Source organism: Erythrolamprus reginae, chromosome 2 (genome assembly GCF_031021105.1).
Source record: "Erythrolamprus reginae isolate rEryReg1 chromosome 2, rEryReg1.hap1, whole genome shotgun sequence".
Taxonomy (NCBI): domain Eukaryota; kingdom Metazoa; phylum Chordata; class Lepidosauria; order Squamata; family Dipsadidae; genus Erythrolamprus; species Erythrolamprus reginae.
Window position 1 is genome coordinate 316,726,108 of NC_091951.1, and position 288,358 is coordinate 317,014,465.

The following is a 288,358-nucleotide window of genomic DNA, read 5'->3' on the forward strand; positions in this document are numbered from 1 at the left end:
AATAATAAAAGTGACCTATTAATACCCAGTTCTTTTGTCCGTGTGGTTCTTTCCGTGTCCAAAGCAAATAAAAGTGACCTAAAAGTGCAGCTGCGAGAGCAATCATGGGCTTCCCCAGGCATGCCCATGTTACACCAACACTCCGCAGTCTGCATTGGTTGCCGATCAGTTTCCGGTCACAATTCAAAGTGTTGGTTATGACCTATAAAGCCCTTCATGGCACCGGACCAGAATATCTCCGGGACCGCCTTCTGCCGCACGAATCCCAGCGACCGGTTAGGTCCCACAGAGTTGGCCTTCTCCGGGTCCCGTCGACTAAACAATGTCATTTGGCGGAACCCAGGGGAAGAGCCTTCTCTGTGGCAGCCCCGACCCTCTGGAACCAGCTTCCCCCAGATATCAGAGTTGCCCCCACCCTCCTTGCCTTTCGCAAGCTCCTTAAAACCCACCTCTGTCGTCAGGCATGGGGGAATTGAATTTTTTTTTCTCCTTTCCCCCTAGGCTTATAGAATTTATACATGGTATGTTTGTTGGTATGATTGGTCTCTTAAATTGGGTTTTTTAGATTATTTTTTAATATTAGATTTGTTACATTGTTTTTTATTGTTGTTAGTCGCCCCGAGTCTTCGGAGACGGGCGGCATACAAATCTAAATAAACTAAACTAAACTAAACTAAACTAAACAAATGCCAAGACAGTGCAATAATCTGCTTCTTCACTTTTTCTTCTCAATTTCTCCCCCACTGCTTCAGGCAAACACTGAAATCCAGAATCTGATTTCAAATGTGAAAGAATTTCGAAGCCCCTTCCGTCCCACCACCACCCATGACTCAGAGCTTTCTAAATGAAATAATGTTTCCCAGCTGCTGCCCCCAAAATTTGGAAGGACAGCCTCTCTTTACCCTCTGCTCTGAGCAAAAACTAATTTCCAAATTACAGACTTACGATTTCAGCAGAACCTTGAGGCTGATCAAATGTGAAATTAAAATTGCCCAGATTCGTTGAGTAAGAAATAAATCCGAATGTCTGAAATTGAAATTGTCATGGTACAATAAAATTATCCCAGAGTTCTTTACCTGTATCCCTGAGTCTGTGGAATGGCTGCTGTATCATTATGCAAGACCACATACACCTCATGTACACAAATGGAGCATGGCAAACCACTTTTCAACTCCACTGCATGACATAATAATGTTTGCTGTGCAAATTCCTACAGCCAAGGCCCCCAAGCACCTTGTGCAGATGGATCACAGCGTGGGTCGTCTTCTGGATAGAACACAGGGACCGAGTTCTTATAGTAGTGCCGGAGTCGCAACAGCATTTTTTTCACAATGTCAGGATATTGTTCCGACAAATCATTTCTTTCTTCAGCATCATGAATAACATCAAACAGCCAAAGCTTCTTCGTGGATGGATCTGATGACGAAGTGTTTGACTCGTTGAATAAAGACGGTGGTGGAAACCAATGGCTGCAGCCTATAAAGAGAAGATCAAAAATTAGCTGAGAAAATATTTGCCTAATAATTGGAATCCAACGTGTTTGCAGATCTAGGTTCTTCAATTACATTGACATGGAATTGAATTTGCCACCGAGATATGATTCTGTTGCGGTGGTAATGGGTCAGTTCAGATCTGTTAAATGAACAACGGGATATCTAATACAGTGATACCTCGTCTTACAAACTCCTCATCATACAAACTTTTTGAGATACAAATCCGGGGTTTAAGATTTTTTTGCCTATTCTTCCAAACTATTTTCACCTTACAAACCCAAGCTGCCGCCACTGGGATGCCCCGCCTCTGGACTTCTGTTGCCAGCAAAGCGCCCGTTTTTGCGCTGCTGGGATTTCCCTGAGGCTCCCCTCCATGGGAAACACCACCTCCAGACTTCCATATTTTTGCGATGCTGCAGGGGAATCCCAGCAGTGCAAAAATGGGCGCTTCGCTGGCAACGGAAGTCCGGAGGTGGGGTTTCCCAGCGAGAGGAACCTCACTGAAATCGCAGCATCACAAAAACACGGAAGTCCGGAGGTGGGGTTTCGAGGACATCCATGTTTTTGCGATGCTGCAATTTCCCTGAGGCTCCCCTCACTGGAAACCCCATCTCCGGACTTCTGTTGCCAGCGACGCACCCGTTTTTGTGCTACTGGGATTCCCCTGCTGGGATTCCCCTGCTGGGATTCCCCTGCAGCATCACAAAAACACGGAAGTCTGGAGGTGGAGTTTCCCATGGAGGGGAGCCTCATGGGAAACCCAGCAGCGCAAAACAGGCACTTTGGCTGGCAAAAGGGGTGAGTTTTGGGCTTGCACGCATTAATCGCTTTTGTTTCGTCTTACAAGCTTTTCACCTTACAAACCTCGTCCCAGAACCAATTAAATTCGTAAGACGAGGTATCACTGTACTGTGAAGAGAAATTAAGTATTAATGAAGATTAGGATTCCTGATATAACAGTAAGAAAATGTGCATATGACAAAGCCACTTGGCTGCAGTTCATTACTTTTTGGCTTGTTTTGATACTTTCCTTTATATTTCACTATACTGCATTCATTCTCTCTCTGTGTGTACACAGGAAAAAACAAGTCAGAAGACAGATATAAGCAATGTTTTCAAGGTACAAAAAAAAGAGGAACTTAAGTGCCATCAAGTGCATACTCTCTCCATTAAGCTGCATACTAGCTTAACTTTCCTCTTTTCAGAGTGCTACGAGCATCAATATTCAAAAGCGATATGTTTTCCATTAATGTTGTTCTACATTATTTTCGTCTTCTCCATTTGAGATTCTTTCTTCAAATCTTGAGCTTTTTAGACAAAATCAGTTTTTTTAAAAGATTTGATGGAAACAAGAAGGTACATTTATAGATTGGAGCTTTTTATTTGGATTAGTTTTGAAATCCTGGCAAATTTTGAATTGAGATCAACTTTTTAATCATATAGTTGTACTTTACAGTGAATCTTCATTTAATATATTATAGTGAAGAATAATATATTAATGTTTTATGTCAATATTTCTCAACTTTGGTAGCTTTAAGATATGTGGATTTTTGAAGTCCCTATTCTACTTAATCAAGCTGCTAAGATTGGAAAACACTGTTTTTAGTAAAGTAGGTCCAATCCTGCATCAGTATAGTGAAATATAAAGGAACTCATTACCGGACTCAATAGTGTCAACCCCTAACCCCCAACATTTCTCCCTTAGACTATCCACGATTGACCTCTCCAGGTTCCTAAGAGGTCAGTAAGGGGCGTACATAAGTGCCCTAGTGTGCCTTCCATCCCCTGTCCAATTGTCTTTCCTTTATCTCATATATCATATATCTTTTCTTCCTTTCATATATCTTCTCCTCTATTTTTACATATTATCTTTATATACATTACTTCATGTCTATTCTCTTCCATATGTATTGTGTATTGGACAAATGAATAAATAAAATAAGTCTTAGGCCTTCCAGGTTTTTTCCATTCTATGCATCTGCACAAGAATTGGTTAGGAAAGAAAAGGCTAACCTAACTTTTTTTTTTTTTGCTAAACGTGCGTCCTTCAATTTTGTTTTTGGTTTTGTTTTGTTTTTAAAAAAGGTACCCATGCAAACATTCATATTAGCTTTTATTCCTCCTGTATTTTTATTTAATAATTATGACCTCACCAAGCATAGCTGCTTCATAATCTTTGAAAATACAGACTGAAGGTGAGTTTTGCACTAATACAACTATGCATGCAAGCTGCTGGGGTTATTTTGTTGGTTGTGATTTCTGAGTTTAAAAAAGCATGAAAGATGAATTAAAAGAAAACAAAGTATTTCAAAACAATGTTTTGGTAATTCCAGTCCAAGCTTGGTGCTTGAAATAGAAAGAAGTGGTAGCTACCACTGAGCAAACATGCTTACAATCATAATCTCCTGCGGTTTTAATGGATAGACGGAAGTTATATCCATTGGCAAAAGAATAAAATGTTCCATCTAGCTTTTTCTTGTTGTCAAGTCAAATCATCACACCTTCTGAAAGAATGGTTGGATACAATAATGGTTGTGGCCTAGGCAGGATATACTGTAGATGCATTTTTATAAAGACCTTGATAAGGGCTGGTACTTTGTTTTATCAACTTTCCCTCTAAATTTGTTAAGTAAAATAATATTTTTTTAACGAATCAGCTCAGGAAAGGCAGAGAATCCAGCAGGAGTAAAACAGGATTTCAAAGGATCTCCACATTGCAAGTGCTACTCTGTAGCATCAATTGCTTTCAAAATTGTCAAGTACTCACTGCTCAACAAACATTTTCCAAATACCCTCAGGAATTTACCAGGATTGCCTGTGAGTAGTTTCCATTTTCCATGTCGAATTGCAGCATGTATGGAGGTATTGAAAATGTAATCTTCCCATGAAAAATAATTATTCTGTGATGAAATCTTGTGGCTGTTGACAGCACCTAAAAGAGAAAGCAATGCTAGATAAAGATGATTCTGCAAACATTATGTGGATTCGGGCAAAAATTAGGTGACAATCAGTATTGAGTACTTCAATCTTAATCTGTATTTTGAAGTGTTCTGTGAACTTCAAAGTGTCCATAGATACATTTTTGCCTAAAGATAGAGGAAACATTTGTATAATGTTCAAAGCAAGCATTCCCTACCTTGGCAACTTTCAAGGGATTAAAAATATCAGATTTCCCAACCAGTCATTCTGATGATGGTTAACTGTATTATTAAAGTTTAATCAACTAGCTTCATATTGAAGCCTAAATAAATTTGCTCATATGTACAAATGTATATGCAAATATGAGATGCGGTGCCATATTAAAAATCATTGAATACTGCACACTTTGGACAATCTAATTTAAAAGATTTATAGGGAAAATATGTCCAGCCATGTTAAAGGTTTGAGAATATTTTTCAGCTTTTAATTTGGCTCTGGCAATAATGTAAATATTATAATGAACATCTGTTCCAATGTCAAGCCTTTAGAGACCAAGGAGATGGATGCAACCTGAGTTCATTGCAATCCAATAATACTAGAAAAAAAAATGTACAGTAATAATTTAAACAATTCTCAATAACCCTATTTTTCCCAGGTTTCCAACAAGCTGCTCCAACTCCAAATAGCTTTAAACTTACAATTATTCTGTCTAAACCTCTAAATTCTAAAAATGAATCTCAAAATCCAACTAATGAAAAAGCAGAGAACGAAATCTTACAAAGGTAGAGTGAATATTAATCTTAGTGAATACTAAGATTATCACTTTACACTGCACGTAAAATCCTTGTCCTTGTCTTACAACCATTTTTTTCAACAATCATTTGAACTTATGATGGCAATGAAGGGATTTATGAAATTATGGCTATTGCTGTGCCTCTGCAATGTGATCAACATTCATGCGCTTCCCACTTATAACTGCAGAGGTATCTCACTTCCCTCACCCATCTCCTCAATCTGGGACCTTTTGCTCCCCACGCCCCACCACCTTGCATTGCCTCAGATGACTTTCACCTTATTATTAATAATAATAATAATAATAATAATAATAATAATAATAATAATTTATGCATTAGCTGACTATGTGAAGGAGAGCAAAGAGTCAGCGTTGATGGAGGTCAACAATAGGAAGCTTCTCAAGGTGAAGCAAACTAAGGACCAGTACAGAAAAACTGTAACTCAATGTCGTATGGACAGTTGGCGGAACAAAGCATTGCATGGCCAGTTCTTAGAGAAGATTGAAGGCAAAGTGGATAAAGAAAAGACCTGGTCATGGCTTACAAGTGGAACACTCAAAAAGGAGACAGACGGTCTAATACTGGTGGCACAAGAACAGGCCATTAGGACAAATGCTGTCAAAGCCAGAATTGAAAAATCAACAGACGATCCAAAATGCAGACTCTATAAAGAAACAGATGAAACAATCGATCGCATACTCAGCTGCTGCAAAAAGATCGCACAGACTGACTACAAGCATAGACATGATGCTGTGGCACAGATGATACACTGGAACTTGTGCCGGAACTACCATTTACTAGTGGCAAAGAACTGGTGGGATCATAAGCCCGAAAAAGTGGTCAAAAATGAGCAAGCAAAACTACTGTGGGACTTCTGACTTCAGACTGACCGAATTCTGAAGCATAACACACCAGACATCCTGATTGTGGAGAAAAAGAAAGTATGGATCATTGACATCGCAATCCCAGGGGACAGCAGAATTGAGGAGAAGCAGCTAGAGAAATTAGTGAAATACGAAGATCTAAAAATCGAGCTGCAACGACTCTGGCATAAGCCCGTGAAAGGGGTCCCAGTGGTACTTGGCACGCTGAGCGCAGTGCCAAAGGATCTCAGCGGACTTTTGAAAACCATTGGAATTGACAAAATCTCCATCTGTCAATTGCAAAAGGCCGCTTTACTGGGATCGGCAAACATAATTCGCCGCTACATCACGCAGTCCTAGGTGCTTGGGAAGCGCCCAACTGGTGATGAAATACGAAATCCAGCATAGTGATCTCGTTTGCTGTGTTGTACTGACATAATAATTTATTAGATTTGTATGCCGCCCCTCTCCGAAGACTCGGATAACTTGAGAACGGCCTGTATAACTTTCCCCAAGTTGCTGGACCTTCCAATATGTATTATTCTACAATGACAACAATTCACAGCCAACAATGACAACTGTGCTTGCTGGGAATCAGGCTGGTTAGTAGTCCAAAATATGTGGGCGGCCATCATAGCAACACTGGAGAATTGAACTGGAGAGGTGACTTGTCCCAGGCTAGTTTAGGAGATGGTTGGATTTTCTGCAGTCTGACTGAAAGCAATCTATCTCTGTCTTTATGTACAGTTCCATTAGATGGTGTGTGAAATCTTAGGGGGGAGTGAAAGTTCCTTTTCTGAAGAATACTAGCAAATAAACAATTCCATGAGATTTGATACGTTCTTCTAGAACAGGCACTTTCCCACACAGTTTTTAAACATAAAATAAAGCTCATCCTAAAGTTTCAAGCCAAATTATGTTGGTTTCTGCTTTTTCCTTGATCTCTGCAAATTTCATTATGCTTTTAACAGGTTTTTTTGTTCTTCTTTTAACGCAGAACAGGAAAGAAGGGGAAATAGTGCCAGACTTAGAAAAAAAAATCAGCAACAGTAAAACAACACATGGTATTTATTAACAAACGCCAGAAAAGTCAGTTCTTCCATCGTTTTGCATACATTCCATATGACTTGTTGCAAAGTGATTGAAAACTTTCTCATTTGCAGTGTAGAAAATTAAACATCATATAGACCATTGTTTCTCAGCCTTAGCAACTTTAAGAGGTCTTGACTTCCAACTCCCAGAATTTCCCAGCTACTCAAGACTTACTCAGAATAATTTTTAGATGCTATTCTTCTTTAATCTAGTACCCTCTAAACTACAATGCTATTGTCTAGGACAGTGATGGCGAACCTTTTTTTCCTTGGGTGCTAAAAAAGCATGGGCATGCGCTATTGTGCATGTGCGAGTGCTCACACCCATAATTCAATGCCTTGGGAGGACAAAAACAGCTTCCCCTGACCCCTGGAGGCCCTCTAGAGGACTGTTTCCCAACTTCTGGTGGGCTCAGTAGGCTTGTGTTTTGCCCTCCCCAGACTCCAAAATCTTCCCTGGAGTTGGGAGAGGGGAAATCTCCCTCCCCTATCACCCTGGAGGCCCCCTGGAAGCCAAAAACACGCTCCTGGAGAATCAGTGTGAGCCAAAAAGCAGCGGACCAGCACACATATGCATGTTGGAGCTAATCTAGGGCAACAGCTTGGGTGCCAGCAGATATGGCTTCGTGTGCCACCTGTGCCACCTGTGCCACCCGTGCCATAGGTTTGCCATCACTGGTCTAGGAATTGTCAACACTTCCTATTTACTTGTTGGTTGGTTTGTTTATAGGTATGTATCTCACCTTTATTATTTTTACAAATAATTCAAGGCAGCAAACATCCAACGCACACACACAAAAATGCCCTCCTATTTTCCCCACAACAACAATCCTGCGAGGTGAGAGGAGTGTGACTGGCCAAAAGTCACTCAGCTGGCATTCGTGGCTAAGGTGGGACTTGAATTCACAGATTCCTGGTTTGCAGCCATAACCTCAACAGAGGAGATAGAATAAAACAGTGATGGTGCCAAAAAGGTGTGCAGGATAAGCATGTGCACATGCCCATAACCATAATGCAATGCCCTCCTCCCATGCATACACACAACTTCCACACTGCTCCCCATGCATTCTCACTGAAGCTTCTAGTACCGGACCAGATTATTTCAGGGACCGCCTTCTGCTGCACGAATCCCAGTTAGGTCCCACAGAGTTGGCCTTCTCCGGGTCCTGTCAACTAAACAATGCCGCTTGGCGGGACCCAGGGGAAGAGCCTTCTCTGTGGCAGCCCCGGCCCTCTGGAACCAACTCCCCCCAGAGATTAGAATTGCCCCCACCCTCCTTGCCTTTCGTAAGCTACTTAAAACCCACCTCTGTCATCAGGCATGGGGGAACTGAGATACTCTTTCCCCCTAGGCCGTTACAATTTTATGCATGGTATGTCTGTATCTATGTCCTGGTTTTTATATAATGGGTTTTTAATCGTTTTTATTATTGGATTATTATTGTACGCTGTCTTATTATTGCTGTTAGCCGCCCCGAGTCTCCGGAGAGGGGCGGCATAAAAAATCCAATAAATAAGTAAGTAGGTAGGTAGGTAGGTAGGTAGGTAGGTAGGTAGATAGATAGATAGTAGGCCCGCTAGGCCGTTTTTTGCCATCCCCAGGCAAGTTCCGAATTTCCAGTTGGCCCATTGACCTGTTTTTTCACCATCCCCTAGACTTCAGGAGGCTTTCCTGAAGCCTGGGCAGAGTGAAAATAGTCAAAAAGAAGGCTGGAATTCAACTGGCCAGTGCGTGCATATGCGCTAGAGCTCACATAGGACCACGCCTCGCAGGCCCTCAGATAATGGCTGCACGTACCACAGGTTTTCCATCATTGGAATAAAACTTTGGGGTCTTTTAAAACCTTTATAAGGAACCCAAAGTTAACTCAAATAAATAAGTTAAGCAAGTAAGAATATGATGTGCCTATTTTCTTTAGACTCGCCAGGCAAACATTTTTTGCCTAGATGTTTGCATTTGCTGCTGACTGTTAGATATACAGGGTGCGTTCCAAAAGCAATGCAATTTTAAAAAAAAGTAATTTATGGAACAGATTTGCACAAACACTTAAAACTCCTCAAAGTACAGTGATACCTCGTCTTACAAACGCCTCGTCATACAAACTTTTCGAGATACAAACCTGGGGTTTAAGATTTTTTTGCCTCTTCTTACAAACTATTTTCACCTTACAAACCCACCGCCGCCGCTGGGATGCACCACCTCCGGACTTCCGTTGCCAGCAAAGCACCCATTTTTGTGCTGCTGGAATTCCCCTGAGGCTCCCCTCCATGGGAAACCCCACCTCTGGACCTCCGTTGCCAGTGAAGCGCTCATTTTTGCGATGCTGGAATTCCCCTGCTGGGATTCCCCTGAAGCATCGCAAAAACACAGAAGTCCAGAGGTGGGGTTTCCCATGGAGGGGAGACTCAGGGGAATCCCAGCAGCGCAAAAATGGGCACTTCGGCTGGCAAAAGGGGTGAATTTTGGCCTTGCATGCATTAATCGCTTTTCCATTGATTCCTATGGGAAACACTGTTTCGTCTTACAAACTTTTCACCTTAAGAACCTCATCCCGGAACCAATTAAGTTTGTAAGACAAGGTATCACTGTACTGTCCTTGGGCCTCTACACATTTTTTCCAGTGACTCTGCCATGACTGGTACGCACCCTGGAAGGCGTCTTCGGGGACCTCTCGCAAGGTCTTCGTCACGGCTGATTGGATCTCTTCTATGGATGAAAAACGGGTTTCTTTCAGGGCTGGGAACAAAAAGAAGTCTGCTGGGGCAACGTCAGGACTATGGGGAGATGGGGCAGCATTGGTGCCTGGTGTTCGGCCAGGAACTCGCGGACTCGTAGCGCGTTGTGGCAAGGTGCGTTTTTCATCCGTAAAAGACTACTTTGTGTTAACTGGTTGACTTTAAGTATTCTCCTTTAATTATAATCTTTAGTTTCTTTTAGTTCCCTCTGCAACCCAACTTTCAAAGTCCCATCCCATCATATTTTTTCCTAAGGAATCCAAAAACCCAGCAATTTCCCACAGGAAAGGATTCTTATATTTAATTTCAAAGTCTTATTTCAAATTCATCTGGACTCCTAGTCAGTTTTTAACTTTCCAAAATCAACACTCTAAATATCTTTCCTTTTTATTCCAAAAATTATTTTCTTCTAATCCCCTATTTATAATTAAATCTTCTTTTGTAAGGAGGAGACTCCCATGTTGAATATGATAAAATGTTACCATTCAGAACGTACTTAATATTAGAAAAGTAAATTCTAAAGTGATTAAGTGATTGTTATACCTCTAGCTATGCAGCCAAGCATCCTACTGCATAGCTAGAGGTATAACAAGCAGGAAGAGGGAGAGTATGATCCCGCTATATAGAATGCTGGTGAGACCACATTTGGAATACTGTGTTCATTTCTGGAGACCTCACCTACAAAGAGATATTGACAAAATTGAACGGGTTCAAAGACGGGCTACAAGAATGGTGGAAGGTCTTAAGCATAAAACGTATCAGGAAAGACTTAATGAACTCAATCTGTATAGTCTGGAGGACAGAAGGAAAAGGGGGGACATGATCGAAACATTTAAATATATTAAAGGGTTAAATAAGGTCCAGGAGGGAAGTGTTTTTAATAGGAAAGTGAACACAAGAACAAGGGGACACAATCTGAAGTTAGTTGGGGGAAAGATCAAAAGCAACATGAGAAAATATTATTTTACTGAAAGAGTAGTAGATCCTTGGAACAAACTTCCAGCAGACGTGGTAGATAAATCCACAGTAACTGAATTTAAACATGCCTGGGATAAACATATATCCATCCTAAGATAAAATACAGAAAATAGTATAAGGGCAGACTAGATGGACCAGGAGGTCTTTTTCTGCCGTCAGACTTCTATGTTTCTATGTTTCTAAAAAATGAGGCTCATTTGAGCTTTGTGCCCATAAGAGCTACCTTACAATTATGAGTTTTGATGATTGCTTACGAGTCAAGCAATTCTCAGTGCTTAACTCACAAGCTGATTCATGGGAAGAAGCTGTTTGGAGAAGACATATGAAATTGCATGATCTCATCTTTCTCTAGATAGACTTTGCTGGCCATAGTATAGCAGCTGGCCGCCAATACCTCATACACTGTCCCCAATCTTGCATTCTCCAAGTTTTCTTGGACTACAGCTTCAAGACCAAGAGCCCTTGCCCTGCTATCTAGCAATTCTAGGAGTTGAAAATTGCAGGAATGCCAGCTTAGCAAACACCAAGTTACAATTTAACAATTGCAGTATTAACCTCAAAGGCTTATTTATTTTACTCACGTTCATTTACTCAAAACTCCAACCAAATTCTTGGTACAGCTAATAAAAGAGATGAGATATAAATACTCAGTACGTAAGAAAAGAAAAAGAAGAATGGAAGATAACCAAATATACATGCTTTAGTCTGTGATTAAACTGATGAGAAATGACTAGGCGGAGAAGGATTTCTTTCCTCCTCCTATGTGGCAAGTGATCAAAGGGCACATGATTTTGGTGTAATTTAGTAAAAACTCAACCACAAAAGTTAAGGCATTTTGTATTGCAGGAGATTTGTGTTCTCTTCTTCCAATGAGTGGACAGTTCTTTTTTGGGTCGAAGAAAAAACTAGGAAAACTACATAAATGCAATACTTTGGAGGCAGAGATATGCTAAATCATCTTTGCACAATGCATTTCATATGAATAGAGTTCCCATATTTTTTTTCTCTTTAGACTTGCTTGCTGATTACCTCCCACTTCATGGAAATGGTGGTAAGAAAAAAGTTTGTTATTAGTATAAATTATTACATGATTGCAACTGCAAAAATAGTATAAACAACCAAAAGCGGACATTGATCTACAAAATCTAAATAGCTCAATGTCAATGTTCCAATAAACAGCCCCAGTAAAACAAGATTCCGAGGACAGAAGTTTCTCAAAGTTCCAATTTATTAGAGATGCCAACATCTGTGAAAACCCGAATCTGAAAGCTTCCAGGTTTTCTCCACCAAAATGAAAGTCCAAGTTCCTGCCCAGCACCTACATCACACAACCCAATCAGGCACCATCCAAACAGAAGATGCCTCCCCATCACTTCCTTGCAGCTGCCAGGCACAATGGCCTTGATTTTCTGGAAATATTATTATTATTATTATTATTATTATTATTATTATTATTATTATTAATATTTTATTAGATTTATATGCCGTCCCTCTCCAAAGACTCGGGGCGGCTCACAACAACGATAAAAACAATATTATATTGGCACAAATCTAATATTAAAAAAACTAAAAACCCTATCATAATTAAAAACCAAACAGCACATACATACCAAACATAAATTATAATAAGCCTGGGGGAAAGGTGTCTCAAATCCCCCATGCCTGGCGGTATAGGTGGGTCTTAAGTAGTTTACGGAAGACAAGGAGGGTGGGAGCAGTTCTAATCTCCAGGGGGAGTTGATTCCAGAGGGCCGGGGCCACCACAGAGAAGGCTCTTCCCCTGGGGCCTGCCAGACGACATTGTTTAGTCGACGGGACCCGGAGAAGGCCAACTCTGTGGGACCTTATCGGCCGCTGGGATTCGTGCGGTAGCAGGCGGTTCCGGAGGTACTCTGGTCCAATGCCATGTAGGGCTTTAAAGGTCATGACCATGTTATTTAGACTACTGCATATCACCTATTCCATATAATTCCCTCTCTCTCATTTTCTGACAGTCTAAAATGTGGCAGGCCTGAATACAAAAAGGTAAAAGGTGGCTTCCAGGCCTGACATTCAGTTTATTTTGCAGTCTTTCAAATAGTATTGGTCCAATCATGTCATAATAGTTTACAATATTTACAGGATTGCTTTCGGTGGAGAATGTTTGTGTGTCAATGGTCAGGGTTATAAGGGAACAATTTTGAAGTTTCTGAGCATGTCTTTATGTGAGAAAAAGATGAGCTATCACATGCTAGCAGAGATTTTAAGGAATTCTGTAAAAATGTATTGATGCAGTTTACATGCAAATCATCTCTAATATTTGCTCACCAATGATTCCATCCAAAAATTGTAGATGGCTTATCTAAGTAATTATCCAATTAACTAAGGGATTTATGGAAGGGTTTATACAATGAAAAATTCCTCACTTTCAAAGCATTGCATTTATTTTTGTCACCATTTCCCTGCCCCAAATAGATTGTGGTATATATTCATATTGGGGTTTCCACAGCAATCTTGCTATTCCTTGTTTGACAAAAAGAAATTCTATCCCATCTTCTTTTCTGATTATTATTATTATTATTATTTTATTATTTATTAGATTTGTATGCCGCCCCTCTCCGAAGACTCGGGGCAGCTCACAGCATGATAATAATACAATGCATTACAAATCCAATAATAAAAATTAAAACCAATATAAAACATTTATAGCATAGCCAATATTATAATAAAATCCCCAACTACACAATCATACACATTCAACCCAATCTATCATACAGTAGAGGTCGAAAACCTAATAGGGTGTGTGTGATTATCCCCACACCTGGTGACAGAGGTGAGTCTTCAGCATTTTAGGAAGGCGAGGAGGGTGGGGGCTATTCAAATCTCTGGAGGGAGTTGATTCCAGAGGGCTGGGGCTGCCACAGAGAAGACTCTTCCCTGGGCCCCGCCAACCAATATTGTTTAGTCAACGGGACCCGGAGAAGGCCAACTCGGTGGGACCTAATCAGCCGCTGGGATTCGTGCGGCAGAAGGCGGTCCTGGATTATATTAGAAAGTGTGTTACAGACTGGTATATTAAGCATCCTTCTTTTGTGTAATATAGCTCCTAGTAAAATATTATGCTACTTTAAACTTTGCTATTAGTTTCACCCTTTTGTCTCTGTACTAATGTGCTGGGGATTATAATTCCACATTTATCAATAATATGCAGATCAGATAATGCAAGTGTTAAAAAGGATGGAGAGTAGCAGCAAGCAACATATTAAATATGCAAGAGTCATTTGATGCAAACATCAATTATCCGAACAAAAAATACCAACTAACACTTATCAGTTCAATTTTTAATAAAGGAAAGCCATTCTTAAAATATCTTCTTTCTTCCACAATATCTAATCATATGTATAATCTAAGTCATTTATTCCATACTTTCTAAATCAATTCTCTAGCTTACATCACTTAATGTTTTAGTTTAGTTTATCATTCAAAAGCTATTATTAGTTTCTAATTCAGCTTTATAGGAATCGATATACTAAAAAGATTCCAAAGACTTTAATGGGAACTTGTGGTCAACAACATTGAATGTATATATTCTCTATGTATATGTGGAGTCCTTGGTACTTTCTGGGGTTGGTTGCTTGCTTGCAGGCTTTTTGTTAACCAGAATGTATAATATCTTTGGTACCAGATGGGAGTGCAATTTGATTGGTTTATATTTAATAGCTTGTCCTGTCACTGTTGATGGGAATGTTTTTTTTCCACCTTGATAGTTCCTTATGCTGTTGTTAATTGATTAATCTTTAATTGTCTGTCTGGTTTAAATCCCGCTCTTAATCCCTGTTTATCTGGTGTTGATTGTTAGAGTGGAGGTGTTTTGATCTTTTTGTTACATTTTAAACTTGTTTATTGTCTATGAATAGTGTATAAAAGTTGTTTAGCTCCATGTGCCCATTGATAGTTGATTTGTCCGAGTGACAGGCTTCCACAAATTCTCCAACATTTTTTGGATTTAGCTTGCTTTAGGATTGTCACAGTTTCTCAATTGAAACTATGGTTAAATCTATCCATATGCTATGAAATTAAAGACTTTTCGTCGTATCTGAACTGACTGGTAGTTGATCTTCATGGATGAGCTTTGCTAGTCTTGTGTTTGCCTTAAATAGTATCTCATCTTTACAAAGATGGCAAATTTATGTTATTTTGAGTGGTGCTTATCAAAGTATGCATCTTTAACACTCTTGCACATGGCCTTGATGTTAGGAGACTTTTTTTTCCAGAGGGACTCTTTCTCTTTAAAACAAACCTTCAAGAGTTCATGAAGTTCCTTTTTTATAAGAATGTAAATGGGAGCAGGAGGTACGAATGGGTTAAAACAATTAAATACATTCTTTCACTGACTAATCAAAAACATTCAAATATATTACTTATTTAAGCTAAAGATAATATAAACAAAAAGCCATATGTATGTAGAAAAGCTAGAGTAGTGGGAGAATAAGTACACGTTACTTAACTGTAGCAATAGTAATAGCACCTTAGACTTATATACTGTTCCATAGTGCTTTACAAATGTCAGCATATTGACCCCAACAATCTGCATCCTCATTTTATTGACCTCGGAAGGAAGGATGAATGATTTGACCTTGAGCCAGTTAAGAGTTCTGGCGGTGGGCAGCTTTAACCTGCATTACTGCATTCTATAATCCCTGTGCAACTACTCGGGTTATTTGATCAACTGATTTAATTCTTATATGTCTATGGCAATCATTAAGTGTTGTATCTCATGATTATTGACAAATTTATCTTTTCTTTTATGTACACTGAGAGCATATGCACCAGAGACAAATTCCTTGCGTGTCCAATCACACTTGACCAATAAAGAATTCTATTCTATTCTATTCTATTCCTTACTAAGATCGTCAAATGATATCTTACTGTGTGGGCCGAGGTTGGCAGACAAATACCTTATGCCCATGATGGTGAACCTGTGGTACATGGAGCATAGTTCCCTCTAAGCTGAGCAGTGAGCAATCGCTCACTTAAAAACCATCATCAACTCAGAGTTTTCCAAACCTGCCCAGAAGCCGAGAGGGAAAGAGTGAGAGGGAAAGAGAGAGAGAGGAAGAGAGGAAGAGAGAGAGAAACAGATAGAAAAAAGAGAGGAAGAAAAAGAGAAAGAAAAAGAATGGGAGTAAGGAAGAGAGAAAGAAAATCAAAATCTAGTTTGAAACTAGCTCAACTATTTAAGTGGCATTTTGATATAGATAGAGTTGCCCTATTATGAGCTCATTGTTATAGACACACAGTACAGTATTTTATTTTGAAATTCTCTGAGGCAAAACAGGGTGGGTTTTTTATTTATTTGTTTGTTTATTTGTTTGTTTGTTTATTTATTTATTATTTCTGTGCCGCCCAGTCCCGAAGGGACTGCCGCTCAGACACTATACTTTTCCGCCCACCCCCCCAAAAAATTAGAGGGAACACTGACATGGAACCATATCTGAGGGCTATATGAGGTGTTGCCCTATGTCAGCTCCAGCACACGTGTGCGCTGGCCAGCTAATTTTCAGCCTTCCAGAGGGTGGGGGAGGCCATTTTTACCCTCCCCAGCCCTAAGGAAAGCCTCCTGAAGCCTGGGGAAGGCAGAAAATGGCTCAACAGGCCTATCAAAAATTTAGAAAGGAATTTCCAGTAAGCCTGTTGGGTCCATTTTTGCCATCAACAGGCTCTGTCTGGAGTCTTCAGTGAGGTCTATGTGTATGTGCGGGGGGACTGCAGGGGGATTGTTCACGCATGTGGGGGGGGAGGGCATTGGATTATGGGTCTGGGCATGCGCATGCACACTATCGCAGGCATTCGCACCCTTTTGGCACCCGAACAAAAAAAGGTCGCTATCCATGTCTTACGCTATTCAGTCTCTAACTCTATCTCGCTCCTGTGATGCCCTCCATCCTGAAATTCATAAGGAATTATATTTTATAGATACAGTAGTTTTGTATATTATAGGTCAGTGATGGCGAACCTTTTTTTCCTTGGGTGCCGAAAAATAATAATAAGAATTAATAATAATAATTTATTAGATTTGTATGCCGCCCCTCTCCGAAGATTCGGAGCGGTTCACAGCAATAATAAACAATATACAGTAAACAAATCTAATATTTAAAAAGAGATATCTAAAAACCCATTATATAAAACCATACAACACAAGCGTAAAAGCGAAAAAGCGTGTGCATGCATGCGCGAGTGCCCACACCCATAATTCAATGCCTGGGAAGAGCGAAAACAGCTTCCCCCACCCCCGGAGGCCCTCTGGAGGCCAGCAATGGCCAGTTTCCCAACTTCTGGTGGGCTCAAGAGGCTCGTGTTTCGCCCTCCCCAGGCTCCAAAGGCTTGTCTAGAGCCAGGGTAGGGTAAATGCCCTCCTCCATCCTCCTGGAGACTCTCTGGAAGCCAAAAACGTCCTCCCAGAGCCTCTGTGCAAGCCAAAAGTAAGCTGGCCTGCACACATATGTACATTGGAGCTGAGCTAGGGCAACTGAGATATTCTTTTCTCCTAGGCCTTTACAATTTATGCATGCTATGTTTGTTTGTAGGGATGTTTGGTTTTACAATAAGGGTTTTTTAGTTGTTTTAGTATTGGATTTATATGATGTTTTTTATTACTGTTGTTAACTGCCCCGAGTCTACGGAGAGGGGTGGCATACAAATCCAATGAATAAAATAAATAAATAATAAATAAATAAACGTCTCGCGTGCCAGCAGTTATGGCTCCACGTGCCACCTGTGGCACCCGTGCCATAGGTTCGCCATCACTATTATAGGTGACTTTCACCGAGATATTTTTGTAAACCTATTGAATGCAATGTTTTCTTTCTTATTGGCATTTCTTAAGTCTGGGATGTTATGTAGCAGGTGCTCATCTGTTTGAATGCTAAAGTCGCAAAGCACTTCAGCTTCTTTAATTTCTATGTCTGCTTTGTAGTCCCACCAGTTCTTGCTTGCAATCAAATGATAATTCTTGCAGATATTCCAGTGCACCACTGTGTTACTTCAGCATGCCAGTGTTTGTAGTCAGTCTGTGTGATCTTCTTGCAGCCGCTAACTAGGTGGTCTACCGCTTCCTCAGTTCCTTTGCAGACACATCATTTGCTGTCAGTTGCTCTCTTCTCAATTCTGACCTTATATGCATTTGTTCTGAAGCCTTGATATTGTGCAGCCAGAACCAGCCCTTATGTCTCTTTCTTCAACTTCCCTGTTCTTAGCCACTGCCAGGTCTTGTTGTTATCTGCTTTGTCTGCTATTTTGCTTTAATTTTATGGTCATATGATACTTTGCCTTGCCATGTCTCCTTTCTGTTTCGCATTTGGTATTCATGGTATACTAACTTCAGGGCCTCCTTCTCCTGCTCCTCCACCTCTATATAACAGTATATAAAGTAGTGGGCTGGTAGCCAGTATGTCTAATTGGATTCGTCTCCACAGCTCTGGAGGTATCATACGTTCAAGTGGAATTATGCTTCTGCGCCCATGCAGGTAGCGCATGCAACTGGAACACAGGCCCCCCTGCGTCTCCATGCATGAGTTTGCTACCTGTGCGGGCGCAGAAGCATAATTCCGCTTGAACTCCTGAGCCGCGGAGACAATCCCAATTAGGCGTACCAGCTAGCAGCCCACCACTGTGTATATAGATAATATAACCGTATCCTTGTGCTAAAATTACACAGTGATCTAGCAGTTAAATTAAGATTACCCTTACAATAGTTTTTCACTCCTCCACTCGAAACAGAATACCCTACGAAAGCAGACTATCAATCCTAGGTCCAGAAAGCTTAGAACTACGTCGCCTAAAACACGATCCAAGTATTGCCCACAAGATCATATGCTGCAACATTCTACCTGTCAATGACTACTTCCGCTTCAATCGCAACAACACAAGAGCACACAAGATTAATATTAAGATTCAAACTTAATATTAACCGCTCCAAACTTGACTGTAAAAAATATGATTTCAGCAACCGAGTTGTCGAAGCGTGGAACTCATTACCTGACTCAGTACAGTGGTACCTCGAGATACGAGTTTAATTCGTTCCGGACCTGGGCTCTTAAGTCGAGCAGCTCTTATCTCGAACGACTTTTCCCCATAGGAATTAATGTAAATAATTTTAATTGGTTCCAGCCCTCAAAAAACTCACAAAGTTAGTCTAAATTATGCAGAAAGACATGTTTTTAATGAAGAAATGTACATGTACATATAAATGAATAATGAAGTTTCTTTCACTTAACTTGTAAACTTTCTTAAACTTTTAAATTTACATATGTTCAACTTCTCTGCCACCCAATCCTGTAGGACAGAGGTCCCCAACCCTTTTTGCACCAGGGACCGGCTTTAAGCGATCAAGAGAGGAATGGGTGAATGAATGGACGGAAGGTGGGAAGGAAGGAAGGAAAGAGGGAAGGGACAGGAACAGAGGAAGGAAGCAAGGAAACTTATGAAAGGGGAGAGTAAGAGAGGAATGAGTGAAGGGAGGGAGGGAAGAAGGTGGGAAGGAGAAAGAAAAGAAGAAATAGAGGAAGGGAAGGTAAAAGAGAGAAAGAAAAAGAGCAAGAAAGAAAGCAAGAAAGAAAGAAAGAAAGAAAGAAAGGGGGAAGGGACAGGAACAGAGGAAGGAAGCAAGGAAACTTATGAAAGGGGAGAGTAAGAGAGGAATGAGTGAAGGGAGGGAGGGAGGGAAGAAGGTGGGAAGGAGAAAGAAAAGAAGAAATAGAGGAAGGGAAGGTAAAAGAGAGAAAGAAAAAGAACAAGAAAGAAAGAAAGAAAGAAAGAAAGGGGGAAGGGACAGGAACAGAGGAAGGAAGCAAGGAAACTTATGAAAGGGGAGAGTAAGAGAGGAATGAGTGAAGGGAGGGAGGGAGGGAAGAAGGTGGGAAGGAGAAAGAAAAGAAGAAATAGAGGAATGGAAGGTAAAAGAGAGAAAGAAAGAAAGCAAGAAAGAAAGAAAGAAAGGGGGAAGGGACAGGAACAGAGGAAGGAAGCAAGGAAACTTATGAAAGGGGAGAGTATGAGAGGAATGAGTGAAGGGAGGGAGGGAAGAAGGTGGGAAGGAGAAAGAAAAGAAGAAATAGAGGAAGGGAAGGTAAAAGAGAGAAAGAAAAAGAGCAAGAAAGAAAGCAAGAAAGAAAGAAAGAAAGAAAGAAAGGGGGAAGGGACAGGAACAGAGGAAGGAAGCAAGGAAAGGGCAGACTAGATGGACCATGGGGTCTTTTTCTGCCGTCAGTCTTCTGTTTCTATGTTTCTATGTAACTTATGAAAGGGGAGAGTAAGAGAGGAATGAGTGAAGGGAGGGAGGGAGGGAAGAAGGTGGGAAGGAGAAAGAAAAGAAGAAATAGAAGGGAAGGTAAAAGAGAGAAAGAAAAAGAGCAAGAAAGAAAGCTGCAAGCACCCCCCCGAGCCCCCCAGGCCGGCTGCAACCTTTTAAAACACGCGCGCCGCTTCGCAGCTGTCTCCTGAAGCCGAACGCGGAAGTTAGCGTTTGGCTTCAGGAGACAGCTCCTTGGCGCTTGTATCTCGAATTTGGGCTTGTAAGTAGAACAAAAATATCTCTCCCCTCCCAGCTCTTATCTCGAGTTGCTCTTAAGTAGAGCAGCTCTTATGTCGGGGTTCCACTGTAGTGTCAACCCCTAACCCCAAACATTTTTCCTTTAGACTATCCACGATTGACCTCTCCAGGTTCCTTAGAGGTCAGTAAGGGGCGTGCATAAGTGCACCAGTGTGCCTTCTGTCCCCTGTCCAATTGTCTCTCCTTATCTCATTTATCTTTTCTTCCTTTCAAATATGTTCACCTATACTTTTATATCTTTTCTTCTATTCTTTTCTTTATTTATATTATTACATATCTATTATCTTCAATGTGTATTATGTATTGGACAAAATAAACAAACAAACAAATAAATAAATAAATAAATGTTTTTGACTTCAATTCTTGCATCAGGGAAGGTTTCATTGCATTACATTGTTGCTGTTTCAGCTTAATGGATCTCAAATGATATACCCATGATGGCAAACCCGTGCCAGGCGTACCAGAGGTGGCATGCAGAGCTCTCTCTGTGGGCACATGCATTGGCCAGCTGCTCTCTTCTGGGTTCTGGTGTGTGCATGTGTGCTGGCCAGCTGGTCTTGTGTCGGGCACACATGTGCGTGCTGAACCTGGAAGAGAGCAGCTGGCTGGTGCGCATGCCCATAGAGAGGGCTCTGCATGTCCCCTCTGGCATGCGTGTCATAGGTTCATCATCACAGCCCTATGTCATTTCAGACAAGTGCCACGCACTCCAGTTTCAGCACTCAGTGCCAAAAAGGTTAGCCATCACTGTGATATACAATTCAGAATTGCAAGCATTGGTGTATTTCAATGTTGGCTTCACATCAGATATGCATAACATAAAGCACATCAAGTTAAAAAATGGGAGGGGAAGAGAAGGAATTGCATGTAATCAGACAAGTACTGCAGTTCAGACAGATATTAAAAATAAAAGTTTTAATGAAATGCTGATGGATTGCCATATTCTGTTGGCGGATTGATTTTTCCTAGATGATTTGGATAGAATTAACTACTTGCCAATTTGGATTTCTTATTTTTCCAGCTTTAAGCATAGTTTATTCTATTTCCCATCGGAGATTTAAAGCAAAAATTATATTTGTGCATATTTTTAGATGCAATTCCCCCCAACATAAGCAATTTTGTATATTATTCAAGTACAGTGGTACCTCTACCTAAGAACGCCTCTACTTAAGAACTTTTCTAGATAAGACCCGGGTGTTCAAGATTTTTTTGCCTCTTCTTAAGAGCCATTTTCTACTTAATAACCCGAGCCCAGAAAAATTTCCCAGGAAATTTGAGAGCGGCATGAAGGCCTGGCCAGTTTCCTGCCATTTCTCTCTCTGGCGCAGTGTATGGGAGGCAGCCTCACGCTGAGTATATGGGAGGCGCGTGCCTCAGAGTCCCTCTTTATTTTTTTAAGCCTTAAAGTTTTGGATTTTTTTATTCTCCTCACCTCACCTTCTTCCTTTGGCAGTGACTATCCTCCTTCTCCTCCTCCTCCTCTTCTTCCTCCTCCTCCCACCCAAATTCTGAGCTTTTATTTCTTTCCTAATGGGTTTACACACATTATTTGCTTTTACATTGATTCCTATGGGAAAAATTGCTTTTACTTACAAACTTTTCTACTTGAGAACCTGGTCACGAAACAAATTAAGTTCTTAAGTAGAGGTACCAGTGTATAAGAATCATTTCAAGGGCTGACAATGCTTTTCTCTGCAGCATTGGTCAAAAGAGTTGAACCAAATCAGAAAAAGTGAATGTAAGGCACATTTGAAGAGAGTCATACAAATGTACAAACATACAGACAGATAACTAAAATGATACCATTTCCCAGCTTATAATTTATACACCAAAACAGAGGTTGGGATTGGGGCAAAACCAGGAAAACAATGCTTCCTCCGCAAACTACTGTATTTTCTCTAGGGATAAGTGTCCTAACGTGTTTTTATCAACAGTTTTTATGTATTCAAAGTAGTAACCTCTACAAACAATTAAAACACACATAAATCAATTTCAGAAACTTCATAGCCCAACCCTTTCTATTGTATTGTAAACGCTCCCCAAATATTGGTGATCTAAAAAAAATGCTTAATACTCATGATCCATGACCATCTGAGTTCTAAGAAATATTGGTGCCTCAGATATTCTCAACAGACATTTAGAAGTAAGAGGAAAGTTTTTAAAAAATAGCAGAAAAGCTTTGTAAAATAATTGCTTCCAGAATGTTTCCACTCATTAGTTCAAGATTTCAGCTGTGCTCTGCCAACAACAGTTTTCCTGTTCCAGTTGCAGTTGTATAAAAGGATAAAATATTCATCCTTTATTCACCCTTTTTATACATCTAATAAACTCTTGAAAAATAAACTAGAGAAAACCAAGATCATAGTATAACGTGAAATACAAGTAGTCCTCGATGTACGACCACAATTGTGTCCAAAATTTTTGTTCCTAAGCAAGACATCCTTTAAATGAGTTTTGCCCCATTGTACTTCCTATTTTTGTCACAGTTCTTAGTTGTTAGCTGAATCCCTGCAGTTGTTAAGTTAGTAATACAGTTGTTGTGAACCTGTCTTCCCCCATTGACTTTGCTTATCAGAAGATCACAAATGGTGATCTTAACAAGCAGGAAGAGGGAGATTGTGAGCCCGCTATATAGAGCGCTGGTGAGACCACATTTGGAATAGTGTGTTCAGTTCTGGAGACCTCACCTACAAAAAGATATTGACAAAATTGAAGGGGTCCAAAGACGGGCTACAAGAATGGTGGAAGGTCTTAAGCATAAAACGTATCAGGAAAGACTTAATGAACTCAATCTGTATAGTCTGGGGGACAGAAGGAAAAGGGGGGACATGATCGAAACATTTAAATATATTAAAGGGTTAAATAAGGTCCAGGAGGGAAGTGTTTTTAATAGGAAAGTGAACACAAGAACAAGGGGACACAATCTGAAGTTAGTTGGTTGAAAGATCAGAAGCAACATGAGAAAATATTATTTTACTGAAAGAGTAGTAGATCATTGGAACAAACTTCCAGCAGACGTGGTTGGTAAATCCACAGTAACTGAATGTAAACATGCCTGGGATAAACATAGATCCATCCTAAGATAAAATACAGAAAACAGTATAAGGGCAGACTAGATGGACCATGAGGTCTTTTTCTGCCGTCAGACTTCTATGTTTCTATGTGATCACATGACCCTGAGACATTGCAATCGTCATAAATATGAATCAGTTACCAAGCATCTGAAGTTTGATCACATAACCATGGGGATGCTGCAAAAGTGGTAAGTGTGAAAAATAGTCATAAGTCAATTTTTTTCAGTGCCACTTTATAATTTGAATGGCCACTAAATGAACTGTTGTAAACGAAGGACTATCCTCCACTCCATGACTTCAAATATCAGATGATAAAGTAATATAGTTTTCACAGGTCAGCCAATCAAAGAGTTGTTTGTTTAAAAGAAGAATCAAGCCAAAATTATTAGAACAAGAAGCCAAAATTCTGTCTCAATTTTGTAAGTCAAAAAAGTGACGCTTCATACCTTAATTTATTTCATTTAATTTATTAAATTTATAAGCTGCCCAACTCCTTCCAGACTCTGGGTGGCATACAACAAGTAAAAACAATATAAAAACAATTTGAAACCCTGAAGATAAAAACATTCATTATTTCTAGGCCAAGAGTTAAATGGTATTGCTCAACAGCCCCAGGCCTGCCGGCAGAATCAGGTTTTCTGGAAGACCAGAAGGGTGGGGGCGGTACAGATCTCTGGGGTTGTTGGTTCCAGAGAGCTGGCGCTACCACAGAGAAGGCCCTTCCACTCAGTCCCACCAGTCGGCATTGTTTGGCCGATAGGACCCAGAGAAGGCCAACCCTGTGGGCCCTAATTGGTTGCTGGGAAGTGTTAGGCAGAAGATGGTCCCATAAATCCCATAAAGCATCTTTGGGATCATACGATCAGAATTTGGGCACTTGGCAACCAGCATATATTTATGATGGCTGAAGCATCCCAAGGTCACGAGATTTCCATTTGCAACCTTTCCAGATGACATTTGACAAACAAGGACAATGGGGAGAGCTAGATGACTATGTATGTTTTTATATATTGGGGTTTCTTGTTTTTCAGATTTTTAAAATGTATTATTGTTATTTTAGATTCTAACTATTCGATTTGTTATTACAGTGATCCCTCGAGTATCGCGAGGGTTACGTTCCAAGACCCCTCGCGATACTCGATTTTTCGCAATGTAGTGGTGCAGAAGTAAAAACACCATCTGCGCATGCGCGCCCCTTTTTCCATGGCCGCGCATGCACAGATGGTGTTTTTACTTCCGCACCTGGGAAGACCCGCCGCTTTTCCGCCCGCTGCTTGTCCGCCGCTTTTCCGCCCGCCGCTTTTCCGCCCGCCGCTTTTCCGCCCGCCGCTTTTCCGCCCGCCGCTTTTCCGCCCGCCGCTTTTCCGCCCGCCGCTTTTCCGCCCGCCGCTTTTCCGCCGCTTGTCCGGCCGCCGCTTGTCCGCCGCTCGGTGCACGATCGGGGTTTCCCCTTTGCGTGGGCGGCGGGGAATTCTGGGAGTTGAAGACCCAGGGAAGGTTCCTTCGGCCGCCCAGCAGCTGATCTGCTCGACAGCGCAGTAGCAGCAAGGAGCCGAAGATGGGGTTTCCCCGTTGCCCACGCAAAGGGGAAACCCCATCTTCGGCTCCTCGCTGCTACTGCGCTGCCGAGCAGATCAGCTGCTGGGCGGCCGAAGGAACCTTCCCTGGGTGCCGCCCGCCGCTCGAGAGCAAGAGGGGGAGAGATAGAGAAAGAGAGAGAAGGAAAGAAAGAGATGAGAGAGGGAGGAAGAGAGTGTGAGAGAGGAAGAAGCAAGATAGAGAAAGAGAGAGAGAAAGAAAGATGAGAAAGGAAGGGAGTGACGTCATCGGGTGGAAAAATCGCGATATAGCGTTTCGCAAAGATCGAGATCGCGAAACTCGAGGGATCACTGTATATATTGTTTTTATCATTGCTGTAAGCTGCCCTGAGTCTGTGGAGAGGGGCGGCATACAAATCTAATAAATAATAAGAATAAGAATAAGAATAATAAGAATAAGAATAATAGATTTTGTTAATGATTGCATGATTCACCATAGCAATATTCTTAGCAATTGCAGGAAAAATCGCAGCTCACTTTCCAAAATATTTCCATAAAGCTATGAAAATCTGATTATATTCTGGCAATTTTCTTCATAACGAAAAAATCTGCTATTTTTAAAGTTTATAATAATAAGACAAATAAGAGAAATGGAAAACACGACCTAGAATTATTAACAATATATTATTCATTGGTAATTGATTATTTGAAGAACATGTATTCATACAAGAGGCTCATAGGGATGATGACTCATTCGGAATCAGTAAGCTTATAAATTTAGATTTTATTGATTCATTTATGGTCCAAGTCACAGAAATTAAAAATAAAGCACATTATTAACACACATATAAACAACATATGTAAGTAATAGCACATACATATGTAAAAGGAAGAAACCCTATAAAGTTAACATTTTATTGAAAAGACCAAATTGTTCCTATAAGCTAGTGGTTCTTAGTCTTTTTTCTTCTCGATGGTGTTGTGGTAAGCTCTGGCCCACCTCCTGCCCCAAGGACTGTGGATGTGGGGGAGACATCCACATGCTGCAGGCCTGTTTTGCTCCCAGTGGAATCTGCTGATGAAGGCTCCTCTGACCAAGAAGACATGAGTGACAGGGAGGAGGAGAGTGTGGCAGACAGCTCAGAAGGAGATCAATTATCTAGCTCCTCCTTGGATTCAGAACAAGAGTTAATGATACAGCCACGCATGCGGAGAGCGATGCATAGGCAGCAACAACTGAGAGATTATTATCAAAGGAAATGAGGCCACCTGTGGTTGGGTGGGGCTGTGGTCATTAGTGAGGCTGCTATAAAGAGCAGCCTGTGGGTTTGGCCATTGCGGAGGATTATCTGATCATTGTGTTTTGTGACTGCTTTACTGACTTCGACCTTTGTGTGCTGATTTTTCCCTGCTTTCAAACTAAACCAGAGTAAAGTGTGTTTCACTTTGTGAAAGAAGAAAGACTGTGAATTGCCTCACAGCTGCAAGCTAAGTATCTCAGAACTGATAAGGGACTTGTACAAATTACCAGTTTGTTTGGAGACGAGTGCTCTTTGCTATACAAAAAGAGGGCTTAGTTTATTTGCATTTTCGGTATAAAGAACATTGTTTTGAATTTTCAAACGTGTGTGTCTGAAATTGTATCTGTGCATTTTCGGGAGGATTCTACCAGAGAGCTCGACAGAACAGAGGCCCTCCCCACTTTCAAAAATTATGGGAAATCCATTAAAAGCTTTTCTTTTACTGGTTATATTTACTGATATAGCTTCAGCTATTCCCTCAGGAAAGAATGACTCTTGAAACTATAAGTTATCAAAAGGAACTTTTACTGAATGAACATGATTGCAGATAAGTCCGACAGAATGTGAAAAGTTCCTGGGCAAAGTGTTAGCAGTTCTCAACCTGTGGGTCTTGCCCCCTTTGGGGATCAAATGACCCTTTCACAGGGGTCGCCTAAGACCATCACAAAACACATATTTCCGATGGTCTTAGGAACTGAGACACTGCTCCTCTATCCGTCTCCAGGCAGGTCCACCCACATGCAAAGAGACTACTGCAAACAAATAATAAACATGATTTAAAATAATAAACATGATTTAAGTATTGCCCACAAGATCATATGCAGCAACGCCCTATCTGTTAGCGACTACTTCAGCTTCAACCACAACAACACAAGAGCACACAACAGATTCAAACTTAATATTAACCGCTCCAAACTTGACTGTAAAAAATACGACTTTAGCAATCGAGTTGTCGAAGCGTGGAACACATTACCTGACTCTGTAGTGTCAACCCCTAACCCCCAACATTTTACCCTTAGACTATCCACGATTGACCTCTCCAGGTACCTAAGAGGCCAGTAAGGGGGGTGCATAAGCGCACTAGTGTGCCTCCCGTCCCCTGTCCAATTGTTTCTCCTTATCTCATTTATCTTTTCTTCCATTCCTATATCTTTCCCACTATTCCTCACTAACTTATTTTATTTTATTCTTATATCTTTTCCTCTATTCTTTTTTTGATATATTTTACTACATGTATATTCTCTATAACCTACAATGTGTATTGGACCAAATAAATGAATAAATGAATAAATGAATAAATGAATAAATGAATAAATGAATAAATGAATAAATGAATAAATGAATAAATGAATAAATGAATAAATGAATAAATGATAAACAAACAAACAAACAAACAAATAAATGAAATATATCTATACCAGTGACGGGTGCCACAGGTGGCATGTGGAGCCATATCTGCTGGCAAACAAACTGTTGCCCTAGCTCTGTGTGTGCTGGCCAGCTGATTTTTGGCTTACACAGATGCTCTGGGAGGGTGGTTTTTGCTTCCAGAGAGCCTCCAGGGGGATGGGGAAGGTGTTTTTACCCTTTCCCGGCTCCAGGGAAGCCTTTGGAGCCTGGGGAGGGAGAAACACAAGCCTACTGGGCCCACCCAGAAATTGGGAAACAGGCCATTTTGGGCCTCCAGAGGGCAGGCAAAGCTGTTTTCATCCTCCCCAGGCATTGAATTATGGGTATGGACACTCGTGTGTGCATGATAGGGTGTGAGGACACTGTTTCGGCACCTGAGGAAAAAAAAGGTTCGCCATCAGTGATCTATAACAGTGTTTCCCAACCTTGGCAACTTGAAGATATCTGGACTTCAACTACCAGAATTTCCCAGCCAGCATTCACTGGCTGGGGAATTCTGGGAGTTGAAGTCCAAATATCTTCAAGTTGCCAAGGTTGGGAAACACTGATCTATACCATTGGAAATTCTGGGCATGCTCAGAAGCCAAATTTCTGGCACTGCGCATGGGTTGCCATCTTGTTTTTGGCTCTTTATTTTTGCCATTTTTTTTGGCATTGTACTTGCATGCACGCGCAAAGTGCATATGCATCCACAAGGCCATACAGAACCAGCAGTGAGGTACGTTAGAACCCAGCCCTGAGTTTCCTAATAATTTTATTATTTTATGCTTGGGGTCACCACAACACGAGGAACTGTATTGAGGGGTTGCGGCATTAGGAAGATTGAGAATCACTGCAAGCTATTCTTCCCAATTTAAACCCCACTCCCCTTCACTAGTTCACCATTAGCCAATACAGTGCCACATAGGTTACAGTTCATCCCAAGGACGCAGTATCCTTGGTGTCGGCTAGAACTGGCTGGGAGGAAGCCCATCTGTCTTCAAGACAGCCCTCCCTTCCTTAATCCCATGTAGTTACAGCAAAAGAGGAGGCAACCCCAATATCTTCCCCTCTCCATCAACATGTCAGCATTTCAGCAGGGCACATGATAGATATTATTCATATTAAAATTAATATAGTCATTGCTGCTACTTCATCTCACAATTGTTTTAGATTTTAAAACTGTCCTTTTTTTCCAAATAATTTTGATTTTGGTTACCCCTGAGTCAGTCTTGGGTCATCCCCATGGGTCCTACGCAAACCCTTTAAGAAACACTGATATAAGCAAAGAGTATAATTTTTTTTAAATGCTATTGATTTGGAACATCTGTGTATTGGTCATTTAGTAAGAACGAATTGGCATATTGGATTTTAATGTCTTCATAATGATAAAAAATAAGATTTATTTATTGGAAACATTTATGTAGCCAGCCATCTTATACAAATTTCTGGGCGGCTTCCAATCATGCTATCAATAGCTTTATGCTCTTAGATAAAATACAGGAAGCTACTAAATCCATTAAATCAATACTGCCTGGAAATTATACTCCAGGTTGTCAAACACATCTTACAACACATTCTATCTGAAAAAGGAAGATATCATAATTGAACTTGGAATTCTACATGCAATGCACGTGTTCTGTAGTTCTCAAAAATTTACCCAAGTATTAATTTGAAAGCAATATTGAGCAAGCCTGGAGTACCTATTGTTCCACAGACATTTCTGCTGCTTCTACAATTGAAAACCATGCTGTTGAAATAGTGGCAATGTTTGAAGATACAGTGTTTTATTTTCTCTCTCTTTTCCTCCTCAACTACATCCTAACTTTGATAAGTCAAATCTGATACAATTTTTTTAATCAATGTCCTACAATACAGTACAATAGGGGCATGATGGCTTAGTGGTTAAAGCTGGATAACTAATAATCCATGTTTGATACTTGAGTTCCACGCAACTGGGGGAGCTCCTGCTACTCCTGCTACGATGTAATAGAGCACTGCACACCAAGACAACTAGACACAACAACAGTTTTTTCCTGAATGCCATCACTCTGCTAAACAAATAATTCCCTCACCACCGTCAAACTATTCATTAAGGCTGCACTACTATTACTATTAGTCTCCTCATCATTCCTATCACCCATCTCCTCCCACCTATGACTGTATGATTGTAACTTGCTGCTTGTATCCTTACAATTTATATTACTATTAATTGTTTCCTGATTGCTTCTTTGTATCCTATGACAATCATTAAGTGTTGAACCTCATGATGCTTGACGAACTTATCTTTTCTTTTACATACACTGAGACGTATGCACCAATGACAAATTCCTTGTGTGTCCAATCACACTTGGCCAATAAAGAATTCTATTCTATTCTATTCCATTCTATTCCATTCCATTCTTTTCTATTTCTAATTCTATTTTTAATTCTATTCTACTTGTTCCAGTTCCTCTCCCTCTAGCAGTTCAAAAGCATGCATATGCAAGTAGATTAATATGTACTACTTGGGTGGGAAAGTTAACAGTGTTTCATGCGCCTTTGGCATATAGCAATGCCTACCACATGATAATAGAAATTTGTTTTATGGACAATGCTGGCTCCCTCGATCCAGAAATGGAGATGATTACTATGCCCTAGAGCAGTGTTTCCCAACCTTGGCAACTGGAAGATATCTGGACTTCAACTCCCAGAATTCCCCAGCCAGCAAACGCTGGCTGGGGACTTCTGGGAGTTGAAGGCCAGATATTTTCAAGTTGCCAAGGTTGGGAAACACTGCCTAGAGCAGTGATGGCGAACCTATGGCACAGATGCCACAGGTGGCATGCCGAACCATATCCGCTGGCACACGAGCCGTTGTCCTACCTCAGCTCCAACAGGCATGTGTGTGCCAGCCAGCTGATTTTTGGCTCACAGAGGCTCTGGGAGGGTGTTTTTAGCTTCCAGAGAGCCTCTGGGAGGGTGGGGGAGGGTGTTTTGACTCTCCCCTGGCTCCAGGGAAGCCTTTGGAGCCTGGGGAGGGTGAAACAAGAGTCTACTGGGCCCAACAGAAGTTGGGAAACAGGCCATTTCCAGCCTGCGGGAGTGGGGAGCTGTTTCCGCCCTCCCCAGGGATTGAATTATGGGTGCAAGCACTTGCGCATGCGTGATAGCACACACACATGCTTTTTTGGCACACGAGGAAAAAGAGGTTTGCCATCACTGCTCTGGAGTCAGCCACAACTGATAGGGAAACCTTTACCTTTTACCTACAATATAGTCCCACTCTCTTCAGATACATTACCACCACATTCCTTGAAACTATTGATGACCTAAATAATAAAATACAGTGGCGCCTCTACTTAAGAACGCCTCTACTTAAGAACTTTTCTAGATAAGAACCAGGTGATCAAGACTTTTTTCCTCTTCTTAAGAACCATTTTATACTTAAGAGCACGAGCCAGGAAATTTGAGAGCGGCATGAAGGCCCGTCCAGTTTCCTGCCATTTCCCTTGGGTTTCTCTCTCTGGCGCAGTGTATGGGAGGCTGCCTTGCGCCGTCTATGGGAGATGCATGCTCCTCCTCGCCGCCTCAGAGTCCCTCTTTTTTTTTTTTAAGCCTTAAAGTTTTGGATTTTTTTTATTCCTTTCACCTCACCTTCTTCCTTCGGCAGTGACTGTCCTCATCTTCTTCCTCCTCCACCCAAATTCAAAGCTTTTATTTCTTTCCTAATGAGTTTGCACACATTATTTGCTTTTACATTGATTCCTATGGGAAAAATAGCTTCTACTTACAAACGTTACTACTTAAGAACCTGGTCCTGGAACAAATTAAGTTTTTAAGTAGAAGTACCACTGTATAAGAAAAAATATTGTGAGTGACTAGAGAAAATTCCCCATTTCGACCCAGTCCACTTGAAGCCCTTGGTTGTCCTATATTGGAAACAAAATGATGGCATAACTATCTGGTATCTACGAGACCGCCTTCTGCCGTACGAATCCCAGCGACCGGTTAGGTCCCACAGAATGGGCCTCCTCCGGGTCCTGTCAACAAAACAATATCGTTTGGCGGGGCCCAGGGGAAAAGCCTTCTCTGTGGCGGCCCCGGCCCTCTGGAACCAACTCCCCCCGGAGATTAGAATTGCTCCCACCCTCCTTGCCTTTCGTAAGCTCCTTAAAACCCACCCCTGCCGTCAGGCATGGTGGAACTGAGATATTCTTTCCCCCTAGGCCTTTACAATTCATGTATGGTATGTTTGCATGTATGGATGTTTGGTTTTACAATAAGGGTTTTTTAGTTGTTTTAGTATTGGATTTACATGCTGTTTTTTTGTTATTGTTGTTAGCCGCCCCGCGTCTACGGAGAGGGGCGGCATACAAATCCAATAAATTAATAAAATGAATAAATAAACAATAATTCTAATCTAGAAAGGAAAATATTACAGTATTTGAATCCAGAAAGTTATTCCAAGGGTCCTGCATATTGTGTATGTATTGGGAGAGATGTCATAGATCCAACTACCAATTTGGCACAAAGAGATGCAAAAGGCATCTATGACAGCAGGCAGGTAAGGAACTGAAGAACAAAAGGTAATACGGATGATCCTTAGACCAGAAAGGTTTGTGTTTGTTTTTCACTAATTTTGTGTCATTTTCTAAATCATGATTTATGAAAACAATTATCTCCCCTGAAGGAGGAAGATGCTGAAATGTCAAAAGCTCCTTTTGGCTCTACTGTGATAATAAAGTATTGGAGAAATAAAAAAAAAATTTCTCTCCTTTAGTGAAGTAAAACATTTTGTGACCTTTTGCAGCTTTATGGGGATAATGAATTTTCTGCAGGACTCAGACAATTTCAGTTACTCTATTAAAATAAGAATACTTGAGGAATAGCTGTGACCTTGACCTTTGAAAAAATTAGTGGAAAACTGATTTTGAAGGAACTGATTAAAAAAAATCTATTTATTATCTAGATTGTGATTCATTACTGTTATGGCAATAATGAGCATATAATGTCTGATAAATATTTTTTGCAAAAACCAAACAATGTTATTCAACCTTCTTCACTCCTGAGTTGAACTACTGTATTAACATCTGATATTTAGATATAAATTCTCTACTGATTTTTTTTTCATGGTAACAGTATAGGTTTTATAAAAGAATGTTTTTGTTCAAGTGGAAAGGTTTTGCAAGTCAGAAAAGTAACAATAACAACCTGAACAAGATTAGTTTCAGGTGTTATCCTTTAATTTTAGTGAACTATAAAATAACCAGGATTTGTCCTTAGCAAAACCTTATCTCGTTCAAATTTCCAATTAGTCCAACATGGTTTAGGACCAGATTATGTATGGGACCGCACTCTGCTACATACCTCCCAGCGACCCATAGAGTTGGTCTCCTTAAGGTGCCTCCAGACAATGTTGGCTGGCAGGACCGTGTGGGAGGGCCTTCTCTGTGGTGGCTCCGGCTCTATGGAATCAACTCACCCCTGAGATCTGCATGATCCCCACTCTCCTGGCCTTCCGAAAGGCTGTGAAAACATGGCTTTGCCAGTAGGCCTGAAGCCGGTGAATTATTCCATCTTGTTCCGGCTGAATGGATATGAATGTTTTAATTTTTAATTGTTTTAATTTTAATTGTGGGGGCAATATGCTGGCTCTGTTCAAAAGTGCTATTGCTAACATGTTGTAAGTCTCCCTGAGTCTAAGGAAAAGGGCGGCATAAAAATCGAATAAATAATTAAATAAATAAATATTAAAGTTTTTAGAATTGTTTTTATCTAGTTTTATATTGTTGTTTGCTGCCCAGAGACCATTAGACCTATAAATATCAATAATAAATAATAATAACAAAATTTTGTGTAGGATGTTAGTCCATTCTCTGGCAATCTTATTTCTTTTTATGTATGTTTATTTTTAAGGGTTGCTTTAGACTTGTTTTTAACAGTTTATTGCATGCTGCTTAGAGTTAAATTTGTGAGACAGATGGCAGGCAGGCAGATAATCTTTGTCTAAATAGCTAGGCCTCTCTAATTCGTGAGAAGAAACTTCTTGGAACAATATTTAAATGTATTTTTTTTATTTAATGTGTCTAGTCAAATCTGCACAAGTGGAGAAAAATCTTAGTACATATACCAAGTGATAACTTCTGCTCTGGCAATCTCACGCTACTCACCAGAGCCTACAAAACTTTTGCCAGACCCATCCTTGAATACAGTTCATCTGTCTGGAACCCATACCACATCTCGGACATCAACACCCTTGAAAATGTCCAAAGATACTTCACCAGAAGAGCCCTTCACTCCTCCACTCGAAACAAAATACCCTACAAAAGCAGATTATCAATCCTAGGTCTAGAAAGCTTAGAACTACGTCACCTAAAACACGATCTAAGTATTGCCCACAAGATCATATGCTGCAACGTTCTACCTGTCAATGACTACTTCAGCTTCAATCGCAACAACACAAGAGCACGCAACAGATTCAAACTTAATATTAACCGCTCCAAACTTGACTGTAAAAAATATGACTTCAGCAACTGAGTTGTCGAAGCGTGGAACTCATTACCTGACTCAGTAGTGTCAACCCCTAACCCCAAACATTTTTCCCTTAGACTATCCACGATTGACGTCTCCAGGTTCCTTAGAGGTCAGTAAGGGGCGTGCATAAGTGCACCAGTGTGCCTTCTGTCCCCTGTCCAATTGTCTCTCCTTATCTCATTTATCTTTTCTTCCTTTCAAATATGTTCACCTATACTTTTATATCTTTTCTTCTATTATTTTCTTTACTTATATTATTACATATCTTTCTCTTCAATGTGTATTATGTATTGGACAAAATAAATAAATAAATAAAATAAAATAAATAAATACTGCTAATCTACCAGTGTGATCCCACAACAAAATAAGGGTTTTAGAATTTTGTGCTTGTATACTAGAATTTACTGCTGCCGTATAAGAATATTATAAACTATTTCTTCGTTTCCCACACACAACTTGGTAAAGTTGTGGTTGTAGTTTATTGAACTGTTTTTCAGTAGCACATCATGATCAAGAGTAAAGATAAACAATTTTCTTATGGAAGGTTTGGATTAGACAACCTATGTACACTTGACAAGTTTAAATGCACTAAGTTAATAGTAGGAGATCACTTATGGGACTTAAGAGTTTTATTAACTTTTTCCCATCAAACAATGTTAACTTTACCCCCTCAAATAATGTTATCTGCCTGAGTATAAAGAAAAATATTTGCTTCCTTTTAAGAGGCTATAAAAGTGCACTCAACCCAAAAGCAGTTCATTCCATTTCCTTACACTGCATGTTTGTTCTCCTTATATCAATTTTATATTCTTCTAATATTGAAAAAGAACTATGAATGGCACAAATCAACCTAGCTGTACAATAACTCATGGAATCATTTCTAGCTCTTGTGCATTGGATGAAAGATGGAACCCAAAGGAGCTAAGTGTCCAATAATCAAGACAAATTTTTCTGGTATTCTTGCAGATGCAATATATAATGTCACTGGAATTCAAAGGTGATTTATTATAAACTAAATACAGTACTCACATATTATAAAATATTACTTCAAAAGGTAATGGGCAATTCCATAGAAAAGGAAAAGTACTGATTCAGCAGAATATAGATATGCATAAATACCATACCACAGAAACTATATTAAGATATTATTAAACACGTTTATCCCAAAAATGAATATAATTGTTAAATTATTCATTTTGGTAACTCCAGAGATTTTGGATTTAATTGCTGTTGTATCTTCAGAGGAGGATTTGTCTATTTCTCTCTTTCTTTCTGATAATTAATACTGTCTCTGAATGTCAATTAGCGGTTGTCACCAACATCTGATAATAAGTTGTGGGTGCTAAAATCTTAAAGAAATGAATTAAACCAGAAGCAAATAACTGAAACTAAAATTGTAGCCAATGCAGTCTGCATTTTGCCAATATAAATGATTGTGTAGATTGTGTATTATTATTATTACTATTATTATTACTATTACAAGCGGTGTGCCACAAGGGTCTGTTCTGGGTCCTATTCTTTTTAATATGTTTGTGAGTGACATAGGGGAAGGTTTGGTAGGGAAGGTTTGCCTATTTGCCGATGACTCTAAAGTGTGCAATAGGGTTGATATTCCTGGAGGGGTCTGTAATATGGTAAATGATTTAGCGTTACTAGATAAATGGTCAAAGCAATGGAAATTGCAGTTTAATGTTTCCAAATGTAAAATAATGCACTTGGGGAAAAGGAATCCTCAATCTGAGTATTGTATTGGCAGTTCTGTGTTAGCAAAAACTCCAGAAGATAAGGATTTAGGAGTAGTGATTTCTGACAGTCTCAAAATGGGTGAGCAGTGTGGTCGGGCGGTAGGAAAAGCAAGTAGGATACTTGGCTGCATAGCTAAAGGTATAATAAGCAGGAAGAGGGAGATTGTGATCCGCTATATAGAGCGCTGGTGAGACCACATTTGGAATACTGTGTTCAGTTCTGGAGACCTCACTTACAAAAAGATATTGACAAAATTGAACGGGTCCAAAGACGGGCTACAAGAATGGTGGAAGGTCTTAAGCATAAAACGTATCAGTAAAGACTTAATGAACTCAATCTGTATAGTCTGGAGGACAGAAGGAAAGGGGAGGGGGGGACATGATCGAAACATTTAAATATGTCAAAGGGTTAAATAAGGTTTAGGAGGGAAGTGTTTTTAATAGGAAAGAGAACATAAGAACAAGGGGACACAATCTGAAGTTAGTTGGGGGAAAGATCAAAAGCAACATGAGAAAATATTATTTTACTGAAAGAATAGTAGATCCTTGGAACAAACTTCCAGTAGATGTGGTTGGTAAATCCACAGTAACTGAATTTAAACATGCCTGGGATAAACATATATCCATCCTAAGATAAAATACAGGAAATAATATAAGGGCAGACTAGATGGACCATGAGGTCTTTTTCTGCCGTCAGTCTTCTGCGTATTATTAGTAATAGTAGTATAAAATTTAGAATGGATAATATTTCTTCCTGAAAAATATGCAAATAGCACGTCTATTCTGAGTTTAGTACTCAACATTAGATATATTTGATAAAAATCCTACTTAAAATTTTCTTAATTTTTAAATAGCTATTATTAATAAGCTAAAATGATAATTATATAGACAAGTTCTGATTAACTACTATCAGTGCCAAGGATTCAATTATTTTTATCATCATTCAATTCAGATTATGAAAAAATAAAATTGGATACGATAGAACACAAAGTTTGAGGGTTTGTGTGTGACACGCCATAGAGCAAAGTCTGTGTGGTTAGGAATATGTTTGGTTTAGCAGTCAAGGGAATTTTGATCCAAAGCCAACTGGTTTTTAATTCAGCTGAATCACTGAAACTTGATGAAATGCCATAAGACAATCTAAAAGAAAGCATATCCTTCACAATGGAAGAGCTGATGTCACCCTCAAAGCTGCCAAGCCATCAATAACTTGCAGAGCTTTTTTTCAAAAGGAAAGATGCAAAGTTGTACCAAATGTGTATATTACATTTCGAAATATAAGTCATTTGATTTGAAACATACATTTTGTGAGTTCTTAGTATGGTTAATTTAGTGTATTCATCAGGGAACAGTTTGTCTTTAATTTGATGTTTGGTTTGAAATTCTGACTAAACAGAAGATCAAGAAAGCCTGAAAATATATAGATTATTCATCAAGAAAAAAGGATTTAAGTAACAATTCTGAGTAGATAACAACTTTCATAAGCTTGATTGCTTCCAGACATTTTAGACTTCAATTATAATGCTGACAGGTAAATTTTATTGCAAATAAATGAAATTCGGTCTTTAATTTTAATTTGTGGATTTGTGAATTGTTTCTGACAAGTCCATATTAAAATTTGGATGTATTCTGTATATTTTTCAAACATATTTACTCACAAGTTTTTATTTATTTATTTATTTATTTACTTACTTACTTACTTACTTACTTATATTATGATGCATATTAGATTGTGCCAAAGATGTGCTATGTGCAGAAACTGAGTTATTTTCAACTTTTGATACTCGTGGCATTATCATATCTCTAAAATGTCCTATTCCAGCTCTTTTATCTTTGATATTTTCCTGCTGCTTTATTAATTAATAATATACTGTGTCACATTTATTGGTTTTATTGCTGTAAGTTACTGTGGATGCCACTGCTGGAAAACCAAGTCTTTACTTCTAAGTTGCAATCTTATGTATGTCATCTGGATGAGAAACGTTTCCACTGAGTTCCAAGTAACTTAATTCTGAACAGATGTACACAACATTAATGTGTAGGTGTGTAAAATTCTTAAATGTGTTTTATAAGTAATATAAATATGCAAATGGTCAGTGTTCCAATGTTTTCCCCTGCATTTTGCTAGCCTATTATAATTTTGAGAAAATACAATCCAAGTACAGTGGTACCTTTACCTAAGAACGCCTCTACTTAAGAACTTTTATAGATAAGAACCGGGTATTCAAGATTTTTTTGCCTCTTCTTAAGAACCATTTTCTACTTAAGAATCGGAGCCTGGAAAAATTTCCTAGGAAATTTGAGAGTGGCATGAAGGCCCAGCCAGTTTCCTGCCATTCTCCCTGGGTTCCTCTCTCTGGTGCAGTGTATGGGAGACAGCCTCACTCTGGGTGTATGGGAGGCGCATGTTCCTCCTTGCCACTTCAGAGTCACTCTTTTTTTTTTTCACCTTAAAGTTTTGAATTTTTTTGATTCCCCTCACCTCACCTTCTTCCTTTGGCAGCAACTGTCCTCCTACTCTTCTTCTTCCTCTTCCTCCCACCCAAATTCCGAGCTTTTATTTCTTTCCTAATGGATTTGCACGCATTATTTGCTTTTACATTGATTCCTATGGGAAAAATTGCTTCTACTTACAAACTTTTCTATTTAAGAACATGGTCACGGAACGAATTAAGTTCTTAAGTAGAAGTGCCACTGTACAGCAGTTAATCTGCTAAAATCAAGATAGCTGCTCTCTTTGCTGTTCATTTAATGTTTGATGTGGCAAGGAGGCAGCTCTGATTCATCAATTAAATATGTGAAACCCTCCACTTCCAACTTGACTTAAAATCGAGTTCGGTTGCATATTGTAGAACATATCAGGATGATTTCCTTCCACAGTTTTGGACGCTCTATGCTGGAGATTTTCAAGAAAAGATTGAATATTCATTTGTTCAGGATGATATAAGGATTCCTGCCTTGATTGGAAGACCTCCAAGGTTCCTTCCAGCTCCATAATTCTATGATTCTCCCACTAAGGAAGGAGCCAGGTATCTGTGATATTGTCATTATTTATTAAACATACAAAGAGGAAAACTATCCAAGTTTAAATAATGAGCCAAAGGTGTCTAAAGGAAAATATGTTCATGATGTTGCTGAATGTTACAAATGGACCACTTCAGATAGTATTATATTACTATTATTATTACTATTACTATTACTATCATTATTATTATCATTATCATTATCATTATCATCATCATCATCATCATCATTATTATTATTATTATTATTATTTAGATTTGTATGCCGCCCCTCTTCGCAGACTCGAGGCGGCTCACAACAGTGATAAAAACAGTATACAATGACAAATCTAATATTAAAAGTCTATAATAATAAATCTAATATTAAAAGTCTAAAAACCCCATTGTTTAAAAATCATACATACAACATACCATACATAAAACTGCATAGGCAAGGGGAGATATCTCAGTTCCCCCATGCCTGACAGCAGAGGTGGGTTTTAAGGAGTTTACAAAAGGCAAGGAGGGTGGGGGCAATCCTAATCTCTGGGGGAGCTGGTTCCAGAGGGTTGGGGCCGCCACAGAGAAGGCTCTTCCCCTGGGTCACATATGGATGTGTTCTTCAGTGTCTTTGTTAGCTACAAATCACCATAGTTAGCATAAGAGCCCCATTCACTCTTTGTACGCCATAAACTTTTGTTTGTAAATCACAGTTGGGTTCATGAAACACAATATGGTTCATTTGATATTAATGTGTTTCATGAAGACAACTGTGGTTTACAAATAAAAGTTTATGGCATACAAAGAATGAGCAGGCCATTATGTGATCCATAAACCTTACTGGTTTTTTAAATACTTAAAACAATATTATAATAAATTGGAACTGAGTAATAATAGAATACTTTTTACAGTGGATAGATGTGTTACACTTTTGCAGTGAAAACAGCAAAGGATATTGTGGCAACTAAGATTAGATATACAAACAATTATCTAAAAATAAATGTGTTAGCCTTGAAGATAACACAAAACTGTTATTTTTACTAGGAAAAATAAACTATGAGGAAATACTATTTACTGGGCAAGCACAACAGAAAATGACCCTGTGGTATAAAAATGGTACAATTTTTTAAACTGTGATTGCTGAAACATGTTATGTAGGATGCTATATTTTTCCATCCATACTTTATGACATTATAAGCATTTTCTTTGCTGATTGTCAAACTATTTAACACCACAGACAATGCTACTACCCTTCAAAAAGACCTTGATTATATATCAGAATGGTCAAACAAGTGACAACTTCATATCTCAACCAGCAAATGCTCTGTCTTACACATTGGCAAAAAGAATCAGAACACAAAATAGAAGACACAACCTTGTAGACAACCCTCATTTTGTCAAGGATCTTGGAGTACTCATATCTAATGATATTAATGCCAAAGCCCATTATAACAACATTGTCCAAAAAAGGCACTAAGAGTAGTCAAACTAATTTTGCATATCTTCTTCTCTCAATATTACACCACTAACTAGCGCATTCAAAACATTTGCTAGACCAATTCTCGAATACAACTCATCTGTCTGGAACCTGCACTGCATATCGGACATTAGTACAATCGAGAGAGTCCAAAAATATTTCACGAATCCTCCACTCTTCCGTTTGCAACAGAATACCTTATTCCAGCAGACTTGAAATCTTGAGCTTAGACAACTTAGAACTACGTCGCCTTTGAACTGATCTAAATGTAGTTCATAAAATTATCTGCCACCAGGCCCTATCTGTTAATAACTACTTTATCTTCAACCATCCTACACAGCTTCTGCTCAGGCAATCTCACTCTACTCACAAGAACCTACAAAACTTTTGTCAGACCCATCTTAGACTACTGCTCATCTGTCTGGAACCCATACCACATCTCAGACATCAACACCCTTGAAAATGTCCAAAGATACTTCACCAGAAGAGCCCTTCACTCCTCCACTCGAAACAGAATATCCTACGAAAATAGACTAACAATCCTGGGCCTAGAAAGCCTAGAACTACGGCGCCTAAAACACGATTTGAGTATTGCCCACAAGATCATATGCTGCAATGTCCTACCAGTCAATGACTACTTCAGCTTCAACCGCAACAACACAAGAGCACGCAACAAATTCAAACTTAATACGAACCGCGCCAAACTTGACTGTAAAAAATATGATTTCAACAATCGAGTTATCGAAGTGTGGAACTCATTACCGGACTCAATTGTGTCAACCCCTAACCCCCAACATTTCTCCCTTAGACTCTCCACGATTGACCTCTCCAGGTTCCTAAGAGGCCAATAAGGGGCATACATAAGTGCACTGGTGTGCCTTTCGTCCCCTGTCCAATTGTCTTTCCTTTCTTTCACCTATCTTATATATTCTCTTCCTTTCATATATCCCCTCCTCAAAGCCCACTTTCACCCTCTTTTATATTATCACATGTCTATTTTTCTTCCTATGTATTTGTGTATTGGACAAATGAATGAATAAATAAATAAAACAATACACAAGCATACAATAGATACAAATTGAATGTAAACCACTCCAAACTCAACGGCAATGATCGATGTCTGGAATGCACTACTTGACTCTGTGGTTTCTTCCCCAAACCCCAAAAACTTGAACCTTGGACTGTCTATTGTCGACTTCACCCCATTCCTAAGAGATCTTTAAGGGGTGTGCTAAGTGCAACCAGTGTGCCTACCGTCCCTGTCCTACTGTATTTACTGTATTTATCTGTATTTACTTTGCTTATTTTTATTTATGTGTTTATATGTATTTATGTGTATTTACTTTGTTAATACCCATACTTGCTATCTTTTATATGTTTGACAAACAAATTTTTAAAAAAGAAATAAATGTGTTTGTAATTCCTCAAGTACCAATGTTCTTTTCAAGAGAAATTATACTGATTGAAACTCCAGCGGTGGATCCTCTAATCTAAACATGTGTTTTGGAAATAATAATTATTCCAGCCATGTTTAAACCTCAATATTTGGAAGAGATTTAACCTTTCAGACAAACAATTCCAATTCTCAGCACTCAAACAAAGATAATCAACACATCTGCATATAAAACAGGGTGAAAGGGAATAGTACTTCCAGACAAATGTTTTTGCATCATTTCAGAATTGGCTCGAGTCCTAATTGTTCAAATGACGTTATCTGTTTTGAAGGCTCAGTTGATTTACTCCTGACTCTTCACTGGATTATTGGAAATTACAGCAACAATCACTTTTGAATTCATTTTGGAAAACTTGTCCTACAATTCTGCAGAACACATGGGTGGTCTATTTTCCACTGCAGGAAATTCTCACCTCCTCCTGCTTTGGGGGCTCAAATCAGCCAATGCACGTCCATTCCCTTCCACAGAGCTTCAATATCTTGTTCCTGAAGTCTGTTTCTATAAGCATAGTTTAGATTTCATCTTCTTTCACCCCACTCCCCTAATTCCGTCAACACGATAACATCCAATCATGATAATACCTTAACAAAAAAATTGTCCTGTTGCAAAATTACAACTATCATATCACTTTCACAAATTTCAGAGGATTTTAAAACAGAAATCAGCTAGAACCAGACAAACAAGAACATTTTAGTACCAACTTTCAGTAAATGTATTGTTTTAATACATTTAAAAGTCTGCCTTTAATAGTCTACCTTTTCCTGCATAGGCTCTCTTTGCTGAAACCTCTCAAATGCTTTTGCAAAATACAAACAAATCTAGGAAACTAAGGCAAAAAAGCTAAGTTTGACTCCTGGCAGCATCATGGACACACATTGCTTTCTCAAAGCAACACAAAAGGAAGTGGCACTGCCTTCTTCCAAGATGTTTTATTAATTTTCCAAGATTGTCTACTACTCTGGTATTTCCTGGTGGTCTCCCACACAAATATTATCCAGTGCGATTTCTCTTAGCTTTCTTTTAATACAGATTTTTTTAAAAATATTGGGTGGCGCTGATAGCAATTTATTTTATTTACTTTTACTATTTTTTACTCAAAGATTTTATTTTATTTTATTTATTTTTATTTATTTATTTATTTTGTCCAATACACAATGAGGGTTTTAGTAGGTATATATCTATATACACATAGTAAAATACATGATAAAGGTTATAGAGGAGATACTCATAGTAAAATATATCTAAGAAATAATAGAAAAGAATATCAATGAAAGAATAGAAGAAGAGATATAGGAATAGAAGAAAGGTATAGGAGATCTAGACCATACTAGAGGGGCTAGAAGTGGAAGGGCACCATCTTACGGTGGTTCTCCTACCTTTGTTTGGTCGCAGTCAGTGTTAGTGGGAGGACAGTGGTTGACTCTTAGACCGCTCCTTTGTGGGGTCCTGCAGGGGTCAGGCCTCGCTCCTCTCCTATTTAATATCTACATGAAACCACTGGGTGAGATCATCCGTTGGCATGATACAGGTAGTCCTTGACTTATATTTGCTTAGTGAGCCTTCAAAGTACAACGGCATTGAAAAAAAGTGACTTATGACTGCTTTTCACACTTACTACTGCTATAGTGTCCCTTAGATCATGTGATCAAAAATTGAACAATTAGTAACTGGTTCATATTTATGATAGTTGCAGTGTCCTAGGATCATGTGATCACCTTTTGCAACCTTCTGACAAGCAAAGCCAATGGAGAAGCCAAATTCACTTTACAACCACTAACTTAAAAACTTAACTAGCTAACAACTTAACTTAACTAACTTAACAAGTCTCCATAGGGACGGCATACAAATCTAATAAAGTATTATTATTATTATAACTGTGATTCACTTAACAACTAGGGAAAGAATGGATAAAATGGAGCTAAACTCACTTAGCAAAAGAAATTTTAGACTTAATTGTGGTTGGTAAGTTGAGTACTACCTGTAAAGATAATCCTATTCAGCAAATGTGTCAAAAAATATTACACTTGTTCATTTATTGATTGAGGAAAATAGTCCTGGAGCAAGGTAAATAATGAAATCCTTCCATAACAATGAGGTAGACTTTGTTTTCAAGTGACTGTATGTCTTGGAAGATATGGATATATTATTTCTGCAGAAATGTTACAATGACTTAAAATATATTCTATTGATTAAAATTAAATACAGGGAGCAATTTTTCCAGTTATATCTAGCCAGAAATGTTTAATAGAAATATCTTATGGTATATGTAATGAAAAAAGCGTCACCAGTTTGAGTGCAGCTGAATAAATAGTAAGAGCAAATATTCACACACCTGAGCTTCATATCCAAAGCTCTTTGTCTTCCATAACAGAGTACTGTACATATTTAAGTTGCTCCTTCATTGAGAAGCAGCCATTCTGTGCCAATAAGGCTTTGTTTTTGTTTCAATTGTGGTAAACATCTAAAAGAGAGCCAGTTTGTTATAGTGGTTAAGACACCAGGATTGTTATGAGGTCTAGTCCTGCTGCCTTGGACACAAACTCTCTGACTCCTAGCAAGAAGGCAATGGCAAACCCCTTCCAAAGATGCCAAGATGCTGTGATTAGTCCATTGACAAGGGTCAAGAATGACTAAAAATCACACACACAAAATCTAAACAACTAGCAGTCATAGTGAGAAGATGGCTTCAGAAAATTTGATTCAAATCCTTATTCAAATATGAAAAGTCACAAAAAACCAGCCACATTTTCTCAGCCTTCATTCATAGAATCATTGATGAAATACATGTGGTAGATGGTAGATGCCGAAGATCATAGAATCCTAGGGCTGGAAGGGACCGTGGAGGTCTTCTAGTCCAAGGGTCATATCATAGAAGATCATAGAATCCTAGGGCTGGAAGGGACCGTGGAGGTTTTCTGGCCCAGGGGTGGGCCTCGTTGGCTCTTCTGTGACTTGTGGACTTCAACTCCCAGAATCCCTGAGCCAGTCATGCCAGCTCGGGAATTCTGGGAGTTGAAGTCCACGTGCCTACCCCTGGCCTAGTCCAACCGCACTCCATCCCAAGGCAGGAGACCTTTATTCCTTCGTAAATGCCCATCCAGTCTTTCCTTGGGGACCTCCAGCCTCATGAGGGTGCCAATTCCTCTGGTGTTTTATTATTATTATTATTTTATATTTTTCTTTATATATATTACCTCATGTCTATTCTCTTTTATGTATTGTGTATTGGACAAAATAAATAAATAAAAATAAATAAAAATGGGTAAGAGAACCACATACACTTCACTGAGTATCTAGAGCAGTGATGGTGAACCTTTTTTCCTTTGGGTGCCGAAAGAGCTTGAGCGAGTGCCCACACCCATAATTCAATGCCTGGGGAGGGCGAAAACAGCTTCCCCCACCCCCTGGAGGCCCCTTGGAAGCTGGAAACGACCCATTTCCCAACTTCTGGTGGGACCAGTAGCCTTGTGTTTCACCCTCCCCAGGCTCCAAAGGATTCCCTAGAGCTGGGAAAGGGTAAAAACGTCCTCCCCCAGACCCCCAGAGGCTCTCTGGAAGCCAAAAGCGCCCTCCCAGAGCCTCTGTGCAAGCCAAAAATCAGCTGGCCAGCACACAAATGAACGTTGGAGCTGAGCTAAGGTAATGGCTCGCGTGCCAGCAGATATGGCTCCGTGTGCCACCTGTGGCACCCATGCCATATGTTCACCATCACTGATCCAGAGAAAAGCTGAAATAAATGCAATTCCTAAGAACCAAATCACACCTTCTCGTTTAGGGACATCTTAATCCTAGAGGCATGTGTTTGTTGTAGAAACAGATGTAGATAAAATGTGTTTTATATACTTAGAGCTAAGTAGCCATAGCACTAAAAAGTGCTATGATAACCAAGACTTTATCAAATGTGGCTCATATTAAGCACAGCATAAAGAATCTCAAATATCTCCCACACTGACTTCCAACTTATTAATCAGCTACAAAGGAGGTCCTTTATCTAAATTAACTATTCTCTGCAGAGTAGCTAAATTCAAATAAGTAATATACAAAATGAGCAGAAAAACTCCCATCCACATGAGCACATATTGAAAGCTGTTTCATTGTCAACATGGATTAGTATGCTTTATTACAATACATTTAAGATAGTTCAGGACTGGGTGGTCCACTGTACTTTATGTAGTTATATACCAACCCACCATTAAAATAACAAATTAAAAATTGTTCATCCATGCTCACTAAATCTTGGGCTTTAGTCTCTCTTTCTATCTAAAGTCTCATAATACTGAGACTTTAGTATTGACTCAATAATATTGAGATTGCCCAAATCTGATAAATCTGCAAAATTTACTGAGAACATCAAAATCTTGGGATCTTATGTAAGAAAATCAGTGAGATCAAAAAAATCTCAGAATATTAAATACTAGATGAGTGCATGTGGTTTACAGGCTGAAACTGCAATTAAGACCAATCTGGTCAGGGTTTAAATGGGCAAATCCTATACATGTTTTATACAGCACATGACACCCTGGGAATATACAGTACATTAAGTAGCTGACCTAACTTAATGTACTGTATATTAGAGAAACATCTTTCAGCTGTGGCGAGGGGGACGTTTGCCCAGGTTCGCGTGGTGCACCAGTTGCGGCCCTATTTGGACCAGGAGTCACTGCTCACAGTCATTCATGCCTTCATCACCTCGAGGCTCGACTACTGTAACGCTCTCTACATGGGGCTACCTTTGAAGAGTGTACAGAAACTTCAGATCGTGCAGAATGCAGCTGCGAGAGCAATCATGGGCTTCCCTAGGTATGCCCATGTCACACCAACACTCCACAGTCTGCATTGGTTACCGATCAGTTTCCAGTCACAATTCAAAGTGTTGGTTATGACCTATAAAGCCCTTCATGGCATCAGATCAGAATATCTACGGGACTGCTTTCTGCTGCACAAATCCCAGTGACCAGTTAGGTCCCACAGAGTTGGCCTTCTCCGGGTCACATCGACTAAACAATGTCATTTGGCGGGACCCAGGGGAAGAGCCTTCTCTGTGGCGGCCCCGACCCTCTGGAATTAGCTCCCCCCAGAGATCAGAATTGCCCCCACCCTCCTTGCCTTTCGTAAGCTCCTCAAAACCCACCTCTGTCGTCAGGCATGGGGGAATTGAGATATTCATTGCCCCCAGGCTTATACAATTTATGCATGATATATTTGTGTGTATGTTTGGTTTTTAATAAGGGATTTTAGTTATTTTAAATATTAGATTTGTTATATGTTGTTTTATTACTGTTGTTAGCCGCCCTGAGTCTATGGAGAGGGGCAGCATACAAATCAAAGAGATAAATATATATATAAATAGATAGATAGATAGATAGATAGATAGATAGATAGATAGATAGATAGATAGATAGATAGATAGATAGGCAGGCAGGCAGGCAGGCAGGCAGGCAGGCAGGCAGGCAGGCAGGCAGGCAGGCAGGCAGGCAGGCAGGCAGGCAGGCAGGCAGGCAGGCAGGCAGGCAGGCAGGCAGGCAGTACCTCATAAAACTTTTTTAGACTTCCAGAAAGCCCAAAATATATGCCTGGAATGCTTACTATGACCTTGATTATGATGTACTTCTTGTTTTTCCAGTCCTTTCTCTGCTTTCTCTCTCTCGTGCCTACACAATTATTTATCTTCTATCCAAGGGTGACATTGATATTTCCCCCCTACCGGTTCTCTGGGCATGGCTTGGTGGGTGTGACCATGCCACGCCCACAGAACTGACAGAAAAGTTTGTCTAAATCGTCTAGCATTCAACCTGGTTGCTTCTCGCTTCCTTCTCATGTTTATGTGTATGAGCCCGAGGAGGAGGAGAGAAGGAGCGAGTGGGAGGGGAGGGGCCAATTAGTGGTGCGATTTACCCATTCTACAAACTGTGCATAATCACCGCCACCAGTTCAATAGAACCTGTCCGAACCTGCAGAATTTCACCCCTGCTTCTATCCATCTTGAACAGTTACGTACTTTGGGAAGAAGCGGGGGGGGGGGGGGCAGCAGAGGTTCTCCTGATTCTGCCTCCCAAACTTTCTTTCTTGCACTTACTATCAAGAGTGTCATTGACTGCACTTTTGTGCATTACATGGTAGCTGTGGCTTCCCAGTATTTCATTCTCCTTTTCTCCACACGGGGGGGGGAGCAATTTAATTTTTAATGGGGGCAAATGGAACCTTGTTTAAACCGAATTAATAGCCTTTTAGGCTTCCTCCATGTGAATACAGTAGTCCCTTGCTATATCGCGCTTCACCTACTGCGGCTTCACTTCATCGCGGGTTTCTGAGGAAGCCGATTGGCAGATTTAAACAGCCCGCCGAACTCGATCGGCAGGTTTTTTTAAAAAAATATATCTAAAATTGTAAATACTGTATTTAAATACTGTATCTAAAATAAATACTGTGTGGGAAGGGTTTATAAACATTTAAAACAATGAAAGCTTACCAAACAATTACAATATGAATACTTAAATAAGTACTATCAGTCGATAAATTCCACATCGCGGATTTCACCTATCGCGGCCAGGTCTGGAACATAACACCAGCGATAGGTGAGGGACTACTGTAGTTCACGTTTTGAATAGTAAGAACTATATGTCACGGCGGTAGGGGGGCATCCGGATTTGAGAGATGCTTAGGTGGGGCACGGCCAAAAAAAGGAAGTGAGGACAAATAAATGGAAATATTTCTTCACCCAGCTGTCAGCCTTGATAGCTTCAAGGCAGGATTAGACAGATTCATGGATGCCAATTGTATCGGTGGTTATTGAAATGGATGTCCATGTGCCACCTCGGTTGAGGAGGCAGGATTCCCTTGAGTACCATTTGGCCTGATTCAGCATGGCTCTTCTTATGTTCCTATGTAAAAGGTTGGGAACCACTGTTCCGTAGCGTATGTGCACAAAGTAGCAACTGGGATGAGCTGCTTCCTCTATGATTGCAGTACAGTACTATCTTTTGGCACCCTCCATGTCACGGGTCCTTTGTGGAATGCACAACTTGCACACCTGCTTGTGGTGGCTCTGCTTTCAATTTTGTAGAAATGAGATGATTTTAAAAAGGAGCATAAACCCCCAGCCCTGCAGGGAGGGAGGCATCCTCTGTAGTTTTGGATACTGTTTTCGTATTACATGGTAATTTCATTAAGAAGCCTAAAGAGAAGGCAAAAGTGACATGTTCCAATGAAAATTTTCTCAAAATCATTCCCATATTGAAAAGCTTAGTGTTTGGCAGAGAAAAAAAAACCTGGAGAGAGTTTTGGAATAGACAATGTTTAGTGGAAAAAAGATGGGGTGGAATCTCCAAATCATACTGTTACGATGCAAAAGCAACCAGAGTACTTGTAACTTCAGTGCCAGAAATGGACTAAGGCTGCCCCCAGTCCCCTCCCTTTCCTAAGAGGTCGACAAAGAAACTTGATTGCATATGAAAGAGCCCATGTATCTATCAGATAAAACAACAATCAGAATAAAACTGACATTTCATTTCATTTCTGGGCATTACAGGGCATCCCAATCTGTTGCAACTCTAGCATATAGAAGGGCAGTGTATAGAATACAAATTAAAGACAAAAGCTTTAAAAAAAGAATTTACATCACTAAAATGAGAAAGTCCATAAAAAGATTCCTACCATTCATAGTAGGACACCCTACCATCCTACCATTCATAGTTCAAGTCAAGACACACATACAAACTGGGATGAACCGCACTTAGTAGTAGTGACTGTGAAAGAGATCTCAGAGTCTTGGTGGATAACCAACTAAATATAAGCCAGCAATGTGTAGTGGTGGCTAAAAAAGCCAACACAATCTTAAGCTGCATCAACAGAGGAATACACTCAAAGACTGGGGAAGTACTAATACCACTACATAATGCCCTAGTCCATACCTGGAGAACTGCATTCAATTCTTGTCACCTCACTACAAAAGGGACCTAGAAACTTTGGAAAAGGTATAGAAGAGAGCAACCAAAATGATAAAGGGACTAGAAACCAAGACATACGAAGAAAGGTTAATGGAACTGGGCATGGATAGTCTAGCGAAAAGTAGGGCCAGGGGGGACATGATAGCAGTTTACAGATATTTGAGGGGTTGCCAAAGAGAGGGGGTCACACTATTCTCCAGGGCACCAGAGGGCCAGACAAGGAGCAACGGATGGAAACTGACCAAGGAGAGATTCAACCTGGAAATAAGGAAGAACTTTCTGATGGTGAGGGTGATCAACCAATGGAACGGCCTGCCAGCGGAGGTTGTGAGTGTCCCAGCACTCGACATATTCGCTCACTCTGACAACAGAGCCAGATTTTAAGGGATAGTTTAAATAGCGTTGGAAGAGTTGGTTATACCTTTGGCCTGAACTACATACCAGTACTCCTTGACTTTCAACCATAATTGAGCCCCAAATTTTTGATGTTAAGGGAGATTTTTTTGAAATGAATTTTGTCCCATTTTACAACCTTTCTTACTTCAGTTGTTAAGTGAATCACTGCACTTGATAAGTTAGTTACCCAGTTGTTAAGTGAATCTGGCTTCCCCATTGATTTGGCTTGTCAGGAGGTCACAAAAGGTGATCACGTGATCTTGGGACATTGTAGTTGTCATAAATATGATTCAGTTGCCAAGAGTCTAAATTTTGATCACTTGACCAAAGGGTTGTTGGAATGGTCCTAGCCAGTTATGGGTTGCTACCAGTACGGTAGGCCACCAGTAGTGGCCGCCAGATCGTGCAATTTGCGTGTGACCGCTCCGATGCCAGACTTATGTGCGCCGCCATATTTTTTTGTCAATTTTTCATAATTTTTGCAAAATACAAAAGAAGCAAAATCTCACGAGGGGACATGCCCGCATTTGCCAAAATCTCTCTCAGGTGCATCCCCTCACCAGATTTCGGCATGTTTTTGCTTCCTGCGCATGCACAGAAGCAAAAACACGCTAGAGGGCACACGCACGCAAGACAACCAAAGCTGCATGTCCAGCACACCGGTAGTGCCCAGTAATAACAATCCACCCCTGGTCCTAACTGTGAAAAATGGTCATAAGTCACTTTTTTCAGTGCCATTGTAACTCTGGATGATCATTAAATGAACTATTGCAAGTCGAGGATTACCTGCATCTGGGACGTATAGCTGTTTATCAATAACGGTTCTACACTGTGAATTATATTTACTTTTTGTTCTATCGGGCTCTCCGGTAGAATCCTCCCAAACATTCACAGGTACAAATTGCAGACACACACACATTTGAAAATTCAAAACAATGTTCTTTATAATGAAAATTCCCTTAACCTAAGCCCTCTTTTTGTATAGCAAAGAGCACTGGTCTCCAAACAAACTGGTAATTTGTTCAAGTCCCTTATCAGTTCTGTGATACTTAGCTTGCAGCTGTGAGGCAATTCACAGTCCTTCTTCTTTCACAAAGTGAAACACACTTTGCCCTGGTTTAATTTCAAAGCGGGGAAAAATCAGCACACAAAAGGTCGAAGTCAGTAAAGCAGTCAGGAAACACAACAGTGGCCAAACCAACACGCTGCTCTTTATAGCAGCCTCACTAATTACCGCAGCCCCACGCAACCACAGGTGACCTCATTTTCTTTGATAATAATCTCTCAGTTGTTGTTGCCTATGCATCGCTCTCCGCATGCGTGGCTGTATCATTAACTCTTGTTCTGAATCCAAGGAGGAGCTAGATAATTGATCTCCTTCTGAGCTGTCTGCCCCAGTCTCCTCCTCCCTGTCACTCATGTCTTCTTGGTCAGAGGAGCCTTCATCAGCAGATTCCACCGGGGGCAAAACAGGCCTGCAGCATGTGGATGTCTCCCCCACATCCACAGTCCTTGGGGCAGGAGCTGGGCCAGAGCTAACCACAACACTTTTGAGTAACCTGAGTGCACTAGTGTAGGACCCCAATTCTGGGTTTAGAGTTTAGAAAGGTTAACTATGTATGCTACGTGGATGCAATCACTGTGATCGTTTTGTGACAAAGAGATAGAATAGTTTGTACCCAGCCTTAAAGGTCCTTCCCAGTGGATGGCAGGAACAGAATAACAGAGTTGGAAGGCACCCTGGAAGTTTTCTAGTCAAACCCCTGCTCAAGCAGGAGACCCAGTGATGGGCTCCTACGGGTACGGTCAGGTACGCAGTACCGGTATCAAAATTTGGAGCTCCACCCAAGAGCACCCAATTTGCACTGAAAGATGTTGAAACAAAATGCATAAGCCACGCCCACAGTGTGATAGTAAACATTTTGGTAGTCCATCACTGAAGAGACCCTATACCACTCCATACAAATGGCTGACCAACCTCTTCTTAAAAACCTCCAATGATTGAAAACATATAATTTCTGAAGGCAAGCCATTCCCTTGATTAATTTTTCTCACTGTCAGAGGAAATCCTCACTTGGACTTCAGGAGGATTCAAATAACCCTCATAGTTGGGAACATGTCCCACTAAACTCAGCAGGACTCGTTTTAGTACATCTGCACAGATTTGTAAAAAGATCCAGCAATTAATGTCAGACTTACATGGAGATGGATCCACGAAAATTGGATCTATGTTATGAAGTAGCTCCTTCCTGGGTGATGGTTTTCCTTCGCTGAAAATAAACAAAATTTATTATAAAAGGATTCAGTCTCCTTCCATAGTTCAACAGAATCCCATTCCTGCCACTTTTGAAGAAATAAAGCAATTCTTGTTAAACAATCACATTTCCAAAGTTTTTCCAAAATAAATTTAAAATAAGGGATCCCCCATTCATTGCACTGGGAAAAACTTTACCCAGTTTATTTCTTTGTGTTAGGTAGTATGCCTGGTTTTCCTTATATGAAATGAAAATCAAAGGGATTTGCATCAATCTCTTGTAATACAGTAAGCCAATTCATTAAATTTCATTAAAAAACCCAGTTCTGATTCATATCTCACACTAAGTCATAGTGCGAGATTTAAACATAGTTTGTTCAATAACCTAACATAACCAAACCACTGCACCACCAGAGCCATGGTGACACAATGTTTACAAGGCAGTATTGCATGCTAATTCTGCTGACTGCCAGCAGTTCGATCCTGAACGGCTGAAGGTTGACTCATCCTTCCATCCTTCCAGGTCGATACCGAGGCCCCAGATTGTTGGGGGCAATATGCTGATTCTGTAAACTGCTTAGAGAGGGCTGTAAAACACTAGGAGCAGTATATAAGTCTAAGTGCTATTGCTGTCTAGCAATAAGAAAAGTCATAGGAACCTGATTGTTTGTTTGATTAATTGATAACTAGACTTTCTCCAAGGAGTTCAAGGTGGCGTTCATTGCATTCTCTCCTTTTATTATTTGTCAGAACAATCCTGTGAAATAACATAGGCTGACATAAAGTGATTTGTTGAAAGTATATATTTTAGCTCTCTTCAATCCTAATCCCACAGATGAACCACTATGGCCAGAGGTGGACTCCTACAGGTACGGTCAGGTACGGAGTACCGGCAGCAAAATTTTGGTCAGGTACACAGTACTGGTAGCAAAGTTTTGATTCCCCCCCCCCCCCCTTCTGGGCTCTGGGTATGGTTTTTCCTATCGCAGAAAATGAGATTGAATGTGCATAATGTTAGAAGAGCTGTGCATACATGTGTGTACATACACTTTATAATAGATAATCAGTGGTGGGCTACTGCCCAGACAGGGGGGAACGCAGTGGGGTACCGAAAATGGAGCTCTACCCTAGAACACCCAATTTGCACTGAAAAATGTTGAAACAAAATTTATTTATTTATTTTTATTTTTATTTTATTTTATTTTATTTTTTATTTATTAGATTTGTATGCCGCCCCTCTCCGTAGACGCGGGCATAAGCCACACCCACAGTGTGATAGTAAAAGTTTTGGTAGCCCATCACTGACTATGGCCAACTAGCCAAACCCACTGTTTCCTCTCATTGCACTTCCAGCTGCAATATTGCCCTTCAACAATCCAGGTGCCTTTCTAAGAACATCATTGGTGAGTTGGGCCTGTGGTTCAGACTCTAGGCGAGGTGATATGGCAGATGGGCAACAAGTATTCATTAAAACAGAACAGAAGTGGCCCTAATACAGCTCTTTTTTCTTTCTTTCTTTCTTTCTTTCTTTCTTTCTTTCTTTCTTTCTTTATTATTTTATTTCTTTATTTCTTTATTTCTTTATTTATTCATTCATTCATTCATTCATTCATTCATTCATTTATTTATTTATTAGATATGTATGCCGCCCCTCTCCGAAGACTATGTCCCTAGAAGAGACATGGAGTGGGATATAAGGGGCGTGCATAAGTACAAGGGGCGTGCATAAGTGCACCAGTGTGCCTTCCGTTCCCTATCCAATTGTCTCTCCTTATCTCATTTATCTTTTCTTCCTTTCAAATATGTTCACCTACACTTTTATATCTTTTCTTCTATTCTTTTCTTTATTTATATTATTACACATCTATTCTCTTCAATGTGTATTATGTATTGGACAAAATAAATAAATAAATAATAAATAAATAAATAAGTCTGCATGTTATTGCTATTACTGTATTAGCATTTTGTGTTAAACCCTATTCATGATTTATAAACAACAATGCGTAGCTTCCTACAGCGTGACAATCTAAAATTGGAAGCTATTAATGCAATGCATCGTTAATAATTGCATCAATAATGCAATGCTATAGGAAGAAATTAAAAACACACCATAAAACAAACCAAGACCTGGCTTCATATTTAAAAGCTGTTTTCTAAATTATTCAAGGGGGAATCTTAGAAGACCTTTTCTGGGAAAAAGTTCCAAACTTCCTGAGCCACTTGCTGAAAAAAATGCCTTATCTATGTTTTGCCTGACTAGCCTTCTCTTTCTGAATCCCAATCCTCAATCCAAGGGCTAATCATACAAAAGATGTTCCAGAAGATACTTAATGTATTCTTCTTCCCTCTCCCGCTCCCCAACACTGCTGAAAACAGTGCGTCACAAGACTATGGCTCAGCATATGTGAGATTTAGTTTTACAGTACTCAGTTTATACAACATTGGTTGCTATGGTGTAATTTTATTTAGACAGCCTTGTCAGATCAGAATCTTCGTTGGTCCACTGCACTTAGAAAAGTTCAGGGACACCAGATGGCAGAGACTGCCCAGTCATTCATAAAATATCATTCTTGTTTCGGATACAGAGTACGTAAAACCTCCCCAGAGATGGTTGTCTGACCAAAGAGAATAACAAAAAACTTTACCCTGGGGCAAGCAAAATAGTTTAAATAGCTCTAATAGAAAGCTGTTGTAAGTAACTGATGCATGACAGAATCAAGCAGGAAGTACTGTGGTCAATTTCATGTACTTGGCCTTAATGCAAAATTGTAAGAGCAACAGATTTCTTTTCCCATGGAGGGGTGTCTCCCAGTAATACCATATCCAAAGTACATCTATGATATGTTTAAAAACTACCTATTAAACTCAGTTTAAAAACTCAGCCATTATATTTCAACACGTTTTTGTTGAAACAATGTTAGGCCTGCAAATCATTTTATGCTGCTGATAGCTTATTAAGCAATGATCATGTCTCTACATTCACAATTCTGAAAACCAGTTGCTTTTCTACTATGACAGAATTAATCAGGTTATATTTTAAAAGCTAAGTCAGCGGAAATCTGTTTGTCCTGTAAAGTGTTCTAAAGAGAAAATGATCATCATCATCATCATTGTCATCATCATGCCATTTTCAAGACACGAGCGTCGCCCAGAAAGTAATGCACCACGTTTTTTTTAATCAGCCTACAGTAATGGTACGAATTCAAAACTTTAGATATACAGTGATACCTCGTCTTACAAACGCCTCATCATACAAACTTTTCAAGATACAAACCCGGGGTTTAAGATTTTTTTGCCTCTTCTTACAAACTGTTTTCACCTTACAAACCCACCTCCACCGCTCGGATGCTTCGCCTCCAGACTTCCATTGCCAGTGAAGCACCCATTTTTGCGCTGCTGGGATTCCCCTGAGGCTCCCCTCCATGAGAAACCCCACCTCTGGACTTCCATGTTTTTGTGATGCTGCAGGAGAATCCCAGCAGCGCAAAAATGGGCGCTTCACTGGCAACGGAAGTCCAGAGGTGGGGTTTCCCAGCGAGGGGAGCCTCAGTAAAATCGCAGCATCGCAAAAACACAGAAGTCCAGAGGTGGGGTTTCCCATGGAGGGGTGCCTCAGGGGAATTCCAAGCAGCGCAAAAACGGGTGCTTCGGCTGGCAAAAGGGGTGAATTTTGGGCTTGCACACATTAATCGCTTCTCCATTGATTCCTATGGGAAACATTGTTTCGTCTTACAAACTTTTCACCTTAAGAACCTTGTCCCGGAACCAATTAAGTTTGTAAGACAAGGTATCACTGTACATTATTTGAATTGTCAGGAGTGCATGTGTAGATAGATAGACAGATAGCGTAGCTGCAGCAGTGTTTCAAAATGGCATCTGTAAGTGATGTACGTTATAAGCTGTGTGTCGCCGTTGAATTTCTCACTGCGGAGAAAGAAACTGTTGGGAACATTCACAAATGTTTGTGTATAGTTTATGGAGAATCTGCAGTCGACAGAAGTACGGTTAGTCGCTGGGCACAGAGGGTGAGGCCATTAGAAGACGGTTTGGCAGAGTTCCAAGGCTTCCTGACCAGAACAAGGAGTGATACCGACAGGGCATACATGCCCTTGTGTCTTGCTGGAGGAATGCCATAGAACGGGACAGAGATTATGTGTATAGAAGAATGTGTATAGAATAGGGAGTATAGAAGAAACATCATTCTTTCTTGTGTGTAGGTTTCATTGTGTCCAATAAATAATTGTTGAAGAAAAAAAATGTGGTGCATTACTTTCTGGGCAACCCTTGTACAGTACTTTGTTTTCTAACATTTGCTATTTAAAAGTCTTCGGAGAGAGGCGGCATACAAATCTAATAAATTATCTATCTAATTATTTAAAAGTCCTGGTGAACAGATTTCCTTCATGCCCCATCCAATTTTGTTCAATATCTCTTTTTTGCTTTAACAACATACAGTATTAACATTTTATGAATAGACTTTTAAACAAATTTGCTTTAAAAAACCTCATATTATAGCAACATATATTTTAGAAGCATACTTTGCTTCTTGGGATTAATCAAATTCTATTACCTGAGTGTTTTCCAGACATCAAAGCCATCTAAAGGCTTTGTGCCATTGGTATGTCCTCCAGCAAGCTTCACCAAAGTTGGCAGCCAATCAGAAATGTGGATCAGGTCATGGCTTTCGATTCCTTTCCGTTTCAATGAAGGACTGGCAACGAATCCAACTCCTCTCACTCCTCCTTCCCATAATGTCCACTTTCTTCCTCTTAAGGGCCAGTTGTTTCCTCCTCCCAGAGTTTGGCCTCCATTATCTGAAATAATTTAACAACATATGTGACTGAGCCTGAAAGTATTTTCTCATATACTGTACGTTTATGTAATATTTTGTGTGTGAAGCATAAGGTTGGACTTGATAGCCAACTTACTCATTCTATGATTCAGTGTAAATGTTATTACTATATTAGACTGACATTTTCAATAGGAAAATAGAAATCTGTATTTTAATAGGGAGGGCCTAGAGTTCAACACATTGGGTCACATATTGGTCTATTGTAAATGGGTATTACTTTTGGTTTTGTTTGATAGTCTGAGGCTATGGTTTGTACATCAGTTTATAGTTTAATTTTATAATAACAACCCATTGCTATGTAATCAACAAACCATAGTTACAGTAGTTAAATAATGATTTATACAATATGAATCAAACAGACAACATGGAATAGTAAAGAAAGTATCAGTCCTCATAATTTCCAATGAAAGCAAAAATTCCTGCCTTCAATTTCATAAACAGTTATCATCCCAATAAACAGTTGTAACTCCAAATAATAGAATAACGGAATATCTCTTGGGATTATAAGGAAGGGAGCACGACTAAAACCTTGGATAGGTGCTCTGGATCTGTATAAACAATATAATATAAAGAATAGAATAGAATAGAATTTTTATTGGCCAAGTGTGATTGGACACACAAGGAATTTGTCTTGGTGCATATGCTCTCAACGTACATAAAATAAAATATACATTTGTCAAGAATCATGTGGTACAACACTTAATGATTGTCATAGGGGTCAAATAAGCAATGAAGAAGCAATATTAATAAAAATCTTAGGATATACGCAACAAGTTACAGTCATACAGTCAACATAGGAGGAAATGGGTGAAAGGAATGATGAGAAAAACTAGTAGAATAGAAGTGCAGATTTAGTAGAAAGTCTGACAGTTTTGAGGGAATTATTTGTTTAGTAGAGTGATGGTGAAATTAATCAAGGACTGTGTCCCTTGTGTAGCAACTACGAGTACCAATGCATTGATGGACGCCCCTCTACCATGCCCATTATCTTTTGTGTTTTACTTCTATGACACGTTTTACATTCTTTAAATTTAAAACAAAATTAAACACAAAATTATATTACAGTATACAATTAGTTGTTCTGTTCTGGAAGTTATATTGGCCCCATTCCTTTCAGCCTTTTATAAGGCCTTACAGATGTAGTTGTTTCATCATGCCTATAGAACTGGATATTTATTTATTATTTATTTATTTATTGGATTTGTATGCCGCCCCTTTCCAGAGACTATGTGGCAGTATTTGCTGATCTATTAGTTGTTCTTAAAACTTTGCTGCTGGTTATGTGCTTAATGTTTTATTCCTACATTTTTAATGATTTTTTTTAGTTGTTAGCTACCAAGAGCCATGAAATTGAAATATATGGAAATATAGATTAAAATAATAAATTCATAATATTCAGCCCACATATCCAAGCCAGCTCCATTAAGATTTATATTGTTCCCTTTTCCCTTAGCTTTAGAAATACACAATGCATTCATTGTTTCCTTTGTTTCCATACATTAAGTAATGCTTTTACCATTTATTCCTCTTATTTTCCAAGTCACAATACTCTCCATATGTTGTGGTTGCCAACAGATGAGCCTGCAAAGCTTTGGTCAATTGAGGCTTGCAAAAAATGATTTTTAGTATATTGAACGGGAGAAGAGTCCAAGATATTAGCTTTAGTAGTACTCATGTCATATGTCCATTATCTGCTGATGCTAGGCATCATTTTACTTTTGTCATTTTATCAGACATTCAAACATTTACACAAATATTTGTGTAAACTACTGTCAAAATCTAAGGCCAATCTCTTATTGTTCTGATCTAATCAACTGGAGATTCATGCAGAAATCAAATGCAGTGATACCTCATCTTACGAACCCCTCGTCATACGAACTTTTCGAGATACAAACCCAGGGTTTAAGATTTTTTTGCCTCTTCTTCCGAACTATTTTCACCTTACGAACTGAAGACACCGCTGCCGCCGGGATGCCCCACCTCCGGACTTCCATTGCCAGCCGAAGACTCCCCTCACTGGGAAACCTGACCTCCGGACTTCTGTGTTTTTGCGATGCTGCAGGGGAATCCCAGCAGCACAAAAATGGGTGCTTCGCTGGCAACAGAATTCCAGAGATGGGGTTTCCCAGTGAGGGGAGACTCAGCGAAATCGCAACATCGCAAAAACATGGAAGTCCTTGAAACCCCGCCTCCGGACTTCCAAGTTTTTGCTACAATTTCACTGAGGCTCCCCTCGCTGGGAAACCCCACCTCCGGACTTCCATTGCCAGCAAAGCGCCTGTTTTTGTGCTTCTGGGATTCCCCTGCAGCATCACAAAAACACAGAGGTCTGGAGGTGGAGATTCCCATGGAGGGGAGCCTCAGGAGAATCCCAGCAGCGCAAAAATGGGCACTTCAGCTGGCAAAAGGGATGAGTTTTAGGCTTGCACGCATTAATCGCTTTTCCATTGATTCCTATGGGAAACACTGTTTCGTCTTACAAACCTTTCGTCTTACAAACCTCATCATTAAGTTCGTAAGACAAGGTATCCCTGTATTGTATTTACCTATAAATAAATACAACTATTATGATAAAAGAAAAATATCTCATAATTTAGTCCAAATCAGTCACTTTGAAAACTGTAATTCAGGCATTTCATCTGACCAACTGGACATCACCACCATTTGCTTGAGTTTGTATATATAACTAAGCCATCATTTGCTTAATTTGGTGAATAAACTACATTAGATACATTAAGCAACCCCTCTGGTCTGCAAGCCATTATGGTGGGATTTTCAAATCATACTATAAACCAAAGTGTGAACCAGTTCAAAGTAAAAGCAATTCAAACCTATAGGTATGCATTTGTTCAGCTTTCCCCCAGGGCTTACTCTTTTTACATTGCCATGTTGATAGTTATTGTGTGATAGTGTGATAGTTACTGTGATATTTATTTATTTATTTATTTATTTATTTTTATTTTGTCCTGTATAAATGATAAATAAATTATTTATTTATTTATTTTAGTTACTGTACTGTGATGTGAAGATACCCACAGATTTTGGCTCCAGGTGGCAATTTCAGAGTTTCTGTTTCAATACAGAACCAAGTAGCCTTTTATTTTAATATGCAGTAACAGAAGTAATGGAAATCATTCTTTCTTTGGCTATGGCAGGAATAAGAATTGCTGATGCATTAGCTCTGTCAGCTGAATATAATTCAGTACAAACTATGCGCACACAATGTACTGAGGAACACTGGATGAATAATAATCACACTGACTTGGAGAGCCAACTTTCACAGTTAGGACGAATGCTATTGCAAGTTTACTGTAGTTGATGAAATTATTGAGAAACGACTTATAAATCTAAAATATTCCTAAGTATTATCCTATGATGGAAAGGCAGAGGCTTAACATGAGAAAAAATTGTAGCCATGTCTTAATCTTAAATGCATTAGCGGGTACAAATATCTACCAATGACGTGTGAAAAAACTAGCAACTTTCAGATTCACTGTATGTGATTATTTATTTATTTATTTATTATTATTATTATTTATTTATTAATCAGATTTGTATGCCGCCCCTCTCCGTAGACTCGGGGCGGCTAACAACAATAATAATACAATGTAAACAAATCTAATAATTAAGTTAATTTTTAAAACCCCAATTTAAGAAAACCACTCATACATACTGACATACCATGTATAAATTTTATAAGCCTAGGGGGAAGGGAAAGTCTCAATTCCCCCATGCCTGACGACAGAGGTGGGTTTTAAGGAGCTTACCAAAGGCAAGGAGGGTGGGGGCAACTCTGATATCTGGGGGGAGTTGGTTCCAAAGTGTCGGGGCCGCCACAGAGAAGGCTCCTCCCCTGGGCCCCGCCAAATGACATTGTTTAGTTGACGGGACCCGGAAGAGGCCAACTCTGTGAGACCTAACTGGTCGCTGGGATTCGTGCGGCAGAAGGCGGTCCCGGAGATATTCTGGTCCGGTGCCATGAAGGGCTTTATAGGTCATAACCAACATTAGTTTTGTGTGAAAGGGGGAAAAAAGCTGCTGTGGGCAACATGATTTTCTACATTCTTCTCCACGGTGAATGAATGAAGCAAATTTATTTATTTTATTAATTTATATAACTGCTCTACATATATAGCTCTTTTTTGAGCATAGTAGTACATGTCAAGCAAATTTTTGGAAGGAAAGTCCACTGATTTCAATGGAATTTACTATCACATTTATTTAGGAACGGAGCCCAAGTCTTGTATTTGTTGCCAAAACCTTGTATTTACTGAATGAATACTCAAATGCTGCAAAATTTTGTCTGGTGCATGTGTATATGTGTATAGACACTGAAGGAAATTTATCTTGAATACACTGTTTGGGCATTCCCCAAAGCCTTTGGAAACATTGTGTTCCTTTAGAACAGGATTTACTCATCTGATTTTTTTTTTTAAACTTAAGGATCTAATTGAGATGTATATTTATAACAACTTCAAAAGGGCCAAGGAGGAAATGAGGCTACTCTTATATACTTTTGCAGATGTTAGGTAGGAACTTCAAACAAACAAAGAAACCTCACTATATTACACTCATAGCAACCTGAGGGGGGGGGGGAAACTAGTCACAATTAAAAAGTCAGCTGGACAATTTTTGTCAAGGCTGAGGAAAATACAGAACCTCTTTTGCTGTAAATAGTTCTGATAACTCCACCTTTCCTGTTTGTGGATCAATGTCAGTGTTGCTTCTTTCATTTTACACATGAGAAAGCCGGGTATAAGTGGACTAAAAAGTCAAATTGGTGCTCACTTTGAAGCACCATTTTATGTACATTATACGCATAACACAGATTACGGAAAGGGGCGGCATACAAATCTAATAAATAAATAAATAATTTTAAAAAAAAAAGTCCAGCCATAATCACCAGATTGATTGTTAGTTTTCCCCACTGGTCTTATAACCAGTGTTAGAATCCTAAACTTAAAACGAAGTACAGTAGTACCTCGTGATACGAACCCCTAGTGATACGAACCTGGGGTTCGGAAATTTTTTGCCTCTTCTTACGAACTTTTTTCAGCTTATGAACCCACCGCAGATCGCAAAATGGCGCTCCGCAGGGCGATGGCGCCCGGCTGTAACTTTTAAAACATCCGGGGGGCTTCTTGGCGTTCTCCTGAACCCGAACCCGAACTTCTGTCGGACGTCTTCGTGACGTCAAAGCTCTGCCCAGGGAATTCCCTATTGGGATTCCCCACCTCCTTTCCAGCCTCCAGATCGGCCGAAAACGCCACCACCAATCACAAAAACGGTGCTCCATCGAGAGGCGCCGCCCGGCTGTAACCTTCTGAAACAGCCGGGCGCTTCTCGGCGGCCTCCAGAACCCGAACCCAAACCCGAACCCAAACCCAAACTTCCGGTCAGACGTCTTCGTGACGTCAAAGCTCCGCCCAGGGAATTCCCTATTGGGATTCCCCACCTCTTTTCCAGCCTCCAGATTGTCTGAAAACGATGACGCCGATCACAAAAATGGCGCTCCGCCGAGAGGCGCCGCCCAGCTGTAACCTTCTAAAACAGCCGGGCGCTTCTCGGGGGCCTCTGGAACCCAAACCCAAACTTCTGGGTTCAGCGTTCAGGAGAACGCCGAGAAGCCTCCCGGCTGTTTCAGAAGGTGACAGCCAGGCGGCGGCGCTTCTCGGCGGCCTCCCGAACCCGAACCTGAAAAGTTTGGGTTCGGGAGAACGCCGAGAAGCCCCCCGGCTGTTTTAAAAGGTGACAGCCAGGCGGCGGTGCCCAGTGGAGCGCCATTTTGTGATTTTTTTTCTTTTTGCACACATTAATTGCTTTTACATTGTTTCCTATGGGAAACAATGTTTCGTCTTACGAACTTTTTGCCTTACGAACCTACTTCCGGAACCAATTAAGTTCGTAAAATGAGGTATTACTGTATATGTGGCAGTGGTGGTTGTTCGGGCAATAACCCAGACTATTATAAGTACAGTATAAATATTGTTTACAATGTATACAATAAAGTAATAAGTAAACAGTCACCTACATACATATCCGAGTCAAGCACTTATATACAAACCAGATATCAGAATATACAGTTCTATACATACAGCAGCTAACCAATAATATTCTCCTTCAGAACACACAGTTCTATATACATATATAATTCTACAATATTCCTCTCCTGCAGAACACACAGTTCTATATAATACCATAAGTATTATATACATAATACTGTACATAGACCAATATTTAGCACACAGCAAGTCTATAGTATAGTCACACAGACAAAACTAGCAGAGAGTGAGATCGGGGAATTAGTTTTAGCAAGAGCAATAGGGCAATAGCAAGCAGTATTTATTAATTAGACTTTTATGATGCCTCTCTCCGAAGAGTCGGGGTGGTTTACAACATTTATAGGAACAATCTAACATCCTAAATCCAATTAATATAAATTACTAACCTAAAAAAACCCAAAACACTGATTTCCATTCAAACAACTAACTTATAACACATTCATCGGCCAGGGGCTAGAATCTAGTGGCCCCAAGCCTGGCAGCATAGATGAGTCTTGAGACTCTTGTGGATGGAAACGAGGGTGGGGGCACTGCAAATCTCTGGGAGGAGCTGATTCCAGAGGGCCAGGGCACGCACAGAGAAGGCTTTTCCCCTAGGCCCTGACTAGCGACATTGTCTAGTTGACGGGACCTGGAGAAGGCCAACTCTGTGGGACCTGACCGGTCACTGGAACTCACACAGCAGAAGGCGATCCTGCAAGTAACCTGGCCTGATGCTATGTAGGGCATTAAAGGTCATTACCAACACTGAACTGTGTCCAGAAACTGTGTCGAAGTTTCATGAGAGAGATCGTCGGACTCTAAAGCGAATTGTTAGAGCGGATCGCAAGACCACAGCTCCTAAAATCACTGCAGAGCTCAATACACACGTACAGAACCCAGTTTCCACAAAAACTGTTCTAAGGGAGCATCACAAATCTTGATTCCAAATCTGGATTGTCAAGGTGTTTCCATTTCTTTGTCTACCCCCTGTACATTGCTGGTTAGTTCATATACTCAGAAACCCAACCGGTGAAGTACCTAGTACTGACAGATTTCCTCGGAGAAGACCTACGATTTAGCATTAAGATGTGCAAAGAAGGCTCACTTCCAATCGCGGCCAAACAAGCCTGATTCCTAGCAAAGCAGCACTGCAGGACAACACTTCCTTTAAAATAAATAGACAAATATAAGATGAACCCCATTCTCTATCCCTTCCATCGAAATATACTTTGGTCTGCTAAGGTTTGGCGAGTTGGGGTGAGGGAGAGGAGAAGAGAGATGGAGAAAGGACCATCTCTAAGGTTCTACTTAGGGCTTGGGAATGGCTACCACCCCCTCTCCCCAATTTACTTGAAGTGGCAGGCTGAGGCTGCACATTGTCGCCTATCTGACACAAAATAAACAAAGCAATCTGGAGCTCATTCGAGCAGGATCAGGATATGGCTGGAAAGGCTTTACGGGGAGGGGGGGGGAGAATGGGGAGTGGAAGGGGGAGGAGGCACAGGGGGCAAACAATGGCTCTGTGAAGCCAAACAGCAGCTTGGACAGGAAGGCTCTGCAGACAGGCTGGCAGACAGCTGTCAGCCATTCCAACAACATTTCCTGCAGCCAATGAAAACTGGCCAGGATCTAACCTCCTGAGCCAGCTCAGGAACACCAACAAAGGATTAAACGTTTCAGCATTAGCGGCCTGAGTGTCATGGACATAATTCAGTGTCAGGGATATTCCGACTGCACGTGGCTTCTTTTTCCCCTTCCTCTCCTCGCCCTCCCCCATTCACAAATAAAGAGCAGCTGCAATTAAAGTACCGTATCTGCCAAACACAGGCCCAAAGCCAACACACTGGCTTTATTTGCTCTGAATTGCAACTGAGTTCAGGCAGTCAGACGTACAGTATCTACATCTGTTTTGCAAATCAGTGCTCTCCCCAGAGTGACATGCTTTTTTAACCATTAGGGAAGCAATGACGGACACCAGAGCAAAAACAAAATTACAACTTTTGCATCTAAATGTTTTAAAATAGACCTTAGAATTATTTAAAAGAAATAAACCGCTCCTAAATATTGAGAATACTGTACAGTACTTATAATATGTATGACTTCAAATAATATCTAATGCACTTTGGATTTTTAAATATTAAAAAAAATGACATCTCAATCAAATAGTAATCTGTCCACCTATTTTTTCCTTGTTAAAGCTAAATGAAGAGCCAGTTTGGTATAGTGGTTAAGGCTGCAGACTAGACAACTCAAGTGGGTGACTTTGGGCCAGTTACTTTCTCCTAGTCCAAAGAAAGTGGAATGACAAACCACTTTAAAAAATAAAACTTTTCTAAGAAAATTGCAGGGACTTGTCCAGACAGGCTCCAAGAATTGGACACGAGTGAGCAGAAGGAAAACAAAAAGAACTAAATTTGTCATATTGGTTTCTGTCTTTTAAAAACTAGCCTACAGTAAGCATATCTTTTCCATGCATATCTGTAATACTTTTTAAAAAACAGATAGTTATTTCCATATATTCAGAAAGAAAGTAAAAGCAAATTCTACAGATATATAATAGAATGATATAAAGTATAGATTCAGTGGCAAACTATGTTATCACATTTCTGATTTCATAAAGAACGAAATTCCAAAACAAATTAATATTTTAGGACTGGTTCCAAAGAATTGATATGTATTTACCTTGAAATAAGGACAAACGTAATCAAAATTTCTATAGTTTGGCTTAGCTGAAGGTCAGATATACAGTAACCTTAATCACCTCTAATACAAATTCTACATAATATTCACAAGTGATCAGAAACAGATTTATCAGAACAGTGTTTTCACTGACTCTTTAGTTTTTGAACACCAATCTTTCAATATTCCCACATATTTATTTTCATCTGGGCTAAGAATAGAATGGAATAGAATGGAATGGAACGGAATAGATTCTTTATTGGCCAAGTGTGATTAGATGCACAAGGAATTTATCTTGGTGCACATGCTCTCACTGTATATAAAAAGAAAAGATAACTTCATCAAGAGTCATAAGGTACAACACTTAATGATAGTCATAGGGTACAATCAAATCACATTAGGAACTAGTCAATATGTATGCCGCCCCGAGTCTACAGAGAGGAGCGGCATACAAATCTTATTAATAATAATAATAATAATAATAATAATAATAATAATAATAATAATAATAAAATCAAAAGGCACCAAAGTTACAGTCACACAATCATTTCTGGAAGTAGATGGGTGATGGGAACAATGAGAAGATTAATAGTAGTGCAGATTTTGTAAATAGTTTGACAGTATTGAAGGAATTATTTGTTTAGCAGAATGATGGTGTTCGGGGAAAAATGTTCTTGTGTTTAGTTGTTCTGGTGTGCAGTACTTCATAGCGTCTCTAAGGTCTTACATGCCTATTTTTTTCCTAGCAGTTATTACAGAATATAGCACAAAGGCAGTAGGGACAATACTAGGAGGACTTTCAGAGTAAATTACATCATACAAAAATGTATTAGTAGAATAGAATAGAATAGAATTTTATTGAGCAAGTGTGATTGGACACACAAGGAATTTGTCTTGGTGCATATGCTCTAAGTGTACATAAAAGAAAAGATATGTTTGTTAAGAATCATAAGGTATCCACGGAAATAACATCCTCTTCATAATGTAAATATTTGTAAGTACCCTCTTAAGTAGATTTTCATCCGACTCTTTCCTGACTTAGAAACCAAGAGCCATACAAGAACTTTCCGCAATCAGATGGTCCCCAGATGTACTGTGCATACATCATACAGAATTCCCAGGCAATATAGCCAAAACTGTGTCTTCTGATGCATTTAAACCTGGAAATGACTGCTAATAATGAAGCTAGTTCCATCCTAGTGAGTTCGGACATCTGTTTCCCACATTATTATTATTATTAAAGTCCCAGACATAATATAGAAAGGAAAATAATGCAAAAGGAGATAAAAGAAGGTTTAAGACAAAGAGGTTATGAAAAATAAAGCAACAGCATAATGGGAAGGAATTGGTTCAGACATAATAGGATTAGGACACATACCTGAGTAGGAAACCTATGAGATTCACTAAAACTATTTTTAAATTTAGAATGAATAAATTAAAAACCCTTTGTCAATGTTCTAAATGCACATTAGACAGTTTCATAGCCATTTTTTATGGGGACCCAATCTGTTGTGGTTAGCTCTGGCCCAGCTCCTGCCCCAAGGACTGTGGATGTGGGGGAGACATCCACATGCTGCAGGCCTGTTTTGCCCCCGGTGGAATCTGCTGATGAAGGCTTCTCTGACCAAGAAGACATGAGTGACAGGGAGGAGGAGATTGGGGCAGACAGCTCAGAAGGAGATCAATTATCTAGCTCCTCCTTGGATTCAGAACAAGAGTTAATGATACAGCCACGCATGCGGAGAGCGATGCATAGGCAACAACAACTGAGAGATTATTATCAAAGAAAATGAGGCCACCTGTGGTTGGGTGGGGCTGTGGTAATTAGTGAGGCTGCTATAAAGAGCAGCCTGTGGGTTCGGCCATTGTGGAGGATTATCTGATCGTTGTGTTTCGTGACTGCTTTACTGACTTTGACCTTTTGTGTGCTGATTTTTCCCCGCTTTGAAACTAAATCAGGGCAAAGTGTGTTTCATTTTGTGAAAGAAGAAGGACTGTGAATTGCCTCACAGCTGCAAGCTAAGTATCACAGAACTGATAAGGGACTTGTACAAACTACCAGTTTGTTTGGAGACGAGTGCTCTTTGTTATTCCAAAAGACGGCTTGGTTTAAGTGAATTTTCATTATAAAGAACATTGTTTTGAATTTTCAAACGTGTCTGTGTCTGAAATTTGTACCTGTGAATTTTTGGGAGGATTCTACCAGAGAGCCTGACAGAACACAATCCATGCAAACTATTTGTTGAAATGATCAGATGGACCACTGTTGTTCACTCATGACAGAAAAATAATTGCAATGGTATACCAATGTCTATACAATTAGTCCTTGACTTAAGACTACAATGGAGCCAAAAATTTCTGTTGCTAAGCAAGACACTTGTTAAATGAGTTGTGCCCCATGTTATGACTTTTGCCATTGTTGTTAAGCAAATCACTGCAGTTGTTATGTCAATCATGTGATTGTTAAGTGAATCTGTCTTCCCGCATTGATTTTGCTTGTCAGAAACCAACTGGGAAGGTTACAAATGGTGGTCACATGACCCTGGGACATGACAGTTGTCAAGCGCTAAAAGTTTGATCATGTGACTATGGGTTTGCTGCAATGGTCATGTGTCCTAAACGGTTATACAGTATGTCACTTTTTTCAGTACTGCTGTAACTTCGAATGGTCACTAACCGAATGGCTATAAGTTAACGAATGGCTGTATTTTGCATTTCCCTTAATTTTCTGAGCTATAGGACCAGTTGGACAATAATAAAGAGACAGAAATAATTCAACCATTAAAAGATAAAATTAAGGAAGAAAGCAAACTAATTAAAACACAGAATTAACTTATTAACACAAGAGGAATTGGCACAAAAATTTAAAAGATCTAAACAGAACTATTTTGAACATGCAAACAAACTGGGCAGGTGGTTGGCGTATAAGCTAAGAAAAGAAAAAGAAGAAAAATGTATACATCAATTAGAAGATGAGGAGGGTAAAAGCAACAATAGAAGAAAAAAATAGAAGTCATAATACTTTGATATTTTAGTGAACTATACAAAAAAGAGGATATAAGCCAAGAGGATATCAAAATGTTTTTGCAATAAACAAATATCCTACAGATTACAGACTTAGATAGAAACATATTAAATGAAAAAATAACAATTCCAGAATTAGAAAAAGCAATACAAAAACAAAAGAACAAAATTCCAGGGCCAGATGGTATTACAGTGGAATGTTATAAGGAACTACTGAACCCATTAAAAAAATTATTATTGGTAACATTTAACGAGGTTTTAAACAAGGGAGAAATACCTAGTACTTGAGCAGAGTCAATGATAACATTAATCCCCAAAGATAAAACAGAAAAACAAAAGATACAAAATTATAGGCCAATCTCGCTGTTGAACGTTGAGTACAATATCTTTGCTACAATAACGGCTGAGAGATTTAAAAATATAATCAATAAACTTATTCATTCTGACCAAAATGGTTTCCTTCCAAATAGACACATCAAAAACAATATGAGAATGATTTTGGACACACTAGAATACCATGAAACAAATCCAGGAAAACTTGTAGCTCTCATGTTCCTCAACGCTGAAAAGGCTTTTGACAACTTAAATTGGGATTTTCTAATAAACAAATTAGAAATGATGAATTTTGGCAAGAAATATATTAGAATGATGGAAACATTATATTTGAAACAAATGGCCAGAATAATTATAGACAACGATTTAACACAAATTCAATATCCAAAAACGAGTCCAACAGAGATGTCCATTGTCCCCCTTGTTATTTATATTTATTTATTTATTTATTTATTGGATTTGTATTTACCGTAGAAACACTTTTACATCAAATTAGGCAAAATCCAAATATTGAAGAATTGAAAGTCAAAAAACAAGAATATAAACTTCAGGTTTTTGCGGATGACTTGGTCTTTATTATAGAAAACCCACTAGAAATAGGATTAAAATTATTAGAAGAAATAAATAAATTTGGAAAAGTAAAGGATTTAAAAATTAACAAAAAAAGAACTGAAATAATGACCAAAAATATAACATATAAACAAGTTCAAGAATTAGCAAGGAAATTGGAAATGCAAGTTGTCAAAAAAATTAAATATTTAGGAATAATTATTGATATATAACAATTAAAAAGGATAATTATATAGAACTAAATAAACAAATAGAAAAAGATTTGGAAAAATGGAACAAATTACCTATTTCATTAGGGAGAATTGCTACCATTAAGAATGTCTATATTACCCAAATTAATATACCTGTTCCAAGCCATATCAATTAAATTAGAAAAAAAATACTTTGTTTAAATAGAATGATATTGAAGTTTATTTGGGCAGGGAAAAAATCAAGAAGTAAATTAAAATATCTGTAAGACAAAAGAAAACAAGGGGGCTTTGGACTCCCTGACCTGGAATTGTATTATCAAGCAGCAGCTCTTCAATGGATTACAGACTGGATACAACTTAGTAATACAAGAATATTAACACTTAAGGGACATTGTATTTTTAACATCTTTTTTAATGTTTATATTCAATAAAACTATTTTTAAAAAAATCATGCCTCAAGCACTTTAATGTTACAATTAAGTACAAGAAAGAAAATACAAATATTTTTTTCTAAAGTCACACAAATCTGAAAGTTAGCCATAATATTTTCTTGCTATTTATTCAACATCTTAAGCAAAACAGCAGTACCCAGACCAACAAAAATGACTAGAATATTCTGGGAGAAAAAGGACATTTCTAGTGCTCTCTAAAACCTTCTGTTTACATTTTATCATCTTATTCAAGTACCCCTAGATTTTCTCCTTATTTATCCAAACATTTTATCTGAAACTGACTCATTGTGACAGTACATAAAGATAAGATGATTCTGGTTGAAATGTTATTGCTAAATGTCGAAATTACTAGAATATGCGAGGCCTCAGAGCTTCAGTAATCACTTAAATCAGAGGTCCCCAACCGCCGGTCCGCGGACCGGGACCGGGCCGCTGGGGTTTTTCAGCCGGTCCGCGGCGCCGCTGACAGCTAGCTTTGGCTGCCGGGGGGGCGGGGAGGATTAAATCCTCCCCCCCTCCAGGAGCAGCAAAAGCCTAAGCGGCGGGGTGCATTTCGGCAATGCTTTCCCTCCGCGGTGGGGGGTGCAGGGCAGGCGCAGGCAGCCCCAGGAGACGCCGCCGCTATCGGGGCGCGGCGAAAGCGAGTCGGTCGAAAGGCTGCCCGGGTCGCGCCTGCGGTCGTCCTCGCGCTCCCATCGCGCAACAAGTGCGGGCTTGTTGTGGCTGCCGCGCGCCGCTTTGCCTCCCTCTGCTGCGAGCCTTCGGGGCTCCGGGGCGGCGCGGCTGGCGGGAGGGCAGCTTCCAGCGGGACGTTGATGGGTCTTGGAAAGCTTTCTCGTGGCGGTGGCTCTGGCGCGGCTGCAGAGCGTTGGTGGGAGCGGGAACTCCGTCGGATCGCCCGAACTCCAAAGCCTCAGCGAGGTTTGGCTGCCGGGGGGGCGGGGAGGATTAAATCCTCCCCCCCTCCAGGAGCAGCAAAAGCCTAAGCGGCGGGGTGCGCCCTTTGCATTTCGGCATTGGCGCTCTCTCCTCCAGGAGCAGCAAAAGCCTCAGCGACTGATCGCGTCGTTTGCCTTTCTTCTCCATCGCTGAGGCTTTTGCTGCTCGTGGAGGGGAGAGCGCCAATGCCGAAATGCAAAGGGCGCACCCCGCCGCTTAGGCTTTTGCTGCTCGTGGAGGGGGGGTTGGCGGTGCCGATACCAAATGCTTTCCCTCCGCGGTGGGGGGTGCAGGGCAGGCGCAGGCAGCCCCAGGGGACAAAGAGTGAATGAGAGAAAGGAAAGAGAGAGAAAGGGAGGGAGAGAAAGGAGTGAGAGATAGAAAGGATAGAGAGTAAGAGGGAATGAGAGAAAGGAAAGAGAGAGAAAGGGAGAGAGAGAAGGAAAGAGTGAGAGATAGAAAGGATAGAAAGAGGGAATGAGAGAAAGGAAAGAGAGAGAAAGGGAGGGAGAGAAGGAAAGAGTGAGAGATAGAAAGGATAGAAAGAGGGAATGAGAGAAAGGAAAGAGAGAAAGGGAGGGAGAGAAGGAAAGAGTGAGAGATAGAAAGGATAGAAAGAGGGAATGAGAGAAAGGAAAGAGAGAGAAAGGGAGAGAGAGAAGGAAAGAGTGAGAGATAGAAAGGATAGAAAGAGGGAATGAGAGAAAGGAAAGAGAGAGAAAGGGAGGGAGAGAAGGAAAGAGTGAGAGATAGAAAGGATAGAAAGAGGGAATGAGAGAAAGGAAAGAGAGAAAGGGAGGGAGAGAAGGAAAGAGTGAGAGATAGAAAGGATAGAAAGAGGGAATGAGAGAAAGGAAAGAGAGAGAAAGGGAGAGAGAGAAGGAAAGAGTGAGAGATAGAAAGGATAGAAAGAGGGAATGAGAGAAAGGAAAGAGAGAGAAAGGGAGGGAGAGAAGGAAAGAGTGAGAGATAGAAAGGATAGAAAGAGGGAATGAGAGAAAGGAAAGAGAGAGAAAGGGAGGGAGAGAAGGAAAGAGTGAGAGATAGAAAGGATAGAAAGAGGGAATGAGAGAAAGAGGAAATGAACCCCACCCCCATATGACCAAAGCGCCCCCCCCCCCCACCGGGCCATGGAAAACTGGTCTAGCTTAATGCCGGTCCCTGGTGCAAAAAAGGTTGGGGACCTCTGACTTAAATAATCATTTGCAAACCATGAGTTACAGTGTATTTTTTCCTGCCTGACATTCAGATTTTATACTCAAAATTATACAGGGATGAGCCCAGTAATGGGCAGCCAAAATTTTTACTGCCACACAGTGGGTGTGGCTTATTTTGTGGGTGTGGCTTAATGGTCATGTGACTGGGTAAGAGTGGCTTGCCGACCATGTGATCAAGTGGGAGTGATTTGAACGATCATCATCATTCAAATGAACTGTTAAGTCCTTGACTTACAACCTATCAGCTGGAGCTGCGCACACATCTTCATTTCCGCCGGTCGAACTGCATTCATAGAAACATAGAAGTCTGACGGCAGAAAAAGACCTCATGGTCCATCTAGTCTGCCCCTATACTATTTTCTGTATTTTATCTTAGGATGGATATATGTTTATCCCAGGCATGTTTAAATTCAGTTACTGTGGATTTATCTACCACGTCTGCTGGAAGTTTGTTCCAAGGATCTACTGCTCTTTCAGTAAAATAACATTTTCTCATGTTGCTTTTGATCTTTCCCCCAACTAACTTCAGATTGTGTCCCCTTGTTCTTGTGTTCACTTTCCTATTAAAAACACTTCCCTCCTGGACCTTATTTAACCCTTTGACATATTTAAATGTTTCAATCATGTCCCCCCTTTTCCTTCTGTCCTCCAGACTATACAGATTGAGTTCATTAAGTCTTTCCTGATACGTTTTATGCTTAAGACCTTCCACCATTCTTGTAGCCCGTCTTTGGACCCGTTCAATTTTGTCAATATCTTTTTGTAGGTGAGGTCTCCAGAACTGAACACAGTACTGTACTCCAAATGTGGTCTCACCAGCACTCTATATAGCGGGATCATAATCTCCCTCTTCCTGCTTGTTATACCTCTAGCTATGCAGCCAAGCATTCCACCCCGTCCTGCCTGCTGCCCACCCTTGGATGAGCCATTAGCTAGTAATGTAAATTTTAAAAAATACTGTATAACTTTCCAGCAGGCATAGCTATTGCTAAGAACTGTAGGAAATTCACATACCTGAAAAGCATCTGGAGAAATGAACATTCTAGTCGTAATGAAACATTTTGTTTCAATTGGGTTTCCACGAAGAGAAATTTCTACTAACATAAACCTTCATCTTAAACAATTGGGATCTAGCTGGGGAATGGCAGGAGGTGGAAGTCCACACATCTTAAAGTTGTCAAAATTGAAAAAATACTGTCCCGGAGTGAGCTATCACATTAATAAGGGAAATGTTTTGAAAGATTAAGAGACCAAACTTTTTTGGTTGAGGCCAAATGCTACGCGGTATCTCATTTCTTCCAGAATTCTCTCCACAAACTATCTAAACATTATACAAAGCTGAATGTGCTTTTTGCATCTTAGATGGTAAGTCACTGTAAGATACCAATGTTGTGATAGGAAAGTGATGTATTAATGCAGTCAATAATGAAGAAAACATGCTTATGTTTATGCATTCGTTTCTAAAGCAAATACAGATTCTGCAACCTGATCTGCCGGTATTTGTAACAGCATACCACAATATGTAGGTACACAGGCAGACAGGTAGATAAACATCTCCACTGTCTGGCCCACCATGGAAAAATAAATACCGGGTTGTTTATATTTAAATTGTTTTGAAGATCATTCTCCAACTTTATCCAACTCTTTCAGAATATATTAACTGTTGTAAGCTATTTTAGGGCTTTGTGAGGATAATATATGCACAGCTCAGGAATATGCATAAACATAGAAACATAGAAACATAGAAGACTGACTGCAGACAAAGACCTCATGGTCCATCTAGTCTGCCCTTATACTATTTCCTGTATTTTATCTTACAATGGATATATGTTTATCCCAGGCATGTTTAAATTCAGTTACTGTGGATTTACCAACCACGTCTGCTGGAAGTTTGTTCCAAGGATCTACTACTCTTTCAGTAAAATAATATTTTCTCATGTTGCTTTTGATCTTTCCCCCAACTAACTTCAGATTGTGTCCCCTTGTTCTTGTGTTCACTTTCCTATTAAAAACACTTCGCTCCTGAAGCTTATTTAACCCTTTAACTTATTTAAATGTTTTGATCATGTCCCCCCTTTTCCTTCTGTCCTGCAGACTATACAGATTGAGTTCATTAAGTCTTTCCTGATACGTTTTATGCTTAAGACCTTCCACCATTCTTGTAGACCGTCTTTGGACCCGTTCAATTTTGTCAATATCTTTTTGTAGGTGAGCTCTCCAGAACTGAACACAGTATTCCAAATGTGGTCTCACCAGCGCTCTATATAGCGGGATCACAATCTCCCTCTTCCTGCTTGTTATACCTCTAGCTATGCAGCCAAGCATCCTACTTGCTTTTCCTACTAAACTAAACTAAAGGAAATTATCTTTCTGAATTTAAAATCAAAGTTAGATTGGATTTAATGTTGTACATTTCTTAAATGAATTAGTAAAGTACTATGAAAGAGCTTGGAAATAATCTTTCTAGCTTTTCAAATCTTCTAAAAGTCTACAGAGCTGAGCGGGATAAGTGAATAAGAACAAAACGGAGCAAAGCCTATCTTTATATTTTCTCAGGTATTGTTAATGTTGTTCTACTACACATTTGGAATAAATGTCTGAAGAAGAGCTTAAGCCACATGGATTCAAATAATTGCCGGGTATTTTATACTTCTTTGTAAATTTGAGATAATAATTATAGTCTAGCAATTATCATCTCAAATATGTGGCCTATTCGAAGCATATTTCTAATGTGGTTTTGATAGTGGTAAAGCTCCACAATAATTTACTCTTCAGACAAATTGGTATAATACTAATGTTAGGTTATCTTTTCTGGTCACTGATGTTTGGGGTTCTTAAAAAATATAAATAACTTTATCTTACCCTTTGGGGTGGGTATGTTATGGTGCCTCCCCCTACCATAGCAATAGCATTTAGACTTATATACCACTTCACAGTGCTTTTACACCCTCTCTAAGTGGTTTACAGAGTCAGCATCTTGTCCCAACAATCTGGGTCCTCGTTTTACCCACCTTGGAAGGATGGAAGGCTGAGTCAACCTTGAGCCTGGTGAGATTTGAATTGCCAAACTGTAGGCAGCTGTCAGTCAGCAGAAGTAGCCCGCAGTACTTCACTCTAATTACTGCACCAGCATCACCATTAAAAGCAGTAAAGCACACATTGAGTAAATCTGACATAACTCTGAGGCCTGATCAATCAAATAGTGACACAATCAAAGTCTGAGCGGTAATGACAGGGTATTTTTATATGTCAAGAAAAAGACACGGTCATAATTAAATAAAAAATCATTTGCAAGTTGAATACCTTTGCAAGTTTGTAGCAAGCCTGAACGTTTCGCTGTCTTCTTCTACACTATTTACAATATCTAAAAAATTGTGACCTGTGAAATTGTTTATTTTATGGGGAAAACAAAACAATTTTTGAAGAATTAAAATTTCCCCCAAAATGAACACTGTAAATAAGCTATTCCTGCAGGGTATGCCATGTGATTGTGAGAGAAATTAAATAATGGAACGGATTGCCTTCTAGAGCTGGGGATGTTTTGCCACTGGAGATTTGAAGAAAAGATTAGACATTAATTTATCCAGGATAGTATAAATGTCTATACTATCATGGGGGCTGGACTAGAAGATCTCCAAGGTCCCTTCTAGCTCATTCTATTTTATTCTAAAATACTTGGGCAAGGGTTGGGCTAGAAGATTTCCAAGGTCCCTTCCAGCCCTACGATTCTATGATTTAATATTTTTAATAACTGCCTTGTAGGGCATTCAGAACTATCTATCTATCTATCTATCTATCTATCTATCTATCTATCTATCTATCTATCTATTTATTGGATTTGTATGCCTCTCCTCTCCACAGACTCGGGGCGGCTAACAACAGTGGCAAAAACAGCATGTAACAATCCAATACTAAACAACTAAAAAAACCCTTATTATAAAACCAAACATACAGTGATAACTTGTCTTACAAACTTAATTGGTTCCGGGACGAGGTTCTTAAGGTGAAAAGTTTGTAAGACGAAACAATGTTTCCCATAGGAATCAATGGAAAAGCGATTAATGTGTGCAAGCCCAAAATTCACCCCTTTTGCCAGCCGAAGCGCCTGTTTTTGCGCTGCTGGGATTCCCCTGAGGCTCCCCTCCATGGGAAACCCCACCTCCGGACTTCTGTTGCCAGCGAAGCACCCGTTTTTTGCGCTGCAGGGATTCCCCTGCAGCATCACAAAAACACGGAAGTCCGGAGGTGGGGTTTTCCATGGAGGGGAGTCTCAGGGGAATCCCAGCAGCGCAAAAATGGGTGCTTTGCTGGCAACGGAAGTCCGGAGGCGGGGCATCCCAGCGGTGGCGGTGGGTTTGTAAGGTGAAAATAGTTTGCAAGAAGAGGCAAAAAAATCTTACACCTCGGGTTTGTATCTCGAAAAGTTTGTATGACGAGGCATTTGTAAGATGAGGTATCACTGTACATACAAACATACCTTGCGTAAATTGTAAGGCCTAGGCCCTAGGGGGAAAGAATATCTCAGTTCCCCCATGCCTGATAGCAGAGGTGGGTTTTAGGAAGCTTACAAAAGGCAAGAAGTGTGGGGGAAATTCTAATCTCTGGGGGGAGTTGGTTCCAAAGGGCCAGGGCCACCACAGAGAAGGCTCTTCCCCTAGGTCCCGCCAAATGACATTGTTTAGTTGACGGGACCCGGAGAAGGCCCACTCTGTGGGACCTAACTGGTCGCTGGGATTCGTGCAGCAGAAGGCGGTCCCTGAGGTTATCATAGTATTCCTCCTCCTCCTTATTATTTTTTATTTCCTCTGATAAAATTTACATTTAAACTCTATATTAGTGAGCATATTTGTCTATGTATTGGCAAGGAATTTACCCTTTGCTCTTGAGATAAGTAATTTTCCCATTTTTTAGAAATATGATGTATGCACTTTCTTTTTTCAGATCATTTTTCTGAACTAAAAAAAAGGGAGTCTTAGAAAAATATCTCTCCTCACACTTACTTTTGAACTTTATTAGGCATTCAGGGGAGAAGATCAAAATTCTTTCTAAAAGTGCACTTTTCAATGTGCACTTGCTAATTTGCACTGCTGTTGTTTTGCTGAAAGGGGGAAATACAGTGGTGCCTCTACTTACAAACTTAATTCGTTCCATGACCAGGTTCTTAAATAGAAAAGTTTGTAAGTAGAAGCAATTTTTCCCATAGGAATCAATGTAAAAGCAAATAATGCATGCAAACCCATTAGTAAAGAAATAAAAGCTCGGAATTTGGGTGGGAGGAGGAGGAGGAAGAAGAAGAGGAGGTGGAAGAAGAGGAGAGGGACAGTCGCTGCCGAAGGAAGAAGGTGTGGTGAGGGTAATCAACAAAATTCAAAACTTTAAGGCTTAAAAAAAAAAGAGGGACTCTAAGGCCGTGAGGAGGAACAGGCACCTCCCATACGCGAGGCTGCCTTCCATACACTGCGCCAGAGAGAGAAACCCAGGCAGGCGAGAGGGGAAGTGCCACCGAAAGGCTCCTCTGGCAGCCCAGAAAAGCTCGAGCTGGCCGGGATTAAAGAAGGAATGGTAGGAAAGTGGCCAGGACTTCACGCCGCTCTCAAATTTCTTGGGAAATTTTTCCAGTCTTGGATTCTTAAGTAGAAAATGGTTCTAAAGAAGAGGCAAAAAAATCTTGAACACCCGGTTCTTATCTAGAAAAGTTCTTAAGTAGAGGGGTTCTTAAGTAGAGGTACCACTGTAAATTGTAAGGAAAAAATCCAAGTGATGGTGACTGACAGAAGATGGTTACTAAGTTCCCTATCACTTTGGAATAAATTTTATCCAGCCTCCCAACCTTTTTTAGGTTTATGTACGGTGAAGTCCACCAACTTTTGAGATGGTTTCTCCAAACTCAAGATCTCCATAAATAAATCATAAGTTAAATTGAATTCCATTTCAGTTAGCCTACATCTACTGCTATATTCAGGGGATCTGAAATAGAAAATCCTGTTCCCAAACCCCAGAGTGCCTCTTCCAATGAGTATTTTGCCATTTATATCCTGTGTCTCATTGCCAAGACATTTCCATGCATGTTGATGAAAGAATCTCAAATGCCATCTGCTTATGCAAAATAATTCCTTCTGATGTTGAATTCTTGGTGCTTAGCTGTTTAATGCAACCCACAATCTTTGGCGTCTTATAAAAAATGTTATGCTAAGTACATTTGCATACTGTGTTCAGCCATGCTTTGCTTTATTAATTTGCTAAATAAATCACAATCAACACAGCACACTATCCCACAATCTATAGTTTATATAAGGAAATAGTTTGATTGACATAAAATACCGTCTATTAAGCCAAAATCAAAAGAAAACAATTATTGGTTAGTGTAAACCTATGTACACATCTTCCTTAATCTGTTTCCTCTTTGAATTCCAGGTATTCTCTTGGATAAGAATGGATGAAATCTGTTCCAAAATCAATAAAAGAAAATATCCACATGGATAAACAAGTATTCTCATAATTTGAGATCCAACTATGTTTTTATACATCTTTCAGAGTTTCCTACAACTGGCTAGTTTGAAAGCAATTGGAGCTTAAGTTTGGAAGGCATTCAGATGCCTCTCCTTGGATCCAAGGTAAGGGGGAAATGTTGGGGAATTGACAGTACTATACTGTCATTATATCAAATCAGAAAGGTCGGCAGTTTGGCGGTTCAAAACCCTAGTATAGGTCTCCTCGATAAGAGGGGGTTGAACTAGATGACCTCCAAGGTTCCTTCCAACTCCGTTACTAGTGATGGGTGAACCGAACTTGCACAATTCGGGTCCGTACCGAATTTTGCAGTGTTCAATATGCTGAACCCGAACCCGAAATTTTTTGAAACTTCGGGCAAAGTTCGGGGTCGTGTTTGGCGTTTGGAGCTTTGACGTCACTGGCAGGTTGCTAAGGACGCCAAGGTGATCACTTCCTGGATTCCATGAAATCTAGGAAGTGATCACCTTGGCGTCCTTAGCAACCTGCCGGTGACATCAAAGCTCCACCCCCGGAATCTCTTCGTGGGAGGGATTCCCCGTTCGGGTTTGAGTTCGGTTCAGGTTTGGCCGAATTTTGCGTAAAGTTCATCCGAACTTGCCAAACCCGAACACCGTTGGGTTCGCCCATCACTATCCGTTACTGTTAAAGTGTTAAACTGCACTGCTTTCAGTGAAGAATCAATTATCTATTTTTAAAGCAATTTCATATTAGCATAAAGATAGTTCCTTAATAAGAGATAAATAAGTTAAGAAATCAATAGCAAGAAGCACAATATAACTATGAAAAAGGAATTGAGACCATCTGTTGAGTCTGGCTATTTATAAATATATCTTTGAAGCAATAAAGAGACACTAATATGTCAAGGGTGGTACCAATATGAAATGTCTGAAACATATGCTTATTTAAAAGGCATGATGCTGTGGAATGAGTTTAAGCAAGGGGCAAACCTGCCACCAATTCAAGTTGTTCTTCTTGTTCGCATCAGCTTGGAGTATTTAGAATTGACTGCCAAAAACAGCAATGGGAGTCTCTGATTTCAATTTCATTATAAATTTTTAAACTGTGGGAGTGAATCCTTCCAAAACTTATAAAAGGGAAGGATTAGTAGTGTGCCCTATTTTTATTAGTTGTGCAGCTTCTATGAAAGCTTTAATTCAGAGCTTGACTGAGCCACTTAATTTCTAACCTCAGGCATTCCCACTGACCTGGATCCTTGAACTTCAAGGATTAAGCAGCTCCCTCCTCTCTCCCTTTTGGTCTTTGTGCATTGTTGTGCTTCAATGACGTCCACAATGAATAATTTCTGATAAATATATTCTTCTCCGAGCAAGATTAGTTTCTTCCCACTCATCCCACAAACCTTTTTAAAATGCACCCATTTTTAAACCCATACAAACAACTTCTATATTTTGAAGAATTCTGCTCCCAGCCTGAACTCCAAAATCACCCATACATTTTGTATTTGAAAACTTTCATTTTATAGCCTACTTGCAATATACAGTGGTACTTCTACTTAAGAACGCCTCTACTTACGAACTTTTCTAGATAAGAACTGTGTGTTCAAGATTTTTTTGCCTCTTCTCAAGAAACATTTTCTACTTACAAACACGAGCGTCCAAAACTGTAACCAGAAAAGGCAGGGAGAAGCCTCTGTGGTGCCTCTGTAGGAATCTCCTGGGAGGGAACAGGGCCGGAAAAGGTGCGGAGAAGCCTCTGTGGGGCCTTTCTAGGAATCTCCTGGGAGGGAAAAGGGCCGGAAAAGGCGGAGAGAAGCCTCTATGGGGCCTCTCTAGGAATCTCCTGGGAGGAAACAGGGCCTCCACCCTCCCTGTGGTTTCTCCAATCGCATGCATTATTTGCTTTTACATTGATTCCTATGGGAAAAATTGCTTCTTCTTACAAACTTTTCCAATTAAAAACCTGGTCACGGAACGAATTAAGTTCATAAGTAGAGGTACCACTGTATCTGTAAAGTATATACAGCAGTTTTCTGAAAAATCTTAATGCATGCTTCAATGATTGCACATATCAGTATCTGAAGCATTTAAATTCTATCGTTATCCAGTCCTTACATGGACACATACCAAAAGACACACATAACAAAAGACACATTATTGAAAAATTAATCTACATTGAAATTCCTCAATCTTTATTTTATTTATTTGCTAAATTTATTTGCTGCCTATCTTGCCTACTCTACCAGCGTACAATAAAAAGGAACAAATAAAATGACTAAACAAAGATAAACAAAAATAAAATGGAACAATAGAATAAACAATGAAAAGGAAACCAATGAGAATACATCAATATGAGAACAGAAAGATGGATGAATGGAGAGCAGAGAGCAAGAAAGGGAGGTGCCAATTCAGCCCCCGCCTCCAGCATGGAAGTTTCGCACTTCATCCCAAGGCCAACCAACAGACCCAGTGTCATCGAACCAAATAGCATTTGAGAAATAAATCACATTCCACTCCTGTGCTCTCACACAAGGTATGATTTATTAACATGGCCATTTTGAATTCGTAGCACATCATTTCAACACTGAATTTCTCTTCACCTGAATGGGTGTCAACAAGCTCAAACTCAACCCAGACAAGACGGAGTGGCTGTGGGTTTTGCCTCCCAAGGACAATTCCATCTGTCCGTCCATTACCCTGGGGGGGGGGAAACTATTGACCCCTCAGAGAGGGTTCGCAACTTGGGCGTCCTCCTCGATCCATTGGAACATCATCTTTCGGCTGTGGCGAGGAGGGCATTTGCCAGGTTCGCCTGGTGCACCAGTTGTGGCCCTATTTGGACAGGGAGTCATTGCTCACAGTCACTCATGCCCTCATCACCTCGAGGTTCGATTACAGCAATGGTCTCTACATGGGGCTACCTTTGAAAAGTGTTCGGAAACTTCAGATCGTGCAGAACGCGGCCGCGAGAGCCATTGTGGGGCTTCCCAGATTCACCCACGTTTCTACAACACTCCATGGCCTGCATTGGCTGCCGATCAGTTTCCGGTCACAATTCAAAGTGTTGGTTATGACCTTTAAAGCCCTACATGGCATTGGACCAGAGTACCTCCGAGACTGCCTGCTACCGCACGATTCCCAGTGACCGATAAGGTCCCACAGAGTTGGCCTTCTCTGGGTCTTGTCAACTAAACAATGTCGTTTGGCAGGCCCCATGGGAAGAGCCTTCTCTGTGGCAGCCCCGGCCCTCTGGAATCAACTCCCCCCGGAGAATAGAACTGCCCCCACCCTCCTTGTCTTTCGCAAACTACTCAAGACCCACCTTTATTGCCAGGCATGGGGGAGTTGAGACACCTTCCCCCAGGCATTTATATGTTATGTTTGGTATGTATGTGTTGTTTGGTTTTTAAATATGATAGGGTTTTATATGCTTTCTTTTTTAATATTAGATTTGTTTCACTATAACATTGTTTTTATTATTGCTGTGAGCCGCCCTGAGTCTTCGGAGAGGGGCAGCATACAAATCTAATAAATTATTATTATTATTATTATTATTATTATTATTATTATTATTATTATTATTATCCAGTTTAAGGTTCGTTTCACAAGTGCAATCATGTGGACCAATCTGGAGAAACTGATGGCACGATGGAATAAGGAGAAAAATTATATCTTAAGTAGAATTTATGACGACAATGTGAAAAATAAATTTCAATCACTTTTTGTATGTAAAGAAATGTAAACCAGAGCTAAGGAAGAAATTGAAACTTATTGCAAATAATTTAACCCCCTAAATGGTGGTGGGGTTTTATTGGTGTTGGGCACGTTTTCTTTTAAGTATTTTTTTTTTGTTGTAATAAAATTTAATTTAAAAAAATATTATAAGAAGAATCTGGTGCAGGGATTCACTGGCTTCTTCATTAGTTCAGCTGACCTTGGACTCTGCGTAAAGGAATGTGTGCTGGTATCAATCTCTCTCTCTCTCTCTCTCTCTCTCTCTCACACACACACACCCCTCCCGTTTCCCTATTGCTGCTAACTGTGTCAGGCCAAAACCTCTAACTTCACATAACGACTTGGGCTTGACAGCCAGGGCTTTAGACTCTTATTGAAAGACACGAGGGAGCAGATCTTACCCTAGTGCAGTGATGGCAAACTTTTTTTGATTTGTATGCCAAAAAGGTCTGTGCGGTGTGCTATGAAAAGCCAGACCACAGACTAATCAAAGTGGGACGCCAGCAGAACAATGGAATTGAAAGAGACCTTGAAGGTCTTCAAACTTGTAAGCATCACTCCACTTTCTTACATTGACTTGCCAGAGGTGATTATGGAAATTATGTGATAGCATATCTTATATCTGTATGTATTATGTATTATACACTGCTCAAAAAAATAAAGGGAACACTTAAACAACACAATATAACTCTGTTCTGTCGGGCTCTCTGGTAGACTCCTCCCGAAAATTCACAGGTACAAATTTCAGACACACACACACACACACACGTTTGAAAATTCAAAACAATGTTCTTTATAATGAAAATTCACTTAACCTAAGCCCTCTTTTTGTATAACAAAGAGCACTTGTCTCCAAACAAAATGGTAATTGGTACAAGTCCCTTATCAGTTCTGTGATACTTAGCTTGCAGCTGTGAGGCAATTCACAGTCCTTCTTTCACAAAGTGAAACACACTTTGCTCTGGTTTAGTTTCAAAGCGGGGGAAAATCAGCACACAAAAGGTCAAACGCAGCAAAGCAGGCACGAAACACAACGATCAGATAATCCTCCTCAATGGCCAAGCCCACAATATAAATAGCAGCCTCACTAATTACCACAGCCCCACCCAACCACAGGTGGCCTCATTTTCTTTGATAATAATCTCTCCGTTGTTGTTGCCTATGCATCGCTCTCCGCATGTTTAAGATGTGTGGCTGTATCATTAACTCTTGTTCTGAATCCAAGGAGGAGCTAGATAATTGATCTCCTTCTGAGCTGTCTGCCACACTCTCCTCCTCCATGTCACTCATGTCTTCTTGGTCAGAGGAGCCTTCATCAGCAGATTCCACCGGGGGCAAAAAAGGCCTGCAGCATGTGGATGTCTCCCCCACATCCACAGTCCTTGGGGCAGGAGCTGGGCCAGAGCTAACCATAACAAACTCCAAGTAAATCAAACTTCTGTGAAATCAAACTGTCCACTTAGGAAGCAACACTGATTGACAATCAATTTCACATGCTGTTGTGCACATTCAACTTTGTACAGAACAAAGTATTCAATGAAAATATTTCATTCATTCAGACCTAGGATGTGTTCTTTGAGTGTTCCCTTTATTTTTTGAGCAGTATATTTCAAGCATCCGAAGAAAAAGTCACATAAGGCAAAGAGCAAAAGAAAAAAGTAATTCTGAATATGGACCCACTTCAAGAAGCTCCACAAATGGGATTCATTCTTTTGTTGTTTTAATCTCATAATAGCACTGCAAGGTAGATAAATATGAGAGCTTTACCATGACGTTCTGAGTCCTAGGTCTTTAAATCCTAATTTTAGACATCCAGTAACCATACACCTGGATTCATGATTTCAACTAGACTACCGGCTTTCTGGTATTATCTACTAAAATAAGGATGAAGAACTTACATCCCTCCAGACATTGTATTACAACTCCCAATTCCATCTAATATGGCTATGGTGAGGGATATCTGAATACAGTGATCCCTCGATTAGCACGGTCTCGATTAGCGCGAAACGCTGCAACGCGGTTTTTCAAAAAATATTAATTTAAAAAATAAAATATTAAAAAATAAAAAATAAGTCCACGCTAGTTCTCTCTCTCTCTTTCTCTCCCTGTTGCCGGCGTGGTATATGAGAGAGAAAGAGAGAGGCAGAGGTCGGGCGCATTACCGGGAGGTGGAGGCGGTGTGGGGACGCTGGGTGCCGGGGACACCGAGGAGGGGGTGGACGTGGCCTCTCAGCTGCAGAGCCGAACAAGGGCGGAGGCAACGGCGGAGTCCGGCGCTGGGGCCATGCGGGGCCGCTCATCCAGGGGGGCGTGGACTGGCAAGTCGCCCTCCTTTCTCTTTCTTTCTCCAAGCTGCAATACGGCAAGCGGCAAGTGATCTTGGGGTTTCCCCTTTGCCTGGGTGGCGGGAAGACCAAGGGAAGGTTCCTTCAGCCGCCCAACACCTGATCCGCTCCGCAGCGCGGCAACGGGGAAACCCCATCTTCGGCTCCTCGCTGCTTCCGCGCTGCGGAGCAGATCAGCTGTTGGGCGGCTGAAGGAACCTTCCCTTGGTCTTCCCCGCCGCCCACACGCAAACTCCACCATCTGCGCATGTGCGGCCATGAAAAAAATGGCGCACATGCGCAGATGGTGTTTTTACTTCCGCATCCAGTATAACGCGGAAATCGGTTAGCGCGGGAGGTCTTGGAACGTAACCCCCGCGCTAACCGAGGGATCACTGTAGCTACATCTGGACCGCAATACATTTTTCATAGTTGCACTAGAAAGTCAACCCAGATTACAAACAGCATACCAAATAAGATCAGGATGTTTATTAAATTGTACTAGCTGTTGATGGAAGAGAATGTACTTAGATTTATTTTAGCTCATTGTTTTGCTACAAGAAGTATCATAACAATAGGAAAGTAATATGGAAAAGGTTACACTTCAAAACAAAGAACGATATAGGCGAAACTAATTTCTGACCATGATAATAAGTAAATTTCGTATCTTGTAGCACCCTCTTCTGGAAATTACCAGATATACAGTAAGAAGTACAGTTCTCCATAGTTTTATGTTCATACTTGGAGCACAGAATGTGCTGAAATCCCATATTTCATAAGTTGCTAAAGATAGCCACCTTATTTATGGGTTTCCATTATTTTGATTAAAATGAGAAGTAAAACAAAAAATGTGGAAAATCCATTTTCTGTAAGTTAAAAGTCCTAGGTTAAATCAGTTGAATACAGTCTCTCCTATTTGGAACTCAAAACTGCTGCTGAATAGACAATATTAAGATAAATTACCTGACTCAGCATAAGGCAGCTTCCAATGAAAAAAGTACAAATCTATGCAAAGAGTTTTAAAATTATCTTGCGTTTGGACTGTGAAAATTGTCCTGTTATTACAGTGATCCCCCGATCATTGCGAGGGTTCCGTTGCAGGACACCCCGCAACGAGCGGGTTTTCGCGAAGTAGCGTGCAGAAGTAAAAACACCATCTGCGCATGTGCAGATGGTGTTTTTACTTCCGCAGCGCTAGCGAGGAGCCGAAGATTGGGGGCGGCGCGGCTGTTTTAAAACGTCGCCGCTGACATGGGGGGCTCTCTAGCACCCCCCTAACCCGGGTTGGGGGTTCGGGGGGGTGCTAGCGAGCCCCCCATGTCGGCGGCGACGTTTTAAAACACCCGCGCGGCTTTCCAATGAGTCCCGAAGACAAACGTCAAACTTCCGCGTTTGTCTTCGGGACTCATTGGAAAGCCGCGCGGGTGTTTTAAAACATCGCCGCCGACATGGGGGGCTCGCTAGCACCCCCCCGAACCCCCAACCCGGGTTTGGGGGGTGCTAGCGAGCCCCCCATGTCGGCGGCGACATGGGGGGCTCGCTAGCACCCCCCCGAACCCCCCCATGTCGGCGGCGACGTTTTAAAACACCCGCGCGCCTTACCAACTGAGCCCTCAAGCCAAGCGCCAAAGGCGAACTTCTGTGCTTGGCTTGAGGGCTCAGTTGGGAAGGCGCGCGGGTGTTTTAAAACGTCGCCGCCGACATGGGGGGCTCACTAGCACCCCCCCGAACCCCCAACCCGGGTTTGGGGGGGTGCTAGCAAGCCCCCCATGTCGGTGGCGACGTTTTAAAACACCCGCATGCCTTACCAACTGAGCCCTCTAGCCAAACGAACCCGCGTGGCCGGGCGAGCAGCGAGCGAACGGCGGGTGGCCGGGCGAAGGGCGGGGCGAGCGGCGAACGGCGGGCGAGCGGGTGCTGGGGAGGGCTTCTCGCTCTCCCGCCAGCAAGAGGGGGAGCGAACGGCGTGGGCAGGCTGCGGACAAGCCGTTCGCTCGAGCGAACGGCGTGGGCGGGAGAAGGGCGCGCGAGCCACGGGCGCGCGGGCAGGCAGGCTGCGGACAAGCCGTTCGCTCGGGCCGCTTCCCAGCTGAGTACTCAGCTGGGAAGCGGCCCGAGCGAAGCAGCAGCAGCGAGGAGTTTGCGTGGGCGGTGGGGAAACTCCTCGCTGATGCCCGCCAAGAGGGGGAAGACCTAGGGAAATCGCCCAGCAGCTGATCTGCCCGGCGCCATCTACGCATGCGTGCCCATAGAAAAAAAAGGGCACGCATGCGCAGATGGTGTTCTGACTTCCGGGTTCAAAAATCGCAAATTAGCCTGTTCGCAATGGTCGGGGACGCAATAACCGGGGGATCACTGTATTAAGGGTACTCTATGACAGTTAGTACAATGCTAGATTTAAAATTATATTTCCTTAAAAGGGGCGTTGGTGCTTACCTGATACGCCTCTTCTTGTAGGCCGGTGGAGTTATCATCCAAGATGAGTGTGCCATCAGCTGTTCGATGTTAAAGGATGACTTATCGTTGAAAGGAAACTCACAATTGAAGAAATAGAGCTGGGAGTGAAATCCAGGATGAGATGAAGCCACATCTGTCCTCTCTGAGGACTGAGTCATAACTGGGGATTCCAGGCAAGGCGGAGCGCCTGAATTCAAATTAATAGGCTCAGCCCTCAGATGATTGGACAAGGTCAACCCATCCTGGATGATGACTCCGTCCACTAAGGAAAATGAGGAATTCTTAAAAACACCAGTACTACTTCAAAAAAAAAAAAAATTATATGAAAATATAAATAAATATACAGGTAATCCTTGACTTATGACCACAATCAAGTCCACATTTTCTGTTGTTAAATATTTGTTAAGTGAGTTTCCCCCCATTTTTCCACCTACCTTATCAACCTTGATAAGGCGGAGTGGCTGTGGGTCTTGCCTCCCAAGGGCAATTCCATCTGCCCGTCCATTACCCTGGGGAGGGGGAAATATTGACCCCCTCAGAGAGGGTTCACAACTTTGGTGTCCTAGAGAACCATCTTTCAGCTGTGGCGAGGAGGAGGGGGGCGTTTGCCCAGGTTCGCCTGGTGCACCAGTTACGGCCCTAACTGGACCGGGAGTCAGTGCTCACAGTAACTCACGCCCTCATCACCTCGAGGTTCGACTACGGTAATGCTCTCTACATAGGGCTACCTTTGAAGAGTGTTCGGAAACTTCAGATCGTGCAGAATGCAGCTGCGAGAGCAATCATGGGCTTCCCCAGGTATGCCCATGTTACACCAACACTCCGCAGTCTGCATTGGTTGCCGATCAGTTTCCGGTCACAACTCAAAGTGTTGGTTATGACCTATAAAGTCCTTCATGCCATCGGACCAGAATATCTTTGGGACCGCCTTCTGCCGCACAAATCCCAGCGACCGGTTAGGTCCCACAGAATTGGCCTTCTCCGGGTCCCATCGATGAAACAATGTCATCTGGCGGGACACAGGGGAAGAGCCTTCTCTGTGGTGGCCCCGACCCTCTGGAATCAACTCCCCCTCAGAGATTAGGATTGCCCCCACCCTCCTTGCCTTTTGTAAACTCCTTAAAACCCACCTCTGTCGTCAGGCATGGGGAAATTGATTCCCCTGGGCCGTTTCCATTTTATGTATGGTTTGTATGAGATGTATGATTGTTTTTTATATTAAGGGTTTTAAACTGTTTTAATTATTGGATTTGTACTGTTTCTGTTGTTGTAAGCCGGTGGCATACAAATTTAATAAATAAATAAATAAATAAATAAATAAATAAATAAATAAATAAATAAATAGAAAAGTAAATAAATAAATAGAAAAGTAAATAAATAAATAGAAAAGTAAATAAATAGAAAAGTAAATAAATAAATAAATAAATAAATAAATATAATAATAATAATACCTTGTCACAGTTAAGTGAATCACTGTATGTGTTAAATTAGTAACACAGTTGTTAAGTGAATCTAGCTTCTGACTTTGCTTATCAGAAGGTTTCAAAGAGTGATCACATGATCCAGGACATTGCAACCATCATAAATATGAGTCAGTTGCCAAAGGTCTGCATTTTGATCATGTAACCATGGGGATGCTACAATGGTCGTAAGTGTGGGAAATGGTCATTTTCGGTGCCGTTGTAACTTTAAACGATCGCTATGTTGTAAGTCGAGAACTACCTGTATAAGTAGAAGTCTGGCAGATTAACTTAATATTTTACCTGAAAATGCTGTTAAGGTATTTTAAAGCATAACTGGATTCATTTTGCCTTTTTTACAAGTACTTTTAGACAATAGTCAAATCATGAATTGAAATGTTCTTAATATATTTAGGCTAAACATTTCCTTCTTCTTTGCTATTTTCTCTGCTTAACAGGTGGGGTATTTGTGTCTTAGAAGCCGATTCAATTTTATTGAGCTTACAGCAAGGTAAGGGCTTTTTTGTAAGTCTCATTCTGTTGCAAGAGAATTTGCTTTTGGAACTTCTAAGAAAAATGAGAGAATTCTGATGAAATTCTCAGGGATGATGTTCTAGCACAGTGATGACGAACCTATGGCACGGGTGCCATAGGTGGCACGCAGAGCCATATCTGCTGGCACGTGAGCCGTTGCCCTAGCTCAGCTCCAACATGCATGTGTGTGCCAGCCAAGATGATTTTTGGCTCACACAGAGGCGTTTTTGGGAGGGCGTTTTTGGCTTCCAGGGAGCCTCTGGCGGGACGGGGGAGATGTTTTTACCCTCCCCTGGCTCCAGGGAAACCTTTGGAGCTTGGGGAGCGCAAAACACGAGGCTACTGGGCCCACCAGAAGTTGGGGAACAGGCCGTTTCCAGCCTCCAAAGGGCCTCCAGGGGGTGGAAAAATCTGTTTTCACCCTCCCCAGGCATTGAATTATAGGTGTGGGCACTCATGCATGCGCGATAGCACATGCACATGCTCTTTCGGCACCCAAGGAAAAAAAGTTTCGGCATCACTGTTCTAGCATGTCTTAGAGGCTCAGCCTGAGGACCTGTATATTTTTGTTTTGTATAATCATCTCTCCAGGATCATAATGTGTAGGTATCTTGATTTCTCCTGTTTCAATAACGTACAACAGAAAACTACAACCCAGAACTAAAGAGGCTTCCTGGATGAGAAGCGAAATGTCTTCAAGAAAAAACAAAGCCAGTTTGCCTTTTGAAAAAGCATATTTGGGACAACCATGACTTGAATGACTGAGAATCTGTATGTATATGCAACTCAGCAGTATCACACTTCATTATTTCATAATAAAGTAACCTAAAATTGCTATGAGAACTTGAAAACAATTTTAATTATGATTAATTATGCGAGAAAAACAGGAGCCCATTTTATAGAGGAAGACATTTTTTGAGAAACTGCAGGGCAACTGGAGAAAGCATCGCATAAAATTGTCATAGTAATAAAATCTGGATAGCATTATCATTCTATATTAAAAAAAACAGTTTGTAAAGAACATGCCAAGCTTTCCATATATACTTTTATAGCACCTGTGTACAGCGAAATTGGGAAAAGCTAATGCACACTCCATAAGCAATATTTAGTCAACCTCATTTTAATTTACTGTTAAGTACACACACTAATAGGTTTGTTGGAGAACAAATTCTCAATACACCCATATACAATAAGCAAACGTGTTGGAAATTGCATGTTGTGCAATTGCATTAACTGTTTGCCTGTATTACATCATTTCCATGTGTCTGGGGAAAGGATTTCCTAAGATTTACTAAAAAAATTGGAACGAAAGGTACCCCAGAAAATTGCCAAATTTTGAAAAAAATCAGCTACAAGTAGGATTAATGACAATCATCTTTATCCATGTAAGTACAGTACATTAAATGTTGCAGACTGCAGCAAAGCAAGGCAAAGAAGAATTGGTTCAGAATTCTGGCATTGATATCAAACTCCATCATCTCCTTATAGTGCCTCATTTTGTATAGATTTAATTATTTATTTGGATTATTTCTGTATGACCTGATCATGTCAATGTCAGATGATGTACAGAAAAAACCGTCAATAACATACATCTAAAAGTACCAATATATTATAGTTCTCCCCCATAAATAATATTTTTTTAAATCACTAGATGTTTCTTGATAGAAGCTGAGAACCTATTAGATTTTTAAAAAGTAGCTTTAATGCTTTCTGAAACCCTGGAAGTAAAGCGGCCAAAGGTATCTGGGGAGACCAACATGCTCCACAATGGGGGAACTAATACCCAGACCTCCTTCCTTGTGGATTACACATCTTTTATCTCATTTGAGCTTCAGACCTTTACCAGGTTTTCTCTGGCCATTTAGATAAGACAGAATCATAATGATGTAATTCAGGGGCATATCATATAGGACTTTATAGGGAATGACAGTATTCTGAATTGGGTCTGAAATTCAGCAGGTTCTGACAGATTCTGGAGAAACAGTAGTGGAAATTTTGAATAGTCCGGAGAACTGGCAAATACCACCTCTGGCTGACTCCAGATTGAGAGGGGAATGGAGATTTTGAGTATTCTCCCCTTGCCACGCTAACCAAGCCACGCCCACCAAGCCATACCCACAGAACCAGTAGAGAAAATTTTTGAATTTCACTCTTGCCACTGAGGACCAGTGCAATTGTTATTCTGCAGCAGCCATATTTACAGCAATCTGCCCTCTACTTTTTCTGTCAAGAAGATATATCACTGCCTACTTATATATTTAATTATTCATTCTTACCAGTAGAAAAGATGAGAATGGTATTATTCCAAAGGCCATATGTCTTCAAGGCTGAAGTGACATTTCCTACAGCTTCATCCATTATGGAAACCATTCCAGCATATTTGCGTCTCTTTTCATCTTTGATAAAAGAATATGGTTCTATATATTTTTCAGGCACTTGAAGGGGTTCGTGGACAGATTGCAGGGCAAAGTAAAGAAATAATGGCTATAACACAAATGTACACAGGACCAAAAAGAAAAAGAGAAGATACCATAGCATTAAACCTAGAAGAACAAATCAGAAGAACAAATTATAATATTTCAGCTATGCATACTTCCTTCCTTATATTTTCACTAGGCCAGGATAAAAATCACTTAAGAAAAGAACTTCACTTTCCATATCTGTGAAGCTCTGATAATGAGTTAATGTCTGAACACAATTTTTGTTTAGTTTTAAAAAAAACTTTTAAAACATTTACAATATAGAGAATATGGCAGTTGAGTTAAAGTTCTGTTTGCTGTAGCAACATGTTAAGGAGCTAAAGGCACTGAAAAAACATTTATGATAAGATGTGACTAGCTGAAAAAAAATTGGTAACTGAATTTAAACATGCCTGGGATAAATATATATCCATCCTAAGATAAAATACAAGAAATAGTATAAAGGCAGACTAGATGGAACATGAGGTCTTTTTCTGCCGTCAATCTTCTATATTTAATAATAATAATAATAATAATAATAATAATAATAATAATAATTTATTGGATTTGTATGCCGCCCCTCTCCATAGACTCGGGGTGGCTAACAACAATAATAAACACAACATGTACAATCCAATAATAAAAACAACTACAAACCCCTATTATAAAACCAAACATACACACAAACAAACATACCATGCATAACTTGTAATGGCCTAGGGGGAAGAGCTATCTCAACTCCCCCATGCCTGGCAATATAAATGAGTCTTGAGTAGTTTACGAAAGACAGGGAGGATGGGGGCAATTCTAATCTCCGGGGGGAGTTGGTTCCAGAGGGCCGGGGCCGCCACAGAGAAGACTCTTCCCCTGGGGCCCGCCAAATGACATTGTTTAGTCGACGGGACTCAGAGAAGGCCAACTCTGTGGGACCCTATCAGTCGCTGGGATTCGTGTGGTAGCAGGCGGTTCCGGAGGTAATCTGGTCCATTGCCATGTAGGGCTTTAAAGGTCATAACCAACACTTTGAATTGTGACCGGAAACTGATTGGCAGCCAATGCAAGCCACGGAGTGTTGAAGAAACGTGGGCGAATCTTGGAAGCCCCACGATGGCTCTCGCGGCTGCGTTCTGCACGATCTGAAGTTTCCGAACACTTTTCAGAGGTAGCCCCATGTAGAGAGCGTTGCATTTCTATGTTTCTATAGACCATGGTTCCATAATTTCCAACATGACTTCTGCCCTTCATTTTAGTTTTTGCAAAGGAAACTTCATGAAGTTTCCACCCACAACCAGATTCCCCAGGATTCAAAATGATATAAAACCCTGTTGTGTAAGATATGACAAAGGTGAGGATGACAGGAGAGAAACAGAAGCTCATGGATATGTAACTAAACAAGTGACCCCATTGTGCCTTTCACCATGATTAGTATAGGTGAACCTAGTTAATGTGGCTCAGCTAGGAAACATAATTAAATAAATCATGCTTTGACTTAGGAACCAGAAATGTAGAATCGACAGATGCTATGTCAACTGCATACCCCCAGATAGCATTCAGAAGCCTTAAATAATAAAAATCATATTTATTGTTAAATTATTCACAATCATGCACAATTGCCTCAAATCTCATGAGATATTAATGTTCCCATCTAAAGTCTTACAGATTTGGGGAATGAATCCCCCAAATACTTAACATTTATGCCATTTTGATTTATTTATTTACTGGCATGTACATTATCATATAAAACTGTAATTTCTTAGTAATTAATGCTTGAAACAACTGATGATACCTCAGTTAGGGAAATGGAAGAACCCAGACTATTATTTTTCTTGCAAATAATTCACATTTAAATAAGGAACCATATCCGTATAGATAGTCCCTCTGCTTTTGCTTAAAACAACTTGTTCAGGGACTTTCAAATGTTTAGTTGTGTTGAAAAATGGATGTATGATCAAAAAATACAATTATACCTTCTCAGTCTGATGACTTGCTATAAGATCAACAACTCTTTTTGTAAATACGTTAGTAGAATACATGGTTTTAAATCCCTCTGCAATTTTTTCTCCATCTCGAAAATCAAGGGCACATCTGGTCACATTTTTAGACACAATAGGAACGCAGCGCTCATGAGTATAATAATCTTCACTTCCAAGAAGGTAGCCTAAAACAAGGAATGAATAATGGTATAATTTCAGAAGAAAAACTGCCTTAAACCTGAAAAAAAGATTTTTTAAAGTAAATAAACTCTTATCACTTATTTGGCAACATATCCCATCCTCTATTTAAAGAAGTATAAATAGATACATTATATAAAATTATTAAAAGCAACGCAGTAATATATTAAGTGGTTTATATATCAGGAACATGGATATTGAAATTATAGAATATTGTAGGCAAGAACAGCTGTTTTTGTTTCAAAATTTGCAGACAAAACTGAATCAGGCTTGGAACAACAGCTGCTCATAAAACTTTGGTGCTACTTATGTTCACATTCTCCAGGCAAGTGTAAAAAAAGTCTGATCTACTACTGACACCAACTGGTGACTTAGAGACTCACCAGACTCAGGAATTACCATTATCAAGTAAGGAAGAATTCTTTTTCTCTTACTACTGCTGGAATACTATGAATCCTTGAAATTAATAAATGCATCAATAATTAGCAATTTCTGCATAGAATGATTTGGAAGCAGTCACCCCGCTTCTGAGAAAAAGAGGAGGGAGCGAAGCCCCGGATGTCACCTGGGAGGAGACCGCGGAGGGACATGTCACACGCTCCTGTCACCCTCACCTCTGTTACTTTTGCTCTTCGTTTCTCAGTGCAGTGTCTGCCTCTCTTCACACATCCCATTGCCTTGTAAGACATCGCCTTGCAAGACAATGGGATGTGCATGCACAAAGAACATGACAGCGACAAACATGGCAGGCAGGGTGAACAAGCGGTGACGGGGAGACCAGTTCGGGGGCATAGCCAGCTGGCCATTGCTACCAGTTAGGTGACCTTGGCCAAATTTCCACCAATGGTACATATGAACCAATGCAACTGGCTGAATACCATCTTTGACCTTATAGTTTTCACTTCCAGTTCTTCTCTGAACCTGCCATCAATGGCAGGGAATTAAGGGAAATATTTCTTCACCTAGAGGGTTGTTGGTTTATGGAATTCACTTCCAGAAGAGGTTGTGACAACTGTCAGCCTTGATAGCTTCAAGGCAGGATTAGGCAGATTCATGGATGCCAAGTGTGAAACGGATGTCCACGTGCTGCCTCTATTTTGGTTGAGGCAGGCAGGATTCCCTTGACTACCATTTGTTGGGGGTCAAGGGAAAGGGAGGGTTTTGCCTTCTCTTTCTGCTCAAGATCCCCATGTACAATTGGTGGCCACTGTGCGACACAGAATTCTGGACTCGATGGGCTTTGGCCTGATTCAGCTTGGCTCTTCTTATGTTCCAATGAAGCTAAAGATCATTGAGCAGTAAACTTACATTGTACTAGAAACTTCAACCTCTACGGGAATAAGTATTGCAGTACAGTATTACCTAGTTTTCCCAACTTACTGTGCTTCAAATGTTTCGAAATTGCCACTCCCACAAGAGCAAAGTATTTGGAGAGTTTAAAGGCTGGAGCACACTGATGGAGCTCTTCATAAACCTACACAAGTGTTCAGCATCCCCATCGTATCAGTTACGATATGTTTACTTTATGAATTCAGTTCATTTATGCTTACCGACAACCAGGAAATAGTATGTTTGAATAGCAGGCAAAAAGAAATCCATTTTATAATTATACATAGTGTATGTTTGTTTCACTTTTGTGCACTCAATTACTTGTTTATAATTTGAAGGGCTTCATCCTTTGTGTCTTGATTACCTAGATCAATAGAATCTTCTACCTGATGTTCACTCATCACTAAGTTTCCATTTCGTTTGTGTGGTTTTGCCTTGATGCCTTCAGGACTTCAGAGTTTGCAACCTGTGAAGTTTGCCTTAGCCTATAATTTATCTCAGACAATTACAATTTGGTCATTAAAAAAGGAAATCCTCACTGGGCTTGCCAGTCCAGGCTGCTGGAAATAATAGAACATTCTTAGCATTCAGCATAAAGAAAGGATCAAAATAAATCTGCTTACCAAAATAAGTATCAAATCCTCTATGGGTAGGAAGACATTCTTTTCTGTACATTCCTAGATGCCATTTCCCCACCATGTGAGTAGCATAGCCTGCTTCTTTAAGCAACTGAGGCAAGAGTTTTTCATCCAGTGGGACACAGCTTGGCTGACAAGGCCAAATTATTTGATGCTGCAAACCTGTATGGATCTAATAAAAACAGTATTAATTCAGTATTAATTCCCAAATAATATTAGGAAGCTTAACCAATATTTTGCTGGCTCGGAAATTCTGGGAGTTGTAGTTCAAGTTGTCAAAGTTGAGAAATACAGGTGTAGCTCTCAACCTACAACTACAGCTGACCCCAAAATTTAGGTTGCTAAGACATTTGTTAAGTGACTTTTGCCCCATTTTATGATATTCCTTGCCATAGTTATTACCATATTTTTCAGAATATAAGACACACCATTTTCCTCCCTAAAAGAGGCTGAAAATTCAGGTGTATCTTATACTCTGAATGTAGCTTTTTTTCCTAAGCTTTTTCCCCCCAGTCCTAACTAGGTGCTAACGATCTTCCCAGCCCTTATCTTGCAGGTTCTTTCATTGTTACTCTCTCAAAGAATGTTTTCCAAGCCCTAAGTCTTTGCAGGGTTTTTCCATTGCTCTAACTTGCTCCAAATAAGTTTCTTTGCAGCCCTAACCAGATGTTAACTATGTTCCCAGCTCTTACTCCCTTGCAAGCTCTTTCATTGTTACTTTCTATGAAGAAGGTTTTCCAAGCCCTAAGTCTTTGCAGGTTTTTTTGATTGCTCTACTTGCTCCAAATGTTTCTTTCTACCCCAACCAGGTGCTAATGATTTTTCCAGCTCTTACTGGCTTGCAAGCTCTTTCATTGTTTCTCTCTCTGAATAAGGTTTTTTTTAAAGCCCTAACCAGGGGATAAAATAATGTGCTGGAGCTGACCGGACTAAGGACACTAGCCAGATGAATATCTGGTAAACAGATTCTTTTCCCTATTTTCCTCCCAAAAAACTAAGGTGTCTTATATTCCGGTGCGTCTTATACTCCGAAAAATACAGTAAGTGGATCACTGTAATTGTTAAATTAGTAACAGGCTGTTAAGTGAATCTGGCTTCCACATTGATCTGCTGCCAGAAAATCACATGACCCTGGGATGCTTCAACCATCATAAACATAAATCATTTGACAAATGTCCAGATCATGTAGGGATGCCATAATGGTTGTTAAGTATGAAAAATGTTCATAAGTCATTTTTTTCAAGTACCATTGCAACTTTGAGTGAACTGTTATAAATCAAGTTCTACCAGTATTGGTCTAGAGCAGGCTGCCCACACCCATGTCTGGTTTAGCGAAGGGGAGAAAAAGTTGTGATATATCACGTGACAATGACGTGATGACGTGAGTTTGATAACCGTGGTCAAGATTGACATATTTTTGTCAGAAGACAAATCTGAATATTGGAAGAATCAATTGTGACCATTTTTACGTATAATCAATTAAAGAAATATATGAAGATAAAGAATATTTTGCATGATATATCTATAAGAAAACACTTAAACATAGTTAACTTGCATTTATGGGACAAATACAGTGGTATCTCTTCTTAAGACCTTAATTCGTTCCGTGACCAGGTTCTTAAATAGAAAAGTTTGTAAGTAGAAACAATTTTTCCCATAGGAATCAATGTAAAAGCAAAATGCGTACATTATTAGGAAAGAAATAAAAGCTTGGAATTTGGGTGGGAGGAGGAAGAGGAAGAAGATGAGGACAATAGCTACCTAGAGCAAAGAGAGTGTTTCTTTTCTGTGGGAGCTGGCAGAGGTTTATTCTCTCTCCAAGTACCCAGAGAAAGGAAAATGCGTTGTTCGCTCTGGACTGCCAAAGCCTCCTTAAGCGCCACCGAAAGGCTCCTCTGGCAGCCCAGGAAAGCCCAAGATGGCTGGGATTAAAGGGGGAATGGCAGGAAACTGGCCAGGCCTTTGTGCCACTCTCAAATTTCCTGGAAAATTTTTCCGGGCTCTGGTTCTTAAGTAGAAAATGGTTCTTAAGAAGATGCAAAAAAATCTTGAACACCCGGTTCTTATCTAGAAAAGTTCTTAAGTAGAGGCGTTCTTAAGTAGAGGTACCACTATATAAGGAAGCCAGGCCCAGAGCTGCTGCTTCCTTATTTCAGATGAAGTATGGTTATTTTATTACAGAAAATGTTTGAAATTGACTCATCAACTCTGTTCTCATCTTCTTTTTAATAACTTCCTAAATTTCCTTCTTTATCTTAGATCTGGGTAGGAGAGAGGCAGAAAGGAAGTATAAGGGAAACTCAGCTAGAGAATCTTACATTTTATCCTACCACTACAGATATAACAACAGAACTTTGCTGGGAAGAAGAAACATCCTATCTTAATTATTCAAATCTTGAGAAATCCCAAGGTTTACTTGATGAATGCTGAAGCTTTGTGAGATCTTATGAGAGAATACAAGTACACCTTGTCTTAGGATCATTCATTTAATGACCAAAGCTGTAACAAAACATATGAAGAACGGTTGCAGGAACCGCGTATATGTTCAAAGATCTGATAAATAAAGAGGATACACAATATTAATTCCGGTGTTACAACTCTATTTTGCTTAAAACATCTTTGGGGCAAATCCAGCTCTCTGCATGGTGAATCCTAATTGGCTTGTGTTGATTTGTACTAGGAAGCCAAAGCTCTTCACACACACTTTTCCATACAGAAAACGTGAATGGTATCCAGACTAAGCATTGTGCCCAGTTGCTGGGAAAACCCTCCATCTCAATTTTGGCAATGGGGAAGGCAACAGGTACAAATTCTGATTTTTGAAGCAAGACTTTTGAAGAAACTTGCATTTTATCTATGCATACATTTTCCCCTGCAAAAAATGTTCTCAAAGAGAACTTAAACACCGCAGTCTCCTATAGAAACCAATCATGGTGGTGCAATTTGGGATGTTGTAAGAAACAGAAGGTTCTTACAAGTTTCTTCAGAATTGCCAAAATTATTTTGCTTCTCCTTAGTCTATTTCCAAATGGATAATGTCACACTTCCTAGATGTAATACATTCGCTCTTAAAAAAAAAAAAGGAAGGAAGGAGAATCAACTCAAAATTTTGAGTAACAAGAAACACTTATTATAAACACAAAGTTATTTAAGTCATAGGTGCTAATTGAAAAAAAAAATTAAATGCTACTTGGAAAAAAAATACTCTAATTAGTTTTTCTTAGTTGATTTCTTCCCACAGTTCTATTATTAACAAAATTTGGGTGTAATACTGACAGAAAAGTAGAAAAGGCTTTGTGGTTTTCTACTCCCACATTTCCTATTCTGCAAAAGGAACTTATCACTAAACATGTTGCTAATATGGAAAAAATATTGGTGCTTCCATTTATAAGTTATTTTCCATAACAGAATAGAGAAGTTTAAGAATGCACAATGCCCTCATTTGTAAAATAATAAAAATTAATTGTGGTTTTTTTATCCAAAGCATCTTTTTATTTTGTTGCAGGAATTTAACATATAAATGTGTCCTAGGTGAAATGGACTTTCATTTGACCTGAAACCGCCATAATTGAATAATTCTTTATTGGCCAAGTGTGATTGGCCACACAAGGAATTAGTCTTTGGTGCATGTGCTCTCAGTGTACATAAAAGAAAATATACAAGAATCATGAGGAACAACACTTACTGATTGTCTTAGGGGTCAAATAAGCAATGAGGAAACAATATTAATAAAAAATTTAAGGATACAAGGAACAAGTTACAGTCATACAGTCCTAAGTGGGAGTGATAAGGAATGATAAGAAAAAACTAGTAGTAGCAGTAGCGCAGACCTAGTAAATAGTTCGACAATGTTGAGGGGATAATTTGTTTTGGCGCCTACCTGGTACCTGCCGGTCAGCAGCTGACTGCGAGAGGGAGTACACAGGGGCTGCGTGTAGTAGCGCTCCAGCCGCACTCCGCCGGCACCCAGCGCGTCCAAGTTCGGGGTGCGGATCTGAGAGCCGTGCCAGCCCACGTCGTTCCAGCCGAGATCGTCGGCCAGGATGAAGACCAGATGCGGCGACAGGCTTGGAGACCCCGCATCCAGACCACCCAGGTGCAGTAAGACCTGCAGGAACAGAAGCCACCGAACCATCCTTCCTCGCCTGACCGAGCAGGAACTGGGTCCTATAAGGAAGAACTATGAGCGAGAGGCGGGACCACCGTCAAAGTCAGCGCAGTCGGCCAATCCGGACGAAGCAGCTTCGTCCAGGCGGCCACAGGGCAATGAAAGGAGGCGGGACTAGAAGCCCGCCGGTTCGTTTTGAAGCGCTTTTCTGGGCGAACTCCACTGAGGCGATTTCGCTAGTAGTCACCATGGCGTGATGAAATTAATATCGGGTGCAGAATACAACCTCGAGAACAGGCCGGCCTGTTTTGTGCTCCTTAAGCTGGGCCTGTTTCCCCATTTAGAGAGTTCTCCATTCAGAGAGCAGGTTTGCATCAATGCAAGACAACTTCTAGTATCCCTCATCCTACTAGGTCGCCTTAAACACGGCTTAAGCATAGCCCATAAAATATTCCTGTCAACGACTATTTCAGCTTCAACCACAACAATATACCAGCACACAACAGATAAAAACTCAAAGTAAACCGCTCCAAATTCGACTGTAGGAAATAGGACTTTAGCAACCAATGAATACACACTCTAGTCTGGGGAATCTAAATGGTCACTTCCGAACAAAGAGAGTCAAATTTCACAGACCACCAAAAATACAAAAATTGATCCAACTAAAAGATAGGGGAGAGGAAAGAAAGGAAAGAAAGAAAGAAAGCCACAGAATTGGCATCCAACCCCACTTGTACCAACCCTCCTACCACACCCATATATTTCATTATCGCACACAGAAAGACTGCAAAAATAAATGAAACTCACTATCTGAATGTAGTATCATCATCTAACCCCTAAAATTTTACCCTTGGACTATCTACTAATATAGTCTAAATTGATAGATTATACCTATCTAGTATAGATACTAGATTCCTAAGAGATCAATAAAGGGTGTGGATAAGTACACCAACATGCCCGTCATCCCTAACCTAATGTTTATTATAATAATTATTAGTACCAATATCATGCATATAAACATTGTTATATCTTCGTATACTACCAATACGTACTTCACAAAACAAATAAATAATCTTTTAGTATCCCTCATCCTCCACTTTGGTGAATGGGGCTGGGGCTGTAGTGAACAGTTGGAGGGACACAATCTGCCCAAGTAGGTTTTGTGACTCTGGTATTTTGTTTTCGAGCTCAAGTGGCTTTGAGGGTTGAAGGTTTCTGACCCCTGTTCCAATGGCTTATCATGTCAGTGTCACAAAACTCCAGCTTAAATTATTTTGGTCACGTCATGTGATCCATAACCACTGGAAAAGGCAGTCATGCTTATAATGGTTAGGGATGAAAAGAAATGAGGCAGCATTTCCTCATTGAAGAAAATGTGACTAGACAGCAGCCATAGCATAAAGCAACTAAAGGAAGCCATACCAGAATATAAAATATGTGAATGTGGAGTCCATAGAATCATGAAGACCTAGAAACGACTGAACCAATAGCACAGTGGTTCTCAACCTTTCTAATGCCATGACCCCTTAATACAGTTCCTCATGTTGTGGTAACCCCCAACCATAAGTCTAGCGCCAATTCTCACAACAGAACTTTAAGCTGATTGGCAGAAAGGTCAGAGGGACAGCCCCACTCTAAACGCTGATAGGTTGGATTGTAAAAATATGTTCCAAGGTGCCAGAATAGAAGCTTTAATTCCTAACACCATGGGATGTTTGTCTTTTCCCATGGTCTTAGGTGAACCCCTGTGAAATGGTCATTCGACTCCTAAAGGGGTCCCAAGACTCTCAACCCCCAGGTTGAAAACCACTGTAATAGCATATCATTACCTATAGTTTATGGAGTCAAATATATAATGTGAACTTATCTAATGCTGCACAAGAACCTAGATTAACTCCACTTGTTTTATACATACATATACATACCTCAATAGATAATATGCTTCATGGAATTAGCCATGTTAAAGGAATGATTTTAACTGAAATATTTGCATAAACTTCAGGGAACTATAGGATGGTCTGATGTAAACTTTGTGGCAGGATTCTACCAAACAACTTATTTTTTTTCTTGCTGTAACATATTTCAGTTAGTGGTCAGGAAGTGCAATAATCACTCAACACTATTTCATCCACAGACGCCTAGTTGCTATTTTCTTACAAAAACCTGTTGCATGGAAATAGCAATACCTATTGTGTTTATCAGAGAAAATACATGAACATTAATCTAAATATATAAATGTTAATCTAAATATTAAAGATCTATGATTATCCAGTCAATGAAATTAGTCAATAAATAATTAAGGTATACGTTATTCAGTTGACACATTAACTTATACCAGTGTTTCTCAATTATTTTCTGTTATGCCCCCTCCCCCCCGGGGAAGAAATTTTGCTCGGACGATTGTTTGCAATATCGGGCATGTTTTTGCTGAAACAACTCAAGCAGCTTATCAGTGTGATTGGGGTGCAATGTGTTTAAGTGATGCCTTAATTTATTTGGCTTCATGATGTCCGCTGCCAACATTTTTAGACAGAGTAAACATACCGGTCTTTCTTCATCTCCCACCATAGTCACAGTGAAGCCAAGCACTACATATGTACGCTTCGCCATATTTCTTCATCTTAGCTTTCGGGAGAACTTACTTGTCACATTATCTCCATCTCTCTCTCCCTTTCTTTTCATCCCTGTTAAATATTTTTCCATGGTGTTTCTTAAGGGTTTATTATATGCACTTCATATCTCTTACTCTGTGCTGTGTGCTATTGTTCGGTGCAAAAGACCTCTACTCCCTGCGACAAAAAAAGCATGTTTCCTGGGCTCATGCCCTCGCTCCACGCCCCCCCAGGGCCTCCCGCGCCACTATTTGAGAAACACTGCCTTATATTATTACTCTATATCTGTGATGGTGAACCTATGGCACACGTGCCAGAGATGGCATGCAGAACCTTCTCTGTGGATACGCATGCTGTTGCCAGCTGCTCTTCTGGCTTCTGCTGCATACATGCACACTGGCTAGCTGGTCTTTGTGGATGCTGGAGTGCTGGAAAACTGACTGAAAAATGCCCCCAAAATGGCCAAAAAACAGGCATGTGCACACCGTCCAAGTGGTCTTCAGGTTACTGGCACTCTCGTATGTGCACATGCACATGTGTTCCAGTTCAGGCACTCAGTGCAGAGAAAGTTTACCACCTTATACTATACATATACATATTAATATGTACGAACACTTATGTGTATATATTGTATGTATGTACGTATCCAGTGAAATGCTACTGGTTTGACCTGGTATAGGTGTACCGGTAATGGTGGCTGTTGGTGATTTGGAGAATTGGTAACGATGGCAGCGCAAGACTCCGCCCACCTACCTGGACATCGCCATTATCTTTTTAAAAAACACTCTGCACATGCACATTCTGCGTATGCGCAGGTGTGCCAATGACAAAGCGCACAAAGCGTGCACTTCTGAACTGGTAGGGAAGATAAGTAGATTTCACCACTGGTATATATGTATGTATGTATGTATATTGCAATAATGTCATCTTTAAGAATAATCTGATTTTTGTATTAGATTGAATTAGATTCACATCACTTAAAAGTATAGGAATGTACTTTTTAACTTTTTAACAAATGGATTTTTCACTGATAGGTAGTACAGTAATGCTATGCACATTATTATACTATTCAAAACTAAGTTTGCACTAATGTTTTAAAAGATCATTTAGATAAAAATTGCTAAAATAAATAGAAGCGTCCAAAAAAATTGATATACTGTATCTAAACCCTGAGTACAGTAAAGAAACTGATGCTAGGCTTATAGAAATACAGTTTGAATAATCAAGACTGCTAATCATTTAGTGCATATTGATATATCATGCTGAATATCCACTTAGAAAACAATAAAATACAAAATGTGAGAAAACTGTCTCTAATAGGGTCCCCAACTTGCAGGCCATGGGCCACTATCTGGCTGTGGTTAATTGTAACTGGGCAATTAACTGGCCCCACTCATACAAGCCTCATTGTGGGTACTGCAGCCCAACTTGTGAATACTTGTGGTCCCACAGTATGTATTTTGTTTATATTAAGTTGTGCATTGCTTATAGAAACGTTATGGGTTAGTATCAAATAAAGCCACCTTAATGGATTTGCAATCTATCATGGAAAATATGCATATAGTGAATTCCATGTACAGTATAGCTTTGCCCATTATCTGTCAAATACTGTATATTAGACTACAACTTCCAACAAGCTAGAGGATTGTTAGAAGCTAAGTTTTTCTCTTGATAACTAGAAAATAAGAAAAATTACATTAGAAATAGTCATGCTCAATCAGACTAAAATATATTTGATTTTTGGAATTGATGCATGTTTGCCCTCAGTGCTTCATCACTTTTCTATATGATACAGTAGATAATATAATAAAGGGATATTAGTTTTATCCAGCACTTGATATTAATACATGTTTTGCACCTGTAAAGGATATTTTATTTATTGACAGAAAAATTCATGGACTCTTACAACAATCTTTTGGTATACCTTTTTGGGGTACCATAACTGAATTTTCAAAGAGAACAGAATTGTTTAGTAGCATAAAACAAGAAGTTGGTTACATGATAGATTTATTAATCCAACTTTATAGACATTTAAAGGAAAACAGTAGCAAAATATTTCATGCTACATAAATGATCTCCTACGTAATATATATACTCTTTTAAAAAGGGTGGAAGTAGGAAACCTTGTGTGAAAAAGGCTGTTAATTTTCTAAGCTACAAACCTCTTAATGCATGATTGGGTTACATACTTTCTTTTCACAATAACTTCATGTTATATGATCACTTTGCTTAGTACAGGAAGTCCAGTTCCAAATGCCATTTTAGCTACTTGTAGTCCTAATAGAATATTCTTAATAGTCACACAATTAATTTTCTGCTTTACAAACTTTTGCTGAAATTTCCTCTTTTCAGATTTAACCAAATATGGACATTATTTACATGATTAATTTTAAATTGCTTCAGGTGCTTCACAGGAGAAGAGCATAAAAGAAAAATTATGTTTAAATTTATTTGATGTGCTTTTGTTACTTATTTTTATAGTATATCTAGATGGCGGTATTCACATTTCCCCAGCATTCAAACAACAATCTTTTGTTGTCCAAAAAGGTTTTTTTCTTTCTATTCTGTTACTTTAATGCAACAACCTTTTCTACTAATATAAAACATTCCAAGCATAAATAAAAACAATAAAATCCACTTTTCTGCTACTTTGTTACTGTAAGAATTGTTTACAAGGAGTTGACCACCTCTTAAAGCTAAGGTAGCGCATAGAAGCACTCATGAAGTTCTTTCAAACTGAAATTCTTTCAACAGATGGGAAATGCAGAAACTACTATCTTCTTCATTGCTCTTGCCCCATCCCATCAAGAAATTGTATATTTTCAAAACAGGTAGAATATTTATCTGTTTGTTATTGTAGGAAAAAAGTCCTCGAATTACAACCACAAATCAGACTGAAGTAAACGTAAGATTGCACACAATTTTACAACTTTTTTTGCCATCGTTGTTAAGTGAATCACCAGGTCATTCAGCAAATCATAAAATAATTATATTCTGGTTTCCCGGGGCCTAAGTTGCAATCAGATGACCGTGAGGACACTGTGACAGTTGTTAAATCACTTTTTTCTGCACCATTGTGACTTGGAATAGCTGCTAAACATATGGACATAGCTCAAGGACTACCTGTAACCTAATATTTTGTTCCAGCAATACAAAAACAGTAGCTTTACAAAAGAACACAAACCCTTGTTTTCTTTTTACTATACTGTTTTGCAAGTTGTATTTCTTCTCCCTTTCTTTTCTCCTTGATTTTTAAAGATATCAATGGACTGTAATTTCCACCTAAGATCAGAATTGCTCATCAATGATTTAGAAATGAGCTATTATATTTCTGGCAGATAATCAAACACTTAACACAATAAAGGTATAGGTAATTTGGATATAGACATACAGATAAAATCACTGTTCCCACAATCAGTTTGAAGGAGCCTACTAATCATTACAGTATGTAAACATGATTTCTTTCTGTTGAATATTTCCTTATGGATGATTATTATTGTCGTTGTTATATTTCCCCCCAAATGAAATGCAAATATTCACAACATATCTTTTTCCTCTAGACAAGCTCTTTCATATTTTCTATTTTATGCAATTCAAGTCACGTGGGATTTCAAATGTAGCAATATTTCAAATCAAGTTAATCCCATCTCAGTTGTCCATCATGACAATTATGTAATCCTTTATTTATACTTTAGAACTTCCACTTTTCTTCTGAAGTCGTGTTCTTGTTGGTTCAGTCATTACTAGTGGTTCTTGAACAACAGTTGCCGGGTAATTTTTGCCTAGCAACTCAATCTCCAGCTTCTGTCCAACTTTACTGAGTTCCACAGGGACATATGCAAAAGCCAGACTTTGCTGAGTACTATAGCTGTAACATCCAGATGTGGTGTTGCCAATAACCTGAAAAATTAAAATTTATCACTTATCGATTTACAGTATAAAATACACAGTTAATGCAATTTGTGTTCCTAAATATTTAACTAACACATGTACTATGCAATAAAATCAAATATGTGATTGTATTAGTTTAAAACAGTGGCAAAATACTGAGATTATATTGCTTCTTAGATGATATAATTCTGTTTCAATGGACCATCTTCATCCAACAGGGGAAGATATTGCAGTTTAATGCTTGACAAAAAAATCTACTAGAGGCTAAATATTGTTTAACCTCTGTAAATGCTACAATCCCAACTGAAGTGGGAGTGGTCCGACTGAAGAATGCTGATTTACAGCAAGTATGTATGCAAATATGTATTGCAGGAAGTACAGTATACATCAGGAGTGTCAAACTCAAGAATCTCCGGGTGTTTAGATAGATCTGGCCCACAGGGCTAGCCTTGAAATAGCAAAGGACCCACCCACAATGCCTCTGGATGCCAAAACAGGGCATGGGAGCTCATGCACCCCATTTTGGCCAAGGAAATGATGCAGGAAGCCATCCAGGCTGTCTCCCCTCTTGCCCCCCTCTTGGCCGACCCATGTAGGAGAACTATAATGCTGATATGGCCATCAAATAAATCCAATTTGGCACATGCACCCACATATACAAGCTCTACTTTCTGAAAGGCACATTAGCTTCTGCAACTAAATCTACTGAAAATGATAGCCATTTTTTTAAAAATGAAGTAAATGCAAAGGAGGTTCCAGAAAAATATTATTGAATTATTTGAACTAAAATCTGCTTACCTTGTTATTATACCAGACACTTTCATTTCCTTCAGGATCCACATTATCTGTTTTCAAGATGAGACACACAAGTTTTCGTTCAAGCCCCTTTTCTTTAATCTGCTTCAGTGCTTGCTTTCCTATGAAGTCTGCGGGCTGGGGAAAAAAGATAGTAAGCGATTAGTAGATTCTGATTGGGTTCTACTGTAGATGCAGGTTTTTAAGAATTAATTGGAAATTTTAGTCAGGTTTCAGATCTGGACACAATGTGGAGCACCAGCAGTGGTGGTGCTTGTTTGCAGAGCCAGGATGATTGGGGGATGTCCAATGCCTAGAGGTTTTGATGGAGAAGAACATGCTCAGGCTAAAGCAAAATTAAATGACTGTTGGTGCTTGGCCTCCTGGTGCAAGGAACCTTCCATCTTTGGACTAAACAGACTAAACATCGTGTTTGAAACTGGATCTTGAGTCTTCCTAGCTGTGGGTCAGAAAGCCATAAAGATTAATCAATAGTTCTATCACACACAAGCTGGTCTATAGTTGGAAGCTTGATTGCGAAGTGAAGCTTCGATGGTTCTGAATAGTTACTGGAACACAGAGCAATTGGAAGGCTTCCCAGAAGCATTTAATTAGTTTCTTATTCTTACCCATTCCCTTTTTTATGGAATAGCGAGTTCAACAGGAATAATTTTATCAAGAAATGGCACTTCCACCAGTTACTGGACTGCGATGTTTATATGCTCCTGCCTCCAGAACTGCAATTTGCATTTCAAACAAGTGCCTGTGCCAGATTGTCATTATGAAGCAATTATATATTTAACATAGCGGAGAAAACCTTGTAGCAGATTAAGCAACCCATTCAGACAAGCAGTTTTTCAACCCGTTATTTTTCCCCAATGGAAAAAAAAATGTTTGTACCTCCTCAGCAAGGGGTCAGAGGAAAAAGGGAGGAGGAAAACCTGTCTATGACTCCCTTTCCTTTCCATAGGAACATAATATGAAATATTGTGAATACTGTACTGATATAATTCATTCCATTATCCCTCCCATTTATTTGAACTTTTATCTGTATTAGTCAGAAGTGAGGGCTATGGTATGAAAAATCATGACCCCTGCAGCTAAAGAATTCAGAAAGATCTAGACAGACTTGTACAGTGGGCCGAAACGAACAAAATGAAGTTCAATGTACAGAAGAGTAAAATCCTGCCAAACCCCCCCCCCCCCCCCAAAACATGCATACAAATTAGGCGAAACCACACTCACCATGAGTGACTGTGAAAGGGATCTTGGAGTCTTAGTGGATAACCAGCTAAACATGGGCCAGCAATGTGCAGCAGCGGCTAAAAAAGCCAACACAATCCTAAGCTGCATGAACAGGGGGATACACTCCAAGACCAGAGAGGTAATAATACCACTCTATAAGGCCTTGGTCAGACCACACCTGGAATATTGCATCCAGTTCTGGTTACCACACTTCAAAAAAGATATAGAGACTCTAGAGGGGGTGCAGAAAAGAGCAACTAAAATGATAAGGGTACTAGAGACCAGGTCATACGAGGAAAGGTTGCTGGAACTGGGCATGGATAGTCTAGTAAAAAGAAGGGCTAGGGGGGACATGATAGCTGTATACAGGTACTTAAGGGGTTGCCACAGAGAGGAGGGGGACACACTGTTTTCCAGGGCACCAGAGGGCCGGACGAGGAACAACGGTTGGAAACTAACCAAGGAAAGATTCAACCTGGAGATAAGAAAGAATTTCCTGACAGTGAGAGCGATCAACCAGTGGAACGGCCTGCCAGTGGAGGTTGTGGACTCCACAACTTTGGACATTTTCAAGAGGAGATTGGACTGCCATTTGACTGGGGTGCTGTAGGATTTCCTGCTCAGGCAGGGGGTTGAACTTGATGACCTGTAAGGTCCCTTTCAACTCTAATAATAAATAAATAAAAATAAAGAGAACAGTGACAATAATGTAATCCAATAATGTAATATGTAATCCAAGAATCAGCTAGTTTTTATAAATATTCCAGACCAAAAAAGAGAAAGGTTTTTTTTTTAAATGAGAGCAAACCATAAGAGAAGGGAAATATTTTTTAAAAAATGAGAGCAAACCATAAGAAATGAAAACAATAAAATCTAGTTTAACCAAAAGAAGGACTAGGAGTAAATGATAGCATGTTTATGATATTGATAGTAGTGTTTCAATATTTCAGGGGTTGCCACAAAGAAGAGGGAGTCAAGCTATTCTCCAAAGCACCTGAAGGCAGGACAAGAAGCAATGGATGGAAACTAATTGAGAGAAATAACCTAGAAGAAATTTCCTGACAGAACAATTAATCAATTGAATAACTTGCCTCCAGGAGTTGTGAATGCTCCAACAATAGAAATTTTAAGATGTTGAATAACCATTTGTCTGAAGTGCTGCAGGATTTCCTGAATAAACAGGGGGTTGGACTAGAAGACCTCTAAGGACCCTTCCAACTCTGTTATTCTATTTCTATTTCAGTCTTGTTTCTTTTGTTATAATATATTTTTGTGATAAAATACTCTATGGTGCTTTCTCAAAGATAATCCCCAAAGATCACAAGGACTAACCCAGACTCAGTAGCTGTAGAAATTACAAAAATTTAACTACCCAAAATAGCATGGAATATGGCAGTAACTCCCAGATTATAATATTATTATTTTATTTGGTGAGGAACATAAAAGGAGGCAATTAAGGGCAATAAAAAAACCTCTCTATTTTAGTGTGCAGAAAGCTGTCAAAAGGTATGTGTAATCTTTTAATAGCATGATTTATTTGCTAAATCACTTGTGAATGCTGGAATAAATCCAAATTATACACACAAAACTACTCAGCTACATATAAAAGCACAGCATCTGGTGCAAACTGCTTTAACCACCACCTTAAAATACACAGGAGACCATACTTGTGCAGTACTTTCAAATTAATTATTCTTCATTGGCTGTTCTTGAGTAATTGTAAGACAGCCTTCTAAAGTAAAATTCCTTTCATAGTTAAACAAAGATATGACAATTTACCCCAAAGGCAAAAAATATTTCACTGATTCATGTCCGAAACACTTGTGCCAAATGTACTTTCCTAAAAATACAGTCAAGAAAATATTTTGAAATTGTTTCTCCTTTTTACAATAAAATAGTTAATGAACTAAAAAAAGGTCATAATCATATTGTTAGCTGGTTACATACTGATTACAAAATTGCCTTTGCTATACAATATGGCTGTAAAGTGTGACATCACATCAGAGGTAGGTTCTTCCCAGCTCAGACCGGTTTGCCTGAACCGATAGTGACCCGCTGGTGATGTCATGATGATGTCATGGAACTGGTTCAGTCAGTGCTGGTCCGTGGGTGCCGCCATCTTTTTTTAAAAAAAAATGATTTGTTTTGTTTCTGAGCATGTGCAGAAGCCAAGTTTCCGGCACTGTGCATGCAGTCGCCATTTTGTTTTGGTTTTTGGGGGGGCAGGGGATAATTTTTTTGAATCTTTTGTCATGTGCATTACATGTGCCCATGAGGCATGTCCTCGCGGCGCAGGAAGAAGCAGACCAGCAGCTAGGTAAGTTAGAACCTACCTCTGCATCATATGACCAGGCTGCTTAGCAATCCAGTTCCAGCAGCCCCAGCTGTGGTTAAATGAGGACTAATCATATGACCATGGACTGTTTTAATAGCACCAAAGTATGTTTATACACAAAGAAACACCCAAAAGGAAAGATGATCTAAAAATGAGGAGTGCTAGGAAAAAAAATATTATTCTCTAAGAAGACTAAACCAGCTTTTCTGGTAAAACTGTAAACTTCTAACTTGAACATAACAGAAAGTTTGATGTTGTAAATTTTAAATGCATCTTACATAGCAAGTTCCAGTTTAAGTGCACCCATTAACTAAATAAAAATGTTTGCAAATTGTAAAAAATTTCAAACAACCCATGATTTGGTCACCATATTAATAGCCTGATAATTATGCATAAATAATAATTATTATGCATAATTAATCTATAGTAAAACTGAGGTGTGTGCAACTACTTTTATTTCAACTAAGTTAGAACTGTATAAACGAATTGCTTTTGGAAAGAGCCAAAAAATGAAATTAATTAGTAGATCACATTATAGTTTATCTACCAAAATAGCAGCATGGATTAGGAAACGAGATAGAAGGGAGTACATACACTAAGGTACATTACTGCTTGTTCTGGTTTCTGGTAGAATTTTAGCTATTACAAATAACTCTTACTAAATGCAGTATTTCATAAACAAAGAAACTCCATCTTTATTCTCTTTCCTTCCATATTCAAAATACAGTTCATACTAGCACATTCCTCTTCCTCTTTCTTAATTGCATTCCTCATGCATTCCTCCCAGCCTCCTCTGTTTAACAAGATTTATGTACTCACAGCATGATTCAAAAACAGCAGAAATGACTGTAAAATAACACAGAATGAATTTGCTTGCTTGGGAGCTGAACGGAAACACCTTTCATTTTAGCCCTACAACATTGAAACTCCACCCTTCTTCCCCACTGACCCCCTGACGTACCAAATACATGACTCCAGTATTTAAACCATTCCTCCCCTTAATATCTTCTTCCAAACACCTGTTCCTTACGGTTTTGGACCCTCCTGAATTTAGGATTGACCCAGCAAACGTCTGATTCTTCCTCGCTAGATTCTGGACTCATAGCAACATTCTGTGGCTGGCCTCCCACCTGTTCTACTACCTGTAACCCCGGGCCTACCACTAATTCATAAACACTATCTGTATCAGAGTCCTCAAGTTCATCATCATCCTCCAACTGACCAGGAGTATGTACAACACTGTGGAAGTGTATAATTATCTAATGGTGTTTTGCAGCTTCAAATATACTATTTGCAAACAGAGGAAGAAAGAATAATAATCAAAGTGTAGTAGAAAAATGAATAAACCCACCTTATTTATTTTGATAAAATATTGCAGTCCAGCTTCCAGTGGATTGGTATCGCAATTCATCTGTTGAAAAAGAAAGATGCAATAAAAAACCACTAGGTGGCATACCTTTTCTCATTTTTTAACGTCCAACAAATGAAACCTATATTTTATGTTAATAAAATACTTACTATTATTCAATTAGCATAGGTTTTAATAAAATGTATATACTGATCTTATACTATTCCCATTACAAATAAAATTATAAGCTTCACTGTCCATTACAAAATCAGAAGTGCATAAATGACACAGGATCATAATGATGAAGGCACATTTTTTAAAGCAAGACAAATCAGGAAACCCATCAAATTACCGTTACTCAATTAGGCCAGTGAAAGTTATTTCTATGTGAAAAGCAGCTCCTTCTAAGACTATGAAAAGGAACTTTTCTGCAGGTCTAGCTAGGGATGCAAATGATCAAACCTAAATGTTTTTCATGTATAGCTACAGAATTAGATAAATATATGTTACAAATTCTGTCTGGATTTCTGATGTTCTAAGTTACATCTTGGCTCTCTAGACATTGGAGAATTACTATTCAGGGGTTGATTACTCAGTAGAAGGCTCACACCACTAATTAGCTAGATTGATTATCTTATTTTAGACTAGAATAAAGTACGGTAATATAAAACAGAAATTCCTGGTGCTGTTCACAGAAAACACACACATACATATTATTATTATTATTATTATTATTATTATTATTATTATTATTATTATTTAGATTTCTATGCTGCCCATCTTAGATGACTCAGGGTGGCATACAACATGTATAGAAATTTAATAGTAAAAATTTATCCCAACACAAGAATCCATGTTCGCCTAATCAATCACTCATGGCTACGGCCGGAATTGATCTCAAAACTCACCGCCCCCATGCCTGCCAGCAAAGATGAGCCTTCAAAACTTTGCAAAAGATCAGGAGGGAGGGGGCGGTACATATCTCTGGAGGGAGTTCATTCCAAAGGGCTGGAGCCGCCACAGAGAAGGCTCTTCTCCTAGGTTCCGCCAGACAACATTGGCCGACGGGACCTGGAGAAGGCCAACTCTGTGGGACTTAACCGGCCACTGGGGTACATGAGGCAGAAGACATTCCTGTAGGTAATCTGGTCCTATGCCATGTAGGGTTTTATAGGTCATAACCAGCACAATTGTGACCGGAGACCAATAGACAGTCAATGCAGCTCATTGGCTATATGTACATATTGTCATTATTCTAGTCCAATAATGGTAACCTTTTTTGGTTCGCATGCCAAAAGGGTGTGTATAGGTGTGCTAGCATGCCTGCACATGCCGACACCCCTTCCCTCCCCCTCACATGTATGCTAGCATGCATGCACACACACACATCCCACGCTGCCCCTGTGCATGCGCACAGGCCTCACTGAAGCCTGGGAGGGTGAAAAAACAGCCATGAAAGCCATGCACAGAGGCATGGTGCACTCGTGCCTTTCAACGACTTGCTGAAGAAGCTGGATGTAAGATATATATGTGTATGTATACACATATACACATACACATACGCACACAGTCTCTTTTCTCCACCCTTCCTCCTATGTCTTAAATGCTAGATTTTTTCTTTGTGACTTTCTGAGTCAACAAATATTTTGCAGCTTATCAATCATCCTCCAGGGAAAGACTGAAGGAAAACAAGGCCCAGGCAGAAGAAGAACATCAGGCTTCAAAATCTAAGGGACTGGTTTGGACAAAACTCCAGCACTTTTTCATGTGGCTGTTGATAAAAAAATAGGATCACCAACATGATGGATATGGCACAACGAGAAGATGATAAATCATTAGCTTCTCCCTCACCAACTTCATTCCTAACCAGAAGTGCTATTTGCTTATGAAGCCAAAGGAGTAGTATTTTACAGAAGAAAATTCTATGTATTGCAGAAGTACTTTTTATATATTAAGTGTGTAACAATTTGGATTAAAGAGGAAAAAGTAATTTTGAGTGTACATATGTATTGATATTACGCATGTCAATATCTCGTGTGTGTGTGTATGTGTGTGTACACACGCAAGGAATTATGCTGCATGAGTGCCAAGGCATAGTTTATTTAAGAGTTACTGACAGATGTGCTGTAGTTAATATTGTCCTTAAAAATCCAGACCACTTGCATAACCCAATATGTTGGCTTGCGGTTAAAACACACACCTCAAAGATACGTTTTATAGTATCAGTGCTGCGTAATTATATAAAGTTGAAGGAGAAAGGTGATTTGGAGTAAATGGAGTATCCACATTGTACCTAATGACTACTTTTTACCTACTTTTCCTAGATTTCAATCCTTACTTTGTTTCACAAATGTTTGAAACGTTGTTTTGTTAAGTGGTAAGCAGCACCCAACTGCTTGTTTAATCTTGTTTGAGTTTTGAAAATTGTGAGGTGTAATTTCTTTAAGGAGAGAGCATCACTAATCAACATTAATATGTAGTTCTGGCTTACTGCCTTCTGCAGCAATCAATAGAATTTATGATGGCTGAAAATTTCCCCAAACTTGGCAACCAATCTTTGCATTTATAGCTGTTGCAATTCTCACAAAAGAACACACTGGAGAAAGATTTCACACGATTCTCTTTTTATGTATCTTTGTGGGATATAGGGAGAAAATTTAAGTTTAAGTTTTATTATGTGTGCCTTCTTGATTTTTTGCCACCACTCGTGCCAGGATGCTGCATGGCTCGTCACATCGGTGCCACTGCTCACAGCAGGCTGTGTAGCACGTTGTGCTGTTGCGCACATGGTGGCACCGGCACAACGAGCCACGCAGCCTCCTGTCATGATGCTGCTTACCACATAACAAAATAAAGTTTTCTGTTATAGTCTCCTGGTATTTGGCCAAAACCTTTACATACAAAACTGACATGACAACACGCATGCATGTGTTTGCATACGTGTACACACACGCACACATCAAAAGACATGGTTTCCAACCTCTAATCCCCAGGCACGAAAAGCCTTTTCCAGACGTAATGTATTCATTGCATATATTCCAAAGTTGTCAATTCCTTCTTCACATCCAGCATCCATGATTATAGAATATAGAGCTGCAGTATCTTCTCGTTTGTGGTACAATTCCCATCCTAGTTCACCTATAATAAATCAAGAATAATATAAATTTTTAACTAGGTTTTAATTGTAGCCATCAAAATTGTAACTTGAAAAGAAATTTGGAATGGTCTTTTGTTACAGCTAGGTTATTTGATATTTACATTTTTAGAAAAATCGACTGTTCTTTTTTTTTTTTTTTTTAATTTTTTAATTATTTTTCATAAAATAGACATACAGACTTACAGACATTAAACATAGAATGGGGATGTATTTCCCCGCTTCTTTTGAAAGTATACATTCAAATAGAAAAAAGAATACATAATCAAACATTTGTTAAATGTTAAAAAGTTCTGATAAAAAATTTTCAAATCTTGAATGCAATGTTAGTACGGTATAAGTAAAAATTCTTAATATATTGTTTATAGGTACTATATTTAACTAATCAAACATTTAAACAAATAAAACAAAATTCTTAATATGTTTTCAAATCTTAAATGCAATGTTAGTACGGTATAAGTAAAGATTCTTAATATATCGTTTATAGGTACTATATTCATCTAATCAAACATTTAAACAAATAAAACAAAATTCTTAATATGTTACTTATAAGTAAACTATTATAACAAAATCCTCTACAAATACATTTGAACTAATGGTAATATTGTTATTACCTAAGTAAAAACAAATCTATCTCTTATTTTTTCTTATCTAACCATCTATATACATTATTCCATGTTTCATAAAATTTAGTATCTTCTTGATCGTTTAATCGTCTTGTCATCATATCCATTTCGGCGCAATCTAATATTTTGGCTATAACTTCTTCTTTCTTGGGGATTTCCTCCCCCTTCCAGTTTTGCGCGTATATTATTCTAGCCGCAGTTAATATATGTATGATTAAATAAAGAGTTTCTTTCTTATAAGTCTGATTAGTAATTCCTAATAAGTAAAATTCCAGGGTGTTATCTATATCATGCTTTAATATTTCTTTTAATATCTTCTCAATCATCTTCCAATAAGTTTTAGCTTTACCACATGTCCACCATTGATGGTAATAAGTTCCTATATCTTTCTTACATTTCCAACATAGTGGGGATGTTTTTGGAAACATTTTTGCTATCCTGTTTGGTGGGAGGTGCCATCTATAAAACATTTTAATTTGGTTTTCTTTTAATGAAACTGACTTGGTCATTTTCCAGTTATTAATCCAAACTTTTTCCCAGGTGTCTATATCTATTTCCTTACCTATATTTCTGCACCATCTTATCATAGTATCTTTTAAAGTCAGCTCTATATTTTTGTGAGCGATAAGAAATTTATATATTTTCCCTATCATTTTTGGTGAGTTGGTAATAATTAAATTACTTAGCAAATTCTTACTTTTATTAAAAATGTAAAGAGTTTTATCCTTCTGGTATCTGGATCGAATCTGGGCATAGTGCCACCAGTCTATTATTATTCCTTCTTCTTGTAGTTTATTCCTAGGTTTTAACTTCATCTGGTCGTTTAATAGTTCTTTGTATCTATAAAATATTTTCGTGTCTTTTATGGACTTTGGATGTGTTATTGCTTCTAGGGGGGCTATCCATTCTGGAACATTTAAGAAATGATTTTTCTTTATATCTTTCCAAACCTCTAATAAGTACTTCCTTAATGTGTGTCTTTTAAAGTATGAGTGGTTTTTTTCCTTATCGTACCATATAAATGCATGCCAACCCAACATGAGATCATGTCCTTCTAGATTTAATATTCTTTTGTTCTCTAAAGTTATCCAATCTTTAATCCATGTTAAGGCGGCGGCCTGGTAATATAATTTCCAATTTGGAAGACCAAATCCTCCTCTTTCTTTAATGTCTTCTAAACAGTTTATTTTTATCCTTGCTTTTTTCCCTTGCCATATAAATTTTTTAACTAAATTTGTCATGGTTCTAAAAAAATTTCCTCCTGGATTTATTGGGATTACCTGGAAGAGAAATAAAACCTTAGGCAAAATATTCATCTTAATTGTAGCAATTCTTCCTAAAAATGATATTTTCAGGTTATTCCACGTTTCTAAATCTTTTTTAATTTCTGCTAGTAATTTTATGTAATTATCATTTTTTAATGTTATTGTTTTCGCTGTTAAATTTATTCCTAAGTATTTTACTTTCTTTACAGTTTTTATTCCAGAAATATTTTCTAATTTAGTTTCTTGTATTTTATTCATATTTTTAGTTAAGAAAGAAGTTTTACTTTTATTTATCTTTAAACCTGCTACATTTCCAAATTGTTCGATAGTTTGTAATAAAGAAGGAACTGTTGTTATCGGTTCTTCAATTATAAACGTTAAGTCATCTGCAAAAGCTTGAAGTTTGTAAGTTTCGTCTCCTATTGTTAAACCTTTTATATCAGAATCCGCTCTTATTTTAATTAATAAAGTTTCAAGTGTCATAATAAATAGCAATGGTGATATAGGACATCCCTGACGAACTCCCTTATTTATATCAAGTGTTTGTAGTTGGTTATTATTTAATATTATCTTAGTCGTTTGTTTTGAATATATAGTATCTATTAAATTAACAAATTTTGGGCCAAACCTCATTTTGTTTAATTGCATTTTTATAAATGTCCAGTTAACGTTGTCAAAGGCCTTTTGAGCATCTAAAAACATTAAAGATGCTGTCTTATCTGAATGTTGTTCATAATATTCTAATGTGTTTATTACCGTTCTCAGGTTATTTTTAATTTGTCGCCCTGGTAGGAATCCATTTTGGTCTTGATGTATTATTCCATTTATAATTCTTTTAAGTCTATCTGCATAAATGGCAATAAATATTTTATAATCTACATTTAATAACGATATGGGTCTATAATTTTTGATTTTTACTGGGTCAGTACCGGGTTTGTGTATTAAAGTTGTCAACGATTCTGACCAAGATTTCGGAATTTTACCCTCAAGTCTACATACATTAAAAGTTTCTAACATATGGTTTCTTACTATTTCGTTTTCTATCTTATACCATTCTGCCGGTATAGCATCCGGGCCGGTGGCCTTATTGTTCTTCTGTTTTTTAATTGTAGTTAGGAGTTCTTCCATGGTTATTGGTCCATCCAACATAGTCTGTTGGTCTTCTGTTATTTGTGGTAGTTTTGAAGCCTGTAAGTAATTAAAAACTTCATCTTCGCTAACATTGTCTTTGGCATAGAGATCTTTATAAAAATTATAGACAATATCCGCCTTTCCTTCTGTATCGTATTTTATTGTACCATCTTTATCTTCTAATTTTTTTATCAATTTGGATTGACTCTGCTTTCTAAGTTTATATGCTAACCATCTTCCCGGTTTATTTGCATGTTCAAAATAATGCTGTTTTGCTCTTTTAATTTTTTCAGTTATTTGATTTTGTTCTATAATTCTAATTTTATGTTTAGTTACATTTATTTCTGTTTTAAAATCTCTATTCTTGGTGTGTTGCTGCGATGCAAATTCCAGTTGTTTTAATTCATTTATTAATTGTACATACTTTAGTTTATTTTCCTTATTGTATTTTGCTATATAGGATATTGTTAACCCTCTTATATAAGCTTTGAGTGTATCCCATAAATTCTGTGGAGTGGTGTCTGGGGTTTTATTAATTTCAAGAAATATTTTTAATTCCTTTTCAATCCAATCCTTATATTTCTTATCTTTTAATATATTTCTATTCATCCACCAAGTATTCTGCTTATTATTCGTTCTTATATAAACCACTATTGGGTTGTGGTCGGCCCATGTATTAACATCTATCTCTACTTCCCTTATTTGTTCTGCGGCCATTTTTGATGTCCATACCATGTCTATTCTTGTCCAAATTTTGTGGGGATTAGAATAAAACGTAAATTGTCTTTTATGGGGGTGTCTTTCCCTCCATATATCATTTAACAATAATTCTGTTTTCATTTTTTGGAAAGTACTAGGTAGTAAATTTCTTTTTGTTTTTTCCCTTTTACTATTGCTCCCCCCCCCTGAATGATCTAGTTGCCTATTCACAATAGCATTAAAATCACCTATTATTAATACATTCTCAATAGCTAACTCTATTATTATTTGGTGTAAATTTTTATAAAATGACATTTGGTCTTCATTGGGAGCGTAAATAGAGACAACCACTATAGGTCTAGGTTCAATATCAACTTGTACAATTAGTATTCTACCGTCATTATCTTTGTATATTTGTTTGGAATTTATAGAATTCTCTACATACATCACCACACCTCTTTTTTTTTTATCTGCTAATGCAGCATACATTTTTCCAATTTTAGGATTCAACAATAATTTTTGGTTATCTTTTTTAATATGTACTTCTTGTAATATTGCAATTTGAGCATTTTGACTTCTGATTTTGGAAAAGATTTGTTTCCTTTTCCTTGGTTCATTTAGTCCATTGACATTTACCGAAAAGATCTTTAGGTCTTTAGTTGTTGTCATTTAGTAGGTTTTTTGGTTTCTCGCTGGGGTTGAACTCTTCTAGCACCTTGGTCCTGCTCTATTGCCAGGGCAGTGGCCCCCAAAAGTTCTTCTTGTTGGATTGCTAGTTTCTCCACTGGTTGCTGTTGTGCTGATTGTTGTTGAGCCTCTTGTTGATTATCTGAAAAGTCCATGTGGCTGATGCCACTATTTTCGAAGAAGTACCTAGCTTGTTCTACGTTTTCCAGCTTGTATCTTGTAGAGCGCCATGTCAGAGAAAGGCCTTGTGGAATTAACCAACGGTAGGTTATATTTTCTTTGATCAAAATTCTGGTAAGAAAATGGTAATCTCTTCTGCTCTCTCTGACACTTCTTGGGACTTGTTTTAATATTTTTATTTCCACTCCTTGATGTTGAAGTTTGGAGTTTCTTGCCCAGTGGAGTATGTCATCTCGCAAAGTTTTCCTGGTAAATTTGATGTGAATCTCTCTTGGGGGATTGTGGCGACGGATGTAACTGTTCGAAGTTCTGAAAACTTCATCGATTTCTTTCACTAGCGCAGCAGGATCCTCCTGGAGTATTCCTCCAATAGTTTCCGCCATAGTCATTTTTAAATCTTCATCTTTTTCCTCTTTCATGTTCTGAAATCGTAGTCCATACGAAGCACGTTGCATCTCCAGCTGAATGATTGATTCATCATGTCTTCTATGTCTTGCATCAGCTCTCCCTTCAAGATAGTCTATTCTTTTTGCATTTTTGTCGGATTTCTCTTCAACTTTTTTCACGCGATCGTCACTTTCTTGTAATGTTTGTTGAATCACCTTTATCTGGTCTTTCACCTCGGCCATATCAACTTTCAATTGGGCCATCTCCTTTTTGAATTCTGTCAAGTCTGCCTTTATAGCTTCTCTTTGTTGTGTTGCATCCTCTTTTATAGCCTCTCTTTGTTGAGTAGCATTTTCTTGAGATTTAAACATAAAGTCCTGCATATTGTTTAAAGTTTCTTGTAGTGTTGCAAAGTTGGACTGCATTGTTTTGTCTTTTTCTTTATCCTTGGAAGACATAGCTGACGCCTGGTGCGTCGGGGAGGGACGCGGCGACACTTGTGGAGAAGAGATTGTTGCAGTAGGTTGTTTTTTGACTGTTTTAACAACGGTTGAAGAAGTTGACATTATCAATTTTGAATCCGCTGTTTGAAATTTGAATTAATTTAAATCAATCTAAATTTATATATAGTGAAAAGGAGAAAATTTCTATAAATTCCAAATCTATTCAATCTGTTTTATTAACGGTTACGCTTAAATTATAACTATTCAATTATCAAGAAAATTCAAAATTCAAAATCCAATATATATTATTAATTATTTTAGAAATTTAAAAATTTAAAGATATAATAACTCAGAAAACAAATGTAAAACTTTTAGGAATAGAAAACCAGTAAAAGTTAAAAATAAATGGTCTAATAAAAAGACAAAATAAATGACAGCAAAGGAAGAATAATAACTATTTTAAAAAGGGAGATTTTAAGGAAGTACAGAGAAAAAAAGGAAGAGAAAAAAGACTTAATAAGGCAGCAAGAAGAGGGAGAGAAAGGGAGAGAGAGAAAAGAAATGGGGAATATTTCAATTCAAATAATTAGAATAGAGCAGGAAACCAAGGTTTGCTAACAATGCATAGTCTTCAATTCAAACTTCTTTTAGAAATAGGAATAAAAAGAAGGAAAATCAGAAGGAGAACAAAAAAAGAGTTAATTAATCAAAAAGAAAACACAGTATATGTAGTTATGTTCTTCTTGTAAATCAGGAAATTATACTAGATGAATAAAGAATGTGAATCCAAATGTCAGAAAATACAATTGTACTTAATCCCAATTGCAGGTCTCAAGAAAAGAAAAAAAAAGTCAAATTAATAATTTTCTTGTGGTTAAAATGGAGTCTATGTTCTTTTCCAAATTCAAGACAAAGGCAAAAAAAATAGATCCCAAGATGGAGTCAGGTTAGAAGTCAGAGGTTCATATGACCAGGCAGATGTGAAAAGGTTCTCAAAAGAAAAAATAATCCCAAGGAAAAAAGGCAATCAGCGAGTAATCCAAAGTAATCCAAAGGCAATCAGCAAGTAATCCAAATAGGTTAATCCAAAGGTAAATATTCCAAAGGAAAGGTATCAGTTCCTTCTATTTCCCATTTATTTTCAAGTTGTTATATAATGTTATTATGTTGCAAAGACAACAGGATGAGAGAAAAAAAATAAGGCAACAAAGTTATATTCCTCCGCTGTTAAGATGTCTATTTATGAGCCAAATAATCATTTCCTTTCACTTACCTGTATAAGAGATTCTAATTGCAGTAACATGAATGTTACCAATGCTTAAACGCTTGGACTGTAGAAAACTAAATGCAGCATCACTAAGATCTTCAGAAGTTAATTTCTGGAGAACTTTCCGTGCAAATGGACCTGCTACACCCAGTACTCCAATTTCATCTGTAACATTTTTGATGTCAACATTGTACTGTCCTCTAAATACCTCTTCTTCAATCCATCTGTGTGTAAAATAGAATTATTAGATCAGAACAAAATAATATTTTAAATATTATAGGACTAGAAATTCTATAGAAAGTAAGATTAATGTTGACAGACACCCAAGTCTTTTAGAATTATCAAAGATTCAGTGGAGTCAATGGTGCTAAACAGTTCGGAAATAATGTAGTCTTTCCCTTTTGTGTTACTTGGGTTTGTTTTTTACTATTAGTTTTTAAAATTTTTGTCCTAACTGGCAGCTAGGCTGGAAGATTAATTGCGAGAGTTCATAGAACAGGAATCTGCTTCTGAGTCAGAAACAGCTTGGAAATGCAATTCTTGGCTAACTACAGAGATATCCCCAGCCTTGTTGTTATCAGTAGATGAAGGACTATAATGATTGTGAATCTAAGGCACGGTACAACTCCAGCAATCACTTCCAGAAAAAAAGATTCTTTAGATTTCTTGGATAAGATTAGCATATGGCGAGTAGGATCCGAGACCAAGCTATAAGAAACAAGTTGGAATCACTTTATAATATGTAAATAAATATTTTGCTCTTGGGTTAAAATGGTTTATACAAGAAACATCCCCAATTGGTGGTGGGGTACGAATGTTTGTCTGGTGGTGGGCACAATCACTGAGCACTTGTTATATGTTGTGTGTGTGTTTTATATTATAAAATCAATAAAAATATTTATTAAAAAAAAGATAAGATTAGCATAACTATTACTTTATGCCATAAGGAAGGAAAGGTTGAAGAAACAAGCAAAAATATGCCCATAAGTGTTGTACATACTCCTGGTCAGTTGGAGGAGGATGATGAATTTGAGGACTCTGAAACAGATAGTGTTTATGAATTAGTGGTAGACCTGGTGTTACAGGTAGTAGAACAGGTGGGAGGCCAGCCACAGGATGTTGCTATGAGTCCAGAATCTAGCGAGGAAGAAACAGACGTTCGCTGGATCAATCCTAAATTCAGAAGGGTCCAAAAATGTAAGGAACAGGTGTTTGGAAGAAGATATTAAGGGGAGGAATGGGTTAAATACTGCAGTGATGTATTTGGTACGTCAGGGGGCCAGTGGGGAAGAAGGGTGGAGTTTCAATGTTGTAGTGCTAAAATGAAAGGTGTTCCTGTTCAACTCCCAAGCGAGCGAATTCATTCTGTATTATTTTACAGTCATTTCTGCTGTTTTTGAATCATGCTGTGGGTACATAAATCTTGTTAAACAGAGGAGGCTGGGAGGAATGCATGAGGAATGTAATTAAGAGAGATAACGGGAGAAAAAAGAATGTGCTAGTATAAATTGCATTTTGAATACAGAAGGGAAGAGAATAAAGATGGAGTTTCTTTGTTTATGAAATACTGCATTTAGTAAGAGTTATTTGTAATAGCTAAAGTTCTACCAGAAACCAGAACAATGAGCGGTTTTTTAAACCTATGTTTCAACTGACGCTACTACAGATTTTTCCATATTTCATCAATGGACAGCTCATTAAAATTACTTCTTATTGTACTGATTCAACATACTTACACAAATATGCCACAAACAAGTGCGGTATTTTCTCACGGATCAGTGAACTAGAATTTTGCAGTTTATGAAACCTTATGAACAAATTGCTCTCAAGATTTTACACTAAGTATAATACACATATATACTCAACTAGGCATATCTCTGATAAAAGCTGCTATGATTTCAAACTTTTACAGCCGTTTTTCCTCTACATTTCTCGGACCACAGGTTATTTTAAAATTTCTGTATTTAAAATTTACACTGACCTTAAGTCATGAAGCTCTGATCCAGAACCAGTGATTAATAAAAATTCCCCTGGATTCAGGTGAGAGACTGTGAGTTCAGCATAGACTTTGCCTTTGAAGGTTAACATATGACTTATATTTGTGAAACCGATCTATGTAGAAAGAAAGTCAAAACTATAAGTTAAAATAATCAATTATACAATAGCTTATAATAATGCAAATTAACTTTTTATAGCATAGCATACAAATATTACTGAATTAAGTAGACTTCTTCCTCTGCTAACTTTCGATGCTGTTCTCTTTTCCCCCCTAATAGAAATGTTTTGTACCCGGTGTTTAAAACATTTATTCCAGGCAAAACACTTCCTCCAGAGGTGGGGTCTAACTTGCCTTGCTGCTGGATCGGTTCCTCATGTGCTGCATGGGCATGCTTTGTGCACACATGGGCAGTACTAAAAACTCAGCATCTGTACATGCACAGAAGCAAAAAACAGTTTCTGCATGTCTGCAGAAGTGAAAAACAAGATTGTGGAGCCTAGGGCCCCACCGAGAGAGAGAGTTGGTTCAGAGGCGTGGTCAGCTAACCATTGCTCCTGGTTTGGCAAGCTGGGGGGGGGGGGATTCCCACTATTGGTTGTAAAGCACTGCACACCAAGACAACTAGACACAAGAACAGTTTTTTTCCCCGAACGCCATCACTCTACTAAACAAATAATTCCCTCAACACTGTCAGACTTTCTACTAAATCTGCACTTCTATTCTACTAGTTTTTCTCATCATTCCTATCAACCATTTCCTCCCATGTTGACTGTATGACTGTAACTTGTTGCTTATATCCTAAGATTTTTATTAATATTGCTTCTTCATTGCTTATTTGACCCCTATGACAATCATTAAGTGTTGTACCACATGATTCTTGACAAATGTATATTTTATTTTATGTATGCTGAGAGCATATGCACCAAGACAAATTCCTTGTGTGTCCAATCACACTTGGCCAATAAAATTCTATTCTATTCTATTCTATTCTATTCTATTCTATTCTAAAGAACTGGCCCGGCAACTCACTATGTTTTCTTTTTGAGGAAATAACAATTACAATACTTTCATGATTATTTTTATTTATGCTTGAGAGTCTTATGGTTTTAATTATTATGTTTTAAGCTGCCCAGCCACGTTTCGTGAGGTGGGCGCCTATGTGAATCTGCTAAATAAATACATAGATAAGTAGGTAAACAAACAGCTTGCTTTGCTCTTCTTCCTGGCATATCCTCACAATTAACAGGTCTACCTCAGTCTCTTTAAGTTAGAATTTATTAAATATCTAGATATTGGAAACATTATTTACATCGGGGGTGTCAACCTCAAGGCCCAGGGACAGCATCATCAGGCCTGTGGGTGCTTAGACCTGGCCCACAGAAGTGCCCTGGAAACAGTGAAGGACCGGCCTGCAATGCCTCTGCCAGCAAAATGGAGCTTGGGAGGCTCACATGAGCTCTCCTGAGCTCTGCTTTCCCTGGCAGAGAGTTGCAGGAGACCACCCCAGCTGGAAATGGAGCTTGGGAGCCTGTTTTTGCTGGCAGAGGGTTGCAGAGACATTGTAGCTGGAAATGAAGTTTAGGACCTCATTTTCGCTAGCAGAGCACTCAGGCCACCAAAAGCTCCCCCGACCAGGGTGATATTGAGCTGGCCATGCCACCCCCACCCCCGGTCAAACACAACCCTGATCCAACCCTCAATGAATTATTATTATTATTACTGTAGTATTATTATTATTATTATTATTGTTGTTGTTGTTGTTGTTGTTATTGTTACTACTACTACTACTACTACTGTGGTACCTTTACTTAAGAACACTTCTACTTAAGAACTTTTCTAGATAAGAACCAGGTGTTCAAGATTTTTTTGCCTCTTCTTAAGAACCATTTTCTTCTTAAGAACCCGAGCCCAGAAAAATTTCCCAGGAAATTTGAGAGTGGCAGGAAGGCCCGGCCAATTTCCTGCCATTCCCCCTTTAATCCTCACCATCTCGGGCTTTTTTGGGCTGCCAGAGGAGTCTTTCAGTGGTGCTTAAGGAGGCTTTGGCAGTCAAGAGCGAACGGAACATTTTCCTTTCTCTGGATGCTGCCTTAGAGTCCCTCTTTTTTTTTTAAGCCTTAAAATTTTGTATTTTTTTTTATTCCCCTCACCTCACCTTCTTCCTTCAGCAGTGACTGTCCTCCTCCTCTTCTTCCTCCTCCTCCCACCCGAGCTTTTATTTCTTTCCTAATGGGTTTGCACACATTATTTGCTTTTACATTGATTCCTATGGGAAAAATTGCTTCTACTTAAGAACATTTCTACTTAAGAACCTGGTCACGGAACGAATTAAGTTCTTAAGTAGAGGTACCACTGTATTATTATTATTATTATTATTATTATCATCATTATTATTAATTAGATTTATATGCCTCCCCTCTCCCCTTACCACATGTAAAAAAGGTAAAAAACATTGAGATACAGTTAACACTAGATTAAAAGTTAAATTTAAAAGGTTACATTTAAAAAACTAAAAAACCTATTAAAATACATGCATATCCATTCAAACATTCTGGTACATTCAATGGCTAGGGGGCAGAGTCTAATAACCCCAAGGATAGCAGCATAGGTGAGTCATTAGACTCTTTCAAAAGGCGAGGAGGGTGGGGGCAATACGAATCTCCAGGGAGAGCTGATTCCAGAGGGCCAGGGCCCCCATAGAGAAGGCCCTTCCCCTGGGTTCCGCCAAGTGACATTATCTAGTTGACGGGACCTGTACAAGGCCGACTCTATCTGACCTAACCAGTCCCTGGGATTCATATGGCAAGAGGCAGTCCCATAGGTAATCTGGTCCCATGCCATGTAGGGCTTTATAGGTCATAACCAACACTTTGAATTGAATCTGGAAACCAATTGGCAACCAATGCAGACCGCGGAGTGTTGGAGAGATCTGAACATGTCTGGGTAGTCCCATGATTGCTCGCGCAACGCATTTTGCATAATTTGTAGTTTCCGAACACTTTTCAAAGGCAGAGTTTGACACCTGTGATTTGTATATGTATGTATGTATTTGTTTGTTTGTTTATTTATTTGTCAAACATGTAGGATAGTAGTAGTTTGTATAAACATAAGTATAAAGTAATGATAAAAGATGACAATAGGACAGTAGAACAGGGACGGTAGGCATAGTGGTGCATTTATACATGTCTCTTACCAACCTCTTAGAAACAGGGAGAGGTCGACTGTAGACAATCTAAGATTAAAAATTTTGCCCAAGTCATATATTTTCTGCAGTCGAGTTTGGAATGGTTTAAATTTATTTTGAATCTATTATGTGCTAATGTATTGCTTTATTTTATTTATTTTGAATCTATTATGTGCTAATGTATTGCTGCAGTTGAAGGTGAAGTATTATGTATAATACTTATAATAAGTACTGTGTATAATGCTTATAATAATAACAGATAATCAATGCATATTACATCATTGTAATGCATTATCTCTTTAATACAGATATAATCCAGGCAACCACTACTCCATTCCATAGCAAACACACTGAATACAAGATGTATTTGCCCTTACCCACCATAATGTGGAAATGAGATGAGTCAAGAAGTAGCCAAATGCATCTAAATAATGAGAAGATTGTGACTCTGTTATTTTATTACCCTGGAATCAATCTACAGAAGGTATTATTACCTTATTGGCTTTTTAAAAATGCAAGGGGAAGCCAATTCTAAATCACTTTGTATTCAACTATGCCTTCATATTTAAACAAAGGAAGCTAGTGGCAATTAAGAATTGTGGAAAATGTCAATACAGTGAGGAAGGCAGTGTGACATCAGGTAAAGTGACTTTCATGGTTCCTGTAGCTCCAGATGGATAGTGGTATACTTATCTAGTGGGGACTATTGATTCAACACCTCTGAGGACAAAGTGATCAATGAATGGAATTAACAATGGAGTATGTACCGTATGCATTATTATTATTATTATTATTATTATTATTATTATTATTATTATTATTATTATTATATTATTTACCTTTGGGACCACATTTGCAAACAGACGATCCAAAAGTTTAACTGAATCACTGCCTTTGATGCTAAACTTGCCAAAAGGAGTAAGATCAATAACACCCACTTTTTCCATCACTTGTTGATATTCCCGACCCACAGGTTCAAACCAATTTGTGCGTAGAAAACTAGGTCTGGAAAAACAATATTGCAATGACTCAAAACAACTAGCATGACTATTTGTAAATTAGCATAAAGCAGCTTGTTCAAAGTCATCATTTTGGTATTATTTTTCTTTAAAAATAAATGTTATGTATCTTGATTAATATATTAACCACTTTTCAAAATGCTGACATAGCTAATAATGCATTACAATGGATAATAGAGATCAAGTAAAATATATTTTAAACTGAAAGCAAAATACTTGATTTGTTTCAAACAAAAGATGGCATATAATACAGGAATCCATATATACTAGGAGTTCATATACACATGCCAGATATGCAGTGAAAATTGATGGATCAATTCTTAGTCCTATTTCTTAAGAGTACAGTAAAGAAAATATGAGGAGGAACTATTTAGGCTATTCTGAACATTTTAGAGGAAGATATAAACATATTTAATGTATAAACATACTAGTTATTGTAAACTTATAGTTCATTGAATGAATAAGACAGGAGTTTCTATGAAACTACAATGTCCATTAAATATGGGGTTTTATGCATACACCTTTTACTCATTTTATTCATGTACAAATATGGAATTGGGATTGTGTTATTTTATGTTATGTCAGTAAATGTTAAAGGGCCAGATTTTGTCTAATACATCTGAAGTAGATACTATTATAACTTTTACACCAAGGTCTACACAAAATCTAATCTTTACGCACAAAAACCTACCTGGCCAAATGAACAATGCAGTACAATATGTTTCTATTAAATTCTTAAAGATAAATTAGCAGCACAAATATTTAACTTTCATTTACTTGTATCCAATGTCATCACCATGTTTGTAAAACCAATGAGGTTGTTCCCAGCCTGCATGGAATCCCATGGAGCATTTAGACTTAAGGTTTTCATAAAGCCCACTGACTCTTTCTGTAGGTCTCCCAGCAAATCTTTCTTCTTTAGGAAATCCAACTGCAAAAGTAGGAAAATAGTACATTAAATCATACAGCATGAAAAACAATAAATGGAATCACATATACTTTACAAACAAAAGTTTTCCTTCCAAAACCTCATCAGAAGGCCACACATAATTTGAACAAGGCCATATATGATTTAGGCAAGGTTCAGACACAGCCTCAGGGAGAGGGACCAGACTGCTGGGCACGCCTTAGCAGCAGTAGGAAAAGTTGACAAAGGACAACTTGGGTTGGCAGGTCATCAGGCTGGTAGAGCTGAGAGAATGAAAAACAATGCAAGATGGCCAAAGGGAAGAGATGGGAGGGGAAATCAGCAGGTGGGAGGAGTTGACAAGGAGGCAGTTATTATCTAGCAAGGTTGAAGCTAGGAGGGACCAACCCAGGAGTGGCTTGGCTTGGACTGGGTCCTTAGGGAATGACTGGTGGGGTTCAGTTAATAATGACAACCAGGACTTTATGGATTGTTGTTGGTACACAATGCGGTCACCTGACATGACACTTTACAACTGCATCACTTAGCATCACTTAGCAACAAAACTTCTGACCCCAATTGCCATTGTAACTCAAGGATTATCTGCAGCTGAAACCAGCTGAAAGTATTGACCAATCCATCTCTTTCTATTTTCACTTTACCACATCCATATAATAATTAATAAATTATCTTTTGTTTTTAAGCTTCTCACCTCTTTCTTTTTGGGGAGACTTTCCTCAGTTTTTCCTTTCTATGGATTTATTCTCTCTTCTTTCATATATTTGATCTGTAGTTCGATTCTCGCTCATTCTTTCTACATAACCAAACTATCTCAAGTTAGCTTTTTGTATTTGATTGCTCATTTTTGTATTTTGTATTTGTATTTTACCATCCATTCATTTTGCCCCATCTCTTCTTGTTGTATGACAAACACTTCTTAAGTGGTTCTTAAGCACTCCGACTGCATGTCACAAATGATCAAAAGTGTGCTTTATGAAAAATCCATGCTTATTTTACCGCAATCATAGCACATCTTTTTTAATGTTTTAAATTTTAAAATATTTTTATCCTACCTTTCCACCCATATATAATTCAAGATGGCAAACATACTAGTACTCCTTCCTTCTCCTATTTAATCGACAACAAGAACCCTGTGAGGTGGGCTGGATTGAGGAAGAGTGATCAGCTCAAAGTCACGCATTTGGTTTTTCATAATTAAGGTGGGATTAGAAGTCATAGTCTCCTGCTTTCTAAGCCAACATCTAACCATTACACACAACCATTGGTTCCTCACAGCACCAGTGCAACCAGTTGCTATACTATCGTACATCTTAAGATTTCTTCATCCATTTTTCTACTACATGCTCTAATTTTATTATTCATTGTTTATTTTATTATTTATTATAACTTACAGACATTAACTCTATTCATTTTAATTTTAAAATCCATACACCTTGCACAATTGATCTAACTCACTTATTCTCATTTGTGCTTTATTTCTATCATATACTGCTCTTATCATTTTCGGAACCCAATTTTCAACATATTGCATAATTCAAGTCCATAAACATTTTCATAGACTTTCTCTACATAAACAAAGTACACTAAATACTGCATATGAATAGGAAGACAGTATATATAATGTTGTCTATGTATAGTATTAGAGAATTCCAAAACCAGATGGCAATACATAACTGATCTCTGTTTCTATTAAGCCAGATAATTATAAAAAAGTACAACCAAGTGTCAATATTATTCATAACATGGAAAATTATAAGCAAATGTCTTACCAATATTATTGAAACCATATGATTCTCTTGCTTTCACTTCTGTGTATTTTGTAGTTGTCCACTTTCCATACCTATTTGGATCTACTTCAATTAGATCAAAAGGAGGCTCTCCGCTGAGTATCCAGTCACTAAGATACTTTCCTATCCCACCAGCATGAATGATTCCATACCTGGTAGGGAAGAGGAAAAATACTTAATTTACTAGAGTAATATATTGCATCAAATATTTCAACAAAGGCTATGTAAACTCACATTTTACTTGTTTTACAGGAATTCTGATTTTTTTTTTACTCCCTGATATTTGGTAAGCGCAAGGCATAGCAGGGAAGAGAAAGTCAGCTCTAGTAGAAGGATTAGATCTGAAAATCTGTGTATAATTCCCAAATAAGGCATTGGATCAGATCTACTTGAAACAGGATGAAATCTCCTACAAAGAAGTCAAACTTCTGCATAGGAAATAACATTAGTCTAGTTTTAGTCTGTGTTACAAAGTTAAATATCTATGATACCATGTGCTCATGTCATAGGACACTGCAGTTAACTGCATTTTCCTACTCTATGTACACATGATAAATAGACACTTTCATATATAACGTGCTGATACCTGCAGCTTCCTCCAAAGAAATGCACTCTGTGTAGGAAATACATCTGGCATGGAGCAATCTTTACAGGACAGTCCCTTCTCATTTACTATCTCTCTATCTCTTTGTTTAGCTGATTACCTGTAAAATGGGGAAATCAGTGATCTGCTCTGTAAAGATAAATGAATTATAAAAATTGATCATTCTGATTCATAACCTAATGTTAAATTATATTTTAATAGAATAATTGCAACGAATGATGTTGAAATCACATTAAGCATACCGATTTACAGCTAAAATGTATAGTTGTAATAAATTTGTGTTATAAGATGCAAATGAATTATGGCCTCTAATTTTATAACAAAATACTTTATTTAATGTTGCTACAAACATGAATAAGAACATACAAATCCTTACCAGATTGTTAATAAATATATAATATTGACTCCTACTGAAATAATATTAATTCAAATACCACAGGATCAATCTCACGAGATCCAGAATCTTTGATAATGTCACCAGCAATAATTTATAATTTCCGCAAAAGAAAAAAAATATTTGACATATTAATTGTAAAAGGAAAAGGTGAAGGTTTCCCCTGTCCAGACATCTGCGACTCTAGAGGGCAGTGCTCATCTCCGTTTCTTAGCCGAGGGAGCCAGTGTTGTCTTAAGGCATTTCTGTGGTCATGTGACCAGCATGACACTACACTGAGGTGCACAGAACACTGTTACCTTCCCACTGAAGTGGTACCTATTTACCTATTCACCTTTGCATGTTTTAGAACTGGACAAGGGTTGGCGCAAGTTAACAGGAGTTCATCCTGTTGCACAGTACTCAGGTCTTGAACCTGGGTTGTCAGCTTTCTAGCTGACAAGCTCAATTTCTTTAACCACTGAGCTCTCATGCCTCCTATTATTTGTAAATCAGTGTAAATGTAATACTAATTAAATGTGAAATCATTAATTTTTCTACCTTTAATTTGGCTGGAATCAAATCATCTTGGAAGATTTTTAAAATCATTTTTATTTATATTCACTATATGCTAAGATTAGCTTAGAACTATCTGAGTATTAATCTACTTATTAAGAAGAATAGATTCATTTAAAAAAGCAATTGGCACCATAAAATGTTAGCTGTAATTCCAAAACATGACTTTATCCCAAACGTCAAGCCATTGTTTGGAATTAAATAAATTAAAATCATTAATCCAAAATTAAGGATTCTTATTTTTTAGAACTTTTTCAAATGAGCTTTTAAATCCTCTGATGAAAGCCTTTTTGAACTGTGCTGCTGGCTTACCTTGTTGTGTCCACCATGGACTGCCAGAGCAAACAACAGAGAGGTGCTGAATTGTATAAAACCAAACACATCACTAGAAGCCAACATCACAAGTCTATGTTTGTTTTACTTTGCCAAGTCATGTGTGCAAGTTTATTTAAAACTCGATGCTAGGAATGGCTAGTGAATCAAGAAGAAGGAACAAGCAAGAACAGGCTGGCTTGATAACACCAAATGATGCACATACAGTATATCAATTGAAGGAAGATGCTCTTGACAGAATAGCATAAAGAACACTTGTCTATCAAGTGCCAGACACAGTTGAATGATTAAAACAACAATAAAGTCCTGTGATATTAGAGATAAATCCCATAGTCTTTTAACAAATATCACCCAAGATTTTTTAATAACTCTCAGTGAATACTCTCTCAATTTGATGGTTTATAAATTTCAAATGTCCTAATCACATTTTCTTATTATTACCTTTAACAAGTCTTCAAATTGCTTTTCTGGAAAAGGAAAATCATACACAGATGCCTGTGGTTTATATTTTATTTCTATTTTATTTTTGCAGTAAAGATTAAAGTAATTTAACAAACGTTTTTCAGTAATGACTGGTACCCCCAAACCTTAAAGAAACAGCTTACTTACCCAAAACCAATGGCCACCCAGTAATTACGAACGCTCTGATGTGGTCCCACCATTGGCAGAATATCTGGAGAATATGTTATCGGGCCTGCAACTACATTGATAATATCTGCTTCTCTCAGGATAGGGACCACTTCCATAGCAGCCTCGACATGATCAATTATTCGATCTAAATCAGATTCAAAAAGCTCCTTTCCAAAGCCTTAAAAAAATGTGATACATTTTGTTTGTATTGTCTTCCCACTTCAATATATTTTCTACTTTATGCAGAGCAAGCAAATGTTCCTGTTCTAAATAAGTCTCCAATGTTACAATACTGGACGTATAAGCAAAAAGTATAAATTTGGATATAAATATAAATTTGGGAGAGCACAACAAAGAAGCAATGACTAGCATACATTCATAAGCAAGATTGTCAAAAGGTCTTTTTTTGTCTTCATAGATATATGTATAATGTAAAAATCCAATTAACAAGTCTGAGCACCCAACATATACCAATTAAGTTTATTTTTCCCAAGAAAAATTACCTGGTGGGACTCCGTCGTCTACCCAAGATTTCTGCAGTTTCATTTTTTCTTGACTTTCATATGGCCCTAATAAAAGGCCATCTCTTTCTTGTCTTAGATAATATGAACCTTCTAAATCACGAAGAACAGCCAATTCCTTCTTCAGGGCTTTCACTTCAGGGATAGTTCCAGTAACAATATATTGGTGGTGAACAGGTATAAGTGGATGATGCAGTCCAATCATTTTACCTATTTCTCGAGCCCAGAATCCTAAAAGCACAACAGAAATGTAAATATTAGAATGACACGATCCTGACCAACAAATAGCACAATCTATTTTTTAACGTACTATGTTTAAAAACTAAAATTAAATGTTTTTTAATATGACTGGTTCAAGGAAACCACAACCCATATACAGTGTTCCCTCAATTTCCACGGGAGATGCGTTCCGAGACCGCCAGCGAAAGTTGAATTTCCGCGAAGTAGAGATGCGGAAGTAAAAACACCATTTTTAGCTATGGACAGTATCACAAGCCATCCCTTAATACTTTAAATCCCTAAATTACCATTTCCCATTCCCTTAACAACCATTTACTCACCATTATTACTGGCACTCACCATTGAATAAGACACTTAGTGATCCTGATGTTTATAAACATAATTATTTATTAACAATAATTATTTTTTTTGTTATTTATTTGCAAAAATTATTAGTTTGGCGATGACATATGACGTCATCGGGTGGGAAAAACCGTGGTATAGGGAAAAAATCGCAAAGTATTTTTTAATTAATATTTTTTGAAAAACCGTGATATAGGCTATTCGCAAAGTTCGAACCCGCGAAAATCGAGGGAACACTGTACTGTACTTATGCCTGGGCTGCAAGCAGTCTATTATCACTGGGGAACAGCAATTTTGTTGTCTTAAATCTGTGACTTAAAGGGGGGGCTGTGTGGATCTCCAGAAGTAGCTAGTTCCAGAAAGCTGGAGCCACCACAGAGAAGGCCCCCCCACATGGTCTTGCCAAGTGGCACTGTTTGGCCAACGGGACCTGGAAAAGGTCAACTCTGTGGGCTCTAACCAGTCTCTGGGAAGTGTGAGGCAGAATACGGTCCTGTAAATAAGATGTACTCAATTGTTCTGACTAGCCCTGAACAACAACAGTAGGTTCCCTAGTAAGGACTCTTAGTAAATCTTCCTTTTAAAGGAGCAAGTAGGAGGCTGTTGTAGTGAATCTGAGTAGGTATCTACAATGGTTGGGCAGTTCCAAGGTATTTAGCCAGCTGCAAACTCAAATTCATTTTGTAGTTCAAAGTCCAAGGCTTGCCATTTTAGCAGTACCATTGTTGATTGTAGTTCGCAGACAGCATAAACTTTGTGGAAAAGGCATAGGACTGCAGTTTTTCCAATAAGGTCATATTCCAGGCTAAATGAATTTCATAATGAATTATAAGAATCAGACTGACTGTACAAAAGTTAAACTTTAGTCAGAGATAAAGGATCACGAGATAAGCACAAGTTTCAAACTCAGATAGATGGTCTTCTAGATCAGTGATGGCGAAGCTATGGCACGGGTGTCACAGGTGGCATGCGGAGCCATATCTGCTGACACATGAGCCGTTGCCCTAGCTCAGCTCCTACATGTATGTGTATGCCAGCCAGCTGATTTTTGGCTCACACAAAGGCTCTGGAGGGCATTTTGGGCTTCCAGAGAGCCTCCAGGAGGATGGGAGAGGGCGTTTTTACCCTCCTCCAGCTCCAGGGAAGCCTTTGGAGCCTGGGGAGAGTGAGACACGAGTCTACTGGGCCCACCAGAAGTTGGGAAACAGGCCGTTTCTAGCCTCCAAAGGGCCTCAAGGCGGCAGGGTAAGCTGTTTTCTCCCTCCCCAGGAATTGAATTATGGGTGTGGGCACTTGCACATGTGCAATAGCATACGCCCAGGCTTTCTCGGCACCCGAGGGAAAAAAAGGTTTGCCATCACTGATCTATCTTCTGATAGGAATCTGAAACCCTGTTCTTATGGAAGTTAGATTGCACTATTTATAGAAGGGAATACAAGTCGTCCTCTACTTACAACCACAATCAAGCGCAGATTTTCTATTATTAAGCAAAACACTTGTTAAATTATTATTATTATTATTATTAATTAGATTTGTATGCCGCCCCTCTTCGTAGACTCGGGGAGGCTTACAGCAATGAGTTATGCCCCATGTTATGACTTTTCTTGCCACAGTTGTTAAGTGAATCACTGCAACTGTTAAGTTAGTAATGTGATTGTAAAGTGAATCTGACTTCCCCATTGACTTTGTTTGTCAGGAGGTCGCAAAAGATGGTAGCATGATCCCAGGACAATGCAACTGTCATGAATATGAATTAGTTACCAAGCATCTGAATTATTGATCACATGTCCATGGGAAAGTTGGAACAGTCACAAGTCACTTTTTTCAGTACCCTTGTAACTTTGAACAGTCACTAAACAAATGGGAACTACCTGTAATTGGGGTATAGTCCAAATTGAATTGTGTATAGAAGTTGAACTAATCACCTACCATACGTTCAAATAGTTTAATACAGCAGACACAATATTGCCTCCTTTTAAAAGAGAGAGAGAGAGAGAGAGAGAAAACAAAGAAAAGGAAGGAAGGAAGGAAAAAGAAAAAAGAAAAAGAGAAAGGCAGGAAGGCAGGAAAAGCCACCATGCACCTCTATGCAACTCATGCTATATTTTCAGCTGGAACCTCTTCCTACCTAAATACAACACCAGATACTTAAACCATTAAACATCTTGGATTAATCTTGAAACTTTTTGCATAGTTATATTTAAATAGAAAGAATTTTGTTTTAACACATATGGTTTCAATTCTAAAGCTACTTTTTATGAAGACCAAGTGATGAAACGGATATTGGAAACAAAGTTAAGGTTAACCTTCTCATTCCTTCTATTGGCCATTTTATTGCCAATAATTTATCATTATTTTCAAATTAAACAGCTGCCTTCCAACAACAAAAAACACAAGTTTGCAAACTGCCTGAATAGCAACACAGCACTTAATTTTGTATGTTAAATATCAAACCACAAAGTGGAAGAGGGAAAATATTTGTGAGAAATATTTACTGTGGTTTTTGCTTATGAAATTTAAAAGGCCATTGGACTCCATAAAGGTTGTGACAGCAATAGAAGAAATGATGCAACCAACCACGAAGCAGCAGCAGCTAGGCAAACTGCTGAACAGTCTGAATTACGCTTTGTAAATTGTGTAATGTATGCTCTGAAATTGAGCAAATGAATGAGACCTGGAGGTAAGCTGTTCTCTACAAAATCCACTCTGAACTTACCACACTAAGCCTGTCATGAAAACGCAGAGAAATTATTTGTTTTCAAGAGGAGGATATGGAACAAAGAAAGAAGATTGGCTCCAACAGTTTTAGGAGACTACATAGTTTTGTTTACCTAGAACTACCAAGGCTGTATTAGTTCCAAGGGTTCTTTTGGCTAAACATTGAATCTAGGCATACTTCAGTTATTAACTTAATGAGAGAATGAGAAAAACCTGCATAGACTGGTCTACCAATTCCTTTTAGAGATTGTTTTCTTCTTTCTCCTCTGCCTACTTTGCCGCTGCTTTCCCAGATATTTCCTGTCAGTCCTGAGATAAACCAGATCAAGAAACAGAGAATGAAGGAATTCCAGGGAAGCTTCTTTATTAGTATAGGGGAGAGTTTCTCAACCTCAGAAATTATAAAATGTGTGAACTTCAACTTCTAGAATTCCCCAGCCAGCATGAGGTTGAGAAACACTGTTGTAGAGCATAGTCAAAGAATCCTGAAAGTCCATCAGAGTTCTTTTTGCCTCATTTTATAATAAACAAAATCAAGGCAGGATTGTTTTAAGTTTTTTTCAGTTTCCTCCCCCCCCCCCCCCATTAAATAATATTTTCTCAAGTACTTTCTTAATGATTTGCTCATTTCTTCAACCTGGCCTATCCCCTCAAACTCTGCATGGCTGTGAGCCTGTTTTAAGAAAGTTATAGCTCGGCCAGGATCATACGGGAACTCGTTAATACAATACACATGTAATTTTGGGAGGTGTCAGTATTATATGTTCTGCTATTGGTTGTTTCTGTCCTTTTGTATTGTATTTTTATTCTGTACACTGCTTCAAGTTGCATAAATACTAAATGGCATTACAAATCAATTAAGGAAACTTATCATGTTATGAAATCCCATTTTGTATGTATGTATGTATGTATATATGTAGATTGTTCTGAGTTCGGGTTTTGCCCTGTGTAATGTTTTGCATGTCTATGCGACGTTTCGGCGAAATCACATTCACCATCTTCAGGCTGTAGTTCCAATCTTTGTGTTGTTTTAAATGGAATGTTAGCAACTGACATTTCTTCCTAGTATGTAGTGTGGGGGTGGAGATGTATGTATATATGTATCCATGTATGCATGTATGTATGTATGTATGTATGTATGTATGTATGTATGTATGTATGTATGCCGCCCTTCTCCAAAGATTCGGGACCCATGAAGTAGGGTCATTTTTTCCACTATTAAGTTTTAACATAAACAAATAAAAGGGATAGCATTACCAACATTTACCATACACAGGGAAACTGACGAGATGCCTCTCCCACACGGAAATAAAATGATATACAGTAATCCCTCGCTACTTCACGGTTCATCTTTCGTGGATTCGCTACTTCATGGGTTTTCAAAGGGGGCTTAAATCCATTAAAAATTTTAAATCCATTAAAAATTCATAAAATTCTTCTACAGTACTACTGTACTCTATTAAAGAAACTGGTAGGATATCACAGGTAGTTTCAGCTGAGAAACATTATAGAATGACTGTTTCATGCAAAGGGTGGGTTTTAAAAGTCCAAATTTTTGTTAAATACATAAAAAACATCTTTCCTCTACTTCACGGAAATTAGTTTTTCATGGGTGGTCTTGGAACGCATCCCCAGCGAAAAACGAGGGATCACTGTATACAGTAATTGAGAGTTTGGTGCCAGTTCTCTAATTTGGTGCCAGTTCTCATGTATTGATCTATCCTGCCCACCAGAAGTTGGGCAGGAAGAACCACCAGCTAATGGTTATTATGTCACTATATAATATATACCTTGGCAGCACCCTCTCCCATGCAGTGACAATGGACATTGAGGTCAACTGCAGAATTGATAAGGCAAGCTCTGCATTTGTCAGACTAATGACAAATGTGTGGAACTGATGTAGACTAAGCCTTGCTACAAAGCTCAAAGTTTACCGAGCAGGAGTGCTAACTATCCTATTGTATGCCAGTGAAACTTGGACTGTGTACAGGAGACATGTTAGGCAATTGAAACACTTCCACACTTCTGTAGAATTCTGAGGATTTGGTGGCAGGATAAGGTGCCTGACACTGAGGATAATGTGCCTGGCACAGCAGGCATGCCATCAATTCCCACCTTGCTGATGAAAGCCCAGACATGCTGGGCTGGCCGTGTTGCTAGGATGCCAGACCATTGCATCCCTAAACAGCTCCTCTATGGTGAGCTGTCTAAAGGAAAGCGATCGCTTTCAAGTCACTCAATATCAACACCACCTCCTGGCAAACCCTGGCACAAGATCGACCAACATGGCGCATACTGATCCGCCAAGGCTGCCAGACATCTGAGGCCAGAAGAACATTCATAGCAGAAGAAAAGCGAGCACTCCACAAGCCAGAGCTGCAAATGCTGCGACAATGGTGCCCACATGCCTGCCCAACATGTGGCAGAACATTTTGTGCTCGTATAGACCTTACCAGTCACCTGCGGACACATTGTGTACAGCCCACAACACATTAGATGTCAAGGTCCTCTTTGAACATGATGGGTTAACATCATTATGTCAACTGGTTGATAATCATTTTGATAACATTTTATAGATGTAGCCAAGAGCATAATAATATGCCTTATAAAATGCTTATATAATAAGCCCAAGAGTGTGCTGTTGGGTACTATCACATTATCTATCTACACATTACGTACTGAACAAGCATGCAAATGAATTCTTTCTTGTATCTATTTCCTCCTGGCTGAGAGGAGAAAAGTACAGAAAAAATGATTGTGTGGATGAGCCTTCAGTTATATCTATACTTTGGAAATCTGGCATTGTATTTGTCCTATATATTGGTGTGCAACACGGATCCACTGATTTAAGTAATGTAGCTAGGAATAAATTAATTTAGATTCCTTATTATTGTTCTCATTAAATGTTAAAAGGCGAATAATTTTTTATAAATTACAGAGCAAAAAAATTCCATGAGATCATGTAATATGAGGTGAAAAGTGAATTATTACTTTATTTTGTAAAGTATTTCCTAAAATATTAATATTTTGATATGTAAGATATATTTTCCTGCCCAGATGGAATTTTTTAAATAGTTATAATTAAACTATAAAGGCAGGAAAGCATAATTCATCACTTACCAGCTGTATTCACAATTCTGTTTGCTTTAATTGTTCCATGTGGAGTTTCAACTTCCCATGTTCCGTCAAGTCTACATTTTAAATTAGTTACTTGAACTGGATAACTTAACTGAGCTCCATATTTCCTGGCTCCTGCAGCCAAAGCCATAGTAAGTGAATAAGGATCTATATGACCATCTCCAGGATTGTACAGACCAGCTAAAACCTGTATCAAACAAAATTAATTTACGTTACTTATATTAGTTTTATTTTTTTTCTCCCTGGTTCCACAGCCAGTTAATAATAGGAAGATGTGAATACAAAACTTGGTAGCAATATATAGCTTCTAGAAATTAAAAATCTTTCTATATGGAATACAAAATATCCCAAATAATGTACTATATGTTAGTTTGTTTTAAGGTTAAATTAGTAATCGTTCACTTTTATCTGACTTATTCTACTATTCTTAGCCTGCTTTGTTTTATTTATCAGACCTCAATGTATATGTCATAAACAATAGATTGCAAACCAGAGTTGACCATAGTATTTTCAAGTTTTATAAACATTAATATTTGATACTTCTTTCTGCCTCTTCACTACCATAGGCAACAGAATAAATTAATATATTTGTACATGTAGCTTACAGATGACATGATCTCCTTCTCCCACTCCAGGCTAAACCTCAAGAGTTTAAATAAATTAGATCCAAGAAATGCAGTCATATTCCAAACAACTGAGACTTAGGATAAAATTAAATGAAATTTTACTTGTATTTAAATTAATTAAAATTTATTATAGTTAATATAAATATTGTCCAGTCATGTATCTAATCATTTATCCTTTTTTAAAATACCCCCAATTTGCTAACAAATATTGGAGATGTCTCAAGGCTTATACCCATATGCAGATACAGTGACCCCAATTTTGGTAGCAGAAAAAAGACGCATTTTTAAAATTGGTTCCTTCAAACAATGGCTTTGAATTGCTTTATTAAGATTGATACCATTCTTGCATATCTCATCAGTGTTCATTTCTTCTTTTGAATAGAATAGAATTATTTATTGGCCAAGTGGATTGGACAGATATACAATTTGTCTCCAGTGCATAAGCTCTCGGAGTACATGCAAATAACAAAGTGGTATGTTGTACATCCGTAATGGCAAACCTATGTCACACATGCCGGAAGTGGCATGCAGATCCCTCTCTGCTGGTATGGGCGCCATCGCCCCAGGTCAGATCTCCACGGCGTTTCTTTTGTGAGCTTCTATTTTCTTGCAAATGACAAAACAGAAGCTCATGAAAGAAAAAGATTTTATCTCTCGCTAAGCTGCCGGTATTGGGATGCCCTGCCTCCTGCCGGCCAGCTGATCTTTGGGTTTCTACTGCGCATGTACGTGCATGCATATGTCTGCACATGTGCATGTCCACACATATGCTCATTCATGCATGTCTGTGTGTGCACATTTCAGTTTCGGCAGGGCACTTGGTGTCTAAAAGGTTCACCATCATTGTTATGGATCATAAATCATAAGATAAAATCATAAGATACAAACAAGGTGATAAATAACAGCATAACAATAGGAGAAGTGTGCATTCTTTTGTACACGTTCTTTTCATTATTGGCAAAAACTCCAGTGAAAACTCTGCTGATTAAGATATTTAAAAATAATTTTGCATCTAAGACATGTTCCTTCCCAGTTCTTAAGCATTTTTACAGGTACTGTAAATAAATAAATTGTATTGATATACCTTTTCCATGTTTAATAACGGAAATAATTCTTGCACTTTTTCTGGATCAATAAGATATTGTTCTGTGGGGTGCCAACCTGCTCGAGTCATTTGGTATTTGAATTCATCCACTCTTGCTGGAGTTGACGCAATCCTAACACTCCCTGGGCAATGAAACCCCACAGCCTGAGAGAAACAAAACAAAATAACCCATCATCTTCCAAAACCGAACATTCAAGAGCACTTCTGCATAATTCAATAAAGTTCAAAATAATTACAATAAAATCTTGATCTAGGTTCTTTCTCATCAAATTAAATAAAATAGTTACTAATATTAGAAATATTAGAAATGAAAAACTAGAAAAACTATATATTTTATATTTTACTATGTTTACCATCTGAGCAGTCTTATTATGAACTATGGGAATGTATTTTTCCATTTGATTAAAAAAACATTTACAATGGGTTTGAAGTCTTGCTCAAAATGCTTCTGAAAGAGGCTTCAATGTTTTTTTTAAATCACATTTTTATTCACGATTCTTTAGAATTTATTTAGACAGTATTTGTGAACTTATTTTATATTGCCAGTAGGTAGATGATGTGTTGTTAGGGATTTTTTTAACTAAGCATAGTAAAAAAAAAACCTAATATACTATATGCTAATATAATATACAATATGTACTAAGCATGGATTCCATAACATTGTTCCCCTAACTAATGAATCTGAAAAAGCCCCATGGAAATTGTTCCCTCATAATAAATTCAGTGGAGTTTAACTGAAAAATGGGAATCCGAATCTGAAGTCTACTTGAAAGATGGCTGTGCTGAAGTAATAAAGTAATATCCCATTCAAGAGAATTACACCAAAACCTTCCATCCTTCGTGTAAAAAAATTGAAAGCATTTTCCCACCAAATTTATTGAGCATGATAAAAAATATATAGCAGAAAAAAATAAATTATCCCTGATTTCTATAAAGGATACAATATAAACATTAGCAGAATTACCCTTTTGATATCAAAGATCATCTGATCTTTCATTTTGCTTCACAGGTATGGTTATTGCCTCAGTATGAACTTCACCATTAAGCATTTTCATTGTAGTTATATGTTCTCCCTTACAGATGTGAACAATTTAATATGCAGAATTTTCAAATTTTTAAAATTAATTACAGTAATGTGTACCACAGAAAAAGGGGTTCAACATGAATTTGCATGTAATATAATTTCCAGAGACAATGTAGATAAAGAAGGATGCGAGGATATAATAAAATGATTAATATCTGCAGATATCTTTGAGACATTAATATACATTAATTATACACTATACAAACATACAAACTACACATTAATAATGTATGTGCTTAATGTTTGTTTCATTGTTGTTCTCATATACTGCAGCTGAATACAGATGCTAAACTGCTAAACACAATCAAATCAATCTAAAATTGTGTTTTTCACATAATTATTATTTAACTTGTGGTAAATTATGTATTATTACCTGCCCTGTCTCCTCCTCTAACTTTTCATAAAGCTTGATGCTGTAATGATGGATTTTCTTCAGATTTATTCCAGGATGGAAATATGTCGTCAAACCCGCCTTTAAAAAAGACCAACAAAAAGATTTTCACAACATTTATCATTTCGTTTCCATTAACTTTTTCTTGAACAAGTACATTTAAAGTTTTGCTTTAGTTTTTGCATTCAACATATCAATACCATTCCCATTAAAATCTCTAATATATTTTTCCCAACATTCCCTCACTTCAGTTGATTCAGAATGATTTCCTAAATTTTATATTTAATGTCATTTACTTCGTTGCAGATTCTTCAGTGAATCCTCTTTACCCACTTCAAAACTATTTTTAATTTCTATTAAATTTGTTCTCAAGTCTTTGAGTAAACACTCTGTAATCCTTTTTTCATACATACTGTAGTTTCCCCTATCCTCATTTTCATAACTATCATTTTTTACATTTTTTGTTTTTTAATCCTGATCTCCCATTTCATTTATTTTTTCATAATTCTTGGATTATGAAAATTCATCCTTTTTCACCATTCTTATGGGAAACAATGATCTTACTTAGTCACTGTGTTCTACCTGTCTAGCTGCATGAATCCAACTGTGCAATGCTGCAAGTGGAAACTTACTAATTTTGCACATAAAAAGTTTTTTTTGGGGGGGGGGTGGTATTTTTTTAATTTTTCTCCACCATACAATAAAAACATATATAAGTAAAAGCACATCCTACAGGCCTAACATTGCTTACATGTAAATTTTTCTTATCTAATAAAAAACATAAAGAAAAACTTTCAGGAACATCTCTTTGTTTTAACATTTTAGCAATTATATTGCCACATACCTCCCAGAGACCAATAAGATCACACAGAGTCAGCCCTCTCCGGATCATAAGCAATATAGGCTAGCGGGACCACGGGAGAGGGCCTTCTTTGTAGCTGCCCCAGCTCTATGGAACCAACTCCCCCCCCCCCCCCGATGTCCATACTACTTCCGAAAGGCCATTAAGACCTGGCTTTGCTGGCAGGCCTGGGGCCCATGAATTTTAATATCCAGCACGGCCGAGTTATGATTGATTGGTATGTATGGTGTCTGATAAATTGAATTTCTAGATTTTATAATGGGGGTTTATAATTTTAGCATGGGTTTTATAATTGGGGCTTTTATAGTTTATTACTGATATTTGACTTCTTTTTATTTTGTATTGTATTGAGTCCTACGGGATTGGGCGGCATAGAAGACAGACAAATGAACAAACAAACAAACAAACAAACATCCCATCCTTCCAAACTCTAGACTCATAAAAAGTTAATTACACCAATTAAAGGGATCAGCTCCTGCATTTAACAGGAAAAAATGACAGATGCATCTTTTATTATGCACTCACCAGAGGTGGTATTCAGCCGGTTTGGACCAGGTCAAATGAACCGGTTGTGGCGACCTGCAGGTCTGCCTCCCCTCACCCTAGCACTACGCCAACTTATTTAGAAGTCACGCACATGAGCAAAGTGCATGCACAGAAAACCTTGCACATGCACAGAAGGTACACACAACTGAAATGCACATGAGCGCACTCACATTTGTGAAACGGTATGAAAAGTAAGTAAATACTACCACTGGCAATCACCTTCTCATGTTGATGAATACATAATAAGTGAGATCAAGGTTATGCTGTCCTGTTATTTCCAAATACAGTACATGTACTGGGTATCCATCACTACAAGATATTTCCAGGGGATTGCTTTTGGAATCTAAGGCTAAGGCATCCAATTCTGTCAGCCTTCCCCTCTGCCAGGGCAAGTTTGGAAGAGATTTAACAAAATACAAGACGTGGTGAAAAGCTTTCTAGAGCTCAGATTTTTCTAAACATTGTCAGAGACTTCTTAGAAGCAACATGAGTTTCCTTTAGGAATTATCCAAGAAAGCCTGGTGCAGTAAAGAAACAATCAAACCATTAATCCTATTTTGCTTCCAGGACACGGTTTTTAATGATTAAACGTTACATGCCTAAATCAATGCAGCAATCACACTTGCATATGTAAACAGTCAAAAATTTGGAAGGTTAGTACTTCAAGATTTTCGGACTGAGAATATTATTTTTTTAGTTTCTAATAACAAAACAAACTTTATTACAAAAATGATTTTCTTCTCATATTAGAAGAAAAATATTTGTTATAAAGCTTATAAAACTTATTCAAAACTAAACGTTATTCATGATTACAATATAATTACAAATGAAAAACATTTGCGGTCATCATACAAACACACACACACATATATATGAACATACATGATGACCGCATAGGTATTATGGTACATATTGGTTGTGTCCAACTTGGCATAATAAAATGATACATGATCTGATATCTAGGATTACTCTCTGACTGCGAACTACTGAAAACAACTTCTTTGTAACAAGTGGTGACACTTGGGTGAGCCAGGAGCTCTTGTGTGTTCCAGAGCAAGATGTCTTATGTGCTAACTAAAATATAAATAGACTGTTTTTCAGTGAATGCAATCTTTCTCTTCCTATTACATCAGTGTTTTTCTCCTTAGACTGCAACCCTAAAAGTTTGCAAAATAAGATTGGTATGAATCTTAATTTAAACACAACAGTAGACCTTACCATTTTTACCTTTACAGAAGTAGAAATGTATTTACAAAAATATATTTCTACATGTATTTGTTTCTTACTGTTGAAGCGCTATACATCTGCTTCCAAAATATCTTGTCCCACAAAACATAATTATTTGCAGTTATTGAACACTGTTTCTGTCTCTCTGGGTTTCATATTACAGTGGTAGGTAATCCAGGAACATTCCCTTCAATCTGAACGTACAGTTGGTTGCCAGAACAGCTGCAAGGGGACAAGTGGTTCTTTTACACTAGCATTAAGCACTGCATTGCACAGTAATTTAAATGGCTCACCAAAGTGCACTTCTAGTCTAAAATGAATTGTGATCTAAGCACAGAAAATATAGGTTTGGTTCCATGTTTAAAACTTTAGAAATTTCACTTACTGCATGCCAAGTAGATCCAGCAGTGAGTTCAGATTTTTCTAACAAAAGTACATCTTTCATGCCAGCCTTAGCCAAATGATAGGCAAGACTGACACCAACACAACCACCTCCAATAATTACGGTTTCTGCTGTGTCTTTCCATTTTGCTTCCACAGAAGTTTCCTTTTGTTCCCTGGGGAAAAATGATGGAAGCTTCTAATTCCTGCATATTTTGGATAAAATTACATACTGTAAAACACAATATCAACTGTTCTTTATATACTTTTAAAATTAACAATTAAGTTGTAGGACATTAATAGAATTTTGAACAACAGAGATGAAAATGATGAGTACCAACTGGCAGTTTTAGATCAAACATCAAGATCAAAGAACTAAGAATGGCATAGGGAATTTTTTCTTTGTTTATCGTTGGTTACCTACAGACAGAATCTTGCCAGACTAAAGCAATCATCTACATAACTAGATACACTCTGTGAGTTGCTGAAAGGGAGCAGAGTTCCATTTTCGCTCTCTTTCTGCCTGCCAATATTTTTGCCAGTATCTTTTTGTGGAGATTACAAAATGGATAGACAGCATATTAATAGTGATTCTAGATTATGACTCCCAATCAACTGAACATTCATGCAACTTGAGAACTTCAATACCAATTCTGTGCTTTGTTTAATTGTTTGTCATTTGTATATCTTTTACTGTGCCAATATGGTGTCTAATTATAATATGCCAAAGAAGGTTTCAAGGTATAGTTTAATCATTCCTCTTTAATGGATTATTCTGTAATAAGAAGAAAAATAGAAGAACAAGTACAAAAATGTAAAAAGGCTACAAATGATAGACTACATAATATGTCTCCTATTTAAAAAAAAAATATTTATAAGGCAAAACCCGCACAAGAGGCAAAACCTAATCTGAAGGCATCTCAAATAGAGCTATGTGAAGGGCTTATCTATGTTCTGTTGCATTCAAAATATAAATTACAGATAAGAAAGGGAGTATGAACCAGTTGTCAAGTACTGTATCTCAATTTTGAACATGTGACCCTGGGGATTCTACAACAGTCTTAAGTCTGAAAAAAGGTCATAACTCACTTTTTTCACTTTTTGTAACTTTGAAAGGTCACTAAATGGACACAACAGTCAAGAACTACCTGTAATATTCTAAAATGCTGCAGAGTAGTTTACAAACAGATGGGTGAACTTTGTTCATGTTAAATATGTCAGAAATAGGTCCATACATTTAACAGTCAGTTACAGTTTAATGCTTGCATTTGCACAATGTACAGAGTTTAGTGTTTTTACTTTGCTTCTTTTTATTATTTACCCTGTTTGGCAACTTAACCGACTTCCTGGTTAACTTATAATTTAATGTATTGTGCAATCCAAGAAAATAGATGACTGTACAGTTGTTCTATAACCAAAGCATGCTGTGCAAGCACAGGGATAAAATCCAAGGATATTTCCAGTAATATCATTCATTGTGCAATTATTTTATCATTTAACTAAATATCTAGATTTCATCATACTCAACTCATCAATCTACATTTTCTGCTTTTATAACAAAAATCCACTGAAAAATAAAAGGCAAAATAACTGCAACATGTCTTTGACTGGCACCACTAGCCTTTTTTTTTTGCCTGGGATAAACATACAGTATATCCATTGTAAGATAAAATACAGGAAATAGTATAAGGGCAGACTAGATGGACCATGAGGTCTTTTTCTGCCGTCAGTCTTCTATGTTTCTATGTTTCTAAGGATCCAAAACCAGACATGCATTAGAAATGAAATATATATACGCCTAAATATTATGGTATGAGCAATCCTGTCATTAGATCAAGATATCTTAGTTCAACTTTGTGCTTGGCCACAAAACCTCTTGAGTGACTTTTTGTTAGAAAATTAAAAGAATGTAGTTGCCATTCCAATATTTTTGGAAGAAGGGTAAAATAAGTAAATATTGGACTTGCAGTTTTCTGGACTCTGGGCAAAAATAACACACATGCAATCCCCCCTTCATGTGTCTATCAATACTGTAACATTTACGTTATTTTAATGTGCTAGAATATCTAGGAATGTGGAATTTAAGATATGTGTATTACCTCACTCTAGGTATCTGCGGAAACCTACATTACAACACCCATGCAGAGGCCGCCAAAACGGCATTTGTACACCACCCTCACTCTTGGGCTGTGAAAAATTGGTGTAAAAATACCCCGCCAACAAGGGAGAGCTGAGGCCGGACTCACCACCTGTCAGTGGTCGGGCTGCAAGCAAAACCTCGAGCAGCTACGAGAAAGGCGGGCTGTTTAGCTCGCCGTTTTACTGACAACCATCTCCGCGTTCCCCGCAGCATAACTTTCCCCCTCGAAGACGCTAGTAAGAGCGGCGGATGGCAACGGGCACAAAGATCTTCTTTTCAAACCAAGCGCTTTTGAGTAAACTTCGAGTTCCCTCAGTTGGCAGCCTAAGCTGAAGGGGATGGGAACCGCCCGTCGCAGGCGAGGGGCGGAATCCGCCTCCTCAGCGACCCTCCTGGGAGGGAGGAGACAGTCCCCGAACGGCCTAGTCCCGCCACGCTTCTAGGGCTCCGTCCAAGTGGTTGCAATGGGAAACGGGGGGGGGGGGGGGATGGGGCTTTCTCGGGGGCAACTTTTTTCATTTTTCATTTTATTTTTCTCCACTCTTTCACATACAAATCAACGCGTATATACCTTCCAGTATTACAAGCAACCTACACAATTACACGTTCTTTTTATCCGTTGTTCAAAAGTTCCTATCTTATTCCAAACGCAACGGTAATCTTGGGATCGTCTGATATTTACTCCGAGCATACACGGCCGGATTTAACCATTGAGAACCCGGTGCGTAAGTTACTGGCTGGATTTAAAAAAAAATCATTTTAGTTTTCCATGAAAGTTTATAGAGAGAAAAGATTGCAGCCAAACGAGACGGACTAAATCTCCGGTCTTTTTTTTTTTACTGGTGTAAAAGTTAGTGTGCGTTCAAAGTGACAGTAAAATTATTCTAAGTCTACTCATAGGCGCACTGTTTTTTTATCCCTGTAATAGTACATGCGGGCTGCTTTAAACAGAGCACGGAGAAACATAAGAGTTCTAGCGGTATCTCCACCAAAGCGTACACACATGCACACACGTGTCTATATATTTGTAATGTGGAAATCACAGCACGTTACATCCCGGTTTCTCGGTGGAAGAAAAGCCTTAATAAACCTTTCCCCCCATCTGGCATCGTCCAAGTTGTGAGCACGATTCCACAAGGCCGGGGGCGAAGGGGATGGTAGTTGCGAACGATGGGAGCTGTAGTCAATGCGTTCCAATATATATATGTGGAAAAAGGCTTTTTTTTCCACCAAGAAACGGGGATGTAACGTGTTATGATGCACGTTACATCCCCGTTTGTGAGCAGCCTGTCCTAAATCTAATATCTATCTATCTATCTATCTATCTATCTATCTATCTATCTATCTATCTATCTATCTATCTATCTATCTATCTATCTATCTATCTATCTATCTATCCGGAGAGGGGCGGCATGCAAATCTAAATAATAATAATAATAATAATAATAATAATAATAATAATAATAATAATAATAATAATACAGTATATTAAATTTAGGACAGGCTGCTCCAAAACGGCCCTTCCATTTTTTGCTTGTTTCTTACTATACACACAAGCGATATTTTATTCAGTTGTGCGAGAGGGGCGCCTCGCAGTCGAGGCGCGGGTGATCTTGGCGGCGGGAGATCGCAAAGGGGGAGTACAGTAGTGCCGAGACCGTAACGAACCTTTGAGGCCTCCCCTAACCCGCCCCGGCCTCGGAATCCGCCCCCCTCAGCCTCCGGGCCTATAAAACGCGAGGTCGGCGGGGGTGTTGCTTACTCTGCTTTGTTTTAAGGGAGAGTTTGTGTCCCGGCGGCGGACGAGGAGAAGCGCGGGTCCCGCAGGAATTCTTCGTCATGGCACCTATTGGAGGGAACTCGAAAGCAAAGAAGGTAAAAAAGAACCAAAGGGACCGTTTGGGACGCATTTTCTCTTATTCTGTTTTGCAAGGAACGAACGAAAGCCAAGGAAAGTTCCTCTCTTGGTTAAGCTAGGTTGCGTATTAATAAACACAAAATATTAATTCATTTCCCGCGAGGCTCTTGCAGACTTCTAGGAATTGGAAGAATAGAAGCAGTGGCGAGGAATAGTTTATTTTTATTTTTATTTTTATTATTTTATTTTTTCACAAACTTTGCATCCACACATATACCAGAATACTCTGCATCCATACACATGCCATAATATCAAAACATTACATTTCAATACCTTTATTCAACATGCCATAAACGAATAACCTAAATTTGCACCTTTCATACTTTTATCTCCCGTCTGTTTTCCTTCTGTATTTCATATTATCCCCTCCCTCTATCTTCTTACTCCCTCTTTACTACTTCCCTCCTGCCTCCTGGAGGAATGGCTTCGACTGGTTAGTAGAGGAACATACTAACCACGAATTGAGATAAATGAATGCCAACTATCTTTTCTCTCTCACTTGGCTCTTTTACTGCAAGTTGCACTGCTACGGTGAGATCTGTATTAAAACAACGGGGTACACAAACCTTGTTCCAATACTCTTTGTTCTGATCATTTTTTAAAATTTTGTGATGCATGTGACGTTTTCTTGTATAATTTTATAGAAGTTAATGTGGGCTGTTTTGATTGATGGCAATAGTTGCCCAATTGTATTTCTTGTACAGTATTTGGGGAAAAAGATATACACACTTTCCATGGTTTTAATTTATGCACCCACAGATTTATGACATAGTGGTCCCATTCTGGGACCATCAGGATTCCGGATAAAGCTGGTTCAGTCAAGACTGACAGCTGAGTCACAATTTCCATATGCTAAAATACATATTGGTAAATGCAAGAATTGGAATTTTTGTCTTTAGAAAGGAGATGCATTGCTGACTGCTTTAAAATCACACAACATGTAAATAAAAATTAATATTTTTTCTATTATGAGTAGAACTTACAAAAAAAGTTACATTTATATATATTTATTTATTCAATTTCTGTGCCACCCAACCCCCTAGGGACTCTAGGTGGCTAAAGGACAGATAAAAGGTAGATTACTCTTTGTAAAGTGATAAATTTAAATGAAAGTCACAGAAAACAGATAGTACAAAAGAAAACATTTTTCTAAGACTAGTGGGAATCATCAGTAAAATTTATATACGGTAAGTTGAAAGTTAATAAAACCAGAGGATTAACAATTTGTGTTAGTTAAAAGAGATTCCTCATGAAAACTCTTCTTGATTCACAGGTTTTCCACCTGATTCTTACTTCCTTCATCAGAATAATTAATTTCATCTTATATAATTGAAATTATTTGGTCACTTTTTGATTAATGTATTTCCATGGTGTTAGGGTGAGATCCAATTCATACTGTTTTCATTTGAGAAAGAGTTTTATGAGTTTGATCTGATCTAGCAATCCTCTGGAAAAAGAAGCTAAAAGGTTATGTCTAGGAGGAAAGAAATATTCAAGAACAGTTGAATCCGATAGTAAACAGCAAATTTCTGCAGCTATGAAAAGTAACAGGACAGCTGTCTTACCTTATAAGCATGATACAGAGCTATGATGGCAAACCTATTGCCTGTATGCCACAGAGGGCATGTAGAACCATATCTGAGGGCATGCGAGGCGCTGCCCTATGTCAGCTCTAGTGTGCATGTGTGGGCTGGCCAGCTGATTTTCAGCTTTCCAGAAGACGGGGGAGGTCATTTTCCCCATCCCCAGGATTCAGGAAAGCGTCTGGAGTTTGGATGGTGAAAAACAGACTAACTGGAAGTTCCTGAAGCTTGGCAAAAGTGAAAATGACCTACAACCCCCCCGCCCTCCAGATGGGGGGAAATAAGCTGGAATCCGTTTTTCACCATCCACAGGCTACAGAGGCCTCAGTGAGGGACAATGCAGGGGATTGGGCATGCATGCGTGGAGGAGCATTGCATTATGGGTGTGGCCACGCACACACAATAGCACGCATACACATCCTTTTGGCACCCAAGCAAAAAAAGGTTTGTCATCGCTGAGAGTTGGCCTTCACCGGGCCCATCGGCCAAGCAATGCCTACTGGCGGGACCATGAGGAAGAGCCTTCTCTGTTGTGGCCTCGGTCCTCTGGAACCAACTCCCCCCAGAGATTCTTACCACTCCCACTCTCCTCGCCTTCTGAAAGGCGTTGAAAACACACTCATACCAGCAGCCTGGGGCTGTTGAGCGATAGTTCTTCACTCTTGCCAGCAGTATGAATGTGTGATGACTGTATGCCGTTTATATTTTCATTTTTAATATTAGATTTGTTTCGCTATAACATTGTTTTTATCATTGTTGTGAGCCACCCTAAGTCTTCGGAGAGGGGCGGCATACAAATCTAAAAAATTATTATTATTATTATTATTATTATTATAATAATATTGGGTTTTAAATTTTACATGTTTTTATTCTATTACAGTGATCCCTCGAGTTTCGCGATCTCGATTATTGCGAAACGCTATATCGCGAGTTTTCAACCCGGAAGTAAACTCCACCATCTGCGCATGCGTGCCCTTCCACGCATGCATGCGTAGATGGTGGAGTTTCCCCGCCGGGCAGAGGCTTCCCTGGGTCTTCCCCCTCTTGCCCCGGTAAGATAGCGGCGGCGCGAGCAACGGCGTGGGCGGGCGGGCGGCACGCGCGCGGGAAACCCCACCTCCGCCTCCCAGCTGGGAAGCGGAGCCGACAACAGCGTGGGCGGGCGGGCGACTCGCGCGAGCCTGGGGACACCCTTGCTCTGCTTCCCAGCGCGCGCGCGTTGCTGGGGAAAGCGCGCGCGCTTGGGGACACCTCACCTCCGCCTCCCAGCTGGGAAGCGGAGCCGGCAACAGCGTGGGTGGGCGGGCGACTCGCGCGAGCCTGGGGACGCCCTTGCTCTGCTTCCCAGCGCGCGCGCGTTGCTGGGGAAAGCGCGCGCGCTTGGGGACACCTCACCTCCGCCTCCCAGCTGGGAAGCGGAGCCGGCAACAGCGTGGGTGGGCGGGCGACTCGCGCGAGCCTGGGGACACCCTTGCTCTGCTTCCCAGCGCGCGCGCGTTGCTGGGGAAAGCGCGCGCGCTTGGGGACACCTCACCTCCGCCTCCCAGCTGGGAAGCGGAGCCGGCAACAGCGTGGGTGGGCGGGCGACTCGCGCGAGCCTGGGGACACCCTTGCTCTGCTTCCCAGCGCGCGCGCGTTGCTGGGGAAAGCGCGCGCGCTTGGGGACACCTCACCTCCGCCTCCCAGCTGGGAAGCGGAGCCGGCAACAGCGTGGGTGGGCGGGCGACTCGCGCGAGCCTGGGGACACCCTTGCTCTGCTTCCCAGCGCGCGCGCGTTGCTGGGGAAAGCGCGCGCGCTTGGGGACACCTCACCTCCGCCTCCCAGCTGGGAAGCGGAGCCGGCAACAGCGTGGGTGGGCGGGCGACTCGCGCGAGCCTGGGGACACCCTTGCTCTGCTTCCCAGCGCGCGCGCGTTGCTGGGGAAAGCGCGCGCGCTTGGGGACACCGCACCTCCGCCTCCCAGCTGGGAAGCGGAGCCGGCAACAGCGTGGGTGGGCGGGCGACTCGCGCGAGCCTGGGGACACCCTTGCTCTGCTTCCCAGCGCGCGCGCGTTGCTGGGGAAAGCGCGCGCGCTTGGGGAAACCTCACCTCCGCCTCCCAGCTGGGAAGCGGAGCCGGCAACAGCGTGGGTGGGCGGGCGGCGGCACGCGAGCCTGGGGACACCCTAGCTCTGCGCGCGTTGCTGGGGAAAGCCCGTGCGCGCGGGAAACCTCACCTCCGCCTCCCAGCTGGGAAGCGGAGCCGGCAACAGCGTGGGCGGGCGGGCAGCGGCGCGCGAGCCTGGGGACACCCTAGCTCTGCGCGCGTTGCTGGGGAAAGCCCGTGCGCGCGGGAAACCTCACCTCCGCCTCCCAGCTGGGAAGCGGAGCCGGCAACAGCGTGGGCGGGCGGGCAGCGGCGCGCGAGCCTGGGGACACCCTAGCTCTGCGCGCGTTGCTGGGGAAAGCCCGTGCGCGCGGGAAACCTCACCTCCGCCTCCCAGCTGGGAAGCGGAGCCGGCAACAGCGTGGGCGGGCGGGCAGCGGCGCGCGAGCCTGGGGACACCCTAGCTCTGCGCGCGTTGCTGGGGAAAGCCCGTGCGCGCGGGAAACCTCACCTCCGCCTCCCAGCTGGGAAGCGGAGCCGGCAACAGCGTGGGCGGGCGGGCAGCGCGCGCGAGCCTGGGCGCGAGCAACGGGGTGGGCGGGCGAAGGGCGGGCGGCAGTGGAAGCAAAAACACCATCTGCGCACGCGCAGATGGTGTTTTTACTTCCGCACCGCTACTTCGCTAAAAATCGATCATCGCGTGGGTTCCTGGAACGGAACCCTCGCGATGATCGAGGGTTCACTGTATTGGGGTATTTTTAATTTTATAATTTTTATTGTTGTAAGTCATCCTGAGTCCGCTAGGAGAAGGTCAGGGTATAAATAAATAAAATAAATAAACAAACAAACAAATAAATAAATACATTCTCTAAATATTCTGGAATTGTATATTGCCTTTCATATATTAGTTATTATATGAATTAGTTTGTTTATACAGAAAATGTATACAGTGGTACCCCTCTACCTAAGAACGCCTTTACTTAAGAACTTTTCTAGATAAGAACCGGGTGTTCAAAATTTTTTTGCCTCTTCTCAAGAACCATTTTCTACTTAAGAAACTGAGCCCGGAAAATTTTCCCAGGAAATTTGAGAACGGCACGAAGGCCCAGCCAGTTTCCTGCCATTCCCCCTTTAATTCTGGCCATCTCGGGCTGCCAGAGGAGCCTTTCGGTGGCGCTTACGGAGGCTTTGGCAGTCCAGAGCGAATAAAGCATTTTCCTTTCTCTGGGCACTTGGAGAGGGAATAAACCTTTGCCAGCACCCAGAGAAAAGAAATCTCCATTTGCTCTGGGCAGCCGAGAGCGAAGGGAGCATTTTCCTTTCTCTGGGCAGTGGCAGAGGGAATAAACCACTTCACTGTGTCGACTCCCTTGCGCTGCCTCCCATACACCCAGCGGGAGGTTGCCTCCCGGAGCGTCTGGGCATGGAAAGGCAAAAGGGGGCGCTTCGCCAAACCAAGGAGTCACCACAGTGAAGGAAAGGCGTGGCTACAAAGCGAGCGAGCGAGAGGAGAGGGGAGTCCTTCAGCATTGGAAGGAAGAGGAAGCAGGTAGCAGCAGCAGCAGCAGCAGAAGCCGCCTTTCAGTCAAAGGAGCGGGAGGTTCCCCCCTCTTGCCCGCCTGGGTTTCTCTCTCTGGCGCAGTGTATGGGAGGCAGCCTCACGCCGAGTGTATGGGAGGCGTGTGCTCCTCCTCGACCGCCTCAGAGTCCCTCTTTTTTTTTAAGCCTTAAAGTTTTGGATTTTGTTAATTCCCCTCCCTCACCTTCTTCCTTGGACAGCGACTGTCTTCCTCCTCCTCCCACCCAAATTCTGAGCTTTTATTTCTTTCCTAATGGGTTTGCAAGCATTATTTGCTTTTACATTGATTCCTATGGGAAAAATTGCTTCTACTTACAAACTTCTCTACTTAAGAACCTGGTCACGGAACAAATTAAGTTCTTAAGTAGAGGTACCACTGTACTATGTTTGATAATATAGGTAGTCTTCGATTTATGATTACAAAAATAATCCTGGAGATATGACAGATCAATAATAACCATTCAGACGGACCATTCCAAGCTATATATAATCCTGTTTCAAAGTTAAGACCCAATAACCCAATAACCACCCAATAATTTGCCCTTACATAGAATTCTTAAATTTGGAGAGCCACTGCAGTATGCCCACCTATCTGTTTCTCCCCCTCCAATGTACTGGATCCCTAAAGCATTGGGTCTGCTCCCCTCTCCCCACTGGATTCCAAACAGTCCTCTTTCACCCTCAAAATTCAATGCTTACCTATGGAAGATGTGCAAAATTCAAAATTCAGGAAGCTGGGAAGGAGCAGGCCATATAGTGTGACATCTGAACTGATACTGGAGAAAGTAATTTCATTGTCAGCAGAGTCATGTCAAGATACAAAATTTAGGGTATTCTATCCAGCAAGAGAAGGAAATGTTTGTGTTTTGTGGAGTAACTTAGCAAGCAGATTCTTTCTTTCAAGGCTCCTTGCTTTGAAAGGTCTATCATAGTAATAGCGCATATATTTTGGTGCCCACGTGCCCACACCCATTCCCTCCCCCCACACATGCGGTTTGTCCATTGTGCTGTTTTTTTGCACTCTGGAGTCTTCAGGAAAACTTCCTGAAGTCCCGAAGTGCAAAAAACAGCACAACAGGCAAATCAGAAATCTGTTTTCCAAATTTCCGGTTTGCCCATTGGGCTGTTTTTTGCACTCCGGGGATTCAAGAAGCTCTGGAAGGTGAAACTGCCTTCCCCAAGGCCAAAATTCAGCTGGCTAGCATGTGCATGAAGCTGACATAGTGCCCTTCGATATGGTTTCACGTGCCACATATGGCACACATCCATAGATTCGTTATTTATTTATTTTTATTTTATTTATTTATTAGATTTGTATGCCGCCCCTCTCCGAAGACTCGGGGCAGCTCACAACAGCAATAAAAACAATATAGCAGTGGAACAAATCTAATATTAAAAACATATAAAACCCTATCATTATTTAAAAAACCAAACAGCACATTCATGCCAAACATAAAACAAAATATAAAAAAGCCTGGGGGAAAGGTGTCTTAACATCCCCATGCCTGGCGGTATAAGTGAGTCTTGAGTAGTTTACGAAAGACAGGAAGGGTGGGGGCAGTTCTAATATACGGGGAGAGTTGGTTCCAGAGGGCTGGGGCCGCCACAGAGAAGGCTCTTCCCCTGGGGCCCGCCAAACGACATTGTTTAGTCGACGGGACCTGGAGAAGGCCAACTCTGTGGGACCTTATGGTAGCGGGCGGTTCCGGAGGTACTCTGGTCCAATGCCATGTAGGGCTTTAAAGGTCATGACCAACACTTTGAATTGTGTCCAGAAACTGATTGGCAGCCAATGCAAGCCACGGAGTGTTGAAGAAACGTGGGCGAATCTTGGAAGCCCCACGATGGCTCTCGCGGCTGCGTTTTGCATGATCTGAAGTTTCTGAACACTTTTCAAAGGTAGCCCCATATAGAGAGCGTTGCAGTAATCGACCCTCGAGGTGATGAGGACATGAGCGACTGTGAGCAATGACTCCCTGTCCAAATAGGCCCGCAAACGCCCTGCTCGCCACAGCCGAAGGATGATGTTCCAATGTCAGCTGTGGATCGAGGAGGACGCCCAAGTTGCAAACCCTCTCTGAGGGGGTCAGTAGTTCCCCCCCCAGGGTAATGGACGGACAGATGGAATTGTCCTTGGGAGGCAAGACCCACAGCCACTCCGTGTTGTCTGGGTTGAGTTTGAATTTGTTGACACCCATCCAGGCCCCAACAGCCTCCAGGCACCGGCACATCACTTCCACTGCTTCGTTGACTGGACATGGAGTCTACAATAACTTATCACGGGTCTACAATAACTTCAAATAGTTGTTAAGTGATGGCTACCTGTATTTCAGTGCTACCACCAGGTTCACATTCTTTTTGAAGTTTACAAGGATGCATTATTGTCATTTCAGGGTATTTTAGAACGGCTAGATGCTGGAGAAATTGTGATTGGTGATGGAGGATTTGTCATTGCTCTTGAAAAGAGAGGTTATGTAAAAGCTGGACCTTGGACTCCTGAAGCTACAGTGGAAAACCCTGAAGCAGGTAATGAATATTTATGTATTCATCAAATCAAATTTGAGGGGTTGCCACAAAGAAGATGAGCTCAAATTATTCTCCAAAGTACCAGAGAACAGGAGAAGAAATAATGGTTGGAAAACTGATCAAAGAGAGAAGCAACCTGGAATTAAGGAGAAACTTCTAACAGTAAAGACATTTAAACAGTTGAATAATTTGCCTCCAGAAATTGTGGGCAGTCCATCACTGGAGGTTTTTAAGACTTGTCTGAGATTGTATAGGTTCTCCTGCTTGAGTTGAATTTTTATTGGCCAAGTGTGATTGGACAAAGGAATTTGTCTTTGGTGCTTATACTCTCAGGGTACATAAAATAAAAGATATATTTGTCAAGAATCATAAGGTACAACACTTAAGGAATGTCATAGTGTATAAATAAGCAATCCGGAAACAATCAATACTAAAATAAATCATAAGAATACAAGCAACAAGTTACAATCATATAGTCATAAGTGGGAGGAGATGAGTGATAAGGTTTAGGTTTAGGTTTATTGGATTTATATGCCGCCCCTCTCCGCAAACTCGGGGCGGCTCACAACAATAATAAAAAACAGTACAGTACACAATACCAAATCCAATGCCCACCCATCCAGTTCCAATTTAAATTAATAATCTCATAAAAAACAGTATACAGTATATAAAAAACAGGCACACAGTCAATCAATCAACAAAACAACATGGGCAAGGGGGAGGTGTTTTAGTTCCCCCATGCCTGACGGCAAAGGTGGGTCTTAAGGAGTTTACGAAAGGCAGGGAGGGTGGGGGCAATCCTAATCTCAGGGGGGAGCTGGTTCCAGAGGGTCGGGGCCCCCACAGAGAAGGCTCTTCCCCTGGGTCCCGCCAGACAACATTGTTTAGTCGACGGGACCCGGAGAAGGCCAACTCTGTGGGACCTAACCGGTCGCTGGGATTCGTGCGGCAGGAGGCGGTCCCGAAGATATTCTGGTCCGGTGCCATGAAGGGCTTTATAGGTCATAACCAACACTTTGAATTGTGACCGGAAACTGATCGGCAGCCAATGCAGACTGCGGAGTGTTGGAGTGATATGGGCATACTTGGAGAAGCCCATAATTGCTCTCGCAGCTGCATTCTGCACGATCTGAAGTTTCCGAACACTTTTCAAAGGTAGCCCCATGTAGAGAGCGTTACAGTAGTCGAGCCTCGAGGTGATGAGGGCATGAGTGACTGTGAGCAATGACTCCCGGTCCAAATAGGGCCGCAACTGGCGCACCAGGCGAACCTGGGCAAACGTCCCCCTCGCCACAGCTGAAAGGTGTTTTTCTAATGTGAGCTGTGGATCGAGGAGGACGCCCAAGTTGCGGACCCTCTCTGAGGGGGTCAATAATTCCCCCCCCAGGGTAATGGACTGACAGATAGAATTGTCCTTGGGAGGCAAAACCCACAGCCACTCCGTCTTGTCTGGGTTGAGTTTGAGTTTGTTGACACCCATCCAGGCCCCAACAGCCTCCAGGCACCGGCACATCACTTCCACTGCTTCGTTGACTTGACATGGGGTGGGGATGTACAACTGGGTATCATCGGCATATTGATGATACCTCACCCCATGCCCTTGGATGATCTCCATAATTGTATGCCGCCCCGAGTTTTCGGAGAGGGGCGGCATACAAATCCAAATAATAATAATAAATAATAATAAATAAAATAAATAAATAATAAATCTCACCCAGCGGTTTCATGTAGATATTAAATAGCAGGGGGGAGAGGACCGACCCCTGAGGCACCCCACAAGGGAGAAACCTCGGGGTCGACCTCTGACCCCCCACTAACACCAACTGCGACCGACCGGAGAGGTAGGAGGAGAACCACTGAAGAACAGTGCCTCCCACTCCAAACCCCTCCTGCCGGCGCAGAAGGATACCATGGTCGATGGTATCGAAAGCCGCTGAGAGGTCAAGGAGCACCAGGACAGAGGACAAGCCCCTGTCCCGGGCCCGCCAGAGATCATCCATCAACGCGACCAAAGCAGTTTCCGTGCTGTAGCCGGGCCTGAATCCAGACTGCTGAGGACCTAGATAATCGGCTTCATCCAAGGACCGCTGGAGTTGAAGTGCCACCACCTTCTCGACAACCTTCCCCATGAAGGGAAGGTTGGAGACTGGACGGTAGTTATTAAGCATGGCTGGGTCCAGGGAAGGCTTCTTGAGGAGGGGGCGCACAACCGCCTCCTTATAAAGTGGCGGAAAGGACCCCCTCCCCAAGGAGGCGTTGACAATCTCCTGGACCCAGCTCCGTGTCACCCCTCGACTGGCCGAAACCAGCCGAGAGGGACACGGATCCAGTAAACAGGTGGCGGAACTCACAGCTCCAATGGCCTTGTCCACTTCATCAGGTGTCACCAAGTCAAACTCCTCCCAGACAGATGGACAAAGACGTTTAGCCCCAGTCACCTCGACTGACTCATTGTCAGTCGACTCTGTTTCACAATTGGAGTCGAGGTCCGCTCGGATCCGGGCGATTTTATCAGCGAAAAACGTGTTAAAATCCTCGGCACTACTCTGCAAGGGCTCCCCAACAATTAGAAGACTAATAGTAATATAAATGCAGCTTTAGCAAATAGTTTGACAGTGGTGTGGGAATTATTTGTTTAGCGGAGTGATGGAGTTCAGAGGAAAAATTGTTCTTGTGACTTTTCTTGCCCATTTTTTCCCAAACATGGCAGCATTTTTGCCTTTCCCTAGTCCCAGGAGCTCTCTCAGGCTTCCAAGACCCTCTGCACACCCCATTTTGATGAAAAATGGGCTCATTATTCACAAAAATGGGATGCAGGGGCGGGGCTTCAGGAGGCCAAAAATGGCTGTATTCGGTGTATGAGATGCACTGACTTTTCCACTCTCTTTTAGGGGGGGGGGGGAGATGCGTGCTATACTCTGAAAAATACTGTAAATTCCAGGCTCAATTGTGGTAATACGTTAAGGACTATCTGTATTATTAAGGCTTCTAATTTTATTTGCTAAAAAATTAACCATATTCAGCTTAACTTCTTTCAGTTATTCAATTTAATTAATTAGGTAGACACTGCCACATTCTGTGTGTACTACTGAAAATAGTTCTATTTATATTTCTTGTTCTTATGTATTTTGTGATTATGATTAAACAAAAAAATGGCTTTACTGTTAAATGTGCAGTCTTCCAAATGTTTATGTTTTTCCAATTTCAGAAATACATTATTTGAAGCTTCAATAAATCAAAAGGAAAATTTAATTACGGTTATCTATGCCACAAATAGCAAACAGAGAGAGGCGGTATACAAATCTAATAAACAAACAAACAAAATGAATATTATAAGAAATTATATACTCAAATCATAAAATTAGAAGGAAAAAATACAGTGATCCCTCGTTTATGGCTGGTGTTACGTTCCAGGACCACCCACGATAAATGAAAAACCGTGAAGTAGGAACGCTATACAGGTAGTTCCCAACTTACGACGGGGATCCGTTCCCACGGCCCGTCGTAAGTCGAGTTTGGTGTAAGTCGGAATATTCCAATTTACATGAATATTCCGACTTACATGAATATTGCGACTTACATGGCGGCGGCAGCTTCTTCAAGGAACCAACAGCTGGTCCTTCTTGGTGTTGCGTTGCTGCAGCCTCCATTCGGGTGAGGGGATCTCAGTGGTGGGCAGCCTCGGAGGCTACAGCAACGCAGCCGAGAAGGACCGGCTGTTGGTTCCTTGAAGCCGGTCCTTCTCAGCACTGCATTGCTGTAGCCTCCGAAGCTGCCCACCGCGGAGATCCCCTCACCTGAACGGAGGCAGTGGCGGCAGCCTCGGAGGCTGTAGCAACACAGCGCCAAAAAGGACCAGCTGTTGGTCCCTTGAAGCCACCGCCACCTCTGTTTGGGCGAGGGGATCTCCGCAGGATCTCCAAAGCCGCCACCCCCCACGGAGATCCCTTCGCCCGAATGGAGGCGGTGACGGCAGCGGTGGCTTCGAAGCTGTCCCTGGGTCGTCGTAACGACGAAACGTCATACGTCGGGGATGACGTAACCCGGGGACTACCTGTATTTTATATAACATAGAAAAACCTTCTGCACATGTACAGATCATCTGTGATGGTAGGAGGATGGAGCCTCCTGCTATCTGTTGCCTGAACTGGGGCAAACCAGTAACAACCCAGCACTGGTTTCATGGACACTGCCAACTGCATTGCTGGTGCCACCCTGCTAGTTATCATGCAGCTGATTGGCGCACCAGCAAACCTTTGTAAACTGCAATAATTTTTAAGGTGTTAATCTAGCCCTTTCTCTTCTATCGGCATGATTTCATGGAGCTTTTGTAGAAGTTTTTAATTAAATATTATATTTTAACCTTGTGCACACAGAGGTTTTTCAAATTAATATAAATCGCGTTACTGTTTTGTTAAGCCGGGAAAAGAAAGTTAGAAACATTGTTTGCCCAAATCTATATCTGTGAGGTGAGTCTAGCGTTCCTCCTAATTTAAATGTGGTGTTTATCTGTGTGGAGTTACATGTGGAATAATTTAATAATAATTCATCGGGTACCATTACAAGCTATGATGTGCAGGATTTCTGCGAGCTGAAATAATAATTTTTCTAAACAAGGCAATTATGACTTTTTAAATTTAGTAACAAAATAATGTTGAGTCATTTAAAAATATTGAAACAAGATACTTCAGACACAAAACATGACATAGAATCATAGAGCTTGTTTGTTAAAAGATATTGCTGGTACAGTGCTAACAGTATGATTAACTCTTGACTTTGCTTTAATATTTTGTAGTTCGTCAGCTTCATCGAGAATTCCTCAGGGCTGGAGCAAATGTTTTACAGACATTTAGCTTTTATGCCAGTGATGATAAATTGGAGAACAGAGGAAACTATGCTGCTGACAAATTTTCTGTAAGTAGTTACAACCACTTTTTATTAATAATTTTGACAAGTAAGCAAAGTTTGAAAATATTTAAATTTAAATTAAATAAAGAGTATTTAATCTTGATACTTTTGTGTTGCTATAATGTTAGCAAAAGTATTCAAGTAGTCCTGGACTTAGAACCACAATTGGAAGCAGAGCTTTCAACTCTAAGCAATGCAGTTGTTAAATGAACCATACCCAATTTTACAACCTTTTTATCATTGTCATTCAGTGAGCCACTGTGATCATTAAGCAAACTACACAGTTGTTAAATGAATCTGGCTTCCCCTACTGACTGTACTTGTTGGAAGCCCCCTTATGAAGGCAACAAGTGGCAATCAAATGACTACAGGACACTATAAATGCACGCTGGTTGCCAGGCACTCAAATTGGGTTCACACCACAGTGGGATTTTAAGTGCAAAGTACAAAAAATGGCAATCAGAAACTTTTTTAACCACACTTGATTACAAATGATTGTTAAATGGTTGTACATCAAGGACTACTTGTATCTTTATTGTTAAATTAATATTTAACAACACAAACACTTAATGTTAAACAATAATTAGTAGCCTAGATTTTTTTTTACATTTTCACAATTTCAGCAATGCTTTAACATTAACGATTAAAGTTTCTTAAAAGAACAAATACACTGCTCAAAAAAATAAAGGGAACATTTAAACAACACAATATAACTCCAAGTAAATCAAACTTCTGTGAAATCAAACTGTCCACTTAGGAAGCAACACTGATTGACAATCAATTCCACATGCTGTTGTGCACATTCAACTTCGTACAGAACAAAGTATTCAATGAGAATATTTCATTCATTCAGATCTAGAATGTGTTATTGGAGTGTTCCCTTTATTTTTTTTTGAGCAGTATAATTGGCACAACATTTCCTTTATAATGAGGTGAGTCTAGATAAAATGTTTAATTCTTCTATACTTATTTTATAGAGTGTAACTCTACCAAACACGCAGCAAGAACTTCAAACATTCTTGCCTCAAAATCATTTAGATACCATATTCTAAACATGTATTTATATAATACCTAGTATGCATTTTTCAACATGTACATATTGTTTACTTACTTATATTTATATGGCCACCTATATCAAACAAGTGATTCTGGGCAGCTAACAATAATTAAAAATGCAAAAAAACCCCAAATAAATATATGTTTGCCTATGAGACAAAAAAAAATCATTACCAAAAAAACTACTTCATTGGCTCCAACTAACATTCCAAAACCCATGATTGAAAGAAGGGTTGCCTTTCTGTTCTTTGGAATAGAGTTGCTCCATCCTTGAGGTTGCTATTCCCGTTGGTAACTGTTGTACAATCTGCAGTGCAATAGAATAGAACAACAGAGTTGGAAGGGAGCTTTGAGGTCTTCTGGTCCAACCATCTGCTCAGGCAGGGAACTATACCATTTCAGATGAATATTTGTCCAATCTCATCTTAAAAACTTACAGTTTTGGAGCATTCACAAGTTCTGGAAGCAACGTGTTCCATTGATTAATTGTTCTAACTGTCAAGAAATATCTTCTTGGTTCTGTGTTGCTTCTGTCCTTGATTAGTTTCCATCCATAGCTTCTTGTGCTGCCCCCCCAAGTGCTTTGGAAAATAACTTGACTCTTCTTTGTGGCAACCCAAGATATTGGAATATTGCCCCAGTCCTTCTTTTCATTAAATTAAGGTAAAGGTTCCCCCGCATATGCGTTTTAGTTATGTATGGCTTTAGGAGCAGTGCTCATCCCTGTTTCTAACCGAAGAGCCAGCACTGTCTGAAGATGTCCCCATGGTTATATGCAGCAGTGGGCTACTAGCCGGAACACTAAATTGGGCTTGCTACCGCGGCTCGTAAGTGCTTGTGGGACCAGCGTGTTTTTGCTGCTGCACTGGTAGCAGCAGGCGCAGCAACCCCCACCTGAACTGTATACTATACTGTATATGACTTTTTTTCCTTACAATATTACAGGGTATTAAATATTGTATTATTTAATACCCTGTTTTGAAGAGGCCTGAAGACTTGGCTCTTTACTCAGAACTTTGAAAGGATAACTGAAGCCTTCTTTTAATCTAGGTTGTTTTTTGTGTGTTTCCACCAGGTTTGTAATTCTGCCATCTACTCTTTTTGGGTTTCTTGTTTATAATGCCTTGTTTTCGTGTTTTTCAATCACTTGTAAACCACTACTAGTCCCTGGGAGTTGGACAGCATGCATATTTAAATAATGATAATAAAAATAGCACTTCAATCTTTTCATATCATTAGGGCCAGAAAATAAATGAAGCTGCTTGTGACATTGCAAAAGAAGTTGCTCAAGAAGGCGATGCTTTGGTGGCTGGAGGTGTCAGTCAAACACCATCATACTTAAGCAGCAAGAGCAAAACTGATGTCAAAGCAATCTTTCGAAAGCAGTTGCAAGTTTTTGTCAAAAAAGAGGTGGATTTCTTGATTGCAGAGGTAAATAAATTCACTGACAAATGATAAGTATTGTTTATCTGGAGACAAAGACTTTGTTGCTTTATAATGGAAATAATCAATGCTTTGGAGCATCAGAATCTATTACTATCTTCATTTTATTTGTACTTTTAATGACATAAGGACAGACAAGGTAAATGGGATTGCAGTGAGGAAGAGACTTGGCAAAGCTTTTGTGCACAAGAAAGCTTTACTTTGTGCAAAGTCTCTTTACATCTCCGAGTTGTATTGCCTTGGACGGGAAATGAACACTCGGACACCAAGCTGGGTAAAATGGGTCACTTTATTAAATATTAACAGAAAGACCTGCAGGGGTCGCTAAATGGGGCGGAGTTTCCTGAACACAGCATACTTGGGCAACTCAAATGGGCGTTACTCCATGCTTGGTCAGGGTGAGGCATGCCCCGCCTACTCCCGACCCGAAAGCCACGCCCAGCATGTGGGAGGGCTCGCCTTGCATGACCCGGAACCGGAAATGACGTAGGTGAGCCCCAAGGGCACCCCCTTCACACCTCTCTGTCCGTGGAGGAAGCTTGAGTTGTGCAATGGGGGTGCCAATCATCTTACAAAAGATGCCCAAAGGAGAACACACAGTTGCTACTGATACCCTTTCCGCCCTGTTTCTGCCATATAGTGACCAAGAATATAAACATCCAATTGTTGAATCAGAACCTATTTACATACAGATGCACCCCGTAACCACAAATCCTTACCCTCGTCCAGGATGGAGTAGGCGAAAAACAATCCGTAGCAAATGCCATAAGACTGCAAAAATTCCTACTCGGGCCCAAACCAGGCGACCTATAAAAACATCCTGGATTGAGCGGAGGGTGGGTGGGTGTCCGTTTTGTGGCGAGCTCGGGGCCAAGAGAAGCCGGGGGGGGGGGCAAGCAAGCCCTGATAAAGGGCACACGCCCTGCCCCTCGGCTTTCCCAGAATGCCCGAGCGGCCACTGATTCCTCTGGGGCGTTCCCGCGCTATCGCATGGTAACCAAGGCCTCAAACTAAAGCATTGAATTGAAATGGTTAGAAAGTTCTCACATTGAATTAAGAAAAATCACCACTAGTTCTAAGATTTAAAGTAAGTTACTGTATAGTTAAAGATACTTTTGGTGATATGGGTGGGAATGGAACAACTTGCCACAGCCAACTTGCACCACAACCAAATCACTGCAAGACAACTTGTTGTGGGACAATTTAACAATTCTATTTATTTAAAATGAATACGAAGTATTTTAATTTTTGCCATTCACATTTCATTCTGTTCCTTCTTTTGTATCCTTTCTTTAATTATTCTATTCCACCATTTCTTTCATATTAGTGCAACTTTTGTCCTGTAGCAAGTTGGCTGTGGTGAGCTGGTTGTGCCGGTTGGTCATGGCAACATGGGGAGCTGGCTGTGGTAAATTGTCATAGACAGTTCAGGTAGCCCTTGACTTACAACTATTAAGTGACCGTTTGAAGTTATACCACCGCTGAAAAGTGACTTATGACAGTTTTTACACTTACAACTATTGCAGCATCCCAATGGTCATGTGATCACTTTTTGCGCCTTTCTAGCAAAAAAAAGGCAATGGGGAAGCCAGGTTCACTTTACAAACTTTGTTAGTGTTACAAACTTTAACGGCTGCAATGATTCTTTTAACACTTGTGGCAAGAAATGCTTTGTAACATGCTGCAAACTGACTTAAAAACTGTTTCGCAAAGCAATGGAAATTTTGGGCTCAGTTGTGATCATAAGTCAAGGACTACTTGTAAATATCTGGAGCTATTCTTTAAAAACAACTTGGCTTCTTATTTTTATATTGACATATTGCATTTTTTTTCAATTAATTTTTTTCCCCTCAACTTGTTTTCTAAATCCTTTTTGTAAATCGTTGCTAGTATTTTGAACATGTTGAAGAAGCCACATGGGCAGTTGAAACTTTAAAAGAATCTGGGTTGCCAGTTGCAGTTACTCTGTGCATTGGCCCAGAAGGAGACATGGATGGTGTACCACCAGGAGAATGTGCTGTTCGACTAGTTAATGCTGGTAAGATGTTACTTTCATTATGAATTTTAATTCAAGCTTCAATACTGACAATTTCTTGGATGTATCCAGTATTGGATTCCTTACAGGTACGGGCCACTCTGCACCCCAGTAGAAAAACCAGCAATGTGTATGCAGTTCTGGGCGACCTATGGGCAGGTGTGCGCATCCCAGCGAGATTTTGCTTCTGTGCATGCGCAGAAGCAAAAAATCTCCAAAATCTTGCACATGTGCACATGCTCTTGTGAGATTTTGCTTCCTGGGCATGCGCAGAAGCAAAATCTCACCAGGACCCGCCGCCCACCCGCTGGTCACCAGGAGTTGCATGCGAATTGCACCGGTAGTGGATGTGAATAGGAACCTCCACCTGGATATATCCATATAATTTTATTGGCGGTAATATAGAAGCAATTTGCTGTTGCCTTCTGGGATACTTTTCCCAATTTCCAAGGTAGCCTATATTCTGATATTACTATCCAAAAATTAAAAGAGTTAAGGAAAAACATTGTGCTTCTTTTTGTCAATTTCTTTTTGCCTTTTTAGTGTTTTTCATCATCACAAAAAATATAGTTTCTCACTGATTTTACTCATGCAACTTTAAAATGCAGTTTTACAAAAGATTACAAGAGGTGAATGCTAGGTATTATGTTTAAAAATCTTGATCCTGAAAAGTATTATAGAAAATGTTGTTTTGTGTTTCTTAGGGGCTTCAATTGTTGGAATAAACTGCCACTTTGATCCAGCTACTTGTCTTAGAACTATAAAACTCATGAAGGAAGGTCTGGCAGCTGCAAAACTAAAAGCACACCTGATGTCACAGCCACTTGCTTTTCATACCCCCGATTGTGGGAAGCAGGGTTTCATTGATCTACCAGAGTTTCCTTTTGGTAAGATTTCATTGCTCTTTTTTGTGGTTATCAAGGTAGGAGAAAAATAGTGCAAAAACATTAAAATTACATTTATGCTGGGATTAAAACTGCACACATAATTTTAGAGAAGATGTGTGTATGGTTGGTCCAAAATGAAATCTCCAGTCTTGCTTAAAGTGCAGTAACTTAAACCAAAATAAAATATTTTTTGAAGAGTAACCTAAGGTACAAGGGTTTATAATTTAGATTAGATTGTGATGATTCTTCACAGATACTTTAACGAGAACTGGCACAGGTACATTAAAATATGTTTGGATGGTAGTTTTGGATGTTTGACTGGTAGTATGGGAAAATGAAGGAGTTTACATTATTTGAATTTCCCAAGGATGGAAACTAGTTGAATTAGCTTTTCCACAACTCTTCCAGTTAAAATATACAGTGGTACCACTACTTAAGAACGCCTCTACTTAAGAACTTTTCTAGATAAGAACTGGGTATTCAAGATTTTTTTACCTCTATTTAAGAACCATTTTATACTTAAGAACCCGAACTCAGAAAAAATTCCCAGGAAATTTGAGAGCGGCACGAAGGTGGGGCCAGTTTCCTGCCATTCCCCCTTTAATCCTGGCCATCTGGGCTGCCAGAGGAGCCTTTTGGTGGCACTTAAGGAGGCTTTGGCAGTCCAGAGCGAACAAAGCATTTTCTTTTCTTTGGGCGCTTGGACAGGGAATAAACCTCTGCCAGTGCCCAGAGAAAAGAAACACTCCCTTCGCTCTGGGCAGCTGAGGAGTCATCACAGCAAAGGAAAGGCGCTGGCTACAAAGCGAGTGAACGAGAGGAGAGGGGAGCCCTTCAGCATGAGAAGGAAGAGGCAGCAGATAGCAGCAGCAGCAGCCAGTGTATGGGAGGCAGCCATGTACCATGTGTATTGGAGGTGCGTGCTCCTCCTCGCCGCCTCAGAGTCCCTCTTTTTTTTTTTAAGCCTTAAAGTTTTGGATTTTTTAGATTCCCCTCACTTTACCTTTTGCCTCCTCTTCCTCCTACCCAAATTCCGAGCTTTTATTTCTTTCCTAATGGGTTTGCACGCATTATTTGCTTTTACATTGATTCCTATGGGAAAGAAATTATTCATTTCATTTATTCGATTTGTATGCCGCCCCTCTCCGGAGACTTGGAGTGGATTGCTTTTACTTAAGAACATTTCTACTTAAGAACCTGGTCACGGAACAAATTAAGTTCTTAAGTAGAGGTGCCACTGTGTTTTGCATTTTGCCTGGCAATGTTGGGTCTGTATTTAATAACTATAGGGATTGATGAAAAGAGTACAGAAATGCTGTTAAATTGGTGAAGGTGGTGGGGACCCAGCAGCATCAAACTTAGAGGAATCAAAAGTGAGTGGAATAGAATGTTAGTTTGTATATATAGAAGGTGACTCCTCCAAGCGATTTTAAGTAATTTTAAGATTACTTCAATCTTGTGGCAGGAGACCATTCCCAAAGTTGGAGCCCCTCATGAGAATGTCTGAAATTTTTTTAGAAGCTAAAGTAGAATAAATGCATAATTACCTAGCTTGGATCACGGAGGTTAAAGGAAACATCTTGAGGATAATGCTAAAGTATTTTTGGCTTTGTGTATAATATTAACTGAATATTACAATTCATATTTAAAAATTCATATCATTACAGCTTTGGAGCCAAGAATTTTAACCCGATGGGATATTCACAAATATGCAAGAGAAGCTTACAATTTAGGGATCAGATATATTGGAGGATGCTGTGGATTTGAACCATATCATATCAGAGCAATTGCTGAGGAGCTGGCCCCAGAAAAGGGTTTTTTACCCCGTGCATCTGAAAAACATGGTAGCTGGGGGAGTGATTTGAGTATGCACACTAAACCCTGGGTTAGAGCAAGGTAAGTGTACTTTTAATTTTGATAGTAAAATAATCGATTTAAAATATACACCTCAACTTACAACAATTGGGACCAGAAATTCTGTTGCTAAATGATGTGGATTTTTGCAGCTCAGATATTGAAAGCTCAATAGAACCAGAACATACCTTATCTCTCTGCTGCCATCCAATTAGTTCCAATTTTACTATATGTGCTGCCAAAGCAAGCACAATCCATCCAAATAGTAAGGGGCGTGCATAAGCACTCCAGCGTGCCCACCGTCACTGTCCTAATGTTCCCTCTTTTCAGTACCCATATTATGTATAACAATGTTATATCTATGTATATTACCAATATGTACCTGACAAACAAACAAACAAAATAAAATTGATAAGCTGAATGTTTTCATATCATTTGTTCCAGCCACTTCTCCTATTCTAGAACCCATCATTAAGAGATGCTTCCCAGAAAACTATTCCAGCCTCTCTTTAAACGCTTCTAGCAAAAGAGAGCCCGGTATTTCACGATCTAGTCTGTTCTGTTATTGAATCATCTAGAGTTCTTGGGGAGTTGGGCAGCATATAATTATGATATTTTTTACTGTTGGAAAATTATTTAGATGTCCAATTACAATATGATTCCTTATAATTTAAACTATTGTTTTTGCCTCTGTACCCACACTGAACAGGTTTGGACCATTTATCTTTATGATGGCCTTTCAAAGACAGCTAAGATGTTTTTGCATAGTCTTTTTTATCCAAGCTAAACAAGCCTCCAACAGTTTCTGTTCTATTTACTTTTTGGGTGCTTTCTTCTGTATATGTTCTCATAAGATGTAATTCACATAGTTAAACAGAGTCCATATTTTGGTTTATTCTCTGTTAGGATCTTATGGGAAACTTCATCTGTATATTACATTCCTATGATAAGCTAAACGGATCACAATAAAAATAGAGATTGGCATGATACTGCCATGTACAGTACTGCCAAGCAATACATTATTTTCTAAATGATCACAGATTGTTTAATAATGTATTATGGCATAAATAATAGTTATTTACGCTCTCTCTTCCCCTCTTCTTTCTTTAAAGCTATGGCATTAAAATCATCCTCCTGATTTCTCACAGATCTGAAAAATGGTTCCAGGATGATATTCTCAAATTCCTTGACATCTTTTGGATGTAACTGTACTGGTCCTGGAGACTTAGAAACCCATTTATAGTAGCCAGATGCTGCCTAACTTTTGATTATCTCCATGGGATAATTGATCTGCTTAGGTCAACAGTTCCCCTTGAAGCAAAATAGGAGTTGAGAAACTTTATTTTTCTTCATCTTGTCACCTCTTAAGATTTTCGGCCAAAACGTGGCCTCCAGGAAGGACGTCTTCGTGACATCAAAGCTCCGCCCATGGAATTCCCTATTGGGATTCCCCACCTCCTTTCCAGCCTCCAGATCGGCCAAAAACGACGACGCTGATCGCAAAAACGGCGCCGCGCCGCCCGGCTGTAACCTTCTGAAACAGCCGGGCGCTTCTAGGCGGCCTCCGGAACCCGAACCCGAACCCAAACTTTTGCCGAACTTCCGGGTTCAGGTTCGGGAGAACGCCGAGAAGCCCCCCTGCTGTTTAAGAATGTGACAGGCAGGCGGCGGCGCTTCTTGGCGGCCACCCGAACCCGAAAAGTTCAGGTTCGGGAGAATGCCGAGAAGCCCCCCGTCTGTTTTAAAAGGTGACAGCTGGGCGCCGGCGCCCAGCAGAGCACCATTTTGCAATCTGCGGTGGGTTCGTAAGGCGAAAAAAGTTCGTAAGAAGAGGCAAAAATTTTCTGAACCCCAGGTTCGTATCTCAAAGTGTTCGTATCACAAAGGGTTCGTATCATGAGGTACCACTGTATTTGGAACTCCTCCTAGGATATTATGCTCATGCTTGCCTCTTCATACAATCTAGAGCTCACTGTGAAACCACAATCCACAAAGCTTTTTCCAGTGTTTCTTGATTTTTATAATTACTGTTGATTGTCTTGACAAAATAGATTAGAAATATGCCATTTTTCCCCATTTCCTTATAACCACTAATTGTCTTTCTTTGTTTGTATTTAGGGCTAGAAAAGAGTACTGGGAGAATATGTTACCTGCTTCAGGTCGGCCATATTGTCCCTCACTGTCAAAGCCAGATGATTGGGAAGTGACCAAGGGCGAGCTGATACAGCAGAAAGAAGCAACAACTGACCAACAGCTGAAAGAGCTTTTCAAGAAACAAACATTCAAATCCAAAAATTAGCAGCAGTTTTATAGTGATAAAAATTACAATCATTATACAGGCAAATGCAATTTCATAGACCTCAGACATTATCTGCTTTTTCCCCACATAGTTATACAGGCAGAAAAGATTTCTCATCTTTGATCCTATTGAAATAATTGTATTAAATACCTTAGGACTGTCCAATTGAAAGAAAGCAGATTGGACACACTGTAGCTAAGCTAGTAAAGTGTTTTTTTAAATAACTATGCTGGCTTGCTGTAATTGGAAACTGTATAAGGCCAAATGGTGATTATCTTTCCTTTGGTTCCAGTGTTCTAGTTTTGAGGTTTCCATAGAAGCATAACACTGTTCTGCAGATTCCCAATTATTCAGACATACCCCTCCAGTACTCAGTTTTGGCCACTTCTGCCAGGGGTTCCATAGATGAGTCATGCTTGTGGAACCTGTGAAAATTCCATTATGTAAAAGGGTTATTTCTTCAACAGCAATTGCTTTCTCCAGATTTGTGCTTTTAAGTCACATTGCATTCAAGTTACATTTCCTTCTCAAAGCCGGGATTTAAGATTGTAGGCAAAGTATGAGTGCATTTTAGGTTAGATACCATTTAGCTTCAGCTGGGTTGCTAATGTAATTTTTTTGGGGGGGAGTGGGCTTTTATATGGAGCAAGGTTTAGCAAAATACTAAGGTACTAAACAAACAAAAAAAACCAGGTGTGTTTTTAGTCTCTGATGTTTTCAGTCAGCTATATTAAATATATGTTGCCCATTCAGGAAGCCACATAAGAAAACCTATTCCTACCGTATTGATTTTTAAAACTTGTTTGCTTTATATTTAAGTGGAGCCATATTAAACTTTGGTGCTGTTTTCTCGTTTGGGCAGACGATTCCTATACTGTATTTTGAGGCAGATGTACAAACACTATTCTTGATTTAGATGTTCTCAAAATTATGTGTTTATGGTTTAAGCAATTCATTCTTCTGACATGGACAAATAAAATCAATAAAACAAAACTTATTGCCAGTTGTACTCCTTCCTTATTAGCTTCTCTGGGCAAAAATAATGTTTAGATTTGATTAAAATAAAATGTATACTTGTTAGTACATACTCTGGTTAACTATTTTGCTAAGGCTGTTATTGTGTAACTCAATTGTAATACAACACTGCAGAGAATGCTGTAATTCCTAGCAATGGGAAAGTTCTTTGAACTAAACTGTGATATAATTATAACAATATGTGCTTGAGATGATCTTGTTTATTCATTGCATCATGTATATTTTGCAGTTTTCCTGTATGACAAAGACACTCAGGTTTGAGTGGTGTGTCTGGCAAATAAGAATAAAGAATTGTCAGTAAAGAAATGGAACAGCTCCAGAAATAAATAAGATTGTTTATTACTGATGTATTTCTAATAGTTCTTCTGAACTACTAAGTTCCGATTTGACATATCTATCTTATTGTTTGGTAATGATCTACGGTATCTCTTTTTTAATTAGTACAAGGCTAATAAACTAGTACAAAGTATGAAAATACTTCCCTATTTTATATAAAACTAATAATATAGTATAGATCTGGGCATTTTATGGCCCACGGGTCACATTCAGCCCTTGTCTGGCCTGTGGCATAGGCGGCAACAGCAATGGATGGGGGACAGCTCTCCAAAACAATTAGTTTCTCATGAGGTCTCTTGGAAAAATTAATGATATAAAGTATCAAACTTGCCATATTTGGGTATCTTAAATATGTGTCTAAAGACTTGGATGTAAAATTTATTACATGATATATGCAATTTTAAAAAAAGATAAATTATTATATAAACAGTTAATATGCCAAATAGCTATAAGAGGGGAGAAAACCCCTCCAAATTAGAGCAGTATCTTTATTAGACTAAAAGTTAATTTTTTATATTTGTGGAAACTTATTTAAGAAACTTATTAGAGGAAGAGATTGAACTCGAAGAAACCTATTTTGTAACACTACAGTGGCACCTCTACCTAAGAACACCTACTTACGAACTTTTCTAGATAAAAACAGGGTATTCAAGATTTTTTTGCCTCTTCTCAAGAACCATTTTCCACTTACAAACCGGAGCCTCCGAAACTAACCAGAAAAGGCAGGGAGAAGCCTCCGTGGGGCCTCTAGGAATCTCCTGGGAGGAAACGGGGCCTCCACCCTCTCTGTAGTTTCCTCAATCGCACACATTATTTGCTTTTACATTGATTCCTATGGGAAAAATTGCTTCTTACAAACTTCTACTTAAGAACCTGGTCACAAAATGAATTAGGTTCGTAAGTAGAGGTACCACTGTACTAATATGAATTGCACCTTTTAATAAAATGTTTAATCAACCCTAAAATCATTCAATTAAAAGAAATCTGCATATGTCAATAAAAAAGAAGCAGAAAAAAAGCCCAGATGATAGAATGAGATGAAATGCATACATGTACACATGTAAGGAAATAATACAGACATGCATATTATATTACTATAACAAGTTATGCTACATCAAGAACTCAAATTTACAGGACTGTTATGTTGTAGTACTGGATGCAAATTGCTTCTAGTACTTACCAACCATTTTAGAGAGAGTGGAGAGAGCCAACAAACGGTTTTGGGGAGCCAGTGAATGATCTTGTTTTTATCTTGGGTAAACATAATTGCTAAGAAACAAATCTATCTGACCATTATCAAAGTTTGAACATTGACAAAGTTTTCAAGATCAAGTGATCTGAGATTTGTTGTTATATGTATTAATAATTACTGTTGGATAGTCAGTAAATATGTAAAATTCAGAATGCAATATCTTGGAGAGAATCTTTGGACAAACTGGTCAAGCTAGAATAAAATAAATTATAGCATTTTGATTTAAGTGCTTCAATTTAAAAATACGGTTTATATTACTGTTGCATAATTTCATGAAACGTAATACAGTAACTTGAACATTCACATTGTGGCAGCCTTTTCCAAAAATAGAACAAAAGCTCTTTGTGCTAAATGACTAGAAGCCAAAAAAATCTTGAATACAGCTCGTCTATAAGAATCCAAAATCAGTTTTCCTATAAAGTGGCCATCATGGGAGATAATTTTTTCATACCTTGTAAAAAGAAATAAACATTGGTAGGATGACACTAATGTATCTTATCAGTATATCTTCAAAAGATTTGGCCCAATAATTATTTAATTAAATTAGCTAACTAGAGGAACTTCCAGATAATTCAACGTACAGTGTATCTGAGGTCCAGAATTGGGTAACTTCTGGTACAAAATGGCAGAATCACCATTACCGGTAGTAGCTAGAGAAATGATTGTCTCAGCTGAGCCAGTAGCAAATGTGTTTGGAATCCTTTGTACATTGCAGCTAAGTATAGTGTTCCTATTTGTTGCTACTGTTGTTGAGAGAGTTATCTGGACACTCATGAAGACGATGGCTACATTTCAAAATAGTTCACTGTCATTTGTACCTTTTATCTGGTTGTGCCACAATTTTTTAATTAAGACGTTCCCTGAACATTTAGGAGAGAGTTGATAGATTTGTTGCCAGAAAATGACTGAAGGGTCGCTACTGTATGAGCCCGTATAACCTAAATTTCTTTAATTCTTTGCTGCCATCTTGTGGTTGCCTAAGCCAGTTATAGCAACCTTGCCTTTTGTTATTTCCTTCTCCCAGTATATTTTTAGCATATCCACATCTAATTGCACTTTGAACTTAATAGTTCTTGAGGAACATCTCTGCATTACATTAATTTCCTCTTAATCCCAACTCATATGCAATAATAGCTAACTTCATAAGATAGAATGAGCCCCATTATCCAGAAGATGTTTCAGATGATTGAACCTGAGGATATAGGCAAAGTCCTTGCAGCTGTGAGCTAAGCCATCTGTGGTCTGGATCCTGCTGGTTGGTTACAGAGTGATGGGAGATGGCGTATGGCTGGAAGCAAGTGGTTATTAATGCTTTTTTGCAAGAGGGAGTGGTACCACTTTCGTTGAATGAGGCCATGATGCACCCTATTCAAGAAGATATCCAATGGTCTCAACCATTTATTTTTATTTATTTATTTATTTTGTCCAATACATAATATATATTGAAGAAGATAGACATGAAGTATTATATATAAAGAAAAGATATAAAAGTAGAGAAGATATATGAAAGGAAGAAAAGATATATATGAGATAAGGAGAGACAATTGGACAGGGGACGAAAGGCAGGCTAGTGCACTTATGTACACCCCTTACTGACCTCTTAGGAACCTGGAGAGGTCAATTGTGGATAGTCTAAGGGAGAAATGTTGGGAGTTGGGGTTGACACTACTGAGTCCGGTAATGAGTTCCACGCTTCAACAACTCGATTGCTAAAGTCATATTTGTTTTACAGTCAAGCTTGGAGCGATTAATATTAAGTTTGAATTTATTGTGTGCTCTTGTGTTGTTGCGGTTGAAGCTGAAGTAGTCATTGACAGGCAGGACGTTGCAGCATATGATTTTGTGGGCAATTCTTATATCGTGTTTTAGGCGTCATAGTTCTAAGCTTTCTAGACCTAGGATTGATAGTCTGCTTTCGTAGGGCATTCTGTTTCGAGTGGAGGAGTGAAGGGCTCTTCTGGTGAAGTATCTTTGGACATTTTCTTAACCATGTTAAGCAACTTTTGTCCTGTGTCTAAGCATCCCTTGTTGGAAAGGACTGTTGAGACAGTAGTTGGCACATAGCTTCAGAGGGCCCCGGGTGAAGTAGATTATCTGGATCCTTTGCAATCTGGGTTCAAGCCTCAATAATACAGAGATGGCATTGGCCACACTTGCTGCTGATCTCTGAAAGGCTCAGGATGTGGTGGTGCAACTGCCCTGTGTCTATTGGATCTTTCAGCGGCTTTCAATAAAATCCTGGATGGATTCAGGAGGCAGGGAGGAGTGGGACTGTTTTGTGGTGATCCTGTTCCATTCTGTGGCCAGGTTGAGTTGGTATTGGACAAGAAGAGGTCAAGGAGCAGGATCCACTCAGCTCCTGTGATTTAGACTCTTCTCCTCTGGTCACCTGTCATGGATAGTGCCTGATAGGCCACTAATGTACTACGGAATAATATAACTTAAAAAATATTCTCCCCGATACCTGATGTATAGAAGTGAGCACTGAGGTTGATTTATGAGGTGGACAGAAGTTTCCTGGTTCTGACAGCTACTATCCTGGTCATCAATAAAACTTGCCTTTTTTTCTCAGACCCAGCCACATTAGAGAAAATGCTTGGTTGCTGCTTTACCCACCAGCAGGGAGATCAGTTGAATGGGGACAGAGCAAATTTATGCTGGCATATTTTGGGTCAGTTCCCAGAGATGAAAACAGAACATTAAACAGGTGCCTGGATGTGTCCTCTGAATTCAAGCCTTTATTTGGCAAGAAAAAAATCCTCCTGAGGTAAGATTGGTATTTATTTACCATATGAAGAAAATCTGTGTATGGTTTAGTTGTCAAATATTATTGATTAAAATGAAAAAACATACTGAGTCTTAAACAGAAGTAAACTTGTGGGATTAATTCCAGAGATGTAGCCATCTCCCCCGGGCCTATACAATTTATGTATGGTATGTTTGTATGTATGTCTGATTAATAATGGGGTTTTTAAAAATGTTTTTAAATTATTAGATTTGTTATGAATTGTTCTATTGCTGTTGTGAGCTGCCCCGAGTCTATGGAGAGGGGTGGCATACAAATCCAATAAACAAACAAACAAACAAACAAACAAACAATAAATAAATAATGCTCTGTTACAACCAAACACAAAGACATCACTCATCTTAGGCAACTTTGCAGTTCTGTGGCCCACTTGCGATAATGTGTTGCAAAATTCATACGCACACGTAGATATGCACTAAAATGCACACTTGTATGTAGATGTGCAATCCTGCCATTTTAGAGTGATTTATAAAAATAAAAAGGGGCTTCTGTATTTTCATAGGATTTGAAACAACACACCACAAAGTTTCTTTTTTTTACCTTTTATTAAGAAACCAAACAGTAGTTAATTTTGGAATTGAAGCCTGGCTTTATAAGAGTTATTTATAGCTACCCATATCCATGTTTCCCTGAAAATAAGACCGGGTCTTATTTTCTTTTGGGCCACAAATAAGCACTAGGGTGTATTTGGGGAGGTGTCTTATTTTTTCCCATGTATGGGAAGCCCACTTCTTTTGATTGTTCACGATGAGGCAGGGGCTGCCCAGTATACCAATGTCACCACCACTGTTTGGTGAGGGGGGGTTGAGCTGCCCCATACATCCATTAGTGGCTCAGGGCCTCTACAACCAGGCCATCCATGCCCCAACACCTGCTTTGCCTCGCAGGGGCAGTTCTGGCAGCTCCTTCCAGCAGGACACCCGCCCCTATGGTATTGCCAACCTACTTTCTTCTATTGGAGAAAGAAGTATGGCAGCAGCCAGGGACTCCTCCTTCCACAGTAGTGTGACAACAGTCCAGGGCCTGAGGTTTGGCAGCTGAAGACTGCTAATAAGTAGCAGTGTGAGGCGACCGAGGGTGAGCCTCAAAATCAGTGTGAGACCCAGCGTCTCTTTGCAGATGAACTGGCAGTCCAGAAGGGGTGAAACCCTCCCAGTTGCAAAGCAAGTGGGAAAGGGGTCTGACAGAGGCCCAAAGGAGTAACCTAGGGGATCTTTGCGCTGCTTATTGCTGCCACCCCAACATCGCGCTCCCAAAAACGGCCTCAAGGCAAGAGGTGTCGAAAAATGGAGGCCTTGAAATGGCGGCCACCCTAAAAAAACCCTCCAAAATGGCAGCCACCCTGGAAAGAGCAAGCCAAGTGACTGCTAAGGGCAAAATGGCGTTCGTGCCAAAATTGCAGGCTGAGAGAGGGAAGCCAGATGGCAGTTGGAGCAAAAAGGCAATCTTGGCAAACCTAACATCACAGCAAAGTGATGCCTCAAAGCGGCTGCAGTCTAGAGAGTACACTGGAGGCTGACAGCCCGACTCTTTGCAACCAAAGGAAGCGGCCAGGGAACTTGCCGTCAAGCCAAGCCCCACACTCCCAAAGGAAGGGGAGGACAAGATAAACAGCTCCACTCACCTACAGCCTCCCTTGTCAAGCAAGGACCCCCAAAAAACAAGGAGGGCAATTTGCTTCCCGTTCTCTCTAAAGCCACCCTGCAGCCAGACACAGATACAAGAAGAGCCCGCTCAGGCGCTCTAAGGCAGCATGAAGGTGGGCACTCAACAGTGAAGCGTGATACTCCTCAATGAAGCAAAGCAACTGTCATCCAAATGGAAGGAAGGAAAAAGCAAAAAAAACAAAACAAAAACAACACAACAACAACCCCCCAAAACAGGGAAAGTCCAAGATAGATAATGGAAAGGCAATAGAACAACCCAAAGATCACAGGAGCTGATAGGAAAGCGTCCATGAGCTGAGAACTGAACTGAACTGAGGATGGCGTCAGGGAGGCGGATCATCATATGGGGCTAGAGTAAACTATCCTGGACTCTTCCTTTGATGTGAGAGAAAACAGTTGATTGGTGGTATTCCGGGAGGTAGATCCAACTGCCAATCAGCTGCTCGTACTAAATCAGGATGTGCTGAAACTGACCAGTGTGTTTGCTGTTTGCTATAAGGAGGTAAATTGTTGGGAGGCAGACCCCCCCCCCCCCCCCAAAAAAAAAAAAAGCTAGGTACATCTTATAGTTGGAGCATTTTATAGTTTGGTTGAATTCTAAAAATAAGTACCGTACTCCATTACTATCTTAAGAGTTAAAAATGCAGAAATGAAGCAATATTAAATATTTGACACATTCAATATACAGTGGAACCCCGACATAAGAGCTGCTCTACTTAAGAGCAACTCGAGATAAGAGCTGGGAGGGGAGAGATATTTTTGTTCTACTTACAAGCCCAAATTCGAGATACAAGCGCCAAGGAGCTGTCTCCTGAAGCCAAACGCTAACTTCCGCGTTCGGCTTCAGGAGACAGCTGCGAAGCGGCGCGCGTGTTTTAAAAGGTTGCAGCCGGCCTGGGGGGCTCGGGGGGGTGCTTGCAGCTTTCTTTCTTGCTCTTTTTCTTTCTCTCTTTTACCTTCCCTTCCTCTATTTCTTCTTTTCTTTCTCCTTCCCACCTTCTTCCCTCCCTCCCTCCTTTCACTCATTCCTCTCTTACTCTCTCCTTTCATAAGTTTCCTTGCTTCCTTCCTCTGTTCCAGTCCCTTCCCCCTTTCTTTCTTTCTTTCTTTCTTTCTTGCTCTTTTTCTTTCTCTCTTTTACCTTCCCTTCCTCTATTTCTTCTTTTCTTTCTCCTTCCCACCTTCTTCCCTCCCTCCCTCCCTTCACTCATTCCTCTCTTACTCTCCCCTTTCATAAGTTTCCTTGCTTCCTTCCTCTGTTCCTGTCCCTTCCCTCTTTCCTTCCTTCCTTCCCACCCTCCGTCCATTCATTCACCCATTCCTCTCTTGATCGCTTAAAGCCGGTCCCTGGTGCAAAAAGGGTTGGGGACCTCTGTCCTACAGGATTGGGTGGCAGAGAAGTTGAACATATGTAAATTTAAAAGTTTAAGAAAGTTTACAAGTTAAGTGAAAGAAACTTCATTATTCATTTATATGTACATGTACATTTCTTCATTAAAAACATGTCTTTCTGCATAATTTAGACTAACTTTGTGAGTTTTTTGAGGGCTGGAACCAATTAAAATTATTTACATTAATTCCTATGGGGAAAAGTCGTTCGAGATAAGAGCTGCTCGACTTAAGAGCCCAGGTCCGGAACGAATTAAACTCGTATCTCGAGGTACCACTGTATATGTAATAGTTTTTTATAGATGACCTTAAAATTCTTTAGGCATCATACATTTTAAAGGAATAATGAAAACACTGTGCTGAAAGCATGCAGTAGAAAATACACATTAAATCTATCTAGTCATTTCCTTATAGCAGTGATGGCGAACCTATGGCACGCGTGCCACAGGTGGCACATGAAGCCATATCTGACCTATGCCAGCTCCAGCATGCACGCATGCACTGGCCAGCTGATTTTTGGGCTTTTTGGCTGTTTTCACTCTCCCCATGGTGAAAACAGCCCAACGGACCAACCAGAAGTTCACCTTTGTGTTCACCCTCAGCTTCCTTTTCACTGTCAGAGGTCTTCAGGAACTTCTTTGGCTTTGGACAGTTGCAGCCAGGCTTTTCACATCTTGGCCCATTTCTTCTACAGCCAGGAAGGTTTTCCTGAAGGTCTGTGTAGCCGGTAACAGAGATCTAGATTGTTTGGAGCTCGGCTATCGGCTTACACAGGCCTCCAGGAAAGCCTTTCTGGCTGCAGAAGAAACGAGCCAAGCTGTGTGAGGCCTGATTGCAACTATCTGAAGGTAAGTAATAGGGCAGCTCCACTTCCTTTCATTTCTGAACTTCCAATTGGCCTGTTGGGCCATTTTCCACTGTCCCCAAGCTTCGGGAGGCTTTCCCAAGGGGCCTACTGGAAGTCAGAAGGTTTCAGTGAGACCTGTGCACCCATGCGCAGGGCATTGCATTATGTGTGTGGGCACACACACATATGATATTCTGCACGTGCACACCCTTTTGGCACCTGAACCGAAAAAGGTTCACTGCCCTATACCATGTTAAGCTGTCACCTTGATTCCAATGTGTCATCAAGCAAATAACCCTAGAGTTCTATGGTGTTACCTTCCCGCCAGGCTTCAAACAACCAAGAGTCAATAACTATGTGTGATTTTATAAAGTATGAATGAGGGTCTACCATTAATTTGCCTTGTTTACTTTTCTAAAATAAATTTAAATCCTTTTACAATGGAAAGCGCAATATGTCAGGCAAGACATAATTCAAACTACTGTATAGTTTTTAGAATTCTCTCACAGAGAAAGGTTTCTCTCACAGTTCCTCATTTACTGGTTTGGGGTTTAAATTCTACGCGTAGTTGTAGTTACAAAGTTAAAAATATTTGTTTTTCTTTGATTTTTTTGGGATGGATACTATATGTCTCTTCTATTAAATTATATATAACATATTATATAAACTGCACTATTCAATTTTACACCAAGGAGCCTCACAACCTCAAAGTTCTTCTATTTTCTTTTTTACTATGTGTAGCTTGATGTACTCATTGAACCAATGTTTCTCAATCTCAGCAACTTTAAGACCAACTCCCCAAAGTCCATCTCAAAGTTCCTGAGATTGAGAAACACTCCACTATGCATTTACTAATTACTGTATATTGTTTCATTTCATGCTGCTCTCCTTTAAAATTACTTTTAGTAAAAATTGCTTTAAAATAATAATGAAATATTCAGCTAATAGAAAACAGAATACAAATATATAACTGAAGGGAATGACAAAGACAGGATGCAGTGATTCATATTTCATTTACTAATTACAGATACATAGGCCCTCGTCAACCTTCAACAAAAAAAATCCCCTACTCGGAATGTAACTTGCTATCTCAACTGAAGGAACCTCCCATTATTCAAACTCATTTTGCCATATAATACTTGCCACTAATTCCACTAGTTCCATTTTTCGAACTTGCAAAAATAAATCTAAATATTAACTAACTAGCCAATGAGAATCTGCCAGAAAACATTTGGTTTTGGATATTTTTTAAATAATTCAGATTTCTAAAACTACCAAGACAACATCACAACATCCAAACACATGCACACTACAGGAGAGTCCACTGGAGTCCATTGTTTTGCAATCAGGTGTTTTAATTGTAGAGAGACTAATGCCCTTTATGTCTCAAGAACTATATTTAGGTTCATTTCGGTTGTATACTTCTGAAATAATCTTGGAAGAACTCTACTATTAGGATTTTATTGTTGTTGTTTTGGTCCATTCAAGTCTGAGAACCCTGACTTTAATGTGTTATTTCCTAATAAGGTCCTTGGGTTTTAAAGTGGATGAAAAATACCTGCATTGTGACAAAATCTGTATGTTGTCCATTTGTTACTTTGAGGAACAGGCATATGGGTGCATTAGCTTTGGGATTTTTGTCCTAATTACAACCATCACGATCCCTGATAATTATTTGTTAACCAATGTCAGGAATGTTAGCTTCAAATACTCTTACTCTTATTTCAACCTGTCAACCTGGACCACTTCAGTCTACATTTTTCAGGTTCATTAATAGCCAACTGCTTACTAAGATCTCAGATAATGATTAGGCAAAATATATTTAGTCATTTAGAAGGCAAGTTGTTCTTTCCTCCGTTTTGGAACTTCTATTAACTATTATTTATAATTATTTTAAATTATTAACAGAGTTAATAGAAAAGAATTAACAGAATTTAATGGAATTATATTCTAGGAAAAGGAATTGGAATCAAGTATCCAGATTGCGATACATTTAGATTTAATTTAATTTATTTCACTTCTACGCCGCCCAATGCCAATGGGACTCACGGCGGCCTACAACAGTAAATAATACATACAATAAACAGAAGAACAGAATGGTGGGAGCAGTATGGAAATGGGGGGAGGAGGAGTTGGTTCCATAAGGTTGGGGCAGCCACAGAGAAGGCTATGCCCTCTGGGCCTGTCAACCTGCATTGTTTAGTCCACTGGACCTGGAGGAAGCCAACTCCTTGTGATCTAATTGGGAGGTACAGGGGTGGACCAAAAAATGGAAACACTTGACGTTTTGGCATATTTGAACATGTTCAAATCAATCAAAACTTGACATATTTTAATGGGTTTTTTAATTCTGTTATTTGATGTTTTTTTAAACTACCTTTTTTGGGTATATATATGGCAGTAGACCGCCTCGTAAATGTGATATATAGGATATATTTTCTAGTCTATACCAAGTACCGTAAGTGAAATGTAGAAAAATATGGGATACTTACCTATGGTAACTTGGGGAAATAGTTGGTTCAAAATTAAGATTAACCCCCATGGATCAGGTTTGTATTTTTCTGACTATCTCAAGTCCCTATGACTGGATATCACCTTTCCTTTTAGGGGCTCGCCGACGCAAGATCGGCAAAGTTGGCTCTTGTTGTATGACTTGTGGACTTCAACTCCCAGAATTCCTGAGACAATCATGCTAGCTCAGGAATTCTGGGAGTTGAAGTCCACATGTCATACAAGAGCCAACTTTGCCTACCCCTGCACAGATGATACACATCTTCTTGCCGCAACAACCAAAACGAAAAGGTGAGGGACTCACTTCAAAGAAACAGTCCGCAAACGAAGCTGAGCTCGCCACTCCCTCTCACCACAGAAACCCGCCATGAACTTCAGTGGCTGCCGTCCATAAAAGGCTCTCTCACCAACCCCTCAAATTGGTACCCTGGGACCCTAAAGCTCTACTTCTCTTTCAGGGTTTGGGGTTCAAGGCGCCCTTCTGACAGGATCCCGGCATTCCCAATAACCCGCCTAGGGGCGCTTGGATCCGGATTGTTTTCGAGGAGAAAGAGGAAGGGAACAAGGCGGCGCTCCTGAAATCCCGGATGCCGACAAAGGAAAAAGACGCGAACCGCCGCCGGTCCTTCCCGTCCTGCGGACTCGAGACCTCCCCCAGCTCGAGGGAAAGAGGCGGAGTGGGCAAGAGGCAGGACAGACGAGCGGCCTGGCGGTGGCTTGTAAACAGATCCGGCGTCTCCACGTGACCGCCTGCAAAAGTACCTGTGCGGGAGACTCCGCTGCTGCTGCTGCGGCCGCCAGACTCCTGACAACAAAGCAGGGCGCGCGGAAGGCGCGCGGGCGCGCGCTGCAGCAGCAGCAGCAACGGCCGTTGAAGCCGCCGCCGGCGGGTCTCTCGCGCCTTTCCACCAACGGCTCTCCTGGCTTAGCCTGGCATCATCTTTCCTGCCTCTGTTTCCGCCCGCTTGGGTTTCCGATGCCGGCCGCTAACATGGTTGAGGCCGGGCGGTGACTTGGGGGGGACCCGGCAATCTTTGACCGGAACAGAGACTTCTCTTCCCTCCCCACCCCCCCGCGTCCCAGCTTCGAGAGAAAAAGGAGGCGGGGGTGCCTCGCGGTGTGCGGGTCCAACCATGAGCACCTTCGCCTTGGAAGAGACCTTGGAGGCGGACTGGGTGGCCGTGAGGCCTCACGCCTTCCACGAGCGGGAGAAGCAGAAGTTTGTCTTCATCGTGGCCTGGAACGAGATCGAGAGCAAGTTCGCCATCACCTGCCATAACCGGACGGCGCAGAGGCAACGCAGCGGCTCCCGGGAGTTCCGCCGCACTGGCGCCGTGGGCCCCGGGCCGCCCGAGCAGCTCGGAGCCTCCTGCAAAACGGCCGGCGGCAGCCCCACTATGCGAAAACCCCCGGCCCGACGCACCGCCGAGCCCGTCCAAGCCAGGAGCTCGCCGGCATCGCCTGCCCGGGCCGAGTCGCTTCCGCGCAGCCCGGGGAGCCGAGCGGTGGAGGCGTCGCAGAGGAGCCCGGCCAGGACGAAGAGCAGCCTGGCCCAGAGGCCTCAACCCGCTCCGAAGGCGGCGCTCAGCCCAGCGGCCTGCGCGGCCGAAGAGCTGGAAGAGCTGGAGCTGGGCAAGGACGAGCCTTCGCGAGACGCCGCTGCTGCCACCTTTCTCCTCCCTTCCCCTCCCGCCGGGCCTCCAGCGACCGAGTCGCCCGCCGCGGCCTCTGCCGAGGTGGAAGCGCTGTCTGGCGAGGAATGCAGCTGGGCCGGCCTCTTCTCTTTCCAGGACCTGCGGGCCGTCCATCAACAGCTGAGCTCTGTCAACTCCGAGCTGGAGCCCTGTTTGCCCGTCCTTCCCGAGGAACCGTCGGGAATGTGGACGGTGCTCTTCGGGATTCCGGAGCTCTCGGAGGGAGAGATGGATGTGCTGTGCTATCAGCTGCAGGTATACCTGGGCCACTGCCTCGATACTTGCGGCTGGAAGATCCTCTCTCAGGTACTCTTCACCGAAACCGACGACCCGGAGGAATATTACGAGAGCCTGAGCGAGCTGCGGCAGAAGGGCTACGAGGAGGTTTTGCAAAGGGCCCGTAAGCGTATTCAGGAGGTGAGCGATGCCCCCGTTATAGATAATAAAGGACTGTGGGAGACCCTCATCGAGCTTCTTAATAGATTCTGCTTGTATCAGATACTTCGTCAACTTAAGGTTTTGCAAAGGGCTCGTAAGCGTATTCAGGAGGTGAGCGATGCCCCCGTTATAGATAATAAAGGACTGTGGGAGACCCTCATCGAGCTTCCTAATAAATTCTGCTTCTATCAGATAATTCGTCAACTTAATCTTAGAATAAATTTCCTAAGGTTTGACTTTCAGTTGTTTTCTTTCTTTCTTTCCTCTTAACATACTGTAATGATTCTGTTTAGGGAAAACAAAATACTTAGAAAAATATACTTAGTTGGAAAATCCAAACGTTTGCTGGAGTATTTCTTAGCAAATCCTCCAAGATGCAAATTCTGGTTTCAAATATCTGCATACTTAACTTATGATCAAACTTTTTAAGGGGAGTGAACATGTTTCTGTTTTATTTATTTATTATTCAATTTCTAGGCCTTCGGGCTCTGACTCTAGGTGTCTCACAAATAAAAACATTAACCGCAATCATAAACATGGTTGATATGTTGGACTGCACTGGGAAGGCTTAGTTTCAAATCCACCTTTAGTGAACCAGCTGGGGTCTCTTAGTCACTCAATTTACCTCACAGAATTGTTGTAGGGGAAATTAGGATAATGTATATTGATTGGAGGAAACATATCCAGATTTTTTTTTTTAAGAAAGGAAGAAGATGGCAGTATTTTGATACCTGCACAAGAGGGGAGGGGCTTCAATCATGTGATCATTGTTATTTATTTACCTGACTTACATGAGTTATCATTTTATATACAATAACCCTGTTTGCTCATAGCAAGATTAGTCAAACAAAACAAGATGAAACAATAATACTAACTACTTTATGGTTGCCATATTGACTTTTTGGAGTTCCCAGTGAATGGAGAACTATAAATCTAACAAGCAAATAAATAAATGGTACTTGTCTTCTGCTAAATTTGATTTTGAGGTTGGCATAGATATGTAAGATTAGGAATTTAGCCCAGAAGCAAGATGTCAGTTGTAATAACAATCAAAGCTGAGATTTCAGTAGGAGGGAAATTTAGACCAGTATTCTTTCTTTTAAAATTTTGTTTATAATTCATGGTTGGTATACAAAATAAAAGGATCATAGGAACAGCAGCAATATGCAAGAAAAAGCTTTATTGCTTTAGATTTTTCCTCAGAGGATAACATTTTATTCTAGGAGAATGGAGAGCCAGATTGGGGTAATGGTTAAGGTGTGGCATAAAAACCAGGAGACAGTGAGTTCTGCCTTAGGTATGAAAACTGGCTGAGTGACTTAGGGCTGGTTCCTCTGTCTCTGCCCAACTCACCCCACAGGATGGTGGTGATGAAAATAGGAGGAAGGAGTATTTAGGAATGTTTTTCATGTTGTGTTACTAATAAAGTAATAGACACTGAATAAAAAACATAATAATCATTGAATAGTGTGAAATAGGGTATTTTGGTGCCATACGTTTTTTTAAAAACACCTTGTAAGGTTTTATCCAAGCTCTTTAGTCAGTACATATATGATTTTTGTTATACTGTATATAAATGTTGTTGGAGTATTCTAATCAGGATACAGTATATTTATTTTTTAAAAATAAAGTGATTATACATACAGTATATTTAATTACTTACCGAGTATTTTAAGTATCTTAGAAATTAAAATGTTTTTCATATGAAACAGGCATAAATATTTTTTGTTAAACTAGGTTCAGTTTTATATGGATATGATTCTAGAAACCATTGGCTGTGCCAGTATCATTATGTTCATTGTCTGGTAACAATTTGAATATATACTGTATATGCTAATTAAACACATTGTCTGATGTCAGTATATCTGTTAGTACCTTCTATGTAACTAACTCATATTTAATTTAAAGGTGAATATTTAAGAAAGGGTAACTTACTTTCTCAGGTTTCCAATGTCTACTGTATTACCTGCCAGATTCTTGTCAATTGAAACAAGAACCTCATAGCTCACTTGGTTAAATTATTCCATGATAATGAAGCAACGGATGACAGACATTTAATATTAATGTGTAATCTGAATATAGTAGTTTTCTACACTTCAGATTGAGATTCAATTATCTCCTGAAATGTGAGACAACTCAGTTCATATACTGTATTTCACATATTTTCTTTTGCCTTACCTTTGCTTTGAAAATGACTTTAAAGCAGTTAAGAGTCATTGAGTGAAGATACTGAATTTTTAACAGTTCTGTAATTAAAAAACTCTACAGAAATGTTTCAGTTTTAAAGAGAATATTAATAACTTGATATGGTTATACAATTTCCTAGCATATATTAACATGCCCTTTTATTAAGATTTATCCTGATGGTCAGTTGAATGACTCAACTCTTTAAATGAAATAAGAAAGGCCATATGCGCTGATAAATTCCTTTTATTTAGAATTAGTTTGGAGTTGGACAATGTTTTATTTAGTCACACATTCCTGTTGAGCTATGCAACATGTAATCCAAGTTCAGACTTGATTAAATCTTTATATTAAATGTAAAAAATTATATCTTTCTGCAGTAATTTTGCAAATAAAATGGTTGTGATTATAAAATTGCTTCTATGCCAAAATTATAGTCTTAATATTTAATATTAATACATAAAATTGAAAGTAGAAGAATATTGGTAGCCTAAGTTACTTTAAAAGATATTATAAAAAGTTAGGTGAAATGGCACATTAAATCTTTCCATACAGAATTCATCTCTTTCATAGTGGTACATGCTATGGGTAGTCCTTACAACTTACAACCATTTGTTTAATGACCTTCAAAGTTATGGTACTACGGAGAGGGGCGGCATACAAATCCAATAAATAATAAATAATAAAGTCACTTATGACCTGCCCTTACATTTATGATTGTCACAGCGTCCCCATGATCACATTATCAACATTTGGGTGCTTGCCAATTGGCATGTAATTACAATAGTGGTGATGTCCCAGAGCAGAGTCATGTGATCATCTCTAGTAACCTTCCCTGGAACTGCCAACAAGCAAAGCACTTGTTAGTAGCCCCAGGGAAGGTTTCTGGTGGTGGTGGGGAGCTAAATTCACTTAAGACTGTAGCAAAAAGTTTATAAAAACGTGTATGATTTACTTGATTGTATCACTTATAATGTAGATTCTGGTCCTAATTGTAGTCATAAGTTGAAAACTACCGTACCCGTATTGTTTTTTAATATCAAACTCAACCATGGAAATTCAATGGCTAACTGAGCCAGTCACTGCCCCTCAGCCTAGCCTCACTTAAAGGGGTAATTGCTGTGGAGTTAAAGTGAACAGCAATTAGGCTGCCTTGTGCTCCTGGAGAAAAGGTAGATTATAAATATAATAAATAGTATGAAATTTTTAAAAGAAAAGTTTAGATTTAATAATTTTTGTATAATGGATCTTTATGTATACTTATTTTGCTAGTCCCTTTCAGGATAAAAAGTTAGATTAAGTGTAGAAAAAGAATAAAAATGGTAAAAGAAAGGTAGAGGACTAAAAGAAATATAACTAAACCTTGTTTTATATAGGTGCCATTCACAATTATTGTCCATACTTTTTCCATCTTTGGAAACTTCCTTGTTCTGTCATCCATTCATATACTGCATTTAATTTTTCAAAATGTTAAAACTTTTTTTTTGATGATATCACTGGTGTTTTTACTTCCTGTCAGTCCATCACTCTTCTATTATATATTTATTTTATTGTGCAATCCTCGTACATTCTCTCAATATAACCAAATCACATTAATACAGTATATTACTTTTGTACTACTCAACTTTTCTATATAGCTCACATTTACTCAGCATCCATTTTGTCTTGATCCTGTCTCTTCTTGCTTTGCTGCCTATACTTCTTAATAACCAATTTTGACTCCGTTCAACATTTACATTGCAATTCTCACTCCCACATAGCAAAAAAGGCAAAAGTACATTTCATTATTGATACCATTTCTTCTTGTCTATCTTTATAAGCTTCATAAGTACAGTAATCCATTGCCATTATTTTCAGGCTTCTTCTTAAACAATAGTTTCTCACTTCCAATATTATAATATAAGTGTAGATATTTTCATAATTTTTGACAAATGTTCATTCCTTGTAACAGCCACATGGCATTTAAATATCTTTAAATGTCTTCCTTTTTGTATCCTTTAGTTTAGTGTGTCTGTGTGTGTGTAAGACTATTTTTGGGTCAAACACTACCTTGGCCTTTGATACACTAATTTTCACATCATGGTTGTGTCATTATTAATATTTATTGCAAAACATTAAGTTCTTAGTCTGCAACACATATTTTGCATATAAAGTACACCCACATCCATATCCCCAGTCAATATAACCTCTGTTAACCATCAAAAGCATTTCTTAATATGTTTGTTAGTCTTTGTATTAATCAACATACTATACTTCCTTGTCATGTTCCTGGTACAGATTTGAATCATTCACTAAGCATTCACTTTATTTGCATTCATCATTTAAGCAGGGAGTTGGACTAGAAGACCTCCCAGGTCCCTTCCAATTCTATTGTTGTTGTTGTTGTTGTTGTTGTTGTTGTTTACTTCTACAATTTACTGTTCTTTTCCCATTCAGCTATCATCTTTCAATTCCATATTCACATGAACTATTCTGTATTCTAAGTCTTTCTTTAAATCGATTTACATTAATCAGTGAGCTGCTGAAAAGAAAAGATCAGGCTTGGACATACTTCACTTTGCATACAACTGTATTGTACTTCCCAAATTGGGGCTATTGTCCCCTTTCAGAATTTTGCCAAACACCTTTCCAGGCTCACTTATGACATTGTTTACTCTTATTATTTACCATTCATTCTTACTTTCTCGCTGCATGATGGTGTTCTTTATTCTTGTGAGCCACCCTGAGTCTGCGAGAAGGGCGACCTATTAATCTAATAAAATAAATAAATAAAATAATAAATTCTTCCACTTTTTCAGGCAGGGCTCACACAGACTTGCACAAACATGCTATACATACATTAAACACCCCATAATCATAACATTCATATTTTAACATTTTTGCTATTACACTGATATACTGGGAACTTTACTATTTTCCAATATTCTCACTGCATCTATGACTTTCATCATTTTAATTGAATACTAACCATTATAGAATCTATTTCATTTTCATTCTTTGAGATGTCATTTTCATACATACCTTTAAAATATTAATTTCACCAATTACTTCAGTTACATATTAAGTCATCTCTTTTCATTTTAATCCCGTTCATTCTACAGTTTTTTAGTCAAGCCCAGAGGTGTCAAACTCAAGGCCCGGGGGACGGATCTGGCCCACTGGGTGTTTAGATCTGGCCCACAGGGCTGCCCTGGAAACAGCAAAGGACCAGCCGACAGTGCCTCTGCTGGCAAAAATGGAGCTTGGGAGGGCCATGGGTGATCTATCGTATCTATTCTATCTATCTATCTGTCTACCTAGCAGAGGGTTGTAGGCAGTGTTCCCTCTAATTTTTTTGGGGGGTGAGCGGAAAAGTATAGTGTCTGAGCGGCAGTCCCTTTGGGACTGGGCGGCACAGAAATAATAAACAAACAAACAAACAAACAAACAAACAAACAAAAAACCCACCCTGTTTTGCCTCAGAGAATTTCAAAATAAAATACTGTACTGTGTGTCTATAACAGTGAGCTCATAATAGGGCAACTCTATCAATATCAAAATGCCACTTAAATAGTTGAGCTAGTTTCAAACTAGATTTTTATTTTCTTTCTCTCTTCCTTACTCCCATTCTTTTTCTTTCTCTTTTCCTTCCTCTCTTTTTTTCTATCTGTTTCTCTCTCTTCCTCTCTTCCTCTCTCTCTCCTTCCCTCTCACTCTTTCCCTCTCGGCTTCTGGGCAGGTTTGGAAAACTCTGAGTTGATGATGATTTTTAAGTGAGCGATTGCTCACTGCTCAGCTTAGAGGGAACTATGGTTGTAGGAGGCCATCACAGTTGAAAACAGAGTTTGAGAGCCTTGATTTCATTGACAGAGTTCTCGGGCCACCACCTGACATGAGTGACATTAAGTTGCCCATACCCACCCTGGCTAACCCTCCCCCAGTCCCTCCAAGGTCAAACACAACTCTGATGCCGCCCTCAGTTAAATCAAGTTTTTCACTCCCGGTGTAGCCCTTTCCAACCACTAATAGGATTTCTCAATGTTTGCTACCTCAGCTATTTCTTCATGGTACATCCCACTCAGGTCCTTGTTTTACCATGGCATTGCTTGATCTTCCTCCCATATCTGCTACTGCCTCAAACATTTTTTTTTAGCAGCTCATCTTTGGGTGCCATCTTACTGATGTATTCCTGAATGCTCTGGGTTTCATCTGGGACAGTGGCATGGACATTCACCACCCTCTTTAAATCATCTCTGTCCCTCATCTCTATCCCTCAGTGGCTCCTCCTCTGACCCGCTGTTGATTCACCAACAGTCCCATTCACTTGAATGGGATGGCTGGTGATGTGGCAGCGACACAACAAGGTGAGGGACATGGCAGGCAGCAGATGAGTGAATGCCCGCTAACAGGCACTGCCATGATGGACCTGAAATGGCAGGTGCTCTTTAAATGTAAGGATTCATTCTTGCTGGTAGTTAGAGTCTTTAATATTATTATTTGCCAATAAAATGAAGGTTTCCTATTTAGCTTGGATTCAATGAATGAGTTTACCAAAAAGGTAAATATTGCAGAATCTACAGCCTCATGCTATATATAACTAAGCTCCATTTCATGCTGAATAAACTAAATTATTAATGTATATTAAGTAGAAAACTATCTTTAGATAGATTTTTTTATTCCAAAAGCATTTTATTAAAATAACTTCAAAAATGGTTTTTTTAAAAAAAAACATTGATTTTTATACACCCTGCTTGGAAACCTCTGTACATCGTGAGGAGCTTCTAGATGCTCACATCATCAGCTTCAATGTCCTTTTTTGGCCAGTTCACTATACCAGCATGGTATCTGATGATGGGCAGGGCATATCTATTGATGGCATGGATCTTGTTCTTCCCCTTGAGCTGTCTCTTCAAGATCTGTGCTATCCTTTGGTGATAATTGAATGTTGCTATCCTCTTTGCATTCTTATCATGGTTCCTATGCCACTGGGATACCAAGGTAGTTATAATTGGTCTATATGTCTGCTTTGTGGCCCACTGCTAATTCCACCCTATCCATCTTAACTATTTTCCCTTTCTTACCATCCGGCCACACTTCTCTAGTCTTTCCCGTGTCTTCATTGTAGATCCCTCTTAGGCGGACCAATGAATCAATGTCTCATTCACTCCTAGTATACAACTTGATGCCATCCCTGCATGGGAAGTAACTGATGGTAGTTCCATTCATGAACTTGTATTAAGTCCTTGTAATTATCTGACTGAGGGGGTTCAAGCCTATGCAGAACAGCAGTAGAGACAGTTGGTACATGTCACACTTAATGGCTACTTATGTGAGTTGTCTTGAGTTGATTTCCAGTGTTGTCTTCCACAGTCCCATTGAGTTCTTGAGGAAGGCCTTTAGTGCCCTGTTGACTTTGTATACCCCCAGGCATTCGCAGATCCATGTGTATGAAATTGAATTGTAGGATTTCTGTAGTCAGTGCAGGCTTTTCTCAGATTGGTCTATCTAGACCTTGAATCCTGGGCAACAGGTCTGCCTATGAGCTGGTATTTTGAGCCTCTGGTGTTTTTCCCAATGCCCTTTTGAGTTGTGCTTATGTATTGGCCCAATGGTCCATATGGTCATGTAGCTTAGTAACTATAAGGCCTGATAAAACTTTCCATGTTGTGTAGTTCTTTTTTCCTGGAAAAGTTTCACTTCTCACCCACGAAGCTTCTTCAGTTCTGACTGAACTTATAAATTATTATTTCCCAGATAAATTCCATTCCCCACCATTCAGTCAGAACCGAAGAAGGTTCTTGGATGAGAAGTTAAACATTTTCAAGAAAGCCCCCCAAGAAAATCCAGTTGCCTTTGGAATGTCTTTCCTTGGGTTAGCCTGGGTGGGTGGCATCCTGCTGCTAGCAGCTCATTCATCTGTGCTGCTAGGCATGTGCACTGCTGTTAGTTTCTTTAGCCAGTAGATGTCGATAACCTCATTTTCCAGGGGAGGGAGCATGCACAAGTGGTCCTTAACTTACAGTTGAGCCCAGAATGTATGTTGTTTAATGAGAAATTTGTTAAGGGAGCTTTGTCCCATTTTACAACTTTTCTTGTTACATTTATTAAATGTATTACTCCAGTTGTTAAATTAGTAACAAGGTTGTTAAGTGACACTGGCTTTCCCAATGACTTTGCTTGTCAGAAGATCACAAAAGGTGATCAAATGACTATAGGACACTGCAATCGTCATAAATATGAACTGGTTGTCAAGCATCAGGATGTGAATCATGTTACCATGGGAATGTTGCATGGTTATAAGGGTGGAAAATAGTCATGTCACTTTTTTCAATGTCATTGTAACTTTAAACAGTCACTAAATGAGCTGTTGTAAGTCAAGAACTACATGTACTGCTGTTGATTTTGTAGCCAAGCATACACAGGATTACAGTGGCTATAGTCATTGGTTTGAGTTATTGTGGTAGTAGGGATTGTTGTGAGAATTCTGATGCTATTTTCTAGCACATTATCTGATGGTACTCTTTAATGAGCCTTAGTAATTGGTCTCTAGCTAGTTTATCCAGTATTTAATGTCTCATTGGCTGTTGTGCTCTGTAGTGGTGGCAGTGATGTTCCAGTTTCAGGAATTGGCTTCACAATTGTTCTTCTAAATCTTGAAATAAGTAGTTGGTCTATCCCAAGATGTGAGAGCAACTTCCTCTTCACTATGTTGAAGCATTGATTAACTAGCTGATTCTCAGTTAGTGGGAATTCAAGTCTTCTGTCCATCCATAGTTTCCTTATACATTCCATATATCCCTTCTCATATTAGAACCATCAATTCTACTGGTTCTCTTGTAGAACCTGGAGGTTCTCTTCTCTAATCCATGAATATTGTATAACAGTAGTTTACAATAAATTAACAAAGTAAAGGCTGTTTCAGATTTATTTGGTCATGTCATGTATTTCAGAGTGAATTAAAACAGAAAAACCAGAAATATCGTAAGACCTGGCATCTTCAAATAACATAAAATTCATATTGTCCTCGTTAATAGAGTAGGATCATTACCCAGATAAATGGAAGAAGATTTGTATGCAGAAGATCTCTGCTTCATTTCTTGGCATCTCAGTAAAGGATTTTAGGCAATAGAAGAGAAAAGACTATTCATTAAATCTTATAGAGAAATTGCCCCTCATATTAGATAATGATGGTATAGCAATGGTACATTATTTAGGGCAGGGGTAGGCAAAGTTGGCTCTTCAATGACATGTGGACTTCAACTTCCAGAATTCCTGAGCTAGCATGATTGGTTCAGGAATTCTGGGAGTTGAAGTCCACAAGTCATAGAAGAGCCAACTTTGCCAACCCCTGGATTAGGGGATAATTGGCAAACAATATGCTTTGCTAATTTTTCAAGTTTTGGGGTTCTATAATCTTTTAGGATTTGAAATGGACACCTATTAGAAACATCATTTTAAAAAGGCATAAGAAAGAATGTTCTTCCTGCATCAACTCAGGAAGATCAGACTGCTCCAGGAGCTGTTGATAAAGTTCTACAAAGGAATTATTGAGCCTGTCATTTGTATGTCGATAACTGTCTGGTTTGGTACAGCAGCCAAACAGGCTATCCAACAGATAGTTAAGATTGCAGAAAAAAACAACTGCAACCAGCCTGCTTTCCATTGAGGACCTGAATATTGCATGGGTCAAAAGGAAGGCTGAGAAAATATCTACAGACCCCTCACATCCTGGACATAAACTATTATATTTCCTCCCCTTGGATGCCACTACAGGGCATTGCATGCCAAAACAACAAGATATTGAAACAGTTTTCTTCCTTGTGCCATCACTCTGCTGAACACCTAATTCCCACAGTATTGCCTTATGTCTTAAGTATATTTACCCAGGTAGTATAGCATTATCACCATCATCATCATCATCATCACCACAAAAACAGTAATACACAGAAAACAAAGTTTATATGCTGCATTTTATATCACAATATTACAGGTCAAACACTTCCCAAACATCTGGGACTGTGTGATATATTTTCGTATGATGTGCGTAGATTCAAGTATGGTGGCCTTTTGCAACTGACAGATCATGATTTTGTCAATGTTTATTGTTTTCAAATGCCAGCTGAGGTCTTTTGGCACAGCATCCAGTGTGCTGATTACCACTTGGACCACCTGTACTGGTTTATGCCAGAGTCGTCATCGTTCGATTTTAAGATCCTCATATCAGCTAAGTTTTTCTTGTTGTTTTTCATCAATTTGACTGTCACCTAGTATGGTGTCATCAATGATCCACAGTTTTTTCTTTTCCACAATCATGAGGTCCGATGTATTGTGTTCCAAAACCTTTTCAGTTTGAATTTGAAAGTCCCAAATATTTTAGCATGTTTGTTTTCAACTACTTTCTCAGATTTATGATCCCACCAGTTCTTTGCCACTGGTAGCAGTGAAGGGCACCCATCGCCGGCGCTCCCAGTGTGCTCCTGATGACTGGCATGAGCGTACGGGTGTCCGGCGCGCGCAAGCAAAAATGGAAAAAATGACAAAAATCAGCAAAATCTCATGCTGCAAGCATCCTCACACGAGATTTCACTTCCTGCACATGCACAGAAACTGAATCTCACACCGGCACCTGCATGTACTTTGTCAGGGACCATTACCGGACCATCCATGCAGCAGCCCACTGCTGACTGGTAGGTGGTAATTGTGGCACAGGTTCCAATGAAGCATCTGGGCCATGTAGTGGTGCCTCTGTTTGTAGTCTGGGCGATTTTTTTGTAGCTGCTGTGGATGTGATCAATTGTTTCATCAGCTTCCTCAATCTGAGTATTGTATTGGCAGTTCTGTGTTAGCAAATACTTCAGAAGAAAAGGATTTAGGGGTAGTGATTTCTGACAGTCTCAAAATGGGTGAACAGTGCAGTCAGGCGGTAGGGAAAGCAAGTAGGATGCTTGGCTGCATAGCTAGAGGTATAACAAGCAGGAAGAGGGAGATTATGATCCCGCTATATAGAATGCTGGTGAGACCACATTTGGAATACTGTGTTCAGTTCTGGAGACCTCACCTACAAAAAGATATTGACAAAATTGAACGGGTCCAAAGACGGGCTACAAGAATGGTGGAAGGTCTTAAGCATAAAACGTATCAGGAAAGACTTAATGAACTCAATCTGTATAGTCTGGAGGACAGAAGGAAAAGGGGGGACATGATCGAAACATTTAAATATATTAAAGGGTTAAATAAGGTCCAGGAGGGAAGTGTTTTTAATAGGAAAGTGAACACAAGAACAAGAGGACACAATCTGAAGTTAGTTGGGGGAAAGATCAAAAGCAACATGAGAAAATATTATTTTACTGAAAGAGTAGTAGATCCTTGGAACAAACTTCCAGCAGACGTGGTAGATAAATCCACAGTAACTGAATTTAAACATGCCTGGGATAAACATATATCCATCCTAAGATAAAATACAGAAAATAGTATAAGGGCAGACTAGATGGACCAGGAGGTCTTTTTCTGCCGTCAGACTTCTATGTTTCTATGTTTCCTTGCAAAGTGCATCTTGGGGCATCAGCTGATTTTTCGATCCTGGCCTTGATTGCTTGCTCTTGGGCTGCAAGAATCAAGCCTTCTGTTTCCTTCAGTGTTCCATTAGTGAGCCATAACCAGGTCTTTTCCTTATCAACTTTTTCTTCAATCTTGTTGAAAAACTGCCCTTTATTGCGCCAGCTGTTGGCTCTGGTTTGCATTGCAGTTTTCTTATATTGATTCTTTGTCTGCTGTGCTTTATATGACTTAATTTCTATTGCTGCAGAGTTTCATAATTTTAATATATTATTTAGAGTTTGTCATGTTTTCTGATTTGTGTGGGAAGTTTAGATCTTTATTATGGCAGGGAGAAAAGCATGTAAAATTTGTAAAATTAAATATGTCTAATTGATAGGTATTAAAAGGCATGGGTACTGCTAGGGAGGAAGTGTTTATATTGGCTCACCTTTCTTCCCCAAGGCTTTAATTAAAACTATATTAAACTGGATTATAATTATGATTACCTCTGTGTAATACTCTGCTTGGCTAACTCTATCCGGGGCATGGCATTCTTCCTTCTGGTCTATCTATTGCAGACAAGAAAATTAGTATTTAAGAAGGAAGTAAGTCTTCAATTTACTAATCATATAGTTGGCCAAGAGTCAGATGTGACTGAATGAATGACATCATCATCATATAAGATTGATATCAGTTTCATTTCTTCCAGACAATTTAAAACTCGATCAAAATGTGTTTGAGATTGATATGATTTGCTGAATAATCACCAAAAACCTTTCATATCAGGAATAGTCTATCCTATAATCCATTTATCCTGTGAGCCGCCCTGAGTTTTCAGAGAAGGGCGGCATACAAGTCTAATAAACAAACAAACAAACAAACAAACAAACAAACAAACAAACAAACAAACAAACAAACAAATAATAGATTATTATTTTGTATTTTGAAGGATAATAAATGAGAAAGAGAGAGGAATTTACTGTTTTATCTTATATAGAGCAATAGTGCAATAATATAAAAGTACATAAAATAGAGCATATTAAATTGCCCATGCAAACATCAAAATGGAAAAAAGCATACATTATCAAAACCTAGACCCGTGATGGCGAACCTATGACACATGTGCCAGAGGTGGCACACAAAGCCCTCTCTGTGGGCATGCTTGCCATCGCCAGCTGATGTTCTGGTTTCTAATGCACATGTGTGCACAGACCATCTGGTCTTTGGGTTTCCAGCGCTCTTATACACACAATGACCAGGTGGTCGGGGCGCATGCCAGAGCGCCAGAAACCTGAAGACCAGCCGGTCTTTGAGTTTCCAGGGCTTTGGCATATGCACATGCGCCTATGCACACACAAACATATGTTCCGGTTTGGGCAGTCAATGCCGAAAAGGTTTGCCATCACTGACCTAGACATTATCCTTTTTCTTAAGAAATTGAGTCAGACAGCCAATTTTCTAATCTAGCATCAGCTTTTATCTAGTTAATCAGAATTTCCCATCTTCCTACTTTTTAACATTATTCATTGATATATTAGAAGTTTCTGAAAGCACACAGAATTCTTTTCACTTACATAAAGGAAAAATAAAGCAGGAATGAACTTTTGCTGTCTAGAGCCTTACAAACTGAAAAACAAAGATGCTCTTAGAATTTTTTTTGTAGTTTTGGTCTTATGACTTGGCACTAAAACTACCGTATTTAAAACATTTGTACAGTATAGCCATCCATCTTAAAAACAAAACTGTATAAGAGCATAATGCTAAAATCGGAACAATACAAAACTGGGAAAAACAGAAAAACCTGGTACAGTGGTACCTCGAGATACGAGTTTAATTCGTTCCGGACCTGGGCTCTTAAGTCGAGCAGCTCTTATCTCGAACGACTTTTCCCCATAGGAATTAATGTAAATAATTTTAATTGGTTCCAGCCCTCAAAAAACTCACAAAGTTAGTCTAAATTATGCAGAAAGACATGTTTTTAAATATAAATGAATAATGAAGTTTCTTTCACTTAACTTGTAAACTTTCTTAAACTTTTAAATTTACATATGTTCAACTTCTCTGCCACCCAATCATTTAGGACAGAGGTCCCCAACCCTTTTTGCACCAGGGACCGGCTTTAAGCGATCAAGAGAGGAATGGGTGAATGAATGGACGGAGGGTGGGAAGGAAGGAAGGAAAGAGGGAAGGGACAGGAACAGAGGAAGGAAGCAAGGAAACTTATGAAAGGGGAGAGTAAGAGAGGAATGAGTGAAGGGAGGGAGGGAGGGAAGAAGGTGGGAAGGAGAAAGAAAAGAAGAAATAGAGGAAGGGAAGGTAAAAGAGAGAAAGAAAAAGAGCAAGCAAGCAAGCAAGCAAGCAAGCAAGCAAGCAAGAAAGAAAGAAAGAAAGAAAGAAAGAAAGAAAGAAAGAAAGAAAGAAAGGGGGAAGGGACAGGAACAGAGGAAGGAAGCAAGGAAACTTATGAAAGGGGAGAGTAAGAGAGGAATGAGTGAAGGGAGGGAGGGAGGGAAGAAGGTGGGAAGGAGAAAGAAAAGAAGAAATAGAGGAAGGGAAGGTAAAAGAGAGAAAGAAAAAGAGCAAGAAAGAAAGCAAGAAAGCAAGAAAGAAAGAAAGAAAGAAAGAAAGAAAGAAAGAAAGAAAGAAAGGGGGAAGGGACAGGAACAGAGGAAGGAAGCAAGGAAACTTATGAAAGGGGAGAGTAAGAGAGGAATGAGTGAAGGGAGGGAGGGAGGGAAGAAGGTGGGAAGGAGAAAGAAAAGAAGAAATAGAGGAAGGGAAGGTAAAAGAGAGAAAGAAAAAGAGCAAGCAAGCAAGCAAGCAAGCAAGCAAGCAAGAAAGAAAGAAAGAAAGAAAGAAAGAAAGAAAGGGGGAAGGGACAGGAACAGAGGAAGGAAGCAAGGAAACTTATGAAAGGGGAGAGTAAGAGAGGAATGAGTGAAGGGAGGGAGGGAGGGAAGAAGGTGGGAAGGAGAAAGAAAAGAAGAAATAGAGGAATGGAAGGTAAAAGAGAGAAAGAAAAAGAGCAAGAAAGAAAGAAAGAAAGAAAGGGGGAAGGGACAGGAACAGAGGAAGGAAGCAAGGAAACTTATGAAAGGGGAGAGTAAGAGAGGAATGAGTGAAGGGAGGGAGGGAAGAAGGTGGGAAGGAGAAAGAAAAGAAGAAATAGAGGAAGGGAAGGTAAAAGAGAGAAAGAAAAAGAGCAAGAAAGAAAGCAAGAAAGAAAGAAAGGGGGAAGGGACAGGAACAGAGGAAGGAAGCAAGGAAACTTATGAAAGGGGAGAGTAAGAGAGGAATGAGTGAAGAGAGGGAGGGAGGGAAGAAGGTGGGAAGGAGAAAGAAAAGAAGAAATAGAAGGGAAGGTAAAAGAGAGAAAGAAAAAGAGCAAGAAAGAAAGCTGCAAGCACCCCCCCGAGCCCCCCAGGCCGGCTGCAACCTTTTAAAACACGCGCGCCGCTTCGCAGCTGTCTCCTGAAGCCGAACGCGGAAGTTAGCGTTTGGCTTCAGGAGACAGCTCCTTGGCGCTTGTATCTCGAATTTGGGCTTGTAAGTAGAACAAAAATATCTCTCCCCTCCCAGCTCTTATCTCGAGTTGCTCTTAAGTAGAGCAGCTCTTATGTCGGGGTTCCACTGTACTGCAACACTTTCTCCTCCCATTATGACCTCACCCAATCTTAATGCCTGGGGGAAGAGCCAGATCTTGAGTGCTTTCTGGAAGTTTAAAAGAGTTACCATAGATCTCCAAAGGGTATCCAGGAGAAGACAGCTTCCAGGACCAACAAGGGACAATGTGTAAGAAAAGGAACCTGAAGCATGCCTACTCTACCTGTTCTGTTGAGACAGGCAGATACCTTTAGGGAGAGGAAGTCTAACAGATACAGGTAGTCCTTGACTTACGATTACAATTGAGCCCAAAATTTATGTTGCTAAGCGAGTTAAATAATTTTGCCCCAATTTACGATCTTTCTTGCCATAGTTGTTAAGTGAATTACTGTAGTTGTTAAGCTGTTAACACAGTTGTTAAATGAATCTGGTTTTCTCCATTGACTTTGCTTGTCAGTCAGTCACAAAAGGTATTCACATGACCACAGGACACTGTGGCCATTATAAATATGAGTCAATTGCCAAGTGTCTGAATTTTGATGGTATGATGGAAATGCTGCAATGGTCATAAGTGTCAAAAATGGTCATAAATAATTTGTTTCAATGCCATTGTAATTTTGAACAGTCACTAAATGAACAGTTGTAAGTTGAGGACTACCTTACTTTGGTCCCAAACCATGTAGGATTTTAAAAATCCAACATGTTGAAGGAAACTGAGTGCCAATGCAATTTGGACAGCAAAGGTATTTAAGGCCCAAACTTAGCATTGCCCAACGGTCCAAGAGTTTTCTCACTTTGCTGCTTTAGGTATTTCTTAGTATTTAAACTAAATCTTTCTGACTCATGTTCAATTTTTTATCTGCAAATCATTAGAATTGTTGTTGTTGCAGTCTTATACCATTAATTCAGCTTTTATCTGAAGATTGTGCTTCATTATAGTGTTTAGATTTCAGTTTGTGAGAGAATATTTATACTCATAAAAAGATGTTTTACAGCCAGCATTCTTGTGTTTCTGGTACAAGATCAAAGTTGCAGTTATCGCAGCATTCCTGAGACATGTGATCATGATTTGAGCTGTTGGCAACTGGCTCACAATTTATAATAATAATAATAATAATTTATAATAATAATAATAATAATAATAATTTATTAGATTTGTATGCCGCCCCTCTCTGAGGACAATTATGATGGTTGCAGTGTCCTGCAGCCATGTGATCACAATTTGCAAGTTCACTGTTGGCTTCCAATAAGCATAGTCAGTGTGGAATCCAGCAAGAAGTTGTAAACTGCAATCAAATAATGTTGTACTTAATCATACAGTATATGAAATTCACTTAACAACTGCAACTACTGAAACTGCCGTTGTAAGTTGATACAGTCATATGACATTGTGCGTTACAACCATGTCATTTAGCAACAGACAAGTGTTACCAATTACCATCATTAGTTGAGGACAACCTTTATAGAATATTATTCAGGTTCTAATTTTAAATAGTTTTAAGTTATAATAACATAATATAAGTATAAATAATATAAAGGAAATATAATCACTGAGGACTGGCATAGAGGACCTGCTCTCTCTCCTGCTTACTATGTATATTAAAATGGGCTCATACATTACTGGGAAAGGAAGATTCTTATATACTTGCTAAATCATCCAGGCTTTCTTCTTGCACAGTATCTGTGAGTGTTCCGTGCATGTGTGTGTTTCTATGCACAGATGCCTGTGCACAGCTATCTATGTGTTAGCATAGTCAAGATTGCAACAAATCAATATTGTGTCAGAATAAGAACACCCACAATGACATCATGATGCTATCCAAAATCTGACATAAGTACATATGTTGTGACTTTTGTACCAACACACCATGATGCTCATTTTGTCCTTTTCCCTGCTATGGGATAAAAATAAAACAGTAGGTGAACCTTCTAAGTATGGATGCTGCTTTGTATTTTTTATTGTTCTGGGTAGTGAGACTTACCAATGTAAGCAATTAAATTCTTGAATTCCATGCATTTTTTCCTTAAAATATGGACTGTATATAAAATTCTATATCAAGTAGAAGGTTCTATAGCTGGACAAAAGTGCTATTGCTAACATGTTTTAAACCACCCTGAGTCTAAGGAGAAGGGCGGCATAAAAATGGAATGAATGAATGAATGAATGAATGAATGAATGAATGAAGGAAGGAAGGAAGGAAGGAAGGAAGGAAGGAAGGAATCTATCTATCTATCTATCTATCTATCTAATTTTAATTTTAATTTTAAATATACAGCAAAAATATGTGATATATATATAGATATATAGATAGATAAATAGATACATAGATACATAGATATAGATATAGATATAGATATACAGTATAGATATATATAATCACATATTTTTGCTGAATATTTAAAATTAAGGGAGACTAGGATAGTGCTATTTTGGCCTTGTTCTGGCCTCATCAGCTAGCCATACCCTTATTGGGATTTGATCCCAGGGCTTTTGCCTAGTAAGGCAGAGAATTAACCTCTAGGCCACCAGATCTGATCCCTTCAGCTTTCTACCAGGGAGGGGCTATATGTTTTTTTCTGTTGGATCACCCTGGTATATTGAAGGAACGTCACAGCTCCTTTTTGCCTCTAGGCCCAACCCAGGACCATTTCAAGGCAGTTAATTTATTCATAGCCAACAAACTATGTTCTGTATCCAGGATATATATTCTGGAAGAATCAAAACTTTTATTACATGAAAAAGCTTTTTGTAAATAATGTATTATCTTTAAAAGTCCATGGTAATGCTGGATTAGAAAAGTAATATAAATAAATAAATAAATGTAACCACTAGCTAATACTTGGATACCATGGTGTTCAAATAAAAAAAGGGGGAGATCAAATATCTTAGCTATTTTTAACAAAATAGCCATAATTTAACAAAAAATATGGAATAGGATTCAGATATCAGTAATCAAATGTATGAGCTCCTATGCCTGATTTCATAAGGTTTGATAATGCTTTGATACTTTAAATTTAATAATACTTTAATATTTTCTTTTGCCCAGCTTCTGGAAAAACACAAGAATACAGAAAGCATGGTGGAGTTACTGGAATTATATCAAATGGAAGACGATGCATATGGTAGTCTTGCTGAAGCCACCACAGAACTCTATCAATATTTACTGCAGCCATTCCGAGATATGAGGGAACTTGCTATGCTCAGAAGACAGCAAATAAAGGTATGAAATCAGCAATACATGCTGTAAAATATTGGACCTCATAGTAAGTCCAAGAATATTTCATCCCATGTGATATTTTGGACATTTTTGAATGTTTCTCACACTTTCTGAAGCTGTAAAAGTCTGTGTCTTAGGTTGGATCAAAATTAGAAGTACAAGAATGACTTTTCATGCTTTTTAAAGTTTATAATCTCTTCTGATTTCTTTTCTTGGTTAAAGTATTTGTGAAGAAAGCAAATAAAGCCTTGGCTATGAGAAAAGATGTTTGATCATTGAACACAAGTGGGCATTGAACACAAATGGATTTGGCCTAACTTTCTAAAGTATTGAACTATTGTTTTTAGTAAGGAATATCTTACTCAGTCACTGAACTTTTGTGCAGTTCCTAGATACACTCTGGGTTTTGTGAGCCTTTATCAGTTAAGTGCTTATAAGATGCTAAATATTTTTACAGAATAAAATAAGAAAACCACTGTTTTTCTTTTGAACAAATTTGAAATTCTAGGCTTATGTTAGATTTATCAGCTCAGTTTTAAGTTGCAACAGAACATGGCATTTGTACACTGCTGACTTTACAACTTATTTGTATAACACTACTATCTTCAGAACCTCTCAGTTATTTCTGTGTTCGTAACTAAACATTTTTGTAACAAACCTCCATTAGACTGAATCATTTGAGGATAAGAAGAAAGATCTATTGAAATATACTTTTTATTTAAATATGAATAGCATGTTATCTGTAAGAACATTCTTTTGATATTTATATATGCATTGGTATGGTTGATTGTCAGGGTTCCAAATAGCATCCAAAACTAAATCAGAGTCTGAGGCAAATAATTCTTCAAAGGTCCAATTTATTAACAGAGCCATGTTGGCACATCTGGGAGAAACTTGAATCTGAAATCCTGTGGGTTTCTCCACCTAGTTGAAAGTTTAAGCCTTTGCCCTCACACTCCCAAGTCCATCACGTTGACCAATCTCCATCTGCCAGTTTGGCAGAAACTCCCCTCTCCTCCCATGCAAGTGCAGGAGTGCAAAGACAAAGGATGATCTTGACCATCTAGAGCAGTGGTTCTCAAATTGGGGTTTGGAACCACTTTGGGGGGCGAACGGCCATTTCACAGGGATCGCCTAAGACCATGGGAAAAGTCAAATTTCCCATGGTGTTAGAAACTAAATCTTCTATTCCTTGGAACATATTTTTACAATCTGACCAATCAGGCATTTACATGGGGGTGTCCCTCTGACCTTCCTGCCAATCGGCTTAAAGCTCTGTTGGGAGAATTGGCGCTAGAATTATGGTAGGGGGTCACCACAACATGAGGGATCGTGGCATTAGAAAAGTTGAAAACCACTGATCTGGAAAGAATCTGTTATGGCTCCATGCAAACAGCCCTCATCCAATTAGCCCTCCCAAATTCCCACAGCAAAGAATACATTTTAAAATAACTTAAGGTGTGGTGAGCCAAAGACCCCAACTAAAATGGTTTTGGCCTGACATAGATTTTGTGATGGGAACCTGTTTAGGAAAAAGATTAAGCACCTGTTCTTTATATATTTTGGTCTCTCCTTAGGGATGCCTAGTGTATTCTTAGTCTTTGAAAAAAATTGTACTGATGGCATAATGGTAAATAGATAAGTAAGATTATCTTTGCTTAACTATTTATCATTGTGCCATCAGTTCCACTTTTTCTTCCAAATATATCCTTCCAATAAATTACAGGAATTTTGATTGCTTAGGACTTGCAAGCTTGAACATGAGTAATTCACTCTTCTAAACTTTAATTTGAAGTGCAGCTATTGGCTGTCTTATTCTATTAACATGTTACCAGATCTCTTCCAATGATAGAAAAGAGATACTGAGGAAAAAAAATGAATGACCATGAGATGAAATATAAACCCCATGCCCCAATGCTTAGCTATGGTGGATAATCTGCAAACTACTTGCCAAAAGGTAAGGGACAGGAACTGTTTATTCTTGTCAAGTAAAAGTGCTCAGAGAACATTAGCTGCCTGGAAAACTTGAAGTAGATAATTGGACAGAGACTAATTTCTAATTTAATGTCATTTTCTTTGGCTTCCTTTCCAGTGTAGATTAGGAGATGGGGAGAGGAAAGGATATCACCACACCATTTTCAGGCTTTTTAAAAATGCTGTACAACATAGTGTTTTAAATACTTTTCTATGAAGATAATTCCTTCCCCTGTTTATTTTCTTCTTGTTTTCATACTCCAGCGTTTTTGCCTCGATGGAACATAGCAATCCTTTGCCTGCCTCCTAGCACAATGCATACTCTTTCTAAATGCCTAACACGTTCCTTGGAACTTGCTCCATTTGCAAGACTTTAAAAGAATAGGCAGATGTGCTTTGAAAATATAGTAACAAGATCTGTGATAGCAAACCTATGGCACATGTGCCAAAGGTGGCACGCAGTGCTCTCTCTGGGCATGTGAGCTGTCGACCCAGCTCAGTTCCACAGCGCATGCTCTCACATCTCCTGCCAGCCAGCTGGTCTTTTGGTCTCTGCTGCGCATGTGCAGGGGTGGGGCATATGCAAGGGGCAGGGCTCATGCGCAGGGGCTGTGCATGGATTGTATTTGGGGGGATTGTGCAGAAAAGGTTGGCCATGACTGAATTAGAGGGACAAAGGCAGAGAATTTTTTTTTCCAGATAACTCTTTATGTGCTTATTTTATTTCCTTTGCCTTTACGTCTCTAGTTTTTTTATTCCCTAGATTGTGGTGTCTTGTTTCCATCATTCCCCTTTTCAGCAATAGGGAAAAGGACATGAAAAAATGCCCATTTAAGGTTTGATAAGCAAATGAGCAAAATTATAAAGGAGGATTAAATGGTTTTTTAAACAGAGTTTGTCCAATTTCCATTAGTTCATTTTCCCAATTTTTTCACCTGTTCAGCAAAGTCCATGTTAATATTTTTTAAAATTATCCTTATATAATCGTCACAAGATTATATGTTTACTACTTGTCCCTTGCTGTTTATTTCATGATAGATATAGTGAGTTGATTTATTTTCAGATTTCCATAGAAAATGATTATTTAGGACCTAGAAGAATTGAAAGCCTTCAAAAAGAAGATGCAGACTGGCAACGGAAGGCTCATATGGCTGTATTATCTATCCAGGACCTTACAGTAAAATACTTTGAAATAACAGCAAAAGCACAAAAAGGTAATGGACAAGCTATTTTACATTTATTGCTAAAGCTATGAATCTGTCTGTTTAAAATTTCTTTACATGTTCAACAATTTTGCAGCAATGCAGTTTCTGAAATTATCATTAGTAATTCTAATGAATGTCTATGTAACTTTCTCTACTCAAATCGCCAACTGGTGTGGTTTGTGGGGAAAGTATCCTATAATATGATTATTAGCACCATTCTGTTAAGTGGGGTATATTACACTTTGAACACAAAGAAATTGAAGTTTGGGAAATAACTTTATATTGAGTTTAATTTTTGAAATCTTACAATTTTCTTTTTCCTTTCAGATTTCCTACTTTACAAATTCAATACCAATATAAATTAAGAAGCTATTGGTTCTTAATTAAAAACTATGGGTACTTTCTTTTCTGTTTCTACATTTTTATTATATCAAAACTACAATTAAAAAAACAATTATTTTCTACAATTCCTCTTTTAATTTTCCACAAATTAGTTTGGTGTGTTTTCTCCTATTGGTTTAATTTGGCCATGAAATAACACCAATCTCTAGAATACATTAAATAAGAATAAAAATATCACATTTCAAAAAGATCCCTAATTTTTTTATTAAAATAACTACTGCTTTGAAGATTGTAACATTCAATTTGCATAAAGAGGAAGCTGATTTACTTAAATAGGACTTATAATGAAACTATTTCCAAGTTTGATAAGCTATTAAATTTTATTTACAGCTGTATATGATCGTATGCGAGCAGACCAGAAAAAGTTTGGTAAGGCAGCTTGGGCAGCAGCAGTGGAACGAATGGAAAAACTTCAGTATGCAGTGTCTAAAGATACTTTGCAATTGATGAGAGCAAAAGAAATCTGTTTAGAACAGAAGAAACATGCATTAAAAGAAGAGGTAATAACTGATGAGTATTCAAGCAAAAAAGGAAACTGGAAAATTATTTTGTAGTGCTAAATTTCAGGATAACTGACAGGGATGGTACAATTTGCTTTGAAAAGAAACTAGAAATTTATTAAGAGCTATTATGTAAGAAGGTTACTAGACCAAATTTCTTATTTGATTCACAAGAGTGTCATTCAGATATTTTTCACTGGCAACATTTCAATGGACCAATGTGGTTGCTTTCTTTAAAAACAAGGCTTACTTATTTTTTAAAGAACAGTAGTTAGGCACAAATATATGAAAGTAGGCATTTATCTGTGGTATTAGAATGAAAGCTTTCATGATGACAGCCAGAAATCCTATATCATTGAGCATGCTTTAGACCAGTGGTCCCCACCCTTTGCAACTTGGTGACCCAGATGGTGGGGGAAGAGGTAATCAGTGGCGGGCTGGCATACATGCGTATGCACACATAACTTGACTACATGCATGTGCATGCCTGCTTACCACTCATGCAGCTTGGTTGTAAAAAGGCCACAGTCCAGTAATGTGATGCAGCCTGGGGATTGGGGACCCCTGCTTTAGAGAATTACAAATATATCAGACATATTTGGATACAGTATCTTCAATGTTATGCTTGGACTTAAATTTAAACTTTCAATTTAATGTTTGGACATTAAATGTTTTAGATTCTGAAAAAAATGACATTTTGAAACTAAGTCACTGATGTTTTTACTAACTGCAAAATTGGTTTTTTTGTGATATCACATTTGCTGAATTTGCATCTTAACAACATATTTGAGGACAAATGTAGCTACTTTGAATATATGGCAAAGAAAACTACTTTAGAAAAAAGATTATACCAAAGAAATACTTTATTTCAATCTATTAAAATTCAGTCTGCTGTATTTATCCAATATATGTATCGGGCAGGAGTGAAATACTCCTGGTTCGCTCGTGCCTGTTGATCATTGGAGAGCTGATTACGAAGGCAGTGCAGGGCTCCGGATGCTGCCAATTGGGTTCTTTTACCCTCTGTACACGTGCAAAATGTTTTGTGCACAGAGGGTATGTACAAAAACCCAAATGGCAGCATCCGGATGGGTGGGTGGAGCCTTGCACTGCCTTTGCGACTGGCTCTCTGACAACTGACAGATAGAGTGAACCGGGAGCATTGTGGTATTGTGTGGATGAGTATGTCTAGAAGACTGGGTCTTTTTCTCTCCCATAAACTTTTATTGGGCCATTCAACTATTTCCAAGCCCAGTAAGATATTTTATTATGTTGAATTTTTACAATTTATCTAAATATTTTCTTTCTACACAAATTAAAATGGCTTTTGATAATGCATATAAAACTGAGCAATTATCATGAATGATAGGGTTATGAATAATATGGTTTTGAATAGTAATATTTATTTTTTTATTTCTAATTCCTTAATATGTCCTGCTCAGTGATGGAATATTTTGCAGTTATTTTGTGGTAAGATTGAGATTTATAATCTTTTTGATGTAATTTTTTTTTTAAAAAAAAAATCAGATGCAGAGCTTGCAAGGGGGCACAGAAGCTATAGCTCATTTGGATGAACTTGAAGCTGATTACTATGACCTGCAACTTCAATTGTATGAAGTGCAATTTGAAATTCTGAAGTGTGAAGAACTATTTCTGACAGCACAACTTGAAAACATTAAAAGACTTATTTCAGGTGACATATTTGTTTTATATCTATATATTTAATAATACCATTGACTGGTATATAGATAGTCTTTGTTTACTGACTGCCTCAGTCAGTGACTGTTTCAAGTTATGACAGTGCTAAAAAAAAGAATTTCATGAACAATGCCAGCATTTAAGATCTTCATAAAGTCTCCCAGACACATAATCACCATTACAGATAGTCCTTAACTTACAACCATTTATTTAGTTAAAGTTAAAAGTGATTTATGAACATTTTTACACTTACAATTGTTACAGTATCCCCATCAAAATTTGGATGTTTGATAACTGGCATGTATTTATGAGTGTTGCAGTGGCCCAATTCATGTGATCATTCTTTGTAATCTTCTGACAAGCAAAATGGGGAAGCCAGATACACTTAACAGCTGTGTTATCAATTTACCAATTACAGTGATTCACATAACTCTGGCAAGCAAGAACATAAAACGGGGCAAAACTCACCCAAAAACTGCCTTGCTTAGAAAGAATCATTGGAGAAAGAAGAAAAAAAGCAATGTCTATTGTGCTTCACCCAATTAAGCCCCCCCCCTTTCAATTATTTTCTACTTCAGTTATTAAAACTATTATACAGAACAGTCCAATGTACAGATAGTCACCAGGTTACGAATGTAATGGAGCCTGCCCATCCTATTCGTAACCCAAGGATTTGTGGGAGTGAATCTCGTACCTTGAACAGGATCACTCCTTTTGCCTATGCATTCACCAATTGAATGCGAAACTTGTTAAGCGCTCATGAGGTATTTCAGGGTGTCTGATGCCTAGTGATGGAACAGGCCACCTGCCTAAGTCTACCCAAGGCCTCCCTGACCCACTGAAATATCTCATTCTTCCTACAATTTATTTTCCCCCAACCTGCCATGCCGGGTCACTTACCTTGTGAAGATCTAGCAACCAATCTCTTCTCAGCCACATGCGCCCCTCTGCAGTTCATTTGTTCACCTCTCAGAAGCTTCATTTCAATCAGCAACATGCAGGACATACCGTATTTTTTGGAGTGTAAGACACACCTTTTTCTTCCCTAAAAGAGGCTGAAAATTTGGGTGCGTCTTATATTCTGAATGTAGCTTTTTTCAAAGCTTTTTTCCCAGCCCTAAGAAGGTGCTAACGATCTTCCCAGTTCTTACCTTGCAGAATCTTTCATTGTTACTCACTGCAAAGAATGTTTTTCCAGCCCTAAGTCTTTGCAGGCTGTTTTTCATTATACTTGCTCCGAATAAGTTTCTTTCCAGCCCTAACCAGATGTTAATGATGATCCCAGCTCTTACCGCTTGCAAGCTCTTTCATTGTTACTCTCTATGAAGAATGTTTTCTCAGCCCTAAGTCTTTGCAGGCTTTTTTTCATAGAAACATAGAAGACTGACGGCAGAAAAAGACCTGAAGATCCATCTAGTCTGCCCTTATACTATTTCCTGTATCTTTATCTTAGGATGGATATATGCTTATCCCAGGCATGTTTAAATTCAGTTACTGTGGATTTACCAACCACGTCTGCTGGAAGTTTGTTCCAAGGATCTACTACTCTTTCAGTAAAATAATATTTTCTCATGTTGCTTTTGATTTCCCCCCCCAACTAACTTCAGATTGTGTCCCCTTGTTCTTGTGTTCACTTTCCTATTAAAAACACTTCCCTCCTGAACCTTATTTAACCCTTTAACATATTTAAATGTTTCATTGTGCTACTTGCTCTGAATAAGTTTCTTTCCAGCCCTAACCAGATGCTAACAATGTTCCCAGCTCTTAGGGTTTTTTTTTAAGCCTTAACCAGGGGATAAAATAATGTGCTGAAGCTGACCAGACTAAGGACACCAGCGAGATGAATACCTGGTAGGAAGATTGCCCCCCCCTATTTTCCTCCCAAAAAGTAAAGTATGTCTTATACTCCAGTGCGTCTTATACTCTGAAAAATATGGTATGTTGCAGACTCTCTGCGGTTGTTCACAAGGGCGAACAATTGTGCTACTGCAAGATTCGTAGTTTCAGGCATTGTTCACAAATGTTAGGGCTGCTTATTGTGCAGGTTCGAACGCTTGCTAAGGGAACGTTTGTTACATGGGGATTATCTGTATAACTTGTTAATCAAATTTAGTCAATATACACATATATAGGATTGTAATTTTAATTGTTTTTACTTCTGGCTTTTTAATTTTATTGAGATGTCCAGAGTAGACTCAGCTAGTGTCAAGATGTTGATAATTGTCTCTGATTGATGATAAAGTGAATTTATGCTTGTAATCTAAGATAAAAATAAACTATGAATGTTTCTTTGATGCATTTTTCCACACTGGTAACTTATCTGCTTACCACAATCACCATATGTGTATATCACTGAACTTCGTTTTATATTTATATTATATAAGTTACACTACACTACAGTACACACTGCACAGTGGCTGAGGCAGTCAGAGTGGTTTACATAAGACTCACTAAATGATACAATACAGTCAATTAAAATGCAAATGAAAACAGCATAAACTAGATGACAGCAAGGCAATTATTCAGAATAGAAAACAATATAAATTAAAAGCCAATTAAAAAGTCTGGAGAAACTTCTGCTCTGTAATCTAGTTTGTAAGTGATTTCTTGGTTGTTTCTCTACTAGGGCAAAGGGAGAGATAGATGTTCTAATTTTACAATTACATTTCCAGTATTGTATTTTAAAAAAACTTTTCATAATGTTGCATATATAGTATTTTGTAGTATGATTTTGTTTAACTGAATTAAACAATTAAAATTATTAAACAAGTTGGAATTTTTGTGACAGAAAAAAGAGATGAAGTAGTATATTATGATACTTATGAAAGTATGGAAGCAATGCTTGAAAAAGAAGATATGGCAGCATCCATACATTTGCAAAGAGAAGAGTTGCAGAAATTACAACAGAAAGTCCGTCAACTAGAAGCAAGGCGTGGTCGCATTTCTGCCAAAAAAGCCTACCTCAAAAATAAAAAGGTAATGTTTTTGTTCATTTTTCCATTTTTCAGCAAACAAATTTTGCAGTAGCAATAATTTAGCAGTGCTAAAATCACGAGATGCTAACTTAAAGACAGACATTTATTTGAAATGCAGTAGCCAACCCTAATGCTAAGGCAGATGTATTACGCCATTTCTGTGCCATTTTTATTCACTTTCAAATATTCCTCAGTTAAAGTATACTGTATATAACAGTGATGGCAAACCGTTTTCCCCTCAGGTGCCGAAAGTGCATGAACACACACTATCGCGCCTACGCAAGTGCCCATACCCATAATTCAATGCCTCCCGGAGGCCCTCTAGAAGCCAGAAACAATCTGTTTCCCAATTTCTGGGGGCCCCCGGGGGGGCCGTTTTTCACACTCCCCAGACTCTAGAGGCTTCCCTGGAGCCTGGGGAGGGGAAAAACGCCCTCCCCCATTCCCATGGAGGCCCTCTGGAAGCCAAAAATGCCGTCCTGGAGATTCCATGGGAGCTGAAAATCAGCTGGCCAGTGTGCACATGCTTACTGGAGCTGAGCTAGAGCAACGCCTCCTGTGGCACCCGTGCCATATGTTCGCCATCACCTTGGAAAGCCATAATGATCAAAATTAAAATGACTTGTTGCTATATATTTTTGTCAGCCATATTTATTATTTTTAATGCTAATATGCATAATGGATAGTATTCACGTACACACATATCCTCCTTTTGTTTCCTTGCTATAAGTACCATTCTAGCACTAGAGAGTGCTATGTTAGTCAGAGATTAATTATATAGTTCCAGAAAAATAATTAGTTTTGAAATTTAATTCCTTGAAATAAGGCATCCAAAATAGGTTTATACAACCAGTTTGGGGCTGAATTAAATTATATTTTAATTTCAATTTCATAATATGACACTATATTTTAATTTTGGTTGCATACTAAAGAAGTTACATTTTTTTCAATTGGGTTAAGCATGATTTATCTACTGTTATGTTTATAGAAAAAAAAGAAGGGAGGGAGAGAGAGACTTGCTTGAAAACTACTCAAAAACTTCAAGTCTCAAATATATTATGTCAGTAGAAAAAACCTCTTTCTTTTATTCAGTTGGTAATATCCTTATTCTCTTAAACAATATTTACTCCATAGTGAAAATCCTATGCAGAATGGGATTACATAGCAAACTATCCTAGTTCTGTGATGGCGAACCTACGGCACACATGCCACAGGTGTCACGCAGAGCCATATCATAGGGCATGCGAGACCTTGCCCTCTGTCAGCTCCAGCATGCATGCGTGCACTGGCCAACTGATTTTTGGCCTTGGGAAAGGCCGTTTCGCCTTCTGGATACTTCAAGGAAACTCCCTGAACCCTCCAGAGTGCAAAGAAACAGCACAATGGCACACCGGAAGTGCATTTTTCCAAACTTCCGGTTGCTCATTTGGGCATTTTTTTCATGTACCAACTTGAGTAAGGCCTGTGCGCAGGCACTGGGTGGCAGGGCAGGGTGTGTGTGCATGCGTGGGGGGGGGGAATGGAAGGGGTGGGGGCAAGTGCACACATGCTAGTACCCACACACCCAATTTTGGCATGAATTGTAAAGTTACTTTGATCAGACTTCTCCCCCCCCTCCTGTTTCTGTTAATTCTATTGCAAAGAAATCAGTGTATCAACCAGAATGTTATTCATTGTCTTGCAAGAATGAGAGGTCTTTGGATCCATGACAAGCACAGATTTTCACATATTATACCTTAACACAAATAGAATATAAATAAATTTGTGGTAGAGTTTCTGTTGTGAATCGGAGTTTCTCTACTAAAAACAAGACTGATACATACAGTCTTGTAAATTCATGTTTAAATGGAATAACGTTCTTTCTTTGTAGGAAATCTGCATTGCAAAACATAATGAAAAATTCTCACAGCATTCCCAGAGTGAGGGAGAGTTAGAACATGCTGCAAAATTTGTGAGTTTGGTTTCTGTCAGTATTTAAATTTTATTTTAAATATTTCAGCCCTAATTGTCTTCGCTGATTTAAAATTCTTTTTTAAAAACACTTCATATATTTGTACTTTTGCTACTTCCACAATTGGTATTAATCCAATTGCTAGTGTTCTTTTTACAAAATTTTACAGGAGTGTGTGTGCGTGTGTGTATGTGTGTGTGTGTACATGCTGACTGGGATGGATGTTATTTTATTGTTTATATGTTTTGTTTTGTTTCATTAAATTAACAGCTGTACCTTAATTAAATTGATTTGAATATTAATCCAAATTCTTTACATTTCCATTACTAACATCAACTAGCATCTCCATTTACAAATGTTAAGTCATGAAACTACAGTATTTTCCTGTTAATAAGAAATTCACTTTGTATTTTGCTTCCTCAGTTGGCCTTGTATTCAGAAGTTAGATTTAGCCTGGTTAACTTAGGGAATTCTGAAATACATCTTTGACATAAATTGATACATTTTAAAAATAAATTAAAAGCTGCTTAAATTGAGCACAACTATTTAACGAGCTTTGATAATCTTCAGTTAGGGGTAATACACTTTTTAATCAAAATAGTGCAGGGAGAAGCTGAGCCTCCCACCAGCTTTTTTGGAAAATATTTCAGGCCAATTTTTTACTGAGAAGAAAGAAAAGGTCTTAATCATGACTTTACAAACAACAAATACTAAGAAGCAAAAAAACCTGGCTGTTGAATTAAGCTGTTTGCAAGATTATTTTGGAAATGACTACAGAAGGAAAAAAGTAGCTAAGAAATAGCCAGACAGCCCTCAATAGGGTGAAATTCTCAGTTACTGGATTCTAAATAATCTGTAAAGTTTTAATGCCTAACTATACATTAAAAGACAAGAATGGACAATCACGTGACACTTTAAAGGCTAATCTTTTTTTTAAAAAAATCCCATTACCTTTTGTAGATCTAGCCAGCTTAAGTTTATCACATGAATTTTCATTTTTAACTTGGTTAAAGGTACAGCCATATTCTCTTAAAAATTTTTAGTATAAAAGACTAACTTTCCTAGAATTTTTGTCGCAATGAAGATAGCAACTTACTAATAAAAATTAATAAGAATCCCCACCTCCGGACCTCCATTGCCACCTGAAGTGTCCATTCTTGCGCTGCTTAGGGGAATCCCAGCAGCGCAAGAACGGGTGCTTAGGGTGGCAACGAAAGTCCGGAGGCGGGGATTCCCAGCGAGGGGAGGCTCAGGGGAATCCCAGCAGCGCAAGAACAGGTGCTTTGGGTGGTAACGGAAGTCCGGAGGTGGGGATTCACAGCGAGGGGAGGCTCAGGGGAATCCCAGTAGCGCAAGAACAGGTGCTTTGGCTGGTAACGGAAGTCCGGAGGCGGGGATTCACAGCGGCGCAAGGCAAAAGGATGACTTTTGGGATGGGTTTGCACGCATTATTTGCTTTTACATTGATTCCTATGGGGAAAATTGTTTCTACTTACAAACTTTTCTACTTATGAACCTGGTCACGGAACTGATTAAGTTCTTAAGTAGAGGTACCACTGTATATGGAATCTACTGAGAGGGGCGGCATACAAATCTAATTAATAATAATAATAATATATAATATGTGTGTGTGTGTGTAAGTCTTGGCATATTTGGGTCTTTTTCCATGTAAGATTGATGGAATCATGGCAACCTTACACTTTACACTGGAAAAGACCCAAATATGCCAAGATCTACATACCTATACCCGTGATACTGTCCTATCTCTTCTTTAAAACCTCCAATGACGGAGCACCTACAGCTTCTGAAGGCAGATCACCCCATGTGCAATGGTTAATTGTTCGCATTCTCAAGAAATTTCTGCTTTGTTCTAGGTAATTAATTTCCATACATTACATCCATTCTTTGTAGCAGGCCCTCAATTATTGGAACACAGCCAGCTGTCACTCCAAGTCCCCCTTTTCACTAGACTAGGCATATCTAATTCCTGCAACAGTTATTTATATGTTTAGCCTACAGTTCTCTAATCATCTTTGTTTCTCTCTGTACTCTTTCCAGAGTTGCAATATCTTTTTTATATTGTGGTGACCAAAGCTGGATGCAATATTCCAAATGTAGTCTCATCAAAGCATTCTGAAGCAGCATTAACACTTCTTGTGATCTTGATTTTACAGTTTAGTTAACGTAGCTGAATATTGCATTGGCTGCAGCATACTCATGGCTCATTTTTAAGTGATTGTCCACTAGGACTCCAAGGTCCCTATCGCAGTTACTACTGTTGAGCCAAGTTCTACCTATTGTATAGCTGTACATTTGGTTTTTCTTGCCTAAGTGTGAAACCTTACTTTTCTCACCACTGAATTTGATATTATTAAATAGGGCCCAGTGTTCAAGTCTGTCAAGATCCTTCTGGATCTTGAACTATCTACTGGAGTATTCCTGCCAACTTGGTATCATCTACAAATTTGATGAGTTCCCCTTCTATTCCCTCATCCAAATTTTTTGTGAAGATATTGAAGAATACTGTGCCTAAGACAGAACCTTGGAGTACCCCACTGCTTACTTCTCTCTATGTAGATGTAGTTCCATTAAGGATTACACTATATTGTCCTCCAGAGAAGAAAGTAATAATGCAAGCATATTATTCTTTTCTCCCAAATTTCTCTTCCTCTTATATTTTACCATTTTGTTTTTATCATCAGAAAAGAGAGCGGTTGCAAGATGAGGTAGAAAGAAAAAGCTCATGGGTTAGTCAAGAACGGCAGAAAACATTGGACAGACTTAGAACATTTAAACAGGTAATTGGAAAAGATTGACTTTTGAACTATCATATAGTAGTTTAAAGAATAAATTATTAAAGACATTATTAAATAACAATTTGAGCAGTTACCCCATGAAGTCTGAATTTGCCAGAATTCCTTGTCTTCTATACACATGATGTGTGGATTGGTTGTTAAAATATACACCACAGGGAATGATGAAAGAAGATTAGAATATTATTAAAATCTTTTTTTTCCAACTCTCAGCTAGAAAGAATAATTATACTTGAATGTTCTATAATGGATTTTTCAATTTAGTTAAGTACATTGTGTAGCCTTTCAGATGCTGTTGTGATCTACAAATGACTGAAAAAACTGATTTTTTAAAAAAAAAATTAAAATAGGAAGATTTAAAGTTAGTTTCACATATGTGTTATCTGTTTTTAATGTGGTTCTTGCTGCCTGTTGGGGTTACCAGTAGAGATGGAATTCAAAGTTTTCCCCTACCGGTTCTGTGGGCATGGCTTAGTGGGCATGGCAGGGGAAGGATACTGCAAAATCTCCATTCCCATCGCACTCCAGGGGAAGGATATTGAACAATCTCCATTCTCTCCCCACTCCTGTGGGAAAGATACTGCAAAATCCTCATCCCCTTCCCACTCCTGGGAGAAGGATATTGCAAAATCTCCATTCCCACCCCACTCTGGGGCCAGTAGAGATGGTATTTGCTGGTTTTCCGAACTACTCAAAATTTCTGTTACCTGTTCTCCAGAATCTCCTGAATTTTACCCTTGGTTACCAGTAATCACTGTTTATATCACTAAGGCAGTGGTGGGTTGCTCCCCGTTCGGACCGGTTCTGTGCATGCTCAGAAGTATTGCACATGAGCATGCGCACGAATCAGTAGCAAAACAATTTACAACCCACCACTGCACTAAAGTTGTTGCAAACATATGGATGAATTAAAATGTTCTTCATATAATGCAATTTAACATCAATTGTGCAGAAATAAAATGTTTATCTTGAATTAATTTTTTTCTTCAGACGACACTAAATTATTGTGACCACATTCTAAACTTTTTACATTCTATCTGTATGGAAAATGTGATTTCAAAATAGTTTTTCTGCTTTCCTATTTCATTTTATATTAGAGTTTCTGGCACTGAAATATGAAATATGTAAATGACTCCTTAATGTAACTTTTTAGAAATGAAGTCTGCATACTGGCCTACAGAAGTGTAAAATTCTACAATTTAAATTCTCTTTCTTTTTTTCTTAGCGCTATCCTGGGCAGGTAATTCTTAAATCAACTAGACTTCGGCTAACTCATGCAAGAAGAAAAAGTACAGCCACTTCAACATCTTGTCTAGATCATCCCCCATCTTCACCAGTAACTACACAGACAGATAATATGGAGCAAGAAAAAGTAATCCAGCCGTTACCAAAAAAGGAGTCTACAAGTTTAGGACAATTTGAAGATATTTTTCTATCTCCCAGTAGTGTTATGTCTGAATTTTCTCAAACTGATTCTCTTCCAGCTCTCATTAGTAATGAATTTGATTCCAGTACTATCAGTGAGGCACCATTTCCTCCTCCTCTTCCACCGCCACCACCACCACCTCTGCCCACCAAGGAAGAATCTACTCAGTGTTCTGAGAAAAGCACTAGTCCTCTTAAACAAAGCAATGCAGAGAAGCCAGCTCCGTTGCTCACTATTGCACCATCAGCTCATTTTTTTGATAGCAGTGAATTAGTCAGTGCCAAGAAAAAATTGAAGAAAACTGGTGATATAGAGGGATTGCAAAGAAGAAGAGGTAATTTCTGATTTATTTTGAATGAAGTTACGTAAAAAGTAAAGCCAGTGTTTCTTTACTATTACTTGGCTAATAATAAAAAATAATAGGGAGGTTTCAAATCATTAGCGTGTCACACTAAATAAAACTTTTGAGATTGTATACCATGAACAATATCTGCCTAGGCCCTTATATTTGTAACAGAGAATCTTTCAAAAGCATTTGTAATATAACTTGAAGTTTGATGGGAGGTTGGGGGAAGATCAGTAATCAATACTTAATTGATTGGGAATGCTGGATTGCCATGTTAATATTTTTCTTAATAACAACATGGTTTGAACTGTATTAGCATTGTTTCTATCACCTATATCCATCCTAAGATAAAATACAGGAAATAGTGTAAGGACAGACTAGATGGACCATGAGGTCTTTTTCTGCTGTCAGTCTTTTATATTTCTATGTTTCTATCAATCACCCAACAACATGAGGGTTATATCTATTTATTATTTAAACATATCTCCATTGTTATCTCCCTCTCGGGCAAGTTAATGAAGGATACTATACTTGTTTCAGAATTTAAAAAAAATGTAATCTCAAAAAGTAGACATAAACTGTATTCAAGAAGTGATTAGTAGAGATTTATAATTTTAAGAATACCTTCCCTACGTACTATAATCTAAACAATTTCCCTTTTTAAATTTATAATAGGAAACAATTAACAGAAATATGCATCCAAAGAAGAGATAAGCAAATTTTGCTTAAGATCTTTTTTTTCTCTTTTAATGTAGGCAAAGTTATTGCTTGCCAGAAACTATTTAATATTAATAGAACGATTAATAGAATTATTTATCCAATTTAGGTAGGTCATGTAAGTGATCTGGGATATTGTGAACATAGATTTTCCCAGGACCGTGTTGTAGCTATTGTGTAAACAAGAAGATATGTGGCTTCTTTAAGGAGATCCAAAATGTACAGCAAGTGCACCCATATTAGATTTGAAGCACCTTTCTCATTTTGGATCTGAATATTGAACACGATAAAATCCGAATCTCTAGTATATAAATTTATATTTAGTAAGTTTTACTGTTTTCTACAGTGAGTTCACCAATGGATGAGGTTTTGGCTTCTCTGAAACGTGGCAGCTTCCACCTGAAGAAGGTTGAACAGAGAAATCTACCCCCATTTCCCGATGAAGATGACAGCAATAACATCCTGGCACAGATCAGAAAAGGCGTGAAACTGAAGAAGGTTCAGAAGGACATTATGAGAGAATCATTCACAATTTTACCTGATGATGATCCTTTAACCCGCAGCATCCATGAAGCACTACGACGGATTAAAGAGGCATCACCAGAGTCTGAAGATGAGGAAGAGAATCTACCATGCACAGACTGGGAAAATTAACGGTAATTTTACCATAAGTATATAGTAATAGCCTCTTAGATGATGCAGCCTTTATAAGAACTAATATCAGTTTTCCTCCATAGGAGAGAAAATATTAGAGTACAGTGATCCCCCGGTTATTGCGTTCCCGACCATTGCGAACAGGCTAATTTGCTGGGCGGCTTCCCTGGGTCTTCCCCCTCTTGCTGACGGGAGGGCGAAGCCCCCCCAGCACCCGCTCGCCCGCCGTTCGCCCGGCCACCCGCCGCTCGCCCGCCCTTCGCCCGGCCACCCGCCCTTCGCCCGCCCTTCGCCGCTCGCTCACCCTTCGCCCGGGAAGTTCACCAGGAGTCAGCGGAGAAGCCGCGCGCCTGTTTTAAAACGATCGGAGCCGGCCTGGGGGGGCTTTCCAGCAACCCCCAAGCCCCCAACCCGGGCTCGGGGGTTGCTGGAAAACCCCCCCAGGCCGGCTGTGACGTTTTAAAACACGCGCGCCGCTTCGCAGCTGTCTCCTGAAGCCAAACGCTAATTTCCGCGTTCGGCTTCAGGAGACAGCTGCGAAGCGTCGCGGGTGTTTTAAAACGTCGCAGCCGGCCTGGGGGGCTCGGGGGCTTGCCCCCGAGCCCCCCAGGCCGGCTGCGACGTTTTAAAACACGCGTGCGGCTTCTCCGCTGACTCCTGGCGAACTTTCCCGCTTTAGGAGTCAACGGAGAAGCGGCGCACCTGTTTTAAAACGATCGGAGCCGGCCTGGGGGGGCTTTCCAGCAACCCCCGAGCCCCCAACCCGGGCTCGGGGGTTGCGGGAAAGCCCCCCCAGGCCGGCTCCGATAGTTTTAAAACAGGTGCGCCGCTTCTCCGCTGACTCCTAAAGCGGGGTAGTTCGCCAGGAGTCAGCGGAGAAGCCTCGCTGCTGCGGCGGAAGTAAAAACACCATCTGCACATGCGCAGATGGTGTTTTTACTTCCGCAGCGCTACTTTGCGAAAACACGCTCATTGCGGGGGGTCCTGGAACGGAACCCTCGCAATGATCGGGGGATCGCTGTACTTTAAAACTAAAAGACAAAGTAAGCATTTTCTTGTTTACATTTTCTTGTTTGTTTATTTTCTTAAGGTATTAGATTAAAATGCTCTTATAACCAATAATGCAATTGCCAAATGCTATTGATTTTTCAAATTAAAGAAACACATATTTAAACCACATCTCCACAAAACTGGCATGCACATGCACGCACGCATATAAGATTTTTATGGTTAGAGTTATGAAATGCTAACAAGATGCAGGCCATTGTAATCTCCAAAGGACAGATGTTCCATAGAGCAGGAGACACTGTGAAAAAAAGTTATATTTGGTCAGATGTATAAATTTTATTAAATGGCATACATTTTTCTGAATTACAGTATAACTTTATCAGATTCATGGAGTAGATGGTTCAGTCACAATGAAATAGGGCATTAAGTCTTAATCTGATTTCTGGATTGTAAACAATTCAAACATTTCGTGTGTTAGTTTTACATTCAACTTGCTGTCATGGTTGTTACCAATTTGACAAAGATGTCCTTATCAAATTAATAAATGAATTGGCCTGCTAGTAGCTAATTACTGGTAAATTTAATAAAAGGAAAGCCATGTCTGAGGTCTTTAAAACGTATTTTTCAGTTAACAGAGCTTTCATTTAATAATATAGCCTAGTAAAAATACTATTACTGTATTTTTTCAGTATAAAATTTACTGCAGAATAATGTATATATTAAATGAGCAGTTTATAGATGCAAGTGTTGGCCTCATCCATAGCTCTGTCTGCAGTAGTTAAGCATATTAAGTGGCTCTGTATCTGTGCCAGAAATGCTAATGATGCTGGATTCCAATAGATAGCAACTCAAAGATATTTCCCCAGTTCCAATACATCAAACCCATTTAACTAGAAATGCCAGAAATTTAACCTGAAGATTTTGACATGCGGAGCAGATATATTGCTGTTCGCTTGTGGCTTCTTCCTGTGCCTCCTATGCCTATCTGCTATCCATGATCATTGACTTCTTATCTTAACCCAAATGACTATTCTAAGCTTGCTATTTTTAGTCTTTTGCCAATATTCTGTTAGAAGGATTTAAAATAAGGGATTGTGCACTTGCAAAAATAACTGGGTTACAAGCGCTTTCTTTTTCAGTACCCATTTTCATATGATGACAAAATTGATGGTCTGCTATTTTATCATTTATTATTACATTTGTACTGTATCATTTCTCTTGAGATTTCAGAACATCTCACCTCCTTTCAGCCTAACAAAAGATAGATCGGGTCAAGAGGGAATGTGCTCAGTGTCATCCAGTGAGCTCCACAGTTAAATGTGTTCAAAGTCTTTGGAGAGGTGCGGCTAACAAATCAATCAATCAAATAAATAAGTAAATAAATAAACAAATAAGGATCTCCCTAATCTATATTGAATGTCTTAACCCCAGCACTATACTGTTATGCCTAAATTTTGCCCCTTAGCATCAAGTGATGATATCTCATGGCCCCATTGCATCTCAGTTCGGAGAAGGAGGAGGAATTGGAACTGGGACTATCCAAAGAGGATAGCATGTCTCCCCTGATATGTTTGGAGGGGCAAGGGGCTGAGGGCAATGCTGTCCCAGACCCCTCAGGGATTGGGGGAATTGGTCAACCGGATGGGGAGCTGCCTGCCCTCTCAAACACAGAGAAGAATTGGCTGCAGACAGGTAGTAGTGATGGAGAAAAAGTCAAGATTGTGTTCACAACCCCCCGTGAAAAATTTTTCTCATTGGGGATGTCCGTATCATGATCATATTTCTTTGAATAGCAGAGAAAATGTGTAGTTCAGGGTTGAACTATGAAGTACTTTGTGCTGTCTGAAGTTGGCTTTTTGCTTGCAGACATTTTATTATCAGCTATGTAACATTATTAGTACCAGTCATGCTTCCAATGTCTTATGAAGTGATGTGGCTTCGGCTGAATGTTTCCTATGCATCCATAGTAGTTTCCTAAAGTGACTGTGATTTGCTCATTAGAATTATTTGTCTTTTCAGTTTCTTATTTTTCAGAAGTTCTCAATCATCCTGCAACCAGCCGCCCCGAGTCTTCGGAGAGGGGCGGCATACAAATCTAATAAATTATTATTATTATTATTTCTTTGTCATGAAGATAACCATCCATGGGGTCTGATTTACCATTTATGCTTAAGGAATGAGGCGGAAGTAAAATTTGGATTTTATTTGAAATTGGCAGTCCTGAAATCTTATATGCTATATTTTTCTCCCATTTCTCTATGTGTAAAACATTTTAACTATATTTTTCATTAGAAGCCGGCATCCATTTGGAACATGGTACAGTTGTGTGTCTTTAATACTACGACATAAGGCTTTTTCATTAGCACAATTTTTTGTTGATAAGATGTCCCAAAAACCAAAACTGATAAATGAAAATGGGAAGAAAGGATAACTGCTTTCAATGGTAACCGACTTTAATGTAACTCGAAGACAAGTTTTCAAGCAGTTTTTCAAATTTTTGTATTTTTATTTTAACAGGTCGGAGGATTCCAATGAATAAGATACTTCTTTCACTTCTGAACATTCATAATCAAGAGTTTGGTCATCACTTTGGTCATTCACTTTAGGAGAATTTTACTCTGAGAAAATATTTGATATGTGCATGAATACATTTTTTAAAATTCATAGTAGAAGATTACAGTTGGACCAAAAGCTGCGTTATTTAAGTGCACATTTTGCATAATTCTGAGGAGAAAGAACCTTTCAAAATATTTTCTGATTCTTCACTTACTTTTTACATACAGTATGTGTGAAACATGTCAGCAGCTTTTGCAGCCAAGCTTCTTCCCAGCATAATTTACTAGAACAAGTATGAAATCTGACTCCATTGAAGATATCAGTGTTGAAGAAAAAGTACTGCTACATTGACATTAAATTCTTATTACACCAATGGGAATTCATTTTACATAGGAAGTAGATTTGAAAGGAAAATGCATTTTAACTACTAATAATTCAAACTACAAATGAGTTTGAAAGTGAGAAATAATTACATGTTTAATGGAAAATGCTCTACGAATGAAATTCATGTATTTAAAAATTTGTTTACAGTCTACTGCATTATAAAATGATATATAGCAAAACTCTTAGAAGGCCATGGATACTGTATACACCTTATATTTTTAAATTAGTGTTTGTTTGTTCACTTACAGTAACATTTTAATTGCAGGGCTGAGTTATAATAAAGTTATACGTTTTATTTATAGAAGCAATATTTTATAATGAGAACATGTAAAATTATTTTTATCTATTTGTTTGACTGTTCTTTATTACTCTAAGGAACTTTTATTTAAGGAGAATGCAAAATTGAAATGAGATTTTACTTCTAAGTTGTAAAATTATAATCATTTTCATTCCCCTTCCATTTTCATTATTCGCATCAATCGTTACAAATATATTTGAATCATGTAATACCCTACTTTATTGTAAATAATTTCTTTTTAACCCCAGGATAATCATCTAAACTAGGAGACCAAGCCTTCAATACAGTGAATACTTAAAAGAAATGTATTCCTAAACAGCATGACTAATAGCTGCAGGCAGCTCATTTTGTACTGTCAGAATACTAAACAGTATTCCTGGTTCAAGGCTAGTCTTGTCCTGTTAAAACTGGTCAGAAATCCATTTAGGAGAATTTTAAGTTTGGCCAATTAAAATGTACTACAGTAATACCTCATGATACGAACTTAATTGGTGCGAGGAGGAGGTTCGTATGACAAAAGGTTCGTAAGACGAAACATTGTTTCCCATAGGAAACAATGTAAAGTCAATTAATCTGTGCAACCAAAAACCCCCCGCAAAAAACCGGCTTTCGGCGACTGCTGGGAAGCGGCGCGGCTGTTTTAAAAGGCCGCAGCCGGCCTGGGGGGCTTCCCAGCACCCCCCGAACCCCGAACCCGGGTTCGGGGGGTGCTGGGAAGCCCCCCAGGCCGGCTGCGACCTTTTAAAACAGCCGTGCCGCTTCCCAGCTGTCTCCTGAAGCCGAACGCCAAAGCCGAACTTCCACGTTCGGCTTCGGGAGACAGCTGGGAAGCGGCGCGGCTGTTTTAAAAGGTGACAGCCAGGCTTGGGGGGCTTCCCAGCAACCTCCCGAACCAAACCCGGGGTTCAGAAAATTTTTGCCTCTTCTTACGAACTTTGTTCGAGTTACGAACCGGCGTTCGGGAGGCTTCTGGGAAGCCCCGCTGCCCGGCTGTCACCTTTTAAAACAGCCGCGCCGCTTCCCAGCAGTCTCCGAACGCCGGTTTGTAACTCGAAAAAAGTTTGTAAGAAGAGGCAAAATTTTTCTGAACCCCGGGTTCGTATCACGAGTTGTTTGTAAGACGAGGGGTTCGTATCTTGAGGTACCACTGTATATGCTTGGAAAAGAAAATTAGGGAAAATCACATTAAAATTATTTACTATATTAATTTGTTGTCCTGTTCCAAAGATATTTTATAAAGTTGAATATTGGTAGGAATGTGTATAGTAATTTTACTTACTGTTTGGAACAAGAAAGTAATTTACATTTTATTCTGCACATTTATTCTACTTTCCTTTTTTCTTTTAACAAATAGTTGGGGAAAAACATAAAGCATTTAAATATGTTATGAATCTTAGCCCAATACAACTGGTTCTTACAATTCTCCTGTCTGTTACTGACAATATTGGCTATTTTAAAGTAATGCCTACTATTCTATACTTGGCAGGTGTATTTCTTCAGATGCTTATTGCCTTATATAATCTAAAATATTGTCTTCTGAAGGAAAGCTTAAAATAGTATGAATTTGTTTAACATAGCAACGCTAAACAGTTTGACAGAAAAATAATGTTGGTTATAGCATCAGATATTTGTTTCATTGAAAAATTAAACATGCTGTAATATGTTATTCATAGTTGTAATTCCAGATAATACAGGGTTCTGTGGCAATAATTCATAATTGCAAAATATAATTGTTAAAGTTTAGAAAACCCCATGTCCATACTGCGCTGACGGTTAGCTGTGTCCACAATAAATATATTGCATTTGAATATTTTCCCATGCCACAAAACATGAACTTCTACAGTGAAGGTGATATGTGGATCATGCTAAACTTTGTGTAATAATTTGCAGCAGAAGTTTCAAGTTTCACTGGGCCCTTACTAATCTATTATCAGACATTCTGTGCAAAGATCCAGAAATCTTTGCGTTATTTTGCATCCACGGATTTTGAATTTATGGGAGAAGTACATAAAGCTCTCGGGCTTTTATAGTTAAGATTTTTGCCTTGAAAACTGCATGAGTGTTTTTTAAAAAATATAATAGTTTAATTATTGCAAGAATATGAAAATGGCGTGAGTCTATCAAAATGGCTTGTTTGTAAGAACATATACACTGGCTGCTGTACAATAGTTGATCTCATTTCTAAAGTTTTCCCTTTAGAATATAAATGTTCATAATAAGTTAGAATGAAAAGACTGGTTCAGTTGTCAGTTAAGAGTAGCAGTAGTTTATTGATCAACACCATGTGCTGTTATCATAGTCAAGTTTTCTGACTAGAAGTAATTTTTAAGTTTATTGCTTAGAGCCCATTGTATATAAAAATTGTGGCAGGCTAAGAAGTCATAGTGCTCAAGTCTAGACATTTCTCAAAATAAACTTATAAAGTATGTAGAAAAGCATTTAAGAAAAGAAATTAGTAAATATTGTTTGAATGATGAATTCCAGTATTTCATTGTTGCATGCTGCCATGCAACTCTATTTCTACTGCTAATGAATGACAAATTTCAGTTAATTTTTTAATCCATAATTCATATATCAGTAAATAATCTGTATATGCTAAAATAAAACTGAAATTAATAAGGGACAGTAAATGCCAAGTGATAACTAAACTATATGATAAGAGGCCCAAGTCATTTAAACATTTCCATTTGAAAATTTATTTAAGATGAAGGGGAACAGTAATACTCACAAAAATGTTTTATCATACAATGGTTAAAATAATTATATTCTTATTAATTGCTTGGGGCTTTATGATTATTTACACTTTCTGTAATTTAGCATATATACCTTTGATTCTAATTTTGATCTTTTGCTTACAGATCTCTTTGAAACTCTGCAATTTTTATCTTAAAAAATGTAATAGCAGAAACAAGTTTAATGGCATTAACTTGCATCTTACAGGGATATAGAAAGAATATGTATTTCATCCTAAGAAGTCTTTGCTCTTGAGCATCATTTTTGGCAGTTATTGCTTTTCATAGTATTAGTTCATTTTTGTAATGGTGCCCTGTGAGGAAGAGAAAACTTTCATAATTGTCAATATTTTATTTCATTTTATTTACACTGCCTTTAAAGAGTGAATTGTAACTAAAACCATATGGATTTGTGAGCATGATTTAATGATTATGCTTTATATTCCTGGTACTGAAGGTAGTCATGATGATCTCAAGAGATGAAGCAGATGTGTAACATTCCAAAGCCAGACTAGGGAAACTTCTTGCAGCAGTTAAAAGCACCTTATTTTTACCGGTAATGACACCAATCATCAGCAGTTTTCATAGAAACACATGGAATTGGGAAGAAATATTTGGATTGAACGTAGGCTTCTTTGTCAATTAATGATAATTGATGCAAACTAACTCTTTGATATAATCCTGAGCAGTCAGATTTTCATGTATTTAGAATGCAAAACTATTCTTTGATTAGCCAAACTTAGGCAGAAAAATACACATTTTTTCCCAGTTATTACATTAATAGCTGGGGGGAAAAATAAAGCACTAGTTTTTATCCTATAAATGTAACTAATGTTTTGAATGAAACAAACATGTCAGTTGCTCAAGAAAACCTTACATAATTCATGGATTGTAGTTAATATAGACATTCCGCATGTAACTTTTGTAGAATTGTTTCCTAATATTTTGCACAACCCTATGTGTTGTTTAAGACAATTATGTGGGACTCCTAAATAGTGCTTCAAAAATAGAAGCAAATAAAAGCCCATTTTTATTGGGCCCTTAAAAATCTAGAATGGCTTATAAACGGCTTGTGCCAGAAATTTATTAATAGCCAAAGGCCTATTTCAGGAAATTCTTTACCATGGTGTTTTATCTAAAGTGAGAAAACACTGCGCTTTCCAACACTTAAGTGTAAAGGAAATAGACTTGGTGGCAAACTGGTTCTGCCTTCTTGAATCAAAGAGAGGAAATAAAATTGAGTTTGGCCTGTTTGCTTCATACTGAGACTCAACAGAGGCAGTCATCATCGGGCAAGTATGTTGTTTTAACTGGCAGTAATGAAGTTCTAATATTTTACCATATATTTTTTGAAGAAGTAATGTGCCAAGGTCTAGTTTGATCATAGTGCACTACCTTACAATTTAGTATATAATTGGCTATATTAACTTAGTATGACATGTCTACCAGATTTCTTATTAGCTATAATTCATTTGATACTCTATTGGACAGTTAATTTGACCTAGACCAATTTCAGGATCTTGGCCACAATTGCTAAAAGTTTGTATCATAATACCCTCCCATTTTGAAAGGATAAACACTAAAACTTAAAAGCACTAAAACTAGACTTGCGTTTTTTACAAGGAAAAACTTTAGAAAACACTATTTCTTGTGCTGTCAACATCTTCCAATAAGGTACATCCCAAAGCCACCAAATTTACTTTAGACCAGAGGTGGGTTCTTCCTGGTTCGGATCGGAACCAGTTCAGTCAGTAACAGTCCGTGGGTACCACCATATTTTTATTTTTGATTTTTTAAAAAAAATCTATTTTTTTATTTTTGTTTTCTTACCATTCACAGAAGTACAGTTTTAGGCACTGTGCATGCATCGCCATCTTGTTTTTGGCTTTTTTTTGTTGGGACTTTTTGCCATTGCACCCCCTGCTTTAGATGTGTATTTTTAAAAAAATAAATAACATTAAATTGTCATTTGTGAATTAGCAGTCTTTGATAGGCCATTTGGTCATTGCACCAAACATCCATTTCTGTATCTTCTTTCATTCCTTGGGTCAGTAGGCTAACAGAAGAAACAGTGATTGGATACCAAATTCATTTAAAATTTAAAAGAGGAAGCCTGATCTTGTCTTGAATACAGTATATATATATATATTAGGGGTGGGTTCTGGCTTAGTTTGCTGCCGGTTCGCTTCCTCACATGCTGCGCGGGCGGGTGCAGTGCTAAAAACACAGCTTCTGTGCAGAAGCAAACAGCTGCCCGTGTTCAAAAGCAAAAAGCATGGTGGCACCTATGGCACCATCAAGAGACACAGTTCAGGCCCATGTCCAGCAGGCCATCATTACTGGTTCAGTGAGCAGGGTGAAATTCCCACTACCGCTTCTATAGAACCAGGGGAAACCCACCTACAACATTGAATTTGAATTAACAGGTTCTTTGAGCAATTTAATAGTTCCAGAAAATATATGCTACTCTCATCTCTTGAGAGAGAATATGCACTTCCTAAATTTGGAATTTTCTTTTTATTGTTGTAGCCTTTTTATACCCCGGCTGTCATTTGGGGACTGCATAACCGAAAGGGAAACAGGATAATGAAAGCTAGTACTTAATTGCACTATATTGGTGCAAACTTTCATGTGAGTTCACTGTCAAGAAGTCGGTTCCTTTTATGAATGTCCTTATACTGTTTATTTTCCACTATAAAACTATGGTAGTGAGACAAGCAGCTTTGTGTTGAATGGGCTTTGTTCATGTATTAATGTATTTGTCATATCAACTGCAAATTTTAATACCTATTATTTTGTTCTGTAAAATCAATACATTGGCTTTCATATCACTTTAGAAGCAGAAGATTAATTTGTGTTCTCATTTCCTTCCTTTATTGGTAAAGATATCTTATATGTAAGTTACATATAAGTTATCTTTTTCCACTCTTGAGTCAAGCATGCACAAATACTTCCCCCAACTTTAGTACCAGTTAGTCTATTTCAGGTTACATGTGTGAATGCCATCCTTTCAATAGAGGTAAAATGATAATAAAATAGACAGCGAAGATAAAGTCTTTGTTCCTGAGGTGCTAGTTCAAGTGTGGTTTCCCCCCACAAAACTGTAGAATTTTGCAAAACCTTTCCAGAAAGAATAATGAAATCTCTTTTTTTTGCTTATAGTCATGTTTTAGGAATTACCATGATACATCATAGATGAAAATTCTCGGACATCTAAGTAAGTTGTGTGGGAGTTGAGTTATGGGAACTGGACTTTTTTTGTTTCAAACGTTTTGCTACTTATCCAAGTAGTTACTTCAGTTTGAGCATGTTTGTTAAGTGGACCTCATGTCCTCCAGGGTGGTTTCATTTCTGAATAGGCTGTTTAGATGAGTAGGCAGAGAATTGTTACGAGATCTTGCTCTTAAATCTTTCTCTTAAGGGTGTTCCAACTGGATCAGTTTGGAGAGACGTCTTAAATAAGCAGGGAAATTTTTCAAACAAAAATAAAAAGTCCACTTGCCATGAGGCAACTTCCAGATACATGCATTGTGGGTAAAACCTAAAGAGGACATTTTGAGAACAAGTACAGTATTTGGTCATTCCAGTCATTTTTTAAAAAAAGGTAAAAGTAGCCACAAAGATCTCCAGATAAAATTGTCTTATACATTTCTCCCTATCCTATCATTGTATGTCCTGATTGAAATTGTCCTCCTGCTATATCTTCTTCCAGGGAAAATAGTACAGATTTCTGGATGTCCCCCTCCCCCCTTTCTAGTCAAACAACAGATGGATAAATGGTTGTTAAATTGAATACATGGAATTTATTCCTTATCTAATGTCATCTATAACCTTTGCTTATCCCTAATTAAAAGTACCAGTGATGTCAGGATGCTTTCCCCAATAACACATTTTACGTCTTATATTTGTGTTTTTCTGTTTAATTATCAATTGTTTTGAGTTGCCAATATCACAGCTGTGTTAATATTTTACTGAAATGCAAAAGGCTGCCAATAAAATTGCATAGGTAAGTACTAGAAAATATTCATAATACATTTCATTTTTAAGCTAAAATAAAAATTACTATTAATTGATTTAGTCAAAGTAAAATTTAAACCACATTGCTACAATAGTTAACACAGCTGCATTTAATGGACACTATTAATGAACATTTCTAAAAAGAAGCATACTCCTGCAAACCTTTGCAATACCTTTATAATGCTCAGTGTTCTAAAGTATTAAACAAGATACATAAACTAATTGAGCATTCTTAGCAATATTTTGAATTTTTAAAGTTTAATCTATTTCTTTTTTGCTTATTTTTCTTTAGTGTAGTCTTTCAGTAATTTTGTTGTATTGCTTTGTACTTCATGTTTTCTACTATCATGGCTTCAGAATTCGAACATGTACTGAAAGTCATGAATGACTGTCTCTTAAACATGCAATGTAACAACATACATCAAGTTTTGGTGCTTAAAAGTTGCTCCTTCATTTCCTTAAATAAAATATATTTATTTGAATAGAGTTTCTGTCATGGGTAGATGTTATCACATTGCTGGTGGTGGATAGAGTAATTTGCAATATGTCTTACATATATACCACGCCATAATGCTTTACAGCTCTCTCTTAAGTGGTTTACAGTGTCAGCATATTGCCCCAACAATCTGGGTCCTCATTTTACCAACTTCAGAAGGACAGAAGGCTGAATTAACCTTGAGCAGATCCGGACCGAACTCCTGGCTATGAGCAGAGTTTGCTTGCAATTCTGCATTCTAACCACTGTGCCATCATAGTTCTTCATATATTCCAGTTTGCAGTTCCAAATCTGTTGGCAGTTCATGTAATGTTAAACTGAAATCAAATTAGGTAACAACTAGGGACTTTTTCCACACTTTAGCCTTAAAAATTTTGGATTCTGTACACAAACACTTGAGTTCATTAAGTCTTTCCTGATAAGTTTTATGCTTAAGACCTTCCACCATTTTTGTAGCCCATCTTTGGACCCGTTCAATTTTATCAATATCTTTTTGTAAGTGAGGTCTCCAGAATTGAACACAGTATTCCAGTTCTGGAGACCTCATCTACAAAAAGATATTGATAAAATTGAACGGGTCCAAAGACGGGCTACAAAAATGGTGGAAGGTCTTAAGCATAAAACTTATCAGGAAAGACTTAATGAACTCAATCTGTATAGTCTGGAGGATAGAAGGGAAAGGGGGGACATGATCGAAACATTGAAATATGTTTAAGGGTTAAATAAGGATCAGGAGGGAAGTGTTTTTAATAGGAAAGTAAACACAAGAACAAGGGCACAATCTGAGGTTAGTTGGGGAAAAGCTTAGAAGTAACATGAGAAAATATTTTACTGAAAGAGTAGTAGATGCTTGGAACAAACTTCCAGCAGACGTGGTAGATAAATCCACAGTAACTGAATTTAAACATGCCTGGGATAAACATATCCATCCTAAGGTAAAATACAGGAAATAGTATAAGGGCAGACTAGAGGGACCATGAGGTCTTTTTCTGCCGCCAATCTTCTATGTTTCTAAACTCACAGGAAATAAACTTCACTTAAGAAATACCTTTCTAGATTTAATTCTTTCAGTTTGGTCCCAGTGAGAGCCTGTTTTTTGGATTTTGTTTACATTTACAGGTGATCTTGACTAATAAAATCCTGTTTCTTTATCCCTCCCAATCCCATGAAAACCACAAACACCACACTTCTATCCTTTTTCCTGTCTCTATAGCCAGTAAAGGGAAGTGGCAGAATTTCATTTCAATTTCATCTGCTAAGAAACAGAAGAGAGGACCCATCATTTCACTGTTCTACTGTTCCACCAACAACCCTGTAAAATCATAGGAACTGATTCACGTTATTTCACCAGTGGGGGGGGAAAAATAGATGGGAAGCACCCAGTAACCAGTTGGGTGTGGAATGATTTGCCTACAATGGAGTGAAGTACAGTAGGTGAACTGGGCAGCATCACTTAAGTGGCCGTAGTCAACCCCTTCTGATATAACAGATAGAGATGGGTGGAAGTTGTCTTGGTGAGCTGGTGGCAGATAATGTTCTTGGCCGTGCAAAATCAGTAATCTATAATCCTACTAGGTCTATCTGATTATGCAAACAGCTCTTCATGTAACATGTGGAACTAGCTGCAGTCTAATTTAAATACATTCAATTTGCTTTTGGTAGCAATTTTAAAAACAATTTTAAAAGTAGAAGCAGGGGTTTTTTTAGGGGGAGAATTTCCATTTGTTGTGAAAGAAGCTTTTTGTTGTACCTTTCTTTCTTCCCTTAAAAAATTGCTCCAGTATACATGATTGGGTGGGATCTCCTGGATTGTAGTTTGTAAATAAAACGGGGTCTTCTGTTTATGTAATTGGCACTGACTTCCCAAAGGTAACATGATATTATTGATCATTATTACTTATATTTTACATCTGAATGCCTTTCAAACAGGATCAATCAAACAGATGCTTTATTTGTCTAGCTTCCAACTTGCTTATATTAATATGGTCATTAGATAACAAAAGCCACTTGATTCTGAATAAGCCCACATTGTTCAATCATGAAATTGGTGTCTACTAGTTTCATTTGGGGAATTTTGTTGCCTGGGATCAAGAAATTCTATATGGAAGAATGAAATTATTGGAAAATTCTGGAGTAGATTTATGAGAAAGAGGCCCCAATAACCAACTTCCAGACAGGGATATACTTATAAAACCTTTTTATGTCAAAGTCATAATTTCACAACATGACACTCTAATTCAAAATCCAGTAGCACCTGAAGAATTAAGGTAAATGCTGCCATCCAATGAACAGTTTATAATTCTTAAAAAGAGTTCAAGAAAGAAAAAAATAATAAAGTACATTCTCCAGAACAGCAATTGTATTTCAAAATAAAAACTGTATTTTGTTGGGTTTTAAAAGAATTTTTAACAAGACTCCATAATTGTCATATAACAAGTTATACACAATGTGATTGTTCTTCGATGTAAATTCTTGTTTGCTTTTCTTAGTCTATGACAATCAACAGTATCTTCTGGCATATATGCTAGTACAGGAGAGCCATTTCGTTAAGAACAACTGAGTGTAATTGTTAACATATAATTTCTAACACCCATCTAATGTAAATGAACATTAAAAGATCTTCAATATAGTTAATTTATATGTGCACTTATATTTACCTTATCCCATATACATGTTAGATGACTTTGGGGAATTCAGTGGTACAGCCCTCTTGGATTTTATTTTACAAACAAAAGAACCCAAAGTCAAGCATCTAAATATACATGAGAAAAGAAATTCCCAAATATTAATTTCTGATTACTAATTTTAATTTCAATAGGAAAATATTCTAAATGTGCACATTTATTTTTTTTAATATACTGTATATACATGTGTGTGTACATATACAAATAAGTTTTCTTGTACAACACATATACACAGCACTGAAGTGGAAATAACTTTGTAAACTTTTTTCCCACATGTAAATGTCCTTGTATTAAAAATTTTGATCTTATTAAAAACAATATTACATTTTTTTGCCATCAAATTTCTGCTCTAACTTGCTATAATTAAGAATACCGAGCAAGAACTTATGGTACTTCATTCATCCCAGAATTACACCAATTTTATACTTTGCTGAAGATGTTTCTGAGTGACACTCATCTAGCAAGAGAATGAGGCGCAAACTTCTTCAGGTAAATTAAAATCAGGTAATCACTACTGTCCTGACCAATAAGGTTACACATCATCAACACTTAGCTATTACGTTTTTAAAAATCACCATAGAAAGCTTTTATCTATGAATGCAATGAACAAATATTTTCCCAATAATAAATAAAATAAATGATAAAATACTCTAAAACATGGACAAAACAAATGATGTGTACAGTACATATAGTATAATACATCATAATTTAGTTTTTAATTAACAATCCTGATATTTCAGGAGTCACTTGTTAAATTACAGATAAAGAAAATGTCATTTTATAAATTAAGTCAAATATTTATCTCATTTTAAATACAAATTAGAGTGCCTGTATTATACAGTATATACATACAGTACACACATAAAAAACCCGATTTATATTATCTAGTTTTGAATAGCAGTCCTTAAGTGGAAAAAAAAGTTTATATTTAAGCGGTATTTTATATTTAACATCCAAATTAATTTGGTGTAAATAAAAAGGTCAGTGCATTGTTGTCTGATTTTTGTTGTTAAATTTTTAAAAATCTTTTGCAATATTAGACAGCAAGGCTAGCTCATTCCCATTCGTGAAATATAGATTGACCTTCAGTTTGCTTTTTGTTTTTCCTTTAAAATAAAAAATATATATATAAAGAAATACATATTTGGCAAAAATCTTTGTAAATTACGTTAATACAACTTAAAAAGAGGTTCACTGAGGATAACTGAATTCAGGTCCTGTTTTGAAATTCAGAACATAGCCTGGCACATTTTCCTAATAAAGGTGTTTCATCAACATACAGCAGGGAAAAAAAACCTATGCTAATACAATGCTTTCCCCCCCCTTTAATTGCCTGAGCAAGGGCAATGCCCTAGCAATAACTATATTTTCAGTTTCAGAATTCTTGCTAAATAAATTACTAAAACATTTTGATAAGAAAAGTTAAGTCCATGTTATATTCAATAAGCATAGACTGAACCTTATTCAAACATAGCAAAATTTAAAATATCTTTCAGGGACTTGCTTGTCTTCATAGATAGGCTTCAAAATGCATAACAAAATGAAATACATAATTTCTACATACATGAATTCCCAATAGGAAAAAAGTAAACCATACACTAGACAGTAATATAGAACACCAGAGTGAACATTGTAAATAAAGACAGTATCTTCCAGTATAAAAAATGGGAAGAACTCTATACAAGCATTAATTCATTAGGTCTGAATTAAAGATGCAACTCTCTCTCACTCCTGGCAAGAATTAATTGGTAATGCACTGTTTTTTTCAACAGTACAAAATATCCTGAGAAATTATTCAGATTACAACAAAAGAGAGGGCTGTCACCACAAAGTTCTTGCACAAAACACAGCATACAGTTGCCTTAACAAAGAAAATAAAACTGATCACCTACATTGTGTACATTGTCATTTGAAGCACTTCTTATTATTTCATTGGCTAATAATTAGAAAAGGATTGCATTCAATTACTGTTAATACCCTCGAGTTATCTATGGCCAATTATATACAAGGAGGTAATTTGTACTTCAAGTTATTATTTTTTTTCAACTAACTACAAGCTGAATTCTGAAATTTTACATTGAAATACTTTATATTGTATATTGTTGAAAATTTAAAACAGGCCCTTCTGAAGGAGCATTTTTCTAATTTTGTGCAACTTTGATGCAGATCCCAACAAAGTCCTGTATGAAGAGAGACGGTGCATCTTTAAGAAGTTTGGCACTGAGATCCTGTGTTCTTTAGCTGCATTCTATTAGCTTGGCCAGATTATCTCGTAGTTCTGTAAGTTCAAAAATTTTGCCATCAAGAATTTCTAAAAGTGTTTTCAAGTTATTGCGAAAAACTTCTTGTTCATTCTGACTTTTCTCCAAACGCTGTTCCAGATCGGATAGTTGGCCTTCTAGATCTTTATTTCGAACTTCCACTTCCTTTAAAAAAAATGCAATATGCAAAGTAAATAAAATACTGATTTTTAAATGCTATTCTTAATGTTACATGGAAATATCACTGTGTATGTGGTCCAGGATAGAACCTTCCTTGCAGGGTAATTATTACAACCATTGTATTTATCTGTCTACAAGTAAGCAAACTGTAGACGATTACATCTGTTTTTGGACTGAGACCCGTGTTTACTTTTGCTACTAGAGTCCATCTTCAGGAAACATCCCTCTAGTACAGTGTTTCCCAACCTTGGCAACTTGAAGATATTTGGACTTCAACTCCCAGAATTCACCAGCCAGCGAATGCTGGCTGGGGAATTCTGGGAATTGAAGTCCAGATATCTTCCAGTTGCCAAGGTTGGGAAACACTGCTCTAGTAGACAGAATACACAGAATACCAAACACAGAATAATTCAAAGCACACGCACTGTTAGAAAGAAGTTCCTTGAAGATGGGCTTCAGCACGAGTCCGAAAGCTTGCAAGAGTAAATACTGTATTATCCTGGGACACATATGTTCTCCTTCATTCAACAAAAAAGGAATGGGCAATTGCCAGAATATAAAATATAAAATAATAAATTATGAACATAAGTAAATATTTTGCATCTGGCAATGGCAATCTGGTTACTTTCAAAAGGTCTAGAACTAAACCATTGATGAGGATTTAAAAAAAACAACAACCTGAAGACTGTGTACATATCGGTTTGGATGTGTTTATTATTCAGATCGGATTCATAAATACACAAACAAATTGCTCAATTTTGTAATTATTTGATTCCATTGTGAAGTTGATGTAATTGTAAGTACTAAGTACTTAGGGACCGCCTTCTGCTGCACGAATCCCAGCGACCAGTTAGGTCCCACAGAGTGGATCTTCTCCGGGTCCCGTCAACTAAACAATGTCGCTTGGTGGGACCCAGGGGAAGAGCCTTCTCTGTGGCGGCCCCGGCCCTCTGGAACCAACTCCCCCCAGAGATTAGAATTGCCCCCACCCTCCTTGCCTTTCGTAAGCTACTTAAAACCCACCTCTGCCGTCAGGCATGGGGGAATTGAGATCCTCTTTCCCCCTAGGCCTTTACAATTCTATGCATGGTATGTATGTATGTATGTATGTATGTATGTATGTATGTATGTATGTATGTCTGGTTTTTATATTAATGGGTTTTTAATTGTTTTTAGTATTAGATTACTATTGTACACTGTTTTATTGTTGCTGTTAGCTGCTCCGAGTCTCCGGAGAGGGGCGGCATACAAATCCAATAAATAAATAAATAATAAATAAATAATGTCCTGGTTAATAATAATTTTTTATGAAGATTTCTACTTAACTTTGGTGACAAATTATACAAAGGAACCCTAGTGCCTACACCAGTGTCAGGGAATCCATGTATAGTTAATGGATGGTGTCATTACTATTGAGCAAGGCACATAGCCCCATATCTGCTGAGATAGAGCACCATGGATCCATGGAAACCATATCATAGAGAACATGGTTTGAAAGGGATCCATCTTTATCAGTGTTTCTGATACAATTAAGAAGTCAAAATATGCTAACTCTGCATGAACTGCTTCTTCCATAAGGTTTAGTGTATCCTATTCTTTAAAAAGTTAGCAATTATATATTTTAATCATTTCCCACTAACTGATTTTTTAAAACAAATACAGTTCTGCAAAAACTTTCTTCTAACTTCTTCAAGTTAATAAACTAATACTTATTTCATGTCAAATAAATAAGTAACTACAACATTTGACTAAGCAATATGCATGTTATTCATAATTAGGCATAAATTCTTCACTCATTACATAAGTAGCTTGTCTGGACAATTGTTAAACATCAATTGTGAGAATAAATGGCAAAATCTTTAGGCAAAGAGATATAAACTATATGTCTACAAATCATTAAGAAATGTAATAGATGAGAATCTGCAAGCAAAACTCCAGCATATAACAGTATCAGGATAACTGAGTAAAAACTAATGTCAACTTCCTCTAATATCTGAATTGACTGCCATGAAAAAGCAGGTTTTGGAGTCATAACACCAGCATTTCACCATAAACTGAAGCATGTAATTTTTAATCAGCATGAATGAAAGGTCAATCTCCCTCAAATTAAGTTCAATTTCATGGAATTATTAGATCTAATATGGTGACATCATAAACTAGGCATAAAAAGTCTTTGATAGCTCTTTAATTTCCTCTGAACAGATCGGCTATTAATAATGCTTACATAAAAACTTTTCACACAAGGATTAGCTAAGTGACTGAGTGACTCACTGAAGTTGCAAATACTCGCTTAACAACGGTGGCAAGATCTGTTGTAAAATGGGTGAGAGCTCACTGAACATCTTGCACTGGGGATTCGAGACTCAATAGTAGACAAACAGTAAGTCGAGGGATATCTTCCCCTTTCCCTTACTTGTGTGTCAGTCACCGATAATCCGGCAGGCCTTTGCTCTCAAATTCTCAATCTGGCCCACAGTAATTGATATCCACTGTGGGAGGATGGATTGAGTAAGATGTGTCAAAACTCACTTTAACAATGCTCTTGATTAGCAACTAAAATTTTAGGCTCAATTGCTCTCCTAAGTTGAGGACTATCTCTGCCTTCCTCTGCATGGCAATTCCTTCCCTTTTCTGGGAATTTCTCCTCTGTGTTAGAGACACCAAAATAACCAAGATGATATAAGGTCTCCTCCTCCAAGTTACCCTCCAGCCTGGATTGCTGTGTTGTTTCAAAGTACAGTGATACCTCGTCTTACGAACTTAATTCGTTCCGTGACCAGGTTCATAAAATGAAAAGTTCGCAAGACGAAGCAATTTTCCCCATAGGAATCAATGTAAAAGCAAATAACGCATGCAACCCCATCCCAAAATCCCCCCTTTTGCCTTGCGCGGCTGGGAATCCCGCCTCCGGCCTTCCGTTGCCAGCCGAAGCACAGGGATTCCTCTGACGCTCCCCTCATTGAGAAACCCCACCTCCGGACTTCCATTGTCAGCTGAAGCACGGGGATTCCCCTGAGGCTCCCCTCGCTGGGAAACCCCGACTCCGGACTTCCGTTGCCAGCTGAAGCAGCGCTGGCAAAAATGAAGGGATTCCCTTCATTTTTGCCAGCGCTGCTTTGAATCCCAGCGAGGGGAGCCTCAGGGGAATCCCCGTGCTTTGGTTGACAACGGAAGTCTGGAGGTGGGGTTTCCTAGCGAGGGGAGCCTCAGGGGAATCCCCACGCTTCGGCTGACAATGAAGTCCGGAGGCTGGGCTTGGGTTCGTGAGGTGAAAATAGTTCATAAGAAGAGGCAAAAAAATCTTAAGCACTGGGTTCGTATCACGAAAAGTTCGTATGACGACAGGTTCGTAAGACGAGGTATCACTGTATTCTCTGAAGCTGTGTCTAGTGCCAGGGTTTGTGGTCCTTCCTGTCTCTCCTTTTTCTACCTCCCTGCCTCCATATCTCATTCACCTTTTCTTCCCTTCCCTCTTTCTCTCTCTCTCTTTCGTTCTCCTTCCCTCCTTCCTACTTTCCTTCCTTCCCTCCTTTGTCTCTCTTCTCTCCCCCCCTCTCTTTCTCTCCCCCCCCTTCCCTTTGCATGAAGCTGGTGTACTTACTGCCCCCTTCCCCTGCTCTTCCCTTTCTGTTCCTTATCAGGGAGGCATGATCAGATAAAGTGGCGTTTCCACCCCCTCCTGTTGATTTGATTGGTTGGCGGCTAACTGTCCCAGGTGGCAAAAAACCCCAGGATGACCCTCCTTTAGTGAATTGGCCATGCCGAAGCCCCTGGGATGGAGGGGCTGTGGTCCATTGCCAAGGGCGAAAGGGTGGGGGGTGTTAGCCGAGGAGAAAAGTCAGAGGAGAATCACCCAAGGAGGAATGTTGGCAGAGGAGGAGATGTGGCCAAGGATAGGAAACAAAAAGAGCCATTCCGCTTGTTCATCCCTGGCTTTTATCTTCTCATTCTCCTTACTAAAGAGCAAGTAATTCAAGCTGCCAGTGTTAAGAGGGAAATAGTTTGGCTGATTCTCAAGTCATCAAGAAAGTGGCCAAATATCCATTACTTTGGAGACATAAGAAAAAGCCTTGAGTTTAAACTCAGGAGCAAAAGTTTTATATATCTGGCCTGCCTGCCCACTCACTTGCCATTCTGACTTCTTCAAATTGCAGCGGGCATCTTTTTTGTCTGCCATAAAAGATTCTAGCTGGGTAGTCATCTCTGGGAGTTTGCTGTGATTTACTGCTGAGTCTGGATATGAAGCCTGACAGACAATAGGGTAAGTTCCATTTTGACAGGAAGCTTTCAGAATAAGCAAGAGACCAGGTCAGGAACGGTCTCGCAAGGAAATGTTGGGTATCCGAATGGAAGAATAGGTTCTGTTGTGCACCTTGGTATTCTACTGGTACAAGACTGAAAGTATGAAGATGCTGTCTATGAGCGAATGGCGATTTAAAACTTGGCATTTAATAACCTATGGGTCAGTGGTAGGATTCAAAAACTTTTACTACTGCTTCTGTGGGCATGGCTTGGTGGGCATGGCGTGGCTTGGTGGGCGTGGCAGGCAAACGATCCCGTAAAAAGGGGTGTGCATAAGTGCACCTTTGTGCCTACCATTCCTGTCCTAATGTGTTTTTATCTTTTCTATCTCTACTTTATACTTATATTACATTAAACATACTACAATACAATACTATACAGTGATCCCCCGCTCGTTGCGAGGGTTCCGTTCCAGGACCCCCCGCAACGAGCGGGTTTTCGCGAAGTAGCGCTGCGGAAGTAAAAACACCATCTGCGCATGTGCAGATGGTGTTTTTAACTTCCGCAGCGCTAGCGAGGAGCCGAAGATTGGGGGCGGCGCGGGTGTTTTAAAACGTCGCCGCCGACATGGGGGGCTCGCTAGCACCCCCCGAACCCCCAACCCGGGTTTGGGGGGGTGCTAGCAAGCCCCCCATGTCGGCGGGGATGTTTTAAAACACCCGCGCGGCTTTCCAATGAGTCCCGAAGACAAACGCGGAAGTTTGACGTTTGTCTTCGGGACTCATTGGAAAGCTCCGATCGTTTTAAAACAGTTGCGCCGTTCTCCGCTGACTCCTGGCGAACTTCCCCGCTTTAGGAGTCAGCGGAGAACGGCGCACCTGCTTGGCTTCCCTCGCCAGCGCAGCCAACGTGCGCTACGATCTTCCGGTCGAGCCAGGCTCAGTGACGGAAGGCAGCCGCTTGGCCCGGGATGCTGGGCCAAGAGGAGCCGGGCTTGATCCGCTGAGCCTGGCTGGCCCGGAAGATCGTAGCGCGCGTTGGCTGCAGCGGCGGCGACATTGCTGCCGGCTTGGCTTCCCTCGCTGCTGCAGCCAACGCGCGCTACGATCTTCCGGGCGAGCCAGGCTCAGTCACGGAAGGCAGCTGCTTGGCCCGGGATGCTGGGCCGAAAGGAGCCAGGCTTGAAGATCGCAGCGCATGTTGGCTGCGGTGGCGAGGGCTTGCGATGGAGGGTGGAGGAAGCGGCCATGGGAGGGCGAGCTGCCTCAGGGAGGAGGATCGGGCGGGACCAGGTGGGGGCTGGAATTTCTCCAGGGCGAAGGGCGGGCGAGCGGCGAAGGGCGGGCGAGCGGGTGCTGGGGAGGGCTTCTCGCCCTCCCGCCAGCAAGAGGGGGAGCGAACGGCGTGGGCAGGCGAAGGGCGGGCGAGCGGCAGCGAGGAGTTTGCGTGGGCGGTGGGGAAACTCCTCGCTGATGCCAGCAAGAGGGGGAAGACCCAGGGAAGCCGCCCAGCAGCTGATCTGCTGGGCGCCATCTACGCATGCGTGCCCATAGAAAAAAAAGGGCACGCATGCGTAGATGGTGTTTTGACTTCCGGGTTGAAAAATCGCAAATTACCCTGTTCGCAATGGTCGGGGACGCAATAACTGGGGGATCACTGTATTTGTATGACAAATAAAATAAACCAACAAATAAAACAAATAAAACAAATAAAACAAATAAAACAAATAAAACAAATAAAACAAATAAAACAAATAAAACAAATAAAATAAAATAAAATAAAATAAAAAAATAAAATAAAATAAAATAAAATAAAATAAAATCTCCAATCCCTCCCCACTCCAGGGGAAGATTGCTGCAAAATCCCCATTTCCTCCCGATCAGCTGGGACTCAGGAGGCAGAGAACAGATGGGGGCGGAGCTAGTCTGCAATGGCATTTACCGGTTCTCTGAACTACTCAAAATTTCTGCTAGTGGTTCTCCGGAACTGGTCAGAATCTGCTGAAACCCACCTCTGCTATGGATGATTTATATAGATAAATTAGACATACACAGATCTCCCACCACTGTTACTTACTTGTAATTTCTGAGTTAAAGAGTCTCTTTGCGCCTGAAGCTCTCTGGCATTGTCAATTTCGTCTCTCAATTTTTCTATTTCCTAAAGAGAATAAAATAACATATTACCCAAACTGATCAAAACACAAATACACTCTTTAGCTTTGGACAATTCAGCCATATTGCTTGCTACATAAAAGAGGGGCTGGTTATTGAAACATTAAGTTCTGGAGCCAGCTATCCAGCTGTCAACCACAGATCCCTGATCTCTACTTTCTAAATCTATATACTCTTGCAATATACTCTTTAAAAATGAGATTTTATTATATTAAATAGACATTAATTCATTATCTGCTCATTCCTATTACATTCAACTTACTTTTATGTTTCTCCTGATTTACTTTACTCTTACCACCATATTACAAGCAGACAGGAGCACTTTCTTACACACCCACTTTCACTTTTCTGGATCACATATACTTATTACCTTTCTGTTAGCATTTTATGTGTTAAACTTTTTCCATCCCTCTTTCCCAACTTGTGATTTGTAACGTTTGCAATGTTAGATGTATTGTATGATTCAAAGATTATGGATCTAAAAATAAATTTAGTAAAGACCAAGGTTGATTTTCTGATAGGGAAACTTGTGTGAAATGATTGCACTTTATATTAAAAAGGTGGAAAAACTTGCACAAGTAGATGAGTGAGTTGCTGGATGAATTAGTAAGATTCGATTGGTAAGATTCAATTAGTACGATTCAGTTGTCTTCAGTGCATTTTGCCAATGACAGATACAACAGAAATTTTCCAAAATTGACAAGATTAGAAAATCAAAGTCATACTGCTCTTACGATATATAAAAAGTAACATAATCTTGCAAGTTTGAATATACTTCCCCTCCTTTCCTATATTTTTCTGGAAACTAGGCAATATTTGAGATACTTTCTCAAATTACATTTCTGCCCTAGACTCAGATTTCTTTTATCTGACCAATGTCTTGGTTGCAACTCTTCCATCTGCTCTTCAAAGTACATTACTTCTGCCCATTACAAGAACAAGGAAGTAATTTCATGTTACCAGAAAGCAGAGCAAAATCAATTTAATGAAAAAGTAAAAAAAAATGACTGAGAAATTATACAATTATCGAAACGATACAACTTTGCATTATAGATAAAAGCCTAAATTAGTGGCATTAAAAACTACAGCCACTGTTGTATTGCTTCCAGAATCCTTCTAGGCATCTCCAGAACAATCCAAATGGTTCAAAATGTTTGTTTGTTTTAAACATATGTTGGAAGTTAGCATCTACCCCCCTCCTAGAAGAAATATTAAAAAAGCAGAATATTTAATTCCCTGGGTGAGAAAATGGAGAAACATGCTTTTAAGGGGGAAGCAGACTCACTCTTAGCCTTAGTACCTTTGTCAATGGACTATCAAGGCCTGAGGCCCAGCTCACTCATTCCCCCCACCACATTTGTCAATGGGCAGTGTATTCTACATAACAAGATCTTCTGGAAGAATGGGTGAGCAGTGTGGTCGGGCGGTAGGAAAGGCAAGTAGGATGCTTGGCTGCATAGCTAGAGGTATAACAAGCAGGAAGAGGGAGATTATGATCCCGCTATATAGAATGCTGGTGAGACCACATTTGGAGTACTGTGTTCAGTTCTGGAAACCTCACCTACAAAAAGATATTGACAAAATTGAACGGGTCCAAAGACGGGCTACAAGAATGGTGGAAGGTCTTAAGCATAAAACGTATCAGGAAAGACTTAATGAACTCAATCTGTATAGTCTGGAAGACAGAAGGAAAAGGGGGGACATGATCGAAACATTTAAATATGTTAAAGGGTTAAATAGGGTTCAGGAGGGAAGTGTTTTTAACAGGAAAGTGAACACAAGAACAAGGGGACACAATCTGAAGTTAGTTGGGGGAAAGATCAAAGGCAACATGAGAAAGTATTATTTTACTGAAAGAGTAGTAGATCCTTGGAACAAACTTCCAGCAGACGTGGTTGGTAAATCCACAGTAACCGAATTTAAACATGCCTGGGATAAACATATATCCATTGTAAGATAAAATACAGGAAATAGTAAAAGGGCAGACTAGATGGACCATGGGGTCTTTTTCTGCCGTCAGTCTTCTATGTTTCTATGTTTCTATGTTTCTAATCATAATAGGAATCCCAAAGCCCCCTGGCCATCTCACCACATGGCACAAACAAATGTTATACAGTTAGCTAAGGCCAGTGACAGCCTGCTACCAGAACAGTAAGGTTGTTCCGGTAGCGATTTTGGAGATACATGCACAGCTGCATGCCCCCGACACGTGGATGAATACTCCCGTGTGAGATTTTGGCGGCTGCGCATGCACAGCAAGCAAAATCTCACGTGAAGACGTGAGCACAAGCGAGATTTGGGTGATTTTCACCTAATTTTTTGCTTCTGCGCATGCACAGAGGCAAAAATATCGTCAAAAATTGCCAAACTCTCGCTCGTGTGTGTGTGTCCTCAGACAACATTTTGTTTGCTACACATGCGCAGCAGCCAAATGTCATGCCAATGGGCACACGTGCCCAAGCTGGATGCGTGCGTACCCGTAACGGCCTTTGAGGGCACACCAATAGCGCCAAAGATGGCAGGCCTTCCCTGGCTAAGACCCTGCCCTGACATCTTGACAGCCAATGGGATACATTTCCAGGAACAGGAAACTTAAGATAGGACCCAGCAGAGGGTATAAAAAACTCGGGGACTCTCAGCAACTTCCTTTTTTCTTCGTCAACATTTTTGAGGCATTTGATTCCCCCTTTTCCCCAGGACCTCAAACCATATGGTCCTGCTTTCCACCATTAAACCATCTCTCCCACTGTTCTGTCGAGGTCTCCGGTAGAATCCTCCCGAAAATTCACAGATACAAATGTCAGACACACACACATGTTTGAAAATTCGAAACAATGCTCTTTATACCGAAAATTCAAATGAACTAAGCACTCTTTTTGTATAGCAAAGAGCACTCGTCTCAAAACAAACTGGTAATTTGTACAAGTCCCTTATCAGTTCTGAAATACTTAGCTTGCAGCTGTGAGGCAATTCACAGTCTTTCTTCTTTCACAAAGTGTAACACACTTTGCTCTGGTTTAGTTTCAAAGCGGGGGGAAATCAGTACACAAAGGTCGAAGTCAGCAAGGCAGGCACAAAACACAAGGATCAGATAATCCTCCACAATGGCCAAACCCACAGGCTGCTATTTATAACAGCCTCACTAATTACCACAGCCCCACCCAACCACAGGTGGCCTCATTTTCTTTGATAATAATCTCTCAGTTGTTGTTGCCTATGCATCGCTCTCCGCATGCGTGGCTGTATCATTAACTCTTGTTCTGAATCCAAGGAAGAGCTAGATAATTGATCTCCTTCTGAGCTGTCTGCCACACTCTCCTCCTCCCTGTCACTCATGTCTTCTTGGTCAGAGGAGCCTTCATCAGCAGATTCCACTGGGAGCACAACAGGCCTGCGGCATGTGGATGTCTCCCCCACATCCACAGTCCTTGGGGCAGGAGCTGGGCCAGAGCTAACCACAACACTCAATAGCTTCCATGCTTCCAGTGTCTTTTCCCCCACTTGGAACTGAACCCAGAAGGAAGAACACATTTCTTCCTACACATCTCTGTGTTAGGAAAGCTTTTAATGAATTTAAATGACTTCTGGCAATTATACATTAACTTTTTAAAAAAGATTTCATCAAATCTCACATTCTGGCCAGAGCCACTTTTAAACAGTGATTCTTAATGCGGCTTGCAAAACCTACTGCAGCTCCTGACTGGCATAGCATATTCTTAGCATAAAAGAATGAGAGAAGAATTTTTCTGGTGTCTGTAATATGGTAAATGATTTAGCTTTACTAGATAAATGGTCAAAGCAACGGAAACTGCAGTTTAATATTTCCAAATGTACAATAATGCACTTGGGGATAAGGAATCCTCAATCTGAGTATTGTATTGGCAGTTCTGTGTTAGCAAAAACTTCAGAAGAAAAGGATTTAGGGGTAGTGATTTCTGACAGTCTCAAAATGGGTGAACAGTGCAGTCAGGCAGTAGGGAAAGCAAGTAGGATGCTTGGCTGCACAGCTAGAGATATGACAAGCAGGAAGAGGGAGATTATGATCCTGCTATATAGAGTGCTGGTGAGACCACATTTGGAATACTGTGTTCAGTTCTGGAGACCTCACCTACAAAAAGATATTGACAAAATTGAACAGGTCCAAAGACGGGCTACAAGAATGGTGGAAGGTCTTAAGCATAAAACGTATCAGGAAAGACTTAATGAACTCAATCTGTATAGTCTGGAGGACAGAAGGAAAAGGGGGGACATGATCGAAACATTTAAATATATTAAAGGGTTAAATAAGGTCCAGGAGGGAAGTGTTTTTAATAGGAAAGTGAACACAAGAACAAGGGGACACAATCTGAAGTTAGTTGGGGGAAAGATCAAAAGCAACATGAGAAAATATTATTTTACTGAAAGAGTAGTAGATCCTTGGAACAAACGTCCAGCAGACGTGGTAGATAAATCCACAGTAACTGAATTTAAACATGACTGGGATAAACATATATCCACCCTAAGATAAAATACAGAAAATAGTATAAGGGCAGACTAGATGGATCATGAGGTCTTTTTCTGCCGTCAGTCTTCTATGTTTCTATGTTTTATTTTGTGTTCTGCAGAATGCCTAGCAAAGAGCTCTTTCCATAATGCAATAGTGTTAAGCAAATTTTAAAATGAATGATGATCACTAGGGGAGTCCAGCACGAATGATTACTGTCTAGTTAGAACACTGACAAAAAAGATATGTCTGAACATATAAACTAAAAGGTTTCGGAAAAAAATTAAATGGGATTTCATAAAAGGGTCAAAGTTCACATTCACAAAACTCTGAAATGCAATAAAAACCCCTTCCAGCGAAGTAGCTAGCAGGAACTTCCCGGAAAACGTTTTATTTCAGTGCTACTTCTATCCTGAACTCGTCTTTGAAACATACGGTGTCAATTACTGCTATAGAAAATATAATACACTGCCAAGGCCTCGGGAGTGATATAAAAAGGCAATCCCATCTTATTATTTATTCTTTGGGGAAGTGAGCGAGCTCTGCTAGAGGCAGAAAAGCTTTTCTTTGAACTTCCTGCCAATGCAACTCCTCAGAGTATAGAGGTCATTCCAGATACCAGTCTCAAGAGAGACTACCTTGAATCCTAATAAAGCAGCTTTTCAGCCATTGAAGGCTAGCACATAAAAGCCATTTAAGAAATGGGTTACAATTTGTTTGCAAACCCCTATAGTTTCAAGGAGAATATATTGATTCTATTGAATTTGGAAATAAAGGTGTTTTTCTAATGGAGCAGTGCAAGGCTTTGTGAATTTATCTAGGAGTATTTAGCAACAGAGCACTCTGATCAAACAGTTTAGGATTTAGCATTGCTCAGGCATGCTTGCAAGCTGTACTTATATTTAACAGACTTTCCAACCAACAAAACTAAAAACTTCTGCTCCTATGGATCAACCCAATTCAGTCCTTTTTTTTTAAAAAAAAGATACATATACCCTTTTCCAATAAATACAAATATTCTGGACATCACACTAATCGGGGTCACACAATATATTGAGCTAGCAGTTTATAATTTAGGCATTTTTGGAGAAGTGTTCTATTACTTCATCATATGTCTGGTTTGGTGCTGCAACCCAACAGGACCGACACAGACTTCAGAGGATAATCAGAACTGCAGAAAAAACAATTGCTGCCAACCTGCCTTCCATTGAGGACCTGTATACTGCACGAGTCAAAAAGAGGGCGGGGAAAATATTTACTGACCCCTCACATCCTGGACACAAATTGTTTCAACTCCTACCCTCAAAACGTCGCTACAGAGCACTGCACACCAAGACAACTAGACACAAGAACAGTTTTTTTTCTAACGCCATCACTCTACTAAACAAATAATTCCCTCAACACTGTCAGACTTTCTACTAAATCTGCACTTCTATTCTACTAGTTTTTCTCATCTTTCCTATCACCCATTTCCTCCCATGTTGACTGTATGACTGTAACTTGTTGCGTATATCCTAAGATTTTTTATTAATATTGCTTCTTCATTGCTTATTTGACCCCTATGACAATCATTAGGTTTAGGTTTAGGTTTAGGTTTATTGGATTTATATGCCGCCCCTCTCCGCAAACTCGGGGCGGCTCACAACAATAATAAAAAACAGTACAGTACACAATACCAAATCCAATGCCCACCCATCCAGATTCCAATTGAAATTAATAATCTCATAAAAAAACAGTATATATAAAAAACAGGCACACAGTCAATCAATCAACAAAACAACATGGGCAAGGGGGAGGTGTTTTAGTTCCCCCATGCCTGACGGCAAAGGTGGGTCTTAAGGAGTTTACGAAAGGCAGGGAGGGTGGGGGCAATCCTAATCTCAGGGGGGAGCTGGTTCCAGAGGGTCGGGGCCCCCACAGAGAAGTGTTGTACCACATGATTCTTGACAAATGTATATTTTATTTTATGTATGTTGAGAGCATATGCACCAAGACAAATTCCTTGTGTGTCCAATCACACTTGGCCAATAAAAATTCTATTCTATTCTATTCTATTCTATTCTATTCTATTCTATTCTATACAGTGGTAGAAAAGTCTGGCTTCCCCATTGACCTAGCTTGTCAGAAAGTCACCAAAGTTGATGTTAATGACCTGGGACATTGCAACCATCATAAATAAAACCTTTTTTTTTTCCCTCGGGTGTTGAAAGAGCATATGTGTGAGTACCTACACCTATAATTCAATGCCTGGGGAGGGTGAAAACAGCTTCCCACGCCCCCCCGGAGGCCCTCTGCAGGCCAGAAACAGCCTGTTTCCCAACTTTTGGTGGGCCCAGTAGGCTCGTGTTTCACCATCCCCAGAGTCCAAAGGCTTCCCTGGGGACAGGGGAGTGTAAAATCACCCTCCCCCATGCCCACGGAGGCTCCCCGGAAGCCAAAAATTCCCTCCCAGAGCTTCTGTGCAAGCCAAAAATCAGCTAGCTAGCACACACATGCATGTTGGAGTTGAGCTATGGCAAAGGCTCACTTGCCAGCAGGTATGGCTCTGTGTACTACCTGTGGCACCCGTGCCATAGGTTTGCCATCACTGGTATAAGCCGTGATGGTGAACCTGTGGCACACATACCAGAAGTGGCGTGCTGAGCCATATTGGTGGGCATGCGATCTCGGGTCCAGCCAGCTGATTGTCAGGCCTTCTGGACCCACTGGGAATTGGGAAACAGGCTGTTTCCAGCCTCGGGTGGGTGAGGAAAGCTGTTTTTACCCATCCCAGCTCCTAGAAAGGCTCTGTAGCTTGGGGAGAGCAAAAAAACAGGCCTTCTGGTCCACCTGGAAGATGGGAAAGAGGGGAAGAGCCTTCTCTGTGGTGGCCCCGACCCTCTGGAACCAGCTGCCCCCGGAGATTAGAATTGCCCCCACCCTCCTTGCCTTTCGTAAACTTCTTAAAACCCACCTCTGCCATCAGGCTTGGGGGAATTGAGTCACCTCCCCCGGGCCTATACAGTTTATGCATGGTATGTTTGTGTGTATGTTTTTTGCTTTTTAATAAGGGTTTTTTAGTGATTTTAAATTATTAGATTTGTTATACATTGTTTTATTGTTGTTGTGAGTCACCCCGAGTCTACGGAGAAGGGCAGCATACAAATCTAATTAATAGTAATAATAATAATAATAATAATAATAATAATAATAATAATATTTCCTGCCTCCGTAGGGCTTTCGGGGGTGGGGGTGGTGGGGAAGGCAGTTTTCGTCCTCCCCAGGCTTCGGAGAGCGAGAAACAGGTGTGCCATCACATGCCAGGAGTAGAGGAGGGTCACATGCACCTGTGCGGGAGGGCCCCGCATGGAATTATGGGTGTGGGTGTGCACACTTGACCCCCTCATGTTTCCCCACTCCTTTTGGCATGCGAACCAAAAACGGTTCGCCATCACTGGTATAGGGTTTCCTGCCTGAGCAGGGGATTGAACTAGAAGACCACCAAGGCCCGCACCAACTCTTTTATTCTTATTAAGTTATATAAACTCAACAGTGCTTGGCAATCTGCATTAAGGTCTGAATTAAGCATATTATTTGAGCTAATGGGTTGCATCTTATTTTATTTTGTCCACCTATCCACAGGATAGCAGATACCAGCAGAAATATAGTAATCTTAGAAACATAGAAACATAGAAGTCTGACGGCAGAAAAAGACCTCCTGGTCCATCTAGTCTGCCCTTATACTATTTTCTGTATTTTATCTTAGGATGGATATATGTTTATCCCAGGCATGTTTAAATTCAGTTACTGTGGATTTATCTACCACATCTGCTGGAAGTTTGTTCCAAGGATCTACTACTCTTTCAGTAAAATAATATTTTCTCATGTTGCTTTTGATCTTTCCCCCAACTAACTTCAGATTGTGTCCCCTTGTTCTTGTGTTCACTTTCCTATTAAAAACACTTCCCTCCTGGACCTTATTTAACCCTTTAATATATTTAAATGTTTCGATCATGTCCCCCCCTTTTCCTTCTGTCCTCCAGACTATACAGATTGAGTTCATTAAGTCTTTCCTGATACGTTTTATGCTTAAGACCTTCCACCATTCTTGTAGCCCGTCTTTGGACCCGTTCAATTTTGTCAATATCTTTTTGTAGGTGAGGTCTCCAGAACTGAACACAGTATTCCAAATGTCTCACCAGCATTCTATATAGTGGGATCATAATCTCCCTCTTCCTGCTTGTTATACCTCTAGCTATGCAGCCAAGCATCCTACTTGCTTTCCCTACCGCCTGACTGCACTGTTCACCCATTTTGAGACTGTCAGAAATCACTACCCCTAAATTCTTTTCTTTTGAAGTATTTGCCAACACTGAACTGCCAATACAATACTCAGATTGAGGATTCCTTTTCCCCAAGTGCATTATTTTACATTTGGAAACATTAAACTGCAGTTTCCATTGCTTAGACCATTTATCTAGTAAAGCTAAATCATTTACCATATTACAGATGCCTCCAGGAATATCAACCCTATTGCACACTTTAGAGTCATCGGCAAATAGGCAAACCTTCCCTACCAAACCTTCCCCTATGTCACTCACAAATATATTAAAAAGAATAGATCCCAGAACAGATCCTTGTGGCACACCGCTTGTAACCTGACTCTGCTCAGAATACTCTTGAATCTTGCCCTTAAAGTTTCTTGCGTGACCTCCAAACTGTTCTGGAACGTTATTGGATTATACAGAGTACATTTAAAAGAGGAGGAGGAACGAGGGGGAGGGCAGCAAGGGAATATTTCTGTAGAACTGGAAATCCACTCAAGTACAGAGAGCAAACTCAATTGTCCCTTTTAAAAATCGTAATATCCATATAATGCTAGTACTGTAGGCTTTCTTCTAATTAGCCATTCTATTCTGTGCAATACAATATTTTCTTAATTCTCCCCTCCCTCTCTCTCTCTCTTTCTCTGTCTGTCTGTCTGTCTCTCTCTCTCATACACACACACACTCATTTTCTCATATATTAATATATAATTAAACTACCGTATTTTTCAAAATATAAGAAGTACCAGAGTATAAGACGCAACTTAGTTTGGGGGGAGGAAAACAAGGAAAAAAGACTTCTGTCTCCCAGCAATTTGCCAAACAGCAAACAGTACAGATGATATACACTATTAGTTGTGTATTTCTGTGCATGTGTGTCTGACTCATAGAAATAGCAAAGAATTGGAGAAATGTACATTATGGCAGCATATTAATGCCAGAAACGTTTCTTAAAAGTAATCACACTAACTCCTCCCAATTATTTAAATACCGGTAGATATACTCCAAACATGACTAAGTCAGAGTTTAACTCAGCTGTCTTATTTTAACATTAAACAGGACACTGTTACATTATATTTTAACAGATTTTTAAATCTGATGTGGCTTTCTGGAAGTATAGTTATTTTCTGCTAAAGAAGATACAAAAGCACTGGGCCTCTTCAGATCAAACATTTATTTAAAAAAGTGTCTTCCTTTTGTTAAGTTGTCTAGAATAATAATAAAGCAGTCTCTAAAAAATAATGTTAAGAAGCTTCTGTTAATACCAAAGGATGCCTTTTAAAACTAATTGATGCAAGGACATTTGCTTGTGTGTTTGTTTAGGTCTGTGGGTGAACCAATAGCTTTAGAAATATTGTAGCTTAAAAACTGTTCAGGTTTTTGTTTTTGATTTTGTTTTGCTAAAGCATAATTGTTGTTAAGTGAGAAGGAAACTAGATTAACGAAAAAGTAATGCAGACTGAATGTTCTCCATACTGCTGTGGTTCGTACCTTTGTGCAAATTTACCTTACTTTCTTGAACCCAATAGATCAGAGGTCTTCAAACTTGGCAACTTTAATACTTGTGGACTTCAACTCCCAGAATTGAAGCTGGCTGGAGAATTCTGGAAGTTGAAGTCCACAAGTCTTAAAATTGCCAAATTTGGGGACCCCTGCAATAGATCATATATTAATTCTAGTCACACCAACTTAAAACATTTAATCTTATTATATTCTTAAAACATTTTCTAAAGTGAATCAATACATATAACAAAATACCTCTTCCTTTTTCTTCAGTGTTGCTTCTAATTCTTGTATTGTCTGGTTTAATTCTGTTTTATGAGTTTGGACTGCGTTTGCTTGACTACTCACACACTCCAGCTCAGTCACCTGTAAAAATAATACATAGAATAATAATACAGTTATTCAGAAGACTCTATGAAAAATGTCTTCCTTCTAGATCAAAACATTAACATTTATTGGATAAGAGGGGAGAGAAGTTACTGTGATATGTAAATATGTAAATAATATATATAAGTATTATTAGGAAGCCACTACACTTTATCGCAATAGGAAACACTGAACAAAATAAGCCTTATGAACAAGAGATCCAACTCTTCGTTAGTGACTAATTATGGGTCCAGTTAAATGAGCAATCTGTGCTTGGATTTCCATTGTTTCTATTTTAAATAAAACTTGCCACATTCAATTTTTTAATAATAGTAGGTGACACCTGGCAGTTATGACTTGTTGCAGTGGTCAGGATTCCCCTCCCTTTATTTATTTTTTAAACTGTGGGATAGAAAACAATAGTTTTGGAGTGCAAAGTAGTGACTGCTAGTGGTATATGCAGTTTGTGGGGAAAACAGCAAAAAAGAGTTAATTTCATTCACTCCAGCCGAAAGGATACAGCAGACAGAATACAGAATAAAAGGAGTTGGAAAAGTCCTTGGAGGTCATCTGTTCAAGTAGGAGAACCTATGCAGGTAGTCCTTGACTTACAACAGTTCTTTTAATGGCCATTGAAAGTTACAATGGCACTGAAAAATGTGGCTTATGACCGTGGCAACATCCTCATGATCATGTGATCAAAATTCATTTGACCACTGATTGATATTTAGGAACATAAGAATATAAGTAGAGCCATGCTGAATCAGGCCAAAGCCCATCGAGTCCAGCATTCTGTGTCACACAGTGGCCCACCAATTGTCCATGGGGATCTTTAGCAGAAAGAGAAGGCAAGACCCTCCCTTTCCCTTGACCCTCAACAAATGGTACCCAAGGGAATCCTGCCTGCTTCAACCAACACTGAAGTGGCACCTGGACATCCATTTCAATAACCACCAATACACTTGGTATCCATGAATCTGTCTAATCCTGCTTGAAGTCAGGCTGACAGCTGTCACAACCTCTTCTGGAAGTGAATTCCATAAACCAACGACCCTATGGTTTATGACCGTTGCTGTGTCCCAATATCACGTGATCACCTTTTGCGACCTTCTGTCAAGCAAAATCAATGGGGAATCCAGATTCACTTAACAACTGAGTTACTAACTTATCAACTGGAGGGATTTACTTAACAACCGAGGCAAGAAAGATCATAAAATGGGGCAAAATTCACTTAACAAAGGTCTCACAACTTTGGGCTCAATTTTGGTCAGAATTCAAGGACTACCTGTTGAGCACCCACAACATTGCTCCACTGATTAATTGTTCTCACTGACAGGAAATTTCTTCTTAATTGTAGGCTGCATCTCAGTTTGTTTAGCTTCCATCAGTTACTTCTTGTTTTTCCCTCAAGTGTATGGATTAACTCCCTCAACTCTGTAATAGTTCTTCAGATTTTGGAAGACTGCTACCTTGAAGACTGCTACCTTGCCGCCCCTAGTTCTTCTCTGTGTTAGACTAGACATTGTTCATTCCCACAAACCTTCGTTATATGGTTTAGCCTGCAGTCCTTTAATTATCTTTCTTGCTCTTTCCTGCACTATTTCTAGAGCCTTGACATCTTTTCTTGTATTGTGGTGACCAAAACTGGCCGCAGTATTCCAAGGGTGTCCTTATCAAAGTACAGTGTTCCCTCGCTTTTCGCGGGGGATGCGTTCTGAGACCGCCCGCGAAAGTCGAATTTCCGCAAAGTAGAGATGCGGAAGTAAATACACTATTTTTGGCTATGAACAGTATCACAAGCCTTCCCTTAACATGTTAAACCCCTAAATTGCAATTTTTCATTCCCTTAGCAACCATTTAGATTATTACTCACCATGTTTATTCATTAAACTTTATTAAAAAAAATATTTATTAAAAGCAGATGAAAGTTTGGCGATGACATATGACGTTATCAGGTGGGAAAAACCGTGTTATAGGGAAAAAACCCGCAAAGTATTTTTAAATTAATATTTTTGAAAAACCGTGGTATAGACTTTTTGCGAAGTTCGAACCTGTGAAAATCGAGGGAACAGTGTAATATAAAATGGTACTAACACTTGATGTGATCTACTGGTGCAGCTTAGGACTTTATTGGAATTGGAGGAAAAATTACAACCTTCAGGACTTGATCCAAAATATCCTATTTTTCACAGAACTCAGCGTTTAATTAAAGCAGGGTCAGAGAAAGGTTTGGTAACTTTGACTGAACTTTTAAAAATGCCATTGGACATCAGGATAGCCCTTCTGTCCTATTAGGACTCATCTAACATGGATAATTAGGTGTTATTCTTTGGGGTTCAAACATCTATTGGGAAATGAATGCCTGGGCCTGGTATTCTTTTCCAAAGCTGCAGTTAGAGGCAAAGTAAAAAACATGCCCCCATGCAGATAAACAGGGTCATTTTTCAAAGCTTAGAGAAAGATTTGAAAAGGTTTGCTATGTTTGAGGAGCACTAAGCTTTTTGACACTTTTTGATACTAGATTGGCTTGGTTTGAACTCAAGTGTTGATTTTGGTAATTTGTTGGTAGAAGGATTAATGCAGTTATAGAAGCACTTTATCAAAGCTACATGAAAGCCTTATTCTCCTCAACACTGTTGATATGCGGTGTACAATAGCACGCAACAAATTCAAACTTAATATTAATCACTCCAAGCTTGACTGTAAAAAATATGACTTTAGCAATCGAGTTGTCAAAGCGTGGAACTCATTACCGGACTCAGTAGTGTCAACCCCTAACCCCCAACATTTCTCCCTTAGACTATCCACGATTGACTTCTCCAGGTTCCTAAGAGGTCAGTAAGGGGCGTACGTAAGTGCACTAGTGTGCCTTTCGTTCCTTGTCCAATTGTCTCTCCTTATCTCATATTTTTTATTTATTTATTTTATTTATTCAATTTTTATGCCGCCCTTCTCCTTAGACTCAGGGCGGCTTACAACATGTTAGCAATAGCGCTTCTTAACAGAGCCAACATATGTCCCCCACAGTCCGGGTCCTCATTTTACCCACCTCGGAAGGATGGAAGGCTGAGTCAACCTTGAGCCAGTGATGAGATTTGAACAGCTGACTTACAGATCTACAGTCAGCTTCAGTGGCCTGCATTACAGCACTCTACCTGCTGCGCCACCCTGGCTCATATATCATATATCTTTTCTTCCTTTCATATATCTTCTCCTCTACTTTTATATCCTTTCTTTATATATAATACCTCATGTCTATCCTCTTCAATATGTATTGTGTATTGGACAAAATAAATAAATAAAATAAAATAAATAAATAAAGTATAGTCAGGGACGGGCCACCATTCCCGGCCCTACCTTCTGTGTGCGCGGAAGCCAAATCTTTCTGCGCGAGAGAAAGTTTTCTGGGCATTTTTGCTTCTGTGCAGAAGCAAAAAACCCCCCAAAATAGGCAAAAATAAGGTAAGTGGCCGCTCGCCACCGCCCGTATTTTGCCCCACTCGCTCGCCACAGCATGTTAGTTGCCCTACAACTGATTAACTATTAGTTAGGCACACACTTACTGTACTTACTGTACTGCTCATAATAATAACAATTAAAATGCTAGGATGATTAGTACATAATAATTCTATTACTCAAGCATTTATTTCAATAACCGGGATCAATATTGAAACAGAACATCTAGATGAATTTGAACTTTCCACAGTCTTTAATTTCAAGAAGGGCAAATAAAACTTCATATGGATCGATTTTGTTAGTTGTTAGATGAACGTATTCAGTTACTATTCAGTTACTGTGGATTTACCAACCACAAACTTCCAGCAGACGTGGTTGGTAAATCCACAGTAACTGAATTTAAACATGCCTGGGATAAACATATATCCATTGTAAGATAAAATACAGGAAATAGTATAAGGGCAGACTAGATGGACCATGAGGTCTTTTTCTGCCCTCAGTCCTCTATGTTTCTATGTTACGGATAACTTTCTATAACAGTGGTTCTCAACCTGGGGGTCGGGACCCCTTTGGGGTCGAATGACTGTTTCACAGGAAACACCTAAGACCATGGGAAAAGAAAAGTTTCTCATGGTGTTAGGAACTAAAGCTTCTATTCTGGCGCCTTGGAACATATTTTTTACAATCTGACCAATCAGGCATTTACAGTGGGGGTGGCCCTTCCTGCCAATCAGCTTAAAGCTCTGTTGGGAGAATTGGCGCTAGATGGATGGTTGGGGGCCACCACAACATGATGAACTGTATTAAGGGGTCACGGCATTAGATATATTATACTTCACCAGAAGAGCCCTTCACTCCTCCACTCGAAATAGAATACCCTACGAGACTAGACTTTCAATATTGGGCCTAGAAAGTTTAGAACTAAGACGCCTTAAACAAGATCTAAAGTATTGCCCACAAGATCAGATGCTGCAACGTCCTGCCTGTCGGCGACTACTTCAGCTTCAACCACAACAACACAAGAGCACACAACAGATTTAAACTTAATATTAACCGCTCCAAACTTGACTGTAAAAAATATGACTTCAGTAACCGAGTTGTCGAAGCGTGGAACTCATTACCGGAATCCATAGTGTCATCCCCAAACCCCCAACACTTTACCCTTAGATTATCTACGGTTGACCTATCCAGATTCCTAAGAAGTCAGTAAGAGTGAGTACAAGTGCACTAGAGTGCCTTCCATCCCCCGTCCTATTTCTCTCCTATATCTCCTATACCTTTCTTCTATTCCTATATCTCTTCTTCTGTTCTTTCAGTGATATGTTCTATTACTATACCTTCTTTTCTATTATTTCTTTGATATATTTTACTATGAGTATCTCCTCTATAACCTTCATCATGTATTTTACTATGTGTATATAGATATATACCCACTAAAACCCTCATTGTGTATTGAACAAAATAAATAAATAAAAAAAATAAATAAATAAAAGGTTGAGAACCACTGTTCTATAATAATATATTAGCCACACCTTTCCTCAAGCCATAGCTGTCACAGTTTTACTATTCAAGTGGTATCAACTCACTCGTTTATGTAGACGCTCTGCTTCCTCTTGATATGCAGCGAGCTGCTGTTTCCATTGTTTCACGTTGGCAGTGGACTCAAGGAGAGCTGCTGTCAGCTTGGCATTGTTGCCTTTTAGTGTAGCAAGTTCTGCTTCCCAGTGCTTGCTGATTGCCGAACTAAGGACAAAATTAGAGTGGTCACATTAACAAGCATCTCTCGGATGTTGTCTATCCTTTTTTTAATGGATGACTACACTATACAATGTAATACAATACACCCTATTGTTTTACAGACTGAACAGATAGTGGGGTAGCATGGACATTTTTTTAGACCCAGAGTTAAAGTTATAAAGTGTTTACCTCTTTGAAACGTATGTTATCAATATTCTGAAAAAGAGATGGACATTCATGCAGACATTTTCAAACAGAAAGTTCACAAATGCATCTTTGTACATCACATGGCTATATTTGCATCATGCGTTCATGTCAGCGCTTTGCTACAACTGTTATTGTTGTAGAGTCCTCGGAGAGGGGCGGCATTTTATTTATTTATTTATTTATTTATTTATTTATTAGATTTGTATGCTGCCCCTCTCCGAAGACTCGGGGCGGATCACAACAGTAATAAAAACAATATAGCAGTGGAACAAATATAATATTAAAAAACATATACCGGTAAAACCCTATCATTATTTAAAAAACCAAACAGCACATTCATACCAAACATAAAACAAAGTATAAAAAAGCCTGGGGGAAAGGTGTCTCAACTCCCCCATGCCTGGCGGTATAAGTGAGTCTTAAGTAGTTTACGAAAGACAGGGAGGGTGGGGGCAGTTCTAATCTCCAGGGGGAGTTGGTTCCAGAGGGATGGGGCCGCCACAGAGAAGGCTCTTCCCCTGGGGCCCACCAAACGACATTGTTTAGTCAACGGGACCCGGAGAAGGCCAACTCTGTGGGACCTTATCGGTCGCTGGGATTCGTGCGGCAGCAGGCATACAAATCTAATAAATTATTATTATTATTATTATTATTATTATTATTATTATTATTATTATTATTCTGAAATGTGAAATCTCATTTATTTGAATCAAATATATTTGTTACCCAGAGCGTATTCCTTATCTTATAGTTCCAGTAAAGAGACCAGACTTGAGAAGCTGTTTCACAAGCCTAGTAATGATGATTTGTATTGGGAAATTATTTCAATGCATCTATGTATAGATTAAATATTTAAATGAATAATGGCTAAAAATAAAGTTCATCTGCCTGTTGGAAATACTAGAATTTTCTGAAGGGGAACCCAGAGCTACAGTTCAAGTCAGAGCTATTCTCTGTTATTGCAGTATTTTTTTTCCCTCTGCATGTTTGTGAGGGGAGAGAGAGAGAGAGACAGACAGAGAGACAGACAGAGACAGACAGACAGACAGAGAGACAGAAAGAGAGAGAGAGACAGACAGACAGAGAGACAGAGGGAGAGAGAGAGACAGACAGAGAGACAGAGAGAGAGAGACAGAGATTATAGTTGATTTATTATTAGTTCTCCTGATAGTGGTTGGCGACCTAGATATTTGCATATCCAGTAAGTAATCAATTTTGTGAACTTACTTAAAATTGGGACCAGAACTCTTCCCTAAGTAGTATCACTTATAACCTCCTGGCATTTTTTCTATTACTTTTGCTTGCTGGAAGCAAAGTTTGCAAATGGCAATCATGTAACTGTAGGACAGTGCAACATCTGGTTGCCAAGCACCGAAATTGTGATCCTGTGACTATTGGGATATGGTGACACTGTAAATCGCTTAGAGAGGGATGTAAAACACCGATCAATTTCCGGTCACAATTCAAAGTGTTGGTTATGACCTATAAAGCCCTACATGGCATCGGACCAGAATACCTCTGAGACCGCCTTCTGCCACACGAAACCCAGCGGCCGATTAGGTCCCACAGAGTTGGCCTTCTCTGGGTCCCGTCGACTAAACAATGTTGTCTGGCGGGACCCAGGGGAAGAGCCTTCTCTGTGGCGGCCCCGGCCCTCTGGAACCAACTCCCCCCAGAGATTAGGACTGCCCCCACCCTCCTCGCCTTTCTTAAGTTATGAAAAACTCATCTTTGCTGCCAGGCATGGGGAAATTAACACACAGCCCAATTGTCAAGGTTGGTGTATGGTTTGATTGGATTGTATGATTATTTTATTATAAGGGTTTTAAACTGCATTTTTTAATAATTGGATTTATACACTGTTTATGTTGTTCTGAGCTGCCCCGAGTCTTCGGAGAGGGGCGGCATACAAATCTAATAAATTATTTTTATTACTATGAAGTAAGTCTTACTGCTATTAATAATAATAATAATAATAATAATAATAATAATAATAATAATAATAATTTATTGGATTTGTATGCCGCCCCTCTCCGTAGACTCAGCTATTGCTATTCAGCTGCTGTACACTGCAATTTTGAACAGTTAGTGAACAAGTGGTCATTCAGAAAAGACTACTTACTGTATATTGTGCCTAATAATACACCATTATTAGGCACAATAAGTGAGGCATACAAATGTTAACTATTATTTACTGATTTATTGATTTATTGATTTATTATTTGGATTTCTAGGCTGCCATTCTCCGTAGACTCAGGGTGGCTTACAAAACAGGAATAAATACAAAAAGGAACATGTAAGAAAGCGAAACATTAAAACTAATCAAAATCTAATGTAAAAACTTTAATTTTTAAAGGCAATCATCCACATATATTTCATTACAACCATACATGTGGCCGGAGAAGGATGCCAATGCTCAATGGCCCCAAGCCTGTCGGCAGAGGTGAATTTTTAAAACCTTATGAACGGCCAGGAGGGTAGGGGCAGTACGAATATCTGGAGGAAGTTGATTCCAAAGGGCCGCAGCTGCCACAGAGAAGGCTCTGCTCCTAGGCCCCGTCAGGCGGCATTGCTTAGCTGATGAGACCTGGAGATGGCCAACTCTGTGGGGCCTGACTGGTCGGTGGGATTCATGAGGTAGGAGACGGTCCCAAAATGGGTGAGCAGTGTGGTCGGGCGGTAGGAAAGGCAAGTAGGATGCTTGGCTGCATAGCTAGAGGTATAACAAGCAGGAAGAGGGAGATTGTGATCCCCTTATATAGAGCGCTGGTGAGACCACATTTGGAGTACTGTGTTCAGTTCTGGAGACCTCACCTACAAAAAGATATTGACAAAATTGAACGGGTCCAAAGACGGGCTACAAGAATGGTGGAAGGTCTGAAGTATAAAACATATCAGGAAAGACTTAATGAACTCAATCTGTATAGTCTGGAAGACAGAAGGAAAAGGGGGGACATGATCGAAACATTTAAATATGTTAAAGGGTTAAATAGGGTTCAGGGGGGAAGTGTTTTTAACAGGAAAGTGAACACAAGAACAAGGGGACACAATCTGAAGTTAGTTGGGGGAAAGATCAAAGGCAACATGAGAAAGTATTATTTTACTGAAAGAGTAGTAGATCCTTGGAACAAACTTCCAGCAGACGTGGTTGGTAAATCCACAGTAACCGAATTTAAACATGCCTGGGATAAACATATATCCATTGTAAGATAAAATACAGGAAATAGTAAAAGGGCAGACTAGATGGACCATGGGGTCTTTTTCTGCCGTCAGTCTTCTATGTTTCTATAAGTAACCTGGTCTTAAGCCATGCAGGGCTTTATAGGTCATGACCAACACTTTAAATTGTGTTTGGAGACCAATTGGTAGCCAATGCAGGTCATGGTCTGGTGTTGAAATATGCTTATACCCAGTGAAGGGTTACCAAAAAATTTTACTACCACACTGTGGGCGTGGCTTATGCAGGCTGCCTTGCATTTATTTTCAACATCTTTCAGTAAAGTTGGGTGCTCTGGGGTGGAGCTCCACTTTTGCTACTCCAATGCGTCCCCCCCCCCCGTCCGGGCAGTAGCCCAGCCCTGCTTATACCTTAAAAGGTCCATAACACTAACTCCAAACATTCTTTAAAGGTAGCTCCATATAGAGGGCACTGCAGTAATCGAACCTCGATGTAATGAGGGCATGAGTGACTATGAGAAGAGTCAATACTTCTATCACTACCAAAAAGCTCCCATTATTCAAATCCAGCAAATAAAACAATTAACTATTTCCCCATTTTGTTGTGGAAATGTTTTGAATTGTCACATTGTGCTGTTTAATGACTGTAATAAGTTTCATATGTATGTGTATGTATTCTGAATTTAGTACATGAATAAAAAACATAAAATGACAGACAAACACAATACTTCTTCCTTCTCTAGAGTGATTTTACTGCTTTTCTTTTTCCCAGGGCCACCTCATATTTTTCAGGGATTTACGTGTATTCAATGTCTATAGTCCAGAGCATAAATATGTGTGTGTTTATTTTTGTACATCAGCTTGCATAAATCCAGCTTAATATACTATTCCTGGTATGTGATGTTTTGTATATATATAGAGAAAGAAGCACTCTTGTGATCTTTGACTTTTAGGCTTGCTGTCAAACATCAGCCATAATACTAATTATTGTTTTGAACAATATGAAGGCTGTATTACATGAGTGGCTATTTTATATGTTAAATTATGACTGAAATATTTCTGCACCTATGTTGGTTCTCACTGTCAGGAAGTTTCTCCTCAGTTTTAGGTTGCTTTTCTCTTTGTTCAGTTCCAACCATTGCTTCTTGTTTTGCCTTTTGGTGCATTGGAAAATATATTCCCCCTCCCCTTCTTTCTGGCAGCCTCTTAAAAGCCTGCTGCCTATCACACTCTTGAGCAAAATATGTCAGCCATTTCCTCCTTCTATAGCATTGATGGTGAACCTATGGCATGGGTGCCACAGGTGGCACACAGAGCCATATCTGCTGTCATGCAAGTCATTGCCCTAACTCAGCTCCAACGTGTGTGTGTATGTATGCCGGTCAGCTAATTTTCCCCTCGCACAGAGGCTCTGGAGGGTGTCTTTGGCTTCCAGAGAACCTCTGGGGGGTTCTCCCTCTCCCAGCACCAGAGAAGCCTTTGGAGTCTGGGGAGGGCAAAACATGAGCCCTCCCCAGGCCCACTAAAAGTTGGGAAACAGGCCGTTTCCAGCCTCCAGAGGACCTCCAGGGGATGGGGGAAGTATTTTCAACCTCCCCAGGCATTGAATTATGGGTGTGGGCACTCACGCATGCACGATAGCGCACGCACACGCTCTTTTGGCACCCAGGGGGAAAAAGGTTCACCACCACTGATCTATAGTATGCAAATAATAAAGTTGAAAAAAAGTGAACATTATCACAGAACTATAGGTACGTTGAGGCTGTGTGTGACAAGGAATGGTTGGGAGGGGAGGGGACAGGGAGGCACCCCTTGACATGAGTGACATTGAGTTGACCACACCCACCCAGTCATATGACCACCAAGCCTCGGCTGCCAAGTCACATGACCACAAGCCATGCCCAGGTCACATGACCATCAAGTTACACACCCACAAAGTATGCCATCATTATTATTATTATTATTATTATTATTATTATTATTATTAGTAATTAAAATGTAAACATTCTGATTTGTATGTAGTTTTTGAAGCTTCAAAGCTATGGATCTTGATTATGCCCACTGAACGAGTCTGAAGTGTTGTGCCCCACCAGCGGCCTGTGCAACTGATAGCTGATTTAGACAGGGAGGAGGCTTGTGTGGTGATTCTCCAGCAGCCTGTGCAGTTGGCACCAGAGTTGGACAGTGAGGTGGTTGCTAGAGGCAGGGATTCAGCCAGGGCCTTCAGAACCTCCAGAGGTTGCAATGAGTACAGAAGAAGAAGAGGAGGAGCCTGTCCTCAATGCGCGTGTGTGTAAAGCTGCCAAAAGGGAAGAATGGCTCTTGAGAAGAAGGACTACTCAGGAATGAGGCTTGGGGTTGATTGCCCTTTCCCATAGCCCAGTGATGGTGAACCTTTTTTTCCTCAGGTGCCAAAACAGTGTGGACATGTGCTATCGCGCACACTTGAGTGCCCACACCCATAATGCAATGCCTGGGGACAGTGAAAACAGCTTCCCACCCCCGCGGAGGCCCTCTGGAGGCCGGAAATGGCTGTTTCCCAACTTCTGGTGGGCCCAGTAGTCTCACCAAAGGCTTCCCTGGAGCTGGGGGACGGTAAAAATAATAATAATAATAATTTATTAGATTTGTATGCCGCCCCTCTCCGCAGACTCAGGGAGGCTCACAACAACAATAATAATATGAAAATGTAAGAAATCTAATATTTTTTTTAAAAAAATCTAAAAACCCGTCATTTAAAACCATACAGCACAAGCATACCATACATAAAACTATATAAGCCTGGGGAAAATATCTCAATTCCCCCATGCCTGGTGATACAGGTGGGTCTTAAGCAATTTGCGAAAGTCAAGGAGAGTGGGGGCAGTTCTGATCTCCGGGGGAGTTGATTCCAGAGGGCCGGAGCTGCCACAGAGAAGGCTCTTCCCCTGGGGCCAGCCAGACAGCATTGTTCAGTCGACGGGACCCAGAGAAGGCCAACTCTGTGGGACCTTATCAGCCGCTGGGATTCGTGCGGCAGAAGACAGTTCCGGAGGTATGCCCTCCCCACCCCCCCAGAAGCTCTCTGGAAGCCAACAATGCCCTCCCAGAACCTATGTGTAAGCCAAAAATCAGCTGGCCAGCACACACATGCATGTTGTAGCTGAGCTAGGGCAATGGCTCACATGCCAACAGATATGGCTCTGCATGCTAGCTGTGGTACCCATGCCATAGGCTCGCCATCACTGCCAGTCTATTTAAGTGAGAAAAAGGACTAGCCAATTTGCGAGAAACAACTTTGTTCATTCATTGTCTTGTCTCTGACTGCAAAACTCCTGTTCAGCTCGTGTTTGAAAGACGTCAACTTTCCTGTAAATTGCTCCTAGGCATTCTGCCAACAGAAAGATTGTGTGTTGTTATCAGACAGACTCTTCGTTGGACTTTTGATTCTTTTTGCTTGAACTATTGCTGGCTGTTGAGAAGATTAATTAATAGCTGTTGCTTCAAAAAGACTGATTTATGATTTCATTGACTTTAGAATGACTGCTAAGACAGATAATTGATAGTTTGTTAATATTAAAACAAGGTTTTGTCAGATGCTGGTTGTGTTGTGTTCCTTGGTCTGGCAGCTGGGCCAGAAGAGTAAGCAAGTACATTATATTGTACCTGAACTGTATCTAGGTTAAAACTCTTTGTCCCAAACTAAACTATTATTGGATAGTGATAATTGCTTTAAGTTCATTTACAGATACTTAATCAGGGAATGAGTTGCATTTTTCTCCATTCTATTTTAAAATTGTTGTTTCTTCTCTACAGGACCATTTTAGGTCCCAGATTCTTATTCCTATTGCAAACTATTTTAGGTTCCAGAGTATCATATCTATCACAGTCACATCTGTTTTCTGAAACGCCCATCTATAATCCTTCAAGATGCTTCCCATTAGTTCTTCATCTCTTTTCTTTCCCAATGTTATAAAAGAATAAGATGGAACAACAGACCTTCTAACTTTGGACAGTAATCCCAAAACTCCTCTATCCGGGAGCAACTTATATCTTCTAGAACCACTTACAATTTACTAGTTCTCTCTTTTTTTAAAAAAAATGTCCTATTCTGTATGATGTCCTCTTGATAATAAAGGGACTTTTATTTCTTCTTGCAGAAAGTGGAATACTTGCATGTTCTATTACTAAGGTTACGTTGAAATTAAAAAAATGTTTGCTAAAATTTCCATATTTCATAACTCAGAAAATGTCTGGCAAATTAAAAGAAACCAATATCTACAGTCTACTAGATCTATTTTGCTGGGATCGTCTTTAGGGAACCTTAAAGTTGGTCTGGATATTTTAATGAACCAGAGAATGGAAATTTATATTATTTGGGATAGAGAGTCAGCAAGTCTAAGAAAGATTTTCTTTCTTCACAACGTATTTTGAGCATATTTTGAATGAACAAATGTCTGAACATCTGTTTATAAACCAATTTTTTCTTGATAATGAAAATCATTGAGACATAATGCAGAAATGAGTGAGAAATACTTTAGTTTGCCTATGTATAAAACCACAGTACAAGCATGTCAAGATGGCTCTCCTTAATGTATGGAATTTTGGCATGTAATTGCAGTCTGTGAACAGATAATAGAACAAGTTTAAGTATATTGTTGCTGTGGAGCTATATATTTTATTAGATAAATAATATCTAAGATATTGTGATAACTGCACTTCTACTTTCTTAGAAGATAAACAAAATTTATTTTTATTTATCTGATGTGAGTCACAACCAGCTGACTCAAGAACCAGAGAACTAATTCTAAACTTGATAGAAATAATAATATAGAATTAATAGAATTAATAACATAAACATAATTCTAAATGTGTTGTGCAGAGGAGCCAAAATACATATGTGGATATAGATGGAGCTATGGAATTATTGTCGGATATTTAGGCTGTTGATTTACAATCCACCAAATGGTTCAGTGCTGTCTCTCCATGATGCTCAACAATTACATGAAATTGATGGAAGAAGATATCTTAACTCAAGGAATGTCATCCACTGGCTGATGATATCTCATCCAATTTCAGAAACCATAAACTTTGTCTAAGTCAATTGGAGGGTGAATGAGAAAGTAGTAAGTTATGTAGATTTCAGGATAAAAGTGCTACTAGTAATGAAGAATGTGAGTTTGAATATTGGAACTAGCCTGTTCGACATAGATTGCATTCTCCTTGAGAGTATACGGTCATAATGTGACTATGCTCCTTGACCTTCAGTTGTCACTGTATTTGCAGATGCCAGCTTTGACAAATAATGGTTTTGCAACATGTGCTTCATTCCTTCCTTGATTTGGTAGTGTTGATCCAAACATAATATCATCCAGTCTTGATTACTGCAATGTTTTCTATTTGGGACTACCCTTGAAAACTACCTAGAAGGTGAACAGGTGCAAATATGCAGCTAGATTGCTAACTATAATTATACAGAGATCATCAGATGCCTGTATTAAAAGATCTGTGCTGGTTGCCCACTGCTTATCAAGCACAATTTAAACCTAAATGGCTTAGTGATCTGATTATCTAAGGCAGTGATTTTCAACCTTTTTTGAGCTGCGGCGCATTTTTTACATTTACAAAATCCTGGGGCACACCACCGACCAAAATGACACTCTAAGACACTCTCCTCTCTTTTCCCATCCCTGTGTCCCCCCCCCTTGTGTGTGTGTGTGTGTGTGTGTGTGTATACACTCTTGAACCATTTCCAAAACCAATTGAGGGCTGGGTTTTTTTTGTCTCTTATTCTTTGGGTGCTTTTTATCATATGCTTTAAATCAAGAGTCACTTCTCTCTCTCTTTTGTTTCTCTCTCTTTCCTCTCATTCTCTGCCTCAATCATTTTCTTGTTTCTCTTTTTTTCCTCCTCTTTTTCCTCATTTCTCTCTCTCTCCCCCCCTTCCTCTCCTTTTCTCTCTCTCTCTCTCTTGCTCTCAGCAAAAAGTTGCAAAACTGGAAACTGAGCTTCCTTCTTCACGGCACACCTGACCATGTCTCGCGGCACACTAGTGTGCCACGGCACACTGGTTGAAAAACAATGATCTAAGGGACTGGCTCTCCTGTTACAAAACTATCCAGTTGTTAAGACTGGCAGGAGATACTATCTTAAAAGTATTCTTGCTGTCAGAGTCTCATCTTTCCGGGTCAAGCAGCGTTGAGGGTTGGGCTCGGTTAGGAGCCAGAAATTCTCAGGAAGATTCTGAGAAAACAAATGCAGGGAATGTAATGAGATTTGTTAAACCTCATCTCAACTAACAGTTCAAGAGAATGTGAAAAAAGAAGGTCAAGCCATTTCCACACAGAAGGAGGTGTAGAAAATGAGCATGAAATATTTGAAGTAGGCAATGATCTCCTTCAGACTGTCAAAGTCTGTTTATAGCTATATTATGGTTGCCTAGAAAGCTAATTTTTCCAGATAGAATAGAATAGAATTTTATTAGCCAAGTGTGATTGGATGCACAAGGAATTTGTCTTTGCTGCATATGTTCTCAGTGTACATAAAAGAAAAGTTCATAAAAAATCATAAACTACAACACTTAATGATTGCTCAGCTACAAATAAGCAATTTGGAACCAGGCAATATAAATTGTAAGGATACAAGCAACAAAGTTACAGTCATACAGTCATTTGTGGGAGGAGATGGGTGCAGTCTTAGTAAATAGTCTGACAGTATTGAGGGAATTATTTGTTTAACAGAGTGATGGCATTTGGGAAAAAACTGTTCTTGTGTAGTTGTTCTGGTGTGCAGTACTTTATAGTATCATTTTGAGGGCAGGAGTTGAAACAATTTGTGTGCAGGATGTGAAATATTTTCACAGCCCTCTTTTTGATTTGTGCAGTATAAAGGTCCTCAATGGAAGGCAGATTGGTAACAATAGTTTTTTCTGCAGTTCTAACTATTCTCTAAATTCTGTGTCTGTCTTGACGTGTTGTAGAACCAAACCAGTGAGTTATAGAAGTGCAGATGACAGACTCAACAATTTCTCTGTAGAACTGTATCAGAAGTTCGTTGGGCAGTTTGAGCTTTCTGAGTTGGCGCAGAAAGAACATTCTTTGCTGTGCTTTTTTGATGAAATTTTTGATGGTAGGTGTTCGTTTTAGATCTTGCGATATGGTTGAACCTAGAAATTTGAAGGTCTCTACTGTTGATACTGTGTTGTCTAGTATTGTAAGAGGTAGAGGTATGTGCAGGTTCCTCCTAAAGTCTACCACCATTTCTATGGTTTTGAATGTATTCAGTTCCAGATGGTTCTGGTGACACCACAAGGTTACCTATCCAACCTCCTGTCGGTATGCAGATTCATCATTGTCTCAAATGAGTCCGAGCATTGTTGTATCATCTGTGAACTTCAGTAGTTTAACAGATGGATTTATTTATTTTATTTATTATTTATTACTTAGATTTGTATGCCGCCCCTCTCCGAAGACTCGGGGCGGCTCACAACATGTAAAAAACAAATCATAAGCAATCAGACAGATTTAAAATATTTAAATATTTAAAAAACCCCATATGCTAACAGTCACACACACAGACATACCATGCATAAATTAAACGTGCCCGGGGGAGATGTTTCAGTTCCCCCATGCCTGCCGACAAAGGTGGGTTTTAAGGAGTTTACGGAAGGTAGGAAGAGTAGGGGCAGTTCTAATCTCCGGGGGGAGTTGGTTCCAGAGGGCCGGGGCCGCCACAGAGAAGGCTCTTCCCCTGGGGCCCGCCAACCGACATTGTTTAGTTGACGGGACCCGGAGAAGGCCCACTCTGTGGGACCTAATCGGTCGCTGGGATTCGTGCGGCAGGAGGCGGTCTCGGAGATATTCTGGTCCGATGCCATGAAGGGCTTTAAAGGTCATAACCAACACTTTGAATTGTGACCGGAAATTGATCGGCAACCAATGCAGACTGCGGAGTGATGGTGAAACATGGGCATACCTAGGTAGGCCCATGACTGCTCTCGCAGCTGCATTTTGCACGATCTGAAGTTTCCGAACACTTTTCAAAGGTAGCCCCATGTAGAGAGCATTACAGTAGTCGAATCTCGAGGTGATGAGGGCATGAGTGACTGTGAGCAATGAGTCCCGGTCCAGATAGGGCCGCAACTGGTGCACCAGGCGAACCTGGGCAAACGCCCCCCTCGCCACAGCTGAAAGATGTTGTTCTAATGTGAGCTGTGGATCGAGGAGGACGCCCAAGTTGCGGACCCTCTCTGAGGGGGTCAATAATTCCCCCCCCCCAGGGTGATGGACGGACAGATGGGATTGTCCTTGGGAGGCAGAACCCACAGCCACTCCGTCTTATCCGGGTTGAGCTTGAGTCTGTTGACACCCATCCAGGCCCCAACAGCCTCCAGGCACCGGCACATCACTTCCACCGCTTCGTTGACTGGGCATGGGGTGGAGATGTAAAGCTGGGTATCATCCGCATATTGATGATACCTCACCCCATGTCCTTGGATGATCTCGCCCAGCGGTTTCATGTAGATGTTGAATAGCAGGGGGGAGAGGACCGACCCCTGAGGCACCCCACAAGGGAGAAACCTAGGAGTCGACCTCTGGCCCCCCACTAACACCGACTGCGACCGGCCAGAGAGGTAGGAGGAGAACCACTGAAGGACAGTGCCTCCCACTCCCAACCCCTCCAGCCGGTGCAGAAGGATACCATGGTCGATGGTATCGAAAGCCGCTGAGAGGTCAAGGAGCACCAGGACAGAGGATAAACCCCTGTCCCAGGCCCGCCAGAGATCATCCATCAACGCGACCAAAGCGGTTTCCGTGCTGTAACCGGCCCTGAAACCCGACTGCTGGGGACCTAGATAATCGGCTTCTTCCAAGGACCGCTGGAGCTGGAGTGCCACCACCTTCTCGACAACCTTCCCCATAAAGGGAAGGTTGGAGACTGGACGATAGTTGTTAAGTACGGCTGGGTCCAGAGAGGGCTTCTTGAGGAGGGGGCGCACAAGCGCTTCTTTATAGAGTGATGGAAAAACTCCCCTCCCCAAGGAAGCGTTGGTAATCTCCTGGGCCCAGCTCCGTGTCACCTCCCTGCTGGCCGAAACCAACCAGGAGGGACACGGATCCAGTAAACAGGTGGCGGAACTCACAGCTCCGATGGCCTTGTCCACTTCATCAGGTGTCACCAGATCAAACTCTTCCCAGACAGGTGGACAAGTACGTGCCCCAGTCACCTCGACTGACTCGTTGTCAGTCGACTCTGTTACACAATTGGAGTCGAGATCGGCCCGGATCCGAGCGACTTTATCAGCGAAAAACGTGTTAAAATCCTCGGCACTACTCTGTAAGGGCTCCCCAACTCCCCCCTGGTTGAGAAGGGAGCGGGTCACCCTAAACAGAGCGGCCGGGCGGGATTCCGCTGATGCAATCAAGGCGGCATGGTACGCGCATCTTGCCGCCTTGAGCGCCACTTTGTAAGTCTTAATAAAAGCTCTTACAAGTGTTCGATCGGATTCAGACCTACTCTTCCTCCATCGCTTCTCTAGACGTCTCTTTTGGCGTTTCAACTCCCGGAGCTCCTCGTTGAACCATGGGGCTCTACGGGGTCTAGCGCCATGGAGAGGTCGCAAAGGCGCAATCCGGTCAAGAGCCCCCGCTGCAGCCCTGTTCCAGGCCTCCGCGAGAGACTCCGCCGAACTGTGGACGAGTGCCTCTGGAATAACCCCAAGCGCCGTCTGAAAGCCCTCTGGGTCCATCAGGCGCCTGGGGCGGAACATCTTCATTGGTTCCGCCTCCCTGCGGGGGAGGATTGGAGCCAGGAAGTCAAGCCGTAGTAGGAAATGGTCTGACCATGACAAAGGCAACACTTCTAAGCCCCTTAGTCTCAGACCATTACTCAATTGCTCGGAAAGGAATACCATGTCAGGTGCGTGCCCTCCCTCGTGAGTCGGACCCTGAACTACTTGAGTCAGGTCCACGGCTGTCATGGTGGCCATGAACTCCTGTGCCAACCCAGAGGTTTCGCCGAGTGACGGCAGATTGAAGTCCCCCAAGACAATGAGTCTGGGGAACTCTACCGCCAACCCGGCTACCTCCTCGAGTAGCACAGGCAGGGCTTTTGACACGCAGCTGGGAGGCAGGTACGTGAGAAATAAGCCCACCTGAACTCCTAAGTCCAACTTCATCAAGAGAGACTCGCAACCCGCTATTTCCGGAGCAATGAGTCTACGCAGGCAAAGGCTCTCCCTGGCTACAATAGCCACTCCTCCCCCCCTCCCCTGGGGTCGCGGTTGATGCCATATCTGAAACCCGGCTGGGCAAATTTCAGAGAGAGGAACACCTCCCTCCGGGCCCAGCCAGGTTTCAGTAATACATGCCAGGTCGGCCTCCTCATCCAGGATCAAATCCCGGATGAGGAGAGCTTTATTAACCACCGACCTGGCATTCAGCAGCAGCAACCTGAGCCCAGGGCCAGAGTTACACTCATCACCAGTACCCAAGATTGGGTTCACAGAGCCAGAACAGGGGACCGTTATTAAGCAACGGTCCCTCGTTCCCCTGGAACGGCTAACTCTGTGGCCCCCGCCATATCTGCCTCTCCCCAGCAACACAGGGATATTCCGACCCCCTGCCACCCCAGAGATCGGTGCCCCTCCCTCTCCTGTCTCCCGGGCGTCAGGTGGGCCAGACATATCATTCACACTACTATCGATACACTCATCCATACTATATCCCCCCCCCGCCCCCGCCCATCTTGTTAAAGATGCAGTCATTGGTATAGAGAGAGAAGGGAAGAGGAGAGAGCACACTGTCTTGTGGGGGGGGCTGTGCTAATTGTACAGATATTTAATGTGATTCTACTTTATTTATTTATTTATTAGATTTGTATGCCACCCCTCTTCGAAGACTCGGGGCGGCTAACAACAATATAAAAAGACAATGTAAACAAATCTAATATTAAAAATAGTCTAAAAAACTCCAATTTAAAGAACCAATCATACATACAAGCATACCATGTATAAATTCTATAAGCCTAGGGGGAAGGGAAAATTTCAATTCCCCCATGCCTGATGACAGAGGTGGGTTTTAAGGAGCTTGCGAAAGGCAAGGAGGGTGGGGGCAACTCTGATATCTGGGGGGAGTTGGTTCCAGAGAGTCGGGGCCGCCACAGAGAAGGCTCTTCCTTGTGAAGTTACTTAGCTTTACTTGCTCCTTCCCCATTAGTCACTTACAAGTGCGTTCAGGTACTGCTAACTGGTTCAGCTTAGTTAGAAGAATGTCTGGAATGATAGCACTGAATGTTGAACTATAAAGTCTACAAAGAGGATCCTTGCGTAGGTCTTTGGAGATTCAGGATGTTGTAGGATGTAGTGGAAAGCCATATTAACAGCATCATCTGTTGACTTGTTTGCTCAGTATGCAAATTGCAAGGAGTCTAAGAGTGGATCCGTGATGCTTTTCAAGTGGGACAGCACTAGATTTTCAAAAGTTTTCATAACTACAGATGTTAGAGCAACTGGTCTGTAGCCGTTCAGTTCCTTGATGATGGGCTTCTTTGGCAGTGGGATGATAGTGGAGTGTTTGAAGCAGGAAGGAATATAGCACATCTCTACTGATTCACTGATGATTTGGGTGAAGATGGGGGCCAATTGGTCAGCACAGACTTTTAAATAAGGAGTTATCTTGTCTGGGCCTGGAGCTTTTCCTGACTTTTGTCTGTGAAATAGGTCTTGATTTTCTTTTCTGTTATCACTAGAGGTTGTGAACCCAATGGAATGGGGTCAGTTGTAGGAGGTTTGGGTGTTGTTGGTGTGTCTGAGATGAGGGCTGTGGAGATAGGTAGATGTCACTTTGATTTATGAATTAAACATTCCATGAAGTAATTATTAAAGTTCGATTACTTTAATAGTTTACATTTAATAGAAGTTAAGTTATGGCACTCCTATTTTTACTATTTAGCTTATTTACATGTAGTTCTTATTTATCTGGCTGGAAGAAATAATGCACTAAAATATTTTGATCCTAGCAATGATGATTATAATGAAACTAAAAATTACATTCCCCCCAATTAGGGTGTCTGGAATCTTTTGACAAGTAAGGAGAGCCTAACATTGGGAGTGGCAAGCTGAGGGCTCCAAACTGGTAGTTGTCTCATCACATAATTGGTTAGGTGGGATTTTGGTGAATTCTTTGAGTTTATTCAGGATTTATCCCAGTTGTTATGCATTTTCAATCTCCAAGTTGGGGAGCTTGTACTGTTAATTTTTAGCAGTCATTCTAAAAGATACTTCCAAGGGTTCCATAAAAGCCCTGTGGGGATTCTGAATGGCCCTAGGGCAGTGATGTCAAACCTTTTTTTCCTTGGGTGCCGAAAAAGCATGCACACATGCTATCCCGCATGAGCAAGTGCCCACACCCATAATTTAATGCGTGGGAATGGCAAAAACAGCTTTCCCCACCACCCAGAAGCCCTCTGGAGGCCAGAAACGGCCTGTTTCCCAACTTCTGGTGGGCCCAGTAGGCTCGTTTTGCTCTCCCCAGGGTCCAAAGGCTTCCATGGAGCGGGGGGAGGGTAAAAACACCCTTCCCCACCCCCCTGGAGGCTCTCTGGAAGCCAAAATCACCCTCCTAGAGCCTCTGTGTGAGCCAAAAATCAGCTGGCCATCCCACACATGCACGTTGGAGCTGAGTTAGAGCAACGGCCCAGGTGCCAGCAGATATGGCTCCGTGTGCCACCTGTGGCACCCATGCCATAGGTTCGCCATCACTGCCCTAGGGCTTTGGATTGCCTATTCTTGCCTTAGAAAAGCTATGAAGAATTAAGAATAGGACAATGTTACATTCTCAGACTGAAGCACATAGGCTTCAGTCAGCTCCTCCATTCTGGAGGGAAAATACTAACTGCTGATTGGCTAGGCTGTCTGGCAGCTCCTTAGAAAAGGGCTGACTGTCAGTCAGAGCCTTTGCTGCATTGTAAATACCGTAGTTGCCAATTAAAGAGCTGTTGTTTTGAAACCATTTCTGCTGCCACTATCATCCACCCTAATGGAATATGGAATATCCATGTGGAATATATGGACACAGGTGTAGTCTTGGAGAAATCATTTTATCTTTCACAATTTATCAAATTTGTAAAAAGCAAGGCTTTGATCACAGATCAGAGTTGTCACCAAATTTTTGGCTCTCCTCTGATAAAAAAGAGTTTGAATGATAGTGATGAAAAGATTGAAATTTGATGCTTAGGAGAACACGCGTGCATCTGCTTACAGAGAAGTATACAGTATTGCCTAAATTGTACAGTTTTATGCAGAAGGGACAATAGGAATCAAGCAGAAAATGAATGCTTTTTGGAAGAAATTAAATTAAATTAAATTAAATTAAATTAAATTAAATTAAATTAAAGACTTCTATGCCGCCCAATCCCATGGGACTCATAGCTGATGAAGCAGTAGTGAAACAAGAGTTGACAGTTTGAGGAGACTCAAAAAGGGAATATATGGTAAATTGAAAGATGGACAAATGAAACAGAAGGTACCAAAAAGAGTTTGTGTGATTTTAGATTCTTGCTTTTAAACACTTTTAGCAGCTGATAAAATTAAATTGGAGCCAGCTGAGCCAGGGGGAGACCGGTTACAACAATGGGGGTAAGAACTCATTTAGATGACTGGAGACTAAGGTGATATCCCTCCCCCTCCCCCCTGGACTACTATTTTTGAAAAAAAACAGTCCTTTCCTTTTATTGCCTTTGGAAGAATCTTACCGTACCCTTTGTGGAAGAACTGTGACTCACGAAATTTTTTAAAGATTGACTCGAGCTAATGTATTGTATTTTTTGATGAACTGTTTTTAGTGTAAATTAATTTAATTGATTTTGTCTATATCCTTGCTATTTATTATTTTTGCTGTTTTTAGTATTAGTACTTAGTGGGGGGGATTTTAAGATGAATGATTGGAACTGGAGGAGTGATATGTATAGTATGAGTGACTGGAATTGGATAGGTGATGTATATGGTATGAGTGAATACATTGTTATGAATGAGGAGGTCAGCCTGTCTGGTGGTGTGTACGCGAGAGGGTTGGGGGAGCCTATATCTGTGGTGGCAGAGGATCAGAACATCCTGATGCTGCTGGGGAGAGGCAGATATGATGGGAACCATGGGGCATGCCATTCCCAGGGAATGAGGGAATGCTGCTTGAAAGCGATCCCTTGTTCTGGCCCCATGAGTTCTGCTCAGGGTCCTAGTGATGAGTGTAATCCGGACCCTGGACTCAGGCTGCTGCTGCTCAATGCCAGGTTGGTAGTTAACAAGGCTCTCCTCATCTGAGATTTGATCTTGGAGGAGGAGACTGACCTGGTATGTGTGACTGAAACCTGGCTGGGCCCAGAGGGAGGAGTTCCCCTCTCTGAAATATGCCCAGTCGGGTTTCAGGTACAGCACCACCATGACCCCATGGAAGGTGGGGAGGAGTCGCTATTATAGCCAAGGAGACTATTAGCCTACGCAGACTCACTGCTCCTGAGATTGTGGGTTGCAAGTGCTTCTTTGTGAAGTTGGATCCAGGGGTTCAGGTGGGCTTGTTGCTCACATACCTGCCTCCCAGCTGCATGTCAACAGCCCTGCCTGTGCTGCTCGAGGAGGTAGCCGGGCTGGCGATGGAGTTCCCAGGACTTATTGTTCTGGGGGACATGAATCTGCCATCACTCGACGAATCGTCGGGGCTAGCACAGGAGTTCATGGCCACCATGACAGCCATGGACCTGACCCAAGTAGTTCAGGGTCCGACCCACGAGGGGGGACACGCACCCGACATGATATTTCTCTCAGAGCAGTTGAGCAATGGTCTGAGACTAAGGGGCTTAGAAGCTGTGCCTTTGTCATGGTCAGACCATTTTCTGCTATGGCTTGACTTCAAGGCTCCAATCCTTGAGGATTCTGTCCCAGACGTCTGATGGATCCAGAAAGCTTTCAGAGGGAGCTTGGGGTTTTACCGGATTCACTCATACACAGCTTGGTGGAGTCTCTTGCTGTGGCCTGGAGCAGGGCTGCGACGGAGGCTCTTGACCGAATTGCGCCGTTGCGACCTCTGTGTGGCATTAGACCCTGGAATGCTCATTGGTTTACCAAGGAGCTCCGGGTGTTGAAACGCCAGAAGAGATATATAGAGAAGCGGTGGAGGAAGAGTAAATCCGAATCTGATCGAACACTTGTAAGAGCTCATATTAATACTTACAAAGTGGTGCTCAAGGCGGCAAGATGTGTGTATCATGCTGTCTTGATTGCATCAGCGGAATCCCGCCCAGCCACTCTGTTCAGAGTGACCCTCTCCCTTCTTAATAGTGGGGTGTTCAGGAGCCCTTGCAGGGCAGTACCGAGGACTTTAACTTGTTTTTCGCTGATAAAGTCGCTCAGATCCAGACAGACTTCGACTCCAATTGGATAGCAATGTCGGCTGACAATGAGTCAGTCGAGGTGACTGGGGCCTATCCTTGTCCATCTGTCTGGGAGGAGTTTGACTTGGTGACACCTGAAGAAGTGGACAAGGCCATTGAAGCTGTGAGTTCTGCCACCTGTTTACTGGATCCATGTCCCTCTTGGTTGGTTTCGGCCAGCAGAGAGGTGACACGGAGCTGGGTCCAGGAGATTGTCAATGCTTCTCTGGGGGGGGTCCTTTCCGGCTCCCTACAAGGAGGCACTCATGCGCCCCCTCCTCAAGAAGCCTTCCCTGGACCCAGCTGCACTTAATAACTATCGGGAAGGTTGTCGAGAAGGTGGTGTCGCTCCAGCTCCAGTGGTACTTGGAAGAAGCCAATTATCTAGGCCCTCAACAGTTGGGTTTCAGGCCCGGCTGCAGCACGGAAACTGCTTTGGTCGCACTGATGGATGATCTCTGGCAGGCCTGGGACAGGGATTTATCCTCTGTCTTGGTGCTTCTTGACCTCTCAGTGGCTTTCAATATCATTGACCATGGTATTTTTCAGTGCCAGCTGGAGGGGTTGGGAGTGGGAGGCACTGTTCTGCAGTGGTTCTCATCCTACCTCTCTGGTCGGTCGCAGTCGGTGTTAGTGGGGGGTCAGAGGTCGACCCCTAGGTTTCTCCCTTGTGGGGTGCCTCAGGGATCAGTCCTCTCCCTCTTTCTATTTAATATCTACATGAAACTGCTGGGTGAGATCATCCAAGGGCATGGGGTGAGGTATCATCAGTACTCTGATGATACCCAGCTGTACATCTCCACCCCATGTCCAGTCGGTGAAGCAGTGGAAGTGATGTGCCGGTGCCTGGAGGCTGTTAGGGTCTGGATGGGTATCAACAGGCTCAAACTTAACCCTGACAAGATGGAGTGGCTGTGGGTTTTGCCTCCCAAGGACAATTCCATCTCTCCGTCCATTAGCATGGGGGGGGGGAATTATTGACCCCCTCGGAGAGGGTCCGCAACTTGGGCATCCTCCTCGATCCACAGCTAACATTAGAACATCATCTTTCAGCTGTGGCGAGGAGCGCGTTTACCCAGGTTCGCCTGGTGCACCAGTTGCGGCCCTATTTGGACAGGGAGTCATTGCTCACAGTCACTGATGTCCTCATCACCTCGAGGTTCGACTACTGCAATGCTCTCTACATTGGGCTACCTTTGAAGTATGTTTGGAAACTTCAGATCGTGCAGAATGCAGCCGCAAGAGCAATGGTGGGCTTCACTAGGTATGCACATGTTTCATCAACACTCCGCGGCCTGCACTGGCTGCCGATCAATTTCCAGTCACAATTCAAAGTGTTTGTAATGACCTATAAAGCCCTACATGACATTGGACCAGAATACTGTACCTATGAGACCACCTTCTGCCGCACGAATCCCAGCAGCTGATTAGGTCCCACAGAGTTGGCCTTCTCCGGGTCCCGTCGACTAAACAATGTCGGTTGGTGGGGCCCAGGGGAAGAGCCTTCTCTGTGGTGGCCCCGGCCCTCTGGAATCAACTCCCTCGAGAGATTCAAACAGCCTCCACCCTCCTCGCCTTCCGTAAAATGCTGAAGACTCACCTTTGTCGCCAGGCATGGGGATGATTACCTCCCCCCCTTCATTGTTTCTCTGACCTCTGTTGTATGATTAATTGGGTTGAGTGTGTATGACTGCGTAGTTGTGATTTTATGATATTGATTATTTTATATTAATGGTTTTTTAGTTGACTTTTTAAAATTTAATATTAGATTTGTAATGCATTGTACTATTGTTATGTTGTGAGTCGCCCCAAATCTTCAGAGAAGGGTGGCATACAAATCTAATAAATTATTATTATTATTATTATTATTATTATTATTATTATTATTATTATTAAATTACACCAGATTCTGCAAAGTATTGCTTTTTAGATACAATGAACTAAAATTCCATGAACTTCTAGGTAGATTTTTAGCCTTTGGCTGTGATAATGAAGGGACATAATAATAGTAGAATAGGTAGAGTTATAGTTGCCAAAAGGTTTGGAAAGTTAAACTATACAGTACTCACAAAAATCTAAGCAAAATATTTTTGTGTATGAATTCAAGCTATTTTCCGATAGCCCAATTTAATAACCTAAAGATTAAATCTTTCATTAAAAAGAGTCTTGTTCCACCATAGGGATCTACAACTTAATACATTAATAAATAATAAAATGCAAATCAATCTACACAAAAGATATATTCTATGTAAAGCCTTTAATGGGAGCAGCAAATTTGTTCTTACAATAACAGATACATACACAGCATTATTAAAAGGTTGCTGTACAGAGAAGAAAACTGGAAACAGAATTATTGTTTGAAACAGCCTTCTTTCTAGGTACTATACCTAAACTGAGTACAAAAAAGAACAATAACTTCAATGAGAAAATAATTATATCACTATAAATTTAGTTGCATTTCACGTATTTTCTAAATGCATCCAATTTTATCCCAAGATTTATTTTGTTGACAGCAGGATCTTGAAATATCCCTTGTCAGAAAATTACCAAAATGCACAGAACAGGAGGAAGGTGTACAGATGTTCTTTTTTCTGCTCAGCCAATAAAAAAATATAGATCAAAGCCTCCTAGTGATAAAAGGAATCTTTCCTCCTATAGGTGTTTTCTGCTAGACTCAATCCAGAACACACTGCTGTAATTTTAAAATCTTTATATGTACAAGTGTATTTGTGATACTAAAACTCATTCAGCAACGTCTTCAATTCATCAACAACTTCCAAAGAACTTCCCGAAACTCCAAGAAGCTACGTTTCACATCCTTATTAATTCCCAGGATAGAAATGACTTTTCAGTCAGATTGTTGACTGAATGCAGTAATACATTTAATATAATTTAGAAAAATAAATACTTGGCATTCGAACAAAATCTTTACACAGCTCTGTACAAGAAAGAGTGCTAAATTCACAAGAAAAAGCAAACATTAGGTGTATCTCTATGTGGTATTTTTCCAAAATCAAGACTCTATATTAAAACTTTTGCCTAAGTTTTAAATCAAGAACACTGTATTACTGGAAATTCACTATTTAAACATTTTAAAATACGCATTTAAATTTTATATATTGTCAGAGATGAGTTACTGTGTAAACTCATATAATGCTTAATGTATTTTCCCACAAAAATATTCTGATCATTACCCATATTTTATCAATAATAACAAAAAGTTTTGTTTTGTTGGCATTGTTGGATGATTTAAAGGAAAGCATTTGTAAAAAAACAAATTGTACCCCTTAGAAAAGTTGTGCCACAATAAACTGGCTAAATCTTTAAGGGATATAAGCCTTTATTTTCATGCAAATTATTTTAAATGGTTCTAATTCACAAGTTATCTGTATGATCATAACCTAATCACTTCCACAGAATAAAAAGCCATTCTTAGATGTTAAGATAAATATATCATTTGATATAGCATGAATTTTTAAAAACAAAGAAGAAAAGAAAGCTATTACCAGAATAGGGAACAAAGCCTGGGAGGCATTTATTGTAAATCACACCTTTGTAATAAAACTTTATCCATTAAAAAGTGCTGTTAATTTTTTGTATGTAAAGAGCAACTTCAGGAAAATATTCATTAGGGTTAGGGTCTGGGTTACAGCCTAGAGATAAATGATTATAAAACACTTCCAACTAACTTTTCATTATTATAACTCATGTCTGTTTAAAATTAAAAAGAAACATGTTGCTAAAGCCCAAGAGAATTGCTTTAGAAGGGACAGAAAGTTGGCACAATTCAGGTTGCTACATTCTCTAAAACAATATCCCTACCATCTCTATAAGCTTCAAAAAGCCACATCAGATAACTTAGCTTCTGCTTTTCACAGAAACAAGATGAAAGGCAATAAGGGACATGTGCAATTTGCCATGTGTCAGCTGCAATCACAACTGCCCTTCAATAGTTTTCTTCCTTCAGCTACATTTTTATACCCAATGCTGTATTTTTAGGCAGGGATGGAGACTTTGGTGGTCTCCCAATGTTGTTGGATTAAAACTAGTGGTGTGCAAAAAATATGAATTTTGTAACAGGGGTGACATCTTCCAAGCAACAGTGCCAACCCTAGTAATATTGCAAGAATTATTTCAGACTCAAAGTAACTGTTTTAATTTAGGATATTTTGCAGACGTTTCATTAATATCCTCCCAGGAGCTCAATCATCATGATGAGAGGTAAGGGATTATAACAGGTTCTGCAATCTGACATTATGAAATAAGAAATAGATAGCAATATGACGCACGTCCATTATTCATTGTTTCTTCCAAATGGAACTCAAACTTAGGGTCAACAAATCAAAGAGAATATATTTAGGCAAGAGGGTAGCTTGGGGAATATACTGTACATGTGGTCTTATCCTCCTGCAAACAGTTCTATTTTTTTGCAAATTATCTACATATGCCTTTAACAGATTAAAAAACAGGAAGGACTAGAATAAGACATATAGTTCTTACTTAAACCTATTTGATAAAGATATGAAGACAACCTTCTCAGACTTCAGTTTCCTATGAGAGTGTAATACTCTTATTAAAATACACAATAGAAAATATCTTTTGACTTTAATTGAAAGCGATATCTTTTTTATTAAAAAAATGCCTTCAGAATGTTTAAATAACTCTCAATTTTCTCCCATGAAAAATTGATTCAGGTGATATTCAGGAAAAAGTATATGACTATTTCGGCAGTGGATTGGCAGTAATTACAAAACCAGATATTCATGGACACATCTTTAAAGATAGTAAATATTTATATAATCTTAATATGAATTTCCATTTAGAATAAATTAACTATTTTGAAACTACAGCAGCACACAGCAATTTAACCAATTAGATTCACTTAAAATATGTTTTAGTGCTGTGTTATATATTATAAAAATATTTTTTAAAGTTTAATCTATATCTCTTTACAAAAATATTAAATGTTTCAAGACAATGGCTTACACTGTCCAGGTTTCCTATAAAAGAGATACCGTTTTCTCCAAAATTTGCTATTCAAGATAAACTCTTTTGTAATTATAACATTATAGCAGGATACAATATTGTAATAAAAATTATCTGTATTTCTCATTGTTGAAAAACCATGACTCAAATGTCTGATTAATTGTTTTTAAAAAATTTAAATCAGAAAGAAGAAATCCAAATAGCCAGAAACATTATCTCCCGAATGAATGCTTCTACCTCCTCCAATATTCCATACAGTACGTAAAAAAGCTATAGAATATTTATGCTATACACTAACTAAAAACTATATATATAAAATCCTGCACATCCTTCATATATTTGGTTTGCAAGTTGTTTTTTAGTCATTATGTTGTCATCCATGGATCGTGATATCGTGATTTCAGTCACCCATTATGACTTTGGTCAATTAAGGTCCCATATACAGGTTGTCCTCAGTTTATAATCACAACTGAAACCAAGTAAGTGAATCATTGCACTTACGTGAATCAAACAGTCAGTAAGTGAATCTCACTTCCTACTGGGAAGGTTGCGAATGGTGAGATAACATGATCACCAAATTACAGGATACTGCAATCGTTGTAAATACATAGCCAAGCATCCCAATTTGACAGCCAAGTATCCAAATTTTGATCCCATGATTCTGGGGATGTCATGATAGTAATAAGTGCAGAGACTGGTCGTAAGTCACTTTTTCCAATGACACTGTAGCTTTCAAACAGTTGCTAAACAAATGGTTGCACTTTGAGAACTACCCATAGAACTCTTTAGTGTGACAGAAAAGGTGTAGACTAGGTTACGAAACTTAATCATATCTTTGTCACTTGCAACATTCTCTTATAATAAGGACAGCACCTGTCAGTTCTGAGTCACATTTTGGTCAATCTGCCAAAAGCACAACCAAAAACCAATTTCACACTAAGCATTTTCAGACTATTCTATGCAAACCAGAAATCTCTAAAAACTACATCCCAAGGCCATATATTGCTCTCTGCAACCCACCAAATAGGAGGTACATGCAATGTATTGACATACCCAGTGTGGATGGTATCGATACCATCTATATGTGTGTGAGAGATAGCTGTCTAAGGCCTAGATAGATACGAAACACTCTTATTAGAGTACTAAACTTCCGACCTTTTGGACAACGGACCTTGCCAGAATAGCAAAAATGTACAAAAACATGTTTACATCCTGTATCCAGATGAAGAAATCCTACTTTTTAGGCCAAGAAACATTCATAAAGGCAGGACAACAACTTGATGGATTAATCTAGAGAGTTCCAAGGAACTATGATGAAATTGGATGCAAGACAACCCCATATATGGACAGGAGGAAGGGGGTGTAAACCAGATATGAAAATACTATATATATATGGTTCTTGAAGTTAGGTACTTTACCTTTTGAGGCACACGGGGAAAAATACCTGTGACTTCAATTGGTCCTGGTATGATACGGTATTATCATGCTGGCATCTTTAGGATCCTTATGTTATGTTTGATATATGTTATGTTTGATAAATGTTTCTATGATATATATATATATATCATGTGGTTAATAAGGATTTTTAGCTTTTATTCTCATGGTCTGGGGAATTTTTCTTACAGGAGGCATCTTAAGATTTGAAGAAATGTACATTTTTAGAGAGAGCTTAGGAGCATTGTCAAGTCCCTAAAAGGTCAGTGCACATTCACTAGAGCACCAGAACTGGAGTCAAAGAGAAATGGGTCATACTTGAAAAGAGTATGGTTCACCATTACTTGGAATAAGAAGACTGCCCTCTGCAATGATTTGCTGCAAATATTATTTGCATTGTAGGAACCTGATATTGAATAAAATATCGGAGGAAGCCCTTTTAAAGTTACAATATTAAAATTCCAGGCATTCAAGTATTGCTTCATACGTGAAGTGTAGAAATAAAGTGCTTTTACTGACATATTTCACCCACCCACCCCACCCCCCAAAAATAATAACTTGAATCTTAGTTTAAATCTAGTCCATGGCCAAGATGCACAGAGGAAAAGAAATATACACAGGAGGGGAAAAATATCCACACTGGAAGAGCTATGATCCTTCTTTCTGCTGTAGTTCTCATCATTGAAGAGATCAGCTTAATTTCTATACAAAACTGTGTCATTTTAGTAGAGAAACAGCAAATGAAACAAGTTGTATCCATGGCTGTAAGCTCACCAATCATGCAAGATCTTTAAATTCACCAAATAAAAAACGAGGCCAATTTTTAACAACAAAAAAAGCACATGAACATATTACTTAATAAGGATGTGGGAATGGAATCTGTACCTATGCGCAAATGGCAATGCATTCTGGGTTGCTTCAGCCCTTGGTTCTGAATTTTGTGTCACTTCTGGCATTGTCCTTTCATCATCTGTCCCATTAATGCTCTCCGGTGTAAGAGGGGATTGAATATCACCCGCAGATTCCTTTAAAAAGGAAAAAAAAGGAATGGTTACATATTTCACTTCTATACAATATACTTCCAATATATAAAACGAAATGCTGCAGTTATCAAATATATTTTAGGTCTTAGAAAATATCAATGTTCGGCATTGTCGTTTGGCGGGACCCAGAGGAAGAGCCTTCTCTGTGGCGGCTCCGACCCTCTGGAATCAGCTCCCCCCAGAGATTAGAACTGCCCCCACCCTCCTTGCCTTTCGTAAACTCCTTAGAACTCACCTCTGTTGTCAAGCTTGGGGGAACTGAAACATCTCCCCCTGCCTACGTAGTTTTCTGTGTATGATATGACTGTATGTATGTTTTTTATATATTGGGGTTTCTTGTTTTTTAGACTTTTTAAATGTATTATTGTTATTTTAGAGTTTAACTATTAGATTTGTCATTATATGTTGTTTTTATAATTGCTGTGAGCCGCCCCGAGTTTACGGAGAGGGGCGGCATACAAATCTAATAAGTAATCATAATAATCCTACTGAACCTTTAAAGCAGAAAACAGAAGGAATCTAGAGAGCTGCAGCCTGTG

At 39.6% G+C, this 288,358-nt stretch overlaps 5 protein-coding genes across 5 annotated transcripts in view; 2 read left to right on the plus strand and 3 right to left on the minus strand.

Annotated features, from left to right (window-relative positions):
* Positions 1-552: 552 nt before the first annotated feature.
* Positions 553-100,611, minus strand: ARSB (arylsulfatase B). Its single transcript, XM_070743254.1, has 8 exons — positions 100,314-100,611; positions 96,419-96,605; positions 94,263-94,453; positions 92,113-92,320; positions 57,126-57,369; positions 52,501-52,571; positions 4,300-4,425; positions 553-1,476 (listed from the first exon to the last, which is right to left on the minus strand). The coding sequence occupies exons 1-8, from the start codon at positions 100,566-100,568 to the stop codon at positions 1,211-1,213; spliced, it is 1,548 nt and encodes a 515-aa protein (XP_070599355.1). The 5' UTR covers positions 100,569-100,611; the 3' UTR covers positions 553-1,210.
* Positions 100,612-105,003: 4,392 nt separating this feature from the next.
* On the minus strand, positions 105,004-149,657 carry DMGDH (dimethylglycine dehydrogenase). Its single transcript, XM_070743224.1, has 16 exons — positions 149,467-149,657; positions 147,225-147,396; positions 144,187-144,285; positions 142,709-142,873; positions 140,981-141,185; positions 134,543-134,791; positions 134,019-134,217; positions 131,506-131,675; positions 129,586-129,739; positions 128,629-128,794; positions 124,588-124,718; positions 122,613-122,830; positions 115,748-115,905; positions 112,771-112,830; positions 107,843-107,977; positions 105,004-107,053 (listed from the first exon to the last, which is right to left on the minus strand). Exons 1-16 carry the CDS (start codon positions 149,571-149,573, stop codon positions 106,838-106,840), a joined length of 2,604 nt encoding a protein of 867 aa, XP_070599325.1. The 5' UTR covers positions 149,574-149,657; the 3' UTR covers positions 105,004-106,837.
* A 1,308-nt stretch (positions 149,658-150,965) lies between these two features.
* Positions 150,966-174,528, plus strand: LOC139162633 (betaine--homocysteine S-methyltransferase 1-like). Its single transcript, XM_070743225.1, has 8 exons — positions 150,966-151,235; positions 158,921-159,053; positions 163,849-163,967; positions 166,257-166,448; positions 168,351-168,498; positions 169,200-169,382; positions 171,050-171,278; positions 173,355-174,528. Exons 1-8 carry the CDS (start codon positions 151,200-151,202, stop codon positions 173,533-173,535), a joined length of 1,221 nt encoding a protein of 406 aa, XP_070599326.1. The 5' UTR covers positions 150,966-151,199; the 3' UTR covers positions 173,536-174,528.
* An 11,531-nt stretch (positions 174,529-186,059) lies between these two features.
* JMY (junction mediating and regulatory protein, p53 cofactor) lies at positions 186,060-226,986 on the plus strand. Its single transcript, XM_070743226.1, has 11 exons — positions 186,060-187,489; positions 205,861-206,034; positions 209,069-209,219; positions 209,943-210,112; positions 211,640-211,805; positions 214,599-214,786; positions 216,656-216,736; positions 219,439-219,534; positions 220,775-221,309; positions 222,385-222,694; positions 226,218-226,986. The coding sequence occupies exons 1-10, from the start codon at positions 186,512-186,514 to the stop codon at positions 222,690-222,692; spliced, it is 2,847 nt and encodes a 948-aa protein (XP_070599327.1). The 5' UTR covers positions 186,060-186,511; the 3' UTR covers positions 222,693-222,694; positions 226,218-226,986.
* A 9,381-nt stretch (positions 226,987-236,367) lies between these two features.
* HOMER1 (homer scaffold protein 1) overlaps positions 236,368-288,358 on the minus strand; it is a 100,462-nt gene continuing 48,471 nt past the window's right edge. Inside the window, exons 5-9 of the mRNA XM_070743227.1 lie at positions 287,662-287,801; positions 261,420-261,576; positions 256,267-256,377; positions 245,627-245,707; positions 236,368-239,293 (exon numbers count right to left, since the gene is read on the minus strand). Of these exons, the coding sequence (XP_070599328.1) occupies positions 239,105-239,293; positions 245,627-245,707; positions 256,267-256,377; positions 261,420-261,576; positions 287,662-287,801 (678 nt within the window). The 3' untranslated portion in view covers positions 236,368-239,104. The remainder of the gene's footprint in view (positions 239,294-245,626; positions 245,708-256,266; positions 256,378-261,419; positions 261,577-287,661; positions 287,802-288,358) is intronic.

Coding starts and splice junctions, on each gene's coding strand:
- LOC139162633 (XM_070743225.1), top strand. CDS start 151,200: ATGGCACCTATTGGAGGGAACTCGAAAGCAAAGAAG. Junction 168,499..169,199: donor TGTTCGACTAGTTAATGCTG/GTAAGATGTTAC, acceptor TGTGTTTCTTAG/GGGCTTCAATTGTTGGAATA. Junction 171,279..173,354: donor AAACCCTGGGTTAGAGCAAG/GTAAGTGTACTT, acceptor GTTTGTATTTAG/GGCTAGAAAAGAGTACTGGG.
- ARSB (XM_070743254.1), bottom strand. CDS start 100,568: ATGGTTCGGTGGCTTCTGTTCCTGCAGGTCTTACTGCACCTGGGTGGT. Junction 57,370..92,112: donor CATTCTCATCTTTTCTACTG/GTAAGAATGAAT, acceptor AAATTATTTCAG/ATAATGGAGGCCAAACTCTG. Junction 4,426..52,500: donor TTTCGTGGATCCATCTCCAT/GTAAGTCTGACA, acceptor TTTCTCTTTTAG/GTGCTGTCAACAGCCACAAG.
- JMY (XM_070743226.1), top strand. CDS start 186,512: ATGAGCACCTTCGCCTTGGAAGAGACCTTGGAGGCGGACTGGGTGGCC. Junction 209,220..209,942: donor AACAGCAAAAGCACAAAAAG/GTAATGGACAAG, acceptor TTTTATTTACAG/CTGTATATGATCGTATGCGA. Junction 219,535..220,774: donor GACTTAGAACATTTAAACAG/GTAATTGGAAAA, acceptor TTTTTTTCTTAG/CGCTATCCTGGGCAGGTAAT.
- DMGDH (XM_070743224.1), bottom strand. CDS start 149,573: ATGCTGCGGGGAACGCGGAGATGGTTGTCAGTAAAACGGCGAGCTAAA. Junction 131,676..134,018: donor TGGGTGGCCATTGGTTTTGG/GTAAGTAAGCTG, acceptor CTTCCCTACCAG/GTATGGAATCATTCATGCTG. Junction 122,831..124,587: donor TCAGAGCTTCATGACTTAAG/GTCAGTGTAAAT, acceptor TTTTACACACAG/ATGGATTGAAGAAGAGGTAT.